We start from the raw sequence: 288,358 nt of genomic DNA on the forward strand, positions 1-288,358 counted from the left end.
CTGGCCAATCGGCTGGTCGGTGTGGTGGGCGATCTGGTTCATCAGGACCAGTCCGGCTTTATTCCCCATCGCAACACAGCCCTTAACCTGCGGCGTTTGCATGGGGTGCTCGCACGCGTCCCATTTATACGGGAACCGGCCATTTTGGCGTCCTTGGACGCCACCATGGCGTTTGATACGCTTGAGTGGCCATACATCTGGGCGATGCTTGCGAAGTTTGGATTTGGCCCAGGATTCATCAGTTGGGTCAAATTGTTGTATTCGGGCCCATTGGCGCAGGTGGTGGTGAACGGAAGAGTATCGGCCCCGTTCGAGCTGGGCCGGGGCACGCGACAGGGCTGTCCCTTATCGCCGCTTCTTTTTGCGCTTGCCTTGGAGCCCCTGGCGGAGTGGCTGCGGTGGGAGCCTTCCATCCGTGGTCTCCGTTGGACCCCCGAGTATGAGGACCGCGTACCCTATACGCTGATGACATCCTTCTGTACCTAGCCTCCCCACGTAAATCACTTATAGTGCTGGTTGATGTTTTACATTCATTTGGTCGTAACTCCGGTCTAGTCATCAACTGGGCTAAATCGTGCGTGTATGTTCTCTCTGGGGAGGCTCCTATTCTCCCGCGGGGCTGTCCGATCCAGATCGCCCCGCAGGGATTTCGGTACCTGGGTGTCTTCATTACTCTGGACCCGGAGGCCCGGTATGAACGGAACCTGCTTCCCCCCCCTCCAGCGCCTGCAGGTAGATGTCGCACGCTGGCGGCGCCTGCCGCTTTCGCCGCTCGGCCGGGCGGCATTGTTCAAGATGATGTCTCTGCCGCGTTTCCTGTACGCTTTGCAGAACACTATGGACTTAGTCCCGGCGCGCTACTTCCGTGAGGTGGAGAGTCTGCAACGCCGCCTGTTCTGGGACGGGAGGCCGCGTATTGCCCTGGCGAAGTTGACACTCCCATGGTATGACGGGGGGATTGCCCTCCCGGATATTAAACGGTACTATTGGGCCTCCCAGCTAGCTGCAATTAACCATGGCCTATACGGGCCCGCCTTAAATCCAGCATTCGAAATGGACAAGATGCTCCTGCCAGGTGGCGACTACAATCGAGCGCTCTATTCTAGCGCGCCCGACGCTCGTCTGACGGGCCCCACGCGTGTCATGGTGCAAGTGTGGCACGCGGCCAATGCAGCTATGGGGTGGAAGGACCGTTTCACCCGGGCGTCACCACTATACGCGTCTGAGCGGTTGGGCTCCCTGTGGACCTCTAAGGGCTTTGAGAAGTGGGACATAATAGGCATCAGTAAAGTGGGGGATCTCTGGACGAGGGGAGTATTTAAAACGTTCGATATGCTGCAGACGGAATTTCAGTTGCAGGGCAGTGAATACTTTCGGTATTTGCAGGTCCGTCATGCGCTGGGCTCCGTCTTTTCGGACGTTGCCTCCATCCCGGAATATTCCCCCCTGGAGGATAGAATGCTGGATGGGCACGTCCCGGACAGCACGATCTCACTGATATACAAAAAGCTGATAAACGACCGCTCGGGCCTGTTGACTGCCCTTCGTGCGGCTTGGGTTGCCGACGGGCTGGAGTTGGACGACGAGGACTGGACCTTCGCGGTGGCTTCCCCGAAGGAGGTGGCCATACCGGCTCGCCTTCGCTTCGTCCAGCTCAAGATACTCCACCGGGTCTACATGACGGGGCCAAAGCTTCTGCGTATGGGCTATGCTGGAGATGGGTTGTGTAAGCGTGGGTGTGGTGCTTTGGGGACCTTTCTGCATATTTTGTGGGAGTGCCCGGAGGTGGAGGGGTTCTGGCGTGGTGTGCATGAGGTGCTGCGACTGGTTACGCATGTGGCGCTGTTGCCCGAAGCGAGGAGATGCCTGTTGAATGTGTGGGAACCGACTGATTACTCGGCGCGCAGACGTGGTGGGTGACTCTGGGATATATGATAGCCAAGCGTGATATTGCTCAACTGTGGGGATCCCAGAGGCCCCCCGACGGTCTCGGCCTGGAAAGAACACATGGACTGGTGCATGTTTCGAGAAAAAGTGGTGTATGTGGCGAGGGGTAAGCCTGGGACATGGGTGAAAGTATGGGGCCCCTGGAACGCCTACCGTGGGGGTATCTGTGTACCACCGTTGCTGCCTGATATCTCGCCAGCCCCATCCCCTTAGCCGACTCATTCCCCCACTGCCGGGCATTGGGTTCCCCCAGTCCTCGCTCTGCTCTCTTCCCCCTCTTTAGACTCCTGTGGATAGTTGGGATCCCCCCTCTAGGGGAGCACGTGCTGCTATTTCCGATTGTGGGTTGCCTTGTGGGTGTGGTTTTCTTGATGTTCTTAATTTAAAATGAAACCGTATAGTGGGGTCTGGATGATGTGGCCTTTGACGTTGTGACCTCCTGAGCATGCTCCTCCGCAACACCACGTGTTCCATAAAAGTATGTCGTATGTTCCTGTCATTGCTAGCGGCCGGCCGGAAGGTTGTAGGCCCATACTTGTATACTCTTGAGACTTGTAATAAACGGTTTAAAAAAAAAAAACAAAAAAAAAAATAGCGTGGAAAAAGTTTCGCAAGAGGAAACATCAAGGTGGTATAGCAAGCCCAGACCTTCTGACCACTTACAGAGCCTTTCAATTTAAAAACATAAGAATTATTTTTAGATCACATGACTGTTACTCTTCCTACTGGAAAGTTGCTACCGATGAGGACCACTGTCTTTACAAATTTGGGCACCTGAAATACTTTTAAAAAGTTAAATTAAAGGTATTGGGATCAGCCTACAAGTTATGGTATGAAATAAGAAGAGCATGGCAGATTCCATACTAAAGTCAACTAGCACCTGTATGGGGATCGCCTGACTGCTTAAAGTAGTCTTTAGCAGGACCACCGAAGGAAGCAGGAATTACAAAATGAGGAGAACTGTTTGATTCTGGTAAGTTACAAAGTTGGGACTTACTGATGGAAAGAACAAAGGGGGAACTATCCAGGTTTAAATATTATCAGCTGTTGAGCTGGTTAAAGGATCAAGAGAAAAACTTAGAAACCACTGAAAAATTGGAAAAAGAGATACAAATTGAACCAACAAGAAAGGAGATATCGAAGTGGTACTGGTTTTTGACTCAGACAGAAGACGATGAATTTACAACTCCACCCGATGTATGGAAAATAATTTTCCCAGCTCAAGTTCTGCAACAACAATGGCAAGTATACTGCAATTTTCTATGGCATATTATATTTGCTGCACCCCTTAAGAAAAATCATCATTTTACACAGGTCATATTGGTCACTGGAAAAGCTATCCAAAATGAATAATCAGGTGACGAAAAAATGTCCAAAATGCGGGGAACCAAAAGCGAACGATATTAATCTGTTCCATCTGTGTCCTCACCTTGATATTTTTTGGGAAGAAGTGGATAAGACTATTGACAAAGTTTTAGAAACAGACATTAAGGTAAGCAATTTTACCGTTATTTTTGGCACTTTGGACAGTAACGACTCCAATATTGTATTAATTAAAAAACAAAAATACTTTAATTGTTTTAATTTTATTAGCCAGACGCGAGATATGTGTAAATTGGATTCTTGCAACTCCTAAGGTGGCAGATTGGATTTGCTCTGTAGAAAAGGTTAGGAAATTAGACAAGTCCAGAGGGAAGAGTAAAAGGACCAGGCGCTGGGAACTTTGGGAGAGTAACATGAGGTAGGATAGGGAGGGATCTCCAATGATTTTACCTCATGCGATCTAACAAATTCGAGGGAACCGTCATGGTGGTTCCATGGTGGATTAATTCTAAGAATTTGAAGGTTCCTAAGATTTGGTCCCACCTCGATATATAAGGGCGGTCTCCACTTTATCTTTGTGAAGTGACCTGGTCTACCATAACCGTACAAATCGCAAAAATGACAACAAAAATAAAGCTGCGCCTCTATACGACCCAGACGGCATAAAATAGGTTCCAAAGAGTCCAACACTACTTTACCAATACAGTCTATCACCGTGTCCATTTCAGTCTGAGACCTAATGTTCCCTCCTCCACTACGGGATCTTCCAACAGTTCCTGGAGGATTTTGCTTTGTTCTCTTGACGATTGGCCCATTACACGATGGTCAATCCTAGATGGATCAGTGCGCTTCCTTTTCCCCCCCAGCTGTGATCTGAGCCCCCTGGATCCCCATAGATGGGCATGCAGCAGCTTCCACACCCTCTGGCGCTGCACCTGGGACGCTCTGGCTCAGAATGATAATGGTGGGTAAAGGTGGGGGTGGGAGTTGTGCCAGTGAATCAGAGGACGTTGCAGATGTTGTTGTGTTGAGAACCTCTGTGGAAGCCACAGGCTGAACAGTCTGTGCAGTCAGAAAAGCAGATGGGGATAGTGGGACTAACGAAAGTCTGCGTTCTGCAAGTTCTATTTCCCTGTTAATAGCCCCCACAGCTTTCTACAAGAAGCCACCCAGAGTAGCATCGGTGCTTTTAGCAACAGGCGTGGGTTTTTTCCTCCTCATAACAAATGATTACTTATATACACACAATAAATAATTAAAAGGAAGAGTTTGTTTGTTTTACCTTAACACCACACCTCCTAGCTGGGATTTTAGCTTGCGCATCAGCCGGTGAAACCAAGAGGGGGGGGGGGGGGGTTGGGGGGGGGGGAGGGGGAGCAGCCCAGCCTCTTCCGGACGCGGACAAGCTCATACGGGCCCGCCGGCGCTCCAGGAGCCCTCAGATGCTTTTAAAGCGACTCCAGGCGCGGAATCCTGGCCTTGGTTGCGGCAACGAGCTGTAAAGGAGCCTGGGACTTGCAGTCCTGGTTCCACTCCCCCAAGCAGAGTAGCAACAGTGGTGGGAGTATGACGGGCGTCACACGCTGCGGGAGCCCTCAGATGCTTTTAAAGCGCCTCCAGGCGCGGAATGCTGGCCTCGGTGGCGGAAACGAGCTGCAAAGGAGCCTGAGACTTGCAGTCCAGGTCCCGCTGCCCCAACCAGAGTGGCAACAGTGGCGGCAGTATGACAGGCGTCCCGCACTGCGAGAGCCCTCTGATGCTTTTAAAGCGCCTTCAGGCACGGAATGCTGCCCTTGGTGGCGGCAACGAGCCGCAAAGGAGCCTGGGACTTGCAGCCCTGGTCCCGCTCCCCCTAGCAGAGTGGCAGCAGTCACATATATCTGTTTGCGAAATTCCCACAAGTATTGAATCCTGTAGATTTGGGAGGTGACATTGTCAGTATGCAGACTTTGCGCTGTTATAGTACCCCCAGGGGCACCCCGCTGTCCCCCCTCCCCCATAATAGGTTACCCAAATGACACACACAAGACAGTTGGTGTTGGGTAACAATGCTGCAGGTTTATTACATAATTCCAGAATATGTAATGGTTGGGTTATCTTACGGGCGATCCAAGGGCAGGCAACCATCTGGGTCGCCTGCCCGCCTGATGAGCCGGGCGGCGCGGGAGCGATGCCCGCCGTTGCTGCCCTCCAGGTGATTCTTTCTACGATCACGTGCCGTTGGTAATTCTACTCACGCCCCCCCTCTCGGGGCGGAGCGTCGCATAGCAAGCCCCCGGTTGTTCAGGCCCACAACCGCCCGCAGGACTAGCGGGGCGCCGACACGGCTTCCGGGACCTCCCTTGAGGCTCCTCGGTTTTGGCTCAGGCACCCCCTATGGTGCCGCGCAGAGGTACCCTTTGTACCGGCCTGCTTCCAGATCGCCCTGTAACTCCGCCTGCAACAAAAAAGAAAACATTACAACGCTCAGAACCCCCACCCAACGCCTACGCCAGATAAGCGGTAGGGAGGGAAATGGCGAGGTGGGCGACAAAGAGGTCGCCAGGCGGGTGGGGGAAGGCTAAATAGCCTCCCCCTCACACCAGGGCCAGGAAGTGACACGCATTGCGCGTCACTTCAGGCCAGCCCGAGGAGGGGGGCTCCGGTCTGCGTCCCCCCCCCCCCCCCCCCAGTGGGAGGGGGTGTGGAGGGGTGACCGGTGCCCCGGGGGCACTAAGGCGCCGACCGCCGATTGGCCCCCTGCGGGGGCCGCGGTCAGCGGCATTTTTTTGCTAAAGGATATTTCGCCGCCTACACAGCACTGCAGCTGGAGATGGTGAAATGCCTGTGGGAAGGGGAGTGGCGGCAGGGGGGCTGCACAAAAAAGAAGCAAAAACTGCTGTCAACGTGGGGCAAATACCAGTGTCGAGTGGGTCTGTGTTTGCTCCCTGGTGAAATGTCTGCAAATAGACATTGTCCTTTTTCACACTGTAGTAATTATGTTAGAAAAACTTTAAATGATAGTCTCAAAGAGACGCAGCGGGAGCTCTGGATCAGTCTGTGTTGGCACAGAAAGAAATAAACTGATTTCATTGCATATGGGTGGCACCCATATAGGTTCTAGTGCAGAACGACGTAGACATGGGACAACCAATGCCACTTCCAGGCACACAAGGCTGCTGCAGAAGATTTTATGAATCTAGTGGAACGCTTGAGGTAATATTAAATAAATGAGGAATCTGCGGTTAGAAGTCTATCAGAAGGTCTGGCCAAACATCTGAAGCTCTGTGCAGCAAGACCTAAAAAGGCACTGAATATTAAAAAAAGAAAAATTGTTTGCATTTATACTTCTGGGGTCAGAGGGGTAGCCAGAGTTTAACTACAACACCTCTAGTGTATCAAACCCCTAATCTCCTGTACTTTTTGAAAGAGGTCAGGGGAAGAAGTGGTACACGAGGCAAGCCCTGTGCGGAGATTGATGAAAAGTGCACTTTGGCCCTCATAGTAGATGTAACTTGGGCTAGCAGCTTTCCAAAACTCATTCGATATTTATATATTGCGATAGCTACTGACTCAATGACTGATTTCATTCCATGGATGTGCCTTATTTTGGTAAAAAAACATTTTGAAAAAAGAAAATTCAAAATTGAGTACATCAGAAAAATGTTGAACCACTGCCGAAAGCAAACAACATGCAGTATCAGTATAAAGTAGCCATGTTCACAATTTGTTAAGAGTCGTAAACTAATAGGAACTGAAAGAAAGAAAAACAAGAAGAGTATTAGGGGGCAATTAAACATAAATAAATGAAAGGTGAGGAGTCTTTTTTTCAAATTCCACAGTGAACAAGGCAAAATATGAACAAGAAAGGTCAGAGGCAGCGGAAGAAAAGCAGGAACTAATGGTAATTGTTGGGTAACAGCGACAGGTTAAGAAGCATATGAAAGGGTAGATGTGGGGACAAAAAAGTGGGGTACAGCAAAAATAACGGGGGAGGAAGAAAGTGTGTGGGGTGGAACAGAATAATAGGTTTGCAAGAGGAGCTCTGGGAGAAGGGAGAAGAGACAATTGGTCCAGGTAAATGCACTACTAAACAAACGAGGGGAAGAGGATTGGGATGAGAAAATGGGCACAAGACATATGGAGACGGTGCCACAGGACCTTTGCAGAGGTGGACATTTCAGTCTAACTTGACAGACCACAAAAAAGTGAAATTAAGTAACGCCCTACGAGTTCATGGCAAACCGGTGCATTTCCAATATAAACCGCATTCCCCAGACCCAAACAGTTACGTGGCGGATGATTCCACTGGAAAAGTTAAGGAAAGCAATGCAATAAAAGTTTCACCAAGGAGCGTTTCTTTCCGTCTATTTCTTTCTAAATAGGATTGAACGGATCCAATTGCAAACCTGTCTGTGAAAGAGAAACCAACCCCATAGTAATGCAATGAACAAAATCAAATGTAGGTTAATAAAATGTGTACAGTGTCTACCACTTGGGCATTCTCTCAAATGGAGACACTGTCCTCCTTCTACTAAGATCTACAGAGAATTTTTTCTTTTGATCCAGTCATGCTTTTGACCGCACGTACCATAAGAATCAAGCATTGAAAATGTAGGTTAATAAAATGTGTAGGGTCTCTACCACTTGTGCATGCTCTCAAATGGAGACAGTGTCCTCCTTCTACTAAGATCTACAGAACATTTTTCTTTTGATCCAGTCATGCTTTTGACCTCACGTACCATAAGAAACAAGCATTGAAAATGCAATAGGTCTCGCCTTTGCTTAAGTTAAAGCCATTTGCTTTGCTAATGGTATTGTATAGCAAAGCAAATGGCTTTAACTTAATAAAAGGCGAGACCTATTTCATTTTTAATGCGGGTTATATCCTGGCTCTGCTCCTGTGTACCTTGCGAATTAGGGAGCAGGGTTGATTTTTTTTTTCTGTAGCTCCCAGTGAGAAAAACCTGCTTAGCATCTAGTGCTTAGTACAACATGCCGGTCCTATGATTACACCAAGTCACGAACAGAGGCTGGTCCGGCTTGGGACCAAAGTGAATGCAGTGGCCGTGGGGCGCATAGTTTGGTTAAGCGGCTATTCAAGAATTGCAGACACTTTTGGTGAGATGAGACTAAAAAAAACAAAAAATGAAATTAACCAATGTCCACACCTATCTTTTTTTTTTTTTTACATTTCACTTATTTTTATTGGCTATTTTCAAAAAGAAGAAATAAAAAAAAAACAAGCAATAAACGATGTACAGCCTAATGGAATTATTTTTATACATAAATTGGGGAAAAACATATCCGTTCCAATTGTAATGACATACATAGAGCCTTAACCTCAATGCTAAAAGGTAATGTAAAGAAAATATTGCTGGCTGGAACCACAAGCTGTATATTAACAACTGATCTTCCTAAAATCTATGCAATAAGAAATAAAGAAAAAGAATGAGAGAAAGAAATAAAGAATAGTATTAGATAGTATGATTTATAGAAATGAGTAACGGAAAAGAAGATGGATCGGTCGTAGTAGTGCAGAGGCCTGTTCAATTTTATGGTATGTGGCATGTCAACATGGATAATAGTAAAAAAGGACCTGAGGGGAGGAACTTTCTTGAACAGAACATCGAAAGGTCTGAACAGAGTACTTCAGTTAAGTCTGACCTATTATTTGAGGTTAAGAGGAGATTTAGGAGGGTAGGATCCTGTAAAAACTATCTAACTCTGTTCAAGGTGGTTTATGTGTATTGGGATATGTATCAAGTCTGTCCCACAAATGTCTAGTAGAAGATTTCCAAGGAGAGTTTTGAAGAGCAATATTATCTGCACCCCTGAGATGGACAATCTGATTCATCCAGCATTTATATGATACTTTTTGCATGTCTTTCCAATTGTTGAGAACAATTGTTATTGCAGATGTAAATAATCGGTCCAATAGGGCCTTGTCTATATCGGTTAGCATATCAGTGTCTAGAGAGCCGGTTATTAGAGAATTCTCTTTTTAGGTGGCAATTGAATAATCTTGATAGAAAATCAAATACATTGTCTCAAAATGTTGATACGACTTTACAGTATAGAATTAGGTGGGCTAATTCGCCTGCGACTTCCTTACAATTCCAGCAAAGAGGATCCTTACGGAGGTGTTGTGAATGCAGTCGGGCTGGTGTCCAGAAGGCTTTGTGTAAGAGCCAAAACATTTTTGAGATCAGACCGTGGAGTTTTGTTACTGGTAGTAGAGCACCATATTTGGGCCATTTAGCTTCGGGTATCGGGTCAGAAGAGTGTGATTCCCAAAACATAATAAGACTTTTATTAAGAGTCGAGATTTTAGGATGCAGTAATTTATAAATGAGTGAAATGTGATGGCGTATCGCTTTAATTTTTTTTTAATCCAAATTTCAGTAGCTACGAAAACCATACTCTCTTACACCTACCACCTTCTGCCCATGTGCACTATTCACTGCTCGCTATTTCTACCCTTCTATTTTCACCCACAGCGGACACTGTTCTTATTGTTCCAATGTGTCCCATCCCTTAAATGATCCTAACCCCAGCTTGTTCATTGTTCTGTACTCTTCGTAATAGTTTTACTGAATTTTATAGATGGTCGTACAATGCTGAGAACACGGACATCACTTTTTTCTTCAAGATCATTCATAATGATGCTTGTACACTGGGGACAGTCATACTTTTAGATATCGGTACACACAAGAAGGAGGGGGAGAAGGACTCAACCTTACCTCATCCTCCTCAATCACGATAGGTATACACAAAAGGAGGTAAGGTTGGTATTAGTCGCAAATAATTTTTACGAATATATGGAGTCATGAGAGGAGCACAAACACTTTATAAAAACTGCCCTCACCCACAACATGTTGTGGCATGCTTCATCATAGGGCTGCTACTAAACGCCTATGCGCAAACCAACGCTAGAGCAATACGGAGAGGTGGACAATACAAACCCAAAGATAACAGGAAAAGAAAAAGGATCCCACAAAGGTGCAGACAGAAAGTGATTAAAACTGACTAGGAGATATCTTCATAATAATTTTATTCCTAAAATCACTAATAGTTTAAGGACATTAAGTGAGAATATTAGCACACCAATTTTCTATCACCGGCGATAAATCAGAGCTAATGTGTTACAAATTAAAAAAAGACCACCACAAGAAAACCTCCCCAAAGCTGGACTGCCGCAATAAAGGAAGCCCTAAACCTGCTTGCCGCACCACTGCAGCAATAAAGGAAGCCCTAAACCTGCTTGCCGCACCACAGGGAGCTGAATGTCCACTTGCCCCACCACATGTCAAGAGATCCGAGGTGTGCAGTCCTCCCTATTCTTTTGGGCACTACAGTAGAAGTAGTATTACATGTAAAAGAGCCAACACATTTTTTGAATTGGTTATTGTGGATACCAAACAATCAATTACAACCACATTCCTCATTTGGGTACCACAATACTATTGTTTCATCAATCTCACCCTTGTATTATCATTCCCAAATGTAGATGTGCAGAACAGTATATGATAGGACCATGGCACGGTACATATATGCAGTTCTTTAATGTTTCACTGAGATGTCTGACGTATACAATAGTCAGCAATTTAGCATATATCCCAGTGCTGCTGCTATTTTGCTACCTTTTGACCCATCCTCCTATTCTACGCATCTCCGAGGTAGTTTTGAGAAACTAAATACAGCTGCCACGGGCACAAGATGTATTCTGGACAGGAACGGACAGGATGGAGGTCATTCTCGAAGCTGTCCATCAAGGGGCACAGCCCCTTGATCCAGTCCAAGGTTATTGTTCTCATATTCAAAGAGAGTCTATACATTGTCTGACTTTCCTGCGGAGGCCAAAGTGTCTCATCAGTAGCATTCGGAGTGAGAGGATGATTTTATGGTGGGTGATATCTGATAAGTACTCAGTCAAACATGCGCAGCTCCAGGCTATACAGCAACTACCAGTAAGCCCAGGCTTCCATACCATCCTCCCTCTGCTCTCTCCATGTCTTCAACATTCCCATTTGTCATCTGTCGATATCCTACATACTATTTACTCGTTTCTCTTCACCCAACTCACTACAACATTAACCCCTTCGATTTCTCTAAACTACCTTTTTTATCAATGCCTCATTATTGTTAACTCTCGACACGCCTGGCCCTAAACTATGCCTATATATAACCAAGACTCACGGCTCCACAGTTTGTCTGCAACGAAAGATCACTAACAACTATATCAAAGTGTTGTGATAGAAATAATAAAACAAAAATTAATTGGGCTATTATTGAGGGCACCATAAATACTTTTGACAACATTCTATTAATGTGTCCTGAATGCAGCATTGGGACCGCTGATAGCAAAACATATCATAGCGATATATGCAGATTATCACGCCAAGGGCCCAACAAAAAATAGATGGTAGAAGGACGTATGGAAATGACAAGTGACTGAAGTATCACGATTTAGGGAAGCTAGAAGAGACCAAAAGAAGGGCAAGGATAGCGGAGCAGAAATGGTGAATGGATTAACTAAACACCAGCGGAGGCCAGTCAGTAAATGCAAATAACGAGCTAGCACAGTTGTGGAGAGGGCCGAGGAGGCTCCCAAAGTATAGGTACACCTGTGGGAGAATGCCGCATGCTGGTGGAGCTTTATAAGCAATGTTGGGACACAAGCCCACAAAGCAGAAAGTGATATACGTATGTCTAATGAGTTCCAAGATTTCCAATGTTCGCATTGTTTGGAAAGATGAACAGAAAAAGGAGTGTACATTATTTGTACTGCACTACAAACACGCTAGTAATGTAGAAGTCAAAGACGCTGTGTTCTATGCGGTTTTAGGTCATTTAAGAGAAAAGAAAATTAATAATGATAAAAAAACTACTGAATGTAGAAGAGAAAGAGGGCATTGTGCCGATTCAGGGAGTATTTAAGGCAGAGTTTAGGGCAAGAGTTTATTTTGTCTGCTTGCGCTCATCACATGATGTGCGATTAACCAAAGGATGAGACGATCTTTGTACAAACTATAGACTCATTTAAGATACACGTGCCTTAGAAAGGTCAATCGGCATTGGTAGTAGACTAGTGAAATGTGAAAGGACCAAGTTACATTTTTGTATGTTTTATTTTATAAACGATTAATATACACGTGAAGCGGGTCGAGTGAAGATATTTTCTTTTAAATATGTATTATTGCTACAGTGTGGTGCACTAGGGGAAGTGTGCATGGGGCAGTGAAAATGTTTCAAAGACCAGTAAGGATTTCTTTGCACAGAGCAGACTACTGTTAATGTAACATCTCAGGAGGGCGGATAATGGAATGACTCTGGCGCCTTGACTAAATAGGCTTATAAGTCAAAGTGGAACGTGTTTGGACTTCATTGGTCATGTGTGCAAAGCTGTTAGTATTCAACCCACGTCAACAGCAGCCATGTTGAAATGGCGAGCTGTCAGTTTTCACTTTAAAAGCCAGAATGTGGAAGGAACTTGAAAACTTATCAAAATCTCAGAGCAGCTCTCTTCCAGCCACCAGCAAAGTATCAGCTAGAGATTCTGATTTTACATACATTATATTGGCAGCAAGAGGTAAAGCACTCATCGGCCACATACATAAACAACTGCCTTCAGGTCAAACCCGTTGACAATGTCATGGAAATTTGTGAGAAACAAGGGAATCGTTTAGTTTAATTCTTCCCTCATTTTAGTTTCCCACTTATCCTCCTCTGTGGTTTTCTAATCTAGTGTAAAATTAGGTTACCCTGCTGCATTAGTCATCTCTCCATTAGTCGTTTGTTGCAAATCTTCGAGGGATGTCGGTTTTGGGAATGCATCTGGAGTGGGAACCATGGTGAACCCAGAGCCTCTTAAAACAAGCGCGCACGCCTCGCGCAAGTAGGGGGTGGGGCGAGCGCGGCCGAGATCAGGCAGCGTTTCCCTTGCGGGAGCAAGCACGATAATTGCTACCATATGGCGGCACGCTCCCGCAAGAGAATCGCCAGACGTGCACGTGTTGCCATTGGAAGCAATGCAACGCGTGCACGTTTTGCCCGCAAAGCTGTGCCGATGACTTAAGGTCTCTTTCCTATGCAGCGCATGCGCGCTGCGTAGGCGAGACCTAATAACGGAAAAAGGTATTTAAAACTATCTGTTTAAGAATTATTTACAGCAGCCAGGACGAGACTCAGCAGAGCCGCTCTGCTTGCTCTATATGGGGGGGGGGGGGCTGAAAGGTTGGCCCTGTGCCAGAGCCCACTTTGCCCATGCCTTAAAAAGTCTCTGCACAGGTAATGAGGGCCCAGGTGTGTTCCATGCTCAGCCAAGGCCCCAGGGCTGCCAGGGCAGGTGGGCACATCCTAGTGATTGGCAGTCCCTTCTCTGCTGAGGAGCCTATGCACTCGTGCCCCAGACACCTGTTCAAAAGTGTGCACGGGTATTATACAAAGCTGGCAAGGACAGTTCCCTAAACATTACCACCCCGTGCCCAGATTATATATAGATCATAAAGCCATGGACGGCAGGAAGTACGAAAAAGAGAGGGGGCTCAGCATGAGTTACTTTTCCTACCTACACCCCCTGACCCCCACAGGGGGCAGGCAGCTGCTGTGTGCCGCCAGCACCCTGCCCGGCTATAACCAGTGACATCACGGGCAGACCAATCCCAGAATCCTAGAGGAAAGTACACAGAGGAGCAGCAGATACGAGAAGGGTGAGAGAGCTGAGATGAGAGAGCGAGGAAGACAGTGTGAGTGGAGCTTCAAAGTACTTTCCTCTAGCTCCCACCCCCCCCATATTGCAGCATTGATTTGGAACTTTTGTGGAGTAAAAAGGAAATGTTGCACACAACCGATTTATTGCGGCCTTTATTTCGTCTTATTCATCTTTTTTGAGATGGCTCAGTGAGCTATTCTTTCTCAATATATCCATTGCGAGAGCCCTGAAGCCCATGCCTCTCCCACGGACCCATGTACCTGGCACGCTGCTTCTGTTCCCTGCATCCCTTCTTCTACCTCTTCCTTCCCAAAAGAGTGTGCCAATTTTCGAGATACTGGTGTAAGGGCGAAAGTCTGCAGCACAGACTGAAAAGCTGAGCATGTTTCTAGCTATTCCAACGAGCTTGACGCCTTTTCCTTGCTGTTTGACATTCAAGTGGTACTTGGGTGACCATGGTACCTCCGTGTGGGCTCCCCAATCCACCGCAGTACAACATCCGCCCCATCACTCCAGGTGAGGCTGTTATTGGGTGGGGGGTAGCGGGGGGAGGCGGGTGGCAGCGGGGTGGGTGCATGAATAAACTTCGAAAGTGCGTGCCCAAAAGCCCAGTTCGGCTGGACAGAACCGTTTCAGGTAGCCTTGTAGAAGAGGAAAGAAGTTGGTTCTGCAAAGAACCCCCGACGAGCAGAGACCCTTGACTAGGCTGCTGGACCGGTCCCTCCCATGACCTCTCTCAGCGAGGTCCTTTGAGTTATTCTAAGAGTCATTAACCTCCATCAGCAAGTCACTTATTTACCGCTCCAGATGTCACTGCAATTTCTCCCACACCAATCACTCCAGTTAATCCCTTCAGGTACTCACGAGTTATACTATCAGTCAGTCCACTTACTCTCTTGCTGAGCGAAGTCTGCCACCTCAACAACCACTAAGCTCTGTCTGACTCGATGGCTCAGTTGATTGCCCTCAGCCTGATTTGCCCCCAGGTGGGTAGAAAATACACCGCTTTGGGCGCCTCCTTGTCCAGGGGCTGCATGCCCGACTATTAAAAATGTTCTAGTAGTTGCTGTCCAATATAACTACCTTAAAATATACAAATATACAAATCAAGCAGAGCACAGGTGAAAGGATGTGGCTTAACTGCTAGCGCAGGCGACTTTGAAGCGGGGGAGCTAGGTTCGAGTCTGCGGAGGTTCAAAAGACCTGTGATTCGGAGCAAATCACTTAATTCCCCCGAGCCTAAAATGAATGTGTCCGTCTGTAATACAACTGGCACTCACGTAAAGCGCTCTGATACATTGGGGTCCAGTTGGCGCTATATAAAACTGCGAAACAAAAAAGCGCTTGCCGCATCGTTCAAACTCCGCAAAGAACATGCTGTGACAAAACAGTGAGACACTATTTAAAGAGCAACGTCTACAATCAACCCCCTCCCTGTTACTTTCTTTCTCGGGGTGTTGAATGTGGGTGGACGTGCCTTAGTAAAAGATACAACTAACAAGTGTCCACTGGCCCCATGTCATAAGAGCACGTTGCAGTCAAGTCATGTCCAAGGGACTACGCAAGTTGGGATTCATAGTCCCAAACGATTACTGTGACAGTTAAACGTCAAGCCTTGGCGTGCATGGACGGTATTGTTGGTTGAAAACACATTATTCCAATGAGTTTGGCGTGACGTACGTATGAAGAGATGCTCGCATGCCTGCTGGTCAGACCCCATATTTACCGGGGCACTGTCTGCTGGAGAAGACAATTGGGCACCCATCATGTGCAAAAAAAATTCAACAGTTAGCTATTTCAAATAAATAATACTTTTAGAAGAAGGTTTGATATAAAAGGCAGTAAATGTAAATTTGATACTTGTCATTTTTGCTCGTGGGGGGGGCGTTTATTGGCAATTTTGTGAGAGGCGAGTGTGATGGTACCTTGACCGTCATCCCCTGGTTGTTGTGAAGGAAGGTCTACTAGTAACTACAGTCTAGTTTAAAGCACCTACACAGCCTATGTTCTATACTTCTTATAAGGGGCAATAGTGCCCCCAAGCGGTCATGTAGAATATGGCACTAACAAAACTAACAAGTGCGTGGTGGGAGTGTGCGAGGCAGAGGAGACGCCATGCGCGTGCACATCGCCTGTCCGTGCGCGCACATGGTTTGTCTCTCTTCGCGCACCAAACCGACAACAATAGTCTCGCCAAGGCGAAGCAGGGCATGCGCTGCATTCGCTAGGCAAGACCTAAAAAGTTACCTGCTTGTCCTAGTTCTGCATTATAGGAATCTTCATTGAAGTCAACCATATGAATAATCCCACTTTTCGTGTATGGATCCTGGAGCACTTCTCCATGAAGAGAAACAGAGTTCCAGTGTCCATGTGATGAATAGCATCCTTTAATGGTGTATCCCAAGTGACATTTGTTTAATTTGTTTTCCTGCGTATACCTTTTAAAACAAAATGGTTACTTACCTGCAGGAGTAGTTTTGCAGCTTGAAGAATTTTCTGGATTCACATGCTGTGCATTATTCCACCACCTAGTGTTTGGGTCATGAACTCTCCTCTAGTAGTAGCCTCTTTTCTCTTTTTTTTGTTATTGGGCGTCAACTGTCCTCACCATTTAGTGCTTAGTTCAGCCTCTTCAGAAGTCAGACGCACTCCCAGGAGGCCCCTGCACGTGGTTACAATCTTTAGATTCTTTTTTCACCCGGAGATTGTCGGTCCATTTAATGTCCTGCGAGCTACACCTTGATTTCACCTCATTTATGTCCTTGTTTACTTTGTCTCACCTCATTTCCTGGAGAGGCGGTGAGTCGCATGTGAATTCAGAAAATTCTTCAAGCTGTAAAACTACACCTACAGGTAAGTACCCATTTCATTTTGCAGCATGAATCTTTTCTGGATTCACACGCTGTGCATTGATTTCCTAGCAGTTTCTTCACTGTGGTGGCTGGGTTGGAGATAAGGATGAGTTTGTAAACAAGTGTTTCAGTACTCTGTCCATTGACGATCATGTGTCAGCTATACATGTCGTTCAGCTGAACCTTTTCCAGGAAATTCGCAGTAGCACGTCTTTGACGAATGTGCCCTTGGTTCAGTTTGTAGCTGCATGCCAGCTTTCTTCTGAAACATTTGAATCATCCGAGTTACCCACATCACAATGGTGCTTTTGGTGACTGGTTTCCCTTTGTTATGGTCTGTGAATGATATAAAGAGCGGTTTCTCTTTCCTGATTGATTTTGTTCTCTCCCGGTAATACATTATCACTCTGCGGGTGTCAAGCGTGCTCTTTCTGCAGAGTCTTTGGATCTTAGGGAAAAAAACTCAGTATTTGGATTGTCTGATTTATGTGGAAATGGGATATGACTTTTGGTAGAAAACAGGGGTTGGTCCTCATGACTATCCTGACTCAGTATATCTATATGTAGGTATGGATCTTCTATGGTAAGTTTTTGCAGATCACTTATCCGGAGTAGTGATGTCATTGCAGTTAGAAACACTGTCTTAAGCATGATAAACTGTAAGGTGGCCCTGTGGAGTGGCTTGAGAGGTTCCTTCATCAGTTGGGTCAGCACCAGGTTTAGGTTCCACATAGCCATTGGTGCACTCCTTGGTGGAGCTATTCTTTTGGCCCCTTGTAGAAAACGTTTAACCAGTGGTGCAATGAAAAAACCACTTACCCATGTATCCACTTGTGTAGGCCACTATCACTGCTAGATGCACCTTTAGTGACACATAGGTTAGGTTTCTGTCTAACAGATGTGTAAGATATCGCTTGACTGTAGTATCAGGTGACCTGTCCTGAAAAGGCCAGATGTCTGGCACCACCTTGCATCTCTTTCCCATTTGGTTGTGTAGCATTTCCTAGTTGTCAGTCTCTTGCTTCCCTGGAGACTGCCATTGCTTTCTCTGGCAGTCCTAGATGACCAAATTCAAGGTCTTCTGGAACCATGCTGCTAGACTTAATGTGTTTGGTTCTGGATGGAGGACCCTCCCCTCTTAACCCCCTGGTACTCCCACTGCATGGAAAGCAGGCTTTGTGACACTGTCAGACTCTGCACGTTGTGTGTCATCGCAATCAGATCTGAGAACCAGGTTTGTGTTGCCCACTGAGGTTCGAGGAGTATTAAGGTCATCCAGGATTGTCTGCACTTTGTGATCACTAGTGATGATAGTAGGAGCAGGTGAAAAGTGCAAGTAAATTTCCCTGACCAGTCCATTGACAGCGCAATTGTAAGGAGTGTTGGTGCGGGAAACCTGGATGCCAAGGTCCGGCATTTTGCGTTTTCTGGTGTTGCAAACTGGTCTATTTTTGGTGTCTCTCAATTTTTGAACACCTTGATCACTGCCCGATTCAGCTCCCGCGTATGTGAGGTGGATGCATGCCTGCTCAGTTTGTCATGCTTTCTACCCCCGGTAGATGTATTGTTGTTATGGTTATCTGTCGCTTGATGGCCCACCGCAATATCTCCAGTACTAGCCTTGACAAGGAAGGATTTTGTCCCCCCCTCCCGCTTGTGAAGGTAGAACATTGTTGTCATGTTGTCTTTTTGAACTTGTATTGATTTATTCCACAACTGATTCTGAAAGGTTTTTAAGGCTAGGAACACTTCTTAGTTCCAACAAATGTAAGTGTTGTACCATTTCTGATTTCCAGAACCCTCTGATGTTGAGTTTCCCCATACAAGCTGCCCTTCCTGTGTGTAAGGCGTCTGTGGCGATGGTCACTGTTGAAGGTGGCAGCATGAAGGCTCTTCCTTCCATGAGATTAGTCTAGTTCCACCAGTTCATTTCCTCCTGTTCTCTTTGTGTGACAACCACTAGATCTTCCAAACTCGTCCATTTCTTATGATCATGGACTTTGGACCCATTTCTGAATTGGTCTCAAGTGTAGCCTCGCTTGTGATATTAGAAGTATGCAGGAAGCAATCATTCCCAGCAACTTCCCCACAGTCCTCACTGTCAGGGACGGACCCTTCTGGTGGCAGCAAGCTTCTTCAGTTATTGCCAGTACACTTTTTTTTTCGTTTTAGCGATATATATAGCGCGAACTAGACCAGAGACATCGGGTATCGGAGCGCTTTACACGAGCACCAGTTTTGTTACAGATGGACACATTAATTTTTGTTAGGCACGGGGAGATTACGTGATTTGCCCAGAATCACAGGATGTTGAGCATCCTTGCTCAGACGCTAACCCGGTTCCCCAGCTTGGAGGTCGACCACTCCAACCTGAAAGCTACATCCTCTTTCGCATGGGAATGCCTTCGCTTGTGTTGTGTTTATTTTTACTCCCGAGAAGAGTTTCTCCTGTTCTAGCATTAATTTCTCCAGGTTTATGGAGAACCCCAGTCTGTTGAGTGTCGTCATCACTATCCTTATGCGGTCTCTGTACTTGTGGGCAGAACTTGCCCTTACCAGCCAGTCGTCTAGGTAGGGGTACACATGCATTTCTTTCCTAAGCACTTTGTGAACATTCTGGAAGCTGATTTTCTTCTGAATGGTGGAACCCTGAATTGGTAGTGTACCTTGTCTATTATGAAGTGCAGAAACTTCTCCTGTATGTGGTTCATTGGGATGTGCAGATAGGAGTCCAATGCTTCGATGGTTAACATGTAATCCCCCGTGCTGGAGTTGAAGAATAACTTCTTGCAGGGTTGTCATTTTGAACTTCTGTGTTTTTATGAACTTATTTAGGACGCAAAGGTCTAGTATGGGTCATAGCAATTTTTTTGATTTTGGTAACAGGAAGTATGTGGAGCAGATTCTCTTGTTGATCTCATTCAGAGGCACTTTCTCTATTGCCTGTTTTTGTAGCAATACTTCTACTTCCCGAAAAAGATAGGTTTTCTCTTCTTTTGTATGCTTAGTTTTCTTTGGGCCCAGTCTTGGTGGGTGCTTTTCCAGTTCTGTGCAATAACCGCGTTGGATGATGTGGAGTATCCACTTATCTCATGTGACTTCTCCTCACTCCTGTAGGAAGACTTCTACTCTAACCCCACACCCCACAAGTGTGTGCGTTTGTGTGTGCGCAGGACTCCTGCTTTTGTGAGTCACTGGTTTGCTGCTGCCCCTTTGGACGGCTGTCCTTTGCCCCTCACTCGCCCACAAAAGGGCTGCCTCTGTGGCACCTGAAATGGACACTGTTGTGCTGGGATTTATGCACGATTTGTGTGCTGGAAGGCTTCACTCCTCATCAGCCTTGTAGTAGGGGTGACACCTCTTCTCTGCTGTCCTCAACTGCAGAGCACCCATCGACTTTGCAATGTCTTTATCCTTTAATTGAAATCTACTGCGCTCCCAAATTGGTGTCCCCCGTTTAAAGGGGTGTTAATGATGTTGCCTTGAACTTCATTTTTGAACAGAGATTTGCAGCTAGATGTGTCTCCTTAGGGTTGTTCCTGCCACTAGTTGCTAACGTGTGTCCGTGGCATTCAGTGCTGATTTTAGGCACATGTTTGCTATGTTCTTCCCCTCCTTGTGAGGACACTAGCCCTCTTCTGCTATTGCTCTGGTAGGTGCTTCATTAATTTAGCCATCTCCTCCTGATCGGATAACTGTTAAGCAGGGTGTTTGAGAAGGGAGTCACAACACAGTGGCGCATCGCAAACTCAAATTTGCTCCCCACCATTTCCATCCTTTTGCTTTCCTTATTTAGGGATAGCCTAGAGATAATAAGCACATTGGCTCTTTTCCTGGCTGTGGCCTCAATGATGGAGTCCGCCACTACATTGCCCTGAATGAATAGTGTGTCATTCAATGAATGTTTATATTTCTTTTTGTCCTGGGGTGTCACTGACCTACAGGTTGCTGGTTCCTTGAATGCCCCTCTCCCCTGGGGTAAGATGCTCTGGAGCATTGGTAGAAATTGGCTCTCCCTTTGTGAGGGTAGAAGTGGCTCTAGCGAAAGCATCTCTGCGATTTTTCATCCAACAGAACCACGTACCATTCTGCTGCACCTTTCACAATTTGATTGTACATGTCGATATCCGGGGCGAGGGCCTTGATGGATCCATGTCCGCACCCTCTCTGGGGAAATCTCCATCAAGATCGTGCCATTGTTCTTCGAAACCGGTCCCAGGATGCTTGTTTCCAGTCCAGGGAAGACATGGCTTGGCAGTTCAGGCTGGACTGTTTTCATGAGGCACAGGGTCAAGACTCATTTTCATATAGCTGTGTCTGAACTGGGGTGGCGAAGTGAGCTAAAGAACTATGACGGATTCAATCCAGATCTGTGATTGGGGGCAAGTGTCTGAAAATTTTCAGCGCTCTGTCGATTATCTTCTTGTGTTTGCATCGTTCTTCGATGCTTTCCGACTCCTCGATGGTCTGGAATAGATCAAGTGACTCTGGGTCATCCGCTTCATAGAAGATTTCTTGTTCCTTCTCTTTTTGTGGCTCTGTGTCATTGGGGTTCCAATTCCCCCAAATCTTTCTCCTTCTGTATGCTTTTTGTCGAAGGTTTTGATGGTATTTGGAATCCCTGGAGGGAGGCTATGAAGTCCTGCTTTTTATTTTTTTTAAGGATCGCAGCCATTTCAGCCTCGAGCCATCTTTTCTTGCACTTGATTTAAAGGGCACGTTCTTTGGTGTCAAATGTAGTCACCGCTCTTTTCCAAAGTTTCTGCCACCTGTGTCGTGGATGCCATCTTCTTGACTTTCTCTCTACCTCCATCGTCTTTCTATGGAGGTGTCTTTCCTGATGCTTGCCTTCGACTTGCCTTAGGTTGGCAAAATTATTGTTAAGGCAGTCTTCTGAGAGCCCAAAGCTCTGCTCACATGCTCCCATCTTTCTATGCTGTGTATGCTTATCTTACTGCTTCTTATGGCTCTGCTCAATGTCACAGATCTCCTTTTCAGTGTCTGAGCCCCCTCCCTCTGCTTCTTTGGCGGGGTTGTCCTCCTCCTCCTCCTCCTCCTCCTCCTCCTCCTCCGACAGTCCGAGGTCTTTCAGTGACAGTGTTGTCTTTTGCCCCTGCATTGCATAGTGCACCTGCCTTTGCTTGTCTAGTGCCCTCAGTGTTTTTGGTTCGAATTCTGCTCAAGCCTCACAGGTGACGGTTTGCAGTCTCTCAGCAGGCAAAGATTGTACACCTGGTGGCTGTCCCTCTGGGCAAACTTGCGGTGGCACGCCGGACAGAAACTGAAAGGCGTGTTCTCCATCTCACACGGAGCCCCCCATGTCCACGCATTCTCTGTCCTTCACGCGTTCCACTTACTTCAGTGAGTTTCAGTGGAAGTCTGTGAAATCCTTCGACGAGATTCCCTTCCTTCTGCTGTGGCGATGATCTTCCTCCAGGCCTTCGATTTTTCGCAACAATACCTTGTTTTCTTCATCTGCCTTTCGATGATTGGAGTGCTTTCAGTAAAAGGTACCAGACTCCGCATCCGGGGAAAAAAATCTGAAGATGGTGACCACACACACAGGCTTCCGGAGAGGGCGTCGGACGTCAGGAGACGCTAACTACGCACCAAGGGGCATATTATCAAGAAACGGCGTTAAAATTTTCCCTTGAGAATTCCCATATAAGCCCATGTTCTGGTGTCAACATGGGCTTCTATTGGAATTCTCTGCGGTATATTATCAAGCCCATTATTGCCGCTTTAAGCGGCGATAATTTTAACACCGTGCTTGATAATATGCCCCTAAATGGTGAGAACAGTCAACTCCCAACACACTCAAACAAGCATTTGCAATGCAATAGGTCTCGCTTTTTTTTTTTAGAGTTAGAGCTGGAATGTAAATGTTTTTAACATATGTTTTGGAGTGAAGTGGATGTATGTGATGGTAATTGTGTGGAAAATGATAAGAAGCAGATTATGAAGCTTTTTATTTTGTCCTGGGGTAAGAGGTCGTTATTGGGCAGTTACCCATGGCAGATACTGTTGCTTATCGTTAGTATTTCAGATTTTAAGACTACTTATTTTAACTTGGATGATGGCGTTATTCATTTTGTATTTGTGTCTTTTGAACAGTGCAACTAGTGAGTGGCGAAGGCTTACTTCAGGAGGTGGTAAAGAGCCTGGAACTGAAATACAGTATGACAGTAATTCAACTTGATAAGCTATACATCAGGCCGTGATATCTTTTAAAGGGGCCTAATTTATAAAAGGGGTTATGGAATTAAGCCTTAAAAAATTAGTGTCAGAATGCATAATCCCCGCTGTTCTGATCTGTCTTGACTGCTGCTGTGTGCCCAAGTATTACGACCTCTGCAAATAACCTAATGTGCCCAGGCAGCCCGGTAGCTTCCCAGCCTGTATGAAGGAAAAGTGCTGCAAGCAAAGCGCCCATTACACAGCCAATAAGACACAATGGATTTGAATGTGTGAATTAGCTGGGGCGTTAAGGATTAAAGGGGTGGAGGGAATGAAGACATGAAAAGGTGGAAGGCAGACAGCTAGTTAGGGGCCGGGGTGGAGCCGTTGGACAGAACTGAACATCGCCAAGGAGGAGACGGGCTGGATTATGAAGGATCGTGCCTGCCAGCAACTGCAAGAGTACACTTTCACCCTATCTGCCCGCGACTTTTTCTTCTGCACGGCTTGGCCAACTCAATTTTTTTCCAATATTATATTTTTTTTAAGCAGCGTGGCATGCTGCTCAGAAGAAAAGAAATGGGCAGACGCCATTGTTGAAGATGAAGTGAGGTGTGCTACGCTGCTAAAAAAAAAATTATATATATATTCACGTAAAAAAACCATAGATTTCACACACGTTATAGTTCGGAATTAGCATTTAAAAAACCTTGCAAATTCACTTAAAAAAACCATAGGTTTCATACATGTTATAGTTAGCTGGACATTTCACTCGTAAAAAACCATTGAAATTCCCCCGTTATAGTTAGTTCAGATAACTATAACTCGTGCGACCGCAATCCACTGCGGATGACGTCACATATTACATCACTCATGACATGGTCAGTGACATCACTCATGACATCATCCTTGTGATAGAGTGGCGGTCGCACGAGTTATAGCCATTGGACGGAGTTGAAGCAGGCTTTCCATAAGGGCAATTCAGTCTAAGATTGGCTGCAGTTCACTCGAACAGCATGTATTCTATATGCTTCCCTCGTGGCACCGAGCCACTCGAGAGGTCACTGGTACTTCTTTTATTTTCAAACAAGTTGTGCGAGCCGCACTGCGGCTGCTGCTGTTAAAGCTGAAGCCCGCGCTGCTGAAATTAAAGCATAATATTTTCAGCGGCTGAAAAAGTACATTAAAAAAGTGCATTGTGCTGCGCTGCTTATAAAAAAGATATTATGTTGCGAGCAGTCGCAAGATCAAGTTAGGTGAGATGCTGGTTAAACAAGCAAAGAAGCCCGCGAGTGGTGCGCGCAAGCCGCAGCGAAACATATGGTTTCAATTATCGCGCCAGTGTCTGGGCACGATAATTGGAAACATATGCTGCTGCTGCGCATAACAGACACCAATAGGCCATGGGCGGAGCAATGCGCCCGCCTTTGGCCTATTGCGTGCGGTCTTTGTAAAAAACACGCACGCAAAGGCCAATAGCGTGCCACAAAAGGAAAAGCACACGCACGTGCGTGTGCGATTCCTGGCTCAGTTTTGAAACCCGCACAAGAGGTCCCTCGCTGCGCGAGCAGCACTGCGCACTGCAACCCTTGGCGCAAGACCTAAAAAGGGAAACTAGACTAGTACAAGGAGAGTTCCTGACTCAACCACTAGGTGGTGTAATAATGCACAGCATGTGAATCCAGAAAAGATTCATGCTGCAAAACATCAATTTCCAAACTGCATTGCTTCAACTTAGTTGCAAAAGGGGTTGAACACATCCTTAAAAGAAAAAAATGCATCTCAAAGCTGGGAAAACATTATCCAGTCTATAAGATTTCAGGAGCTTCCCCTACCAGTGATGCAGTGTACTAGCAAATGCCTCACAGAGTCGGTTCTTTTTTTTTTTTTTAAGCTCCTGTGAGTAGGATCCCAGAGCAAACAGTTTTTGATCTTTGTATTTTGATAGTTAATTCAGTCATTTATTTGAGAAATCAATCGCTTGTGACGTCTTAAGTCCTACTGAGAAAAGTATTTTTTTGCCAGTCTGTGGCATAAGTTTGTCACAATTCCTCCTCTCTATGTGAAGTACGCCATTCTGCAATAGGGGAAGGCAGTCCCGCGCCTACACAATGTCTGTGTGGCGTTTCTCCCAGTTTCATACTCAGTGAAGGAATGTGATTTTTGCCAGAAAATGCCCAGAAAGACATTCAAATGTTGAAGCATGCCTCGGTTTTGTCCATATTGACGTTTCAGAGCAGAAGGCAAAAAAAAGAGGCTCGAGAAAACATCCTGTCGTGCACTTTTAGAGAAGATGGCTACTGAAAGGACTCCTAACGAGGGATCCAAGGAGAGAAGGCAGATTTCAAGGATCGCCACTGTGAGAGCACAATCAGGGATTGCGAAGATGGAACACATTTCGGTTATTGCACATGAAATGTATAACATCAGGGAGCTGAGTCTAGGAAAGATGTAAAGGGAGTAGGAGAGAGCAAGGATTTTGGCTCTAACAGGCCCAAACTGGTAAGGTGCAACAGGAACATCAGATAATTGTCTCGAGCACTCAAGATAAGTCAAATCGGAATAGTATTGCAAAGATTATTCCAATTTATTTCAACGATGAATGTGATTAATATATAGAAACACTTGGTACAAAAAGATGATAACAATTTCAACATGATCTATTAATTACAAAGTCAATCTAAAGGATACAACCCAAGTTTAGTGTTAATATAGATGGTACAAAGATTGGACAATACATAATATGCAAACAAATATTTATTTCATATCTGATCACGGTTTGATTCTGACCATGTGGCATTCGGGTGTGGATCTGGACATCCGAGACATCATCACTCATTAATGATTATTTGGCAGAGTAAAAGAAAATGTTGGTTATACTTGTGGGAATACTATAACTCACCTGCCGGCCTTATAGTGAACTGAACGATTACTTGCAGCTTTGTTTTGGTATTCACACAGAATCTGGGTCGCTTTGTTTCTAGCCTTTGATGAAACATCTATTTGATGTTCCTGAAGCCCCGAGGAAGTCTAGCAAGACAAAATGCATGTTAGCTGTGCTTTCTGATTGAGCAAATTTTATAAAAAAATAAAATACATATTTGTCTGCGTATTATGTATTGTCCAATCTTTGTACCATCTACATTGCCGCCATACTTGGCTTGTATCCTTTAGATTGGCTTAGTGGTTAATAGATCATGTTGTAATTGTTATTCTTATGTCTTTTTGTACCAGGTTTTTTTGTTATATTAATGTCTTTCATCATTGCAATAAATTGGAATAATCTTTGCATTACTATTCTGATTTTTCTTATCTGGAGTGCTTTAGACAATGATGTGATGTGGTTATGTTTGGTATTGATGCTAGCCATTTCCATGTTTACACTTCTTCGCAGCTTAAGTGTTGTCTATTGTAGACTTCTTTTTTTTATTGACCACTTTGTGAGGGAGAGCTTGTGTGGGTAGTTTGTTCCACTGCTGACAATTGTAATTGTAGGTGCCTAGGAAAACACCCTTAATCTCTCCAGTGAACCCGATTCCCTCAGCTTATTGCCCTTGTAATAGAGAGTAAAAGGAAGTGTACAGTGTTCATTGGATCCAGCTGGGGACCAATTCAGTCCTGTCCTTTTGGGGGGCTCAGCTGTGGATGTCTGGAGGGCTAATGACAGACATGTGATCTGGAATAAACAGAATAATGACCAAGTGGCATGGGCAAAAACACTAAGTACTATACTATTCCGCAGCGGTTGGCTTACTGAGTCAGAACCAGGGCTTTTAAATACACTCTGGACAGAAGGTGGTTACGACGGAGACGGGATGAGAGTTGAATATGAGGAAATCAACCAATGAAGGTTCCAGTCACGTGACCCAATAGAGGACCAGCCAGGTCCTGGCTGCAGGGCTGACCTTTGGCATGGAGAAGCTAAACCCATGCCCAGGGTACACCGAGCTGCCTCTTCTAAGGGCATGTATGCAGCAGTCTCTGCCTGGGTCCTGGAGTTCAACTTAATCTGCTATTTAATCCTTTTTTTTCTACAAGCTGTGGGCACCAACGCTTTATCACTCCCTCAAACCCTATTCGTACTCCTCCCCCACCAACTAACTATCACCTTGTTCCATATCCCCACCCCCAACCAACAGCTTGGCACCAGCATGAAGCATCTGAACTGTGTGCGATTCAGGTGAGCTGGAGAGCAGAGATGTTTGTGTTCAGAGGCCAGTCACTGCTCAGATATAATCAGCTAATGACTGAACTTTGAACACAAAGGAGGCACCATGTTGCCTCACGTTCAATCAGCTACAAGGGTGCCACATTTGGTTCCACCCAGGACACTAACCAAGGCCGGCACTTTCTGACTGTCTGCGGGCTCAGTAGTGGAGGTAGGAAGGGGTGAAATGGAGCAGGGGAGATAAGATGCAACAACCCGCACCAATGCATGAGATTCACAGGTAAACACATAAAAGTGCATGGGATAATTAAGGAAACCTGAATGATTAAACATTACCTTATAAGTCAACAAAACACGAATCATAACCCACTTGTTCATGATTTATGAAACCAGAGGAAGCCAAAATTGCACAGTAGAAAAGCAGAAGCTTAATCTCAAAAACCAATAAAAATACACTAAAAAATCCTGGTAAAACATTGCTTAAAAAAACAGAATGTAGATAAAATATTTTTCTTCCATGATCCAAAAAGGTCCACAGTATGATATTTACATGGTGGCAATAAGAGAATGAAAGTTGAGTGACATTAAAAATTATTTTTAGATTTTGATGCATTTAAACGTCCAAAAACTGAGTGTTCAAATTCCCTCTTTCAGCAAGTTTCAACTTTCTTTTTAAATTTAAAAAGGCACACTGAATGTGTGTACAATTTGCTATTGTGGCTCTACTTGGTCTTCCATATTGCTACAATGTTTTTGTCCGTGATGTACACAAGATAACCAAAGGATGGGTCCACAGTTACTCCGTTGATCATTGTCCCTTTCAGGTTCCCGACTCCTACGGAAGACAAAGTTGGCCACTTGAGAATCTATGGAAACAAAAACGCAAAGCAGTTAGATAGAGAAAGTATATAAAAGTACCAAAGTAATTTAGTTTGTAATGTTAGTTACATAAAATGTAATTGTTCAAAGTCTGTTTCATCTGAAGATAAAAATCTATCTATTTGTATAATTAGACACATTACAATTCACGCTCAGGCATGCTGGTACACTGAGGACCTTAGAGACTCCAAGCGACACTGCAAGGAGCTTAAAAGAAGATGGTGGACCAACTGAGACAACCCCTCCAGAGACACCTATAAATCTGCCCTCACAAGGTACCATACACAGATCAAAGAGGCCAGGAAAGCAGCCCTCGTGATGAGACTCTAATCCTGCTACAACACAGACAAAGAACTCTTCAACATCATCAAGTTCACCAACCAGTCAGCCAAAGCCAACTCCATGACCCCCTTACAGATCCCTCTGCGACAACCTATCGGACATCTTCCTCAACAAAATCCTCAATATCTACTCCAACTACGCACCCCAACCCACCATTGAGGAAATCACCACACAACCTCCCCCTGTCATCAGGAGCATCCCCCTCCCAACAAGCTAGAGTCCACTCACCACAGAGGACACCACCAAAATCATACAGATCCTCCACTAAGGATCAACCTCAGACCCCTGCCCTAAACTTTGCTTCTAGTCTTCCCAGCCAAAGTCTTGGAGAACAAGATCAAAAAGCAGTTATCTGCCCACCTTGAAGAGCACCTCTTCCTGGACTCCACCCAATCAGGATTACACAGCAACCACAGAACGCCCTCCTAACAGCAACAGATAACATCCGCCTATTCATTGACAGAGGAAAAATCACTGCACTCGTCCTGCCCAACCTCTCGGCAGCGCTCTACACAGTCTCCCACGGCACTCATCACCAGACTTCAGGAATCAGGAGTCCAAAGATTCAAACTCAGTTGGATATTTTCCTTCCTCTCCAACAGGGCACAAAGGGTCAGAGTTTCCACTTCCACCTCCGAACCCAAGAAGTTTATCTGTGGAGTCCCCCAGAGTTCTTCCTTCAGGCCTACACCGTTTGTTTACACTGCACCTCTCACCCACATCATAAGAATTCACAACATTAACATCAGCTCCTACGCCAATGATGCACAGCTCATCCTTTCTGTCGCCGACAAGACCACCACCAGGAACAATTTCTCCACCTGCATGGCAGACGTAGCAAACTGGGTGCGAGATAACTGCCTCAAACTCAACACGGATAAAACAGAGGTCCTGAAGTTTGGAACCAAGTCCCCCTGGGACTCCTCTTGGTGGCTATCTGACACCTAGTACACCAAAAGGAGTAGGGACACCCCCACCCCCACAGACCATGCAAGAAACCTTGTCTGTTCATGAAGACCTTGTTGTCAAGTATGATGCCAAGTCGACACCGTGATATGCAGCTGCCACATCCTCAGAATGCTATGCAAAATCTTTAAATGGCTCCCCAGGCACACCAGCTGCACAATCACCCAAGCCCTCATCACCAGCAGACTAGACAAGGGCAACACACTACATGTTGGCTTCTCCAGCCGCCTCAAAGACTCCAAACCATCCAGAACACCACTGCCAGAGTCATCCTAGACATCACCAGAAAGGCACCTACACTGGCTACCCATCCAGAAACACTACAAATTCAAGCTCCTCACCCACACCTACAAAGCCCTCTACAACACAGGACCAGCCCATCTCAAGGACTCCAAATATACCAGCCGCTCCACTTCTCTCTACCTCGCACGAATCCCCACGATATGCAGAAGCAAGACTGGAGGTTGCGCATTCGCCTTCATCGCAGCCAAAATCTGGAACAAACTTCGGCTACATATCTGGACCAACACTCCACTCCTCGACTTCCGCAAGAAGGTGAAGACCTGGATGTTAAAATAGGAGCACATCCAGCTCCTGCACTGGCGCCTGGATAACCTCACGGGTGCTAAACTGTGCCCTACAAATCTCAATAACAATCTAAATATTTTGAGGTAAGTGTAGCTCCTGCTACCAGTTTCGAATATTTTACGCTTCCAAAATTAGATTCAGCCTGATCAACTGGAAGCTGCTCTATTGGTCCCTTCTAACAAGTTAGCCATTTACATCAGTGACTTGTTTTCTCACAACAGTCTCCCACTGCATGCTCCTTTTATAAATGATAGAGCACCATTTCGCTTTCTCACTCCGTTCCACCATGGATGGTGTTGAAATAATTTTCACACCAAATGATGGGCCTCCTATTAATTCTAGATAGATTGAAATGCTAACTAATGCACATGGAAGGATGAGAGTGTATGCATGCTTCCCTACTGCATGTGCTGGTCTGAAGCCTCATTTTATATAGATGAGAAGTATCTCACATTAGTATCCATGTTAGAAGGACCTGGGCGGTAGAGGGGAGCGTGGTGGAGGTATGTTTGTCGAGACACATTCCTTTGAATAACCAAATTGCTTCATCATATTTTTTGCTTCGTTTGAATCCACTGGATTACCGAGAAACTTGTGCATTCCATCCGCGAAAGGCGGTCACAAAACCCTTTAAACTCACAGGTTCTACATTTAAAAAGTTTCCTTTTAAATCTACAATTTCAGTTCCACTCATTTCACTTTTGTGTTGAAATGGCACGTATTATGTCTTCACTGATAAGTTTCACAAACAGCTCAATTAATCACTACATTTATCAGTGTATGCAAGTCAGCCACCCAATGGCAGTGAAACAGAGAAACCCATCAACACTGATTCTATTCGCAACTGATATATTAAAATGTTTCTTATTTTGCATGGCACAAAACTCAACACCAAGTCTGTATATTCATCGCATCGGACACTTGAAGAGTAATAACATTTGAAATATCAAACAATGTGGGCTACAAGCCCGCAATGGAACTGATAGACCCCTCCAAATATTGCTTCACTGATGCATCAAAACCTTTCTCCCCCAAAAGAATGGTCCCATTTTTCCCAACAAGTTCAGCCCTCTTCCCACATCTTCCATTTGGTCCCATTTCTTTGGACTGCCACCTCCATGCACATTAACTTCTCAATTGCTATGCACCAGTTCATCCCCATTCTCTATATTCAGAACAGACGTTAACAAATGTGGACAGAGATGAAAACCTTGTACCTGAGTAGGACCAGTTATTTTCTTAGCAGTAGCATTAGTTTTGCACATGCTGACATCATACATCCATACTCTTCCTTCTTCGTCACCACAAAGTACATAGTCCCTTTCTGTCGAAACAAAAACACATACAACTCTAATACATGGTATTTATTCTACATTATTTTTGTCATTTGTCAAAGCACAAACATTTTCCCCAAAGTAGCAAAGTACTTTACACTGAAAACATGTTTTTATGGGGAAGAGGGTGTGTGTTGTCATTCGGTTACAGGATGTCGAAGAGAGGAATGAGTTACTTGAATTATATATTGTATGACCTGAAACTCCTGGGGTTAAAAAGGGAAAGATCACCCTCACATGAGCCTTCAGAAGATGGTGTACATCTCTTGGACCCACCAGCCCATATACCCGGGCAGCATCCTGTAAATAACAGAGCAGCTGCTAGAGAACAGAGAGGGCATGGTATCTGATAGAGAATAGTATACTCTGAGAGGATCCTGTAAAAGGACACCCCAAGAGGCAGAATGTTAAATCACCATGTGCAAATATTATTGTGGAGGATTACTAGGAGGATAATTAGACTTAACCTTTTTTAGCTGCGATAACCTTTGGCTAGGGACCCTTGCACAACTTTCCCATGACAAAAGCCGGACTTGAATTTCCAAATGAACGACTTTCATTAGTTTGTAAAGGGCTACAGTGCATTACTGCCTTGGTAGTCCTTTGTAACCCTCGGGTAGGTCACTTCCCCACCGCTGCTGCTCCGCCTGCCAGTCTTCTGCCTCCTGCTCCCCCTCCAGATCGGCGCTCTCCTACCCTGTTCCAGCGCCGCCTGGACTGAGTCCCCCCGTGTGCCTGCCTGCCCCATTCTCTTTTTCTGTACCCCTGCCTGAGTGCCCGTGTGCCTGCCTGCCCCATTCTCTATTTTGTACCCCCGTGTGAGTTGCTTCACCCACCGGGCTCCTCAGCCCAGTTTTCCCGCCGCTGCCTCCCGTGCGGCCCCGCCCCCCCACACCCATTTGTTTCTTCCCTCCTGCCTCCCAGCTGACCCCTCCTCCCCCCCTCCCCTCTTAAGGTGTCCGCAGCGCGGCAGAGACAGTGACCCTAACCCTCGGGTAGGTTACTTCCCCACCGCTGCTGATTCGCCTGCCAGTCTTCTGCCTCCTGCTCCCCCCTCCAGATCGGCGCTCTCCTACCCTGTTTGAGCGCCGCCTGGACTGCCTGGACTGAGTGCCCCCGTGTGCCTGCCTGCCCCATTCTCTTTTTCTGTACCCCTGCCTGAGTGCCCGTGTGCCTGCCTGCCCCATTCTCTATTTTGTACCCCCGTGTGAGTTGCTTCACCCGCCGGGCTCCTCGGCCCATTTTCCCGCCGCTGCCTCCCGTGCGGCCCTGCCCCCCACACCCATTGGTTTCTTCCCTCCCGCCTCCCAGCTGACCCCTCCCCTCTTATGACGCCTCCGGAGCGACCGCGCAGCGGATGCGCGCAGCGGGCGTGCCGCTTGTGCGCCGAAGGCGCGCCAAAGGCAAGCCCGTCTGCGCCTGGACCGCGCCCAGCGCCAGGACCCCTGGCTCCCGAGAACGCCAGCCCACACGACGGACTTACGACCCCACCACCCTCAACGCACTCAACGCCGGCCGGAACCCCGCCTGCTACCGAGCCACCCCGAAACGCACCCACGGACCCTTCACCTGCCAAGCCTGCCGATTCACCTGCCTCCGGACCTGCACCGCCCCCGCCAAACCAGACACCAGCAACAACCACCTCAAGTGCATCCTGCTCAGCACCCGCTCCGTCCACAGACACGCCGTGGAACTCTGGAACCTGCTCGACGCGACAGCACCAGACGTCGCCTTCCTCACCGAAACCTGGATGAACGCCTCCTCAGCACCCGACATCGCCATAGCCATCCCGGACGGATACAAGATCACCCGGAGGGACCGCGTCAACCAGACGGGAGGAGGCATCGCCATCGTTCACAAGAACACCATCCGCATCTCAACAAACTCCGACGAAACCTTCACCGCCGCCGAGCACCTCCACTTCCAGATACACACCGACCCCAAGACCACTCTCCGAGGCACCCTCATCTACAGACCCCCGGGACCACGCACACAATTCAGCAAAGACATCGCAGACTTCACCAGCCCGCACGCCCTTCCCTCCGTCGACTACATCCTCCTAGGGGACCTCAACTTCCACCTGGAGAACAATGACAGAAACACCACCGCCCTGCTGAACAACCTCGCCAACCTCGGACTCAAGCAATTGGTGAACACCCCCACCCACTACGCCGGCCACACGCTTGACCCAGTCTTCTCATCCAGCAAGCACATCTCCTTCAGCCACTCCACCGGACTCCACTGGACCGACCACAGCTGCGTCCACTTCAGCTCCAGAATAACTACGACCCATCACCACCCGCAACAGGTTCCCCGCCGGAGCTGGAGCAAGATCACCGCCGAGCAGCTCACCGCCTCCCTCAGCCAGAACACTCCCACCAGCACCACGGACCCCAACGAAGCAGCCAGCATCCTCACCAAGTGGCTGACCGCCTGCGCCGATGACCTTGCACCACTAAAGAACCCTCCCAGCAAACCCGGCAGCAAGAAAACCCCCTGGTTCACCGACGAACTCAAGAACTCCAAGAAGAACTGCCGCACCCTCGAGAAAGCCTGGCGGCTCAACCAGACCACAGACAACAGGACCGCCCTCAAGCGCGCCACCCGCAAACACCATCAGCTGATCCGCGCCACCAAGAAGACGGCACTCAAAGAACGACTGGACAACAACGCCCACGACAGCAAGGAACTCTTCAGCATCGTCAAAGAGTTCTCCAACCCCAGCGCCGGAAACAACAACATCACTCCCTCGCAAGACCTATGCAACTCACTTGCCTCGTTCTTCCACCGCAAGATCGCCGACATACACAACAGCTTCGACGCACAGACCACGCACCCTACCACCGAACCAACGCCCGCCACCGCCACCCTCTGCAACTGGACCCCGGTCAGCACGGAAGACACCACCCGCACGATGAACTCCATCCACTCCGGATCACCAACCGACCCCTGCCCACACCACGTCTTCAACAAAGCAGACGCCATCATCGCACCCCATCTCCGGGACATCATCAATACCTCCTTCCACACAGCCACCTTCCCGGAGAGCTGGAAGCACGCCGAGCTTACCGCCCTTCTGGAGAAACCAACGACGGACCCCACCGACCTAAAGAACTACCGCCCCATCTCGCTCCTTCCTTTTCCTGCCAAAGTCATCGAGAAGACCGTCAACAGACAGCTTGCCGCCTTCCTCGAGACGAACGGTTCCCTCGACCCCTCGCAGTCCGGGTTTCGGGCCAACCACAGCACCGAGACAGCCCTGATCGCAGCCACCGACGACATCAGAGCCCTGACTGACAACGGGGAAACAGCGGCCCTCATTCTCCTGGACCCTCTCTGCGGCGTTCGACACTGTCTGCCACCGCACCCTAGTGCAGCGCCTCAGCAACATCGGAATCCAAGAGAAAGCACTGGAGTGGATCATCTCGATCCTTGCCGGAAGAACCCAGAGTCCACCTCCCCCCGTTCAGTCATCTGCGGCGTACCACAGGGATCCTCACTCAGCCCAACCCTCTTCAACGTCTACATGAGCCCCCTCGCAGCCATCGCACGCCAACACAACCTCAACATCATCTCCTATGCCGACGACACCCAACTGATCCTCTCCCTCTCCAACGACCCCGCCACCGCCAGAGCCAGCCTACACGAAGGGATGAAAGACGTCGCCGACTGGATGAAGAACAGCCGCCTGAAACTGAACTCAGACAAGACGGAAGTCCTCATCCTGGGATCATCACCCTCCGCCTGGGACGACTCCTGGTGGCCCCCTGCCCTGGGCACCGCTCCCAAGCCAACGGACCACGCACGCAACCTGGGTTTCATCCTGGACTCCTCCCTCTCGATGACTAGACAAGTCAACGCCGTTTCCTCATCATGCTTCAACACCCTGCGCATGCTCCGCAAGATCTTCAGATGGATCCCCACAGAAACCAGGAAGACCGTGACCCAGGCTCTCGTCACCAGCCGACTGGACTACGGAAACACCCTCTACGCCGGAACCACAGCCAAACTTCAAAAAAGACTCCAACGCATCCAGAACGCATCCGCACGACTCATCCTGGACATCCCCCGACAAAGAGACCTGCACTGGCTCCCCGTCAGCAAGAGAATCACATTCAGACTCCTCACCCACGCACACAAGGCTCTCCACGACTCGGGACCCAAGTACCTCAACGACCGCATGACCTTCTACACACCCACCCGCCAGCTACGATCGACCAGCCACGCCCTCGTCACCGTACCACGCATCCGCAGAGCCACCGCCGGAGGAAGATCCTTCTCCTACCTGGCAGCCAAGACTTGGAACTCCCTCCCCACCCACCTGCGGCGAGCCCAAGACCATCACACCTTCAGGAAGCAGCTCAAGACCTGGCTGTTCGAGCAGTAACACACCCCTCTCCCTCAGCGCCTTGAGACCCTCCCGGGTGAGTAGCGCGCTTTACAAATGCCGTGATTGATTGATTGTAGTCGGTTGCTTTTCCTTTCTGCTAGGAAAAGGTCACTACTAAAAAACAATGTATAACAATTCACGTTCTTTATTGAAACACTGTAAATTTTCACTACTCACCAGGACAGCTGCATAGCATAAGATATGGGAGGTCTGTCTGGGACCACTGTAATTCTGCCAAAATATAGGCATCTACTTTTTTACTGTGTTTTTTCTTCCGATTCTTCAAAGACTGGCTCCAGCTCCATAAATATATGGAACCCTGCATGGCACTTTTGGAAGCTGAAACAAAAATTAATTATACTTTAGTATTTATGCATAGTAACAGGTATGAGTGTATTTCCAGATGGCTTTGGTGCAATTAGTATGAAATAATTACGAACTACTGTCTCCCTATGGTACTAGACAGAAAAGTGTTCAAAATTCATTAAGAAATAAAGTTATTTACCTGCAGGAAATAATTTGCGTAAAAATGGTCAACTATGGAAAACCTACCACAGCCGAAAAGATTTCCACTAAGATCAAAAATGCAAACTTATCTTCCTGAGCTGCCAATATAGGATCATTACCGTTTATAGAATAGGCAATACAAGGTTTGGATGGAGAAAAGCCACCACTTAGAGCTGAGATGCCAACGACAATTTCCTTAATTTAATTCTTCATTGCCCTCTGCAATCAGAAACAGGTAAGTAAAGGAGAAATCCCTCTAAGAGAGGACGTACTGCTGAAGCGCAACTTAAAGCTCGCACTTTCCGCCAAACCCTAGGGTCGCCAAGTCCATGGAAGCATAATAAACAAGGAACGAATGGCATTTTACGCTTTGCATCGTAGAGACAAGGCTACACTTCAAATGATACAGCAAGCAAGTTTCCTGCAAGAATATAAATTCTGGAAGTATAAACTGCTGGGTCAGGTCCTAACGAAGATACACAACAGAGCAAGCCAGTACCTGACTGACACTGCAGGAAAATAAAGGACCACAGAAGAGATGCGGTGGGACCACTCCTGTCACAGATTCTCCTCACCTCTCCATTCTAACCTCTCTCTCTCTCTCTCTCTTAATTGACTAATCCACACCCTCATATTTAAAAATGTCCTAAGGACTTTTTTTAAAAAAATTCTTTTTTATTGAAAAAGAACACAAGTCAACCACAGTTGACGATAAAAATAATACAGTGAATGCGGCATATCCAATATTTTCGCTTCACAGACCAGCAAAATGACTTTTGTAACAAAATATATGCAACAGCAAATGCGGATTCTTTAAATAAACATAAATGGGGGTGGCGTGCAATTTTTTTACTTTTTGTTTACATGGCAGGACCGCTCAAAAACAAACAGAAATGAGGATCTGTTGCAGAAGGAGACCTTAGAAGGTGCCACTTTAGGTAAGGAGAAATGTCAAGGTTTTGCCACTGACTAGCTACGACTGGGAGTATGCATTCTGCAAATACCCTCAGCGTTAACGAGAGGCCAAATGGTAGACCTCAAAGTTGGTAATATTAGACATTGACTACAAAGCAGTGACATATTATTGATTAGGGTAAGTAGATATATTAAAGTTTACACCTTTAAGTTGGATGGAGGCAAGAAATTAGTCAAATTTAGAATGAATATTATGTACTAGAGAGTCACCATCCTAAGAACAGCCTTGTGTGGAACTAGCCGAGCATGCAAGTATCCAGGCTGTGTCTCAATCCTTCCATCTTACTGGCAAGTATATGGCATACAATCCTATATTTCTTTGAGTCTTTGACAGCTTTTCTAATGCTTCCTTCAAAAGCATGGCCCAGATCCTATTCTTCTAGGAACAATTTGTCCTTTGTAACCAGTTTCCAGACACCAGAACGATTACAGCCTGAAGTCAGAGAGATGGGAGGAGTCAAGCTTTCTAGATAGTTTCTTGGGTTCTAGATTATGCTAAACTCTTGTGGAGGGCTTGGTCTTCTGTTGGCATCAGTACCCTTGGTGGTATGAACACGCTTGTAAATGGTGGCAGGAGGGGCAGTGCCAGACACTCCCTCGCATGTTGAAAATCTCCCTTTCAATCTATGAAAAGCGAAATGTTGCGATTATTGCTCTTAGAATCCCTGCTGGTTTGTAAAGGCTACCATCATGTGTACTCCTTAGTGGCCAACATTTTAATCCATCTCGTAGTGGGCTGCGAGCCTTGGAGAGCCCTGGTACAAGCTCTGAAAAAGTGAGTCTCTAGCAACTCTTCTACTACTTTGATGTGGATTTCCTTCACAACATTTTGGTGACCATACTGACAGTAGCAGCCCGGTAGAGCTTGAGACCTCACCAAAGCACATACCTGCTGCTGCAGTCTGTGGAACATTTGAGCAGTGACTGCTGGAGTAAGGGATTATTCCTATCCTTGTGGGTGTATAAAGAAGCCCTTCTATCCTGCACATTCATGCTACTACAGACATCTCCTGACGTCTTCTACACAATCATGTTCCTCCTATAAAAAGAAAAGGCTACCAGCCATCAAATAAATAAAGAAAAACACCACGTAAACACATCCTCATGTGCATAAACAAGGCCCATCGAATCATTTAATAAATATGTAAGCAGAATATACGTAGTTGCCATTTTGCCTGGTTAGGGACAGATCCACATAAGCTGAACCGACTTTGGACACTTCACGCTTAACAAGGTAAATATGGCGGCCATATTAACAGTTTTGGAAAGATTCCATATGTTTGCACTGAAATCAGCAGACACAATCAGTTTGCTTTGAGACTCCTTCGTAACGCTCTGTGGAGAACAGAACTTTAGTGTATACTTACAACTGCAGTCTATGGTCACAGGCAAACCTGCACATTATGGCGACAGACACACCATAGTCACTGGCAGTGTGCAAGAATTGCAGCAAGTTCCTCAAACTAAACCAAGTTTGCTGGACGAGCTGCCTTCAATTTTCAGTGATAAGCACACCACTGTAGTGAATGAGCATTAAGTTCTACTATTCTAATGGTGATTATATAATTACATCCGTAGTGTAGTGTAATTTTCTACAAGAGCTTATTTTGCAACCTAATAGACACTTCACATGCTGTCATTGCTCCTCCAACTTTCCTTGCTCAAGCTGGTACTGCATGGGTAGAGTCAAGGGATGTATTTGGGAACTACATTGAAGATATTGACTTGTTCCAGTAGAAAAGACAAATTGTTAAGCACATTAGGCAAGGAAGGCCAACATGTTCAAATAGTTGCAACCAACCTTAGATGCTCAAGAAGCGTTTTTACTTACTTAGAACTGATGTTATTTAGACGTCAGTGTTTAAAAGAACTCTAATGAACTACATATAATCTTGACACATTATAGATACAATAAGTATTATGAACATATTTACATACAAAACATACACGAAAGACAGATAAATAGTGGTGGTAACCTCATAAAGATTAATAAAAACTAAAAGTTTTAAATGTAAAAAAAAAAAAAATTAAAAAAAAAAAAAAATGGTTAAATTCCTAAACAGCTAACAATAATCTTCTTATTGCACAGGTTACATCCAAATACCTCATACCTATCAATAGTTTCACAGCCTGCCAGAGGAGGCTGAAATGTAATGGCGGTAGGGAGGGGGGTTGCAGAGGTCATGGGGCAAAGGTAGGGAATGAAGAAAAGAAAAAACACTGTCTGCTGCCACCTCCTCCTCCTCGCCCGCTTCCAGGGCAGAAAGCAGGAAGCACCCAGCTCCCAGCCTCCCGATAGCCAATCACAAAGCTGCAATGCAGCGTTGTGATTTGTTTGAACACTGTGGATCAGCGCTCAGCCAGAGAATGCGAGGCTGGGCATTTCCATGCCAGCTGTAATTCAGCCTGCATGGAGAACATGCAAAGTCCACATGACGGTTTGACCAGCCAGCGATGGCCGGCCAAAGCTTCCTGCGCACTTGGGAGTGGGCAAACCACTTCTCCCCTCCCCTGTGAGCAGAGAAGACCCGCCCCTACACAGCTGAGCAAGGGGAAAAATAAAATGATAAGTTATTATCATTTTATTTTTTCCCCTTTGACCAGCTCAATGGGGCAACCCTCCTCCGTCTTAGCCTTAAACATGCTCTACATGCAGACAGTAACTTCTGGAAGTCTAGTAAAATATGTAAGCAATCACATTAGACCATTAGTCCACATGTGCACTTTCCATTGACATCTATTATTGCGTACTTTACTGTTTGATTCATATGATATGGGTTTAATCCAGTACTAAACTTTAGCACCGCAAGTCTAAGGCCTGGATTTTACCACACATCTCATTGTGTTCTCTATCACAGTTTTTAGTTACAATGCGGAGTTCGGCTTGAGTGATATTTATTTGGAGGTTCTGGTTCCTATATTTATACTTAACCTCTTACATGTGTTTCAAAGTGTCTTTTGCCCACTTCAACTGGCGGTGTATGATCTCATTTATAGAAGGGGTGGCCATTTGACTTTCTCCCTGTTCTAATCTTAACCAAAATCTCACTACTCCGCACACCCCAAATAACTCCAGGCTGTTACACTTGTTTCAATTCTTTTAGCCTTAATCATTGTTGACGTCGGTAGGGACAGCAGACTAACATTTTCTCTCCATAATCATTCGCCTGCATGAGGGGAATATTGCAACAATCCGGTGGGGTGAAAAGGGGCAGCAGACTGATCCAATTAACATAAACAAAGGGGTCCGCCAGGGGTATGTACTAGTCCTTGCACGGTTTTCACTATATTTGAATGAGGTAGTGCATTCCTTTCCATCTATCTACCCGGCTGAAGCCCCATCTATTGAAGAGTCAAAAATGTCATCACTTCACTTTTAATGTTTAATTATATAATAACAAATAAGATATATTTTCTATCCTTTTGTGTTTGAACCTTGTGTTTACAACTAGACTCCCTCCTGTATAAATGTGTGTGTAGTAGCAGTCGGACAATTGGAGTGAGCACTGTACTAAAATATTAATAGCAAAGGAAGCTTTCTTTTCACTGTTACTTGAACCCCATTCCTTTGGTTAAAGGGGTCCCTCTCTGGTTTTTTGGATTAGGCTAAAAGAAGCCCAGAACTTTTTTTTCAACAAAACAATTCAGTTTGAAGACGTGCAAGTAACTTACTTCGGAGTCTAAAGAAGATCTGACAAGGATCAACAAACAGTAAGTGACCCTTTGTAGCTATAAAAAAAAATGTCATGATGAAGTCCCAGACCCTTTCCTTTAAGGGGCATTAAAGGCAGAAACCGGTTTACCACCAATGTATGATGTTATGGATAGTTAACACGTCCAAAAACATCCCCACTTCTTTTTAACCTTACCCCTGTATACTCCATCCACATTAAAGGCATTCCCCGGAATCCAAGAGGTAATTTAAGACACCACCAGACGGATCCCACTAGTTCATTCCCTCAAAAGGAGGCAGTACTCACCTATGGAAAAGAGTACCTAGGTGTGAAGCCAATAATGATACCGCACAACGACATACCACAGTGGTGATTACATACGCCACCAATGGCAGAGATTCGTTGAGGGTTTTTGAGTAAACATCGAGCATACACTGACCCCTATAGACTAGTAGCGCTCACTCAATTTTGATTGTGGAGATTATATGATATGGAAGCAGAGTGAACCCTACTAAAAAAAAAAAAGAAATCTACCTCCTTCCCTTGATTTGCACATTTGCACTGCTTCTGTAACATCCACGATGACCAGATCATCCACATATAAAAGATATGAACTATGTGTGCCATTCTGTTGCTGCTAGAACAGCGGGTACATCTGCTTAAAATACAGAGAACAACATTCGGGGCAATATACAACCTTGTTTCAATGAGGTTTTGATTGTTATTTTAGGAGTCAGAGTTCCTTCTGCGTCTGTTACCTCACATGCCCAATTCGGACTGTGTAGTTCAGGATTAACAGAGGACCCTTTGGGATTTCTAATTTTATTATAAAGTTTCCCACAGCGCTTCACTATCCACCAAGTCTAATGGTGCAAAGGTCTACAAACCGACTTTCACACAAATGCCACAGACAGTGATCTACTGTTGAGTGGCCTTCTATAATTCCTCCCTGCTCTAATGGGATTATGTTCTCTATTGCGGTCCACTTTCAGCAGGTCCAGTGTTAATTTTTAAAACTGCTTTTCTCTCACATCTTTTATAGTGGTATCATCCTTTTTTATGAATAGGCCTTATAATTGCACCCTACAAGTTTTCCAGGGACAAACCTACCAGCAAGTTTTTGTCTAACACTAAATAAGATTACTTTTTCCCACCGATACAAGTTTGTTTTAATTATAATGGAGGGTAAATTATATGGTATGTTGTCTCTTGTTAATTTTAATGACATTATATTTTCCTTAATGATCTTAGAGAACTTATTTATGATCTTATCTCAAAAGAAGTTGATTCCAGACGTTTCTAAAGTAGATAAAACCAGATAGGAATTGAAGTTTGCAAAGACGATAAATACAATGAGCAGACGGATATTATACACACAACTGCAAAAATTCCATGACTGCGTAGATGAGTTTGTGTCTAGGCAGAGGGAATTGGCTCTCAAATGCCAGGTTTGGAATAGGACAAAAGAGCTTATTAGGGATCAGCTGATCGTTCAGTATCAACAAGAAAATGCAGGCGAGGTTGTGGGTGGAAGTAACCACCCTCCTTTAAAAAAGGCAATAGCTATAGCCAAAGCGGTGGAGGAGTCAGGCAGATGTGTAAGAGAATTATAAACTAAATGGATGGCAATGATCTAGAAAATTCCCAAAATATTGTTTGCAGAAGACGACAAAACTACAGGTACAGTGGGTATAAACGGTGCTCAACACCATAATAAATAAAGTGCAAGTGGGTACCACAGCAACATGAGTGACCAGGATGTGCACCAGGTGTGGGAGTAATTGAGAGGGAAATTGTTGCATCAACACAAATCTTACCGACAGCCTGCAACAGTCACAAAAGCAGCATAGAGTTTCAACTGACAACATAATTAGCAATACCTTTAATGAGTAAAAATGGCTGACGGCGTTTCACTTTGCGTCATTGGCCTACATGTCAATCCTAAACATGCACACTGTCACAACCTGAATCCGTGAGGTCAGCCACCTAGAATATGAACCCTGAAATCCCCAAATGTACCTCTAAGATTAGTAATGTACAAAATGGATGAAGCCCTCGTACGAAACCATTTCAATAAATATGATTTTGTAATTATTTCAATTTATATTTACCAACAATGTCATCATTCAAAAAGGCCAATCCATCTACTAGGTGGTAGTCGCTGTTCTCATCTTCCTTCTCGTAAATAGGAAACTGAATCTCTACTTCATATTGCCTGGAAAGAAAAGTAGAAATCAATAATTTACTGGATTAGGTTTGCAATCTGCAATGTTATTGCCTATTCTGTGGTTGCGAGACAGTCTAGCAAATCTAGCCACTTTCAAAGGATGGGTGCCAACAAGGACAAGAATCTTAGTACCCCCCTCAAAGGGGAGGCAAACATTCACTGCTCCGGTCAATCAACAAAAGCATCAGACCTTCAATTTGCCATACTGTACAGGAAGTACAACATACAGGCTGAAGACATTGCAATACTGATGCAATGTAGGAGTCGCATAGCGTGAACCTATCTGCAAAGCAACATATCATTGTGCAACGCTGGAGAACATTACAGAGGTCATAGATGTCAAGGCACTTCTCATCTTTGCAAAAGCGGTTCAATCTTGTAAATCTAGATTTTTATAAATTCCTGCAGCTTAAGGTAAGACTTGCTAAAAAGAATCTCTCAGGTGCCAACCCTTCTCTCACTACCCTTCTGAGCCGCCTACTCAAAGTACGTCAACTGGTCTCTAGTATACACAAAACTCTCCTACCGTACCAAAACAAAGCTCTATCACGAAATCAGCGGAAATGGCAAGCTGAATCGAACAAAAAAGACATAGCCTTTGACTGGATCGCCATCAATAAATCCTCCTACTCTCATAAAATTTCACCTATTTTATCACAAAGTAAATATATGATAATAAATAGGACATACTGGACTCCCGTCAAACTCTTTAAGGTCGGACTTAAACAAGATCCCAACTGCTGGTGCGGTCATAAACAAGAGGGCTACCTAGCACACATGCTGTTCGAATGCCCCCTCCTCCAAGACTTTTGGAATAAAGTTTTAAACTGCATCAGACATACCCTAAATATTCTTCCCACAAAAGAGTTCTCATACATTATTCTGGGTCCCTTGGACCCCAACGCAAGGAAGACAAGGACCGTTTTCTACTAGCACTAATGCTCACTCTACCCTGCAAGCTAATACTAAACAATTGGAAAAACTTTAAAGCGATCTCTTTCTCTATGTGGCAAGAGTGGCTAACTTTTCTCAGAGGTGCCGATAACATTGCACTTCAACTATGCCCGTGGAGATCACCGCGTTGTTCAATATGGAACACGCTATACACAAGAGCCTTTATCCACAAGCCTACATGATCTCTCCTCTAAGAAAGACACCTATCCTGTAGTAAGCTCCTTTCACGACCGCTAAAATACATGCCCACCAGTATTATACCAATCACCAAGATCACCCTCAATGCAATCTTCGAGACAATCACTTTATTCACACCTGTGCACAACTTATACGTACACTGGGTCCCTTCTATAACTATACCATCGTATAACCAAATTAGTGCAACCTGTTTCAAAGGGCAAAAGAATCTAAATATGAATGAGACCCTCAGGGTCTCGTAGATGTCAAGGTATATTAAGCAGATTGCATCTTTTGTTCGATCGCATCATTTTGCATGGAGATTAGTGCATTGTGGGTATTATAGTTCAATGAGATGAATTCAAATCCATAACGCTGGTGGTTACAGTGTCGTGCCGCAATTTTTAAACTTAATCTTTACCTTAGTAGGTTTGGCGCATTTGAGGCAGGCTTATTTAATCGCTGGGACACGGTGCTGCACGAAGTCAAACATTTTGCTCCACAGCCTTTCATTTTCAGAAATGGTGCTCCTTTCCACGGCGAGTTGTGGGTTGAACTATAATACCCACAATGCACTAATCTCCATGCACAATGCAAAAGCCAATCAGGGCAAATGTTAATAAAAAGACACTGGTAATGAGATGTTGTTCAATGCGTGTTGCTGTCCATGAAGAAGAGGCGTTGCCTCGAAACGCGTCGACCATGAGCAAAATGTTGGCATAATTGAAACAGGCAGCAGCGAGGAGATAAATACCGGATGGTGGGGGCACGGTCGAGTGACCTTTCGAATGCGGAGAGCATCTTTGGGAAACAAAATTATTGCACGGCTGCTCGCCGTGGAAAGGAGCACCATTTCTGAAAATGAAAGGCTGTGGAGCAAAATGTTTGACTTCGTGCAGCACCGTGTCCCAGCGATTAAATAAGCCTGCCTCAAATGCGCCAAACCTACTAAGGTAAAGATTAAGTTTAAAAATTGCGGCACAACACTGTAACCACCAGCGTTATGGATTTGAATTCATCTCATTGAACTATAATACCCACAATGCACTAATCTCCATGCACAATGCAAAAGCCAATCAGGGCAAATGTTAATAAAAAGACACCGGTAATGAGATGTTGTTCAATGCGTGTTGCTGTCCATGAAGAGGCGTTGCCTCGAAACGCGTCGACCATGAGCAAAATGTTGGCATAATTGAAACAGGCAGCAGCGAGGAGATAAATACCGGATGGTGGGGGCACGGTCGAGTGACCTTTCGAATGCTGAGAGCATCTTTGGGAAAATATATATAATCTACTGGCGGTCGCCAATAGAGAGTTATAGTTAGGACCGTGTTTCCATAGGAAATCTGAAAATTCTATTTTGAATAACTTTGGCGCCGGTTGACGAATCCTCGCGAAATTTTCAAAACTAATGGGGCGCTCCGCTCAGCTCCTACCCTGAAAGTCTCGGGGCAATTAGTCAAGCGGGGGCCGAGAAAAAAGGGGGGTCCCAAAACGCATTTTCCCCATGCATTTTTCCATAGGACCTTTAGTCGAAGGTACAGCCCGAAGGGCTGAACAGAATTACTAGAAATTTGGCAGAGAGGTAGTCCTCAGGTCAGGGAAGTGCCTTTTGCAGGTCTGGTGTCAATCTGTTCAGTAGTTCCTGAGAAAATAGCATTTAAAAGCATATAAATATCTATAAGCGCGCACCGTGCGCGCACCGTGCGAGCACCCTAACGTGCGCGAGCGTAATTCTGATTGGTGGTTACATGTTAGTCAACGTTCGAATCGGTCGAAATCAGGAACTGTCGGCCGCCATTTTGTTTGTTTTCAGTGCGAGAGTGAAAAAGGAAGGTGGCGAACGTGAAAAGGGGGCAGGGTAGAGAGTTCCTGACCCCCTAGCCTTTGTCAGGGGGTCCCTGAAGGACCCCGAAGGCAGAAAAAAAAATTTACATTTTTTTTTTTTTTTTTATCGCGGGGGTGCGAAACCAAAAAAATAAAAATAAATTTTTAATACGTAATTTATTGTAAAATAAATATATATAAAAAAATAATACATACATAACTTAGCATTTAAAAAACCGTACAAATTCACTGAAAAAACCATAGGTTTCACGCACGTTATAGTTGGGTGGATATTTCACTCGTAAAAAACCAATGAAATTCCCCCGTTATAGTTAGTTCAGATAACTATAACTCGCGCGACCGCCACTCTATCACAAGGATGATGTCATGAGTGATGCCACTGACCATGTCATGAGTGATGTAATATGTGACGTCATGAGCAGGATTGCGGGCGCGCGAGTTATAGTTATCTGAACCAACTATAACGGGGGAATTTCATTGGTTTTTTACGAGTGAAATATCCACCCAACTATAACGTGCGTGAAACCTATGGTTTTTTAAGTGAAAAAAAAATAAAAAATAAAAAAAAAAAAATAATATATATATATATATACATATACACACATATATACATATATATACATTCTGCTTCATTACATCGTCCTGCCTGACGCGTTTCAGAGCATTCACGCTCTTTCCTCAGAGGCAAATTCAGCTGCACACAGTGTTTTGGCTCCCATAGTTCCCTGCATTTCCACGTTTTATAGGCCTCCGGTGTGCCTTGCTTGATTGCTTTAATCCTAATGTATGCTGGAACTTGTGGTTAGACGCCCTTAATTAATATCCTCCAGTGGATTTTGTGCAGTTAAAACAATTAAAGGATCGGTATTACCCTTCAGTGGGTTGCAGAAAAACAATCCTGTTCCTCAGTTCGAAACCAGCTGCGCCGATGAATTCTCCTGCACAGTTCAGGAAACTCGGTCCCTTTTGAATTTTGAAAGGCGGTGCGTTTCTCTCACGGCTGGACCTGCCGTGCCATAAATCTTGAAAAAATGCCCTGCATTAGAGACGCACTCCTCCAGCCAGCGAATTATTCTTTATTTAATTTATTTAGTTCATGGCCCATCTAGCGTAACGTGGGCACGCGGTGCGCGAAGCGCACTGCGTGCTCACTGTGCGCGCACGGTGCACGAAGCGCACCGTGCGCGCACGGAACGAACTGCGTTAAGTGGGCGCGCACGCCACAAATGGCGTAAAGTAACTTAGCATTTAAAAAACCGTACAAATTCACTGAAAAAACCATAGGTTTCACACATGTTATAGTTAGCTGGACATTTTACTGATAAAAAAACCAATGAAATTCCCCCGTTATAGTTACTGTAGGCAACTATAACTCACGCGACCGTAATCCTCTGCTGATGACATATGTGTCTTTATGAAAAAAAAATATTTGTAATATATGTATAGCTAAAATGTAATGGAAGAAGACATGGGCAAATAAGTGTCTAAATACAGTATTAGCATCAGCAGAGGATTACGGTCGCGTGAGTTATAGTTGCCTACAGTAACTATAACGGGGGAATTTCATTGGTTTTTTATCAGTAAAATGTCCAGCTAACTATAACATGTGTGAAACCTATGGTTTTTTCAGTGAATTTGCAAGGTTTTTTAAATGCTAATTCCTAACTATAACGTGTGTGAAACCTATGGTTTTTTCAGTGAATATATATAAATTAGAGTCCCCACAGCTGCCCTTGTATATATTATTTACTGAGAATCGTGGTGCCCCCTTCCTTGGACCACATTATATTAGTTTGGGAACTGAGTGCAAGGGTGTAATACCCCATTTTCAGAATGGCCTAGTCAAAATTCAGTGTTGCTACCATTAATGCAGAGCATGTGTCTATTACTTCTAGAGAGCACAGAATAGGATAGCTGTGACTTAGCTACTTATGGACATCAAGGAAGATTTAGGTATTAGTAGCACAGAACTAGCACAGGACACTGGTCTGCAATCACGAAGTTTTAATGGAATATGTAGATGCTATAGAGGAGAAACAAAAGCGGCAAGAGTCAATTTTCTAGGTTCTGCTTTACCTTCTTCCCTGTTGTGTGTTCAGAGTGATGTTCCAGGCAAAGCAGCCATTTTCACAAGCAGCCATCAAGTAACGATCTGGGCAGGATGGCACGGGAGTCATCCGTAAAGGAGTAGAATCGATTTCCAGTGTCATCAACCGACTAAAAGAAAAATATGGGGATTTGAAACAGTAGGGGCAAACGAAAAGAATGATACCAATGCTAATAATTCAGAATGTGCATCTTGGTCTCCAATTAGCTTCCTATAAAGTATTGACATTTACACAGTATAGGAAAAAGGACGGGCAAGATTATTTGTAATTATACTCTTTAAACAGTTTTGGAAAATGTAGCCAAAGACAGTAACGTGCAAGAGACCGAGAGGGAAATGAAAGCCGAAGAACTAGTTAAGGAAACAGAACTTAGTCTAGCTTACCAAGCACACATTGTATAGACAAATGGTGACCTAAATGTCCTTATATCATAAAAACTGTGAAGTCATTCTCACCTCCAGGGATTCTGGGCATGTATGGGATATTTGGCACCCAACGTTCAGGATATTGTTGCATGAAAGAACAATGGTGGTGGTATACGTACATATTAGCAATTCAACACAATGGGGTAGGACCAACATTATTTTTTGATTATGTTCAGGTTCCACGTAAAGACATGGGCATTGCTGATGAAGTCTCGCCCTCCCAAAAGGCTGCCACATGCAGTTTCTCAGTTGTGCCTCCACTTTCCAGTCTGGGACAAAAAAAACTTGGGCAGAAATTGCACCTACGGATAATAAAAGGGTGAACAAAAATGGTTATACCGAAACTCACGTTAATAAAACGTAACCTTTTATTTATAGGTTTTATATAGCGCCTGAATCACACCCAAAGGGGTGTCTCTGCGCTTCGAACAGTGCTGCAGGAAGGCTGACTGGCAGTTTTTAGAACAAAGCGGTCTTGAGAAGCTTTCTGAGTTGAAGATAGTCAGAACATTGTCTCAGATGGATGGAGAGCTGGTTCCTATAAAGGGGAGTGAGGTAGGAAAACGCTTTCCCACTCAACCTTGATTTCCTGACCCCAGGGGACCAAGAGAAGAGATTTGGATCCTGACCAAAGAGTCCTGGAGGGAACATAGTGATTAAATTTCTCAGCAAGATAGGAGGGGTCATTGTTATACAAGGCCTTGTGAACGGCGCAGCAGGTTTTGAACTTAATCCGCTTATGCACCAGGAGCCAATGAAGCTGTTGGAGGAGAGGAAGGGAGGCAGTTTTCAGGGGGGGCATTCAAGACAAGGCGTTCTGCAGTGTTCTGAACCACCTGCAATCTGCATAACGAGGACTCATTGGCTGAGACAGGAGAGCGTTTCAGTAGTCTAAGCGGCTTAATACCATTGTCTGTATAAGGGTTTTATGTGTAGAATCTGGTAGAAAAGGAAAAACTCGCCGTAATAAACCCAGCACGTGGAAGCAGGAGCCAGCAGTATAAGCGGCATGCTCCTTCAAAGTCAATGCATGATCTAGGCGGGTGCCCAGGTTCTTAACAAGGGTCTTGGGGGCAGGAGGAGAACCATGGTCCGCCGGCCACGACTCTGGTGTCCACAGCAAAGGTGCCCCTCCGAAAAGCATAATCTCAGTCTTCCCTAAGTTGAACTGGAGAAAATAGCTTCTCACCCAATTTGAGATGGCTATCATACCAGAAGAGAAAGTAGACTGAACAAAGGGAGTGGATTTATTAAATGAGAAGAGAAGCTGAGTGTCATCAGCGTATGAAATGGGAGTAAAGCCACAGGTCCTAAGGAGGTTGGCCAGGGGAGCAACATAAATGCTGAACAAGGTAGGGCTCAAACATGAGCACTGAGGTACTCCCTTGGGCAATTCCATCGTCTTTGACCGAAAAGGACCCAAGTTAATGGTCAGAGCGGGAGGAAAGGAAGCTCCTCATCCACTGAAGGGCTGGTCCTCTGAGTCCAATCTCCTCCAGTCTCCAGAGCAGGATCTGGTGAGAGATTGTGTCCAACTCAGCAGATAGGTCCAACAGCACAAGAATCGTAGATTGGCCGCTACCCAATGTCATCCTGATATTATCCGTGACCACCACCAGGGCAGACTCGGTGCTATATTTGGGCCTGAAACCAGATTGAGAGGAATCGAAACTACCAGTAGATTTGACATGGTCGGACAGATGTTTATTGATGTACTTTTCCAGTAGCATGCTCAGGAGAGGTAGTAAAGAAATGGGACGGAGATTGGAAAGGCCTTCTATAGGGACCTTGATGTTCTTACGAATAGGGATGACCTGTGCCGCCTTCCATCCCAAAGGAAATCAACCCTCTCAGAGAGATTAGGAAGCGACCTATGGGGGCGGACAATTGATTAGATAGAGAAGCAGCGATTTTGGCCAGGATAATGTCAAGGGGGGAGCCAGATTTTACTGTTTGTAGTAATGCTTCCACATTCTCTGAGGTCAGATGGGGGGAAGCTCTCCAGCAGCTGTGTTTTTGCGGCTGCAGGCGGGTTATAAGACGTGGCATCCGGTTGCTGGCTCCCTGCGGAAGTGATCTTGTCCTAAATGAGCTAATTTTTTTGTGTGAAGTACCGAGCAATATCATCGCAGAGAGCTTGGGAGGGGGCCTCTATATTGTCACAGGCCTTGGGATTGGTAAAGGACTTGAGGATCTGGAATAGGGTTTTAGAGGTATTCCCTGCCCGGGCTAACTGTGAAGCGATATAGTCTTTCTACGCAGCCCGTATATTTTTATGGTAGTGCGAGAGAGCTGTCTTAAATTTATCTTTGTCCCTTTCATCATGGGTTCTGGGCCAATGTCTCTCCAAATTTTAACACTGCCGTTTTTCGGCACGGAGCTCAGGAGAGAACCAGGCTGTCTGAGGTCACCTAGTCGAACTAGGAAGTGATTTCAGAGGCGCAAGCTGATCTTCTCAAATAAATACACTCCACCCCTACTGAACACGCTTGACTCAGAAGGTTATCGAAAAATAAAATGATTTTAAAAAATCCCTTTATTTTTCAGCTGATGGCTCTGGGCCAGTGGGGTGACGCTCCTCCGTCATTGTGGAGGAACCCCCACTGCAAGGCATGCCCCATCCCTTGAAGATACCTTGCGTCACCTCAGAATGGAGACGCCACTTATGGTCTGCCAGATGACACCTGCTCAGTGTGTCCACTCTGATATCCAGGGGCAGGGCTAAGTGGCTGGAGACCAGGAAGATATTCTGCCACCAGTCATAAAACCTCCTGGGGCAGGATCTAGGTATCTTGATTGCTGCAGTACCACGTGTTGTCCATGAGGATGTGCACCTGCCTACCTTTGATGGATGTCGGGAAGGTCTCTGGGGCCAGATGGTTCACCTGAAACACAGGAGGATTGACATGAAAGTGTTTTTCCCTGGAGACTAGAAGTCTCTCATCTCCACCTCACCAAGATTGACCGCTCAATCCACCAATGACAGGACTACCACTGCAGAGTACTCTGGGTGGGGAGAGAGAGTGGCCAGCAGCAGGAGAGATTGACCACTGCCAGTCACTACTGCACCATCTAGTTTGTGATCTAGATGGATTCAAGGAGTCAGCGCTCATGCTGGGCCCACTGAAATCTCAGGAGTCACCACAGGGCACACATGTCCCACTTGATGTTTGGTAGGAGGATACAGTAGGCAATAGGCCAAGAAACCTCAAAGCTATCCTGCCCCAAGAGATCCTGAAATATTAGGGTCTTATTCTGAATATCATAGGCTCAGGCAGTCATTCTGCTAACTGTCTTCACAGCTACCCACTCAAGTACAAACATTCCAACATTCCACAAGAACCTACCATAAGACAGGCCAAAGGGAAAGATGCAGGAGATACCAAATACATGTTCTAATAAAGACAACTACTAAGTATACAAAGAAAAAAAACCTTAAGGAACAAGAAATTCCAAATCCTACCATCCTCCAATGTTACAGCCCCAAACACTTTGGTTACTCGATAAAGTTTACCAAAACGTGAAGATGTGCTTGATCCCTTTTGGTAGTTTCACCTTTACAATATCCCCCTCATTAAGACCTTTTACAAGCAAAGGGGTGGGGAGAGGGGAAGGTAGTCCTGATGTAAGTACTTAAACTGTATAAAACGGAGTCTAGCAGAGATCGTCAAAGTGTGATCGGCTGTACAGGCGTCTCGCCTATCAGCCTCATCCAATTGCCCCACAAGACCCTTCCACCTCTCCCTCAGAGGTGTCAAAGACGTTGGTGCTAGCACTACCAGGGATTTGCAAATTTGGGAACCCCCGCTTGCCTAAGTGGCCCAAAAGAATCTTATTTTCTAAGGGGCTATATTTAGGAATGCTCTGGAGGGCGTCTTGGTATGTATGTAGTGCGTGTCTTAGCTGTCGATAAAACTTTGAATTGGGCAGGTGGAAATCAGATTTAAGCTCCTGTAAAGCCTTAATGTGGCTGCCACTCCACATGTCACCAAGCTTCGATATTACAATGGAGTCCCACCCCTAAAACCTTCTAGGGTGGCTAGCTGGTTCAGCCACCTGCTGCCCCCCCCCCCCCCACCACCACCCACAACCAGGTTTCCTCGGTCAAATTGTAGTTCCAACCCAGCCACCGCAATGTGGCCCTCCACACTCCAAACCCCACCTGGGTATCCGCTGGACTGTCGGAAGGTATGGGAGCGCCACAGAAGATGTGTGGGAAGTTATCAAGGCCCAGGAAAGCCAATTTGCCTCTGTATATGGGATTGTCCTACCCTCCATGCAACCATTCATTAATAGGTACTAGTTGAGAAGCCCAGTAATAAAGGTGCCCGTTTGCTATAGCGAAGTCCCGGTCATACATTTCCCATCAGCACTTGGCTAAAGGATACCTTGGAAAAGGCCACCAGCCCAAATAAATATGCAGCTCAAAGCCTGCACAGAGTTAAACTAGGTCTGGGGGATGTGCAAAGGGTAGTTTTGGAGAGTATATAGAAATTTAGGAAGGATCATTTTATACAAAGTGATTCTACCCATAGTTTTGAGAAGTAGGTTAGTCCACCGTGAAAGATATTCCCTAGTGATGTGCAGCACTGGTGCCAGATGCAGGCCCCACGTCAGGTCCGAATCCCAGGATATGTGGACCCCAAGGTATTGAAAGCTAACCCGATGCACCGGAATGTGCGATTGCCAGGTCTTGTCCCGGTGGTCTCCACTCAGTGGAACCAATAGGGAATTGCCCCAGTTAACCCGAAGTCCTGATGCCTCCCCAAAAATGCCCAGGATCTGGAGACGCCTAGGCCCCCCCCGCATTTAAGTCAATACACAATCATCAGTAGAATGAGGAGGAGCAAACCGTCGCCTTCCTCATCAACATCCGTGTCCTGAAGGACCTTGGCATCCTGTACTGGGTCCAAATCTGAATCTTCTGCAGATAATGACGTCAAAGCTTAGATCTGGGATTGGAATCTGGCTGTTTGACTACCAACTGCGCTTTCATGATTTCATAACATAGGCCAGGAGTGGGCGGACATCAATTCAGGGTCAGAGACTGGCGTCAGCATCAGATCGACTGGCACCAGTATGGAAGTTACTACTGGAACCGGTAGGGGTCTGCTAGCGGGTCTCAAGGGAGCAGAGTAGACGGTAAGCATCCGATTGGAAACCCCTGCAGCTCCAGGACATTCAAAGGCTTGCGAGACTGAACCAGAACCACATCAAAAAGCTAGGCGAGAACAAGATTCAGAACAACAGTTAAATTAAATGAGACATGCTCATAGAGCTTTGAGAGAAAGGAAGGCGTGAAATAGGGTGATGTCAGGCAGAGGAAGGAACTAGGGAAAGTTTCCACAGCACACTAAACACGTGCCAAAAGGCCTAAATTTAAAAGGGGGGGGGGGGGGGGGGAAGAAAAACCACACTCGATAAAGTTTACCAAAGGCCATAGGCATTTCTAAACTGGGAGTTGTAAGGAAAGGGAGAGCTTTGTGCTCCTTTCAGCACCTACGAGACACATATGAGATGCACAACACCCAATTTTACTGCTACCTGTAGCTTACATATGCACTTGAGGCATCTTTAACCCAGACACACACCCTCCCACAAAACAACCCAATGGAAGCACAAGTAACCCAAGCTAAAATTATACAAAAAGGCATCACACACACATTTACAGCACACTGGTAAACAACACATTGGATCCCCTGAAGACATTGAGGGAAAGATGGGAACAGGATGTAAGCATACTAGAGAAAGAAGACTGGACAGAGGCAAAAATGGCATTGTGAACACTAGCGTTCCCCCATGCGATTAAGACTTGTACAACTATACACTACTGCCCGACACGACTGCACAAGATGAATCAGTCTTGACCCCCGCTTTGCATACAGTGCAAATTGGCCATAGGCATGTTCTTTCACACTATTGGGGAATGCCCAATAATACAAATCTACTAGCGCAACATAAGCGCTAAACTGTCACAAGCTATAGGGAGGTTGGTAGAACCAGAGCCTAAACTGATGATACTGGGACTGAGACGAGAGGGGTGGCAAAAGGAGCACTAGGCTCCTGGTGGCTATGGGCTTTTTGGTAGCCAAAAGGTCGGTCTATAAATCAAGGAGGTATTCAGAGAAACATAAGGTAAAGGGCCCGTGTTGGAATACTCTGAGGGGTAAAAGGGATATAGCGCGACATTAGAATGGTGTGTACTGCTTTAGATATTTCTTATTGGGGTCGCTCGGACAATTATGTATACAAACAGATGTCTACACATTGAGAATCTTGTTTAATCAATCAAAAGCCAATAAACAGTTATTTAAAAAATAAAAACAAATACGCACACAAGAAGCCCATATAAGGTTCTTTTATCAACTGGGTAGTAGGTCTTTATATTGCATGACAGATTTTTCAAATTCGCAAACAGTGTGCTTTGATGCTCCAGAAGAATGAAAAGTCACTGAAGTACAACCAGACTGGCTTAGCTCTTCACAGGCACACCATAAGCCATCGTTCCTCCAGCCTGGTCAGATACCAGAGCTTGAACACCAACTATTCTAATACACCATTCGTATACATCAAACTCATGGGGTTCAGCACGTGAATGCTACATCCACTTGGCACCTGCTATGTAAACAGGCTCCAGTTCCTCAATATGTGGTTCCAGGAACGCAGTGCAAACTATTCAGATCTAGACGTTTAAAAACATGGTTTAAATTGACTCCGCACAAATCATACACTTACATGAAGTCATAGGCTATAGAAAAGAGGTCCCTACCTAGAAACTTTCCAAAAGATTACAGGTCCACAGACCAAGGGATCATACTATTGGACAGCCATTCAGTTACACAATAACAATAAGAAGGATTACGATCATAATTATTATTGGTTATTTTTATATAACAATTTATATTATAGATCTTGCTGCTGGGGGTCTTGGTGCACTTCTATAACAAAAGAGGCCATGAACTCAAAAGCAATAAACAATGTAAAGAAGAGGATGGATTGGAGACCATTAGAAACACAATTTTATGAAAACAGATATGTTTATACAAAAGACTGACTATGCTACATAAATGGCCCAGACAGCTTTTGCATGGGAGCGTGAGGGGCATCAGTAAGAGAGAGGAACAGGTAGATAATTTGTGATGATTTATTAGGACGCATTGTTTCGAGATACCACCTCAGACAGAAACGGACAGATGAGAAAGGTAGCCCAGTACGTCTAATTCCCGACTGTGGTAAAACTGCATCCTCTAATTACGCTCTGGGTTTAAATTCATGGATGAAAACACTACTTACCTTGCATTAAAGTTATAATCTGCATCTGGAATGCCAATGTCCCATAAAATTATTCTCTTATCATAAGAACCAGCTGGAAAAGAAAATTTAAGAAACTATCAAAATTGGGGGCTGATCTCCTATATACTTGGTTCCTTACATACCTAAACACATTTACAGTTCTTTCCCCCGTCTAAAGCCACATGCTCATTGACAGCAAAACCAACAACCAATACATTAAATTTAGTGCATCAAAAATGTACATGCAATGGCAACTCCCAACTTCACAAAATGTAGTAAGAAAGAACTGAAGTGAAGAAGATTTAGAACAAATCAGCAGTGCGTCTTTCGATAGGACAAGTTGAATAAAAAACTCTCCATAATCTTGCAGGATGGATTTGGCTCTCACTGAAGAAATATCTATCTTGGTCCCTTAATTCAGGATTACAGTTCTGATAAACTTGAGAACTGAGCCTTCTCCATCAGTAACTCTGCCTGGCCTTCCAGAAAGCAAGGGAAAGGAGCAAAAAGGGAAAGGTTACTTAACCTGTAAGCATCTGTTTGTGGCATGTAGTGCAGTAGATTCACATATTGTGCACATTCTTGCCATTTAGTGTTGTGCCCGGATGCGTACAAGTGGATTCTGTTTGAAGAACTCTTTTGGAGTCATGCCTTAATGTGACTTCATCTCTTGCTGGTAATGCGCATGGTCAATGGCTCCATTGTTAGATTGTTTTCCTCACGGCGGTTGAAGATGAAGTTGAAGCAAAGTGATACAGGAGAGAGAAAGAAAGATGACCATGCAAGAGAAGAAATAATGATAGCTGCAACAACCAGAGGCCTCCGGGGAGGAAGGGGGGGGGGGGGGGGGAACGGGAGGGGGCATGTGATTCTAAGGAACTACATGCCACAAACAGATGCTTACAGGGCAAGAAACATTTCCTGTTCGACAGATGCGTGTTTGTAGTTCCACATGTGATCAATAGATGTAAAGCAGTCCTCCCGTAAGTGGTGGCTTGTTTGTGGGTGTAGCAAAGGATTGAAAAAGGGTACAGAGTCCAGCCTGACCAACTTTGGCTTGCTGGTGAGCTAGTATGTCCACACAACAGTATTTAGTGAAAGTGTGTGGTGTAGACCAGATAGCTGTTTTATAGACGTCAGCTATGGGTATGTTTCTCAGGAAGGCCATAAAACCACCTTAGGAAGAAATTTAGGGTTAGTGAGAAGGACAACCCCATCCTTATGAACCTGAAAGACAGGTTCTTCTAACGTTAAAGCTTGGAGCTTACTGACACGTCTTAGTGAGGTGATAGCAGAGAGAAAAGTTCCCTTCCAAAACAGGAACTGAATCGGACGGGACTGGTGGCGTTCGAACGGAGGACCTATAAATCTTCTGAGGACGATGTTGTGATTCCACACTGGGGCTGTGTAGGACCCAAGGAGGAATGACTCGAGTCCCTCAATAAAAGCTTTAATGACTGGAATTCTAAAGAGGGAAAGGTGTTGCCTATATGTAAATAAGCAGCCAAGTGTAGCCGAATGGATGCTAGTCCACAGGTTTGAAGCAGTAGCAAGTAAACCGTGTTTTGGAAGCTAGCTGCTAAGGGGTCAATGTGGTTTCAAAGGCAGTAGTACACAAACCTTTTCCTTTTGGCAGTATAATGGGCACAAGTAGTGGACCTGCATATTTCTTTGAGTATATTCGTGCATTCAGGAGGAAGATGGAGGTAACCAAACTAAGACTTCAGGAACCAGATTGGAAGGTTGAGTCTCCTGGGTCGAGGTGCTTGAATTCTCCATGGTTCTGCATAAGAAGGTCCGGCCTGTTTGGGAGCTTCTTGAGCGGAATAACCAAAAGTTCAATGAGAGTGGTGAAACAGGGCTGTTTGGCCCAGGTGGGAACCACTAGGGTGAGGGATGTTTGCCTAACTCTCCAAACCACAAACTGTAGAAGGGAGAGGGGCGGAAAAGTGTAGTCCAATATCCCTTACCAGTTTATCCATAGTGCATCGGTGTGGGAATCTGGAATAACCGGGGTTTGAGAATCTGGAGGTGAAGCTTGAGCATTTTTTATGTTTTCTGCTGTGGTAATGAAAACCAAGTCTGGAACACCTATCGCCGGAAGTACTGGAGGACTCTTGGGTGGAGTTCCGACTCATGGACTTGTTGATTCATCTTGCTGCGGAGGTCAGCAGGTGGATCCTGTGGTGGAGTGCCCAATGCCAGATGGACTGGGCTAGCTGAGAGAGTTCCTCCCTGCTTCTGTAGGTAATACATGGCCATCATGTTCTCCATCTGGACGAGGATTACCTTGCCCCCTATGAGGGGAAGGAAGGCCTTGAGCCCTAGATGGACAGTAAACAGCTTCAGGTAGTTGACTTGGAGGCCCCATTGTCACTGGAATCCCCCTCTTCCTGGACAGTCAGCTTTTGTAGATGTGACCCCCCACCCTTCCCCTCCCCACCCGGTGAGAGATGCCCCTCCCCACCTGGTGAGAGATGCACATGTTGTGATGGTAATAGGCAGAACTGGGTCGAGAAAAGGATGTTCTTGCAACAAATTGTTGGTGTTCCACCACTGCAGAGAGTAAGGAGGGTGGCAGCTGATCAACATTAGATCTTCTCAATGAGCCTCCACCTGAGATAATTGTTGCTTTAAGCATTTCTGTCGTGGGAGGTGAGTGTGCCTGCATAAAAGAAAAAAAAAAAAGGGGTGGGGGAGGCATGTATTACTTTGCACAGGGAACTGTGTTGATGCAGTAGGCCATGATGTCCAGAAGGCCAATGACTCTCCGGACTGTGACTTTTGATCTGGCTGAAAAAGGAGCAATGCATGGAAGGACTGGTCTCTTGCCAAACAGGAATTGGCCCTGCTGACTTCTACATTCAGGCCAGCCCCTAACTACGATTGGATTTGAAGGGGTTGGATATGGGGCTTTGCATCGTGAATGGTAAAGCCCAGTTTGTGAAGCAGGTTTAGAGTAGAAATGAAAGTAGGTATCTCGGAGGTAGGGTGCAGCCATGAAGTTGCCTTGCTGTAGCAGTGGAATGACATCCCGGACGAGGACCATGTGGAAATGTTCTCACAGGATGTAGTCACCAAGGGGTCTGAGGTCCAGAATGGGCCTGAGGGACCTGGCCTTCTTGGGAATAAGGAAGTGAAGGGAATACACCCCTGAGCCCTGCAGGTATTGTGAAACGAGCTCTATGGCCCATTTGAGAAGGACACTTGAAATACTGCCTGAAACATGCCAAATGAGCCATAGAGCTGTTCTGGGGAGATGAAGTGTCTGTGGGGTGGTATGGAGTGAGCTCCAGACAGTAACCGTGCTGAATGATGTCCAATACCCACTGGTCTGAGGTAGCGTGTTACTAAGTGGGGAAGAACATCTGAAGTCTTTCCCCAACAGCCGTTTTGTGGATTCGGGAGTGGTGAGGGTTTAAGGGAAGTGAGAAGTCATTGTTTGGCTGAGGCGGCTTCTTTGGGGGAGCCTGTGGGGCAGATCATATGATCCTCCCCCTGCCATGTTCGCCCAGGTTGGAATGAGGGATTCCTGTGAGATATAAGAAAGTGGGTCAGGTAAAGAAGCAAGGGAGGATGGTAATGCTGGAGGCCTGGCTGATGCCGTGGAGAGAACAAGCAGTAGAGGCTCAGGAAGAGGACTGGTGGCTTTGTCTTGCTTTTCCCGCTGCTTAGGTGTTGGTAGGAATCCCAGGGTTTCCTCAAAGCTAAGCTGCCTCTTTCAAGGTCGAGTGCCTGACATAGACGGCTGTGTGAAAATTTGGCCTATCTCTGACGAGCGTAGAGTATGTCGTACAGTTTTTGGAGGACCGGTAATATGGGGCAGATGCCTGTTTTATTTTTTTGTGGCACAGACTGTCTTGGCTCTGAATGTTGAGTCGGCGCAGATCCCAGAGCAGGCGTCACCGAATGGATCACCTTCAGGATCTTCTTCGGCGCCTAGCTGAGACTGGGGGTAGTATCCATAGTGGATGGTTGGCGCTGACCATTTTATGTGGGTTCAGAGCCCTGGATGCCCCTCATGAGGTGGAAGCTCGAAATTAGAGTAGTGTCGAGGGGAAAGAGAAGTGGGACCTGTTGAGCAGGCGGGAGGTCTTCGAACTCTAGGTCGGAGTCATGTGAGCCTCCCCCTTTGCAGCCAACGGCTCCAAACGATGTTCTCTTTTGGAGGTCCTGGGTGCCAAAGAGGTCTGGGGTATTTGTGCTGCTCCTGGGCCACACCAACTCGATGGACTTGAAGAGTCTTTGTAGACCAGAAGGAACAACAGGCATTGCAGAAGGCCCCATTGTGCATGCGTGAGAGGCAAAGATAACAGACCTGGTGAAGGTCGGCCCAGGGGTATTTCGTACGACACAAGGGCAGTATCAAAACGGTGTCCATTCCATCACAGGTGAGGCACAGTGAGAGCAGAGCCAGCAGAAGGGAAAAAGGCCCCGAAGGGCGAAGGCTGAAGTCGAACAGAGGTCCGCCCCAGACAAAACTGCAGGCATCTACTAGATACAAGAAAAGGGAGAACGTGATTGTAGACCAGAACGACGGAGGGAGAGGAACCGTGAATGCCAAAAAGTACAATACGACGGTGTCAATCTGGAGCACAGGAACACACGTTCAAACCAGGCAGGGGAAAGAGCAGTGGCGGCTGTCACCCCACTGCTTTTAAGCAGTGTCACAAATGGAAAAATAAAATGATAACCAAGTTATTATCATTTTATTTTTTCCTGATTGCGGCAGCTTTGCAGTTGGGGGGTGCGGGGACTGCTCTGCTGACTGAGCCGGGAAGGAAAGGAGTGTTTTGCACTCCTTAAAGTGCGCATTAATGTTTGGCCGGCCCTCTGCATTACAGACTGCACGGAGATTATGCCCAGTGTAGGACTTGGCCTTTTTGGCTAAAGTTCCCAAAACGTTTTGCTTTCCCCCAGACCGTTCCTGACAGATGCCAATTTAGATGTTTTGGTTACTTTGCCACTGCTGATCAGTGTCAAAGTACAAGTGGTCCCTATGTAAGGTGTAATGGTAATTGGTTGGCCGTGATTGGTACGTTTGCCTTACTAGTAACGTCCCTAGTGATGTGCACTGTGTGTGTGCCAGGGCTAGTAATGCAAAGGCGCGCAGAGAAGGGAACTCAGGCCTGCAGTGTAGGGCCTGCGCACAGAATGCTCAGCATGTTGTCCTGACAAGTACAACCACTTGTCAGGCCTGACTTTCCCTTTTACATACACATTGGGTACCCCTGTGGTAGGTCCCAGGTAACCCCTGGGCAGGGAGCAGTGTAGATAAAAGGCAGAACATATACTGAGGTGTGTGCTATGTTTCGACAGTGAAAAAAACACTCCATTTCGATATTCACTGCTGAAAGGCCATCCTTCCCAAAGGACAGACTGGGGGAGGCTGGGTGTTGTGTTTGTTAGCCTAGTTTCCTGTCAGTTTATAATGGAGAGGTGAAGTTTAGTATGTATGAACTCAGTGTCATAACTCATCTTTATGTGAAGGTGGTTTTGTCACTGTGTGTTCATAAACCCCTCTTTTAGAAAGTGGCTGAGTTTTGTGCGCTGAGCATTTCTGTGAGTCTCTGCTGAAATGTGGATTGTCTGTCTGGAACTGAGAGAGAGGAGCTGGGAGAGGTCTTGACCCAGGGAGGGGTTGAGATGGCACCAGGCTCCCCTGCATCTGGAGAGTAGGGGGAGAAGCCCGGGAGGTAAAAAGGCCTGGGCTGGTGCTATAAACCAATTGACCCATCTCCTGCTGAGTGATTAAGGATCCAGACCCCCAGTATCAAAGGGAAAGAAGTGACACTAGGAGGAAGACACCCAGAACCGATTTAGGGAGGGGTCAGGGACCCCTGAGCACATACGGACTTCAAAGACATTAAGGGGTATAACCAGGAGAGTTCTAACTAAGGGAGAGGCTGTTGGGACTGTGCTTAGAGGCGCTGGGTCCCCCTGCTTGAAGAAGACTGTGCTTTGTGCTGTGTCTTGTAACCCCAAGGGCCCGAGGTGAGCTAGCTCCCTGTTTGGAAATACAGGATCATTAAAGTTTCCGGAGAAGTCCCAAGCAATGCGGTGTGCGCGTGCTTTTGTAGCTTGAGACCCTCTGAAGTTGTGCCTTTGATCATGGGCAAGCAGGAGTAAGCTAAGTCTCGGACGCGCTGGGTGCGTGTCGTGGTGCGAGCCAGGGCGTTGAGGAGCGCCTGGTCATGGCACGGGGAGACAAGGTGAGGCTTGGACACGCAGAGTGTGTTGTGGTGCAGGCCAAAGCGTTTGTGAAGAGCGCCTGTGCATCGTGTGCACCAAAAGAAGAAGTGAGTCTCCGATGCGCAAGGTGCATGTCGTGGTGCAGCCAGGGCGTTGAAGAGCGCCTGGGCATCGTGTGCACCGGGAGAAGGGGAGAAGGGGAGAAACTCGGACGCGCAGGGTGCGTGTCGAGGTGCAAGCGGGGCATTGGTGAAGAGCGCCGGATCGTCGTGAGCACCAGAGTAGAGGCGAGTCTCAGACTCGCGGTGTGCGTGTTGAAGTGCAACCTGAGGCGCTGGTGAGGAGTGCCTGGGTAGGGTGTGCATCGAATTGAAGTAAAGTCTCCACAGTGCTGAGGGCGGATCACAGTGTTGACTGAGACCGCCAGAAGGAGGGACAAGTCATTGGGCCCTCGGAGTAAACCAGCAGCGGCCCAGACCGGCAGCCCCGGAGGAGCAGAGCCGCCGGCCCGAGTCCACCGCGCCCCGTGACGGAGTTCTGGATCAAGGCCCAAGTCGCTAATGTCAGGGAGTAGTGGGGTTGCGCCCCCCAGGTAACGTGGATCAACACCTGGGGGTGGGGTGAGGTCGGCCTCCCGCTTCAGTCAGCTGCGCAAGCCGTTGCTTCGGCTCGGATCTCAGCCCGTGCTGACCCAAGGAGGGGCAGTACTGGGGCCGGAGTGGGAAGCAGTACTTTTGTGTCATCATTTGATCCATGACAGGGGCACTGTTAACGGAGCACCTAAAACTGTCGTATTACACTTTGCATTATTTGCTGCTAACGAACTATCGAACTGTCGTATGACGCCTGACCTCATTTGTGCCTGACGAACTACATGCTTGGTGCGCTACGCACTGCGTTATTTTTTCCCTTGCATATTACCGGATTGTAACGTGGCGCATTGCATTATTCCTTCAGTGCACAGTATCGGATTATAACGTGGCGCAGTGTATTATTTCTTCATTGCACCGTACAGGATTGTAGCAGGACGCATTGCTTTATTTCTTCCTGGTACAGGGCATGCTGGTGGTGATACGCATTGCATTATTCCTTCAATTGCAAAGTACATGACTGTGGCGCTACGTATGGCATTGTTTCTCTGTTGCATAGTATAATAGGATATCGTTACGCATTGCAGTATTTGTTTCCTTTTGCAACGTGTGTGATTCTAGCAATAAGACTTACCTAACCTTTGGGAAACAGAAGTGAGCTTAACTGTTGGTTAGAAGCGGTGGTTGGGATTAGAACCTACCAACCCACCGGAAAGAATACTACCCATTCTTATATGTTGATTTTGTATCGTGTGGTCGTATTGTATAATTTCTTATATAAAGATTATACTCATTTTATCAAAACTCGTGTGGAGTCTATTTGTGGTGACATCATGGGGTTACTGTGAGCGTGGTTGCACATACTGAACACTCGTGCCTTGGAGATAAGCCTGGCTGCTCGTGCCAAGATACTAAGGGGGTGAGCAGTGCTCTCTCAGACGGTGTCCTTACTTAGCCTAATGTTGAAGCGAGGGGTCGGGGACTCCCGCCTCCAGCATTAGGTGGCGGCGGTAAGCGATAAGAACCCCCACTTCCAACACCCAGCCTCCTATTCCCAGGCTGAGTGCCGATCCACGGGGCTCAGTCCAATCACTATGCTGCATTGCAGTGTGGCAACTGGCTGTAGGGAGGCTGGGAGCCGGGTGCAGTCTGCTTCCTGCCCTGGAAGCAGGGAAGAGGACCGAGAGGAATCGGCAGCAACAGCGGGTGGCAGACAGGTAAGTGTGTATTTGTTTTTTATTTCATTCCCCCATCCCCCCCACACCCCACTCCCACTGCCTTCAAATACCAGCAGCCACTGAGAAAAAACAAACAAACACTGGAGTCGATAACCATGCGCATTACGAGCAAGAGGTAGACTCATTACCTTGTGACTCGAGAAAAATGATTCGAAGATACACAACTTGCACATATCCGGACCCAACACTTGATGGCAGGAGTATGCAGAGCATGTATATCTACAGCAGCATATGCCTCAAACATTTATTTTAATAAACACTTACACAATCTACCACTTTTGTTTTTACAACAACTCTCAGTAACGAAAACGAAGTTTTACTTAAGACAAAGCATACTAGCAAACCTACATAGATTTCATGGCAACAGCCTTACAGACGAGAATGCCTAATTTGGTGGCGATTCAGATGCCAAGAATAATTCACCACGTCCGAGCCTCTAGCTTACCAACAATCAACTTGGCTCTGCAAATTACCGGAGCAGAATATAGAATAGCCTAGAGACAGCAGTGACTGACACTGCAGTGTTACTCCTGAAGAATCTCATACAAAGAAGTGCCGACTCCCTCTTTCCTACAGCCAAGCGCTTCCAGGACATTACACAAATCACCAACATAAGGTAATATTCTTTCAACAGCAAGTCTCTGCTAGCTTGTCACCAGTTTTTTTTAGATTTACAGTAAATGCCTAACATGATACAAATGAGAGAGAGATGAACAGTAGAGGAGTTTTAAGGTAAAGAGGAGGTAGGCATTCAGTGCAGAGATCAATATTGTCTGTGAGCACTCATAATTATTATAGCACAGCCTGATTTGGTTTTGTTGGGTTGGTTCCTTTTCTCATGCAAGTTTTTGAGGACTGCAATAGGATTCTCATTACTAATTATTGACCACACGAGTGTCCACTCTGTTTCCCTGCCCTGCATTGGGTCTGCCGATGCCCCTACCTAGGTTGAACAGTCTATGAATTTTTCATTTATTATTCAGCGACTGCTTTGATACATGGAATCTCCATGAATCTCTTTATTGAAAAAAGAATAAAGTTTTATTTGAGCTAGATTAGTGTTTTCTGTCATGGGCGGCTATTATGCCACATCTCCTTAACCCCTTCAGTGCCCATGACGAGCTGGACTCGTCATGGGCTGCGGTGGCGCTGTGCCCATGACGAGTCCAGCTCGTCATGAACTCCGCCCGCTAATAAAAAGCGCGGCACTGGGCGGGGAAAGGGGCGGGCATGCAAGGGGTTAATTTATTAATTTGTTGATCAACAACAAAAAATTCTATAACCCCTTCCATGCTCATGACGGAACGATTCCGTCATGAGCATCGGTTGAGCTGTGCTCATGACGGAACCGTTCCGTCATGGCCCCGCCCGCGCTCGAACCCTTCAGCACCGCGGGGGAATCTGCGCAGCGCTGAAGGGGTTAAACATGTTTTTTTGTCATTGTTTAATGTTGAACAAAAAAATTTGGGGGATTAATTTTGCACATGCAGAATTATACTCGTTAAGGTTTGGGGTCCCGAATCGGTCATTCCAAACAGAACGCGAAGGATCGAGTATTTTTACTCACCTTACGCGCTCTAGTCTTTCTCTGCCTTCGATGCCTTTGACGGATCACGTATGACGACGTCCCGCAATGGGCACGGCCTATCTGCCCTCAAGAGGACCGAGGAAATGCCGGTCCAGTGCACTATGCGGCGGTGAAGGAGAAACAGATTTTGTGGCGGACAGCTGGCCTAGATAGCAGTAAGCGGGACTGGGACACTCATAATACTAGCATGATACGTAAATGCTAGACGAGGAACATCTATTGGGTGATTGATAAAATTAATACGGGATTCGTATATTTGCTTTTCACGTAATTCAGGTACTCCTTTGAAATCCTGTTGGGAATCGTAAAATAATATATATAAGAGGTTGACATTGGCTTTCGATCACGTTACAGCTACATGATATGTAGTTTTACAATCACTCGGCCACACGTTTCAGGGTAATAGCATCAAACTTCCCTAATGCGAAAGAGAGTTAGCCTTCTGTATAGAGGACTACGGACTCTTTACATTTCTGTAATATACAGGACATTGTTGTGTTGCACCAGCCGAATGATCGCGTTTCCGGTGTGTACAATGCTAATACGATCATATTTTATTTCAATTCTACTTTTAAAATCCTTTTTTTGTTACAGAGAGTGCGTGTGGACGGCTGTCTTCACTCGCCCGCCATTTCGAGTTTACTAACTTAATAAACTCGGTAAGTTGGATTCAGATTATGATACCGGGTTACTCGGTTGGGTCTCCGGAGCAATCATTCCTGTTGGTCTTTGTGACTACATCTCCTGATATGTAGATTTACTATTGGGCCATTCAACCTAATAGCCAACATCGATATTGCGATTACAAGCAACCATCTTTACTCCCATATGAGGGGAGATATGAGCTTGCTGGTGCGTAGATTGTGTGTGTGTTGGGTTGGGTAATATCCACCAGTTTTTTTTGTTTTTTTTTGTTTTTTTAACCATTTTAGGTTCCTCTCCAAAGGCGAGAGAGACATCACTTGAAGTGTTTGCTTCTTTTCCGAATTGGGAAGAAGAAAGTCCTTGACACCTAGGAATCTACCTGGTGAGAAGTCCTGAGGAAAGCTGGGTGATTATTTAGAGCTGGCTGAAACATCGACAATCTTGCAGAAAAATGGGGGGGTTGGAACCTCATTATAAGCTCTCCAACCTACTACCCATGTTTTTTGGTTTTTAATCCGTTCTGGACACCTATTATTAAAATTGAAATAAGGATTTCCCGGGATCGGTTTTATATCTCGGATTATCACTGGTTCTGCACCTTTATCTCACCCTTGGTTCCACTCACATTGTGTGTTGTATTGTCTTCCCCTCCCTTATTGCTCCACCTCCAGCAATGCAAATGTTTTGCTGTGGAAAGTCAAACACGTGAAAGCAACAAATACACGTTGCCAGCACACTAGATGGCCTCAGCATCTGATAGGAGAGTACAAGAACTAATTGGCTTCTTAAATTCCATTGCGGTGTGATGGCATCAAAACATCAGAAAAAAACAGGACAACGAACATCCCATCCAGATGCAAGGTGATCTTCAATGATATAAAATAATTTACAAAATGATGGGGTTAGGATGCAATGTGAGCACTACAGCCAAACCAACGACTCCATGTAACACTCACTCAAATGCCACAAAAGAACAATTTCACAGGGTAAATCCCACCAGATATGTGGTTAGCGCAATAGCAGAATGCAGGAAACAATTAAAAAGTTAGGCCAAGAACTTAGCATTTTTTTCGGATCTCTCATTTATTTGTTAGTGTAAATGACTGTGCCATCAACTACATTTTTGCTAAATACGGATTCTTCTAAAATGGTCTCACACTCCATTGAGCTTGATGAATTAAAAAACTAAAATAAAAAAAAAAGACGGAACAATAAAATTTAAACTTACTGAAGAGGAATGTTTCTTGCTTGGAGCTGAAACAGATGGTGGCTATTGGCTTTTGATGAGCCTTAATTTCTCCATAGCAAAAATTGGCTTTCGCGTGAATTAGTTTCACCACTCCTTTGAGACCAGCTGCTGCCAGTACATTGAATTTTCGCTTCTGCTGATCTGCAGTCATCATGGTCAATGATGTCCAAGCCAAGGTAAAAAACTCCTAGTGAATTAATGATAATATATCAGGTGATTCATCTAGCAACACAAAGTAATGGCGTTTGGTACTAGTCAAGAACCCACCCGCTTCCCCAGCCCTGGAGGCTACAGACTATTAACCAGAAGAGCGATGATGAAATTGAGATAAATGCCAAGTGTTGTGTGTATATGTATGCATAAGTTTATTTCAGTTATTTGTGGAACAAAATTGCATACTTAATCACAAGGGTCAACACGCGTATTTTGGAGTTCCTGAGATAATATGCTGTGCGGCACAGGCACCGAGCAACAGTGAACTCACCCTGGATATAGGAGGGAGCAGTTCAACCGTGGGAGATATTTTTGAATAAGAGCGTTGTCTTGATTCCCCACAATCATAGGCGACCACATTTTGATACTAAGCCCTGATTAAGTCCACTGAAGCTGGATGAAACACATTGGCTGCTTGGCTGTTTTTAATAAAAAGAGACCCAACAATAACCAATTATGGATGGATTCAATCACTTTTGATCTGGAATTGGTGGTGCAATCCACACTTTGCAACAAATTCAATATTGGTCTTGGAGACTGCTCAGTGGGAACAGCAGGAGCGGTGGAAGAGCACACCATTAGAGTATAATACTCAAAATATTGGACTCTGTTGTGGGGGATTTTCTTTTTTTGGGGGAGGTGTGTTACATGTACACTGAAGTGTAGACGGTAGGGTTGCTGTTTGTTTGGTATTGTACATAACAACAAGGTACTGCTGCTTTTATGTACATGTGAGTTGACATATATACAGGTCTCATGACTGCTACTAAAAACTGTAATGTGTCATGTATATATGAATGTGAAAGTTAATTTCAGTAACTTGTTTACACAGAAATGATGCGATTCCTTTCAAACCGTGTCCCATCCTTCCTCTCCAAGACCCAACTCAAACCTTTCTTACTACTATGAACTCCCAAACACCTTTTCAAACGTCCCCATCCTTTTTAGCCAATTCACACAACTAACAGGCGTACATGTTTTCTACTCCCACTAACAACTTGCTTCCCTTTTCTAATCCATTCCCATCATTCTATCCCTACTAAAATCACTATGAAACACTGAAGAACTCAAGAGGTAATACACACACATATAAACATACACATATAAACATACACACACACACACACACACACACACACACTACTCCAGCATACATGCAAAACTTCATAATCAATACACCTTAAAGTAGAGTCCTATTTTGTAGATTTAATTGTATTTTTTATGCAGGGCCACACTGGTACTAAGATCCATAACAGACATAAACAGGCGCATAATTGAGGACTGTTGCCGCATGGTACTGAATTTAGGTTTGTCTAGTAACAAATCTAACTATACCAATCTGAACTACTCCTCTACTTATATTGGCTGACAAAATTGCATTGTGAAAGCTCATGGGCGGTTGTAGCGTGTACAAAACATATCCATGTGGAATTGTATAATAAATACAACGAAACCCAAGGGCTTCGCCTTGAAAATTTGTTTGTCATAAGTAACATAAAAAGATTCAATGTATGATGCACATGCAGCCTTCTGCATTATTTTATCTTGTCACACAATCATTTGATTGATGGGACGCCCAGAGGAGCAGCCTAAGAGTGCATGGGCTGTTGCGAGATATTCCGTTAGTTTGCAGTGGGTTTAGAGCCCACCCATTGATTATTAATGGTTGTCTTCACGGGCACTCACTTGCTTGCGTCCAATTTGTTAGTGCATATGGGCTTCACTTCTTCTTGGGTTTGTCCCTCCCCTGGAGCACGAACCCATTACTTGCGTCCTTCTGCTACTCTGTTTTCAAGCGCTACTTTTTTCTTTTTGTTTAAGCACTCTGAGAGGGTTTGTTTATTTACAGCTCTCACCATTGTGTACTCCCCCACCCAACCTGACATGTAAGCCCTCCTTCGCTCCCCCCCTTGGGTTTTTTGCCCGTGTGCTTCTCCCTCCTACTCTCCATGCTGATCTCTCGCAGTGGGCTTCTCACCCCCTTCTCCCAAGTACTTGCTACAGGCTTCACAACACCCCCCCCACCCTGTCCTAGCTCCACACTGAACATGCTCACCCTTCTGCTGCTCTTCCCCTCGCTCTGTCAAGCTTCTCCCAGGTGTCCTCCATTCCGGTTGCTCCCCCCTCCCCCCCCCCCCTCTTCCAGTTGCTCTTTTTCTCCATACGCTTTCCATTCCGGTTGCTTTTCTCCTCGGCCCTTCATGTGGCTTCCCCACAACCCGCTCCAGTTTTCATTTTTTTTAAATTGCATTCACGCTCTTGGCTTTGCAAATGCTAGTTATTCCAAATATTCAGCACAGATGCGAAAGAGCTGCTCTAGTTCCTCAACTTATGCATGACACTTTCTCCAGCGAACTTGAGAGGGGTTAATGTCTACCCCAAACAACAAGAATGGAATTGGACAAGTTCAATCCTGAGGAACTTAGTGCTTCACATACTAGCCTAGCTAGCTAAAAGAGTAAGGGGCTAAGCCTACAGGAAATCTACTGCCTAGCTCCTTGTCTACCCTGCGACGTGGGAATGATAAAGCACTGCAAATACAAGGAGATGGACAGAGCGCTGTAACGTTTCAGACACTTACCCCAGTCACAGATCTGGGTTGAATCCATCATCATTCTTTAGCTCACTTCGCCACCTCAGTTCAGACCAAGCTATATGCAAATCAATCTTGACCCTGTGCCTCATGGGAACAGTCCAGCCCAAACTGCCAAGCCAGATCTTCCCTGAATCGGAAACAAGCATCCTGGGACCGGTTTCTGGGTAACAACCTTCATTAGCCAGGCCAGCTTGAATCCAGTGGCAAAGTGAGCAAGAGACCCACGTCTGAGCATACCCTACCAATGATAAAGCACTCCCTCCTCTCAACAAGGCCAGGGAAGTGTAATGAGCACAGCCCTTTTTATTTTTCATCACTCCATGGCTTTGATGGGGTGGGGCAGGAGGATGTGATGGGATGGTGGAGGATATTGTGGGACCTTTGCCTTTTTGCCAAGCTGTAGAATTTTAAAATACAAAAGGCCCTATTTTTTCCACTCAAAAGGTCAGTTTGCCCATCTCATGTGACTAAGTTTCCCTCACCCCAAATTCAAAAAGGTAAAGAGAAATATGCACCTTTTTTTGTTTATATTTTGGCAACTCATTAACGAGGTCTGTTGGCTTGCGGGTAAAAAGAAAATGTAAAGGACTTTTTCAATCTGTCCTTGTTCTTTTGGGGTGGGATTGTGCTCGCCATGCCACCACATTATTTTATGTACGTAAAAAAAAAAAAACAAAAAAAAAAAATTATGAACCAGTAATGTCCGACTGGAGCAGAGTCTCTCAGATGCTCAGAGGTTTGCTTACGGAGCTCAAAATGGATACATCCACAAATATTAAGCTCCAATCAGATAACCAGGTTTTTAACTTAACAATATTTAAAAAAAAAAAAAAAAAAAAAACGCTAGGTGATTTTATCCCAAATCACAAAATTTACTTTTAAAAGTGGGGGATCTGGATGCTAACTTTTTGGAAACCCCCCCATAACTTTTCCTCACCATCGCCAGTCTACACAAAGTTTCCATACGGTAGCGTAGTTGTGTGAACCATCCGATTTTGAAAAGTTTTCTGCGGACTCCTCATACAGGGCCAACCTTATTAGAACTCTATCAACTGAATCTTGGGGTGAACCATAACTACAAAGTCACTATTGCCAATTGTAACGTACAGACAATGAAATAAAAGATTATACCAGGAAATCATAAGTAAACAGGTCTTTGTGGTAATGCACTACATTGCACAAACACGCTTATTTGGTTATGACCATTGTTAGGATGGACACTGACCGAGGTGTAAAAAACTATATACTTATTATATTATGCAACTAAGCAATTAATAAACTAAGAACAGAAAATGGGAGTACCAGTATACTGGGAAACTTGATGCTTGGGCAGGAGTATACTCTGCTGCAGCAACCACTTCTCAGATCAAAGGGCAATCCATTGCCGGTTACATGGCACTAAAGGTCCATTATGTGTATTGTTTGCTGCACTACGTATTCACCAATTTATAATTGCACTTCAAGATACAATAGGGATTCTCTGTTGTCACTGCAATTAGAACACAATGGCGCAGTGGAACTCTCCTAAAAAAGGTCAGCATAACATACAACAATAACCAATTACAACTTAGACATGTACCTTAGAACTGTATGCATCACTCAATGAGAGTAAAAATCTTTCAGTTATGAGTGTAACGAGACCTCTTTCTCAAGAACTAGATTATATGTATTTACTTATACGTAACTTATTTTCCAGGTTCACAACATATTCTAGCCTTATAACATGCTGCTGAGGGCTATAACGGTTGCTAAAGGCCCTGAATTAGAGTAATAGGCCCGAGCCGCAAGCGAGGGCCTATAACGAGGGTGACGGCCCTTAACAGGTATAGCCAGAGGCAGAAGTACATTTCACCCACTAAGGGTAGAATATTCCAAATTAAAAAGGGCGAAACATTGGAATTTTGAACCAGAAAAATACCTGTGAAGTGTTAACAGACATGTATATAGACTAGAATTGAAACCAGGGATGGTCAAGGAGAGCTGTGTTTTTACATGTATACAAGTCACTTGTTCACACACAGTCGTCTGCATTACTGTCACAAAAGAGGCTAATATGTTGCAAACCTACAAAATATATTACACAGAAGTAAGTACACAGAATCAAGTTCTTGAGAAAGAGGCCTGGGTGCAGCGATTATAACAAGCATTTATACTCTCATTGAGCGACACATTCAAGTCTAAGTTGTAATTGGTCATCATTGAATGTTCTGGAACGATGACATTTTTTAAATTTATTTTTTATGAAGAGTCCCACAGGACCATTGCGTTTTATAGTATGTATACCCAGGTCCCTGTGGGCTTATTGGGTTGGTCATTTCGAGAAACATAAGTCACTGCAACTAGGGCAGCTTCTAAATGTTTTCAAAATGGATGCACAGTGACATCACAACGAGAGCTGCCAAAGTAACACAGAGGTTACCAGCGACACATGGAGCAAGAAAAGCACTGAAAATTTGGTTCATAATAGCCAATTCGATGTTTTTTTTCTTTTTTTACAAAATAACCCATGATATGGCATATCCATTAAAGGGTCAGAAAAGAAAAGATCACAAATAAAGAGGTTTTTATTACAGACCCTTTGAATTAAAGCACCGTATACGCTACAGGTTAATATTGCTGCTAGGAAGAGGACATTCTAGACCCACCTCTCCAGAGACTTTGTATTTCTTCAGCACGTGCCCAGTTTCACAGTCAATGACGCACACTGATTCGCCTCCGCAGGTAGCCACAGTTCTGGAGGATCTTGTATCTTTTTACATAAAATCAACATAGTAAAGCTTTGTTATCTCAAGTCACCAATGTTACAGGAAGGAGCAATACTAGTAAATTTGGCAAAAAAGTCAAATTAAAGATTTCAATATTGGATCAACTTTTTGCATGCAGGATTTATTTGAGCATCAATTCAGGATAAACACAATGGATAAAGGAATTCAAATAAAAAAAGGTGTGTCCAAGTGGTGTTGCTACTCTGCTTTTACTGTCTATATTACCTGTGACCATGTGACTATACACATGGCGCCGGTGAGTCAAATGCTATGCACTATACGATATGTGCAGGGCTTTGTAACAATCAATTTTTGCAATATGGTATGAGTTGGGGAGATTATCCTTAACTGCCCAGTTAGTTTGGAAGTCTATGTATGTAAATCAAACATGGAAAATTATCAATAAAGACATTGAGAATAAAAGTGTGATAAATGAACAAGAACCAATTGCGTGCCTTGAAATGTCCAAAAAAAGGATACTAGTTCAAATAATTCACACCCATATGGAAATAAAACAGGATATCAAACTCGGGCAAAAGTGGATACTCAAAGTGGATAGTTCGTACTCCAGTGAATGAGTATAATAAAGGCCTTTGAGTCACATCCCGGTGGGTGCATCATTAATGTATTATACTTTTATTCTCTCTGCTGGAATTCAAATTGTGCTCTTTATAGAATGCACTATAAAATACACGCTCTACCTAAGAAACGCCCCCCCCCGCCTGTCAACCAACAACTGGTAACAAGTTTGTATGACACTCCTCAGTGAAAGTGGCTAATGTGCAGGAGTGTTGGGGTCGAAAAGTCCTGTTGAAGACCTCCAAACATTCAACAATTCATAAGAGAGACACAAGTCAATAAAAGGAGCAGTGGCCTATATCCATGAGATGCACAGAGCACAAATAATTTCCACAGGTAAAGCAGCACATACACAAAATGTGCTAATTTGTCCTCATCTGCCTTGAACTATTTGTTCTGTATAGGGACCTGCACTTGGATTCCAGAAAGCAACGCCTGCCTCATCCTTGGTCTAGTAACATGTAGGTATAAATGTCTTGGTAGTTAAAGTCAGGTGCTGCCTTCTGCAAAGGACGCTCCACTCGGTTTCTAGCTGGCACAAAGGGGATTGTTTTTCCAGTTATAGTATATTTTTTGTTTATGCTCTAGGGTCCAGATACAGAATCGCATCTGTTGTCCCATCTTCATGGCACTGTAGAGCAACTATCTGTAAAAATAACCAGCACAAAGAAGGACTTTCCCGCGCCTTATTTGTGTAATCCAGGAATAGTAAGTGCGTTTGTTTAGTTATTGGTTCATTTCACTATTTATATACATTAGGACTGCCTTGCTTTTCTACCATGTTCCTCAGTTTACGTACCCTGTCTGACGCCAGCTCTTTTATGGTGCCCTCTACTCCAACTGTATACCTTCTCACTGCTCTGTGGGCAAATATTTTGTGACCGTACCAGGGTGCTCCCCAATTAGCCATTAAAAAAAAAAAAGACTGTACGCTGAGAGATAGAAATTAGATAACTTGTTACGGCTCACCAGTGACTCGCGAAGCAGGCTAGAGCAATCCGGTAAACTGCAGCGCTTCCACTTACCTTTGCCGGAGGAACAGTCCAGGGCAGGTTCGAAAGCACATGCCCAGAGCTGGGTGGCAAAATCCTTACGACTGTTCTCTTTACTGTGGCACTGAAGAAAGTGAAGTGGCTCCAAATCAATGACCTTCTGTAAAAGATCAGACACGATCACAATTTACCACAGACTTTGCTCAATGTTCATAGTCTGGCAACATACCATTCTACTCCTGAGGAAAACCATGAACGTATTTAATCACATCACCACGCTTAAATCTCCATCCCCTTATTTAACCATAGCTCTAAAGTGGTTTATCAAAGTGTTACCGAGTACAAGCAAGCATCCTGGAACAAAGCTTCATGGCCAAGAGGTCTAGATCACAAACCAAGTTCTATGGGCCTGGGAAATTGACAGTTTGTAGAACTCTATTGAACCACAGACAGGAGGACAAACGGGAAAGGAAAAAGGGGAATTTTACGCAAAGGAACTGTAGGAAACAGCACATACAATTAATTATAAGGTGGGATTTAAAAGAGCACGAGTTAAGTACAAGTTCTTTCTAGTATCACTAGAAAGACAGAAAGTGACAATGCCATCAACACTGATCTGATGCCTACCTGTCCATAAATCTAGCTAGCATAACACCAACTAAATACGTTTTCGGGATGAAGCCCTGCAAATAGAAGGATTTTAATTAAATCGATCATCCATATTTTTTCCACTAAAACTGTTTAAAACAAAGTGTGGTCTAAGTTCCAATGTCTGCATAATTAATTCTCGAAGGCTTCCAACAATAACAGGCAGCAGGATGTGCTTATGGTAAAAAAAGATAGGATTTTTCTGGCAAGTGTAGATAGTGTTGTTTATGTGGCTTTAGATTGCAGTAAATCACACATTTAATAGGTCTCTGGCAAGTACTATTATCAGAGTCAGTTAGATTGTTAAGGCCATCTTTTAGAAGACTGCGTACTAGACAAGTTTCTAAAACAATTCAGGAATGTTTTACAGGTAATGACCAGATGTTAATGGGACGCTTAATTACATTTTTGGATGCAGGCATATCCAAATTACATAACGTCCCAACATGCAACCAAAACAAAAAGGTGTAAGGTGCAAGAGTCATGTAAAAAGGGACTATAATGTGAACAATTTTTTTTTTATACAAAATAACCCACAATATGGCATATCCATTAAAGGGTCAGAACAGAAAAGATCACAAATAAAGAGTTTTTATTAAAGGCCCATTGAATAATTGGCTTGACTATTTGTAATTTTTAGGATTCACTGGTGCTAGTGATCTTTGATCATAATTCTTATTAGATATTGTGGTATTATTGATTTTTTATTGTATTGTAATGTTTTTAATCAAACAATTGATTTACTTACTAGGCAGGATTGCAACAGTTCTACACATGTATAGGTTACTTTGATAACCTTTTCCTATCTTGTGTCCCCAAATCGGAACTCTAGATGTTGCTATGGAAGTTTATTTTGCTTTGTACATTCAAAATGACCTTGAGTAACACGTCATTATTACTCCATTTGTGAAAGAAAAGGCACATTTTCTAAACTTTGGCTATTCTGTGCTAGATTTGCTGATCTCATTAAAAAGGAATATGGTAGTTCAAAAAACAAAAACAAAAAAAAAAGGCTCTCACTTGATCTTTTTTTATCTACTATCAATACATTTCAATTAGATTACATCCCCCTATGAACAGGAGACTTCAAGAAAAGCATCAGTCTTTGCAGTGAATTTTAGTTTTTTTGTTAATGTGACAGCAACGTCCAATAAAAGAACTAGTAATCTAACATTGTCTTTGGACTATTGGATTCTGCTTCCTTGAAGCATTTATCAATGATGCCCAGTTACAAAATAAATTAAAAACATAGTTCTGCACTAAAATCCTTTTGGATTTGGAGACAGATTTGCTAGACATCAATGACAATTTTAACATTCCACTGAGTGGAAATCTGTGCTATATATTGGCAGCAAATTCGACTACATAAAACCTTTTAACCGATAAAGCCAAAGCCGTGCAACAGCGTCCACTTTAGGAAATCCCAACCTGGTGTGGATCTTGCGGTCTCTGCTCCGGGCTGCCGGTCGCTTTGCTTTTCTTAGGGGTGTTTCTGGTTGTCTGGGCACCCTTGGTTTCTTTCTTGCATTCTTTTGGCTGAACGGGTGACGAAGCACAACTCCTTGGACTACTACGGCTGGGTCTCTGTGGAGAAACTGCTGCTGATTCAGGCCGCAAGCGGAGCCTTTTGCTGGGCGATTCTTCTGCGGAGGTGACAATGCTGTCCTGTTTTCTAGGACTCTTGGCAGCCTAGAAAGAGACCAATCAAGCATTCAAAGTTAAATGTGAAACAGATAAATTAACCAAAGCACTAGCAATCCAAATAAACCAGGTTAGGTGTTTTTAGTGAAAGGTTTTAGTGTAAAGAGCACTAAGGTATGTTTTACTTCTTTAAAAATAATATTTAAAAACCTATCAAATAAGAAAGAGGTTTATCCCAAAAGAATGAGCAGCATGAATCTTGGTAATAATGGTGTCAGACAAATGAATAAATGTAATGGTAGCAATGATATCTATGCGAATTAAAGATTTCCCCCACTTTGGCTGCAGAACAAGACCTGAGCTCCCATAGTGCAGCAAAGGAACTTGGTTCTCGTTGGGCTAACCACCCCACACCCTCCTGCCCAATCCCCCTTCATAGGATCACCACCAAACCATGTTGTGCCGAGCAGCAACCTTGGTCATCAGGACCAGCTGGTTCTGAAGATGGTGCTCTTTCTTTCTCCATCATCTCTATCCCGTGGTACTGCCTCCACACTGGACCAGTGATCATCTGCAACAACAACGTTGCTCCCGCACGCTGCCTGTCCTCCACACTCGAGCCTGATTAATTTTCTAGGTTCAACACTACTATAATTTGCCTACATGTACCCAAATCTCCCACCAGGATGGAGTAATCCCCTACTCTCCTTTCAGCAGGCTGCCAGTTCATCTTTTATAAATTCAATGGGCATTATGAAAAATAGTTTCAGAAAAGAGTCAGCTCATTTAATGGGCGACAGGCATCAAAGAGCTGGAAAATGGACTGACTTCAAAATACTCTAACAGCTTCACAAGCCATTAAAATTATGGGCAAATGGTAAGCCACAGATCAATGGACTAAACAAAATACATCCAGATAGCCCACCCCTTATATGATATTATCTAACAGGCAAATAGTCTATTCAGTCAAAATATGCATTTTTATTTAAACAGGGACCAAAGCTTTAGGCATATAATGAACATGCGACAGTGTAAGGGCCTCTTCACATACGAAAGCTTTTGAGGCGGATTTATCCAGTTTGCTTCAACATTACGGTATGCGCACATGTACAGTGTGTGTGCACGCGTGTCCACTAGAGGTTTTCAGAAGAACGTGCCAGGTGTGACAGAGCAAGAAGGGCAAAGCCTGGTGCCATTCTTGGCGTAAGCCTGGGACAGTAATGCTTGGAGTCGCATGCAAGTCATGGTGTATGGTTGTAAGGTGAACATTTTGGGAGTGGGGCAAACATTTTGGGAGAAAGGTCGAGAGTATGTGCCTTTCTGAATCCATCTGTGTCTGTCTGAGTGGGTTTGCCCTGTGGTGGAGAATTGCTTTGGACCCGCAGGGGGGATATACGCACCCCTGGTTAAAAGAAGGGTATTATTGCAAGTAAAACAGGAGCCTCAGTGACACATGAGCAAAACAGACCGGCAATAGGTTGACAGGAACCACAAATGAGGACTGCCCAGGGCATCCCTGGTTCCATGCTGACCCAGCAACCTGCAAGAAACTGCTGCAGTTAGGGCGGAGCTGACGAAACCCAGACTCTTGGGGCAACAGGTCATACAGTCAGTGGGCATCACAATGTGTCACCAAAGCATGGCCACATAATAAATAGGTAAGGAGGTTTACTTTCCCTGAATCTCAAGGGGTAAGAGATGCATTGGTCCCAGAAACTGGGTGGATTGGTCCTGGATTTCCCCAGTAGTGATCTCAGAGAAACACAATCATTGATAGGATTTACCTCATTGAGTTACTGACAGCATGCCTCATCAACTCACATGCGGACCACCATCAGTGGGAAATGGGACATTATCCCTAGGATTAGTGTGCAAGAAATATAACCCACTAGGATTCACAGGGAAGGTACTTTCGTACCATATCTTAAGTGAATCAAGAGAGTAGCAGATCTCAGTTATTGCATATCACCGAGGTGTTAGGTCTAGACTCAATGCAGAGTGAATGACATGTCCCAAGTGACTACCTTTTATCTCAGTATCACATTTGGTTTGAATGCACAATTTGGATGTTTACTATGCATCTGCCCGAGCATCACTTTGTTCCACTTGCACAACCCGAATGTTAAAACCTATGTGTGCCAGCATCACTGATCCACATGGACAATCCAAAGCACCCTTTACACAAAGATTTTTCACTGGATTGCTCTGCAAGGCATACTCTGGGTTCTGAATTGGAAGATTCGAGGTAGAGAAAGATATCAGGAGCCCTGTTGAGCTCCTTCTAGAAGGACGGATGGGCTGGGGCTGTATCAATCATACCCGGTGAGTTCTTCAAAAATGAAAGCATGCCTGGGGCAGAGTCTGCTAAATGCCATGTTCAGATTGTAATTCCACATGCCAGGAGCATCCGAGAGTAGCATGTAGGCAAAGGCCCTATAAATAAAAGTAGTATAACCGTCCTGTTAGTCACGTTACCCAGTACCTTAAAAAAAGCTTGTATAGAAGGATTAGAGGCAATTAACGACTGGCAATTGGGTACAAATTGTGTTACACAAGACATGCGTCAATTAGTGGTTGTTGGGGCATGGAGTACAGCTAAACCCATATTAAGTGAGTGTCTCTGGGTAGCCAGTGGGTTTGGGGAGAGTCAGTCCCACATTAGACAAATGCTGTAAGGATTCAATGTGAAGATGGGACAGTTAAGTACATGTCAAGTCGGTGCCTCTGGATGGTATGAAGAATGAGATGCAATCCATCACAACTTCCAAGGAGTCAGAGAAAGATGGCTTAGAGCAAGTGACACATCATGGTGGATACATGACAAGTTTCAGAAAATACAGCAGGCGATGGTCCTGTGCATGAAAATGTACTTTGCTAGATTAAAACTATACATTGTTCCATGGAAAGTGTCCAACTTCGAGTGTGCTAAAGTACAAATTGATTTTGGTTATTTACAGTAGAGCATCCATAACAAAAGATAGAGAAAGTGAATCTATTGAGTAAGTGGCTCCTAGAATTGGCATGTTATTCAGGATTTGATACCAGTATTTCTGGACTAGAAATCCAGCCGTAAACCTAAGGTGTGTTTTTTTGCTTTGTATACCTGGGACTTAAATATTTCCAGGAATCTTAGGTCAGCTAGACCATATTTCTTCAAATCTTGTCAAATTATTTCCACAATTCTCTCATGCAGTCCTGTGGGTGTTCTAACGAGAGGTTGTGGTGGCGGCATGGAGGGAGAGGAAGACTGGGAGAGGTACACTGTGGGAGGGAACCAATTGAGAGCACTGAGGGGAGGAACACATTGATATACAAAAGGAAAAGACTGCTTGAGGGTGTGAAAATAGCTCCCAACATGTCAATTCTACTGAGTACACAATAAATTCTGGCCCAGCTAAAATTATTCTCTTTAAAGTACTGGGCTATTATCATTTCAGAAGGTAACAGCAGAGCTGGACTACAGAGTAAAAGTAAAATGACTGGGTTCAACTGAATTCATTTGTGACTGTGCAGACAGAAGTGATGAAGTGCTACACAAAAGCACTTAAATGTTGATTCACACTTCAAACTGACATGGCTCACAAGTAACCTGACTGAAAACTCTGTTGTCCTAATGTTTGTGTACCCTGTCGCTTTCTTCTGCAAATAAAAGGCATTCTTGAGCCTTATGACCCATGACATTTAGCAACCTCCGGTTGTCAGTTTAGTGGTCTATTGCCGACTAAGAGGAAGAAACCCTTATTTCGGAAGCTACAAGACAGGTTCAGGGTGGCAGATAGGGGAGGTGAAATCAAAGCGGATCTTTCTTTCTTTCCCTACCACTCTTCCCTTCGGTCTAAAGCCCTATATGAGTTGGTGGACACGAAAGGAGGATGCATTTAGCTTCAGAGTAGACGTATTTTTGTAGATCTCTGTTTTGTAGCTGCATGCTATGTTAAATATATTCTGCCCCAGTTATATATAAACATTAGTCTTTCTACTGTTTGAATTGACACAGAGGTAGACCAAATGGAATTACGGTGCTCACTCACCGCTGAATACCTTCCGCTCGGGAAGCATTTAGAAGAGACGATAGAGCGTCCAGCTCCAGCGTTAGAACGCATGCGTTTTGGGTTCTTGCGTGCTGTTTTAACGCGTGATCTGTGATGAAATTTCAGCAGGCACAAAACAGGTCCTTGCAGTGTACCCCCACACCCCTCCCCACAAAGTATTGAATGTGAGACACGTACTCGTCCGGTCAGGTGGCCAGGAACGGTTGAGGAGATCTATGAAAGTATCACAGAGTCGAAGGTGCAATATTGGTGTCTTTGTGCAATTATTAGGCGGCATATAAAAGTTAGGAAGACCACATGCATAGCCAGACGAGCAACGCTTATTATAAATCCCCTCAACCCCTGTCGTGTGTAGCAGCCCGGGCTGCTGCAGTTTCATTGACACAATTCTTCAGCTGATGTGTTCTGGACTTAATTGAGATTGTGGCCTCAGTGACAGAGTATTTGACACGCAATCCTAAAATTGAACAGCGGGAGGCCAGTTTAAGCAAGGACAGCTGCTCGTTTGTATCCGCCATTGTCAATACACTAAATAGTGCTCACTTACCAGTTAAAGCCCACCATGTCACGCCGCAAGCAAACGATCCAGTCCGAATGGGCTGGCGGAGAAGGAGACAGGGTGGTAACAAAAAAGCCTTGTTTTCAATCGGAGGCCAGCTTTAATGCTAAACGAGGACGCCAGCCAATGGGAATGATGGGCGGGGCTTCAAGTCCCCTTCTGAGATCTTTTTGACTACAATAAGCCTCGCAGAGTGAGGAGCGCATGCGCGCTCCAGCGCTAGGCAAGACCTAAAAAAAGAAATTGGAAGGGTGTACAAACGCCAAGGAAAGAGGTGCATTCCATTAACATGGCAAATATGTGTATAGTATTAGTGGACTAATCTTTGAATTAACAGCTTTTGAAACATTTTATGGCATAGTATCCACAAAATTGGGAAAGAACTAGTACATATGAAAAATTACAAATTATGTTAACAATTTACCAGCACCATGAGTTGTAATATGAAAGAAGTCTGGGTTATCTACCTTGTGTGTAACACCAACATTTCCAATCTTGGTATCATCTTCTGATCCGGCATCCAGATTTACTTTAGGTTTTACCAAGGATGATAAGAAGTTTTCTGCTATCATCTTCACCTGTATTTGCAAGCACATTTAAGTCATTTAGTCACTGCTGTTAAATGTCATTTAAAAATTATTCCAAAAACAAAAATTAATGAACCAAACAACTGCACAGTGCCTTACCAAGCTGTGCTAGGTTGTTCATCTACCTAAAACTAAACCTTAGTGGATGAGTATTTCGGAATTACCTGCAAGATCTTTTGCATGCAACAAAAAACAAACCAGCAAAATTCCACCATGTCTATTTGATTTAACACGTTTAGATTTTACCCAAAAAAGTTATGCACACTTTAAGTAAGGTTTTCATCAACAAATGTTATTTTTACTGCAGTGATGTTTCCAGTGCCTTGTAAGGTTATTGCTTTCAGGAACTAAAGCTGGAAAGCTGGAGTAACAAAAGTGGAAGGGTATCATGATGTTGGTCTAAGACCTCCGATCTTAGCGTGCAGGAGAGATGAGCAGATGAATCCATGCCTCAAAGGGTTCCCAGTAGAAACTAGAAAAAGGTTGAACATAGGCACACAAAAAATTGGTGAAGACCAGGCTACAAGAGGACTGACCCTGGGAAATTTAGTACAGCACTGACCAAGTTTTGTCCAAAGTTTGGCAATCCTATATGTGGATGATTTTGAGCAAAGATTTATCCTTGATGAAGCTGCGACATGTTTTCACACGTGAGGTTGTCGCACCATTACATCAATGATCTCTTCTTCATATGGTGAGGTAATGAAGATTATATTTTGCTTTTTACTGGATATCTTCAATTAAAATTTACTGTACAGATTTCGTTTTTGGATAAAAAGTATATGACGGAACAATGTACATCAGACAGAAATTAACTTTTGCACTACAGTAGTGACCACCCTTGCCCTTCAGTCAAATAGTATGCCTTCAGAGTAGCTGTATATTTTTATGCAACTATGAAGTGTATGTCAAAAAAAAAAATTTAATGGTTAGATGCTACCCTAGCTGCATTTTGAACTTTGAAAATAAAAAAAAAAGTCAAAAATAAGTTAAAGAACCTAGATGTAGATTTTTTAAAATCAGGAACGTTTATGAATAGCAACATCTGAGCACTAAAAACAATGAACAGAAAATTGTGTTTGTATCTGTGCGTCTGTTCAGATCCCTTTTAGTAGGATGATGCCTAATCGTATTTCACTTAATTGGCCAACACTAATTGTTGCCAAGTCTCAAATTTTGAAGATTGTAAAAGCGCCGAATGGAAATCTCTGAAATACCCTGGTACAGACTGTTTTACCAACTATTAGGATTCATCATTTTGTGCTGTGTTACTGCGTTTAATGTTTGTTATAAGATATGAAATAATAAAAGATGTATTGTTCTTGACAACAATGTGGATCTCTGTGGCTATTTAAGATTACCAATTCAATAAAAACAATCCCATCTTTTCTTAGATTAATCAGATGTGTCAACCAGAATAGTTATAGTTTGATAACCTTATATTATCAGAAAGAAGAAATGAACCGATACAGGGTAAGCAGATAAAGAAAACAAAGGAGATTGAACTGCAGCAGGACCACCTGAAATAGCCATAGCGGATCACTTGGGCTCATGGAGTATTCTTTTTAAGAATTCACGTTTAATCCCCAATTAAAATGACTGTGTCAAAAATCCTAAAATGGCAGTGCTGGCAATTTGAGGAAGTACTCAAGGGCAGAACTAGGAACACACAATCAGAGGATTGAGGACTAGAGAAGCAGAGAGATGCCGAGACAATTCTTTCAGACAGTAAAGAAAGTCCACTACTCAAAATCATAACATTGGAATGTGGGAAACTCATTGAAGAAAACAGGAGGCGCAGAGAAGTAATAATCACTGGACAGATCTTCTGCTCCAATATTTCAGGTTTTTTTTTTGTTTCTTCCCGTTTAATTTAAAATATTCCACCCTCAGTGGTCAAAATGCTCTTTCACACTGGTTGGTAAAGACCCTCTCTCTTGTGATCGACCTTCACCTGTGACTAACACAGGGAAAGGGCTTTTAACAACTGCATATAGTGCTGGGCAGCGGTGTAAAGTGCTTTAGTCCATCTCTGTATGCCAGGAGTATTTTGCATAAACTGGAGCAATATTAATGCCTGAACCTCCTATACATCTTATTAACTGGATCACAAACGTGGAACGTTTGGTTTCGGAGGAAGGGGTACAAATAGCTGTTCAGGCTTAATATCTTTTTCTTCTCAGTTTATTGTTGAAAGAGATGCAAATAAAGGGTGTAGCAAAACAGATTACCTCCCTAAAGCACTCAGTTTGGTTATGTTCATTAGTGCAGAACACCCATCTTCTGTACAAGTACTGAGCATTTTGTTTTGGGTGAGTGAGCATCTGCTACAGAGTTGAACACGACTAAAAGCTTACAGTGCTTCCCAAATCCTACTGTACCTGTTCACAACAAGAGAAATATTCATTTGGTGGTTTCATGGACATTTAAGAAAACACAATTACTCCCATCTCCTACAACTACTAATTATGTTTTTCTAGTAACTCCCCTAAAATGCTTTGTCTAGTTGGATGGTCACATTTCAGGTTATCGAAGTATAGTTAGACCAGTACAAGATCAAGATCCCAAATCCTACTGTACCTGTTCACAACAAGAGAAATATTAATTTGGTGGTTTCATGGACATTTAAGAAAACACAATTACTCCCATCTCCTACAACTACTAATTATGTTTTTCTAGTAACTCCCCTAAAATGCTTTGTCTAGTTGGATGGTCACATTTCAGGTTATCGAAGTATAGTTAGACCAGTACAAGAGGCTGGTCTGTTCTGCTAGTAGCCCTTAGTAGAACAAAGAAATGCATTTAAGCAATTCTGGTCCTGAAGTCAAAACTCAATGCCCATTAAATTCTTATTACATTAGAAATTGAAACAATGTACTGAAACACAGTTTATCCAAGCAACTGCTAGCATACAATCTAGATATTTTTGAAGCGCTGAGTAAAAACTCCCCAGCTATGTTTAATCACCATCTCGTACCTGGAGAATCCTGCAAAATGAAAATGGAATTTTATTACCTCTACAGTATAACGGACACTAAATGCAGCACCTCATGATTTACTCCCATGTTGTGACTGATCAGAGGCGAAATGTAATATCACCATTACATCACCAAGAATGCAGTACTATTTCTTTGTTTGGATGAGTGCTGTTATTTATTGATGATGTGCTGCTAGATCCCGACCCGCTTACTTACTGGTAATCTTCATCACTCTGAGTACTGGTCTTGCTCATCACAGTCCATACTCTATGAGTTTGTGTTCTGCGTCCTACATACATTGTATCCTAGGCCAACCAAAATTCTACACCCAAGATGGCTTCTCAACTACCAGAAGACCGTAAAGGAGGAAATGAGGTTATGAATATCCTGAAATCACCAAGCTAAAAACTGGAATTAAAAAATCAATTGATATAAAGGGTAGGTTGGGAGGGCTACAGGACTAAGATAAGAAAGACAACAACTCAAAGTAATGAAGACCATCGGTAACTAACCGGGTCATTACCTCCTCACCAGTCTTCCTCGTCCAGTCGTTACTCTATAAGTACCCAAGCAGAAACATTGATTTGATTCCAAGACAAATAAAACAACACAATATGATGCAATACCTGTGAATATCAAAGTTAACATTTACTGAAGAGAATACGTGAATATAAAAATATGCAGATGTCCCACCACCCAGCTGGAGACAATAATGGGTCATGAAGGTAATGGGGAGCATAGTCCAAGTTGTAGCACAGCAGATATCCTTGAGTCGGTCACCCTTAAAGGCTGCCCAGGAGGTGAAATAGAATTGGAGCTGGAAGCGTCAGTCCTACTAACTAATACACAGTAGCAATGCTGAGCTTATTCCACTTGGATAAGGAAGAAGTAGATGGCTTCATACCGCTTCCCGCTATACCAAATGTAACAAATAGGCAATCGGTCTTGCGAAAAGAGGTGGTTCTGGCTATATAAAATGGACAGAGCTCTTTCAACATCCAACATATATAAACCAGATTCCTCCATTGACTGAGGGATTGGAAAAAAGATTGGAAGAATGAAGTCTTCTAAACCGTGAAAAACAAGGTATTTTAGGAAGAAAAGATGGGCTGCCCAAAGAACCACTTTATTTGGAAAACAAAATGCAGAAAGGGGGGCAGAAGCTACCAATGCTCCGATCTCCCCAGTCCTCCTTCCTAAACAAATGGCCACTAAAAAGCTTTGGCCGAAAGGAATTTGAAACTTGTAGTAAGCAGAGGTTCTAAGAGTTCCTTTTGGAAAGCCTGAAGGACTAAATGAAGGTCCCAAGAAGGAGCTGGAGAGCGGATTCATGGACGACAAAGAAAGAAACTTTGTAACAGCCGAGAGGCCCAGGGTGCAACAGAAAGAGCACCAGAACCCCTCTGGGGCTTGAATCATGCCCATGGACTTCTCAAAGCTGAAACCTAAAAGGAAGCAGTCCCTGAGGAAAATTAGGGCTCCAACGAGGATCACACTTATACGGAGAACGTTTCTTGAGGTGCACCAGGGTTCAAACGTTTTCCAATTATTCCTATCGGATGAGGACGGTTGAATGGTTTCTGCAACCTCTGCCGAACAACCCAGAGATACAAAGGGTAACCCCAGGTTGAGGCATTTCAAAGGGGATGGAGCCAAATGAGGGAGTCTGGCAATTTCTGATCTACCTTACAGTATGGGCCAAACATTTGCAGAAGTGGGTAAAAGCATCTTCCACTAACGGGTACCACCAAAAGAATTTCCGCATGGTCATCCTGGATCTCTCTCAGCACATACGGCATTAATTGGAAGGGAGGAATAGTTTTTACTTATTTAAATATTGTGAGGTCATGAGCACTGCATATGAGGTGACAGTTATGGTTTGCACGGCAGAGGTTCTAGTTTTTGCTTGCTCATCTAATAAGGCATGGCTAATTTCAGATAGTTTACAGTTTAGTAACCATAATTTAATTTAATAGTTTACTTTTTAAAAAACGTATGCCAATGCCTTCAGAGATGAAACAATATCTTTACATCAACAAATATATTTTTCTGTAATTGATCTATTCTATACATCTTGTCCCTTTGTATTCTCCAATCCCGGATATGAATGGCTTTAGGATGTGCTGAAAGGAGGATAGCCCTAGCCTGTGCACAACCTCCTATAGCACTCAGACTTTGGCCTACGGCTGGGCCTTGTACTCACTCCTCCTTTGCATCGGATCCCCCTTCAACTGTACACAGCAAGATTGGTCGATTTTCGCACAACCTACCGCTTGCCCAATTTTGCTTCATGGCCGTGCAAAGCAGAAGTTCACTGTAGGCTGTACGCCCTACTTCTTGCATTTCCAATCTCAGCTAGAACTGTGTGATGGAAGCAAGTGCATTCAGGTATTCATACGGAGTTCTGATTGCAGACCGTGCTGCAGCCATTATGCAGACCAGATGTTGAATCTAATCTGCAAAAGCTGTTTGGGGTGGGGGTGGGGGGGTAGGGGGGGGGGGGGAGAGAGGAAAGTATCTGCCATTTAGGATCTTCTCCGACAGACTTTCTTTTTGGCTTCAGACCCCAGGCTTCGGTACCTGGCATTTGGGAATGACCACTTCCACAAAATGTTTCGCTTGCTACCAGCCAACCAGATCAAACAGATGCACAAATCCTCCCAAGATCTACAAATTCTGCATTGGAAGATGGTAAACCATACTTTTTTTATTTTTCTATTGAATCCGTCTGAGGATTTGCAGCTCTACTCTCCAGAAGGATCTATATACTAACAGTCATAATAGACCAAAGCCCCTCTTTCAATAACCCTTTGAATCTTGCCAGACAATGCTTTGCTACACAAATGTCTTAAAAGCTACTGATCAGATTTCAACCAAACAAAGCAACTGCATACTTTCTAGTAAAGTTCTGTGTTCAAGCAAGTTTGGAGAAATTCTGTGCAGAGGTTTCTGCAGCAACAAATTTATTTATTTTTCTCTTCTCCATTGTATAAAGAAAAACAAATTGTGCGATTGCAGCATTGATTACCTGTACATACATTCCAAACAAATTATAAAATGTCATTTGATCAACAGAAGACAGTCAAGTAATACGTTATGCACAATAACCAAGGAATCATAATTTAAAGCACAGCCAAGTATAACTCATCATTTTTTGGACTTGGCTTAAGGAGGAAATTTCAGTTTGAGAGAGGATGCGATCCAGGAGGAAAAAGGGCCCAAGATCCTTTCCCCTTTTTTTCTGCCTTTTCTGCATCTCCTATCATATAATGCCTTTTCTAAATTATATACGTGTAGGAATCATCCCTTCCACTGCTGGAAGGTTGGAGGTTGAGGATCAAGCCAAGCTGAAGCAACACATAACCCAAGTACTGCAATAGCTATAAAAATTAGTTCTTCACCTTCATTGCCTGCGGAGTCATATACCCCTAATAACATCAGCTGTGGTGTCAAAGGAACATCAACATTAAGAATCTGCTTGTAATTTCACTACCAATAGATTCTATACAGTTACAAGTGGCGAAGATATGCACTAGATCAGCCACAAATATTGAGCATCTGGAACAAGTGGACCCCTCAGTACTACCCCATTTAACAATTTTCGCAGGTGTAATATAGAAATCGTATAAAGTCTTAAGATGTTGAGCCTGCAGATTGGCAGAGCACAGTACAGTGTCCCACAGTTCTAGTGATCTCAATAAGCAAGAATCCTCGACTCCCAACCTATCCTGCCATTTCAGACTATGTTTATTCAAATCATCTGGCACACCTCCCTGCAAACATCTATATATTTGTGTAATTGAGAGTCTGCTATTGCTAGTTAGTAAAGCCATCAAAGGTACTTGTCCAAACCCTGCCGCACCACCTGCTTTTTTTAAAACAAACTCTCAAGATGTAAAAATGTCCCGGGGGCCGACACCAAACCTTTCTTTAACTACATCAAATGATCTTATGTGCTCCCCAGCTAATAAATCCCCTATCCTGTATATACCACTCTTACCTCACCTTGCCAGACATGTATCTTGCAATGCCCTGGGCAGTTGGCCATTCCCAATTATCGGAGAATACCGATTGAACCTACCTACCCAGAGTTTCTTCCTTATGCCTACCCAATTGGGGAAGGCAGCGATCAATACCTTGAAGCGTGTTTTCTTAAAGTAACTTGCTTCATAAAATTTCAGGAGACAACCATTAGCTCGAGCGCCTTTCAGTAGTTCATATATCGTTGGTACTTGTCCAGGATCATTTTTAATTTTCCCCATTATAGGGGTAATGTTTAAATCCACTATATCCATCCACATTAGTCGAGATGGTAATTCCTAGGTAAACTGCTTTTTCAACAGTTATATTCTCCATGCCTGTAACAAACCTATTTGTCGAGATCTGCGTTTTAGCTTTATTTAATAAAAAGCCAGATTAGGTCCCACAGCATTCAGCAGTACTTTCAATACCTGTCATTGCGCAGTCTGGGTCAGATGAAATGATAGCCACGTCATCAGCGTAAGCCAACAGCTTGGTGTCACCGCCTTGCAGACCAACCGGAATAATTTCTGAAGAGGCCTCCAGATGCCTAAGAAGGTGGTCTAAATACAGGGCAAACAATAAGGGGGAGCAGGACAACCCAGTCTTTGTTCCCCTGCCGATTGAAAAAAGGGCAGTCTCTACCCCCATAATTTGTAATCTTGCTACAGGGTTAGCGTACAACTATTGCTTTCACAAATGGTTCCCCTAGGCCATAAGCCTTAAGGGTCTGCCATAAAAAAAGAAATCCATGTCACCCTGTCGAAGGCCTTCTCAGTGTCTAAAAAAGCTACCCCCATAGGTTTAGCAGTAGCATTAAAGAGGGTAATTATCCTCCTAACATGATCTACAGTTCCTCTATCTTGTATAAAACCGTGCTGCCATACTGAAACAAGATGGTGCATCACAGAATTCAGACGCGAGGCAAGAATTTTGGAATAAAGATTAGCATCACTGTTTAGCAGCGTTATAGGCCTATATGAGCCTAAGTTTGTTGGGTCTTTACTCTTTTTTAGAAAGATGAAGATGTTCGCGATACCCCAGGTGTGGCCCCTTCCTTGATCTCCTGAAATAACCTAAGCATAGGACGGTGTATCTCGCCAACGAATACTTTGTAAAACTCTATAGGAATGCAGTCAGTTCCGGATGCCCTGCCTGTTGGGAGGGCTTGTAAGGCATTATAAAACTCTTTGTGTGATTTCTGCCCAAAGCCGGGCAACCTCCTCCAGTGGGACCCTTCCAGTCGGTTTAAACTCCTGCACTTCTAGATTTGATAGGTGACCTACACCAGATGAAACTGAATACTGCTCTTCATAAAATTCTCAAAAAGCCTTTCTAATCTCAGCAGGCTCTGCCACGACTTTACCCTGCATATTTCTAATCCGGTCTATATAACCTGCTGAAGCCTGCTGTCTAGCCCTGATTGCCAGTAATCTGCCCACCGTCCCGCTATATTGATAACAATCCTGCCTCTTAGCAGAATATTTTCCCGCAAGTCTCTCAGTATTAAAATCGTTCAGGTAGGCTTTAGTAATGTTAATAGAACTCAGGATTCTTGACACTTCCCCACCACATGACACGGTACTAATCATTTCTGTTTCTAGACGGGCAAACTTTTGATAAAACTGTTTCATCTGTTCCGCCTCTTTTTTTTTTTTTGCTCACTCAAACAGCATTGCAGGATCTCACCTCTCGCTGCCGCTTTAAAAGCATCCCAGACCATACCTGGAGGGGTACTACCACTATTATCAAAAAACTCCCTAATCCAGTCCTTCATATATCCAATAAATGTATGATCTGTGAGCAAAGCCCTCTCAAAAGTCCAGCTAGAATCTTACTTTCTTATGCCTTTTACTGAAACCTCGAAGACTATCGGGTTTGATCGGACATAACTCTGGGGAAGATTTCTATTCGTGCCTCTTGTAGTATACATGGTTAAAAAGTAGTCCAGTCTGGCAAACATGCCATGTGGGGCTGAATAAAAAGTATAACCAGGCTCAGGAGCTCCAAGTTTAGGCCAAACATCTACCAAACCAATATCCATTACAAGATTTTTAAGCGCCCTCATCGAATGTGGCTTTCGTCCTTTACTAGTGGTCCCGTCTGTTCCCGGATTGCCTCTGAACCCATTGAGATTCAGGTCCCCACACACCACAAACGGGGCTGGCCAAGAATGCAATTCGTTGGACAGAAAACAGAGTAGCCCTGGATCATCTAAAACAGGAGAGCAAACTGTACTTAATGTAAAAGAACCAGTTATATACCTGCATTCAAATAATACCCATCTACCATTCCTATAAACCGCTTTCCTACCAGGGTTAATAACACTGCCTTTAATGAGAACTGCAACTCCCTTAGTCTTCACATCTTGTGTAGTGTATGCTGCTACCTTCAGCCCCAGGGAATTAAGAAAGTTGCTATTGTTCCTGGCGATGTGAGTGACCTGGAGACAATCGATACCTGCCTTTAATACTTTGAGATCTTCCTGTTTCCTTCTCCTCTTGGCCGCATCATTGAGCCCACATATATTGACGCAATACGAACTTTAGCCATGGTTCCCCATAAAAATTGTTTCCAGCTGTTCTACCATATCTGAATTAATACACATATTGTGCTGTTCCTGCAAATCGTCTTGTATAGCCTTCCTACCGAACTGCCCTCTGATCGTTAGTAACCTTATTAATTAATACCCATAATATGCTTCTCGCTTCAGCTGCAATTTACACTTCACGTTATCACCATACCCCACCTTTTCCCCTCCCTTTCCACCACCTCTTCTCTCACCCCCACCCCCCCTTTAGAGGCAGCCAGACCAAGAAAGGTCTGCGTGATGGAGACAGGAAAAAAACATCATAGCACTCCTTCCCCCAAAGCACTTTCCGCACTTTATTAAACCCAAAGTGTTGAAGAAAGAAGCGGAGGGAAGAGAGTGAGACAGAGGAAAGAGAAAGAAACACTTGGTAGGTGAAATGCATATATAACCTTTTACTAAGGTCTGGAAGAAAAAGAGAAAAACATTTTCTTTTTTTTTTTTTTTAAAACCTTTATTTTCAAAAGTCAGGACACAGCTATTCAGCCGACAACCCGGAGGTTCGGCAGCATCGATATATAGAAACAGAGATGCGTCCCCAGTACCATGAAAGGAGAAGTGCAAAGGTTCAATTTTAATTAAACACAAAAACGCACAACAAACCCCAGCAAGGCAAGAACACTGAAAGCCCATGATGAGCCCCCCAGGGGAGGCCGGACCCCACTCATCTAACAGTTACAGTACAAAGTAAAGAGGAAGAAGAGGGACTGTAGAGGCCAAAAAGTCCATAAACCATACTGGGCTGGAAAGAAGGTTAGGAGGAAAGCTGTTCCTCGGGAGGATCCAGATCCGGGGCAAGACATATTCCCCCCCTGTATTGATTCCACCGCCCCCATATGGCGTGCCACTTCCGGGGGCGGCCTCTAGCGCAATAGACCGTCTTTTCCCTTAACATACTCCAGTCCATATTTTCTTTCCACGCGGTCAATGTGGGGGGCCCCGCAGAGCCCCACAATCGCGCGATATCTCTCTTAGCGACCATGTTGCCCAGTGTCACCCATTGGGTCTGCGCCGCATTATGATCAGTGGGCCCCCAGACATTCAGTAGACAACACCGCGCTTCCGGCTGCATAGCAATGCCCGTCACCTCCCCCATCACCGCATGGACTCTCCTCCAAAATTCCGTGATGACACCACATTCCCAAATGATATGCAGGAAAGTACCCACCATACCACAACCCCTCCTGCATAGGCCGTCCTCCGAGAATCCCATGTGAACCAGCCTTGGCCCCGTCACATACACTCGATGCAGTATTTTAAGCTGCACCAGCCTCAGACGCGACGGGATCGCAACCTCCTTAGGAGAGGAAACAGCAGACTGCCAATCCTCGTCATCCAACTCGAGGCCATCCCTAGCCCACTGGTCCCTCAACCCCAGAAGCATATCCGCCCGGACGTTGATCAATTTCTTATAGATGAGCGAGATCGTGCTCTCGGGCATATGGCCATCAAGGACCCGGTCCTCCAAAGGAGAGGACTCAGGCACCTTCTCACCCTCTATGAGGACTGATCGGAGGGCGTGACGCACCTGAATATAGCGGAAAAACTCAGCTGGCCCCAGCTCATACTCCTTCTGCAACTCTTCAAAGGACTTCACCCTCCCCTTAATCAGGACATCTCCGACCCTGGAGATGCCGATCAAGTCCCATTTGTCAAAGCCTTTTGTGTGCCAAAGCCTACCCAGTCTCTCAGATTCAAATAGCGGGGTAGCGAGGGTGAGCCTATTCTTCCAGCCCAGCGAGTCACTTGCCATCTTCCACACTCGCACCGCCACAGCAGTGGGCCCCGTGAGGGACGAGTCCAAGGACCGCGAATACAACGCCCTGTAATAGTTACCACCACGCAGCAACCACCTGTCCATGGCATACCCAGGGCTGAGGGCAGGGCCATAAAACCCATGATTAATCGCACTCAGCTGGGTGGCCCAATAGTACCGTCGGATGTCTGGGAGCGCAATGCCCCCGTCGTACCATGGAAGCGTCAACTTTGCAATAGCTATTCGCGGCCGCCCATCCCAAATCAACGTTCGTTGGAGGCCTTCGACCTCCCGAAAGTATTTGGCCGGAACCCAGTCCAAAGTATTCTGCAGTGCGTAGAGGAAGAGAAAAACATTTTCATTCAAATTACCCCCACACTTACATGAAAACCTCAGACATTTTTTTTTATCTGACCGGGTTTGATCTAGATACTCTGTAGCCTGAATTTGAGGTAAAAAACGTAACCGCCCCTCTTACGATAGTCTTCAGTCTAGCAGGGGAGAGTAAAAAGGCCTCAAAGCCAGCATCCTGAAAGGGTTTGATCATTTGCGAGAGTCACCATCTACACTCTACGGTAACATGACAAAAATCCGGACGTACAAAAAAGGAGGACTCTTTATATTGCCGTCTGGCCTCGGGTCCGGCTTTTTCAAAGATAGCCTGCCTAAGCATGTAATTGCCCCCCCAAAAAAAAAAAATATGGCCCTTGATTGGATTGTATCTCTGCCAGAGTTTATATGTCTGGTGAAGGGGAACCTGTGGACCCTCTGGACTTCCCGCTCCCACCCTGTAAGTTCAGGGAAGGATTCTTTAAGGAGATTTACGATGAAGGAACGCATGTCCTCCCCTTCCAGGCCTTCTTTCATCCCTAAGAAGCGGAGGTTATTCCTCCTCATACGGTTCTCCATATCCTTCAGCTTCCACATAGCATAGGTGAGCGGAGCATCATGGGTTTTAGTATCCTCTTTAATGTCAGACAGCTCCTTTTGGACTACTGTTCTCTCTTCCAGAAAGTTCATCCGCTCGCCAATCTCCATACAGGTTTTTCCGACTTTCCGTATTGCCCCCTCCAGTTTTTTAGTGGCCTGCCTTGCTTTTTTTCCATCAGTCCGGGTGTCAGCACGATGTTTTTTTATAGTATCCAATATCGTGCTCAATGCAGAATTCATAACTATATCCCCTTTGCCTGAGATACACCAGTGGAAGATACATCTGTTCAGTTGTCGATGTCATTGGGCTGGTTTCTCCTTGTGTGCGAGTAGTCCCACTTCAAGCCAGGTCCGCCTGAGTGCCTTCCTTTATTTTTCTGGGTCTCAGTACACCCTTTACCCCCCTTAGGATTCAGCCGTGATTTCGGTCGCATCTGTGCTGTTTCTGGAGCTTCCAAAGTACTGGAGCCGGATGAAGACAAGCTAGTGTCAAGTTCACTGTGGTCTGGATCGGTTAGGGAATAAAACTTATCTGTCACATCAGAGATGATATCTCCTACTGCCTGAAGCAGATCTCTGGGACCAATAACTGCACCCATCCCACGGAGGCCTCATCAATTGGTGGCCCACAGGTTTGAGGGTCAGTCAGTCTCATTATGATCCTTTCTGTTATCACCAGGTTCTGTGTCTATTTCGGTTTCTTTTCCTGCTTCTTTTTCCTTCCGAACCGCTTTACTATTCCCAATGGTATCATCCTGTGTTTCCACATTTACAGAGTTTTCACCCATACCATCCGGGTCTGTACTCAAATTGTGGACAACCATTTCTGAGTCTAAAATGTCCAGGGGTTCTCTTTGTATGTTCAGGAATACTATCTCCAGTTTTTTTTTTGAAGAATTCGGTAATAGTCGGTTGAGGTGGTATAGAAAATGTATTCATCTGATCCCCTACAGTGACAGCCCCCACTTCTTCTGAAGCTTTCGTAATCATCACTTTCCGCCCCACGGTACGCCCAGCCTGGATCCTCAGTTTCCCTACTCCTCCACTCTCTGCTTGTTTTTTGCCGTTGCGAGGCTCATTTGATTTGCCTGCCAGAGCACCATTGCTTAAGGGGGAGTCCAGACTGTTAACTTGGGGCAAATGTATTTGTGGTGAATTTCTGATCGCTACTTCTTTCACTTGCTTTGCCGATTTGGGTGACATCCTCCCAAACAACAAATTAAATCTTGTTATAATGCAGGAATTCTGTAGAGGCACTCTGTGTCCCACTTTGGCTGCAATTCTTGCCAGCTCCCACCAGATGGAGCACAATGATCTTGCTGCCCTCACCAGCCTCTCGCTGCTCCCCTTACCGCCTCTGAATGCAAGAATCCGATATCCCAGCCGGCCTTACAGTCCTGGATCGCCTGCTCAGTCCCAATCCCAGCCAGAACATCCGTATGAGCTCTGAGCGCCGACGAGGCAGGTCCAGATGGAATCCCCAAGTCTGCAAAGCCCAGGTGAGTGCATTTGATTTGCTCGGCAACGCGCGAAGCACATAGCATGGAGCGGGGGAGGGGAGCTGCTGCTACTGTAATCGCACTGCCACCATCTTGCTCCAAAATGGACCAATTCTGAAGCCTGGAGACCCCGATTTAGAAGTACAGCAACAGTTTCCTATGGAAATTATTGCTGAAAAACACAACATTTTAGATTTGCTTTTATTTAATCCTCCTGGGTGGATGAGCACGAAACTGGACATGCTAAACCACAGCTTCTTATGCCATTTCAATTGCACATTTCATGAATATATTTCAACTAGCAAAGAAGTAATAAGCAAACAAAACAAGCATTGGCATAGCCAATAGGTCTCACCTTTGGGACCTTATAAGTGTTTAGTTATCCAGCACAATATCCTTGGTGCAACAACATCAACTGTTGCATGGCTAAACACTTATAAAGTCCCAAAGGCGAGACCTATTGGCTATGCCAATGCTTGTTTTACTAGTTGAAAACCAAGGGAGGAAAACCTGAGCTTTGTCTGTAATTTTACCTAGACGTGTGTTTGTGTACATTTGAAACGAACCATTAATCATGCTGTCAGTTTGGCAACGTAATTATTTTGATCGTTTACTCATTCTCATGATAACCATATTTAGCGCTTGAAAAATAACCTGTCCTGCAGTGCATTTTCATGTGTGTTTGTGTAATTATGAACGATTAAAAACAGTTTTCAGACTCCATATTAACCATACGTGCTTCTAACATGGCAGCCTCGACCACAGTAACGCGACGGGCTTGCCTTTCCTTGGGGCACTACTAAGTATTTGCAACTCAAGCCTGCAAGAACTTCAAGACATGCCGTATCCTGAGCTTTAACACAATGCAGACTTGAATGAGTCCTTTTAAAAGCATGGTCTATCCCCAAACTTGAAATAATAACTTGCAGTGAAGTACAACCTGACTGATTGCAAAACATTGATAAATATGATACTAATCAGGTATTTTGAAGGGTTGTCAACCACACGCCCCTTTCTGACACAGAATCAGTAGCCATTTGGAATTCCATTTTAGGAGTCAAAAAGTATTTCCCACTTCTCAAATTAGAGTGGTAAGCAGCAATAAGCATTTAAATGGTCGGAAAGGCCGAATTATAGCATTGTTGACCGTTAAAATGATTTGCTCATCTGGCCCTACGATATCTTGAGCAGTCTGGCGGGGAGAGGAATCCCTCGTGCAGGCCTGCACACCATAAACATAAGCTGGGCAGATGTTCTTTGAAAGTTTGTTTACATATTAAGTGGAACTAATGCACAGAAGGGGCGTGCACAAAGCAGCTTTAGCAATGGGTTTAAATTTAGAAATGCTAAGAGGAATGTGTACCTACGGTTAGGTGGTCTTAAATAAGTTAAGGTCCCGCCCCCAAAGCTTCAAATAAGGGTCATGTTAGGCAGAGATGGCTAATGCCAGACAGCTGCCTAGCATCCCAAATGCAAAAGGTGGAGATGCAGGGCTGAGTACCATGATGCAGGGGTTGCCAGAGGCCCCTGCAGGCAAGGGACCATTCAAGAGGGACTCCATTCAACCCAAGGCCAATGAATGTGAGACATGGGAGACTCCGGGGTCCGCCAGCACATCCTGCATGGAGGCCCCAGTTAAGTCACTGAGCGTGGGGTGGAGGTACGACATAAGCGATTATCTACGTTAGAAGCCAGCCACACTACTTTATTCCCGAGAAGTATGAACACCAGGGCAGCGGCGCTGTTGAGCACTTTCATGGTGCACTCTGCACACTACCAGGGCAACCCCGGCTACCGACATGCTGCCGGAGAGTCTTGCATCACAAACGGAAGCAGCAAGTGATCACGGCGCTGAGCATGAAAGGAGTAATGTGGGTCTTGGGATGAAAGCCGCGTTATTAAAGTAGGTTCAATACACACACCCATGCTTCTGCCCCGGCCTGCCCTCGTTGTGTCCTTGCTCTCCAAAGCTCCTTTCATGCTGGTGTCTGGATAGCAGTAGTTGCGATTGAACCAGACAGGCCTTGCTCTCGGCAGCACATGCTGATCTGCAGTACTTGGATACAATTGCAGGAGAACAGCTGGGCCAGACATGCGTATTACAACATCCCGGGCAGAGGTGAAAGCTCAGGCCCCGGTATTAGTCTTTGAAGTTGCGTCGGGCCCGAAGCGTCGGGCCCGAAGCGCCGGCAGGTAGCGCGCGGCATTTACACGTCTGTGCTTCTGCAGTGATTGTGTAACCTTTTTACCTCTTCCGCCTCGGCCCTCGGTAATTGCAGAGGTCGTCTCTTGCTGACGGTCAAGCCACGAAGCTATCTCCTGAGAGGAGCGCAAACAGGAAGAAGCCCAAGGCAGACGGGTAGGGGTTGATAGCGCAGACACTTACTGCAGGAGCAGCGGCGCGCACACACACGCAGATAACAAGCCTGGGAGTAGTGCGCACGCGCCGACCTTAACAGATGGTCCCTGCGCACCACTGCTGGCGTTTCACCGTTTGTAAGGGGAAAACAAGCGCGCCCATGCTGATTAAAAACAGATGGTTCCTGCGCGCTACTGCTGGCTCCCGGGAGCAAAACGCTCTGGGAGTAAACCTTTGAAAAGAAGCTGGGACATCCACACGCCTTTGGACAATTGCATACTGAAGCCAGACGCAAAGACCAATAGCGTGTGAGCACAACATGCACACGCTTTGAAAAAAGCTGAAGTGATTCCAAGAGGTCGATTTCCTATGCAGCGTATGCGCTCAGCCATAGGCTCGACCTAAAAATGGCTACTCAATGCAAACCGATTTTTACTATAACTATAGCGTTAAAACAGATTGTGCGATATATGTATATTTATATATGTATACATACACGCAGATATGCAGAGTGTACAATGTGGTTTATTGCCATTGTTCAGAGTGGAGCATGGCCCACATTCATGACATGCAAACAGACAAGAGGGTGATGCTGCCCCACCCCTTCCTCAACAATGGTAAAATTCAGCATATTACACATTACTACCATCTGCACAACTGTTTACGCCATGATGTTCTTTCATCTGTATTTGTTATAAAAAAGAAGAAAAAAACTACACAAACCCAGGATCCCAAGGAGATCCAGGGTATAAACTCTTGCACAGGTTCATGTTGCGAAGCAGTGAAAATCAAGACTATCATGGTACAGAAGATACAAGTCTAAGGGTTAGATGTATGAACCTATTTTACAGTTGCAAACACTCGGATGTGTACCAATACATTTTAGGAGTAGATAAGCTTTCACCGACTTCTACAAAGTGATTGCAACCACATACTGATTCCCTATTTGGAATGGGACTATTGCGGGTGGCCGTTCCACATACAGTATCAGCACGTATCAATGTTTTGCGAGTGAAATCCAGTCACAAAACATTGAAAAAGTGTGGACATTCAAGTTGAGATGGTAAGTCATTCACAAAAGGGAAGAGGTCACCTTGGCACCCTTCCTCTATTTGAATCTTGAAGAAAAAAAAAAGTTTGTTGGTGAGTAAGTAATAGTTGGTGGTGGGAGTTATGGGATGGGAGGAGGAGCACTGCCGACTATAAACTTTTCAAAGAAAGAAAGCGTTAATTTTTTAACACAACACGTTCCTCTCAGGAAAAGGGGCTGCATAAAAAAAAAAAGTCAGCTGGAGTTAAAGGAGATGACAGATAGATTGTCTAGAAGGCCACCACCCCTGTGAGGTCCAACAATTAAGAGTTGCAATCTGAGACTTACGTGATTAAAATTAATGAGATAGATCAGAGTACAACCAATTAAAAATCCAAATTTTACAAACTGACTTATTAGTAGGTCGATAAATTGGTAAAAAGTTTACTGGTCACAAAAATGTTGACATTTCACACATTGGGCCCACATCAGCTATGGTAGTAACACAGAATTTGAACTTTGCATACTAATAATAATAATAATAAATGGCTGACAATGCTTATTATTACACTTATACCAAATAACGTGTTATTACGCCACATTTATTTATACTGACATGGCACACATATATTAGAGTTACATTACAAATTTTCATATTTTAGGTAGAATTTCATAAAAACATCCCAAAATGACACAGCCATAGCAGGAACTAAAAGTTCAAGACTTTATTACCAAGTCCAAATAACCAGCTTTGCAAACTCAAACTAGGACTTAACCTCCTGGGAAGCAAATTCTAAAGTTTAACTCCATCATTTAGAATTTGCTTCAGGTATTCAGCTCACACAAACCACTCCAAGAACTAAAGAAAACAGCACCCATTTGACATTACCAGGTCTGTTTTGGCAAATAAGGAAGGCCCCACTACCAACTACAACAACAAGTGGGTTACCACACTATTCAGTCAACAGGTTTTTCTTCTAGCAATGGAGAAGAGTGTACAGATTTAGATCAGGCAGAGTACAAATTACATTATAAGGTAGGTGGGGAAACTACTATCGTTTTTCATTTTAATCCAGCTGTTAGATTTGGCGAAGGAGCTCTGTTTTTGTCTAGAAAACAGGATCGAGCTCAGGGCAGAGTACTTACAGTGACTGGATGTGGAATTCAGAGATATTTCAAGGGACTCGGGAGGATGGGCCCCTTCAAGGCAGGCCATTTTGCACACCACTGAGTTCTACTGTACTCAACCTCGTCGATAAATATTCCATATTAATGAATAACTTTCAGAATTATCAATATCTTTATTTTATATACAGATGATCAGTTTTATTTAATCATGGGACTTACCCTCCACTTTGTGAAATCACGGAGGGAGTTTGGTCCGTATTTGACCTGCATCATCGCTGACTTTACAAAGTCTTCTCTGACCGAACTAATATGTGTCGCTGAGAAACTCTGGGGTAGTTGATTGCTGTAGTTTTGGTCCCAGTGAGCAGACACCTGTTTAAAAGGAAATCTTTGTTGCTTTAAACACGTATGCATTGTGGACTGTACAGTGCAGCTATTTTACAGAAGACCAATAATAAATCACTGCAAGTACTGGCAGTCTACCAAAGATTTTACAAAATTGGTCTTTTTTGCTTTGGGCCTCGCTTTCTTACTTAGTATATCAATTTGGCAATGTTTCCTTACAAAAAAGGATTGTTCTCACTCCCAAATGCGAGGAAACTTTGGGATCAGAAATCACTTCCTGTGCATTTAGGAAATAAATATGGTCTATTGTCCAGTAATGTTTTGTTGAAGAGTATTTGCAAAGCACTGCCACTCAAGTATTCAAGTGTTTCCAGACAGACACACCTTTGTGAGTCAACTAATCAAGCCATCAGGCGTTCACTTAAACAGAGTAGTGCAGCATTCCTTAACTTTGAGAAAAACATCAAAAAACACTTACATCTCAAGGAGGACGCATTTTGAAAAGACTTTACATTTAGGAAAGAAACAGAAACCGGATATTCTAGTAAATGTCCTGGAGGAAGCTAAGAATGAGTATAGGTGCAAATGATTCATTACAAAGAAAAAACATTTAAGCTATCCAAATATTGTACTTTAACCATTATCACAATGAACATTCATGTAGTATTCATAAGCATTTAGCAGCTATTGAACAATATCATAATTAAGAGAAGAGCATCATTGTCTTTGTAAAGTATTTAAGAAGAAGCGTAATAAAATACCTCCAAAAATGGGAAATGGCAAGTTATATTATCAGGCATTTGGGACGCTCACAACTCATACTAGAGTGGCACATAATCACATGGTTTTGTCATGTCGTGGCCAACTTGATGCTGCTGGTATGCATGAGTTGTAGGTCAAATTATGGACTTCACATTACCAACTTCCAGCATATCGTCAAGGTAAGCATACAGTGGCAGGTATTTATTTACTATTTCAACTATGTATCTACTTAGACAATATGTTGGTAGTCGATATTATATAGTCGATATGAGTGCCGATCAATGCAAAATAACCATATTTTTGTAGAATACTGTGTATGTGCCAATGTTTGAAGACAAGAAGAATAGGAAGTGCTTTATGCACCATTTATTCTACAAATTGATTGAAGCATAGCTGCATGGTGGATTTGTTACATCCTCCTTGACAGGGTCATGGTGAAGTCGGAGGGAAGTAGGCAAATACCACACTACATGGCTACAGTGAGTCTAAACCAGGAGGGGTGTCGGTACTAGTTAATGAAATCCAGACATCACAAGAGACCCAAGTAAAGATCAACCCAGATGTTAAAAAAAAAAAAAATAGGCCAATGATATCCACGGACACACAAGACATGTCAGTAGATGGTCTATGATGTCCACACAAGTGGTGAAGGTGTGCCTGCCTGGTTCGAATGAAGTTAAGGAATCGAGTGATTGGCTTACAATCTGTAATTCTGTAGATGGATGGAATGTGGTTAGGTTACAAGGAAGAGATGCAAGGGTCCAGCCAAGGTTAAATAAGAAAAAGATGGAAAGAAGCCGGCAGAGTGTACTGCCACCTTGCCCTTCCAGGGAAGGCACCAGAGGAACACAACATTAACGTCGGACCTATATCTGAACTCCTTGGCTGCATGTCCCGAGGTGAGATGCTCTTTACACTTGGAAGTATTGGAAAGCCACCAGATCAAAAGCCCTGCCATATTTTCTGCCTGTAATAGAATGGCGCAAACTAGTGATACTTGACACTGCAATTGATATTTAACATCAAATGGGTATTTGGGAAACAAACATCAAAGCGGATGAAAAAAAAAATCAAGTACTCAAAAAAATTTAAGCTTACACGGTTGGTGAGCTCCCTGCCGTTGACAAACCGCACGTGATTGGCTGAGGAGGTTATATCTTTGCCATTAAGGCGCCGAAGATTTGGCAAGAGACACATAACCTTGTAATCATCACTGATCTAGAAGAGAAAGGGAAATCCAAATCTTAACATGCAGGTCAACAACCTTTCATGCAAAGCATATCAATATCTAGATTTTTCCACTGAACAACAATATATTACAAAACATATTAGAAAGTTAATTGAAAACACAATAGTTTAATCATTGCGCAGCGTATTCGTGTGTTTTACTATAGAATTTTCAGATGCTATCAGGTACTCCTGAAGAAAGAAAATGGCATGTGCTAACCCATACGGTGTTGTGTGCATCTGCTTTAGTACCCTCAACATGCTTGCCAAACTAGAATTTAAAATTTTAATGAAAAATAAATAAAAACTACAAAAAAAACAAGCATTTGCAATGCAATAGGTCTCGCAGTTGTGAGAGTTTGAGCTATTGGCATTGTAAATGGCAATGCCTTTTATTTACGTGTTGGTTTTTAAAACACAAATGAAAGGCAGTGTCATTTACAATGCAAATAGTTTAAACTCTCGCAAATGCAAAACCTATTGCATTGCAAATGCTCGTTTTTTTCTTAGAATGTATTGTATCCCATACTTGATAGGAAAAGTATATTGTAGCAAATGAGCGAAAACGAATGAGGGATGCAAGATGCAGCAGTGGGTATACGAAACTGCCCAAAAAGTGGGATGAACAAAAAATATCAGCCTACGGAAGAAATACCCTGTGTTTTTTTGTGCAAATGGTCTGCTCAGTGAAGATTTTGTATGGTTGAAAAGGCTTTCCACCCTTCCTAGTTCAACGCGAACACCAAGAAACACGTGAATCAGAAAAAAAAAAAAAAAAAGAGAGGGAATGTAGGAAAAAGGGGTTCACTGTATTTTTCTGCAGTGCACAAAAAGATGAAGAAAACCAATTCTATTTAGAGGGCCAAGAAGTTTTGATAAAAACTCATGTTTTTTTTGTTCACATCGTACCCAGGTATCAAATGTTCCCACATCATGTACCATATCTGCATCCTGCTTCGGCATTGTAGCGAATAGCATTTACTACGCTGGGGTATTCTGAGCATATGTTTATAATGTTTTAGAGCCAACTCTGGGCTGGCCCACTGGAATTATGTGGTAAATTAGGATCAAATTATGTGGCACAGTGGCTGAATTATGCAGCAGGAAAATACATTTTTTAGATAGGTTAACGCTATTAGTGCCACTGACTTCCAAATGCAGAAATAGGCAACAGAAAGGTGACCCGTAAGCTTTTGTGGGGGACCTTCCAGTGCGCAACAACTGGTGCAGCTACACATGCAGTCACTTTTGGGCTACAATTAATTTTTTATTGAAATTTGAAGATTATGCAGCAGATTGTGGATTATGTGGGAAAATGCCACAAATCCATAATCATGCAGAAAACGCCATGGTCACAAAAATGCTTAATTCCAATGACCCTGACTATAAGTTCCAAAATACAATGCACTGTTGGCTAAACTAACAAGACATGCCGAGCTGTTTCAGGACACATTAACATTTTGGGTACTGCAAAGGCGAGTTACTGATGGCCCATTACAGAGTAGCTCGCGGCCGATTGTTTTCTTTCACTAAATCACTGTGTTGTCTTCCAGGGAGAAGTTTGCATTCACGGGCGGGGGCAGAAAATGTGCCATTCGTGCCCCCCCACACCCCCCGGCTGATACCCTTTTTTATTTCCCCAACCCTCTTTTGGGGGAGAGGGAATGGGGCCCAGGCCACTGACAGTCACTGGCCAAGACCACATCACGCGCACATTGACGTTTCTGCACTGACTCGCTCGAGAAGAAAGAGTGGATCTAAAGCGCGCGTGCTTAGTCCGGAGCACTCCACAGCAGCACACGTGGCTAAATATCCAAGGTGTTAGCCCCTAGCAGCAACCCGGGCACCCGAGGTCATCAATGCATCACTGAACTCCCTGGCTATTCGTCCTGCGAGGTGCAGAACATCTGACAGGCGCTCCTTTTAGATTCAAGGCGCTACACTCTGGAGCCCGCTCCAAAGATACCTCAGATGTGAGGAGGCCCACACTAAACTCCCGAGGGCGAAGCGCCACCTCTTCTGCCAGCAACCCCAGACATCCTGACATCGCGCCCGGTCCTAAAGCCCTGGGTCAGTACTGGCTACTTCGATTCAGCGAGTTGCTCTTTTACAAGCTCATTGACTCCCATTGCTTAGCGCTAGAAAGTGCTTTGGCAGCGCCACAGAAAAAGTCTTAAAATAAATAGAGGGGACAAACAAATACAGGCAAATTGATATGGGTGAGTTCATTAATATGAACACGCGGGCAACGAAAAGTGGCACACAGAGGAGGCAGGGGCCACTGCGGTTGCAGGAGAGACATACTGCTGGAGTGACAGGCAAAGAACATGACAAATGGAAGAGGTGGGTAGCCAGAGTGCCGGAATCACCACGCTGCCGCACCGGCCTCTTTCACCGGCCATGACCCACCTCTCCTCAGCCTGTCTGTCTCAGTCCTTTTCATATCTTGAATCCATGGTCTTCCACCTCTCCAGTTCATTCTTTTCCTAAAGCTTTTTACCCTCTCATTTTTTCCTTGCCGCTTCCTTACTCTGTCCCCCTTACCCTTCCTGAGAAATCTTCTTTCTGTCCATCTTTGTTCTCCCTCCTCCTGCCTCTCCCCTCTTTGCCATTACTCTGAGTTTCCGTCTCCCTGACTCCCTCTCCCGGTCCCCTCTTTCCGTGCCTCCCTTCCTCTCACCCGCCTCCTTGGTCTTTCTTTGATCTCGCCCCTCCTCTGTCCCACTCTTCATATAACAGCTCTCCTTTCTCAGCCCTGGGCAACAGTTCCTCCTTTCTAGACCTTGCCCTCTACCCTCACTTTTCCTATTGTCTCCTCCTCTCGTCAACGCCCCTTACCTCTGCTCTCCCCCTTCAGGATTGATCAGATCGACTTCGTGGAACGTTTTAAGTGCTGGCGAATTGCATATGAAAGTGTCGAGAAGAGAAGAACAAATAAAGAGGCGGGTGCAGGCCAGTTTTCCGTATGACAAATCAAAAAGCCAAGGTGCACCACATATGTACAATAATAATCAATTAAGACAATATATATGGTCTCATTCCAATTATAAAACGAAAAAGTGTTCTTTAGTTTCGTTTCTTTATTCCAAATTCATAAAACATTTACAGTGCGGCACAGCCGACGCGTTTCGTCCTAAGACAGGACTTCTTCAGGGCGATTTATAGGAGAGATCTATTATGAGTTCCAAAGTATATGTTGGTATTATGAACAGTAGTTCCTCTCAGAAGTTTTCTTCCTTGTTAGGGAATCTTCCCTATAATGAATATATCCAAGACCGTGATTTTTGCTTCGGTTTCTCTGACGATATTATCAGAAATATATTTAAAGGAATATTCACCAACCGCAATATGCTGGTTGTAGTTGGCAACAAAGATCGGCTCCAAATAAGGTCCTCCAATACGAATACAGTTGTCCGTATGATCCTGGGTGCAGTCTGCTTCTGAGAGCGCTGCTCCAGAGTAGAGTTCGGCTCGGAGTTGGCGCCTGTCCTCAGTGCGCTTTAGTTTCGAGCGCGGCTCCCATGCTTCTGAACGTGTAGCTTGAGGCTAGATTTAAGCACAGTCTGGCTCCCTGTGAGCGCTAGACCGGAGATACCCCCCTTATAGGTTTCCTAATCCCAGGGTCCCTCAGCTTGACTCAGCAGGATCCACTGCCCAGCACACAATACAATTAAATCCAGCCCGTACTGTCGGTGACAGTACCTTCTTAATATACTTCTCGTAGATCTGTGTGTAATAATGCAGATTTTTTCAATTTCCCGTAAACTCTCGTGCAGTCAGTGGGCCACTTCAAAGCGCTATTAATTCATATCTGCTGAAAAGAGCACGGCATAGGGAGCTACAACCAGTGCATAAAACAGACGATCACAATAATGAACGGTATGTACGGTGCACAAGCAGACCGCACAGTTCATTGAGACTTCCGGCACGATGCGGAAGTGGTATAGTGGTATAAAATAACCTGCCGGTCCCAAATTAGAATCCCGGCAAGAACAACGCCGCTTTCATCCTTCCGAGGTTATTCACAGCACTCCATACTAAGTAAATACTCCTTCCAGGGGAAGCTGTTCTAAAAGTATAGTTTACCAAGCACCTGGGCAGAGATGAGGGAGGGTTTGTGATGTAAAAAAGTTGGAGGTAACGGCAGAACTTACATATTTTTTGTAGCTCGCTCGCCATGACGTATTTGCTCGGCTTTTTCTGACGTCCCACTTGGACGGCTCTTGCCTGCTAAAAGGTTTCTTGTCTTTATGGGGCCATGTGTTTGGCCCCATAAAGGTAAGAAACCTTTTGCGACTAACGTAAAGCAGGCGAGGCCGTCCAAATGGGACGGCTCAGAAAGCCAAGCAAATACGTAACCGACACCTCTTTTCCAATGGCTGGCCACCGTTTATGCTAAACGGTGACGCCAGCCAATGGAAAAGAGGGGCGGGGCTTAATGCCCCTTACAGAAAATACCACATCTCATTAAATCTCGCCAGCGAGACTGCGCATGCGCGCAGCCTACGCCAGGCGAGACCTAAAAAAGGAACTGTAATAGAGACTATCACCATATCCATGGTACTCTAGTTTCTTTCATACAGTAATACCACGGCCAGAATCTTGGAGCCAGGAAGTGCAAGAATTCCAGGACCATAACATGTAAGACTCTAAGGACTGGGGGATTACAGCAGAAATTAATGTTTCCACATCGATTTCTCCATAGGTTTTCCACACTATAACCACTTGAAAGCACACCTATTTTGCCAGGTGTTCACAGGTGAAATGTGTTCAATCAAAACCTGAAGGGGTAGTATTACCAAATCAGGATTTTCAAGATCCTTCTAATTGAGGGCCTCAATGCCATATCCTAATTTCAAGGCGATACATCACTGTGCCAAATAAAGCAACAAGGGGACCTACATTCATCACACATTCTCAGGAAAGCAGTATCTGAATCCACAATGTTATCACGATCAACTCTCCACTTAATGTGCCACTGTAGGTGCAATATGTGGGTGGTACTCTTTGTACCTATACAGTCCTTGAGAGGCATTATAAAGTCTGGGGTGCTACTCTTCAACTAGTCTACACTCATCTGCAGCTGATGGACTTGGGATACTACCAAGTTTGGAAGTAGTGCTCCCTTCTTAACAGGCTTATTTACTCATGTCACTTTTGTTGGAACACCTATTGTATAAATTATTACACCCGATTTGCTATTCTGACATAACAAATATACAATAAATTGTGTCTGTATACTGCACTAAACATTTGTTTACACAATTTTCACAGGCCAAGGGAGGTTATGCCTATTCCTCTCTCCAAGGGGATCATTGTTTTGTAATCACATAGGGTAGACGCAGGGCCCAGGTGGTGGGACAGTCCCCTGCATTTATTGCAGAGATGGAGCAACTGGGATCCATGCCTGGATAACGTGGACACCCCCAGCTACAGAGGTATGAAGCCACCGAGTTGTCCCTGTACCCTCCAGTGTGGTGGTAGAGAATCTCAGATGGAAGAGCACAGCAATCCCTAAGGTGGAGCTAGTCGAGTGGCCCTTGTTTACTACCTTGAGTAATGACTGCTTGCAGACTATAGAGCAGCGATGGACCATGGTCTTGGGTGTATTGCCCTGAAGACGGGATAAGAGGTGAGGAGCTATGTGAAGAGAGAGGTCTTTCGGTGACCAGGTCATTGAAGGAGAATAAATCAAATGGACTGTGAGAAACGCAGGAGTTATTTTGACCCAAGCAGCCTGGTTTTCTGCTAGCCTCTGAGTCAATGATGGAAGAAGAGGAACCCAGAGTAGACAATATGACACAAAGAGAGACACTTGATGGCACTTCTGAAAGACCTCATAGGTTAGACTAGTAACAGCAAAAAACGTCTTACATGGAACATCGTTTGGAAGCAATGTCTTTTAAATTCACTGTCACATTTTGATCGAACAGACTCCAGGTCTCCTAATAGTGTGTCAACCTCTAAGTGATGCCAATAGACAACAGCGGAGAAGGCCCGCATGAAACAGGTCCGATGAGAAGCTTGATGACGCTTTAGGGCATAGATGAATATGATAACAGACCTGAGGGACCCCTCCAGGCGAAAGAGAAAAACAAACCTATTTAGAGGGAGGAGCAAAGGGAAACTCAGGAGTTTATATAGAACAAGGTGATGGTCAACCGTATGACAAGATCAATAAATGAACAATAGACATCCCTAGTGGAAATAGGATTGGACTGACCTCGACACCAGGACATGGAGGGAAGTAAGTGTGGGGGGGGGGGGCGGTTTATGAAAGTTACAACGCCATATAATGTGGATAACAATTGTTGATGGAACACTGTGGACATATAGAAATGTAATAATAAGTGAGACGCTGTGAAAGGAGGGGATTTATCTCAATGACATTTATGTTCTGTGAAATAAAATGCGATATGACCCATTAATGCCAATAAAAATATTTATAAATAAAAAAACTCAAGTCATGCCACCTAAATAGCCTTGGTTTGGTCTACTGTTTAAAAATGTATAGGTTTACAGGTTCACCCAATGGTTTCACACCTGTTTTCACAACAAACTACTAGTAGGTATAAACAACAAAAGTAGGAAAAATTGACTGCCACTTAGAAAATTGCAAAAACGATGGTCATTTCTATTAAACAAATTTTTGCATTCCTGAAGGCGGGAAACCTTCTGTTGATGCCATGTTTGGGGAAAAAAAATCCACATACTTTCTTGCTCGAGCACTTTAAGAAAAAGAAATCATCCTTATGGCTATATTCTCGAGTTCCCTCTGGAAAAATCCACAACCATGGGTAGGTACCATTTGGAATCCCCAATATGTGGAGAAAGAAAAATGAGGTTAATTTGGCCTGGAACTTAAGGAAAAAAAGGTAGGATACTTCAGTGCAACTTGCCACAAACATATTTAAATAAACAAATAAATAAATAATAATTAAAAGAGATAAATAAGAAGGAAGTACACAATATATTTGATCCTGAATTCCTTTGGTATCTAATGCTCGGACAGTGTAGCAGGTCATACGTTTTTAGCAAAAATCATAAAACGGCCAAACAAAAGCCAAAAATAAAAACAAACATTCTTTCCTGTTGTCAATGTACCTATATACAATTGTTTTTACATTTTATTAGAAACGCTTGAAATATAATGACTTACAATGATGTGCCCTCTTCAGTTTCACGTCCTTCACATTACCCTCACGTTTCCTTTATTATCCATGTGCAAGCATTAAACCACATCTTATATGTCTTCATTAAATGATGATGAATTTTGAAGCAAGCGCGAAAACCTGCACTAAACTAACCAGGATGTAAAGAGGTAATGGAGCTTGAATGTGAGGCAGTGTGATCCTACCCTCCCCTGTGGCGGCTGGCAATGGACGATGGCAGGTAGGGGTTGAGAAAAAAAAAGCGAAAGAATAAAATAAACTTACCTGCCGGTCGCATTACCATCACCCACCTCTCCACCTCGCAGGAAACACCCGGGCTCCAAGGCTCCCTAAGCAAATGACAACGCAGCGTTCCCATGGTTCCCCTTAAGTTCTCCTAAGCCAATCACAACGCTGCTTTGCAGCGTTGTGAGTGTTCTGAGCGCCGTGCTTCGGTGCTCAGACGGGGACAGGGAGACTGTGCATGTTCCCCACCAAGCTATGTAATGCAGCCTGGTGGGGAACATGCAAAGTGCGCATGAATGTTTGGCAGGACCAAGACAGCCGGTCAAACGTTCATGTGCATTTCAAGTGTGCTCACCACTCCACCCTTGGCCCCTGCTCTGGCCAGCTCCACCACTCCCCACACCGAGGAAGGAAAAATAAAATCATGATAATGCTTCGTTATTATCAGTTTATTTTTCCTCTGCACTGCTCATAAAAGCAGTAGGGAGACGCTCCTCTACTTTAGAGGAGCCGCCCCTCCCCCCTACTGTTTAGAAAAGGTTCCCGTGAGCCTACAAGCAGACTAGCTTCGGAGTTCCTGTGTGCTCCGAGTGGTACGCCTGAGAAAATTGTGTGGCAGCATTTCCAGCAACACAGGGAGAGGGAGAGGATGTGGTCCGGCGGCTTAAACTGCCGACTTTGTTGCTGGAAACCAGGGTTCGAGCCTCGGGGTCGCGTCCACATCCTGTGATTCTGGGCAAAATCACTTAATCTCCCCGTGCCTGAATGTGTAATGTAAATACGATGCTCATGTAAAGCGCTCCAATACCTTCGGGTCGAGTTCGCGCTTTATATAAATATGCAACAAAAAAAAACTATAACAAAAAAAACACCAAAATAACTATTGAGGACTCCCTACTGATTACGGACCAAATCCAGAAAGACGGGTCTAGAGATACAGCAACGACTGCAGCAGCTTTGGTGAAAATTATTATTAACTTTCTAGCAAGCGTGAAATCCCGCACTACACTTACCAGGAAGCAAAGGGGTAATGGTGCTGGGATGTGAGGCAGTGTGCTCCTACCCTCCCCATTTAAAAGCTTTTGCACTGGTAATTCAAACACTTGGCTTCATCGTGCATAATTTAGTAAAATGCAATTTATTTACACGACTTCTACAGTTACACACCGGACAGTTAGAACTGGCAAAAAAATCCCATGAATCCCTTCCTTTCTTATTGATCTCTTCTCTATTCTGTCCAAAAGCCTGTCTGATCCACACCACCACTACTACTATTTTCATACACTTCCAGAGTGGCATACATACAGACCTCCTTGGAATGCATTTCCTTTATGTTTCATATCTGGAACTGCTCTCAGGAAACATTCACCCTGTAAACTGGGGTTCCCTGTATATCTATATTACCCAGCCGATGTGATCAGATATTCATAAAGCATTTCTAAAGTCATTCATGGACAACATTTATTTTCTTTCAATAGCACTCTTACTCTACATATGTGTAGGCTTTCTATAGATCTCAATTCGTAAGCCTGCCTCTGTAAAGCACTCCGCACGAACCACTAAAAGGAGTCTGGCACGTTATAAAAAGATGGATACACCCAATGACCTAATTCCGGATACAAACTTACCCTATAGGTGAATGTTTTTCAAAATAATGTTAACATAATTCCTTCTAAACTTGCCCAAACTGTCCATAACAGCAGTTGTTCTCCATCATCTCGCTGCGTATCACTGTCACACATGAAATTCTGATTAGGTTACCTAGGATACACAAATTGCTTCTGTAAGCAGAGTGTCACAATGCCCTTATTTTTCACTTCTGCTCATGGAATGGTGACAGGTCAAAGGCCTCATGGCATTGAGAATAGGGTCATCCAGCCTCCATTTTGTGTTTTGTTTTTCCTTCCCAGTTGACTCGCATCTCCAACTAAATAGTAGTCACCCTATATTTTCTATTCTAGTCTTTACTAGACTGGTATTAAATTCAAATAGGAGGGACTCCTGCTAGAAGGATACTGCCCCATCACCAGGCCATGGGTAGCCTGGTGATTGGTTTCAGTTGGCATTCAACTGCCCAGTACAGGCATTTTCCACGCACCCTTGTGGGAGGAACATCCAGACATTGGGGGAAAATGTGATCAGTAACTGATAACTGTAGATTACAAATTCCTTCCATTGCTGTGTATGTTTTTGGTGACAGTATGGTTAGTGTCCATTCAAAAGGACCTGGTAACTAACACAAATGGAGGCTACATGAGCTGAACGAAAAACCATGTGGTATTCTATCCCCCTGGATTGCGTGGTGCCATGGCACTGCTCGACACTGCAACTGCACAGAAAATCTTTCCTTCCTTTTTGCCCCCACTTCTTATCTAGGACACCCCTACTACACAACCTCAAAGTCGGTCCAGAAAGAGGACATCGGGTGTTATCAGCAGAGCTCCTTGCCACTCTTACTATGATAGGCGCAAGCCGCCCCCCCCGCATCCCCGAGCATGCATAAAATACAACATGGGACATGTGGAACAAATACACATCCCAAAACATTGAATGCTCTCCCGCCTTCCCTATCGCAGTTTCTTGCTGTTAAAGCAGAGGATTATGTCCTTTCAAATTACTTGACAGCCATCTGAATTTGAAGAGGTATTTGCCCCAGAGACTGGTTTTCAACACGAAGCTTCCATTTGACTTTTGAAGAAGCTCTCTGAACTTACCTAAAATAACGAGTGGACCAGTTACAGGATGCAGTACAGCTGCAACCATCAAGAGCAGGCCTATGTCCTGCTACCCAACCTGGTGTATCCCAGGAGGAGGAAAACGAGGTGAACAGAACCAAGTGTAGTGCAATTTCACCAGACTTTGTGGACCAAAACCAGAAAACCAGCTGAGAGGAAGCGTGCTGTGGGAACCTGCTCCATATGAAAGAGTGAACCCAAGATCTGAGGTTTATCTGCCCATCACAATCGAGAAATAAGAATATTCAAAAAAATGACATGGTAAATAAACTGTCAGGTAGAAAACATCCATTTAGTGAGAGAACTCCCCTCCTCTGTTTGTACACTCACCTCTTTGCGTCCAACACTCGGCAAACCGAATTCTGGTTTCCTGTACAATATTGAATGACACAGAAAACCTTTTCTTGTGACTTTCCATACTACTTGTTAGTGCACGCTGAAAGAAACACTAGAGAACCATTTAACGCCAAAGCCTCTTGTATTGCTTTTTATTGAGTGACTCCATTCGTGCAGATTTCAGTACCACTGGTTTCACATATCTAGTCAACCAACAAAGCCTAATAGTCTACTTGTACAAGCTCCAGGATGTCTCCCCAAATACCAGTCCTACTCAGTGGGTGAGTGGTTGCTGACTCTGGGGTCCAATAACCACACTTCCCGCAGTCCTTTTTGAGAAATTGATTCTTGGTGTTACTTAAGCCCGAAAACACCAATTTCCTCTTAACCATGGGCTTGAGATTACGTTTGCCCCAAAAAGGTTTAGCCATGTAGCTATGGAAAGGGTAGTAGGTCAAGTTGTGTGGAGGTGTGGAAAGTAAAAGTTCTTCCTTCTTATTTCTTTCTACCCTCATGTTTTCTTTACGCCCACTCTTCCTTTTTCTACCGGTCTGATCTTTTCTGCCCTTTCAACATCCCGTAGACTGGGAGCGGGACCAGACTGAACTCTCTGCCCACCCAACTTCGTTCACATCCCTCAGACTCCCCCTCCCCCCCCCCTTGATTCTTGTGATCTTCATGTCAGCGCACAAGCCCTTACATATTTTTTCCTTGCACGTCAATGGTCTTACGCATTACATCAAGCGTAAAATAAATGCTATCCTATCTCAATCCCAAGCATGCCGACAGCTCTTCTCCAGGAGACTCATCTCACAGAGGCAGCAGCTGAGAAGCTCTGGCAGACTTGGATGTACAAAGAGATACACAATTGCTGTCCTCTGCGAGCGGCAGATAACATACTGGCAGTCCGGAAACGTGGAGTAGCCATTTTGATTTGGAAAACATTGCCCCATGTTGTGCTTAAGACCTGGGTTGATCCAGAGGATTGCTGTTTGTACGCCAAACTAAAGAGCAACGGAAAGGTACTAAGTGTAGGTTCAGTGTATGCACCTATGAGTCAGAAGTGCGCCTTCCTTCTTCAACTCACCTGTGCATTGACGGAAATAGACACCGCAAACATCCTGATAGGCGGGTACTGGAACCTGGCCTGCGGGTTTAGACTGCACTGGTCCTTTTTACGTAGCCAATAATGCACACATTACCCTCTTACTGGATTTTGGTGCCGAACATGGCTTTCGCGACATAAGACGTCTTTTACATCCAACAGGACTGGAATACATACACTTGTCCCCGGTTCATGGTACTCAATCACGGTTGGATTTGTTCCTAATGGCTCACCCCTTGCTTTCCCTTTTTTGTAAGACTTCAATACTACAGGAAGCACTCTCGGACCACTTCCCTATTGCCTTTCAGGCTGATCTGAGTCTGTCACTGCCAATTTGCAAGCCCTGGCATCTCAACTTGTCCACCTACACTCACCCGGTGGGCAAGAATCAGCTTAAAACCCATGTGCATACTTACCAGGAGAACAATGATGGTTCGGTTGACTCGGCCCTGACCATCAGGGGGCAGGACACAAGGAGGAAAGTCTGAGGGCAATCGAGGCGAATGTAGCCTACCTCACACGCACTTACACAGCCCACCCATCAGCTATTACCAAGCGCAGCCATGAAAAGGCACGCATAGACCTCAACACCTCCAAAAGCAGAACATGCACTACAGAGGTGAATATACCGGCACTATAATATATAGTGAGGGTAGACGGGACGGCTACTGGCGGTGCAGCTCAGCAAGAGGGAGGCAGGAATGGTCATTCCCGCTAATATCAATGACTCGGGGGGGGGGGGGGGGCGCTGGTTACCAAGCCGCACAGAATTACAGATATGTTTGCATCCTACTGTAGAGCCCTCTATTTCTTGGTAATTGTCCAGGGACCAGCAGAGATGAATACCTCGGAGGATGGCAGGGAGATGCTTCAAGGCGCGATCAGTAAGGAGCAGATTGAGAAGGCCATCACGGATCTACCCAATCACAAGGCCCCGGAGAGCACGGCTTCCCAGCAGAGCTCTACAAGTGGCCCACATCCAAGGTGGGGGGATCTTCTCCAGGAGGCCTTCGCTGAGGCCAATTGCATGGGCTCCTTGGGTTTACTGTCAAATAGAATGCTGATTTCGGTCCTTCCCAAACCAATAAAGGGCCATCTTTACTACAATTATCGCCCCCATATCCCTGCTCAATGGGGATGTCAAGATACTGGCCAGTATTCTAGCAGCCTGCCTCAAGCGGGTCCTCCCCTCTTTTATTCACCATTCACAAGTAGGGTTTGTCTCAAACCACTCCTTTCGCAACCATTTTCGCTAATTAGCACATGCGGTCTGGCTTGCAGCGAACCTTCAGGATGAGGTCTTGGTGTTGTCCTTGGAAACCGAGAAGTCCTTTGACAGGATAGAATGGGACTACCGGTCTGCCGCGCTCCGGAAATTTGGCCTTAGTGACAACTTCATCTCCAGAGTGAGATGGCTCTATGACTCCCCTTCAGCGCAGGTCAATTGCAGGAGCTTTCTTTATGATCCCTTCCTGGTACACATGGGTACCCATCAGGATTTCGCCCCCCCCCCCCACCCCTCCTATTTCTCCTGGCAATGGAGCCTTTAGCAGTGTCCCAGCAGCAATCAGACTGTATCATAGGTATCCCTAGCCCTGAAGGCCCCTCAACACTATCTATACGCAGATGACATCTTACCCTATCGGCCTTACTCTCCTTCATTCCGCGTAGCTAGAGATCATGGACGCTTTTGTTGCAAAATCCAGCTGCAAGATGAACTGGGCAAAGATCGATGCCTTGCCGCTATCGCCAAATACCATGTTGCTGCCATCACCGGTTACCCATTCAGTAGAAGAGTTCCCGTCTTAGGTATCTGGGCATCGTAGTTAACAAGGGCCTTGAGCGCATGGTGGCAGATAACCTGGACCCACATCTGGAGCAACTGCAATTGGATTTTGCGAAATCGTCCCACATGAATATATATCTCTCTCTCTCTCTCTCTCAGGAGACAGACTCAAGCAGTGAAAATGGTTACCCTCCCCCAAATCACATACATGTTGGGCATGCTTCTCAAATTAATACCCCTCTCGACCCTCCGTCAGATAGACAAGACCATTAAGGTCTTTATCTGTGCGTTCAAGATCTTGCCTGGCAATTTAAAAGCTTATTGCCCATAGATCAGCAGGGGGACAGGGCCTGCCCTTTATTGTGCATTATTGTCTAGCCTTACATTAGGCACAAATGGTGTATATGCATCCCTCGGTCCAAGACACCACACCCAGTTATGGGTCGAGATCGAATGCAGACTCAAGAAAAACTCTTTGGGACTACAGGCCCTCTATCTTCCTGGCCCCGCTGCCGGGTCCCCCAACCCTAAACTGAAAACCATGTACGCCACCTGGATACAGGCTCACAAGCTCTTTTCAGTGGATGAGCATCTCCATAGCAAAGCTCCCCCCTGGAACAATACTGGTATTCGCATGGGGGGCCAGGCTTGATCGCGGACCCTAGCGCAAAGCTGAGATTCTAAACCTCAACACACCGTATTTCCAGAGGTGTACTCAAGTCCTTTGATATACTACGGGATCAATTTGGCCTGCTGTACCCTCAATGGTGCTACACACAACTACGTCATTGCTTGCTGAGCAAACTGGATCCTTAACCCTTGACTATCTCCTGTTCTCGGGTGCTCTCTTAACACCGGGGGTCCGTTAAAAGGCGTGTTGGGCAGATTCTGCAATCTCCCGATTTGCCACCACTACTTCCAGTGACAATTGGCTAGCCTCAGGACGACCTGGCAGGCTCGTCTGCAGGTGGAATATAATGTGGAGGATTTGGCAGCTCTTAGAGGCCCTGAAACGGGCAGTCCAGGAGACATGGAAGAAGCTCAGTCTTTTTAAGATACGGCAAGGCTGGTACAGGACCCCGGCATGGCTTCAGGGTTGGCGATGCGATCACGTGCACTGCGATATATTCATATATTACTGGATTGTCCTGTCATTTGCTCCTTCTGGACAGCATGGGGTCTACACTCTGGGAATCCATGGATTTGACCTCGCCACTTCCTGACCCCCTAATTCTTCGTTACTTATCGGACTTTCCCCGCGCTGACCACAATCCCGTTGCCAGCTCATCACAGCCCTTTTGAAGCAAAAATCTTCACATTCTCCACAACTGCCTTCACATGAGGAATGGCTCGCCGAGATGTTAAATACTGTATCCTATGAAAAGGTAATTTACAATTTAATGAACAAAACAGAAATTTTTTCTTCTCATATGGTCCCCCTTTCTGCAGGATGCCCTCCCCCCCCACTCCTCTCAGCATTACTATACTTGGCCTTCACCTGAACAGCCCATCTTTATGCCCGCTGTTCTCTGCTTTGTAGTTTTGTCTTCCGCCCTTCTTTTCTTCCTGCCATTTTTCCCTTCTTCATCTATATCTTCTTATTTTCTCACCCGTTTCCATCTTTTTCTCCCTTTCTTATATGTTAGTATTGTTCGGTATTGGGGCATGTATTGCAAACAGCATTTGTATCTCAATATGGGTTTATGTTGGACTTGTGGATCATTACATTTGGTGTTATTTTTTGGTACTTTATGACAATAAAATAATCTCTACACAAAAAAAAAGCGAAGGTAAAAGTTCTTGAGGCATTACTTTTTTTTTTAACGAGATCTAAATACAAAAATATTGCATTCCTCTGAGAAGGAATAACCAGTCAGACAAGATTTATCAATGCATGATTTTCTTAATATCCCTCATCTTATATACTCTATATTAGGGAGTGGCAGTCAGGGGAAATTGTTTGCCATTTGTTTTGAGAAATTAGGCATATTATTGGTAAATGGCAGTTTTCATGGTGATGGAGTAACCAGAATGTTTAGCAGGAGTGGAATTAACCTCCCTTTTGACTATATTTGTGTTTCAACTTTGGGTACTTACTAAATATAGTTCATTTTTTTTTCTCAAATGGGAAGGTTCTGATCATCCTCTCATCAAGTTGATGATCACTTCCAAGGGCATTCAGAACTAGATTCCAAAACTAAAAAGATAAAACTGTATCCTGCATGCAGTCAAACAGAAAAGAGAACAGAGAATCACACCTGGCATCTTTCCTGACTACAGGAAAAAGGCAAAATATTCAAGAAGGTGAAACAAAAAGTCAAGGTGTGAAATCTGACCTGCAGGCTAATTTACACAGCTCGCTTTAAAAGAACTGTGAGTGGGAAGAGCAATTTCTTTGATACACCAGATAAGGTGTAGATTTACCTGAAACTATGGGATGAAGGAACAGATACAAAGCCACTGTGAGGGAAATCAGATCTACAACATCCAATTAAGAACAGGACAAGACAGGAATAGAAAGAACCACGAAACCTGACCCTAATTAACAGACAACACCCCTGTGAATATTAGTCCAAGAGGATGGCACTATAGTGGAAATGAATTTGGACATTGGCGATGGAAGCAATGAGATGGGAGTTGCCAGTAAAAGACCAACACCGAGCTTGGCTATGCGTAGAGGAACATGTATCACAGCTGCACTCCGGGCCACTATAATTGGAGACTACTATAATTGACAAGGTTAACAAAAAGTGGAAGATACAGGATACAAATAAATACCTATCTGTACAAGCTGGTACATGAATTAGAGGGTTGAGAAGTAAATGTTGGGAGGGCGGTATACGCAGATAGAAAAGGTAAGACTAGCACTTAGAACAGCTGGCAGTCACTGACGGACGCAGTGGTACCCCATTGTTTTGGTGGGCATTGGTCTGGTCACCACCCTCCTGCTAAATATAGTAAGAGATTACCAAGTTAAGTGCTGTGAAATAAAATGAAATGCACCGACCGATAAAAGTAGAGTTGAGGGAGGGTGCTCGAGGAGATCTTATCTTTTCTTGTTGAGGGGAGGGAGGAGAGAAGCTGTGATCAGTTATACTCCTAGTTAGAGGAAGAACGTGTCCAATCATTGGATGGGCATACAGTTCGTACTCAGGAAGATTTAGCTTTGTGACTATCATGGTTGGGATATGGCAGGGAAACGGTTTAGCTGTTGAAAACAAAATGTTTAGTAATAATGTTAACGGTGTGATCTTCATGCATATACTCAGATGGTCGAGGGAGGGCTTAGCAACAAGTTTATAACAATCAGAAATATCAATTAATTAATGATGATCCATAGGAAATGGCTCTCCTGGAATGCACAGGGATTACATCAGTATCCAAAATGCTATAGAGAAAATGCTTATTTTAAAAAAAGACGTGTGTTTCTTGCAGCATGGCAATTTGTATTCCCTATCACAGCAGGAAATTGAGAAGTTGCAGAAAATATTAAGGGGTCATATCTTTGCAGCTCACTACTTACCATATTCTAGAGGGGCACCTATATGGCGTGAGGCATTACAGACCCTCCAGGTCGATACAGAAGGGTGCTGGGCTTCTTAGCTGCTACAGAAACAGGCTTGGTAAATCTCTACACACCCAATGTAGGGAAGTCGTTTTTTGAGGAAGCAATGTGGTTGTGTCCCCATACTTAAATACTAGGTTTATTTAGGCTAGCCACTTAAACTGCACCCTAGATAGGCACATGGATAGATATCTCCCAAGGGTCCGAAACCAGGAATGGTTTAAACTCTAAAACACATAATGGTTGCTTTGGAAAACTTGGCAGTATCTGTGAGGCCTGCACAAATAACACGACTACATTTGTCCTTCACTGGGAACCAAACACCCCATTGTAGCGCTTGACTCTCAAAAGGGTAGCATTGCAGAGCAGTACAAGGTTTACTCAAGGGAGGTGGTGTGGGCTAGTAATCGACATTTACCAGTATGCAGGAATAACACTCAATAATTGATTGTCCAGTCTGTACAGTCTGTACTTTGCCTTATAAAAAGGAAGAGTACATTTATTAAACTCACGCACTACTCAATACTGTTCACCAATTTACAAATATACATAAGTTGTTGGAATTACTTTGTGACATTGCATAACATGTGGGGTCTAGTATCACCACTCCCATGTATGCACATCATCTTGTCCCCAATGCAGTAGGTTGACCATAACCTAGAGTGAGGGCCTTGCCTGCTGGCACCATCCCAGTGGCGACCCACCCCATTTATCTCAACAAGCATTTAAAATGGGCTCACCTGCCATGGTAACACATAACCCTGACTGAGCATCTCATTCTGACCATACAGTATACACCTCTATATCTTAAGGGCCAACAGTCTGGGTTGTTCTTCACCTAATGCAGCAGCAAGAATACATGTTTAAGCATCACTTAAAAAAAGGACAGTTCTCATCACAACTGATAACCATTATAATGCATTGCAATAAAAGCCCCTAAAAAGCATCAGAGTTATCACAGGATTAAGAATATAGAGCCAGACACCCTAGCAAGAATGCCCAGCAACATAACCCCACATTGCTTAGAACTACACATTACACATGTGACTTTCAGTCCCTCAATAGAAATAACATTGGTAAATGCACTTCTTGATCAACTGCACCTCTTCACCTCCAGGGCATGCCCATCCTCAGACATCCCCAGCTCAGCCCTCCATACCTTGGTGCAGTCCCCAACGCACCCCCAGCTGAAGAACAAAAGTTCCAGCCACAGGATGCGATTTGCGCCTGGATGAGCCCTTGAGGAGTTTCCAACCAGTCCCCTGGAGACTTTTGGGGGGCACTTTCCTCATGTTGTGCACGGGGAGTCTGCATGCTCTTGCCGCATCTGCCCTTCGGCCGGGGGTCCGGTCCCATCCAGACCCAGTTTCTGCAGGTATGTCTTGCACGGCTCGGGCGCCCACCCGCCCCTCCCCAACTTCTCCGGGGGCCAGGTCTCACCCGGGCATTCCGCTTGTGTGGATTGTCCCGGCAGCTCCCAGTCTGGCCAGCACCCTCGTGTGCTGCCACGGGAGCCAGCCCCTCTGTTCTAGTCGGACCGCTCCTGCGGGTAGACACGAGGCTGCCTCCGGTCTGACGGGACCTCGGGGGGAGTGCAACGGCACTCCCCCAGCCTTGCTCTGCCACGGGGGAGTGCGGCAGCACTCCCGCCGACCACGCTGTCTACATCTGGGCCCAGAGTTGGGATCCCGGGCCCCAGGGCATCTTCGCGGGAGGCGCAATGGCACTCCCCAACTTGGCTTCTTCACGGGGGGCGCAACGGTGCTAACAGACTTCAGTGGGGCCCGGAATTGGGGGTCCCAGGCCCCATTCCCAGGGGGGCGCAACGGCGCTCCCTTGTCTCCATTTTCGTCAGGGGCCAGGGTGGGCTCCTGGCACCCCACCTGGGCATTTTCACGGGGAGCGCGACAGCGGTCTCCAACTTACCTTCTTGTGGGGCAGCCCCGGGACCTCACCCACCCTGGGGTAACATCTAGGGCCGGCGGTGGAGCCCCACTTGCTTTGTCTTTGATCCTCTCTGAGGTCAAAGATCGCCTACCTTCTGGTGGGCGTATCTCGGCTCCCAGGTGGCCAATTTGCACCATTTTGGCCTCTTCTTGCTCCTGGTGGTGTGCCCCCACCCTACTGGTTTCAAGGATAGTGAACTCAGCAGGGAGTGGTCTTCACTGGCTCCCTGCGCCAGCCTTTCACCTGGCTCTCCTCCTGGGCCTCTTCTTGCATAGAGGCCCAGGGTTCTGTTCACTGGTCCTGGACTCCACCGCAGGCGCAATCCAGGGTCCTGGGACAGTCAGGAGGTTCCTCCTTCCAACTGCCCATGGCGCCAGGCTCCAGCACCAGTCTTCCTCAGCAGACCACAACCTAGAGAGAGCTCCTCTTCCTGTCCAAGACCTTTTAAAAGGATTTGGAGGTGACTGGCAGGGAGGCTCTGCCGCCGGTCCCTCCTTCCTGCCCAGGCCTCTGGGCCTCTGGGATAGTTCAAAATGGTGTTGTCCAGGGGTCTCATGCCACATGGCAAAGCCCCATTCCCCCCTTGCTGGCTCCTCTGTAAAGCAGCTTAGTGCCTGGCACCAGCAGACCGCTGGTGATGGATAACCTGCAGCTCAACACACCTTCTCTCCCTCTTGGAGAGGAGACATTCGCCCTTGGAATGCTTGCCGTGAAGGGCTAGGAGTCTGAGGCTTCAGTTTGGGGAGGAAGGTCATTAATCCAGCCTAGCAGGCTCAGACCCAGCCAGGCTCTGGGTATGAGCCGAGTCAGAGGAATATGACCCATAAGCAGTACATAATGGTTTTGGACTCAAGGAATGTGAATATATCCACAGAAGACATTAAAAAAATACTTAAAAGAATCAAAACTAGCAAAGTTGTCACTAGAATAGCATGAAAGATTGGAAGCTCCACCAAGTATGGAGGAGCTCAAGGCTGTGGAACTTAATAAAATATCTGCTTGTCTATGGGGCAAGTTACTTCATGAATCTAGTGGTCCTGTAAAAACAATCCACTTGTTCCTTTTGTGCCATGTAATGCGGCGACAAATTATGGCAGCAATCTAATTATATAAGATCTCTGATGTAGCCTCTCTGATTATGCCAGGGCTCATACCATAGTAGAGTTTGAATACTAGCCATTCCCTTATGTTGCCCCTTTTCCACAGATCTACATACAGTGTCTGATGGTAGGGATCGATTTGATTTATTGTGAGCTTTCCTTAGTCGTTTTCTTGCCCTTTTGGTTAGACCATCTGTGTTTTTATAATAAGAATTGGTCCTTGGTTTGAGGTAGTTTGTAGGGCATTAGCTTAGTTTACTGAAGTTTGATCCATGGATTTGTTTCCTTCATTCAAGTCCTGGGATTTCTGTGACATATTTGATCTCATTATTTAGGGATTGGTTTTCCCTTGCTGCAACTTTTCTTTTTGAAAGAACTAGGTTTGGTTACTGGGATTTACTTTTATTAGAGCTATATTTATTTTTTGTTGTTGGGTATCTTATCACAATTTTTGCCTGTGAGTTCCAAGTTTCTTCTGAGGGTCCCGTAGTTGAGGCTTTTGTAACCAAAAAGGGAACCATTGTTATGTTCGGTCAAGACGGTTTTGTACATTTCTGTCCGACATCGCCTTTACCTCTTGCCCCATGGATCTCACAATGGTCAGTAACTCTGAGATTTTATCAATTAGTTGCGCACAGGTACATGTGAACAATTGATCTTCTTTGTCTGATTGTACTTTGGCTACCAGGTTAAGTAAAACTACCCCATATTCCACAATCTGGGCTTTTTTGTTTATTTTCTGAGGGACAGGTTCTATCCCGAAAGTTTATCATATTTGGCTAGCAATGATAGATCGGCTGAACTAAGCGGGTTAATCAAAGAATCTGCTTGCGCAGGTTTGCTTTGATTGTTTAAAATAGGCACATTCTCAAATATGACTTTGCCTAGGACCAGGGTTGACTTGTTGTCATTTTCTTTTTTTTTTGAAAACCTTTATTCAGTTTATCCGGGACACAGCTATTCAGCCGACAGCCCGGAGGTTCGGCAGCATAAATGAAGCAACATAGAAATGTAGTCACACTGAACAAACAGGAGACTCAAATAAAAGGTTCAATTTTAAAGAAACACCAACACAAACCAAACCCTTGCAAGGCGTTAAACTTCGAGTGCACATGAGGGGTGCCCATCAGGGGAAGTCCGTCCCGTTCGTCTACCAAAGACAATACTATAATGAGGGGAGGGAGGGGGAAAGCAGAGACCCACAATAGGCAATCAATCATCCACAATACGCATAAAGCCGGAAAGAATGTCAAGGGGAGAGCTGCTCTCCCGGCTGATCCAGGTCAGGGGGCAGACATATGTCCCCTCTATAGTGATTCCATCGCCCCCATACTGCATGCCATTTCCGCGGGCGCCCTCTAGCACAATACACCGTCTTTTCCCTGAGCATGCACCAGTCCATATTTTCCTTCCACGCTGCCAGCGCGGGGGGCACTGCCGAGCCCCACAGGCGCGCAATATCCCGCTTGGCCACCATGTTCCCCAGGGTAACCCACTGAGTCTGTGCGTCATCTAGATCGGTAGGACCCCAGACGTTCAAGAGACAACACCGCGCCTCCGGTTGCATGACAATGCCCGTCACCTCCCCCATCACTGCATGCACTCGCTTCCAAAACTCCACAATCACGCCGCATTCCCAGATAATATGGAGGAAGGTGCCCACCATGCCACAGCCTCGCTTACATAGACCCTCCTCCGAAAAGCCCATATGGACCAGCCTAGGACCTGTCACGTAGACTCGATGAAGTATTTTGAGCTGGACCAGCCGCAGACGCGACGGAATCGCAACCTCCTTAGGAGAGGAGACTGCATATTGCCAGTCCTCATCGTCCAGTTCGAGGCCGTCCCTAGTCCATTGATCCCGCAACCCACGAAGAAGGTCAGCCCGGACATTAATCAGCTTCTTATAGATGAGAGGGATCGTGCTCTCCGGCATATGGCCATCCAGAATGCGGTCCTCCAGTGGAGAGGACGCAGGCACCTTCTCACCTTCTATAAGGACCGATCGCAAGGCGTGACGCACCTGGGCATAGCGGAAAAACTCAGTGTTCCCCAACTCATACTCCTTCTGCAGCACCTCAAAGGACTTCACCTCGCCCCGAGCCAGCAAGTCTCCCACCCTTGAGATGCCGATCAAATCCCATTTCTCAAACCCTTTTGTATGCCAAAGCTTCCCAAGGATATCCGAGTCAAATAGCGGGGTAGCAAGGGTAAGTCTGCCCTTCCAACCCAGGGAGTCCGTCGCCAACTTCCACACCCGCACCGCCACCCGAGTGGGCCCCGTAAGGGACGAGTCCAACGACTTCGTGTACAAGGCCCTGTGGTAATTACCGCCACGCAGTAGCCACCGATCCATAGCGAAGCCGGGGCTCGACGCCGAGCCATAGACGCCATGATTAATCGCGCACAGCTGGGTAGCCCAGTAGTATCTGCGAATGTCCGGAAGCGCAATACCACCATCGTACCACGGAAGCGTCAACTTAGCGATCGCTATACGTGGTCGCCCATCCCACAATAGCGAGAGTTGGAGGCTCTATACGTGGTCGCCCATCCCACAATAGCGAGCGTTGGAGGCTCTCGACCTCTCTAAAATAACTAGTCGGGACCCAGTCAAGAGTATTCTGCAATGCATAAAGAAAACGGGGAAGAGACATCATTTTAAACAGTGCGGCGCGTCCGAGGAGAGAGAGCGGCAGCCTCCGCCATCCCGCCGCATCCCGCCGCAGACGCGCCAGGGGGGGGGGGGGGAGCAGATTCTTCTCATATCGCAGGATGGGGTCAGTGGAGATGTAAATCCCAAGATATCGGAAGCCCTGCTGGGCGATCTGGATCGAACAGTTTCGGGGGACAGGTGGAACATCGCCACACAGTACATACAGATACGACTTTCCCCAGTTGATAACAAGGCCCGAGTTCCTACCAAAGGAAGTCAAGACGTCGCAAACCACTATGAGGGACTTCTGGGGCGAGGCAAGGTATAATAGGATGTCGTCGGCGTAAAGTGAGATACGATCCTCATAATCGGGCGACCATCGGAGGCCACGTATACTCGGGTGCCATCTTATCCACGCTGCAAGCGGCTCAAGAGCAAGGGCGAACAACAAAGGCGACAGGGGGCACCCCTGCAGGGGGCTCTCCCAAGCTTGAACGGCCTGGAAGCCCTCCCGTTTACCACAACACTAGCAAGGGGACCCTCATAAAGCAACCTCACCCAGCCAACAAATCCAGGTCCAAAGCCAAACTTAGCTAGTGCCGCCCACAGATATGCCCACTCCACCGTGTCGAACGCCATCGTGGCGTCAAGTGACGCCACAATAGCCGGCTCCCGCAGCGTGTCCACCCTAGCGATCACACCGTGGAGGCGCCTAAGATTCAAAGCAGTGTTACGATGAGGAATGAAGCCCGATTGGTCCGGGTGGATCAAGTCCTCAAGCACTCGGACCAAGCGGTTCGCCAGGACCTTAGCGAGGATTTTCGGCTCAGCGTTAAGAAGCGATATCGGCCGATAGGAACTACATTTGTCCCGAGGCTTACCGTCCTTATGTATCGCCACTATGGTTGCGAGTCGTTGATCAAGCGGCAGATATCCGTTCCCCCGCGCCTCCACAAAAATGGCGCGCAGGGGAGGGCCGATCTTATCCGGACAAAGCTTGTACAATTCGATAGGCAAACCATTTGGACCGGAGGCCTTACCCGAGTTCAACGCCCGAATGGCCCCCGCCACTTCATCAACCGTTATATCACCATCCAGGTCTTCCCTATCTACGTCAGAGAGGCAGAGCAATATCACGCAAGAGGTCACACGAGTCCGCTGTCGGCCTGTCCGAAACCGAGGTGTACACTACGCGGAAATAGTCCGAGAAACATTGGACGATACCGTCTGGGTCAGTGACAATCGCTCCCTCCTCCGTCGTTAACTCCGGCACCACTCTATTGACCCGCTCTTTTTTGTCCAACCAAGCTAGCAGTTTCCCGGCCTTGTCCCCAACATCATACAGACGGCCCTGCTGCTCCCTGCTAAGGGTCTTGACAGCATTCTCCACCAAATCCCTGTACTCCGACTGCTTCAAACTCAGATTATGCAGCGTGTCCGCTTCCACCCCCTCCTCTAGGGTCTTTTCTAAAGCCGCAATCTCATCCTCAATCTGCACCACCTCGGCGTCCGTCCGTCGCTTGGCGGCCACCACCAGTGAGAGGGCCTCCCCTCTCAAAACGGTCTTAAACGCCTCCCATAGAGACACCGCCGAATCCACCGAATCCTGATTGTCCCGGGAATAGTGATCAACTGCCTTCAGCAGTGCCCTGCGCGTCTTGAGGTCACGAAAGTACCAGGGGTTAATAGGAGCAACCCTACCCCCTCCCACCCGGCCAATATCAAAACGGACCCACACCGGGGAGTGGTCAGATATGCCGCGTGCCATATGTCGAGCTTCAGAGACTAGCGAGGCATTCGCAGCCAGGGTGAGCACATAATCAATACGGGAAAGACTCCCATGCGCCCCGGAGTGAAAGGTATACTGGCACTGAGCAGGGTGCAGGAGCCTCCAGCAATCTACAAAGCCAAAAGTGTCCATGAAGTCCGGAAGCCACTTCTTAGCCCCCCCGGTATCCCTGGGCGGGTGCCTATCGAGCTGCCCCGAACCAACAGCATTGAATTCCCCTCCCACCACCAACAGTCCCTCGGGGAGCTCCAACAAGGCTCTGCCCAGATCCGCAAACGTGGAGGCCTGCAGGGCCGGAGGAACATATACAGAAACCAATACCAATTTTCTACCCTCCCACCTCCCCGCCACAGCTACAAACCGCCCCCTATCGTCAACAATGATGGAATCAACCTCCAGTGGCAGTGAGGCCCGCACAAGTATGCCCGCTCCCCTGGAGCCCGATGAGAAGCCCGAGTGGGCAATGAATTTGTAGCCCTTCCTATTGAGTGCATAGCACATATTGCCTATAAGATGTGTTTCCTGCAATAGGGCAACGTCAGGCGAGGCACGTTTCAGGAATTGTAAGACGATCCCCCGCTTAATCCGATCACCCAAGCCATTAACGTTCCAGCTAATATTGAGGCCCCTACCCCCCATCCCCAAACACCAAGAGACCGTCACCCCCCCCAAAAGGCCACCCCCAAACCATCCTGACAACAATTACTACGCCTTGCAAGAAAAACCCCCCCAACAACCACCCCAACACCCCATGTCCACCCCCCCTCCCTGCACCCCTGCGTCAGCTTACAAAGCCCCCCCCAACTTGCAGTGTGCCTGTCACCCTATCAAAAACCAAATCTACAAAAAGAACCCCAAGGGAGGAAAGAACTCCTAACGGCCCTCCGCCACCCCCTCATTACTGCAGTTAGTCACAAGTCATTGTCCGGGGGAAAAATAAATGGACTCAACACACGGGGCATCACTCCTGCTCAGCCCGGTCACTGTCCTTTCCCGAGTTACAGTCCCCGCTGGTCCGCCTCCGTGGCAGAGCGTCCAACCACTCTCCGGCCATTTCAGGTGAGTCGAAGAAGAAAGTCCGATCCTCATACACCACACGCAGTCTGGCAGGGAAAAGCATAGCGTATTTTAAATCCATCTCTCTAAGGCGCCTCTTTACCCCCAGGAAAGACTGCCTTTGCACCATCTGGGTGAAGTCCGGATAAAAGTTCAGAGGCGTTCTGGAAAGGAACCGGGCCCGTCACCCTCGATGCTTGCAGGATAGCGTCCCGATCCCGAAAATGAAAAATTCGGGCGACAATCGGCCTTGGGGGAGCTCCCACCTTAGGCCTCCCGCCAGGTATCCTGTGAGCACGTTCTACTGCAAAAAACTTTCCAAGACCCTTAGGCCCAAGATGGTTCACAACCAAGTCTTCGACGAGGAGCTCCACTGAGCGCTCCTCCGAGGATTCCGGGACTCCAGTAATGCGCACGTTATTGCGCCTGGCCCGGCCTTCAAATTCCTCCAGCCGATGGGCAGAGAGATCACTAGCAGCCCGCAGCTTCTCGACCTCCGCTTGCAGTCCCAATACATCATCCGCAAGGCCCGTAGTCTTGAGATCCAGGGACTTGACCCGCTCATTGGTTTTTGCCAAATCCGCACGGATCAAGTTAACATCGACCAAAATAGTATCCACTTTTTGTGCCAAGGCATCAAACTGTCGCCCGATCGATGTTTGCATCCCCTCTAGAGCCCCCATAACATCCTGCAGCGACAGCTCCGTGGCCGGGTCAGCTTTCTGTACTTCCAACGATTGTCCCGATCCACCAGGGGACACCTTCTGCTGGGCATAGCGATCCATATTGTTGGATTGGGTATACCCTCCCCGCCTGGTTGTCTTGAGTTTCGGCTTGTCAGCCTCCGCTTTGGTCGACATTGCAGGCTCGAGAGAGACAATTCCGGAGAAAAGTCCCTCACCCAGTTAGCCGAGACAGGCCGGACCGTCACACAACGACCAAGGCTGGCACGAGTCCTCCAGGTATCCGTGGAGCCTCCGGATGCGCTCTCAGGCCGGATCCAGCACAAGGCTAGAAAGTGAAAGTGCGACGGTCACCATCCGCTCGTTCACACCCCGCTGGCCCGCTGTTGTTCAATTAGAGGCTGGGCATCTTGCCAACGCGAGCCCCTGGCATCCCTCGGATGTAGGCCTCAATCCGCCATCGTCCACAACTCCGGTCCCCGACGGGCGATTTTGGCCCGGACAGCGTCAATCGTCTCCTCGATGACTCATCTACAAGATACCGTGCATAGATGACAGGATGAAGAACAGGATAATTGACGGAGGGCGCGAGGGTCTCGGGAGCTCAAAGCTCACGCAGCCATCTTGGTCACGCGCTAGGCTCCTCCTCCCTTGTTGTCATTATTAATGATACTAGTTTCCAGAATTAAACTTGAAAAGTCTATATTAAATAATTTTTTGCTGCCATTTGGGCTGGAAGATGCCTCTAGTATCAAGGTTTGGTAGCCCCTGGTAGTTTCTGACTTCGGTATAGTGAGGAGGACATAAAGACCTAGTCACTTGAGTTTTGGTCGGACCAGAGGATATATTGATAACGAAGTTAGTCTTGCTTTGACTAAGACCTTGTGGTATTAGCATAATTGTGTCTTTATGCCCATCGGATATTGCAGTAGAAAACATACAAGCCATGGAAGCATGAACTTTAGCTTTTACCTGAATTGGGCGAATTGTTTGTTGAGATTTTCACAGTAGCTGTAGACAGACAGATCCCAGTGTTGTTAATTACGGATTGAAAATCACTACTGGCTTTCTTTATCTCGGACTCTGATTCTTAGAAAAGTAGGGCATTGTCCAACATATGCCCTGAGTCGGGGCCTAAGCCGTGCGAGAACACTGTTAGTCTCAGATGTTTGATCCCCATTAGCACAAATGGATGCAGACGGTGTTCCATTATCATTAGCCTTGTTTGCAGATTGTTGCTGCTTGAAAAATCCTGTGATAGATGGTTGGCTACTGCTGGGCCGGTTACATACTCCAGAGTGTCGAATGACTGCAGTAGAATTTGTATTTGAAGAAAATACTGCTAAGTTGGCTAGGTCTCGAGGTGTGTCTCCGTTACGGCTGCTCTGACCGAGCAGATGATCATCCCCAATTTCTAAACTCTCCTCATTCTTTCGCCGCCGTTTTAATTGGGGTTGTGGCAATGTCCCACGCCGACGACCGGACCTCATTGTGTGGCGTAAGAAAAACCGAAGTCTTGCACAGTCTTATACAGCCACTGGCAGTGTTTCTTTGCTTCTCGCTTCTTTTCTCACTAGGTTTTTAATATGGAGATCCTTTGTTGGGAGTCGCTGGCTAAAGGGTGTTGGGAAATGGGTGCTTGGTGCAAGATGCAGAGGAAATCAGGACGCAAGAAGCACGACTCTCCTCTGCTCGGCTTCCCTCTTTAACTCAGGCTCTCACCGTTCACCCCCTCTTTATCCCTCCTTCTCACCACACATTTCTTGTATTACTGGTTTCTGTATGCTAGGTGCCGGGCCTTAGACTAGGCTTTCACTGCTCACCTGTTTCCCTCTACGCAGACGCACAGCTCTGCTTCCTCTGCGCTGTGTTGTGCTGGTGCCAGTGTCGGTGTCAGTCCATAAGAGCTCTCAGAAGTCCGCTCAGCTTAACCTGGCTCAGATTCACGTCGGGAATGGGTTTGAGATCCACCGTTGACCGTCCTGTCCTCACGCCTTGCCTGCCAGCCGCCACCGATATTCTTGCCGCTCCCCTCCGCTTGTCACCGCTCAAACGCCTGGAGCACAGGTCACTCCAAGCGGTACACTGCAGGCGCCGCTACCGCCACCGGTTCACAAGTAGGGGTAAGCAATAATTCCAGGGTTGGAAAGCCCTTTTAAGTCTGTGCAAACCTACTAATTTGTATGTTTTCACCAATGGTTCTCTAAACTTTTACCATACTGTGAAAGGTTGGAACTTTATTCCTGACAATGGCAGATGTGAAACTTCTTTTAGGGTTGGGAAAAAAGTGGTTGGAGAGAAAGTGAACTTGCAAACACTAAGATTTTCACATGAGCAAATCTACACATGCATATTCGCTCATGCTAAAATGCAGTGCGGAAGTATTTTCTAGGAGTACTATTTCTTGGCCTACTTCTGTAAATTCACGAAAGTCGTATATCTGCACTTAATGCAAGGACATATACCACAGGAGCACTTTTGAGACGCTTTAATAATTGGGCCCCTAATTAGGTGTGACATTAACCATTGCATTTTGTGTTTATTAAAATTATGCCTCTCTCTCGGTCGGTCTATTGGCAGGCTTAACTGCGAGTGACAGCATTCTGCTCTTCCACAAGAAGCATATCAGCAAAAAAAGTAATTTTGTTCAGTGCCAGGAACTACGGTGGCATTGTGTGCTTTGAGACCAAAAGCTATTTTTGCTTTTGCCAAGGTTTGTTAAAATAGTTAGGGCTCGGCAGCTCCCACACCAATAAGGTTTTACAAAAACCATGCCAAAACAAGTCACACATTGACAAAACCAAAAGGCTGACCACCAATTTCAGAACTTCTGGCTTTGCCAATGCTCGTTTATTTTTATATTTCCCATAATCTTATTGACACTGGTTACACTGATTTTCCGTTATGAATATCCTTGGGAAATAATAGCATACACCAACTAATTTTTCTAAATGATGCTGCAAAGTAATGGTATCTAAAATTTTACAGTAGTTTAGCTAAATGATTTTTTTCCTATCTGCTTTCAAAATAAAATATTCACAAAAAAATGCAAAGACTCATCAATGTTGCTTGCAAGCTTCTGCAAAAATTTTCATCTAATCAGAGAGCATTCTGGAAGGGGGCGCCAGAGGGCGCGCGGAGAAGATGGCTGCCTAACCGTAGGGCTCCCACAGCCCGTGCCATCATCCTCCAACTTCTCCTGCCAGCGCTGTGAGGCGGGACTGCAGCCGCCGCCCGACGCCGCGTGAAGTGCTCCGGCGGCTCTGGGGAGAGTTCGAGGCCCGGGAGGGCCCGCGGCCGGAGATTTCCGCCCTGACACCTGACCCGGAGTGGAGCGCGATCCGCGCTGGATGCGGCGGCCGGCCGGGCGAGCTACGTGAGGCCGCGGCTCACCACGAGGCGGCAGGGCCGTGCGGACACCGCGCTGCGGCGCGGGGGGACAGCAAGCTGCTGGTGGTCTGTGACAGTGTCGACGCCCCCCCGCAGGACCAGTGACGAGGGAGCTGTGGCCGCGCTTGTGACCCGCCAGTCCGCGGCGCTCTGCTGACTCGCTTGGACTGACGAGCGGAACGCACTGGAGGAGGCGGCCGGCTCGGTGAGGTGCCTGGGGCCGCGGCTCGCCTTGCAACGACCGGGCCGCACAGAAGCGAGGGGACAGCAAACTGCCAGCAGCCTGAGACGGCATTGTCGCACCCCGCCCCCCCCCGCAGAAGCACAGAGCAGGGACGCGCGACCACTTTCATGGCCTGATGGGCAGCGGCGACCCGACCGTTGGCCCGGATTGAAGTGAGGAACGCGCAGGAGGAGGTGACCGGCTAGGCGCGGCGCCTGGGTAGTGCAGAGCACGCGCTGCGACACCGGGAGACGGCGGATTGCTGTTGGACCGCGACGGCAGTGGGTGATGAAGTGCGGAGGCAGCGGGGCCTGCAGATGTGGTCGCCATCCATGTCGGGAACGGCGCTAGTGCGGGAGAGCAGGACTGCGGCGACCGCGGTGAGATGCCCTGATTGGACCTGCCTCTGCCTGGTGAGGCCTCGCTGATTGCCGGACATTGCGGCCCAGGTACGAAGTGCGGAGTTGGCGCCCAGAGTGACTGCACCTTGCGGGGCTGCGGAGGGGAGGCCCGGAACTAGCGGTGAGCCCTCTGTGTGTAGCGCTGGGGGGCCGAGCCTGGTGGGCCTTGCGGGGTGAGCTTGGTCAGCGGTGGGGCGCCCTGGCCCCGTGGACACTGCGACTGGCTCCTAGCCCCTGGATGTGAGGAGATACGAGGCCCAACGGTCGGACACTGCCCTTGTGTCAGGAGGCTGTGCGAGAGTGGGGAGCTCCTGGCATTCTCTGGTGGAGAGGTAACCCTAAGGTGAAACAAGTGGGGGCCCTTTGCTCGGAAAGACACTGATCGCCTCACTGACTGGCGTCGATGGGCAGCGCCTAATAGCCTGAGAGTCGGCGACTTCTTTGCGGTGCGTCCGGCGCGGGGAGATCTTGGAGGCCTTGAGCAACAGAGGACGCTAGCCCGAGGACATCGGCCTGGTGAGGACACCGGCCGCGGCTGGGGGCGCGCCGCGACCCCTCTCCCTTGTGCAGTGTTGGTTGCGATCAGGGGAGGTTGACCTTCTGGTCCCGCGGTGCGGGGGTGCCTGGACCGGACTCTACTTGCCGCACGCCCGGGAAACGTCAATGTCGTCAGCGCAACAGTTGGCCATGGGACGATTATGGAACAAGCAGCATGAAGGTGGGCCGAGAAATGGAGGCCCTGGACCCCCGCTGGGGCGCTCGGACGGAGGTGCGGAGCAGCGGACATCGACCCTGGAAGCCAAGATGGATGCCGTGCTGGCGGCGGTGGACCGACTGAGTAACACCCTGGAGCAGACTAGAACCTCCCTGGAATCCCGCATCGACAAAGTAACGTCGGATTTCACTTTACTCCATGCTGACCATCGTAAATTGGCAGACACTGTTGCTCACCAGGGTCAGTTCAGCCGGTGATGCGCAGCCACACCGCAGCTCTGCAGGATCTGCTTGACCGGGTTAACACGCTGGAGGATCGCGCGGAGGGCCGCACCCGGCGCCAGAATGTCCGTGTGGTGGGTCTGCCAGAGGGAGCGGAGGGGCGGCATCCCGAACAGTTTGTTGAGGGGTGGCTGCGGGACGTTCTCCCTCCGGGGCTGCTCTCCCATCAGTTTGACTTGGAGCAGGCACACAGAGTCCCGGCGCGCCAGCCTGTCCTCGGGGCCAGGCCGCGTCCCTTTCTACTCAGGCTCCTCAACTACCGCGACCGGGAGGTGATACTCTGAGAAACTAGGTAGCTGGAAACCATTGAGGTGGGAGGCAGCCGGGTGATGATGTTCCCCGATTACACGGCGGCGGTCCAGTAGCGGAGGAGCAACTATCTAACGGCGAAGCGTCGGCTGCGTGATCTGCAGCTCCCATACTCCCTGTTGTCCCAGTCACGCCTTCGAGTGGTCACGAGCGGAGGGACTCGGTTCTTTGATACGCTGTCAGATGCCTGGGACTGGCTGGAGGAGGCGGGGTTGCACAGTGGTCAGAGGCCCGCAGATTCAAGCAATGACAGGCAACGGGAGGGACGACCACGGCGTCGGCAAGAGCCCAGGAGGGAGCAGAAGCCGGGCCCTGTTGGGGCGCCTAGCCTGGAGAAGATGCGGTTGGAACGCCAGGAGGCCCTTGAAGCGGTGGCAACCTTGGGATCAGTGAGCAGTCAAGGGGGCGCAGCGGCCCGAGACCATAGCGACCCGGAGACTAGCAGATCTTCCTCCCCGGTCGCTGTGCTTTCAAATGACCAGGAGCTACCGGTGGTGACACCTCAGACAGCTGACACTATTGTATGAACTTTGCCATGCTGGGACAGCGCAACACACAGGTGCAGGGGAATGGAGTGAGTGCAGCAGGATCTGGGGGGGGCGGGGGGAAGCGAATCCTGCTGTCGCTCGTTTGATGCGCTGTGGCTCTGGGTGCAGGTCAGTGCGAACAGGCTGGGGTACTCCTGACGGATGGGGCGGGGGTTGTCGGGGATTTCCCTACCCGGGGAGGGGAATGGGGGGGGGGGGGGGTGGGGAAGATGCATGCCATGACCTGTGGGTGGCGGGTGGCTGTGGCAGGCGAATAGGACGGCATGCGCATGTTTGACGCCATCAGCGGTTCAGACGGCACAGGAGGCACAGGCGGGGGTAGCGCAGGGCCTCAGTACCTCGCGATCTATACATCCACCTTTAGCGCCCATCAGCTACCACCTGGCGTAGTCTACATAGTCACTTGAGTTGTGAGTTTGGACGAATGCCCATGTTGGGGTTTGCCCTGACGGTTACGCAGTGTTTGATTTTACTTGGGTGTGCCCAGCGACACGCTATTGTTTTTATATTTGTTATGTTGTTGCAGCAGGTCAGCGTGGTATCCGCAACTGACGTCTCTCTTCCCCGCTCGGCCCACCAGACCCTGGCCTCGGTTCCTACACAGTTCCCATATATAATTGATGGCTGACACTGTGGTGATTACTTGGAATATACGAGGGATGCATACGCCGGCCCGTCGTTACTCTGTGTTCGCATACTTGCAGCGGCACCGGGCGGCCATTGCCCTTCTCCAGGAGACCCATATGACGCAATTGGAGCTGGACAGGCTGCGGTTCCGCTGGAGGGGACAACTCGTTGGGACCACGTACTCTGCACACGCTCGTGGTACATGGATCTGGGTAAGGGCGGGCACACCGTTCACGTGTATAGAAACAGTGGTTGACCCTGTCAGGCGGTTCACCTTGGTCAGTGGGATGCTGAACGGACAGCGTCTGTTATTGGGTTCCGTTTATGCTCCGAATGTCGACCAACTGGCATTCTTGGATCAGCTGTCTGGGGCGCTGGCGCCATATGCGGGCCTTCCCTGGCTGATTGGGGGGGGATTTTAACGCAGTTCTTGACACGCATTTGGATAGGTCCTATCCACCCCTCCGTAGCACGCAGGCCATTTCGAACGCGAAGAGCCTCGCTGATTGTGTTGGGCCTTGCGAGATGTATGGCGTGGTCTGCATCCCAGCGATCGCATTTACTCGTATTATTCCGCGGTGCACGGACTTCATGTCCGGCTTGATCGGGTGGTGGGATCACCCTCCATGATTCCCCGGATTGATCAGGCAGACTACTTGGGCCGGACCCATTCGGATCATAATCCTCTCCGGCTGGTCTTGCGTTGGGGTCCCGGAAGGCCTCCCGTTCCAACATGGCGATTGCAGATGGCGGCCCTGGGAGATGTTGAATTCCGGGCCACTCTCGGCACGGCGGTGGAGCAGTACTTTGACTTGAACGCGGGTACGACGGGCAGCGAACTGACGGAGTGGGATGCCCACAAATCCACAATCCGGGGACACTGCCTGGGGATGACGTGGAACATCCGCCAGCGGCTGTCGTTGTCGCTCGCTGGAGTCCCGCCTTCTGTCGTACGAACGCCTCGGCGAGGGGGATGGGCTGGACTCGACCCGGCTGGCGAGTCTTCGGGCGCGTCATGCGGAACTGCTTGAGCGCTTGCGGTGCCACAACTATGAGGCTCACTCGGCTCGGGTCCACGCTGCAGCTGACAGGACGGGGAGGCTGCTGGCCTGGTTGCTCCGACAGGAGACGGCGCATGCCCCGATAGAATCACTCTGTGGGCCGGATGGGACGTTGGTGTATACACAGTGGGAGATACACCAGACCCTGACCGCGCATTATGCGACCCTATACACCTCCGCAGGACGTCGGCGAGCACAGGAGGTGGATCAGTTTCTGGAAGCTGCCCAACTGTCCTCCGTCCCGGATGAGCATCAGGACTCCTTAGAGGGCCTCCTCACGGTAGAAGAGATAGGGGACGCGGTGGCCTCGTTGGCCACTGGAAAGGCACCTGGACCGGACGGGCTCCCGGCGGAATATTACAAGGCCTACCGGGAATCTCTGGTGCCCAAACTGCATTCGCTGTATCTGGCGGCCCTTGAGAAGGCCACGTTACCGCCATCCATGAGGGAGGCCTACTTGATCTTTGCCCAAGCCTGGGCGCGACCCCACCAACCTGGGGGTCATATCGCCCCCTTGCCCTCCTCAATACAGACTACTAAATTTTAGCCAAGGTGTTGGCGGAGCGACTGGCCCCAACTGTTTCAGCACTGGTTTATCGTGACCAAAACGGCTTTGTGCCGAAGCGCAGCACCTCGCTTAACCTGCGGCGGTTCTTCCGAGTGGCGGTGGAGGGCACGCAGCAATGGCCCAGAGCGGGCTGCTTGGTCTTAGACCTCGAAAAGGCCTTTGACTGCCTTGAGTGGGGGGGTACCTGGTGGCAGCGTTGTCGCGCTACGGCTTGGGGAACCTCCAGATGGCGGCGCTTCTCTACAAAAACCCTGTGGTCCGGGTGCGAACTGGTCCCTACATCTCTGACGCGATCCCGATTGGCCGTAGCACGAGGCAGGGATTCCCTCTTTCGCACCTCCTTTTCGCGCTTGCAATAGAGCCTCTAGCTGCATCGCTGCGCAGAGTACTGGCAGACGGCATCCCCCTGGGAGACACGACACACCGGGTCTCCCTCTACGCGGACAACCTCATGGTGTTCATCAGGGATGTGGCATGCATTCCGGAGGAGCTGGAGCGAGTTTTGTCCGATTTTGCCGCTATATCCGGGCTGCGGGTGAACGCCGCTAAGTCGTGTCTTTATGCGTTCCGCGCTGAGAGCTGAGACCGGGGACCCACAATACAATCTTGGAGGTGTGCGGGTCAAATGGCATCCGGACACCTTCCGTTATTTGGGTATCCAAATATACCGGCAACCGACTGATTTGGTGGAGGGCAACCTGGGTAAGGCGGTAGCGGCGGTCAGAGCCCAGATCAGGTTTTGGGGCACCCTTCCCCTCTCGGTTATGGGGCGGATTGCCCTTACCAAAATGGTGATCCTGCCCAGGCTCCTCTATTATTTTGCTAATCTGCCTATCTACATCCCGGCAGCTTTCTTCGCAAACTTGGAGCGATCACTTCGCAACTTTCTGTGGGGGAGCTCGCGCCATAGAGTCGCGCTGCCCAAGCTGTGCCTCCCCTCGGGGCAGGGGGGCCTTGCGATGCCATGCTTCGCACATTAATATTTAGCGGCGCAGCTGCAATGGGTGGCCAGATGGCTGGCAGACAGAGAGCGAGATGACCGTAGAGGTTCCCATCTCCCTGGCTGATCTCACCGCGCGGTTCCACCCGAACGCCAGGGCGTTCGGGCCAGGGCCCCTTCTCGTCAAGGTGGCTTACAAATGTTATCGCCGTGCTCTTTATTTAACCCGGAATAGCACGCCATACGCTCCAGCTATACCGATAGAAGGCTCTCCTAGTGGGAGGGGTGTGTTGCGTTCAATTGAACTCGGGGACTGGCACGCGGCAGATATCCACACGCTGGGAGACCTCTACCGCGACTGTGTTCTCCTTTCCTTCGCCGTATTGATGGAGGAGACAGGGCTGCTGCCCGGTCAATTTCTTCGTCACCGCTCGCTGATAGCGTCGCTGACGAGTCGGTGGGGCGACATCAGAGAGGAGCCTAGGCAACACCTCACTATGCAATATCTCCATGTCCTGGGGCGAGGGCAGCACTTGATCAGGTGGTACGCGGCTTCATTGCGCACGCACACGGCGGTCGACCTGACTCCGCTGCGTCGGAAATGGGAAGCGGACTTGGCCCGTCCCATGGTTGACAGGGAATGGGGTAGGGCGCTGCAGGGCCCAACGAGGATCCCAAGGAACGCGCGGTTCCGCCAAATCCAATATTTTATTCTGCATAGGGCATACCTCACACCTGCCTCTATCAACCGGTATTTCCATCGCGCGGACGTGGGTTGTCCCCGTTGCGGGGAGTTGGATGCTGGGCTGGTCCACATGTTGTGGAGCGGCGTCGCGCTGACTTCATACTGGCGGGCAATTCATGGAGCGCTGAGCACATGCACAAGTCGCCAGGTCCCATTTGAATGGTCAGCCTGCTTATTGCACCTTTTTCGTAGAACTCCAGCTACGAAGGTCACGTCACGGTTTATCGACTTGGGATTGGTGGTGGCGAAGCGATTACTTACTAAACGCTGGAAGGCGGCGGATCCTCCTCATACACGAGTGTGGCGGAGTTCGCTGCTGGTGTGGGCGAGGGCAGAGAGCACGGCCCTCCTGAGGGAGGAAACATTAGGCCTCAGGCGAACGCCAATAGTGGTCGAATGGGACGCAATTTTACAGGCTCTGACACGCCTGGATGAGGACACTCTGGGACATGGTGGGGGTCGCGGCGGAGATTCCCTTGCGGAGGGGAGGGGAGATGGCTAGCTGGCGGACTGGGCTCGACGGGTGGCGTTTAGGGATTAGCAGACTAGGAGAGGTTCAGGGTGTCAGAGATGCTGTTGTATGAGCGACCTGAATGGAGGGGTACCGGGATGGTGGGGGAGAGAGAAGGGGAGGGGGGATGGCACAGAGGCCAATGTGAGGGGATGCTGACGTACGGCCAGGATTTGCTGCTGTTGTTTTGGTTTAATTGGGGCGCTTGTCGTTTTGCCTCGTTTTCTTATGGCTAATGAAATAGAAGTGATCGCTAGGCGGGGATAATTGGGCGCAGCGCTAACAGTCCCCGTGGGGGAAGCACCTGATCACAAGACGGCGGAGGGAAAATGTTTAAGACGGCACTGACGCAGGGCACCGTAATCTTATTCCCTTCTGGTCACTGGGCGTTACACCGGATTCCATTCATTACTGTGTACACGATAAGTGATGTATTACCGACTTTATTGCAATTATTAGCCACTTGAACTCTACATTGTACTATGTAATTTGTTCGCACCTAAAATGCCAATAAACATTTCATAATAATCAGAGAGCATTCTGGAAGGATTATACATAGCCTCATATTGTTACAATTTGAACAGGTGTACACATTTTTCGTACTGGAACCACTGTCAGTAGTGCAGTCAGAGCTTACATTTACTTACAGCACTCACCCTAATAATAAAGGCTCTGCATTAATGAACCATAAATACAAGTTTCAACAGCATAAACATATGGACACCAATATTACCTTAACTGGTCATAATGTGTTACTGTAAACTGGCAGCCAAAGGGTTTGTGCTGAAGGGGGTTGGGCCTCTTGTCCCAAGGACAAAATGCACATGAAAACTGGTTGACCTTGACCCCAAATAATATGTCCTCGGCATCAGGCTATTGGAATTCCACATCCGTGAATATACTTGATTAGTAATGGACAGGAGTGGAAATACTAATCAAGCATGAGAACAGTGGTCACAAGAATACCTGGAACCCTAAACGAACTTGAACTGGAAGAAAGCCTGAGAGCAGGCTAAACACATGTCTACAAATTCATGATTTAAACTAACATGATTCCACTATCTGTACAAAGCAGATTTCACGCCTAAAATGTTTGCATGGATTTACCCAGGTAGAACACAGCTTGCCATGGATGTAAGTGCAATAGGGGAAGACTTTCTTCATTTGGTTTGGCTGTGTCCTTGGGTAGCAGGATTAGGTCATGTGATAAAGTGGGGATGAACATACAATGACTAGCAGATTACCCACTCAATCCATCAAGCAACCCCTATTTGGAATACTTCCGGTTAAACTAGAAAATGAAAATAAGGATGGCTGCCTTAGGTATGGTATTAATTAAAAGCCACACAGGAATGCACTGGGTGAGCCAAAAGACCCCCAAAGTATGAAGTGTGGAAAAGAGAAATAAATAAGTGGACTATAACAGATGAACAAAGCATGAAGACCACAAAGAGAGATGACAAATTAACAGAAGATTTAATCGACTGGGCACAAATGCTCCCACAACAGATAAGACACCCACCATCACCAAAAACAACAAGCATTGAAAATGCAATAGGTCTCGGCCTCGTTTAAGTTAAAGCAATTTTGTTTGTAATTAGGTGGCTTTTTAGCTTTGCTTTTATTAGTGGTTTTCAAACTTTCATGTACATAACATGCATATGTATGCATATATGTATATGTATGCATGCATTTATATAGATATGCAGATATATATACACATGTGTATGTAAATATATACAGATATATAAATGTTTATGCATATATATGTGCATATGTGTGGAGGTAGAGAGCGAGTAGTTGAGAGCAGAGCAAGCAGGAGAGAGCAGAGCAAGCAGGAGAGAGCAGAGCAAGCAGGAGAGAGCAGAGCAAGCAGGAGAGAGCAGAGCAAGCAGGAGAGAGCAGAGCAAGCAGGAGAGAGCAGAGCAAGCAGGAGAGAGCGAGCAGGAGAGAGCGAGCAGGAGAGAGCGAGCAGGAGAGAGCGAGCAGGAGAGAGCGAGCAGGAGAGAGCGAGCAGGAGAGAGCGAGCAGGAGAGAGCGAGCAGGAGAGAGCGAGCAGGAGAGAGCGAGCAGGAGAGAGCGAGCAGGAGAGAGCGAGCAGGAGAGAGCGAGCAGGAGAGAGCGAGCAGGAGAGAGCGAGCAGGAGAGAGCGAGCAGGAGAGAGCGAGCAGGAGAGAGCGAGCAGGAGAGAGCGAGCAGGAGAGAGCGAGCAGGAGAGAGCGAGCAGGAGAGAGCGAGCAGGAGAGAGCGAGCAGGAGAGAGCGAGCAGGAGGGAGCGAGCAGGAGGGAGCGAGCAGGAGGGAGCGAGCAGGAGGGAGCGAGCAGGAGGGAGCGAGCAGTAGGGAGTAGTGACTCTCCCTCCCGCCTCTCAGTGGGTCACCATCTCTCCTGTGGTGTTCTGTGGCACCAGTCGGTGCAGGCACGAGCAGTGATGTCTCTCTTGCCTCTGTGGGTCACCATCTGTCCTGTGGCATCCTGTGGTACCAGTCGGTGCATACACGTGGGTTGGCTTGCTCTCGCCACACACCCACACCGTGTGGCTTAGATTTGCACCCGCTGCTCATTAGAGCATCCACGCGCCCTGTGGTTTAGTCTTGTGGCCGGGAGAGGCCGTCCTTCGTGTTACCGTGTCTGCACGTCGGTGTGGGTGGTGGACTCCACGCTGTGCGTGTGTGGTGCAGACTCTGGGCTCTCTCACTAACTGGATCCAGACCCATGCTTCTGATGTTACACAGACCAGGCATCGGGGGAGGGCGGGGGGGGGGGAGCTGTGTTGTGATCCTGCTCGTGCTAGACCTACCTCTCAAGCGCCAACTGCGAAAGTGATTTTTATTTTGAAGCCTGCATGTGAAGGGATGTGATGTGTCTGGAATGCAGTTTTTCTTATCTTGTATTACTTTAATAAAATAACAACGGCTTTGTGATATCGGGTACTTAAAACTTTCTATAATCAGATCTGAAAAGCTGGGATGGGGTGGACCTAACTGAAGCATTGCCTTGTCCTCCCCGTGCACCTCTGAGCTCCGTGCCTTTTGTAAAGACATTTCTTATCTGCTTGTTAAATAAACAAGCAGATAAGAAAAGTCTTCACGGCACACGTAAAGCAGGCGACCGTGTCCGGAGGGGACGGACCAAAAAGAGGCACCCTGGTCACCTTATTTCCAATGGCGGTGCACCATTTAACTTAAACGGTGACGTAAGCCAATGGGAATAAGAGGCGGGGCTTGAAGCCCTTTTCTAAAACTGACTTGATCACTATAAGTCTCGAGGCGAGGAGCGCATTTGCGCTCCAATGCCAGCCGAGACCTAAAAAATAGACCACCCTGAACTACGTGGCATGCAACAATCATCATGGAAAGAAAATGTTTGAAATGACAATTAGACTCTAAATGCACTTTTATAGGAGCATGTAATGAACAGAAATGAGAAAGGGAGAATCTACATATCAGTTCAAGAATGAAAAAGTCTCTGACACCTACTCACTACTTCTTTTCCATTACAGGATATTACAATGGCACTTCCCCAACAGCATGTTTTGGAAACATTCTACCACAGTTCAGTTACAGATAGATACCTACATTAATGTTGGGTGAGCAGCCCTCCTCCACCGGTTTCAATTTAGTAAAGTGATGAAAACACAATTCTTTAAAGTACACTACTTCACAACACAGTCTAAGTCCACTTTTGCTGTCAGAACATGGTTACCCTTCAAATACTTGTGGACTGTACTCTTGCCTTTGACCCTTTACAGCGCTCTGCTGCCTTTCGGTTAGATCTGGGCAATACTAATTATGCATACATCCATAAACACATGAATGAACCAAATAGGTGAAACAGTTAAGACAGGGACATACGAATAATGGCAAAAATGCAAACTTCCATCACCGTTTCCATATTTTCTTATTCTATTAAACCTCTAAGAAAACTTCACAAATCAGAACAACCACTAAAACCTCGATCCGGTCTTGGGTGAGCGTACTTCAGTATTGAAGGACCTGCACTCATGTTAGTCTGAATAATTCTCTTGAACCATGAGTGACCTGGTGCCTAAAAGGTGTAGAGGCGAAGATGAACAACATATTACATCAACCACCAACCGAGGGAATAAGATGCGACTCCACGTATCATTTATGCACCAACTTCGATCGAAGGATTGCTTGAGAGGCATTCACTAAGAATTAAGGGGCCGCAAGCCAACAGGTTTGCTACTTTACAAACAAAATTAAAAAAATACAGCTTAACATCACTCTTATTAACACCCACAGAAATGTGCAGAAAATACACAACACTAGAAGGTGTTGCTCTGAACCTGAAGCCACCATGTAACCAAACAAGCCTGTATGCAGAGCACCTATATAGTTCAAATTTCCGAATTAGACATAGATGCCTCGGTCGGAGAAAAAGAATCTACACATCTACATAGTGTGCATGTCCACCCAAAGAGGCTCAGATGTGAAGTAGCTAACCCTGCAGTTAAGAACAGTTTTGTCTTCTGCTTCAGACTCAAATACCCTAAAATTCATGAAACGTTAAGGCAGTAATTCAAATTACCAGTATGCTTCTGCGATGCGAATCTTGTTCGCAAGTCTTGATGTCAATCAGCTCACAATGTTCACCCAAATCAAATTATACAACCGCTTAACAATCTGGGCTTGGAGTCTGTGCTCCAAGGTGACTCTTACCGTCAAGTATAAGTTATCGTCATAGTTCAGCTCCTCCAAGGCAGAGAGATGCTCAAACAGTGTAACATCTTCCAGCTGGTTGTCAGCACAGTTTAGGACTCTCAAGTTTGGGAGTTTCAGGCCACTGGGAATGTCCGAAAGCGAGTTTCCTGAAACATTCAGTTCTTGCAGGCTTTTCATTTGGGAAAACAGTTCTGGGTCCAAATGGTTGGTCTTAAGTTGCATCTTAGATAGACTAAAAATAAATCAGAATAAAAATAAATCAGAATAAAATCAAACAGAAAAAGTTATCTTTGCTTTGAAATTAATGTGAGCAGGATGAAGTAACATCGATAACACGTATAACAAGGATTGATCCTGAGAAGCTCTGGGAAGTGTAAAAGGGGGAGATTTTATTCTGTGTAAACATTATAGCCGACACAGGAACTTTGTGTTGGCTCTAACTGGATCGAGAGATTGCCAAACATCTGCAGATTGGCCTGAAGATGAGTGAGGGCACTAGAAGGTGGGGTTTAGTTGTGTAACATTCACCGATGCATACCTTTCCTCTGCTTACTCTTTTGGCAAAACAACCCATTGTCCCCACTGCAACCTGGAGGCAGCTTCCTGGACTACTCTGGTCATTTGACCAGTTATTACTCGACACAATTGATCCAGCAAATATGCTCATATACTTCCTACAAATGACTGTGGAGGCTGGGCTAGTCTGTTAGTGACTGGGGTTGGATGAGGCAAAGGTGAAGAAAGGTACTGGCCCTTATTTTTATTTGGCCCAACTCTGTGGCCACTCTTTGTTGTTCTTTAGACTACTTGATTGACGGGGGAAGTAAGGAGCATGAGTAGGTAAATTGTTTTAGCTTCTGCACGTTTCAATCAACTATACATCCCAACACCAAAGTATCATGAAGGTTTTATACTGCTAAATTTAAATAAACAAATATGTATATATATATATTTTTTTTAAGGCGGCTAGGGTAAGGTAAGACCCTATGAACTGGGAAATCCTGATGGGAAAGGACGCATCTCCTTATATGCAGATGATATCCTACTATATGTTAAAAGACCTAGATAGTCCATCAATAGGATATTGCAGATCTTCGGTATCTACGGGGAATATTCAGGGTACTGCATCAACTAGGATAAATCCCTACTCTTCCCATTGGTGCGTGGATCCCCAATTTGATGTCCCGATGTAGGGTACCGATTGAGACGCAGGGCTTTAAATACTTGGGGGATCTACATGACAAGAGACCCCCGGGAGTTCTACCAACGTAACTTGGGATTCCCAACTGGACAGGTTCACTATGGATGCCAAACGCTGGCCGACCTTACCACTCACTCTTATGTGCTGGGAGGCTATGTTTAAAATGATGGCCCTCCCATGTCTACTTTATGCTCTGCAGAATACACCCAACGTGATCCCGCCAACCTTCTTTCAGAAGGTGGATGCCGAGCTGAGATCTCTGCTGTGCTCACATAGTGCTACTCAAACTTCAGCAGGTGGCATGGGGGGGGGGGGGGGGGGGAAATCTTTGAAGGGGGGCTGGCATTGACTGATATCCAGATCTACTACTGGGCCTCCCAACTGGTCACAGTAAATCTGTGGATATTTGAAGACCGAACTGAGCCAGCATACAGGGTGGATAGAGTGGTCATGGGGGCTAGGGGTTTCCGCTCCCTTTTGTATAACAAGAAGGTGGTTAGGGGTCTACCAGTGTGTACGTACGTGTGTGTGTACGTACACACACACACTTTGGTTGGGAGGGGAAGTTATCGAAGATTATGCCACTCTGGGACAGCAATTTACTCAGCAAAGTGAGGGAGCTACGTGGTTTTAGTAAATGGGAGCAGTTAGCCTGGAAAGCCTGGGCAACATGTGAAGAGGGTAAGCATACATTACTTTTGCTACTCTACAACTTGAATACGAGATGGCAAAGGGGGAGTGACTGAAATACCTGCAATTGGGCCATGCCTTCCGGGGTCACATCTGTAAAGGGGAGGGTCTGGAGGAAGCCTCAACCTTAGAGGAAAGACTGTTGACAGACCCATTGCTTGAGAAGGCAATATCATTAATGTAGAAGAAAATATTGAATAACTCAGACTTACTGGGTCCACTGAAGATGGCATAGGAGGGGGAACTGGGCCCACTCGATGCTATGACGAGGACTGGGTGGAGGCATTGCAGAGCCAGAAGGAGGTGGCAATATGCTCCAGGTTCCGATTGATCCAGTTAAAGATTCTACATCATGTACATTATGCCAGATCTGTACCAAATCGATTGGGGCGTGTGGGAAACCTGCTGTGTCAAAGAGGGTGGGTCTAGAAGGGACCTTCTACCATCTGTTATAGCAATGTCTAGTGATACAATCATATTGGCTCGAGGTGGGGAGGACAATGGCCACAGTGGTAGGGGCAGAGGTACCTGTTGAGGCTAAATGGTTCTTGCTGACTAGCTCCAGAGAGGAAGCATGGTCAAGATGCTCGAAACAGTGGTTGATGCTGGCTGCAGTGGTAGCAAAACGGAATATAGCAAAGAGTTGGGAAGCGACTGCCCCAAGGAAGGTGGCTGATTGAAAAAAAAAATTGGACTGATGCTGGCAAGCAGAACACACGATTTACCATAGCAGGGGGTGCAAACGGAAATGGGAAAAGATATGGGGGTCCTAGCAAGCTTACCAGGGTTTGTAGAGGGTAAATCAAAGAAACAGATTTTAATTACACTGTAATGATGACTGTTTGGAAGTTTACTGTATGTGGATTATATGGGTGGGAAATTCACTGTTAACACTGTTCTGATGTACTGTTTGCTGAGCACACCAATAAAAAGAATTAAAAATCATGCTTGCATTAGCCACACTAATTGATAAATATTGTTATGGGTCTACATACTTTAATGTCTTTATGTCCTGCAGTCTTCTAGATCGCGGCAGTCCCTTCGTTAACAAAAGGTCTGATGTAATTTTTGCCATTTTCTTTTTTTGTTTTTAATTTATTATAAAATCTACTCTTTGGCAGCCGTCCCCGGTGTGTGACCTATTGTAGATGCCTCCTGCAAAGACAAACTATTGTTAGAATACATTTTTTGTGAAACTCAAGATCTCATTCTTCAGATGTAAAAAAAAAAGAAATAAAAAAAACATTCTCTAGCTTAACATGCTTTAATTTGGGACGATTCACGATAACTTTTTCGAAAGAAATGAGTTCTGGTAAATTTACCAAAATCTGCAAAGCACTCTAGTAGGTTGCGCATGAGCCATATAAAAATGTTTTGAACAAAACAGACATTCTTTATACAGAAAAAAGCCACTTGATCAGGTTTTTAAACATTTAGCAGGTTACATCCTGCTAATGGAGCAGAAGCCATATTTAAAAAAAAATCCCATAAACATAACACCCATTCACATGTGCCTTATAACAGTCACTTGGATTTAATGCAATCCATTACTGCCATTTTCCTATATGACGTACAGTAAATCAGAACTGCATTAATACTGAAATAGCTAAGTGAGCAATAGACGTGGGTCATACTCCTTGAAATGGTCCTTGCTTCCATATTGACCAGTCATATTGGTTTGGTTCACCGTTTTATTTAAATGTAACCTTTATCTGACTTCCTGTTCCAGTTTCCCTGTACCAGAAGAACATTAGCTTTCCAAGTGCCTATCAGGTACATTCTAGAGTTCATTCTTAGGTTTCCCCATGGCAACAGGGAATTAGTTGCCCAGTGCTCGTTTGGTACAGCTGGCCTGCCCTTGATCCCTGAACTGATGGCGAGGATTCCTACTCTTGAATCCTTGTTTTTTTTTTAAACCATGTCTTTATTCTTTTTTTTTTTTTTAATCGCATATTTTCCAGATAACTTCTTCTAATGTATCACTTTTCTACCTCGTTAAAAAAAAATGCTTTACATAGCTTTTTTACTCTTTTCTTCCTAATTTCCCCAATCTTTTTTCCCCTTAACTGCAGATCAAACAGTCCTGGAATCTTTTATAGATATTTTAGAATTAGGAAGCTCCCAGGAGTCATCCTCAGTCTTATTTTACAAGCTGTTCAGGGTCATGGGCTATGTGACCTGCTCATTTAGTAGCTAAGTAAGTGTACGTAGTCTCTGAAGCATGTCAGGCGTGGAAGACCATTTGACAGATTTCCTATTTTAGTTTGGTGTCCATAAGTCTCCCCATTGCTATTATGTGCCAGAGTCTTTATTGCCGGCATGATATTGGGGTGAGGGGGGAAAGATTTTTTTAAAATTCCATTATGAGGTTTTTGCTGCCTCAAAACAATCCGCGTTATTAGCGGATCTGTTTTGTTTAAATGTATAACTGAGGAGAGCACGTACACAGCATTATAAAAGAGAAATCGGATTGAGATGGGAATCCCAACATAGGGCCCCATTACGATGTCAGTCCGCCACCGTAACTGAGAACGGGGCCGACCGCCAGAGGTGCGGCGGTCCCGCCAGGCCCATTAGGATGCGACCACCACCCTGGCGGTCGCATCCTGCATATTTTGCATTACGGCGGCTGGGCTGTACGCAGCACCCGCCACAATGCAAAAGATGCATGTTGTGCATTGGCATGCGCAACGTGACAGGCACCGCGCGGTGCCTGCCACCTTGTGAGTGCCAATGTAGGGGGGTTCCATAGGTACACCCCAAGTTCCGCCCCCATCCCGCTCCCCGGGCCCCCAAAGTGAACACTGCATGCCTTTCCATGGCAGAGTCTCCGCCATGGAAAGGCATCCCACCATATTGAATGCCTTTTCTACCCGGTGGGCAATCCGACTGGCGGAAAAGCAGTGGACGGTCTTTCCATCCGCCGCAGCGCCCCTCACCATACTAATATGGCGGGGGGGTGCAACAGGGGCATTTGGCGGGCGGATCGCCACCGCCGGCCCGGCAGTGGCGATCCACCCGTTATCCTAATGGGCCCCATAGTTTTCATTGTAGCATTATCTGAGCCCTATATGGTTTCATATAGGGCCGTTCCCACCAAATATTCTGGAAGTCTTTTGTACAATACCCCGGTCTGTGGATGCACCTTGTTAAGATTTGCAAGGCAAAGATACCAATCAAACACCACCTTGTAGAGTGCCTCTCTACATATCCTGAAGGCTATCTCACCACAAACCTGGTCACTGAGCTTCTTCCAGCACCCTCCCAACAACTATCTGCCAATGCATTTTTCAATGTAGTCAGGAAATCAGAGGTGGTATCCATCAGAGGATATACATAGTGGAACATTTATCTATGTAGGTCAGTTCACCAGTTTGATCTTGGGGGTTCATCACGCGGTGCCTAAATTGGCTACAATGGAATTGCTGTGTCATTTAGGTGAGAGGTTTGTTGGTCCTCTTCAAAATGACCACGTCACCTCTAGAGAACATATACGAGATCGTTAAACACCTCCTCCGCCCCTCTCCATTTTTCAAATGGGCCTGGCGGAAGTGCAGCCGCAAATAAAACATTGCAGTGGAGTGAGGTATGTGGTGATGGCCATTTAGTAAATTTCTCTGATCGAGAATGTGGTGGCTTTTGGAGAGCTATGGTAAGCATTCAGAGGTTGGTCATATTTTGGCTTCCAAAGCAGGTCCCGGATGGTTCTGGCCACTCCAGCACAGCCCTTGTGAGGCCAGATTAACTCAGTTTCCCTAAGATACCATTCTTATGGTGCAGCTTGAAAATAGGTAGTAAAATCTGGGCGGGTTATGCCTTCCTTCTCCATGTTTGCATAGTGTTTTGTGGGCCAATTACGTCCTCCTTCCCTGCAACCTAAAGTTAAAGGTAATTTTATTTGCATTTATACTTCCCCGTCCATGGTAGGTAGAGATGGGTCCATCTACACACATCCTCTCTTAAAGAAGTTACAATTGCAGTACAAGTAGAGATTATCACTATCCAGAGGTACTTGATAGATCGGGATGCATTCTAAAGGCAAACTTTGAGGTCAGTAAAGGGATTTAATCTGGGAGGAGTGTTAAATTCAGCTTCTCCTATTTGTCTGGCGCACACTGAAGTCCATCATCCTGTAGATGACAGAGGAATTTGAGTGGTGATGTTAAGAGTCAACAGAACATCAGCAGCAAACAATGAGATCATATAATCTACTCTCTAAAACTGCACATCCCTCAGTCTCCTCTAATTTACCCCCAAAAAAGGCTCAATACTCAGCGCAAACAGTAACAGGGAAAGCAGGCATCCCTAGCAGATTGGCCAGCTTAGACTACAAGGCTGAGATCCTTGAGGAGTGCGCTTGATAGCTTGCTAGAATTTGTGATAAATGTGAGTCTAAACCCCACAGCCTTAAGGACTGGTGTACGAAACCCCCAGTCAAAATCTTTCAGCATCTAATGATATCAATATAGCTGGAACAGCTTTCCCCTACACCTTCTCAACCATGTGGACAGTACAGTGAAGCAAATGCTTGCCGACCATTTCTAAAGCCTGAATGGCTTAGGAAAACTGTAATTGCATTTATATAGCACTTACTACCCCCGACAAGGCATTGTTGAGCTATATGCTAGACAGCACGGGGATCCGAAATCCAAGGTTAGTAGATAGTCCAGTATTATTACTTATTGTTGAATACTGGGATCCGTCTTGTGTGCCCAAGCCAAGCATTTACTCCAGATTCTTGAGACGTTAAAACAACTTGAAAATTAGACAACTCAAAAGGAAATGAAAGTCGAATTAAGATACTGCAAAAAAGCAAACTTGTAGCACTGCTATCAAGCAGTTTCGTAACCATACAAATAGAGGTCTCCGAGAATGGAGTTTTAAATCGTTAAAGCATTCCTGCAGCTGGAGGTTCACAAAACAAGCTTTTCCAACCTCTCAGTCATTAGCAGAATACTCATTTTTTCACAACAAAGTGGAAAACATTTGCTCCAACTTGGATAAGTCCTTGGATCACCCTTCTTTGGGGTCCAAGGATAAGGAATGTCTGCGTCTTGAGTCCTTCTAAGATATCACTCTTGCCAAATCTGAACATATAATCCAAAAAGTACAATCGGGGTCTAATTTCTATGCTGGTCTTCCTTATAGTCTATCAAAGGCAGATAACTCAATTCGTAGATTAATGCCCTTTTTAGGTCTCGCCTACGCAGCGCGCATGCGCTTCATAGGCAAAAAGGCCTTTTGCAATCGCTTCGGCTTTTCAGCCGAAAACATGCGCGCGTTCCATTGCCTTCAATGGCAACGCTTGCACGTGTGGCGATTGCCTTGCGGGAGCGAGCTTGACACCATATGTTTGTAATTAACTTACAAACACATGGTGCCCCTGGCTCGCTCCTACAAGGGAAACGCTTTGTGTGCTGTCGCACTCCGCAAACCCCTCCCACTTTTAGCACGCGCTTGTTTTTGTCATTCTTGATGCATTGCTTGAGAATGTGGGTAGCAGGCAGAAGCCACATGAAAGATCGGCTCTTTTGTGCTCCAGTGTTCATAAGGAACTTCAAGCTGAGCCTGTGCCAGATCCAGGGATCAGTCAGGCTCGAGCTTTCAGTGGCTCGAACTCCTCTGCGTGTTCTTTTGAAGCCTTCCTACCAGAAGCCTGGGCAAGGTACACTCTATGTGTGTGAGGATTCATATGAGGACCTAGGTAAAGGACTACCACAGTCGCTGCACAAATGATGTGCTTTGTATTGTGAATACAGAATTTCGGAATCGAATACCAAACCCTTTCTCCAACAAGAGCCGGCCACAAATGAGAACATTTGTGCTTTAGAACTGCCTGATCAGACTGGAGGACAGTCGCTTGCACTTAAAGGCAGGTTTACAGAACAAGCAAGCACTAAACTACATCAGTGCTGTGCACAATTTCCGTCTAGCCACACTTCAAGGGTGAGATGCCAATCTGGAACAAGTAATATTTGTTTTGCTTACTTCAGCATAGAAGCGGATATGCAAGAAGCGGATACACACCAAGGCACCAGCTCGAAATGCTTGGGTCAATGTACTTTTGTTATGAGAAGCTACAAAATAAGGCACGTGATGCAGAGTGCTAAGGATGACAGATTATCTCACTTATGAATTAGAGTAAAAAATAAATGTAAAATCCATCCGAATTTCAGGATGCATATCACCGCAAACAGTCGATAACCTTAATCTAGAACGACACGTAACGTGCTATGAAAACTAAATACTGCTGAGATCAGACAGAGTGACACCAAAGATAAACAGCAGTGGTGCCCCACGAACAAGACTACTTGCCGTGTTGTTGTGAGCTTGAGAGGATACCATCACTGTGGATTTGCATCTAACAGCACAAATCGCTGACAAGCCCGGGGAATCGATATCTCTCATCTCATAACAAAAAGCAATACATCATAGCAGCTGTGGCGGTAACATTTGCATTCAGGCGCTCGATCACGAGGCCTGATGATCGACTTCCAATCCTTTCTTCAAGACTCAGAGACAAAACGCCAAAGGTGAATATCTCATATCAGGCCCAGGAAGTTTTGTCACAGCTCACCTTTCACGGAGAAGAAAGCAGACAGCTGTGTTTCCTTATTAAATGAAATTCCGACACAACCACAGGAGTGAAAACCGAATGCGTAAGGAATAGGAATTGATTACATTTAAATGTACATAAGCTTCAGCAGTGCAGGTAGCATTGCACTTACTGATTCTCTAGACCAGTGTTTCCCAAACTGGGGTCCCAGGACCCCCAGGGGTCCGTGGCACATTCCCAGGGGGTCCGCAGGCAGCAGTTTTAAAAGCACTGCAAAGTTCCTTGTAAAATTAGCAGTTTGAGCAACTATAAAAGTGTCAAGAAAATGCCAGTGATTAATGCACCTGCTGGAGAGAGATGAGTTGTCTAGTGGCAGCTTTGACTTATCTAATGTGACACAGAGGGTTAATATGCCTACTGCAAAGAACGTGTACAATGCATTTTAAAAAACAGTATTTTATGTGCATAGGTCAGTGGGCTACTGATTTTGTCACAGATTCTTTTGTCACAGTGCAATTCATAAGGGACAATTGTAATCTAGCACAGTGTCCTATAAACTGTCAAAGAGCTGCTTACAAACTGCATGGTAAAAGTTAGCAAAAACCAAAGGAAATGATGGACAGTGTTGAACATTGCAAGCACTCACCCCATACATATGGCCATGTCTGAACTGGGGTGGCAGAGTGGGCTAAAGAACGGTGATGGATTAAACCCAGATCAGTTGACTGGGGGCGAGTGCTTGCAATGTTCAACACTCCGTCCATCATTTCCTTTGGTTTTTGCTTTGTTCGCCATAAGTTGGCAGGGTATGCTCAGACGTGAGTCCCTTGCTCACTTTGCCACTGGATTCAAGCAAGCCAGGCTGAAGACGGCTGAAATACCAGAAACCGGTCCTAGGAAGCTTGTTTCCGGTCCAGGGAAGACATGGCTTGGCAGTTCGGGCTGGACTGTTCCCATGAGGCACAGGGTCAGACTGATTTGCATATGGCCATGTCTGAACTGGGGTGGCAGAGTGGGCTAAAGAACGGTGATGGATTAAACCCAGATCTGTTGACTGGGGGTGAGTGCTTGCAATGTTCAACACTCCGTCCATCATTTCCTTTGGTTTTTGCCTGGTAAAAGTTAGCAACATATCTTCATTCCCAGTCTATCATTATCCTGATGCTCTATGTTCCCACTTCCTGCACATGAACACTTTTGTAATGCCTTTTTGTCACTTCTATGTGTGCTGCCTAATGCAGCACACATGGAAGTTAAAAAACGATTGTTTGTGCAGGAAGGGTCACCATCCTGCACATAAATAATCAAAGGTGTTTTGCTTTTTCTGTTGGAAAAAGCAAAAACGAGGAGAAATAAGGCATTTCTCCAAGTTAAGACCAGGTTTTTCATGGTCTTAATTCTGGTGCTGTCTCCTATTTAAGTTGACTTTGTAAATAGAGGGCAGCGTCAAAATCAATGGGTGTTGGAGTGAAACGCCCACTGCAACTCCCACTGCCCACCTTTTTCACGCTAAGCATTGAGTGAAAGGGGTCCTTATTTACAAGACAGCGTTAAGCCACAATAAGTGGAACACTGCCTTGTAAATAAGGCAAAGCCCCTATTGCCACAGGAACATCGCAAAAAGTGACATTCCCGTGCCGATAGGGACTTGTAAATATGCCCCTAAAATCCTTAGTAATTTGAGTATTTGTTTTGTGTGCACACGTTTATTTTTTTCGAATTACTGTTTTAAGGTTTGAAATTTAAATCCTACAAATTGCTTGGGGATCCCCGGCTTCCAGTGGTGACTCAATGGGGGTCCTCAGGAGTCAAAAGTTTGGGAACCACTGCTCTAGACTGATTCATGACCAAAAAAAAGAATATAGCCTTCAATAAAATACACTCAATAGGACACTCAATAGGACACTCTCCATATCAAGGAAGTATGTAAGAGGGTTTCTTTTTTAGTGGTACTAATTCAGTCCAGAGCAAGCTGGGATATTTACCTCAGGACTAGATCACTTATCTCTCCTCCTTGCCCTTCAAGACTGTAGCTTCAATGTATTTCTGCGCGCGTCCAGCACAAACGTTACAGGTGTTTTCCACTGAGGTGGAGGCATCATATTCCTTATTCGCCCTCTGCAGACTATGGGTTAGAGCCTTCATATATGCTTTAAGATCTTCATTTTTTTTTTTTTATGTCTGGCTTGTTCCCAATTATTTAAAACGAACATAGAGCGGGCTTTACCTCCACCAGGAGGAGTGATATTCTCTCACCTCATGCTATTGGCGATTCTTTCTCCCTTTTAGGAAGTGCTCCCATTGGAAAGCATGAGGGACTATTTTACATTAAAAAATTATAGTCAGTTGTCACGTTGGTCTTAATGTAATAAATAGCCCTTGTGAATCCCAATAAATAGCCCTTGTGAATCCCAATATGTTTGTATTAGTTTTATAATGATTGTTGGCAGAATATTATGCTACAAACTGGTTCAGGGCTCGGAGTAACGAGATCCTTGGTGCTGCGAGTAAATGGATCAGTATATGCATATTGGAAGCATCATTGGAGGGAATACTGCTCTTTGATACCAAACCACTTTATCCAGTCGCTACTCTACATGTGATATTTAAACATACCTAGGAGAACCGGACTATTTGACCTCCTATACTGCTTTTCCAGAGAGGAGGTCTCTCTACTGAACCCCTGCAAAAGACCAGCCCCGATTTAGTCGTAGGGACATCTCCCAGAAACAACGAAACGTGTTGGCTAAGGCTAAAAGAAGGTCATCTAAAGAGGATGAAATAAAACACAACACCTGAAGACAAGACAAGAAATCATTTGTTTATTATCAATTCTGATTATTTCTGCACAAAGCTGTGACGGATTTGAATGGCGTGCGCTTCAAACCTATAGTCATTGTTCACCAATCCTAGGATGGTACTAGGGGAGTAGGGTGTATCTTCCAGTTATTGAATGCACCACGGGTAAAAAATCCTGTTCTACAACACATGTATGTAATTACTATACGAGCGCCTGAAACCTCAAACACCCAGTTCTGAAACCAGTCATGAACTTCAATTACCCTGGGGTGCTGAAAACACTTCCACCAGTCTGCGCAGAAGGATTTCTTCTTTGGGAGTTTCCTCAGGAAAGGAGGAGTCTCACACGATTTGTGATCAAACTTCACCCCCAAAGTCATCAGCCTCCATCTCAGACTTCATTCATGCGGATTGGCCTCAAATGCTTTAGAAGTCTGGCACACATCACTGCCATGTCATTGATGGTGGAGGGACACCCTACGCAAATTCTGCTTGCCTGTTTGCCCTCGCATTTGGATCACTAGGCTGCTTATCAATGCTCCCATCATGATGTTGTTCTTCAAGGAATCCCAGAACTTCCTGTGCTTTTTGCACAGATCACACTTCCACTTTTTTTAAAAAAATTTTATCACAGGATAATAAGAGCCTGCCGGTGTGACTCCCAATGATAAAGGGATTTTCTATTGTTGAAAACATCTTCAGAATTAACACATTGCACACAATTCCTCACTTCACTCTCAATTTCCAGATTCATCCCTGGCCACCAGTACAAAAACTTCACTCTTTTTTTGGTTTGCACAATACCAAAGTGCCTGCATGGCACAAATCCAATACTCACTTCTTCAAACACTGGGTAGGTACAAACGTTCCATCCCTCATAAAGTCTGATTCAGCTCCCATCTCATTCCGGACTTCCCAAATCTATTTATATTGTCAGGACAACTCTTCCTGTCTAACCACCCTTCTTTGATACACTGCTTCACTTAAAACACTATCATGTTCATATGCTTCCACCCATTCCGCCTTTACAACAGACTTCAAACCCTCCTCATCAGCATAAGCAACCTGAAAGTCATCACACTTACACCACAGAAGCTCCGTTACGGTAGGAGACTCTTTGTTTTGCACTCTAGGGACATATTTCATCTGATAGTTAAAATCTTGCAATCTCAGATAGTCTTGCAATTCTAGCAGTCCACCAGTCATGAGCAAACAGACCAACGGTTTAAGTTCTGTCTACACCTCAAACTCTGTACCCCATACAAAAGCTCTAAAGTGTTCCATAATTCACACACAAGCAAGCGTTTCTCTTTCAGTAACTGAATAGGAATCCTCTGCAGCTGTATGGCTTCGAGAAGCAAATCCAATCACTATCTCAACTCCGTGCTCATCCCTCTGTGTCAGTACCGCACCTGAACCTCTCTTGCTTGCATCCACAGTTAACACTAAGCCAAACCCATGAATAGGTGCTGCATTGCAAAGGTCTTTGATGTTTTTAATGAATTCACACATTTCTCATTCCATTCAAATATGCTCCTAGTCTTCCTCAACTGTCTTAATCCATATGTATTCTCTGCAAAGTTTCTCACGAATTGTGAATAATATTCTGCTAGCCCCAAGAAGGAGCATAGCTCATCTTTATTCCTAGGTGCCGGAGCTTCCTTTATCGACTCCACCAACCCTTTCTTAGAGGAGATCCCTTCCCAACCAATAACAAGCCACAAGTACGTTACTTGTTCCTTTGCAAATTTGCATTTTACAAACTCTGCAGTCAATCCTCTTATTTTCAATACCATCATGACACTTTTTAATCTTTCATCATGCTCCTTTCTATTTCTTCCCATTATTAAAATATCAACAACCTCTGAAAAACTGACGCTGTCGATGTTAGACCAAAGGGCATTCTGACAAAATAAAAACATACAAATGGAGTTATGAATGCTGTTATCTTCTGGCTCTTCTTGTGGAACTTGATGAGACGCCAATGAGAGATCGACAGTAGAGAACCACCTCATTTCTTTTGTCTTAGATAGTATTACATTAATCTGCGGTAATGGATATTTGTCTACTTGTAGGAGGGAAGCACTATGGACCAAGTGTTTTGTTTTATGCTACTGTACAAGACTGTTGTGATTGGCAGAGGCAGCATGTATGTTGCCTTTGTGGATCTAAAATCAGCTCTTGGTCTCGCTGTGGGAGGCATTTAAGACGGTGATTCGGGGGGGATGCCCTGTCCCTTATTTCCCATTCCCGGAGGCGCGAGCGGGAGGAGGTGACCCGTGTTGAAACGGAGATAACCGAGTTGGAGGGTGACCTCGAATGTGGGGTGACGGATGACAAATTACATGTTCTCCGACTCAAGCAGGCGGCCTATAAGGCCCTCGTCACGGAGGCGGCCAGGGGCCTCAGTAGAGAGCAACAGGGGAGACTGTATGATGTGGGTGATAAGGCTGGGAAATTGATTGCGTGGCTGGATAAAAAGGAGAGAGAGCGAGTCGAGTTGTCCCGTCGATTGAGAAACTGGATGGTGTGTGTGTCACTGAACCGGAGGAAATTGTTGATTGCTTTGCAGAATATTTCCGTGGGGTGTATTCCCCGGTGTCCTCCCGCTCGGAAGAGGATTCCCATGCCCTGCTTAGGGATATCGCACTGCCTTCCCTTTCGGAGGAGGACAGGGTGTCGTTGGACGCCGCCCCAACCTCTGAGGAAATTGCTCTCGCCATACGTTCGGTCGCTTCCGGCAAGGCCATGGGTCCTAATGGTCTTCCCACGAATTGTACAAGCTGCGACCGGATACGCTGGCGCCGCATCTCCGTGCTATGTTCCTCGCGGCCCGTTCGGCGGGTTCCCTCCCGCTAGACCAGCGTCTGGCTACTATCGGGGTTATTCATAAGGAGGGGAGGCCGCGGGACCGGGTCACGTCCTACCGGCCTATTTCGCTGCTGAATGCAGAGCCCAAAATTCTCGCCAAGGTGTTGGCTAATCGGCTGGTTGGCGTGGTGTGCGATTTGATTCACCAGGATCAGTCCGGCTTTATCCCTCATCGCAACACTGCGCTTAACCTGCGGCGCTTGCATGGGGTGCTCGCGCGTGTCCCGTTCATACGGGAGCCGGCCATTTTGGCGTCCCTGGACGCCACTATGGCGTTTGACACACTTGAGTGGCCATATATTTGGGCGACACTGGCGAAGTTTGGGTTTGGCCCGGGATTCATCGGTTGGGTGAAAGTGTTGTACTCTGGACCGCTGGCGCAGGTGGTTGTGAACGGTAGAGTGTCGGCTCCGTTTGAGCTGGGCAGGGGCACGCGGCAGGGCTGCCCGTTATCACCGCTCCTCTTCGCGCTTGCCTTGGAGCCCCTGGCGGAGTGGCTGCGGTGGCATCCTTCTATCCGTGGTCTCCGATGGACCCCCCCCCCGAGTATGAGGACCGCGTATCTCTTTACGCTGATGATATTCTTCTGTACCTGGCTTCCCCACGTAAATCACTGATAGTACTGGTTGATGTATTGCACTCATTTGGCCTCAACTCCGGCCTTGTCATCAACTGGGCTAAATCGTGTGTGTATGTTCTCTCTGGGGAGGATCCTATCCTTCCGCGGGTTTGTCCTATCCAGATCGCCCCGCGGGGATTTAGGTACCTGGGTGTCTTCATTACCCTGGACGCGGAGGCCCGATATAAACAGAACTTGCTTCCCCCCTCCAGCGCCTGAAGGAGGACGTCGCGCGTTGGAGGCGCTTGCCGCTCTCGCCGCTCGGCCGGCCGGCATTGTTTAAGATGATGTCGCTGCCACGTTTCCTGTACGCTTTACAGAATACAATGGACGTTGTCCCGGCGCGCTACTTTCGCGAGGTGGAGAGTTTGCAGCGCCGACTGTTCTGGGAGGGTAGACCGCGTATCGCCCTGGCGAAGCTGACGCTCCCGTGGTACGACGGGGGGGGTTGCCCTCCCAGATATCAAGCGATATTACTGGGCCTCCCAGCTGGCTGCGATCAATCACGGCCTTTACGGGCCCACCCTAAACCCGGCCTTTGAGATGGATAAAATGTTACTGCCAGGTGGTGACTATAATCGGGCGCTTTATTCTAGCTCGCATGACGCGCGGCTGACGGGCCCCACGCGGGTCATGGTACGGGTGTGGCACGCGGCTAACGTGGCGATGGGGTGGAAGGATCGCTTGACCCGGGCGACGCCACTATACGCATCTGAGCGGCTGGGCTCCCTGTGGACCTCGAAGGGCTTTGAGAAGTGGGACATGATAGGCATCAGCAGGGTGGGCGATCTCTGGACGAGGGGGGGATTCAAAACGTTCGATGTGCTGCAGACAGAATTCCAGTTGCAGGACAGGGAGTACTTTCGATATATGCAGATCCGTCATGCGTTGTGCTCCGTATTTCCGGACGTTGCCTCCATCCCGGAGTACTCCCCTCTGGAGGATAGAGTGCTAGATGGGCATGTACCGGACGGCACGATTTCATTAATTTACAAAAAGCTCATCAATGACCGTTCGGGACTGCTGACTGGCCTTCGTGAGGCGTGGGGGGCTGATGGATTGGACCTGGATGACGAGGACTGGGTGTCTGCGGTGGCCTCCCCGAAAGATGTGGCCATACCGGCCCGCCTTCGCTTCGTCCAGCTCAAGATACTCCATAGGGTCTATGTTACGGGGCCGAGGCTGATGCGTATGGGCTATGCTGTGGACGGGTTGTGTAAGCGTGGGTGTGGTTCTTTGGGGACCTTTCTCCATATTTTGTGGGAATGCCCGGAGGTGGTGCGATTCCGGCGTGGTGTGAATGAGGTTTTCCAGGTAGTTACGCATGTGCCGCTGCTGCCCGAGGCGAGGAGAGGTCTTCTGAATGTGTGGGAGCCAACCGACTACTCAGTGCCGCAGACGTGGTGGGTGACTCTGGGATATATGGTGGCCAAACGTGACATTGCGCAACTGTGGGGTTCCCAGAGGTCGCCGACTGTCTCGGCGTGGAAGGACAACATGGATTGGTGTATGTTTCGGGAAAAGGTGGTGTATGTTGCGAGAGGTAAGCCTGGGACATGGGTGAAAGTATGGGGCCCCTGGAACGCCTACCGTGGGGCAATCTGTAGCCCGCCGCTACTGCCTGATCCGTCACCGGCCCCGTCTCCTTAGCCCGTTTGTCTTCCCGGTTCTGGGCATTGAGTCTACTTAGTCCCCGTCCTGACCTATCCCCCCCCCCTCGATATTCCTATGGATCGGTGGGGTCCCCCCCCTAGGGGAGCACATGCTGTTGTTTTCGATTGTGGGTTGCCTTGTGGACTTGTTTTTTGTTGTTATTTATATAAAAATGAAACCGTTGTGTGGGGTCCGGATGGTGTGGCTGCCAACGCCTCTTAACTCCTGTGATTTCCCTTCTGCCGCAGCGTGCGTTCTACTGTCTGTATTATATGCTCCTTCTGTTTGCTAGCGGCCGGCCTGAAGGTTGTAGGCCCATCTTTGTATATCTTTTGGATTCTGTAATAAACGGTTTCAAAAAAAAAAAAAAAAAAAAAAAAAAAAAATCAGCTCTTGACCTTGTCTTCTGCAAGAAATTATGGCAGGTGCTCAGTGATATGGGCATCAGAAGTAGAATATTTCTGCAAAATCAGACAAACACTGAACGTTCCCAGCTCTGTCTTTTCTTCTGCACGTTCTCACAAAGTGTCCTAACAACCTGCATATTGAACACTTTTGATCCCAAGTCCTACACTTTATACTATTTGCTAAGTTATCATGACTTCCACACCTGTAACAACTCAACATACCCAGTTTCATTTCCTTATTAGTGGCTTTTAAGGAAAACTCAGAAGATTTTAAATTCTTACTATATCAGAACGCTTCTTAAAAGACTTGCCACCTTATTTTTTCACTCACCGCACGCACTACAGTACCCTCCTCATTTCCTTTTAATGCTGCCTTCGCACACCTATTAGATATTTCTGACTTCCTTCCAACAGCCAACACTTCTTTCTCCCAGTAGCACCTCCACTCACCCACATTCTAGTCTATACCCTTTTGTTATTTGTATGCATTTGGACTTGGTCCCGAAGCAGTTCCTCCTGCAATGGTCCAAATCTGCCTGGTATCGCCAACTTGTAAATGCTGAGACATAGTCATCAATAGTCTTTCTGCTCTTGGTTATGATGATAAATCTGTCAATTGCAATGCAAATAATTGAATAATATTTCTCTAAATCATCTAAAGCACTAACATAAACATCTGTTTCATTAGCATTCTTGGGTTGTTTTCTCCATCAGATTGTACTGTTTTATTCCCTCTGGCCCCAGGAAATGTAGCAAAATACGTTTCTGGTGTTAATGTTTCAATGTCAATAGTTGACATGCAGTTACTGAAATAATCCCTCCACTCCTGCCACTTCATTTGTGGTTCCCCCTTTATTGGGAAAACTGGAATGGAAGGAGTAAGCGTAAAAGTCTGTGCAGAACACGACTCGTCTAAAATGTAACCACATGCGATGTATTTAAAATGTTGACACATAATTATGATACTTTAACTTGTAGATAACACAAATAACATTCCCAGCAGACTTGTGCTATTAAAACTCTGTGTCTGCAATTTTAGAAGGATAATCCAGCAGTTCCTTTCACATTTGCCCTTGTGCCAGATAAAATTCTTAGCAGCAGGTATACAGTGCAAGAGTCACTCTCAACTTCCTTACACTGCTAGATTTCCAAAAGCCAAAAAGGAAAAGGGTTAATTCTTTTTTTTTTATATTAGCGACGCACATTGGTAAATCTTCATATCGGAGTACGCTTTGTTTTTTCCCCAAAATAAAAAATGGCCACAAGTAGATCACATGTGTATGACCCTACGCACAGCTTATTATCATCACTACAGTTTCTCCTGTTCACCGATTCCCAGATCAACAAGCATTGGCATTGCCAATAGGTCTCGCTTTTGGGACCTTATAAGTATTTAGTTATGCAGCACAATATCCTTGGTGCAACATCAGCTGCTGCATGGCTAAACCTTGTACCTTATAAGCGTTTAGCCATGCAACAGTTGATGTTGTTGCACCAAGGATATTGTGCTGCAAAACTAAATACTTATAAGTTCCTAAAAGCGAGACCTATTGGCTATGCCAATGGTTGTTAACTTATTCGTGGAACTGGGTGAAGTGCCCTCCATTTGGAAAAAGGCCCTTGTGGTGCCTTTTTTTAAAAATTAAAAAAAACAATGCAGACTCACTTATTCTTAGTAACTATAGGCCTATTTCCCTCCTCCCTGTTCTGAGGAAGATGTTGGAAATCGCTGGTAAACTGTCCAATTACCAGAACGTTAAACGGAATAATATCCTTCCTAACTCGGTTGGGCTTCCGTGTAGTTTTCAGCATGGAATCTGCCCTCTTGGAGGCTACTGAATATATAAGAGGGACCCTTGAACTGGGAGGAAAAGCGGTGGTTATTTTATGAGACATATGCCCACATACAACATGGCGTCCCATAAAATCCTAGGGCAGAGACTGGAGAAGGTAGGAATAGTGGGCAGAACCTTATATTGGCGTTGCTCCCATTTGGCAACAAGTCATTTTATTTTTTAAACACCTTTCACCTCCCAGTTTAGAGCTGCAAGTTGTGGTTTGCCACAAGGCTCAGCACAGAGTTCAACTCTATTTAACATCTATATGGCCCCGCTACTACCGGTAGCTCAAAGGTGGAGTCTTAACAATGTATCTTATGCAGACGACACAACTTATGCCTGCATTCCAACAGCTCAATGACACTGTGGTTGCTGATATTAAGGACTGTCTTACTGATTGTGTCGATTGGATGTACAACAGCTGTTTACAACTTAATTCTGATTAATCACAAATTTTAGTGTTTGTTACTCCTTTCCCAGTCAATGCTATTAGACTTTGGCCTTCAGAGTTGGGGCAAGCTCGCACTCCTTCAACTGTTGCTAGGAATCGGATGCGGCCATAGATTTTAAATCTCCGGTACAGGCCACCGCGGCCACCTATTTCGATATTTTAAATCCATTAAAATATATCCCTGAGCCACCGGAAGGGTATTGTAGATGAGTAATCACTTCCAGATTGGACTATGCTAATATATACTCTATCTGGGAGTCTCTCAGGACCTGCTCTCTCCAGCGAGTCCAAAATGCTTCAGCTCGGCTTGTTTTAACTTTTCCAAAAATACACTTAAACAAGGCCTGAAGCAACTTCACTGGTTGCCAGTTAAGTCTAGAATTAAGTTTAAAGCACTAATGGTTACACACAGAGCCTTTCATTAGAATGGCCCTCGGTATATTCAAGACAAGCTCAAAAAATATTTTTTATATAAGCACAATTACAATCTGCTGTGCGAAAAACTAGATCTGATGGAAGATCTTTATCTTTTCTAGCTCAGTCTTTAAATGTTCTACCATCATACCTTCGGTCGATTTAGAGCGAACGTTTATGGCCCAGTTAAAGCCCTTTCTGCTCCATGAAGTATAATTCTGCTTCCACTACCAGCATAGCGCCAGGATGCTTCTAACGAAGCAGCAGTATCGCTTTACCAATTCATTAATTTATGGTATAAATTAATAGGAGTTGAAATCATTAGTGGAGGAAAGGGACACATGCACATGTTCTGTGGGATTAGTAGATGTTCTAGAGGAGATTAGGTGCAAGGGTATGAGTTGGAGGAAGAGATGTGATCTTGTAAACGAGCTGTGGACTGTTGGCAGAAATACAATGCTAGTAATTAAGGCAAACATGCATGTGAGAGTAGGATGTGGTCAGGGAGAGGCATGCACATGATGGAAGGGAGGGAACGGGCCATTGAAAGAAAAACGGAGAGGTGACAATGAGAAGATTTAAGTAAATATCAGTTTTCATGCCAGATTTTAGGCAAATAGAGTATTTTTCGGGTATAGCATTCCATTTGAAAATGCAAGAATGTAGGATGAAACAATGTTTGTGCATATAAGACAGTGCTATATTTGGTATTTTTGCAGGCACTCCAAATCAGCAAACAGTTGTCCACTGCTAGACCATCGCTCTAACCAGGCAAGCTGATGAGTTCAAAAGGTTAGAAGTGTAAAGTAAGTAATGACTGGATGTGGATCTGGAGAAATATCGGGAGCCTTAGACTGCGCTCAAAGGAAACAGTGACCAATACAGTGGTGGGATAAACAGACAAGAACTGGGGGGTGGAGAGCACAAGGGTACCAAGTGAGGGGGAGGCTTGCACGAGGGAGACTGTAGGAAAAATACACCCACTCTTGCATACTGCTTAAACAGGAAAAAAAGCATCACAAAACTGAGCAGTGGAGGACAGAAGTAATGGGTCTATGATCCAGCAGAGGGACACACCCAAGAACAGGAAGTAAAGCCCACACATACTGACAAATTAGAAACAAGCAAATGAGAGCAACAATGCAGCCAAGAAATGGAATATTATGGGCGGGCTATAAGCATACTGTAAGATAACAAGAGGTCTTTCAACAGACCGCTCATGTGTTGCCCGAGGCAAGGCCTAATCAAGGAAAGGTACTGGCTGGCAAAAGATATTCTCACTATGTTATTCTCTCTCCCATCAGAGCTTTCCTGTTTTCGGGGGGAAACGAATTTTTCAGCGCACACAAAGTGTATTTAAAGATCTAACTTTGCTTCACCAGAAATATACTCTAGACAGATCATCTCAAGTACCTCAAGAAACTTTACGATCTTTTACTACTTTGACAATCTCTTTCCTACTCCTTAAAAAACACTCAAGTTACTCTGCTATCAGTACAAACTATTACTGCGACCAATTAAATGCTTACAGGTTTTGTTGTGGTATCTGCACTTAGCAGAACCAGTTTGAGTTGTGTTATCACAGCCCACTATATTTTGGAGTTTATTTTCGTTAATACAACCTGACAATTTTCATTCAGTGTGAACCAATAGTTACGCAGCGAAATGGGAAGGAAAGCACATTGTAAGAAATATTTACCTACAATAAAAAAGTTGCTAACTAGAAAAGAAATGCAGACACGTTTCCAAGACATTCTCAGTACGTCCAGAGAGTAGAAGAGTTCTTCCTAGGGTGCCTCTTAGCCCATATTCATGACAAAATACTGCAGTCAGTAATGTGGACTACCAATATATTGTCCTACATGACCAGAAAAGTTTTCCACATTCAAAAAGTACCCATCACTACAACTGCCTCATGTTCCACTACGGCTATAAGGCCCACTACATCTACTATGCTGCACTACATTTCCCCAACAATAGGTAAAGTATGATAAAGTATAATAATACATAGTAAAATCACCACCACTACCCACATTTATAGTCCCATCGCAAGTACAAATACCAGCCCTGTTCCTACCACACTTACAAGTGAATTTATTTACTAGGAATTACACACTAATCATGCATACAATATTATAAAACAACTTTCCTCTCCTATTAAAAATACAAAATGCAGTTTTAAAAGAACCTAGAAATCAACTATAATCACACCAATTAAAATATTTATGGTACAAAAATCATGTTAAGTTATTCCACTATCATTTCAAAAGGAGGTCTTATAAACACAGAAACTAAGGCCCTGATGTACGAAGATTAGGAATAGCGATTTCCAAATTAATATTTCCTGCGAATCGCATTTAGGAAATCGCAATTCCCAATGTATAAATCTCTTGAGATTCATTAGCAATTCCTGGTGGGTTGTAAGGAGACCTACATCATGCATATAAAAGGAGGTAGGTCACAATTAGCAACCCACTACGATTTTTTTTTTTTAATATAACGTAGCCCATTTTCCTTAAAGGAAAAAACAGGATAAATTTAAAGTGAATTAGAAGGACCACTGCCTGCTGTTAAAAAATATTTATTCAACCACTCTAAAAGGGGAAGAGGTCCCTTGGAGACCCGATCCCATTTCCAAATGGGTTACCACGAAGGGTGGGCGGAACTTACAGAATTTGGCTCCACGAAGTTACATAAAAACTCTGAAATTCCGTCAACGGGCAGAAATAGGCATGTTGCCCACAATGTAATTTAGCACTGGTAGCGTGTTGTGCGCTAAAAAATCAGCACAAATGGCACCTGGCGATGCGCCAGAGGGTACAACTACTCGAGTTGATTTTTCTGCTGCTAGAGTACATTTTCTCCTTGAGCATCAGCCTTCTGATCGCGAAGGGTCGCACCATCCCACGTTAAAGAAAAAATCTCGCTGATGACCTAGTGGCCAGAAAACCCACTTAGGGACACCAATTCTCACTAGCCAACTAACCGTTCTGGAGCCCTGCGCGGGAAAAGATTCGGCCACACAGCGATTGGCAGAATTTGGACGGAACTCTGTGTTACAAGAGTAATATGGAGTCACCAAAATTTCGCAGGCAGAACGTAATATTCCACCCACCCCTAGTTATCACCAACTTTGAGTTGGGATTAAATTACGAATGATATGCGACCCCATTTCGGTTGCGAGACATTCTTACATAACACAATCGGTACTGGAAGGGACGCCCTAAACACGCCCCTTCCAAATACCGAATAGTAAAACCCAAATTGCATTTGGGCAACTGGTTGCTGAATCGCAATTTGGGCTGTGTACATCAGAAAAAGCTTTTTTGCAGTAACCAACAGCCCGATTCTGCGAATTGGGCCATTTGTGACTGCAAAAATGCTACATACATCTGGCACTACATTTTTGAGAGTCACTGCTAGATACCATTCACCCATTTAACACTGCTAATTCTGGAAAGTAAGGGCACAACCAGATTTGTTTTACATCCATAGAAGATTGTACTGTAAAGGTGAGGCAGCTACTGCAAGCGCATACTCAAGCAGCAATGCATTCTAGTGCACTATACATAATGGTACTCATGATACATAGTGTTGATGTGCAGCTTCAAGCCCACAGCTTAAGTGGCCTTATTCAAAAGGGGCAGCAAAACTTGTGCCTGTATTCTAGTACCATAAAAACTACTAACAACAACAACCAGGCTAATTGTGAAGCAGCACGTCCAACTGTCTAGATGGAGTGCCAAAGAATACAATAGCGCCACACACTAAAGGGAAGACCTTAGTTTTGAAAGCATTAAGCTATTCTTTAGTCAGTCACACAGGCTTCTCCAACGACTAGCTTGTGAGCTACTGGAAGCAAGTAGCTCTCATATGTGCAGCCCAGCGCAGCCTACTAAATAAGAAGCTTTTGCTTGGTGAATTACTGTAATTATACAAAAATTGAAAAGCGTCTATTGGTGACAAAATGTGTGTATTTTCATAACTCATAGGCTGATAGAGAATGGTTGAATTTCCAAAATATTTTAGCAGTTGATACTGGAGTGCTATATCATGCAGCCTGGATGAGACATATTACTAATATTGTTACCTTGGTGCCAGGGGCATTACAGCTAGGATTGTTATGTTATACCCACATAGAGGCATTCTACATTGACAAGCTTTTTCCTGGCAACTGTGCCTAATGCGATGAGGTTGTCACTGCAGGTAAGAACACTAATGTAATATTATATGATGTGTCGCCATTACAACACTAATATTAGTAGCTTCGGCTGATTTTCACTGGAACATATGTAGCTCTCATTACAGAAAAGGTTGGAGACCCCAAGAGGCACGCCCCCCAATGACTTGGTTGAATCTTTCAAGTCCAAAAACCACTGGATTTGATCTTGATTATAGGTTTGTTAAATTAAGCTTCCATATAGGTTGTGTATCCAAGCTTATATCAAGGTAGAACTACAGAGACACCACCTCAATGGCTTCAGAATTCAGTAACTGTAAACGGGTAAGTAACTGAAGTCTCTTCAGATCAACAGGTGTGTTTTGAGTGTAAAACTAAATCCTCTGCATAACAAGCTATTGATTGTTCTGTTACTATAGAAGGAGATTGATGGGTAGAGTAAAAGATGTAGCCAAGTCTGCCATATAAATAGAGAGCACCCAAAAAGCACCCTTATTTTAAATCAGACTGTGGTAAATGTTGGTGCAGGCCCAATTTGATGTTGACTTTAATCCGGATCAAGGTTCCTTGTGGAGCTAAATTACCCGACTCAAGAATCCCATATACAATACCCAAGTTGTGCATCTTCTTTGGAGTCCGATTCAATTAACATATTTGTCATTGTAGTCGAAGAAACAACCATGAAGGTTTCCTTATGATGTTTGCTGCACTAAGTCCATATGATCAGAGTAATCTCTACAACGGAAAGCTATTGAAAGCCAAGGGCAAGGATAACACCAGCCGAGGGGACCTAGCTCCTACAGCGTGCTCACCAGGTTATGTTAATGATTCGCAATTAAGTCAGAGGTACATACTGTAGCTGAAGAAGGTAGGTATGGGATCAAAAAGTTCAATGCTAAAAAAGGGTTGTCAAGTTATTCTTAAATGCAATTGGACAAAAGATTGATACAACATAACAGAAAAAGAAAAACATAAGCAATGCATAGCCAAATATAAAACACTTACTTTAACTGTTAAATCAGAATATTATAAGAAAAAGATGGAGTTTGAAAAACCTCCTTAGTGGAGTTTTTAGCTAACGATTATTAAATTAACTACCACCCCTGCTGCTAATTCTACCACATGCAATGAAGACTTCTTTAATGCCTTGGAATTTCTTTTCCATAAGAAGGTTCAGTACATCTTTGATAGATTTGTCTGCTAATAGCTTTTCTGCAAATAGCAAGGAGCCCCTGATCACAGATCCCTGAGCGAACGACAATACCAGCTCCTTCAGAGAATTTACCAGTCTGTCAGCAGAGCAAGTGAGACAGCTGATTATGGTTACGAAGTCAGGATCTCCGCTTGATCCTTGCCCTCCCACTACTACCCAGATGGCACTAGATATTATTGCTGGACATTTAGCAAAAATCTTCAATGCAATGTTTATTAACAGGCAAATTTCCTAAGGATTGGAAAAATAACTCAGTACTGCCACTCAAAGAAATCTAATCTTGACACCTGGACACTAATAGTTATCATCTTATAGCAAGGCTGCCTTTTCCAGCCAAGTTGGTGGAAAATGCTATGAACTCCCAGCTGGCATATTTCTTTGAGCAGAACAATGATGTGATCCAGTTTGGGTTCCGGAGTGGTCACTGCACAGAGAAAGCCCTTATTGTGGCCACTTTGGACAGGGGCAGCAGAGCGGCCCATGTCCTGTTGGACCTATCTGCGGCTTTCAACAAGGTCGATCAAGCTGGGGGTTAAAGATTTTGCATTAGCACTGCTTCAGTCCTTTCTAACAAACAGGGTTCAATCGGTAACATTGGGCAACTTTACTTCAGAACCTTACACTTTAACTTGTGGTGTTCCCCAGGGTTCATCACCAAGTCAATCCCTGTTTAATATATACACGTCACCCCTCTGGCGACGTTAAGCTGATCATTTGGGCTTTCATTAGTGTCCTACGCTGATGATCCCCAAATTGTGGTGTCCCTTTCCAACGCTGATCATGGCATAGAATAATCCTTTCAAAACTACAGTTAAGGATTGGATGGGAAAAAAATTGCCTTATATTAAATTCAGCCAAATAGAGGCGACATTGTTTGGGCATAATGCATCCTTCTGGACTCCTTCCTGGTGGCCACAAACTTGTGAATTATCCCTGTCCCAAAATAAAGTAAAACACCAAGGCATCATTCTGGACGATAGACTAGCCTACAAAAACTAGGTCAACGCAGTCATTTCTTCTTTCTGCGTTTTAAGAACTATAAATGAAATCAGTCACCTGATCCCATTTGACCTATTAAAAAGAGTAGTCATTGCACTGGTTCTCTCTCGCATGGACTACGCCAATGGATTTGATCTAAATCTGCACATCAAGTTGATGTCCAAATTACAACCTGTTCAGAACTCAGCAGCCAGGATGCTCTTAAACTTAACCAAATTTCATTCTGCAACAAAAGCCCTGAATAAACTTCTTTGGCTCCCTGAAAAGAAGCGAGCCATTCTCAAAGCACTTTTCATAGCTTTTAAGGCTTTAGCTGGAACAGGCCATGACTACTTCTAAAAGAACTTTAGATGGTACACTTCTAGCAGATCCCTTCGATCCAGCTCTGGAAAAGAAATTGTGGTTTCCCCCTCATAAGCCAGTCTCTTGGGGAGGCAGAAGTGGTGTTAGAAACACTGCACTACAATGTAATGCTTTACCCCAAAATATAAAAGCTGCCCCAAGTCGCTTGATCTTCAGAAAAAGAAAAGAAAAAAAAAAAAAAAAAGTGTAAAAACATGGCTCTGCAGCAAGTAAATATGCTCCACCGTGATCACAGGCTAGCGCTTAGATGTCTTAGGGCATAAGAGTGCTCTATAAAATCCAAGAATCAATCAATTGTGATGGAAAACAAGAGCATTCCAGAGCCTAGATTCAATTAAAATGAGAATGTTTGACCTCCCACACAAGACCTCTTGATAAGAGGGACCAATAGGAGTTTGGAAGAACTGAATTGAAGCAACTAAAAACGGCAATAAGACCCAACTAAACATGGTATTCTGGTAGCTAGGAACAGAACTGTAAACTGTAAACTGTTCAATTGTTTAAGCACAGGGCTTTGGAACTACTCTGTTTAATGTGAAGCCAATGGAGGTCTCGAAGATGAAAACTGGCAGTAGCAGGCACTGTTAAATCAAACATTCCTTAAGATACAGTAACAGGTGACTAACATCTTCCATCCCTCACACACACGTAAGTAAACACGAACACCAAGTATTTCACCACCAAAACACCAAAAATCACATGCAACTTAAGGAGATTACTCAATTCAATACCTTTATTCGGTTACTATACAAAGTAAACCATAAAAGCACAGTTCATATATTACATAATTAAAATTCCCTGAACAATTAAAAAAAAGAAAACCACAAGGGTATCAGATACTCTTAACATGAACTTAAAAAAGAAAGAACATGTATATATCATATCACAATTGATTTACGCAATTTAAAAACGTTTTTTTTTTTAAAAAGGCAACAATAAATTCGTTATCCTAAAATTGCAGTGCCAGAAATGCAGGGTGGCATTGTCTCAGTCCCAATTTTTTTAGCACTGGTATAATCCATCTTTTTCTAGGGATGGAAACATTTTTGCAAAGAAACCAGTATATGTATAGACGACTGTACAGAAACATCATCACACGGGCATTTACATAATGTTCTAGACCAATCATTAAGTTCGGGGAAACGTAACAACCTGTGTAGAGTGTTTAATATGAAACGTGTTAGCAGCTTCGAGGGGTTGCTTCTGGCTGGCGGTATTTTGTTTTGGGGAGGGAGTTGGATGGGAATAAATGCAGATACTATAATAGGTTGTGGACCGGGCTTCGCTATGAGGTGATCGTCATAATACTATGAATCACTGTCTTAACACACCGCCTGGCCCCCGGGATGTGGGCTGAATGGCTGTGTGCATTGTTATAACGCTGGGTGTGATTTGAGACTATAAGCGTGTACCGGTTGACTTAATGGATGTTTTGTTCATAATGCTGCAATAAAAACATGTTTAAAAAAAAAAAAAAAAAAAAAAATGAAACGTGTTAGCAAGAATCTAGCATAGTCGCTAGTGATTAACAGGACATATGGCTGAATGTTCTCAAAGGCCAGAGTAAGATGGTGAGACTGGACCGTTTTCTTCATTTCAGTCATAATTCTCATTTCACTCCGCTATCGCATATAGCTACTCTTTAGATCGTTTCTAGACACGTTACAAATAGTGTGGGGATCGTTATAATATTCTTGATGGCCTAATTAAAATACAAATGTTTTACCATATACTAACCATCTTATACGTTTAGCCTCATCGATCCCCAGGGCATCTTTTAATATGTGGTGATTAAAAGCAGACTCATCTGTGGTCCAAACCCTGTGCCAAAGGAGTACGGGCTGGATCTTAATCACGTCCTCCAAGTAGGGCAAACCAAGTTCAGCGTGGCAGATAAAATTTGACGTACTGTCTGGTACTGACAAGAGGAACCTGAGAAACATATTTTCTGCCATCTGTAGTAGATTTACGTTGGCAAATCCCCAGATTTCTGCTCCATAGGTGGCAATCGCAACACATTTTGTCCTATAAATATGTAATAGTTCCCCCAGAGAGCGATTTCCTAGTTTTCTACTAAAATTTGTTAGTGCCATCAATGACTTACTAAACAAAAGCCTTCTGGCTTTAACTGCCCAGGTCCAAGTTTCTGATTGGTCAAATAAAATCCCTAGATAAGAAAAAGGTTTTAGTGCACTCTATTGCCTTGGTATGAATAAAAATAGTGTTACTCGGTTTGTTGGATCCCATTACCACAATTCATTAGGAATGTTTGAGCATTTAATGGTAAGACCCAAGTTAGACATAAAATTTGTAAAATAAGTGACTAGCCTTTGGAGACCAAGCGGCGTATGAGCCATAAGGACAGAGTCATCTGCATGCAGGGATAGGGAGAGTTGCGGCTAGTGGTAAATCCCTGCACTCCTTAACCAAAGTGGTTTCTAAATCGTTTATATACAAGGTGAATAAAAATTGAGCGAGAACGCAGCCTTGCCGAACGCCTTTCATCACTCTAAAAAAAGGTGTACTGTCCCCGTCCATCCCAAAGCGCACCCTTGCCCCCGAATAAAGCTGCCTTAAAAAGGACATTAATAAAACATCTACCCCCTGCCCCTCTAGAATCAACCATAACACATAGAGACACAGGGTCAGCCCCATTCGCCAAGATTCCCTGTTCATCACTCGTTGGATTGTTATACAGCTTTGAATAATGTGATATCCACACAGATTCAGTAATGGCAATTTCTATAGTTGCTTTGTTATTCTCAGCCAAAAATGGCGCATTAACTGCCTTCCAAAAAGCAGTGGAATCTCGATTAATCAAAGCCTCATGTAGGGCACTCCAGGCTTCCTCTTTCAGCATTTTCTTCCTTTCTTTTAGTGCCCTCTTATAATTCCTTCTGGATTCCCGAATATGCTCCTGGTCTTTCACCCTAGCATTTAGTGTGTGCTTAAGTTTAGTATAGGCTTTTGTGCATTGGAGTCAAACCAGCCTTCCCTGTGTACATTATTCCTTCTTGCCTTTACACACAATGTTTCTTTAATTTGATTAGAGATAATTAAAAAGTTCTCTATGATTACTTGGTGAGAGGACCTCTCATCAAGACAAGAGTAAAACATGTTCTTACACTTCAAAACAATTTTTGTAACAAATTCCTCCGAGTCCAATTTCCCCACGCTTAGTGCATACCCATTTTGTCTGCTCAAGGTGATATTCTTCAAAAGCTGAGTTGAATTACCTCTCGTGTTAAAGTCTTGTACTCTAACACGTCAATACTTTGCGGAAAGTGATCACTTGTCAATGTCACGAGTAGTGAAATCCTTAACACGTGGGGAGTGCCTACAGATTATCAGTATAAAAATCAATTCTAGAAAAAATACCTTGTCCGTTGAACGTTGGGCTAAAAGGGACCACAGGTAAGTTGTTTGCAAAGCCCGTATCATATGAAAACATAATGTCGTTCAAAAGAACTCCATACAGAGTATGTGGAAAATGAGGAAGACTGGTACCTTTTTCATACGTCGTTCCACAGACCCCTCTTATCACCCCTTTGCCATGTAGAGGAATTAAAATTTCCACCCCATATAACAAAAGCTTTATTAGTTGAGTGGGACAGTAAGTTATTTAACCCACAGATTAATTTTCACAATATCCCCCAAGCGTTTCAGGTGGGGCATGATTATAAAAATGTAACAAAACCAAGCATAATCCCTGTTCTACATATAGGTTTATAATTTGATAGTACCGATTAGAGACAGTTAATTCAACTTTCCTCAGATGTAAGTGGTTGGAAATTTAGGTACAAAGACCCCCTTTGGCTCTGCCATGAGTTGATCCTACTGCTGAGGTATCAAACGTTTTATACCCACTGAGGTGGATTGGTTCCTCTGCCCAGGTTTCTTGCAGGCTAAAGATCTCAAATGTGCTCACAAAACCGACCCACACATTAGTCACCTTGGATTTTAGACAAGCCACGTTCCAGAACAGAAACTGGCATTTGTCTTTCCTATCTATACCCCTGTTCCTTTCCCGCCCATCCTCCGCCTGCAAAGTTGCGAGTCCAGTCTGTGATAAGGAGGTTTGACTTGGGGCAGTCGTGATGTCCAGAGCTATGTTCACGGTTGCCTGTATGTTTTCCACTGTAGCTTTATCTTGTGTGTTAACCATTTCATTACTGACTCGAAGTATTAGCGGGCCCGCATTAAAGCCCGCCTTCATACTACTAGGTGTTGTTACCTGGGTTAAATTCTCTGGTCTCAGTCAATTGACTGCTTTGAGATTGTTAAATACATTGAAGCAGTTCTGTGTTTGAATATTAAACTGATTTCTATGGGTCAAAGTGTAAGGTTCCCAATTTGTCCTTGCATTATTGCTATGTATAGGTTGATAAAAATAGCCTAATGGACCTACATTAACACCTTGTCCTAGCGCAGTAGGATTTCCTGCTCTACTCAGAATCCGTTTTACTAGATGGGGGTTTTTAAATGTCAGCACCACAGTGCCCTGGAAGGGTTTTCCATCCTACTCTCCTTACCATCTTGAACTCCTCATATAGTTCCCCCGGCAAGGCCCGTCCTAGCACCAAGCCAATGTAAAGACTTGTTCCTTAAAACCTCCTATGATTCTTCTGTCCCATTTTCTAGTTTTGGAACGTTAGCCAACACCACCATATACGGCGTGGCGGCTGGGGGTAAGTCCAGATATGTTAAGTGCCGTTCGTTCTTCTTTTCACATGCATCATTAAAGCTTTGAGTGAGCGGAATGCGCATGAGTGGGGTCAAGGCTGGTGGGATGGCGGGCGCAGGAACCCCAATGTTTACTGTCGAAGACTGTAACAGTGTATTAGTTACTCCATGTCCTGTATTATTGAGTAACCAGGGAACTGGTGGTATTAGGCCTTATTCTATTCATTTCACAGTCCTGAGTGCTCACTTGGATAGTCTCACACCCCTACCCATGGGACTGGAGTTTGTCCAAACATTTGGCTAAAGTTACCTCCATAATGCCAAATCTAGATGTCAGAGTATTTAAACTTTCTCTAATATGCATATCTAAGGCTTCCACCTTGGCTTTTAGCTTTCCAACCTCGCTCTGTCTGCGCATATTAGAGCCAAGTATTGATTTTTCCCAGTTTTCAGATTTAAGAGGCTTAGCCTTTTTAGGAGCCTTTTTACATGATTTGAGTGGAGACTTACTAGTCTTGGAGCCTGGTACCTCGGACATAGGGGAGCGAATGTCAGGGTTCCTAGGTCGCTTAGTCGGCGGTTGTGTTTTGTAATTATGTTAGCTACCAGATATATGGTCAGAAATATTTACCGAACAGCAGTTTGTGCCAGAGTTGCTTCTATGGGCATCTATTGGATTAATAGAGCTAGCTCCCCCCAATACGTCCCCCTCCGTTCCTGATTCAATGCCTCTTCAACAGTTATAATCTGCCGCTCAATAGCTCCCACGGCGCCCATTAAATAATTTAATAGGGACTGACGAGAGTGCTCCCCTGATTTGACTAATTTTTTTTCTCGGTGTTCGCCAATTTTCTCTTCCCCATGTTTGTGCAAAGTAAAAAAAAATCATTTTGCAAGGAATAAATTAAATTACCCTACTGATAAAGGTATTCTGTATCCAAGAATCAAGGAATCAGAGTATCAATTATTAATCAATACAAATTAATACAAATCAATCTACTTTACTGGGCCGGGAGTAAACTGCTTGGTGCCTTGAAATGCCTGGGGACACGGGCAAAAGTGCTGTCTCGTCGATTGCGGTCTCCCGCGTCGCAGGACCGCCACCGGTGATTTAAAGCCCCTCCGGGGGCTGGGAGTAAGGTGCTTGGTCCCTAGAAATGGCCAGGGACACGGGCAAAAGTGATCTCTCCTCGATTGCGGTCTCACCTACTTCTCACTTGTATCCCCACTCAAAAAAAATTATATATTTCACTGAAAAAACCATAGGTTTCACACATGTTATAGTTAGCTGGACATTTCACTCGTAAAAAAACATTGAAATTCCCCCGTTATAGTTAGTTCAGCTAAATATAACTCGCGCGACCGCAATCCACTGCTGATGACGTCACATATTACATCACTGTATTCACTAAGATACTGTGAATAAGTCCGTTATACAATTAATTTTACAAAAAAACACATCCATTTAGACACTTATTTACCCATTTATTCTTCCATTAACCTTTAGATATACATATATAAAAAAATATTTATTTTTCAGGAAGACACATTCACTGGATGATGTCATCAGTGATGTGACGTCATCAGCAGTGGATTGCGGTTGCGCGAGTTATGTTTAGCTGAACTAGCTATAACGGGGGAATTTCAATGGTTTTTTACGAGTGAAATGTCCAGCTAACTATAACATGTGTGAAACCTATGGTTTTTTCTGTGAATTTGCAAGGTTTTTTTAAATGCTAATTCCCAACTAGAACGTGTGTGAAACCTATGGTTTTTTAAGTGAATTTGCAAGGTTTTTTAAAAGCTAATTTATGTATGTATTATTATATTTTTTATATATTTATTTTACAATAAACTACCTATGTATATAGTTATAGATTGACTGTATCCTGTAATATGGAATGGCTCAGCTCTTTTTTTTTTATTTGGATAAAGTTGAACAGCATAGTTAATATCTTCTATAAACTTATAAACAGTTTAAAATGTGTTTTTTTTTTTTTTAAGGGTTTTTCACCGTGCGCGCACCGCGCGATTTTTTGAAAAAAAATAAAGTTTTTTTCATCCTTCGGGGTCCTTCAGGGACCCTCTGACAAAGGCTAGGGGGTCAGGAACCCTCTACCCTGCCCCCTTTTCACGTTCTCCACCTTTCTTTTTCACTGTCACACACAAAATGGCGTCCGACACTTCCTGATTTCGACTGATTCGAATGTTGACTGACATCTAACCACCAATCAGAATTACGCTCGCGCACATTTAGTGCGCGCACGGTGCGAGCACCGTGCGCGCATATAGATATTTATGTACTGCAATTTTCTCAGGAACCACTGAACAGATTGACACCATATATGCAAAAGGCACATGCCTGACCTGAGGACTACCTCTTTGCCAAATTTCAAGTAATTCTGTTCAGCCGTTCGGGCTGTACCTTCGACTAAAGGTCCTATGGGAAAATGCATGGGGAAAACGCGTTTTGGGACCCCCCTTTTTTCTCAGCCCCCGCTTGACGAATCACCCAGAGACTTTCAGGGTAGGAGCTGAGCGGAGCGCCCCATTAGTTTTGAAAATTTCACGAAGATAAGTCAACCGGCGCCAAAGTTATTCAAAATAGAATTTTCAGATTTCCTATGGGAACTCGGTCCTAACTATAACTATCTACTGGCGACCGCCAGTAGAATATATATGAAAAAACGAAGGTTGCCCCAATGAGGAGGTCGCACTTGAAGGGGTTACTGCACACGATCACACCAGCAGCAGCAGTGCCAGTCAGCCCTCAAAGTTTCCAATCGAGACTGCCAGACGCGTTTCAGGCAATTTGCTGCCTTTGTTCACCAGCTCTACAACATCAGGCGGGGACAGCGGATCTGTGCAGGAATAGCTTTATTTAAATATGGAGTCCCGCCCCCATGGGCGTGAGCAAGCAAGGCATTATGGTTGATGTAGTCTTAACCCATAGCTGCTCTTGACTCTCCATTCCAATAAAACCGGGTTGGGTGCCGCAGACCCCGATGAAGTAGTTCTCACAATGTCATTACCCCAGAGGGCTTGAAAAAAATTGTAGAGTTACTTGCACTCCTGCCAATATTTACCGGCCATCAGGCCCCCTTCACTCCAATCAGCGCTCATAGTGCTCAAACACCGTGGATCCACCAGGTTAAGGCAGCGGCACTCCCTCGCGACCGGGCTGGCCGCTAAATTTGAAAAAACAAAGGTTGCCCCAATGAGGAGGTCGCACTTGAAGGGGTTACTGCTCACGCCCATGGGGGCGGGACTCCATATTTAAATAAAGCTATTCCTGCACAGATCCGCTGTCCCTGCCTGATTTTGTAGAGCTGGTGAACAAGGGCAGCAAATTGCCCGAAACGCGTCTGGCAGTCTCGATTGGAAACTTTGAGGGCTGACTGGCACTGCTGCTGCCGGTGATAGATATATATATATATATATATATATATATATATATAAATAAAAAATCCAGTGTGTCCCGATGACCGACTTACTTCGATCAGCTCCAGTCCCACGAAAATGCACATCTTTCAAAACCCAAAATAAATAAACGTAATTTACATTAGCAGCTTTAAGAGAATTCCAAGCAGTGTCTTGAGTGGACAGGGAGCAATTTAAAGAGTCAAACGAAATGGTTAGGAAAAGCAGAGATGTAATAAATCCATCTCTCCCAGATTTCAATATTATTGAATCACTGGGACCTCTGCACTTCTGCACTCGCACGCTGGCGGAGTAGTGACTGGGATTCCCTCGGCACCCACGCACCAGAGCTAGGGTGACCAACTGGCATGGGTGAAAATTCAGGACGGTCAGTGTAAAAATTCAGGACAAAAATTGGGACAAAACATGTGTTTTACAGACATAGAGGGGGTCGCACAATAGTATATAAGTAAATAGACAACCAAAATAAGTACAAGTCAAAATAAGTTTATATAAGGTGGAGACAATCGTGCACTTCATAGTTTCAGTATGCACGCAGCTTTGTAAAGCGACATTGGGCCCTTTCCGCAATCAAGATTTGTGCAGGAGAAGGCACACCACATGCGGTCACTACAATAGGGCCCATGGTCATTCTATCTGTGATAATCGTCTTCAATCTCAGAATGATAATGGGCCAGTCCACAGTCTTTGCGAGGTCCGGGAGGGGCTGCTGCAGGCAGCCTCAGTCTACAGATTAAGATAAGTGCGAGAGGCCCAGCGTGGAAACTTTTAGACTCAGGGGGCCTCTCGCAGGGGACCAGCACACCTTCCTGAAATTCCCCAACTTGATTTTAGTATGATGTCTGTAAGGCGTCCGTAATTTGGGGACCCCAAATTACGGACGCATTACCGAAATCATACTAAAATAACGGACGATCCGTGAAATTTACAGACAGTTGGTCACCCTAACCAGAGCCCTAGATGCAGGGACAGCGACACTCATTTTTAAGCACTTACCTCCCTACTTGAAGAGGGCTGGTAGCTGGCTGTGTGCAATAAACTTGAACTACTCGGCGGGGAAGCCGTGCTTTGCTCGGGACACTTAACTTACCAATTCCCACGAGATGAGAAGGAGGCCCCCAGACTAGGGCCTTCCCACCGAAGACCTTAGTCCCAGACTACGCTTTGCTTTCGACTCGGACTTCTAAGGATGAAGGACAGAAACAGACTTCCGAATAATGCTGGGACCTAGTGCTTCTATTCATGTTGCAAGAACCATCGCAAATAATTTGGTGCCAACATTCAACAACGCGATCAGCCTGTAGGAGACAGAGTTTAGGTTAATTGCCAGGGTTTCGAATCCGTGAAATTTGGCTTCCCTCATGGTTACGGTGATATCACCTCCCTTTGCAAATGTATTAAAAAGTGTTGTGATGAGGTGCCAGCAAATGTCATCTAGAAGCTTGCGGTACATTCATCTGGACTCGGGGGGGCCTTCGGCTTATTTCGGAATTAAATTACTACCAAGATCTCAGCCTGAGTAATCAATGCCCTTAGTTCATCTTTCTGAGCCTGGGAGGTTTGATGAAGGGTTGTAGTGGTTACGTATGGCATTAGAGCTTCCTCAGATAGGTGCTTAGCTCTGCGTAGGTCAGTGATAAAACATTCAAAGGTGTGATTTACCCTATTAACCCCTTTTCCAACTTTTGCCTCAATTGTCTCACCAGTTAGGGGGCTATTTTATATGCCTGCTCGTAAATTATCCTTATCAGCCAAAGTAGTGTCCTTATGCCTTAGTTTGCAGCGATTGTGTTATACGCCCCTTATGGCGATCACTTTTCAACGGAGGATGATGGCAGTATTTAAGTTCTTTCATCCTGCAAGAGCATGCAATTTGCTTAGTTGTCTTAGTCATGCGATTCTTACTCATTTTGTTCCCCAGTCATGCCTTGCTCCCGTTTTATTTAGTCATCCTATCAGCCTCATGGTGTAGGGTCACTTGGCAAGCAGCTTGACCTCTTTGGGTTACGCATCTACTACCTTACCCCGCTCCTTCTCTTTTGCCCAACAAATTTGGGCCAGTCTCCCACTTGTTTTCAGAGGTCGTAGTCATCCTATAGACCTTTGCTGGTGAAGAGTAGTCACCAATTGTTCTCCACTACATTTGTTTGACCTACACAGGCTTGCTCCACCACTGCTCAAGCCTTTCTGTATTTCAACACTGCCTCCTTACTGCTGCACTTCCCCTGCCTTCAACACATCCACAATAATGCCTTCCTTTGTCTCCATTCCTTGGCTGGAAGGCAGCATAATGCAGCCCATCAGGGCCAGTGGCCTCCCCCACACAGTGCCACACCACCCCATCTACAGTCTCCATAGATGGGCTCTTAAAGTGGTTGACAGCTCTGCATGGTATCGGCTAAGGACATGCCAGTGAAATTTGGCCTATCTTCTAAGACACCCTCATCAGCACAGTGTTGCCTGCTTTTCTGGCATAGTATATGGCGCTCTGAGCAGATCACTCATCTTCCCAGGCAAAAGTCGGCATCTGTAGCTCACAACTGCTCTCCATTTCCAACCTTTAATTTGGTGAGCTTATTACTTCTTGATGCATTGAATTTAACCAGACTTTATTGGAGCCCAGTCTCCATTTAGACCATTCAGCTTGGCATCATGGCCATACCCCACTTCCATTAGATACAGGAAATATTTCAGATGTCAAGATCCTGTGGAGTCTTACTTGTTTCTGTGTTGTCAATCTCTGCCTACGGAGTACAGCTGTCTAAAAGTTATGACTTCAAGCTACAACTGTTTTTGGCATCAATCTAAAGGTCTTTCCAAGCAACAAGGAGAACACTTACTCCACTAAAATTATCAGTAGTAAACGCGATTCGCTCCAGTCTCTCCTCATGCTACTAGTTGCAGAGAACTCCTATCCTTTTTGGTTCTGGTTACCTCTGGTTTCTGATTATAAGCAGCCAAGTTAGTATATTGTCCTCTTAGCGTGTCAAGTTTTACCTCCAAATCACCTGCCCCAGCCACCGCTACCTCACATCCACTCATTTTTGCGAATGTAAATCCGGACTACTATCAAAGATTAGGTTGTCATGATCTCTATATTTCATGGAACATTTTCACATCATCTAAAGGTCCAGTAATTAAATAAATACACAAATGTTTCCAGCCTTCACCGCTAATGAAATTATTGCTTTTTAAATGGTGAACCAGTTGGCTTCTGAACATTGAAAAAATGTATACTGAAGATCATTCATCGTAAGACCATCTTTGACGTCACAAGACAAATTAAATTAATTTGTTTCTTATTCTTTAAATGCAGACCACCATGACCTAAACTATATACTCAAAAGAATGAGAAGCTTGATGTGAAAAATCAATGCTAATGTGAGTACCAGATTACTTTTAGACCCACAGGTTGCAACGCAGGCAATAAAATAAATTAATTAACTAAAATAGAAATACAAAAAATACCGATCTAGTCTCAAACCACATGATAGAAGAGATTTATTGTATTTTGGTTATGGAGTAACCAGAGTTATACCACTATAGCTTGGTCTTCTTGAAGCTTTTTGTCTATTATGATGGCGATATGCAAGCTATGTCCATTTTGGTTTTTAACTTCAGAATTTACTTCAGTTTCTTTTTCTCGCCACTGAGAATCTTAAAACCATCTGCTATGTTGACCCTTGTGAACAGAGAAGACTAACCATAGATCATCTTAATTTTTTCCACGATGAATATGGATTACAATACCTTAGAGATAGTTTGCCTTTTCCCTTCCCTTCCCCTTTCTGAGTTCACTACACATTCTTAACGCTCACCCTCTAAATCACAACATGTACCTCTTGGGACTCGGATCATGCAAACATGAAACTTGTGTCGTGGGATCATGGACTATAAATGCCTAACTAGAACTAGATAAAGAGAACAGAAATGTAAACAGTCATAGCCTCGGCTACTAGACCACCTCTCGGTCAAGTCACTATCGGGATTTGCCAACCTGGTCAGTCTTGTTCTTAATGTACTTTGCCCAAAGGGACTTTCAAAATTTCTTTTTTGTCTTACCATGTCCTCTAAAACAGTCCTATCAGAGATTACAATGCTTAAACTACAGAGATTACAATGCATAACTACAGAGGTAACAATGCTTAACTACCGGTTTGGTGCTGCAAGGAATAAAACAAATATAAACATAAAAACAGTCCTATAATTTTGATTTTATGATTGATGTAAAGACTACTTCCTAACCAAGCATGCATCTATCCGCTTCTGTGTCCCGAAGGTAAATAACTGCTGAAAGCAAATAAAATGAAAAAGATTTAATGAAGCTAAGCATAATTCAGTTCAATAAGCTTTATTCGACAATTAGTCATAAAAGTGAAAAAAATGTAGCAATACAGCAATAAATCAAGATGTAAAAACAATTGCAATCAAGTAAGAGAGCTGAAGCATCGCAGCATACAGGAATAACATTTCTTGTACAGAGAAACAACAAGTTTAGACCCCCAAGGATGAAGAATAAAACGAGTGCATACATGAGTTTGTTAAACCCCCAATGGAAGTGCTAAATGACACAACTTTGTATAAAATCACATACTTATGTAATAATAACAGAACCAAATTGCCACTATCCTTAAGTGCACACAAAGGCATATAAATTAAACCTGAGCTTTCTCTTATAAGTTACAAAAGAATAGTCTAGAGCAACAGTTAGGCCTTCTGTCAAAAGGTGGCTCACAACAGAACAATGGCTCTTGTCAAAAGGTGGCTATCATGTCAAAAAGCAAAGCACCACTTGCCACCATTAATACGTTTCAAAACACGCACTAGCATCATTTGCGCAAACAAAGGCGACAAAAAGTTGTCCCTTGTTAACAGTCACAAACTTCCAAAAGAGGCAATTAAAGCAAAAGACCTGGTCTACTGTACTAATTCCCCCTCTAAGTCGTACCTGGAACTCTGATGGCACGTTATGGTCTCTAATCCTATCTGCAAGGTCCTTCAGGATTTGTGTGCAGCGTCAATTAAACTGATTGGTCTATAATTTCTAGGGGCACTAGGCTGACGCTTTTTGTAAATTGGGATCATTTACGCCAAATACCAGGAAACATGAATCTGCATACCCTTTAGAACGGCATTCGTCAGATTGTTCATATAGGGCCCCAGACCCCTAAATGCACTTCAAAAATCTCATTTGGTATTCAATTGGGTCCTGGTGCTTTCCCTAGTAACGTGGCGCCAAAGGCCTCCTCAGTCGCCCACAGGGTTATTTCTAGACTGCGGATGTCCTTAGGATTTGCCACCAGCCCACGGCCACATCACGGCATTCATAAAAGTTTATAGGTTACTAAAGTGGGATACCTAATCATAAGGTTATACAAAGTACTCCACAGATCATTTACCACCATTCGATCTTATTGCCAAGTTGGCCCAGAATTTGACATGGTCTTTGGACGACAGAGCACGACAGTTCATCCTAGTTCTTTTTTTGCCCAAGTTGTAACCTATGCCTGGTCTTGGCAGCTAACAGAAGTGGAGTTTTAGTTACCCTAAATGCCTTTGTATACCTTGGGGTTACCTTCTGGCTCTTGCACGGGTGCTTAAAGTCGTGCGCCAAGGTCTCAGCCAGTAAATCAGGGTCCATTGAAATAAGTGGTTCGAAGGTGGCGTTCAAGTCACTGGTTATAATCAGATCCCCTCCACTCTTATGCTCAAACAGAAAGTCCTCCAAGATACTCAAGCATCTAAGTTCCTCCTTTACTCCCCACAACCCGATTAGAGACCTTAATCAACACCAAGGAGTTGCCACAATTAAAACCTACTCCAACAGCCAACACATCTGGGGAATCAACAGGCATGGTCTTTTGAGCACTGCAAATCTGTCCGCACCCATATTGCTACACCTCCCGATGGCCATTCTCTAAGGGATTGAAGTGCAGGGGTATAAAATGAGGTGTACCCATTCCTAACAATGGGTACTAAACTCCAAGTCTCCTGGAAGAGACAGATTTTGTAATTATCTATAAACAGTCCTCAGAGTCCCCCAGCTTAGTGCCTATCTCAGCTACGTTCCAGGACAGACTTTTTAGTAATTCCTTAGTGTGCTCCACAGATACTACCTGGCTATGTGTACGGGTACCCCCCCACAGGCTATTTCCGGCCTAAGAGAAGACACCACATGCCCATCTTCACCACTGTATGCCCTACCATTGGAGATTATTGTATTCACCAAGTCACATTTCACGGACATGGTCTTGTAGTACATAGTTCCCAAGGACTCTTCGCCTGGGATCCTGGTCTTTTCACATGACTGCTTCCGAGGCTCATCCCTATGGGAGTTGTATTCAATCAGTCAATATCTCCTAAACTGCTGGATCCAACTTGATTGTGTGGGCCACTTCTGGAGAAATGCTGTATACCATAATCATCCCTGTATCTAATCTGAACCTGGGTGTCCCATTATAAATCCTGTGAGCATCCATAGATAAAGAGTCTTTCAACCAAACCACAATCCATCAAACCCACCCTTACTACATCTGTCCAGGGATCTCAATACGCTCTGCTCTTAGGCTGTCACTCCTGATAATGGAGCATCCCCCTATCACATGCCTAAGCCAACGAATGACCATGTTGGCCAGGGAATCCTGATCTTCCCAGCACCTTGGGGCTACCTTTGGAACATGGACCAGAAAAAAATTGAACCTGTCCAAAAGTAAGTTGCCGCGGTCCCAGAGCCACTAGATCTCTTCTATGTTGGAGGTGGGGGTTATATGAGCGAGGCAGGAGGCATGTTTGTATAAGTTGGTACAGATACCCATAGTGGTTGAAAACACCAGGGTCCTCTCCCCGTTCTGCCTCTACCCCTCCCAAATGTGTAGGACCCTTACCCCTGCCCTCTTCATGCCAGATTGTCCATATGCCAGACCCAAGTTTCTTGGAGATTGTTTGTTCCGGAAGCCTGTTAGCCACCAGGCCGAATACTGTTTGTACCACACGACAATGGGGAGCAGGGGCTAGTTGGAATGGGAGATCTATCTGGGCTAAAGATAGACTGGGAGTCTGGAGGGGGTGCAACTTCCTGGGGCTCGAGCACTTGTTGCTTGGGTGCTCTGGGTTTCCCTGCGGCACTGCAGACATAGCAACAGTTGGATTCCCCTTTGGTGATTTAGTATTTTAAATGTTTGTTTCCAAGGATTTTATGGTCCATTTCAAAGCTCGAACCTCGTCCCTGAGCCCCTTGATCACCTCCATTAAGCTAAAAAGATTGAACAGAAACCCTGGGTAAATCAGCAACATTAGCCCCCACCTCTAACGTTTGTGTCAATATTTTGTGGACTCAAGACAGCAAACCTATTTTTACACGCGACATCAGAATTCACAACAATCACTGCATTGCCCCCTGTAAGGTGGTCGGAGTCATTCGAATGATGGTACAAGTCTAAAGGGAAATCAGACGGTAGGGTGGGATGGGGAGAGCCTTTTTCCTCGTAAAAATCTCTGGAACGCTCTTTTTTGATCTTTTTTCTTTGCTTGGAATTCCTGGCTTTTGGACAATAGAACATGGTTCTGGTCATCTGAGAAGTTTAGTATCTTTTCCACTTCTAGGATATCGTTAATCTTGTTCATAACACAATTATCACCGGCTGTACTGTGGCCTTTTAGCAATAGGTGAATCATGTGCTACCTCCTGAGCCTTTAATTTCCCCATCCTGCATACGGATGGATAAATGCAGGCTGTAGATTTGCCAAACCAAGTACACCCCCTATACCTAGCTCAGGTGCTTGCAGAGCATAGGAAAAGGGACCTCTGTAACAGAAAAACAATAACACATAGTACCTGTATGCAAGGTGTTCCAGATGGGCCCTCCCTTGGTGTTTTGCCTAGTGGCTGTTTTGACTCGTCATAAAGTAGAGCAGAGGGTTAATATGCATGCAGCAAAGAACAGCTCTTTATTTTATGTGGATAGCTGAGTGGGTTAGTAAAGCCAGCCTTTATGAGCACTTTATAACAAATGAAATGTATGTGAGGTGCTATGGAGAGATTAGGTGAAATTTTGCCAAGCGTTATAGGATGGTGGTGGTCATGGGGTCGGGGTTGCATCAGGCGCCAACAGTCCTAAAGCATGCCCCGCACATGTGCAAGGAGTTCAGTGAGGAATCAGGTCTCAAGGTGAATTATGAAAAATCCCACCTAATGCCGGTGTCAGAGAAAGACGACCATCACCTCTAGGGACATAACTATGCCATCCCAGTAAACCCAGAATTCACATACCAGGGTACACAACTTTGGAGCCGCGGAGTTGCTGGTACCTAAACATAACCAAGACCACCCCACCTTAGAACAATTGAAAAAATTGTTTCACTACAAATAATAGTTGCAGGCTATGTCTGGCGGAGAAAGATACCTATAGTGGTGTTCAATAATTGCATCCAATCCCTGTATGACCGCTGCCTGGGTTTTGCAGAATTACTCCCAATAAACAGTTGGCTTTTTTCTGACAGAGCGGACCAGATGGTCGGGCTGGAAATCGAGACAGCGGGGCTACCGCACTTGGTCTTTTGCCTGGACAGTATTTGGGGATTTAGGTCTCCTCCCTGCATTACCAGGTTACACATTGGCATCAGGGCCTGAGACACATTGGATGACACGGTAGGATAATGGGAGAAAACGCCACAGTGGCATAGTAAGTGGCTCCCAGCATTACCTCAGCTATCCAATTCCTCCAGATGAGACAATATTGGAATATAAAAGATAGATGTGTGGATTTCGACTACTATAAAATCATTCAGCCAACTGCCAGAGGAACTTGGGCTACACCGATAAGAAAAAGAACAGTTTGACTTATGCTGGACACCAACCAACTTAAATTGGTTACAAAACTTTGCTCAAAATGCTCACAATATCTGAAAACTTCACAGAATGCCAACTTTATATAAAATTCTAATTTGTCCTTCATACCAAAACAATCACCTGTTCACCAAGCATTGGTAATGCCAATAGGTCTGAACGAAGAGTGTCTCTTCAATCAGTTATGTTTTTGTTTTTAGGCACTCAAGTCAACAAAGGGCACTCCGTCACAGGTGGATGACGTATTCACGCATGCTTTTACAACGCGGGCATTACAACGAACGAGTCGTTACCACGCATTCCAGTAAAACGACTTGCCTTAGGGAAGTGCTGGACTTTAGAATAGTATGATTTACTATTCCAATTCCAGTCTGTGCAACAGAGCCTCTGAAATTAAAGTCAACAATGCATTCCCTAAAGCAAGTTGTTCTAAAGACTTGCGTTGTAAAGGAACGCATTGCAACAACGCGTGTTGCAGTGCCTGCATTGTAATGGCACTGCATAGTTCTGTCTGCATTGTAAATGCTGTTTCCCTTCTGTCACACATGCATCCATTCACCCACTGAATCCTTATTTCATTCATCCACTTACCCATCCACAATAAAACAGACACACAAAGTCAAGAATCATATGGACAATAAATTGAAAGAAACAAAGTAGAAGAAAAAAAAACATGCTGCCACCTAAACTTGATGGCATATACATGTAACAAAAATTAAAAACAGCAGCTGGCAGACATTTTGCAGTAGTACTGTACATAGTGTATTGTTGTAAAGTTCCAACATGGCTGCTATTTTTAGAAGCAACATGTTGGCCATCTTGGAATGGTAAACAACAATAACGCACTATGCATATTCCACGACAGATAACCGGTACGCCTCTCACTGGACGGTCATATTTGAATGCCAAAGTGTCGAGTGAATCACTGTCTGAGGAGGTGCAAGGTACAAAAAAAACAATAAAACTCCTCACAGAACAATACAGCCAATGGTAGACAAGGGCTAACCCATTGCCTATGCAGAAGCACGTCACAGGCAGAAACAGGGCTGAATCAAAGATCCTTTATGTATGCAGTTTTTTTTTTTTATTACAAGGTCCTAACGAAAGGGTCTAGCAAGGATTATCGCAGTGGAAGTCTTCTACACCCATGGTCTGTCAAAGGAAGTAACCAACACCAAAATCCTTCTTTACTACAGTAACCAGTGAGTCATGTAACAAAAATGACTGTCTACAAAAACAATGTAATTGCAATCCATCTTTAGATAACGATTAGCATTAACATATGCTATTCACAACAATTCAGACTTACCATCTTAGTTGTACGTGTGCATAAAAACAGTTCAGTCACAGACCTAACTTTCGCAAATTAATCAATCAGGTCTATAACCTTTATCACTGGCTTGAAACCATCACCAACTCAGGCTTCAAACTCAAAAGGCATTCATCAGGCAAAGTCAACAAAACTACCAATACATACAAAAGGAGAGCTGGCAAAACTACATACACCACCACTTCTGTGGTAACAAGAATCACATTGCAAATGGTCTATTCCAAGGGTTTATCCTGAGAGGTAACAAACAACACTTACTAAGTTATGCTGCGAGATTACATGCACCTAGATACAGTTCTACAACCTTCAATGCAGTGTAATAACAATCCACACTTAAATGCCTATCTACCTTAATAATTCCATTTCACAATAAGTAAGTCAGGCTTATTACCTTGGTAGTAACTTTTCATATTAAACCGATCAGGCATCTGATATTGAACAGATCAGGATCATATATGGCATCTCACAACATTTCCCAATGAACCAATGAAGCCTACAGACGCAATTGACTTGTTGCAATAACGGAGGCCTCTTGTATTGCCCATAAGCTGACAACCATCAGACACAAAGTCCAAAAATTAAAAAACATACACACAATTTCAGTTTGCAGAACTATATACAACACTCTGCAACTCGTATTAGGGGCCATAGCCATAGCCAAGCTCCTGTGGCAGGTCCCACAACTCTGTGGTAATGGACCGGCCGCAAGATCATGCTGATGAGCTCTGGTACAGTGAGGACCTTGAAGATCCAACAGCTCATCCCGTGACCAGTGTACAAACTGATCGATCCTGACTCGCGCATGTAGGCCAGCTCTGGCCAGCGTCCGGCCGGGCTTGCCTTAGGCGCGCCCGCTGCGTGCGTCCGCTGCGCGGCCGGCAAGTCATCAGTTTAAAATACTCTCGGACCCGGAAATGGAAGGCGCGAGGTGGGCGGAGTCGCGTCCGTCCCTCCGTTCAATCGGCACAGTTAGCCGTGACGGACCAGGGACTGCGACCCGCCGAGTAACCCACGCTATGAACACCGGTAGGAGAGCCCCAGAGCAAGTAAGATAAATTCCCCACTTAAAAATGCTTGCAAATCAGAGGACGATTAAAAACAGGATTACAAACAAGTTGTGCAAATAGCAATTATGTGCAAAATCACGGGACTAGATGCAGAGCAAAAATTAGCAGCTTTTTAAGTAAGTCAAATAGCGTGGAGCGAGAGTGAAAGAGGCCTCGCCGTGCGCCAATACCTAGATGTGATACGAGACACCCGGATCCCCGGGGTGACGCAAAGAAGCGCAAGGTGAACATTAAAGCCTGCCTGATTAATTGTAGATCTTTGGTCAGGCATGCCACAGAGGTGTGGTCCGTTCTTAATGATGGGGTCTGGGACCTAATATTTTTGACAGAAACTTGGCTCCATCCAGATACGGTGACTTCAATTGCTTTAGCTATACCGCCTGGCTTTAAGTTCTTTCATGCCGACCGAGAGGGCGGGAAAAGAGGGGGCGGAGTTGCCATTATCCTCAAGGACTCATGGGTGATGACGTCCTCGGAACCAATGGTTGAGCGGGGCATTGAAGGCCTCCATTTCTGCATCCAATTCAATCCGTCTTTTGCCCTGGCTGGCATTCTTATCCACAGAACCCCCCCCCCGATTGTGCCACCTCGGCCCTGCTAAACTTATGTAGTCTGATTGCCCTAAAATCAGTAAAATACACACATTTCTTGGTTCTTGGAGATTTCAATGTACATGCGGACATTTCAAATTGCGTACAAGCAGGTCAATTGATATCTGCATTGGCAGGCGCTAACCTCACCCAACAGGTCTCCTTCCCCACGCATAAAGCAGGTCACACCCTAGACTTAGTTTTTACCTCTCTTACTGAGTTAGTGATGGAGAGTCCTGTCCCTTAAACATGGTCTGACCACTATTTGATCCCTTTTGGCTTTCCCCTGCTAAATGGAGGTCAATCGGAAGGTCCCCGCTGGATGCTAAAGAGAAATTGGAAAAATCTGAATGCGGCTGACTTAAGTGCGGCCCTGCAAGCCACTCGCCCCCACCTACTCTCTGATCCGAATACAGACACAGTCTCTATTTATAAATGGATTGCCTCTGCAGTAGACGAGGCGGCACCAGTTACAATAGCCAAATCCACGAGACTATCTCCAACTGCCGCCTGGTTCTCTTGCGCCCTTAAAGCAACAAAAAGTAAGTGCAAAAAATTGGAACGCCTGTGGAGAGGGAGCTACAGCGACTCAACCAAGGCAGCATATAAAAAAGCACTAAAAGATTATCATAGGGACATAAAAGCAGCTATGAGAACCCACATTATGAATCGCATCCAGAATGCCGATCACTCTGGCCGCGAGGTTTTTAAAGTAGTCCAATCCTTTTTTAATCCCAAAGCGCTGGAGACTAAAATAAACCCCACCCCAGCCTTGTGTGATAAAATAGCCACTCATTTTGAAAACAAAATTTTTAAAAGTCTATGACTCCTTTGCTCCACCGGAGCCTACTATGGCGCCTGACAAATCCCTAACTGCATCAGGGGCCCATGGGCTTCTTAATTTTACCCCAATACAATCTCTGGATGCCTTATCTGCTATCCAGAGATGTCGCTCAGGTGCCCCTGACGATCCCTGCCCACCCATACTTTGGAAAACAATAGCTGGCCCCCTGGCGGAGTCACTACTGCAGTTATGGAACTCTTTGCTAGACACGGGCATCTTTCCGGATTCATGGAAACATGCAACTCTACTGCCTTTAAAAAAGAAATCTAATGACGACCCAGACGATTTCAGCAATCTCCGTCCCATTTCTTTACTCTCAGCCCCAGGCAAAATGTTGGAGGAACTGGTTCAGCACCAATTGACCTCTTTCATCGAGCTTAGAGGGGCCCTACATGACACACAATCAGGTTTTAGAGCCGGTTTCAGTACAGAAACCGCACTCCGAGGTTGCCGAGTCAGTTAGGTGGGCAATGGACTCCGGTGATTCGGCAATGCTGGTGCTTCTGGACCTGTCTGCGGCATTTGATACCGTGGATCATTCTATACTGATACAGAGGTTACACGCCGCGGGCTTTGGGGGTAAAGTCTTAGCCTGGCTGACATCCTATATGAGCGGCCGCACGCAGAGGGTCGCCCTTAAGCCATATGAATCTGATCCAAGACAACTTTGGTGCGGGGTTCCACAGGGCTCTGCCCTGAGCCCCCTACTCTTCAACCTTTATCTCGCGCCGCTCTTCTCTTTGATCGCCAACTGGGGTGTTAAAGCGATTTCCTATGCTGACGACACCCAGTTGTTTTTCCCTTTTAAAGAGCAGTCGGCAGAGGCCTTTATGAATTTTAAGGGCTGCTTACGAGACATTGCGGTCTGGATGAACTCAAACAAACTCAAACTGAATGCGGGGAAGACCGAGGTTTTGTTCTTCGGTCAAGGCGATGCCCCTGACGCCGAGCTGTGGTGGCCAGTGGAAATGGGTCCACCGCCCTCCCCCGCCAAATGCATCCAGAACTTGGGGGTGAGATGGGAGACAGATCTCTCCCTCTCAGCTCAAATCCAGCAAGTCTCTGCAACTTGTTTTAGCAAATTAAAAAACCTAAAGGAAAATTTTGCACTGCTTACCTGAAGACTGTCGTAAAACGGTAGTCCACGCAACAGTCACCTCGAGGCTGGACTATGGTAATACCCTGTACCTTGGCCTCCCTAAATATGCGATTCACCGACTTCAATTGGTACAGAATGCGGCTGCGAGACTGGTCTGTCACCTGCCTTTTCGAGTCCATGTCTCTCCGCATCTTTTGAAACTCCACTGTCTGCCAGTAGAGAAGAGAATCATTTTTAAGGCTATGACCTTGACCTACAGGGCTCTAAGTGGCAGATGTCCAAGATATCTGAAAGACAGACTACGCCCCTACAAACACTCCCGCGTACTGCGTTCTAACGCCCAAAACCTGCTTCACTCTCTCCACTTTAGGAAAACTCGCCTGGGTGGGAGAACCTTCTCGGTTAGAGCAGCCACATTGTGGAACTCCCTGCCAGGTCACCTCCGCCTGGCTAACACAGAACTTGCTTTCCGGAAAGCTTTGAAGACCTGGCTTTTCAAATCAGTCTAATATAACAGGAGTGGCTGCCGACCTTTCTTTGCCTATGCTATTGCCTGTCAGCGCCGGGACGCCCCTGTTTGGGGTAGCTGTCGCGCTTTACAAGCTTCTGTATTATTATTATTATGTTGCAGTCAGACAAAAATCCAGGACACACACCCCGTGTACTAATGCAGTAGTAGCAGCCTTTGCCCCCTGGAATGGGCCTCAGGCCCTGTGGAGGCCGCTTCGTGGCCATCGCATAGCAGATCTTTATACACAGGACTCTCCAACTGGACAAAGTGCTTTCCTGCAGTGTGGCCTTTCTTTGCCCCAGAGAACCCTCCAAAGAGCTGATCGTCTACATGCTGCTCTTTAGAAGGATCGATAGAGGAGTTGAGAGTTCTTTTCGGGACCAAATGATGAAGCCTCTCTTCCTTTTGGAGGGGTGAGGTGGGGGCAAAGAACGTCAGAAGACTGATGTAACACAAAAGGAAGTCACAACTTTTGGTAGACATGAGAAAAGAAAGGACCAAATGAAGGTCCCACTGTGGCATCATGAAGGGTTCAGAAGGAAATGTGAATCAGACCTTTGAGAAAAATTGCAACCCAATAGGAGATTTGAGGAAGGACAGTGGATTTGGTGGATGCAAAAATGCCTGACAGATAACTTAAACCGGGGCCATTGCAAGTCCTGGTTGAGCCAAAGGCCAAATGAGCAGCAAGTCAAACAGTTTAGCTTGCAATGGGTTTACACTGCGAGTGTCACATTAGGCCAGCTTTTTGTCTCGGCATACACAGACAGACTCTGTAGAACAAAGCCTGAGCATAAGGGTGACAGCCACAACTTCAAGGGGGAAACTGAATGTAGTCCACTGATGCTCAATCACCGCACATGGAGTGGAGATCGGGCAGGCCTGCCTTGCTTCTGCAACTAGATCCTTCCGAAGTGGCAGACTGATCAGAGAACAGATGCTCATGCCCAGAAGTTCAAAGTATCACACTATATTTGCCCAATCTGGAGCCACTATAATGATTCTCAACTGATCGATCCTGATCTTCAGAACTCTGAGCTGGAGAGGTAGTGGGAGAAAGGTTTGCAGGAGTTTTGTGCTCCACTCTAGGTGGAATGCATCTCAGAGAGAGCCTTCTTGGAAACTCGAGCGCTCAAAAGGGCTGGAATTGCACTTCTTGGGCCCTGGCGACGAGCTTGAGCCAGGGCACTCCCGACTTCTGAAGACATATTGTACCACTTCCGATTGTAACTGCCATTCATAATCTGCTAGGCGTTATCAGCGGAGTTCACCCCCACTAGTATTTAAAGATCCAGCAAGATTGTGCATGATCAGGAAAGTGCCCCAATGATTCTGCAAGGTACTGAGGCGCAGGAACCCTTGGCATAAAGCCCAGGACCCCACCCCCACTCTGTTCGTTGCCACCAGATGGCAGTGTTGCCCTAAACAAGTATCCTGTTAATGGACAGCAGGAATCTCCTGAATGCCAATCTAATTGCTCAAAAATCCAGCAGACTGATGTGGAGGCACGTCACAGCAGGAGATCAGAGCCCTGTGATCTCCACTGCTCAAAATTAACTCAATCCAGCAATGATGCAGCTGTCACAACTATCCGCTCTGGGCACGGTAGGGAGAGGGCTCTTTCACTGGTCCAATCGTGTTTGATCCGCCACCACTGCAAATCTTTTGCAGTCTTCTCCAAAATTTGGATAGAATCATACTGGTTCCCTGGTTACTGGGCTCCCTAAGAATTCAGATCGCACTGTAGAGCTTGCATGTGTCATCTGGCATGGTTGACGAGCAGGATGCAGAAGGAAAACAAGCCAAGAAGCCTTGCACTTAGGTACCTAGGACCCAGGCTGCAATATTATGATCACACCCGAATGAACTGGACTTGTTGGCAAGGAGAGAAGTCCCGAAAGTGTACCGTATTGAGGACTGCTCTGGTAAAAAGTCTCCGATTGAGTCAGGTGTTATATTGGCATGTCGATCATGATTCTCAGCAATGGAAGAAGGTTCACCAACCCCTGTAGGTGGTCCACAGCTGACTGTGAAGAGCCAGCCTTTAACAGCCAGTTGTTAAGGTGGGATAAGACTTGTACCCCGACCACCTCTATCACCGTTGGGTGCCTTAGGACATACTCCTCACACGACTGAGTCGTGGCCCAAACCCTAACACCAGAAACATACCTCGTAGGGATATGTCACAAACATGTTTTTGTGACAGTCCATACAAGGAGAAGTGTAGGAGCAGATGGAGCACTATTGCTGCAGCATTTGACCAGCCCAGTTGACTCAAAGAGTAGCATATTATAGTGCTACAGGCCTCAAAAAAATCAACTTGCTCACTCGCTATGGCGAGTCAGATTTTACCAGGTAAAGCTATATTTAAGACCTACTCACTTGTTCTGGCAAAGAACAGGCGTTCTGTTCAGACAGAAAGTGAAGGAGCAATAGAGTTGCCTTTAAATCTTGTTTTTATCTTGTCACATTTTTGCTGTGTTCAGAGACAGGGGTCAGAAGTCGGTTTACAAATACTTTTCCTTCTTGGACTGCAGAGTTCCAGGACTTTATAAAGAGAACCGTCTGACCTGCTGTATGAAGTGTGAAATGAAAGGCTGTAGGGTATCAGTTTTCCTAACACACATTTAAATAGCTAATATATTTAACTGCACAAACATTTCAAAATATATTTCAGTAGTTGTGAAAGCCCATTTTGTGCACTTGTGAGTGATGAAAAAAATATTTTAAATAGGATGAAAAACAAAATCATAACATTTTACTTCGTGATGTGCAAATGATAATTTACAGACGGTACATTTCCAAAAAATGCCCAAAACCTTCCTACTATCTTGCAGCTTTACCAGTAAATATATATATATTGTATTAACAATAATCACAATTACAATGCGCAACCACATCATGCTTTAGTAATATATTTATTAAAAGTGAGTGTTAAAACATGAATTGAGAAACACTCCTGCCCTGATGACAATACTATTAGTAAACTGAGAGGCAAGTCAGAGGTCATGTTTATTCTATATGTGGGCTAGATTTTTGTTACACATGCAACAAACGTCTAGTCTATTTAATCAAACAAAAGAGTTTTGTGTTATACAGCAGAAATGCTGAACTGACATATTTGAAGATACACTCATGTGACAATGAAGAAAAAGACGACTAAGTAAAATACAATTTTTGCTATCGATGTCACAATTTGAGACCAGTTTACGGTCAAGTACATTAGATGGTGGAGTAGATTATTCAATTTACTGGAACTGCAGGTCTAGTAACATTTGTATGATTTTCCAAGGTCTGTGCTACGAGGCCCCATCGTGCAACTGAAAGGACTTAGAATATGCAAGTAATTATTTTAAAATTGGATTATACAGTATACGATAGGTTATCACAAAATAAGCTGACATGGTGCTTAATATAAAAGAAGTGTTGTGACAATATATATTTTTAGTAATATGCAATCAGATTGCTTTGTCAGTGCTTTGCAACTGTTTCTAAGTCTTAATTGAGCTTCTCGCGACTCAAAAGAGAATCATTTCTGATATGTCATTTTTTCCATGGACTTCCCTGCTTGGATTTACTCACAAAAAAAGTGTCAGGCGTTTGGCTGTCTAAAATCACTCATTCGTACACTGAAATCATGGGAATGGAACACAAAGCAGTCTGAAAACTTGGCAGATATGCTACTCAAACATATCAACATTCGCCTGCGTATAGCGCAACTATAAATACCGTTACGAAAACAATAAGTATTGGCCAAAACAAAAAATATGGGGGCTTGCAATTGAAACCACATAGGATACTTTCTATCTATCCTATCAGGCTTCAAAAACCACAGTCGCCTTATTCTGCACCACATGTCTGTGCGTTGGATCCGATTGCTACCTACAAATTGTGCCCCCTCCAAACCAATCCAACTATGCAATTGAAACCCAAGCATGTCCATATCATTGCTAATTCAGGTCACTCCTACTTACCCGCTGCGCTGTTTCCCCCCGCCCTAACTCAAACTTTCTGTAATATAGTTTATGAATTCCCCGCCTTATGTGCCCTTTGACCCCTCACACACCGGATCCATATTTTAGCCCTGTGGGTGCGTGGAAATAGATAACGGACATCGTTCATGTAAACGTCTTCGTGTATACCAAAAACAGCAAATCGGAAACGGCAGGATCTGCGGTATCCTCCAATGGGGTCAAAGAAATAGTGGTTTAATTAACTTGTTATTAAAACGTGACCTTTCAATAGAAAATTTGCTTTGAAACATCTAATAAATAATAGTCATAAACAACGGAAAAATATGAAATATCATGTGTAATTCAATCACCTACTCCTTACAGACATTGGATTTGTCTGAACAAGAACCTTCTGCTCTGAATAGGAAACTGCTCTGACTCGCACGCTCTTCCAGTCCAAGCACGGTGTTAGTCCTTCGTCTATGTCGGCCATTACTCTGTATAGGTGAAAATATGACTGCCATTTTGCAACGACGATACTTTCGTTTCTTGGAGATTAAAACTGACAAAAAATGACAGAATGTTATGTGTTTTCTTAAAATATATTAGTTAGCATATCATACACAAACGGAAGTACACCGCTCAGTATATTAAATATTTATCAAATAGAGTGTTAGTGATTTTATTACTAGTGACACGTGATATCAATAGAACAACAGAAACGTAATTCATCTTTTTTGCTGCTTATAGGGACTGCTGTTTCTGTTCACTAAGTGTGTTTCCATCTACTTTAGTGACCAATAACACTAATCCAAAATGGTAGCCAGGGCGAGGTTACTGAACGTCAGACTTGGTACCTACTCGTTTGAGAGGTGGTTAAGTTAAAATAGCATTAGCATGGATATGTTAGAAAGGATGGATCTGTTGCTCAGCTAAGTGATAGGCATTCCGATGGCTACGCTGCTGACCGCTTCTAAAATGCCTCCTGGCTGCGGGTGTAAAGGCATCAGGTCCTGCTTGCTGTGTGAGCCACTGAAAGAAGGCGGCGGTGGACAATTGAGCTCCGCAGAGCAGGTACTAAAGGAAGAGGGTCTGGGTTGTGTGGTACACACGAACTTTTGTTATGACCAAAATGCCCCGTCACGATTCTTTTTAGCATGTCCATATAATTTTCCACTTTATTTTACATTGTTAACAAAGTGTCCCAAATGTTAATTTATTTCAGTAGGCCAATAGCTACCATCATTCTTTGTGGTTGATTGGTATGTTAACGCTATCGCAATCATTCTACATTAATTTTATGTGGTTTACCATTTTACAAATGTCAATTTCTATGTTGTCATTAATGTCAAAGTTGTATGGCTCCGCTTCCTGTGATGTCATCAAATATTCTAATTAGCTCTTCTAAAAAATGTAAAATCTTGAGAGCTCACAAGAGTTGTATTCTTTATTTGCCTAATTTGAACAAACGTGATTAACTTCTCTGATCATTACTATCATCTTAGACAGAAAAAGACATGTCTGAAAAGATGGTGACCATTAGCAGTCCACAAATTCACTACCTTTTTTATTACTTTTTGACTTTATGCCGGACTTTTACCATGTACAGTACTTCACTTCCTTCTGGCTAGGTTTGCGTTACAGAAATACAATATACACACATACCTGCTTGCATGCACCAACCTGACAACCCATGCATACGTGGCCTGAACAGCTCCTGTTTTTAGGTCTCGCCATGCGCTGTCTCTTCGAGACATGCTGTATCTACTGTACGGGCTTTCGGCACACCCCTCTCTTTTCATTCATGCCTTTGTGTGTCTTTTGAATTCCGGTTCTTTTGGGTGGTGAATCCGTCCCAATTGTCCCACCTTTTGTGTTTTCGTTCCCGCCCATGGCGTCCAGCCTGTTCACTTGTCTTCTTTTTCTTTCTCCGAAGGGCGTTTATATTGTGTTCGACAAAACCTTTTCTTATTTTATCTTGTCACAGGATTTTGGAAATATGTATTTTAGGGGAGGACACAATTTTTGCGTGCGTTGAAGCAAATGCTGTTCTTCTGACGGTGCGTGCTTTGTTTAAAGTCTTCCAGTAATATGCGCCATGTTGTTGATCGCTTTGAAAACACAGCATTCACACAAACACCAGATGCCGATGCTATGTTGCTATCCTCTTGGAGCACATTCCAGAGTTCAAGGTTTCTGTTTCGCTTGTGGGCTTTAAAAACGGCATTCACGCACGCACTATGTGTATTTGTGCAATTTCCTCACTTTCACTTCAGCTCTCTAAAGCTTAAATTGTCACCTTGAAAACACACCATTCGCGCTCACACTGTGTGCTTTTGTGCAATTTCTCACGTTCACTTCAGCGCTCCAAAACTGACCTGTTGAATTTTGCTTTTTGTTTCAGTACAGGGAGATCCCGTTCAACAAATGCCAATACAATGTTGCTACCTGCTTGGAGCACAATCCAGTGTTCTAGGTTTCTTTTTTTCTTGTGGGCTTTAAACATAGGTTGTGCGCATGCACTGTGTGCTTTTGTTCAGTACCCTCACTTTCACTACAGAGCACCAAAGCTTAGATTGCCGGCTTGAAAACATGGCAGTTGTGCTCGCACGGTGTGTTTTTGTGCAATTTGCTCACTTTCACTTCAGAGCTCCAAAGTTTAGATTGTAAATTTAGCTTTTGGTTTCAATACAGGGAGATTATATGATTTGATTCTAGTCACCTGATGCCGATACTATGTTGCTGTATTTTTGGAGGACAATCTAGTGCTCTAGGTTTTTGTTTCGCTCGTGGGCTTTTTGTCCCTGAGACACTATACGCGATTTCTCACATTTCCAAAATGTTGATGCCATGTTGAGGCACGCTTTGAACACTTGAGATTTGTGCACAGATGCCAACATTTTATTTACGTTGGCTTTAGGGGAGCTGGGTTTGTGCTTGGTGGGTGGGGAACATCCTATAGTTCATGGCACTATACTCAATTGCTTTTTGTTTCCCAACATCTCAAATGCTGCTTGTAGTACCAGTGGCGAAGCGCAACTGCATAACCTACTGAAACAGATGAGAGACACTCTCCAATTGAACGTGGCTTTGAGGAGCTTAAAGTCAGAGTGAGCCAGATTGAGGCCCAACTGGGAGGTCTTAATCAATGAAAGTCAAATTTGAGAATTCAGTGCTCGTCCAGGTGGAGGCAAGGAGGTAACAAGAGGACTTCTGACAGTGTCCCGTTTCTGCTGTGATCCAATTGGAGAAGGAGGTGGAAGTCTTGAACCATTGGTTCAGGGATTCTCTATAGTATATTTTGAGTGTCTCAAAACCTGAAGGATGGAGCATGATGGTGGTTATCACCTTACTACTGGGGGTCAGAGATAGTGGAGCAAGAAGATGCTATACCTCCTGGATTTGTGCAAGGCTCTTCAATTGCCAACAAGGGCGGTGGAACTTTCTTGCTGGAGTTGGGGAGTGCAGAACAATGAGAGTCTGTGCTACGGTTCTCCACATTGCGGATAGGTCTAATGTTTAAAGGGCAAAGGCTTCTGATATTTCCCGACCTCAGCAGGCTGGCACAGAGCAGGAGAAAAGGGGCTACTGGTAGCCAGACATGAAGCTTTCAGTGTTACATGACAAAATTAAAGGTGCAGCGTAACAGATGGCGATATGTCTTCCTAGATCCACAAGCAGTGAGGATTCTACTTGACAGTGAAAAGAGACAGGACCTGACCGAAGCAGCGGAGTCCCTAGAAGTAACTTGAAAGCCCAAGGTCATTGGGAGCAAAATGTATTGAACATACTTCCCAGAGTAGAGTAAGCTAATAGTTTGAATGTTGTTTAGAGTTAAGAATAGGATGCTGTTATCTTCTCCTCCTTTCCTTACCCCCCCCCCCCCCCAATGATTTACCCTTTGATTCCCATTCTTTAATGTAGCACAGTGTGGAAAACCTGTTAAAGGGCTACTACCAGTGCAGGAATATAGTAAAGTGTCAATTGTTTTTATCGGGCAACATGTTGAGTGGTTCTCCCCGTTTGAGTTTGCTTGACAACTATGTTATTGATTTTTCTTTTTTGCTTCCCCCCAAAAATATTTTAAAAGGCAAGTGTATGTGTGCCCAAATTCAGCAGTGCTAAACGTTGGTGACCGCATGTACCAATATGGAGTCTTCAGTGCTTAATTGGTTGTTGTAGGTGATAGGCACAAGCATACATTTTGGGGACGAGGTCTTATTTATCATCATTAAACTTTGACTGAGAGCTAAAGAGAGAGAGAGAGACAAAAAGGAGAGGAAGGGAAAGACCGGACAACAGTGAAAAAGGGAGAAAGCACCGATGAAAAAGTATCTGCAACTGTGAAATAAAAATACAGGCAGTTTACGGTAGTGAAGAAAGAGGCATAAGGTGGAATCCTAACGAAACCGCGTTGATTGCAGCTGCTTGACGTTGCGCCACAAGTGGCAGGCTCCTACGAAAACGTTGGGGCACCACACATATATATTTTCTACAAATTAAAAACTGGTGGGGTCTTTAACCTATTTGTAAACCATGGAAACATTACAACTCTCCTGCACGGTAAGAATACTGCAGTTTGAAACAATATACATTCAGTGGCGGTTACCTCAGAACAGGGGTGGTGGGCGATGAGAAAACTAATAATATAAACTCACCTTCGCTGAAACTGCACGTCTCTCCTCCATCCTCACTCGGCACTGGCAGCATTGGAAGCACTTAGACTGTCCTAGCCAATCACAACGCTGCATCAGCAGCATTGTGATTGGTCTGAGCAGCCTTTTTGGCTACTCAGGCAGTGCCTGGGCATGTTCTCCACTGGGCTGTCCAAGACAGCCAGGTGGAGAACATGCTAAGTGCGCATTACGGTTTGACCGGCCCAAAAGGGCCAGCCAAACCGTTATGCACACTTGGAGTGCAAACCACTCCTCACCCTGCTCTGGTGAGCTCAGACCCGCCTGCCCTACCCCGACCTGTCTCCGAGTCCAGCACAAAAAAATTAAATGATAATAACTTTATCATTTAATTATAAAAAAAAAAATTTTGTACTGCTCAAAGAGCAGTGAGGTGATGCTCCTTAGCGGAGGAGCCGCCACTGTCTACATTCCGCAGAAAACTTTTTTGTTTAACTATGAACGTGCTGTAGTGCATCTTTCTGGGATGTAGCCAGAATACTGTGATGGAACCAGAAGTTTTATTTATATAAGAAAGATAAGAGATATGTGTCAGTTGGTGATTACGATTGATGGAGGAGTTTTGGTTTGCCGTTTTTGTTTTAGATTTGTCATTACTAATTCTCTACTGTCTGCCTAATGTATAAATATTTCTTTTTTGCAGAGGAAGGCAACTTTTGTTTACTGCCCTACATCTGGTTTAGCCGTTGGAGAGGAATCCTCTGATTTTTCTGGTTGGGCCTTTCCATTTTCTGGGGTGGTTTTAATAAATGACTTTGTAAATGGAGACGAGGAGTGCATGATGACGTCTGTGATGGACCAGGATACTTGGAAGGTATCACAGTCTGGCCGGAGGAAACAGGTGAGAGTTTCAATTAGTACATACCTGTTCTCAGATATAAAGTGAAAACAACACAGAGAACCCTCACTTCTAAATGACAACTGCCTTGTCTCTTTTAGGCAGTGATTGAAAAGTCTCCAAAGTAACTGGATAGTTGACTACAGCTGCTGTTCCTTGGGACAGCTTTTACTTCCTAAAATGCTGGAGGGTGGCCTCTGTAGAGACAAACAGTGGCAGTGCCAGAAATTCACTGAAAAAAACCAGGTTTCAGGGACGTTATAGTTAGGAATTAGAACTTTAAAAAAACCTTCGAAATTTGCAGAAAAAAATCAAAGGTCACAGGGACGTTATAGTTAGGCTGACATTTCACTCGTGCAAAACCACAGAAATTCAGCCGTTCTAGTTAGCTCTGCTAACTATAACTCATGCACTGCTTATGACCTCATATTACATCACTCATCACATGGTCCGTGACATCACTCATGACACCTCAAATGAGTTTTTTCTTCATCAAGAATGGAACTGCTACCACACCAAAGTGGCAGTGGCACCATGCATCACCCAAGCCCCAACACACTCACAAGAAGGTAGTTGTTGTTTCTCAAGATTGGAACACCAATCTTGAGAAACAGCCACAAGTACCTGTGAGTATGGTTGCAAGATCGAGGCGCTTCCTCCACCTCCTAAACAGAAATTGATTGAAGATATGGAACAAGCTCTGAAGTTTAGTCAATCATAATGACATCCGTATGCTCAGAATTTAAAAACTGTGTTTAAGGGGTTAAAGATATGTGAATAATGTGACAACGAGGCATCTCCTGGTATCGGGACATCCATTAATTGTGTAGAGGCTTCTGAGAAAACCGGACAGTTAATGACGTCCTAGAACTATTTAATGTCCTTCAAGTCCCCGGCAGCTGCCAAATCCAACCAGGCCTCTGTCCTAAGATCCATCATCCTCTGGGCTATCACCACCTTATATTTCTTTCTCGGTGCCCTGACTGTCTCTTTATTGCAGGGGGATAGTATTAAGGGCTCTTCTCAACTCTTTATTGGCCTTTGTACAATCACCATTAAATCAGCGTTCAGGAGGGGCAGGCTTAGTAATGCATCTGACTGATAAGGCTGATGAGAGAGCTAAACAAAGTGTCTCAAAATCTTGAACTACGGCAGCGGGCATAGCTCAAAAAGTCAGGCACCTTTTGCATAGGGGCAATATTCTTGCTCACAGTTTTAAACTCAAAATCCTGGTGATTTACCTGTTCCCATTTCAGCCTTAAACTTTTAATTGGGTTACACTGGATAGGAGGGTCCATTGACTTATGGTCACTAGTGCAATTTGGCAAAATTTCTAAATCCCTGGCAAGACTACAATAATTACTGGATAGAAACATAAAATCAATTGTGTTACCATCGTTAACACAATCCTATGAAAGGATCAGGTCATGAGAAATTAAAATATCATTTAGGGTGTCCCCTTAAGCAGAGTGAGAGAAATGGGTCATAGACTGCTCATCCTTGCTTTCGACCCCGCAAACACTTGAACCGCAAAAATCACAGATTCTACAGTTAAGATCGCCAGCCCACAAAATAAATAACTGCTGTCTTGGAAGGGTTACCTTTCAAATTTCCTCACATAATTTATCAGTGACTTCGGAATTTCTTTGATCAAAAATATTATGATAAAATGTACAATTAAAAAATACACAATGTTGAGACCTGAGAGTAAAACTAGAATCATTTATGCTGGTTAATCCGGCACTGGTGCAACTAAATCTGAATTTGCACTTACAACCACAGCCTAACAGAATTGGGACTATTGGGTTAGTACATTGCCAAGCTAGTAACCTATTGTGTACTGCAGATTCATTAGATTCTGATAGCTGTAGCGTGTCTCCCATTATAAATACAAAAATGTAAAGAAAACATAGCACTAAACCTCTCATGCTTGATGTGGAACAATTAAGGATCATTCCATCGCTTCATATACAGGAGGTGCTACCTATTTGAAACACATGATAACGCAATACAGGTATTAGTGTTTCAAGCTTCAGTGCAATGTTTAACTAAGGAACAGTGGAGCATTGTACATAGGAACATGACGGACATAGGCCAGGAACAAAGGACTAAATTATAGGTGTGGCAGTGGGCAGTGCCAGCACTGGCCTCATAAGGAAATCTTTGGGGCCAGGCACTTATTTTTGGACTTTCTATTTTCACATCTAATTTTGGGCAATTTATAATCGGGCCCTTGGTATACAGCCATTTTCAGCTGGGGAGGATGGAACAGGAGGAAAATAAGCATAGGAGTGTAGTCCAATAATGATATCAATTCTCATTTCGTAGAGGAGATCTTTTAGTCCTAAGTGCATAGCAAAGGGATTTAGTTAGACTGGAACTGTTAGAAAAGATGAGTTTTGAGTGGACTAATATCAAAGTTAACTTCCATGCTGAGACTGCAGGACCCGAGAGGGATTGTCTGCTGGCAAAGAAAGGCTTGAATTTTGCAACTTAACCAAGACTTGAATCATTACTTTTCAGACCTCTAGGAATGGTCAGGAGTTCAACTACATTGGTGAGAGTTGCTATATATTGCTAGTGGGCGAGGAAGCAGTTGGAACATTATTCTGGCCTGAATAGGTAGCAAGTGAAGGTTACAAAGAATGAAAGGTCCTATTCCCTTGCTTTGTGGAGTAACCTGGCCTTCGGGTGGAATACAGCTTTGGGGGACACTAAGTGGGCAATGAGAACTCCTGGTAAGACTGCACGGCCAATTTCTATTTGTGATATAACAAGAGCATGTGCCACCTTTTTTCAGAAGATCACTTGGGAGTAGATGTTAGATTTTCTTGATGAGGTATAGATAGTTATTCGTTACTTTAGTGATCTTGTTGATATGAGGAATAAAGAAATGGGAGAGTCCATTGTGTAGTTCTAAGATATAGTTGACTGTGCAGGAGAGGGCGAGAAGCCATCAAGATTGAGGAGTTAAGGGTCTAGTCTCTTTGCAGACGTTATATATAGAAGCAACTATTTTATGAGGCTTAAAGAGAAAGTTGTTTTTCATCCATTATGCTGAAGTCTTTGATAATGCAGGGTTTCAGATAGGGCTGGCAAGGTCAAATCTATTGTGTTTGTAAATGCTTCTTTTGTTTAGGTGAGGGGAGACTAAATGCATTTCTAGGCAGAAAGGTATTTCTCGTCCTTCAGTCAAATGGTTGAAGGGATAAGATTTGCCTGTGGTTTAAGGAGCCAGCCTGGAATCTGGTCAGTAGGAGCTATGGTAGCCTACTGCTAGTTTTGTTATCTACAGGTTTTACAAAGAGTTGAGCAGTTTACAACTTTTCTGTAGTAAGATCACGAGGAGTATAAGCAATTCTGATAACATTTCAAAAGATCACAGTTTGCATAATTACACTAGGAGTTGGTCTTTTAGGAAACAGTAGGTCTTATATTTTTGAAACATAATGCCTCGTCCACATAAGGAAGTAAATACCAGGCAAACTCCCGGTTTCCTCAGTAACTCAATCAGGTCTTGGACTCCCCAACATCTCCTACGGTATTAATTACTCTTCCAAAAAGTCCATAACTTTTCCCACTTCCTGGACAACCTCACCCTTTGTATACAATTATGGTGGTCAAATAGTTCTTTCATCCCTATGGCACGGGGGTTTACATACCAGACCCCTAAAAAAAATTCTGGATCTACTATAGTACATCACGTGCAGAATCGTAAGCTGTATAAATCTCAGTTTGGACTGTATGACCACCTACCTAGGGTTGGTTGAGGCAGACCAGCGTTAGCTACCTACCTTTCCAGCAGGCTCAAGAAGGCAGCCAGTGCATTAGAGTTGAGTGTACCACAAAATATGGAAATCTCTCCACCCACTTTGTCTACAAGTAGGGCATGGGCCGATACACCAAGCATAGACATAGCTACTGTAGGGCCTAAGGAACTCTAAAGTCTCTATGGAGTTCAGTCTGCACAGGTGAAATACCGCCTAGAGCTTTAATAAGGGATTTCATTAAATTCCTGCCACAATGTACAAACTTTGAACTCCCTACAATATGACAGGTCCTCTTTCCACCCAGTCCTGCTACTTCACTAAGGATGCCTCCCACTCGTAGAGGTGTTTTCCTCATAACCCTAGCCTTTAATTATGAATTGAGTATTTCATGCTGTCCATGGATTTAGCATTTATCAAGGCAACTGTAGCACATCCCCTCCCACACAAAATAATTATAGGGCCAAAACTCATTTACTCAGGAAACCCAGCCAAAATGCCTGTCCAGTAGACTCAAATGCTTTCTCGGTGTCGGAAGACCACACTACTAGGTTCTTATCTAGCTCCCCAGCCCTATCCAGGTAGGTGTACAAGCTTTGCATATCTGAACATCTACATCTATGAAGCACAAAACAAAACTTAATGGAATGTATAAGAGATCAGATGGATGTCTGGAATTGCTAACTAGCCATGTATACACCTCAGCCTGGCGGCTCAGCCATCCTATGCGGTTTATTAATAGAAGTTTGAATTAGCGTAGAGCCCTATTTGGGTGGTTGTGCTCACATATGACGGAGGGTGTTTCGGATCTTGCAGTATCTAAACAAAAGTGTATGTAAAATAACGGGTAAAGTGATTTAAATATATACAACTCCTCAGTACTAGAATTATTTGAACCTTGTTAGATTGCCTGCAAATGACGGTGGGATGTGGCCCGATTTTGTTTTAGATCTTGATACACTCCTTTAATTTGGTTTACTAATTGGCATGCTTGGTAGCTCTGGAATGGTTGGAGAGTGTAGCATCAAAGAAATACGATTCAGTAGCCACTTAAGTGTCCTGCCATTTGAACATGCTTGCTAAAGAAGAGCTCTAAATACATGGTATCTAGTAGAGGTTATGGGCGGGATCCCCCACGGATCCCTCTTTGAGATGGAAAATGTTGAACATTTGTATTCCCTAATACAGTTGATCAGAGCAACCTAGAAAGCTCAGACAAACCCATGTGTCTCATTACTGACCATAAGACCAATATGGGACTTTGTCCAGCTAGAACATTGGAACAAGGTTTTAGGATCGATCAACCAGTCATTACTGCAGCATTGCTTGGGGTGGAGGGGGATAAGCCAAGTGTCCGGATGTGGTACAAACCATTGTTGCTTTGGGTATAACAACTATTTGGTTGCACTCAGAAACCTAGCAAAGAGTAAGAGATCAGCCAAAATTATAACGCGATTTGGCAAAAAGATGAAATATTTTAAGAGTGCCTCATTTGTAAGTTTATGTATAGATTCTAACTATAAAAGAAAGCAGGTACCTGTCCCAGCTCCCTCTCGCTGCTGTGGTCTCGCTCGGCCCGTTATTGTGGCAATCCAGTAATTGATAACATAATTGTTACGGTCTCCTCTGCATAGTCGCTTTCCTGCTTTGGAAACACTTTTTTGCTAAGCCCCTCATAGTCCATTTACACTGTGCATGCTGTGATTCTGTTGTTTTACTTTGTAATTATTCTGTTCTCACTTTTAACTGTAACTGTTTCGCCGCTACCCCTTCTGATTTTTTTCCCCCCACTTTCCCTCCCACCTCTAGTTAGCCCCTCCCCTTTCCCAGGACCTACTTATGGGAGCCACAGTGCGGACCCATTCAGCAGGTCTCCGTGCCAGCTCCCTGTCGCTACTGCGATCTCGCTCGGCCCTCAGCTATTATCATTGTGGCATTCCAGTAATTGTTAACATAATTGTTGCAGTCTCCTCTGCATAGCCACATTCACTATTTTCCAGCTTTGGAAACACTGTTTTGCTTAGCTCCTCATAGTCCATTTACACTGTGCATGCTGTGATTCTTTTGCTTCCCGCCCCTAGCTTGCCCTGGCCTCCGCCACCCCTGCCCACCCCCCAGCACCCTCCCTCCTCCCAGGGCCTACTTATTGAGGTCGCAGTGGGCGCGTTGCTGGCAAGCCATAGGCAAGGCCGACTGTGCCTGGAATGCACCAGGGACCCTGGCCCTCCTGAGGCTACATTGCCGCCGAACTCAGAGCCCTGGACCTGGGACTCTGCAACAACAACTGCTGTCGCACCTCTCCCCAATCTACTGTGGGACCGTTCACCTACTGCCACTGCCTCTTCTCCTGCAACGCCGGAGCACAAACCTGGATGCTGTCCGCAACCACGCCTACCACGACCAGCCTAGACCATCTCCACTGCCTCATGCTTAACGCCTGATCACTCCACAACCACGCCACCGAAATCTGGGACACCATCACCACTCCCCCCACCCCACCCCCTTGCCCAACTTCATATATTCTCACAGAGACCTGGCTCAACCCTGCTTCCGTGCCCAACCATGCCTCAGCAACCTCCAACGCCTACAGGATAAAACATCGATACAGCTTCAATAAGGAGGTGGGATCGCCATCATCTACAAGGAAACCATCAAGTGCACCACCACCTTCTCTGACGCCACCCCGATCATGGAACACCTCAACTTCCAACTCAATACCTATGGTAAAACCACCATCAGAGACACCCTCGCCTACAGACCCACAGGACCTCTCCCGAACTTCTGAGACACCATTCCTGATTTTGTCGCTTCACTTGTCATTGCCTCCAAACACTACATCTTCCTGAGATACTTTAATTTCCACCTTGATGATCCAGTCGACACTAACACCACCAACCTCCTCGAAAGCATGAACAACATCGGCCTCACTCAACTAATCACCAACCCCATTCACATTGCAGGACACACACTAGACCCTATTTTCACAGCCAGCGACATAGTCCAGTACAGCCATATCACCAGGCTCACCTGGACAAACGACTCCATCGTCCACTTCACCACCACTGGTTCCCCGGCACTACCACCAAACCTCCCAACACCTCTAACCAAAGCTGGAACAAAGTTTCTGAGAACCAATGGACTGACACCCTCAACGGCTCCCACCTAGACCCTCAACCAACTTGGAACAGGCAGTCAAGAATTTCTCCACCTGGATCACCGATTGCACCAATAGAGTCTCTCCCGTCAAGACCAAAAAGCCAAAAAGAACCTCCTAACAGACCACCTGGTACACCACGGGACTAAGAACTACAAAACGCAACTGGAAAGTGGCCTACCAGCAAGGAGACCACTGACCGAACCTCTTTCAAAGAGTCTCTCAACCAATAACATCAACTCCTGAAGAAGAAACAATGCGTGCCCTTGCCAACCACATCAAAGCCAGTTGTAGCAGTTTACAGCTGTAAAGAATTATTCAACATTGTTGGGGAGTTCCCCACCACCGAAAACACCACCACCCCCTCCCAGGCACCATGTGACACTTTGGTGGACTTCTACCACAACAAGACATTCTCCATTCACAAAAATGTTAAAACCCCAGCCCACCTCCACAGACATCCTCAGCCTCATCGTTCCTATAGACACTAACCCCAACCGCCTGGGACCAGCTCAGCGCACGGAACACCAATGACATCATGAACTCAGTCCACTCAGGACCACCCACAAACCCCTGTCCCCACCACTTTTTCAACCTAGGGAGCAAGTCGATCAGCATCCAACTCTCCACCATCTTCAGCGCAGCAATCACCACAGCCACCTTCCATCAAGAATGGAAACCCGCAGAAGTAAAGCCCTTTCTCTAGAGAATGTCTGCTGACTCCAGCAAACTCCAGAACTACTGTCCCATCTCTCTGCTCCCCTTCCCCACCAAAGTCCTCGAAAAAGCCATCAACCGCCAACTCACGGAATACCTGGAGAACAACAATCTTCTGGGCCTCTCTGAGTCAGGATTCTTCCCCAACCACAGCACCAAAACCGCCTTGATCACTGCCACCGACAACATCAGAGCCTTCCTTCACCGAGGAGAATCAGCGGCCCTGATCCTCTTCGACCTCTCAGCAGCATTCAACACCATATCCCACCACACTCTTATCAAGAGGCTTCACCACATTGGAATTCAAGGAAACGCCCTCAATTGGATCGCCTCCTACCTCACCGGCAGAACTCAGAGAATCCGCCTTCCTACCTTCTCCTCCAAACAGAAAAGCATCATCTGCAGCGTTCCTCAAGGCTCATCCCTCAGCCCCACTCTGTTCAATACCTAAATGCTCCCTAACCCCCCCATCCCCCGGCTGACATTGTCAGAACTCATGGACTAAACATCATATCATACGCTGACAAACAGCTCATCCTTTCATTATCAGAAGACCTCTCCACCACAAGGGCCAACTTTCGCAGATGCATGACAAGCATCGCCGACTGGATGAAAGACAACTGCCTGAAACTTAATATAGACAAAACAGACGTTTTTATCTTCGTGAACAACACGTCCTCGTGTAATAACTCTTGGTGGTATTCCGAGCTAGGACCCACAGACCATTCCCGAAATCTCTACATCATCCTGGACGCCAAGCTCACCATGACAAACCAGATCAACGCAGTCTCCTCCACCTGCTTCCTCACTCTTCGCATGCTCCGCAAGATTTTCACCAGACGTTCCATCAGCTGGACTACAACAACGTACTCTGCGCAGGAATCACCTTGCTCGTCCTGAGGAGACTACAGACAAAACAAAAGTTTGCATCCAGACTTATCCTCAAGTGGGCCCACATCACCCCCTACCTCAGACTGCTCCACTGGCTCCCCGGTCAGAAGAGATGACACTTCAAGGTGCTGATCCAGTCCTACATAAACCCCCCCACAACCAAGGACCAGCATATATCAACCACCAACTTGCCCGACACCTGTGCTTAGCCTCCCTTTTCCTTGCCCACACCCTTCACATCCACCATAGCTACAGCAGAGGATGTTCCTTCTACCTCGCTGCAAAGTCTTGTAATGACGTATCCCTTCACATTCGGACCTCATCCTCTTTTGGAATTCAGGAAAAGACTCAAGACCTGGCTGTTTAACTGAGCCATACCTCTTCAGCTGGACTCTCAGCGCCTGGATACCATCACAGGTGATTAGCTGCACTTTATAAGTCTAGTTCAATTAATTTAAATACAATAAAAAAAAAACGGACAGATATTTTTTTATGTAGTTGTTTGGATGTTGCGCGTGGTAGCTGGTGCATAACTGTTGCTTTCGCATATGTAAGTTGTAGTATAACACAGTCAAGCTACTCCGCATTCACATAGAGAACTTGGCTGAATAGGACTAGGTTTTGATAGCGAGCGCTGTATTTTAAGAATGTACCAGTTTACAGAGTGATTACATCGCTGTATGATGACTGATAGCACTCTTGATACATAGCAAGACTCTCAAGGCCAACCATATGGATCACACACTAGAATGTCGAATATCATTGGTAAGCAAATATTTTTTGAGAGTACCTGCTGCAGAAATAGTTTTCATCTCTGCTTCAATCTTAATAAAATTACCATATAAGGGACGTTTTTGAGCAATTTTCAATGCAGTTGCAAAGGTGTGCAGCTCTGACATAATTGATAGAACTATATACTGTGCTGTTCCCATTTATTTGGGCACTATATGAAATAGTAACTCTCCTAATGTAGTCTTTGAGTTTTCCATGGTAGCCGATAAGTTCAAACTTTGTATGAATGGCATCAGCATCTTAAAATTGAATGCCGAAAAGACGGAGATTTTGGTCTTTGGGTTGCAACATTTGGTGTGGTCAGAACTCTGGTGGCCAGAGACCTTTGGTCTATTACCCACACCAGTTGAATCTGCAAACAATTTGTGGGTTATTTTTGATAATACCCTCATTTTTTACACTCGGGTCAGCAGGACCATGAGCTGCTGTTTTTATTATCAAAATCCTGAATAAGGTATTTCCGCTTCTTCCTGCTGAACTCAGAGCAGCAGTGGTCATCACCTTAGTTATATTACGCCTAGACTATTGCAGCGCTTTATATCTGAACATCAATAAGTCCTCGCTGAATAGACCGCAGGTCATTCAGAATGCAGGAGCCTGCCTGGTACTGAATGTACCTAAACACCTTTCAGTGAGAGAAGGCATTCACTCCCTTTACTGGCTGCCTGTGAGTGACATATATAGCACTCTGCATGGTCTTTGATGCTCTTCAGCATAATGGGCCTGCACCTTTGAGAACAGCATTTTATTGGTATATCTCTAAAAGACAGCTTACATCATCATCCTTCAGGAAAGTGTCCAGCCCCAGTTTCCGCAAACCCCAGGTGGGGCGGCCATTCCTTTTCGGTTACAACAGCGAATCTATGAAACACTCTGCCAGCACACATTGGTGTGTTGGACTCCTTTGGAATTTTCAGCAAGCAACTGAAAACCGGACTCTTTTCCCTTTCGTGATAACAACTCTCTGGTCTCAAATGATGCTTTCCCTCCAGGTCTTAGCGGTTTGATGCCTTCGGGCTTAGTGCGCTCCACAAATAATAATCCCTGCCATTCCATGGCACCCTCGTTGCCAGATTCAGGAATTCAAGGACCCACTCTGAGATGGATCGCCTCCTTTATCTCCAACAGAACTCAACAAGTTAGACTCTCCCCTCATACCTCTGAACACAAGAAGCTCGTCTGCAGAGTCCCCCAGGGTTCCTCCCTCAGACCAACCCTGTGCAACATGTAGATTGCATCCCTCACCCACATCCTAAGAGCCTACAACCTCAACATTTTCTCCTATGCTGAAGACACTCAGCTCATCCTCACTGACACAAACACCACCACCAGGATTTACTTCACCTCCTGCATGTCCAACTTGATGAGAGAGAACTGCCTTAAAGCCGGAGATCCTGATCTTTGGATACAAGGGTTCCCATGGGACTCCTCCTGGTGGCCATCTGAATTAGGACCCATGGCCACCCCCACAGACTGCTGCAGAAACCTCTGCATCACAGAGAAGACAAACGCATGATGAATAAACAGGTCAATGCTGTGGCCTCATCCTGTGACCGCAATCTCAAAATGTTCCGCACGATTTTCAAGTAGCTCCCCACACACACAAGATGCACAGTCACCCAGGCCCTCATAACCAGCAAACTCTACCACGGCAACGCGCTCTATGTTGGCATCTCCAACATGTTCACACAAAGACTCCAGACCATCCAAAACACTGCTGCCAGACTCATCCTAGACGTCCCCAGAAGTGCTCACATCCCTCCCTACCTCATTGAACTACATTGGCTGCCAGTCCAGAAGCGTTGCCAATTCAGCCTGCTCATCCACACCTACATGCCCTCTACAACACTGGACCAGCATACCTCAACGACGGACTTCAACTCTACAAACCTTCTAGACCGCTACGCACTACCCCTCTCACAAGTCCCCACAGAAGTGCATGCCTTCTTGTTCATTGCTGCCAAGAACTGGAATGAACTTCCCCAACACATCAGGACAGCTCCTTCAGTTCTGAACTTCTGCATGAAACTGAAGACGCGCTCTTCCCCCCGCAGCTCCGCACCATCGACGCTGCCGCCGAGCCCCTGCCACCTCCACGAGGCGTTCGAGGCCGCTGCCGGACAGTACTTTGTTCCTTCCTTTTCCGCATTGTTTTTTGACTTCTTGGACTTCTTTTTTGACTTCTTTTCTGTAATTCTATTTGTGCTGTATTCTATTTGTGCTTTATTGCTGCTTCCCACTTGTGCCCACTGCTGCTTGTTCCCGCCTCCCAGCTCATCGTCCCTCCCTTATTTTATGGCGGCCGCTGCGGGGGAGCGCGAGTGAGTCCGCTGACCCTGGTCACTGACGCGCTCTCCCACTGCAGCTCGGCGCCATCGATGCTGCCGCCGAGCCCCTGCCTCCTCCATGGGGAGTTCGAGGCCGCTGCCTGACAGTACTATGTTCCTTCCTTTTCCGCTTTGTTTTTTGACTTCTTGGACTTCGTTTCTGTAATTCTATTTGTGCTGTATTCTATTTGTGCTTAATTACTGCTTCCCACTTGTGCCCACTGCTGTTTTTTTCCCTCGCCCCGCCGCTGCTTCCCCTGCGGCCCCTTCCCCCGGCCCACGCTCGTTCCCGCCTCCCAGCTCATCGTTCCTCCCCTATTTTATGGCGGCTGCTGTGCGGGCGCGCCACTGGCACGCCAAAGGCAAGCCCGTCTGCGACGCGACCAACGCTAGGAACCCTGGACCGCCACACCACCAATGCTATAGCCTACAGCACTTCACAAACTCAACCCAGGCCGCAACAACAACTGCAAGCTAGCTTCGCCGGCCGACACTCACGGACCATTCAGCTGCCACCACTGCCGTCAAACCTACAGCACCGCCAGGAACACGGACCCATCAACACCCAACCGCAAGACCACTACAGAACTTAAGACCCTGCAATGCATCCTCCTCAACGTCCGATCCCTCAGCAAACACGCCACCGAAATCTGGGACCTCATCGACAGCACCGCCCCGAACGTAGCGTTCCTCACCGAAACCTGGACCAACACCACCTCGGGACCGGACCTCCCCCATCGTCATCCCCCAAGGGTACAAGATCATCAGAAGAGACCGCCACACACGCCCGGGAGTAGGTATCGCCATCGTCCACAAATCCACCCTCCGCCTTAGCACACTCTCCGACGAACCCACAGACATGATGGAACATCTACACTTCAAAATACAGACCAACCCTACCACCACCCTCCAAGAAACCCTTGTCTACAGACCCCCTGGACCCCGCGGATCGTTCACCAACGCCATCACGGACATCATCTCCCCGCACGCCATCACATCCACCAACTACACCCTGCTGGGAGACCTCAACTTCCACATCGACAACCAACTGGACCCCAACACCACATCCCTGCTGGACAACCTCCACAACATCGGACTCCGCCAAATCGTGACAGAACCCACGCACTCAACAGGAAACCATCACCTTCAGCCACACCACTGAACTCCCATGGACGGACCATCGTTGCATCCATTTCACCTTCAGAACACCCATCATCCACAGACACCAGCACCTACTCCCATGAAGAAACTGGACCAGAATCACTGACTACCAGCTTACCTCTTCACTCAGCAACTCCACCCCAACCATCACAGAAAACGACGACCCCAACACAGCAGTCCGAACCCTGCACAGATAGATCTCCGACAGCGCCAACACCATAGCCCCCTCAGGAGAAACAACACCCACGCCAAGAAAGCCAGATGGTTTACCACTGAACTTTGAGAATCTAGACGCACCTGCCGCCGCCTCGAAAAGGCCTGGTGGAGAACCAAATCCACAGAAGCCCACAACAACTTCAGAGCCGCTACCAAAGCCCACCACCAACTCATCAGAAAAACGAGGAAAAAAATCAATTAAAGACAGAATCTCCACACACGCACACAACAGCAAGGAACTCTTCAATATCATCAAGGAGTTCGCCCAACCCACCAGCGAGTCGACTGACATCCTCCCTCACAAGACCTCGGCGACAAACTCAGCACCTTCTTTCACCACAAAATCAAGAGCATCTACAACAACTTCGACGAAGACAACCATTACACGGAACCCCCAACAACAACCCCCAACACCCTGAAGCAAACTAGTGAGAGCTGGACAGCCCTCACTACCAAAGACACACTGAAGACGATGAAGTTAATCCACTCTGGGGCCCTGCCCCCACCACATTTTCAACAGAGCAGCCGACACCATCGCACCCATGCTCCGCAACAATATCAACTGCTCCTTGGTGACCGCCTCATTCCCCGACGACTGGAATCACGCAGAGTTCAACCCCCTCCTGAAGAAACCCTCGGCAGACCCCACCGACCTCAAAAACTACAGACCCATCTCCCTGCTCCCGTTTCCGGCGAAAGTCATTGAGAAAGCCATCAACAGCCTACTTTCCACATTTATCGAAGAGCACAACATCCTTGACTCCTCCCAACCCGGCTTCAGGAAAAACCACAGTACGGAAACCGCCCTCCTCGCCGCAAAAGACGACATTCGCACCCTACTAGACAAAGGAGAAACAGTAGCCCTCATCCTCCTCGACCTCTCAGCTGCATTTGACAGTCTCCCACCGCACCCCAATACGCAGCCTCCATGACGAAGGGATCCAGGAAAAGGCCCTCGACTGGATCAGTTCCTTCCTTTCCGGCAGATCACAGTGGGTCAGACTCCCCCCCCCCCCCCCCTTTCCTCTCAGGCCCTACGCCAACCACCTGCGGAGTCCACCCTCAGCCCGACGCTCTTCAACATCTACATGGCTCCGCTCGCCCCCATCGTCAGAACCCACGGACTCAACATTGTGTCATACGCAGACGACACCCAGCTTATCCTCTCCCTATCCAACAAACTCACCACCGCCAGACACAACTTTCGAGAAGGCATGGAAGCCGTCGCCAAATATATGAAAAACACCTGCCTACAACTCAACGCCCTCCTTGATGGACCGGAACCTGCACCCCCCCCTCCCCCCCCCCCCACCAGCACCTGGAGACCCTTACGGGTGAGTAGTCGCGCTCCAACAAACGCTTGATTGATTGATTGATTCAACTAGGAGCTCTGCCCGGCCCACATTCCTGTTCCAGCACTTGATACCCTCACGGGTGATGAGCTGCATCATACAAATTGACATAACATTGCCATATCATGACTACATAATAGCATGAACTTGTCACTAGTGTATCTCTGTTCCACTTGTGCATTGAGAGCTGCTGCAGAAGGAACAGCGCAGAGTGGATGCGTATTCAAAAGAATGCTGTTTCCATGAAACATGTATTATTAAATAGATTTTAAAAAATACACTGCCCATTTTGATAGTCAGAAGCTCCACATTCCAGAACACAGCACAATGGCAGCTGGTTCCACAGTTCATTTCGAAATTACACTGAGGGACATTGGATGCCACAATTAAACATTGCTTCTATTCTGTTAGCTCTATTATGGACTTCAAATTGTTTATAAATTGAATAAAGATACACAAGATAGAAACTGGTGTTACAGGTTGATAACCAGTTATTCTCCATCGTGAGATATGCATTAGTAGTTGTAAGCAATGGATAGTATTACAAGTTCATCCCTTTTCGAAGACCATGGAACATCTCTAAAGAAGAGATGCAATAGAAATAGACCTCCCGCATGCCTTACTTCTAGAGCCCAATTTTATCCTTAGTATATTGAACAAATTCTTGCTTTCTATGTGGGTAATAGGCAATTATGAGGGTGCTGTGGTTTTAAAAAATATATGTAATTATGGATTTGCTGCAATTGCCACATAATCCCGATTCTGCTGCATAATTTGCAGATTTTTTCTCCCCAAAAATGTTTCTAGCCCACATGAGTCAAATGTCAGTAATGAAGACGGCCACACACAGTTCCACGCAGACAGCCTCTATATCGTGGATTACTGTTTTCATGTGTTAAACTGGTACAAAGGAGATGAAGCTTTGCCAGACATTAGTAGTTGTTAAAATGGCAAACTAATCCTGCTGCAGATTATGCCACATAATTTTGTTAACCTGCTGCATAATTTGCTCCTCACCGGTCACATATCCACACGGTCCTGAGTAATTTCTAAGGGGTTTTAAATGATCTGTTAAGGTGTTCTAACCAAAGCTAATTATTACTTCCCTTTAACCTTTGTTTTGTTACAGTGATTTTCTTTTTGGGTGCTAATATACCAGATGCAGCAGTTTCCTGTCTCCAACCTGCCACGTGCAGCCAATCCCAACTGCGCAGAGCCTTCATCCGAAAAATCACTGAAATGTGCAAGTTCTAGTTAGCATTATAATAATTAATGCGTCGTACAACTGCTATATAAACCCTAACTTGCTCACCGAAAGCAAGTTTGCGGTTACAAATGTCGTAAATCATCTTATAGATGAGCTTGCATATCACATTTCCTCTTAACACTATGAAAGAGACCACTATAAATGTAATATATTTTGGTTTGAGTATGTATTGTTGTTTAATTATGGTGTACTTTTAGGCAGTGGCGGCTCGCCGATGGAGTGCGGTGAGGGAGGGCAGGGTGGGGGGGCGGGGGGGGGGGTAGTGGACTGGGACATACGACGGACAGGAGTAAAGTAAGTAAGTAAATAAAACTATTTACCTTGCGCTCGCTGCATCGCAGTTAGCTGTGTCCCTGAGGAGGGACACAGTCACCTAATGGTAAGAGCATCTCAACAGAAGCTCAGTGGAACTGCAGCCAGTTACTCTGCCACTGCTCTTATTTCGTGCCTAGGCAGGCAAAACACGAGGCACTGGTCTCCCCAATTTGTGTTAGTCACATATCCAACGTTGACCTTCACTATTAGGAAACCCACTCGAATCTGCTTTTAAGTACGAAGATGCCTGCTCTTGGAACATGAAGCTTAGAATCATACTCCCTCCCCCATCCCAGTGCAGCAGTAATTTACTGACCTGAAATAACTAAGTAATTTTTTTACAACAGTTCAGAAACATTTTGATTTCTTTTATGTGGGCATGCTGTAAGTTTAGTGTGACTGAGCCCCTGTGTCAGTAAATCTAGTTGTTTCTGTGATGGTTCACCCATCTGGGCTTTCAGCTGGTGCCCCACCAGAAATATTCCGTCACACCAATAGTCTGGAATTTTGAGTCTTTCACCTGAGAGGCGGCACCACACAGCTCCAGACTCTAGGACTGACAGGAAAAGTATCCAACTGTGCTTGTGTGATGGGCCTGGCAGCCCATCAATCATGAACAGTTTGGGTCTTTTTATGAGGGCAGAGCACAAGTACTCGTTTAGGAAGCTGTTGTCTGGAACCCAAACTCTCACCCCTTCAGCAGAGCACTGCATTTCTATGCTCCACTATCACCTCTTCAGCAGAGCACTGTATTTCTATGCTCCACTATCACCTCTTCAGCAGAGCACTGTATGTCTATGCTCCACTATCACCTCTTCAGCAGAGCAATGTATTTCTATGCTCCACTATCACCATTTCAGCAGAGCACTGTATGTCTATGCTCCACTATCACCATTTCAGCAGAGCACTGTATTTCTATGCTCCGCTGTCGCCTCTGCAGCAGAGCACTGTATTTCTATGCTCCACTATCACCATTTCAGCAGAGCACTGTATTTCTATGCTCCACTATCGCCTCGTCAGCAGAGTACTGTATTTCTATGCTCCACTATCACCATTTCAGCAGAGCACTGTATTTCTATGCTCCACTATCACCATTTCAGTAGAGCACTGTATTTCTATGCTCCGCTGTCGCCTCTGCAGCAGAGCACTGTATTTCTATGCTCCACTATCACCATTTCAGCAGAGCACTGTATTTCTATGCTCCACTATCGCCTCTTCAGCAGAGTTCTGTATTTCTATGCTCCACTATCACCATTTCAGCAGAGCACTGTATTTCTATGCTCCACTATCACCATTTCAGCAGAGCACTGTATTTCTATGCTCCGCTGTCGCCTCTGCAGCAGAGCACTGTATTTCTATGCTCCACTATCACCATTTCAGCAGAGCACGGTATTTCTATGCTCCACTATCGCCTCTTCAGCAGAGTACTGTATTTCTATGCTCCACTATCACCATTTCAGCAGAGCACTGTATTTCTATGCTCCACTATCACCTCTTCAGCAGAGTACTGTATTTATATGCTCCGCTGTCACCTCTTCAGCAGAGCACTGTATTTCCATGCTCCAAAGCCAGTAGCAGGCCCTGTGCTCACACTTGAAGCATGACATGCAGTGTAGGCTGTAGTGCAGTAAACCAGCATGCAGCTCAAGCTGTATTGCCCTTATTTGATGTACTCCTCCGTTGCTGCTGTATGACTCATCTGAGTGAGAAACCGTTGCAAATGAATTCCACATGCATATGCTTTTTATTTAGCGTGCTTCACTAATCCTGCACCTTGGAAGACCAACCGCAGGTACACTGGCTTAAAATAGCTCTTTGAAAGTTCTGATATGGTCCACTTTCCAGCTAAGCCTTTATTCATACATGTTGCCACCACAGTGGAATGTTCAGGAAGTGCTGGTCTAAAATGCTAGCACTATTGAAGCTTGATGTCATGTTGAAACATCTCTTCCTGAATACTGTAGAAATGAAGCACTTTATTACTTCATGAACACACAAATGTCACTCTTGGATTGCCTGTCCTTTTCAGGCAAACTCTGCAAATGCCCTCAAAAGTAGCAAGTGGTCACCCACAGAAGGAAGCCAGTGACCTTCGCAAATAATTGGCAGCTCATTGATTTGTACCACTAATCCTACCTCAATTCTTACATGTATCTCCTGTATGTTTGTAGTATTGGTTTTCTATATAGTCTATTCTCGTCTTTGTTATCTCACTTTCTGTTTCTAACACATAGCTAGGAGACAGATGTTACTTGAGTGGCATGTCTTATATTGTACACAATTACATTCCACATTATCAGCATCAATGCACTTCATATTTTACAAACACACACAAGCTGATTTTTTTTTTATATATATATATATATTTGGGTTTTTTTCAACAAAGGACGCGGCACTCAAAGCTTTGGATCCTGCTTAATTCAATGAGGATTAAGCACTCGGACCAACGCGCTTCAGCCCTCCCACGGCTTTGCTCACGGTTAGTGAGTCCTCTTCAGTTTCTACTTTTTATCCCATATTAGCCTTAATGTGGCATTATGGGAATTGTAGTTTTACAAGCAGTTCAATCACATATTTACAAGAGGAAATTACACTTTTCGGGCTATTTGTAATTTACATTATTAGTACAAATATTGTAGACATTGTCCTCATGGTTTTTACGTGCCATTTAAAGTCAAAATTCTTGGTATAGTACCTGTGCCATTCAAATGCATTTGAACATTGTGTCATTACGCGCCATTTTTTGTTTACAGTTTATGGTATAGTACCCATTTCAATCATTATAAAAACAATTTGTATGCTGATTAGGTCTTCACATTGATCATATTGACTTGCATTTTTGAGCTACCAATATTAATTGCAACTTTGTATTTTTTACATTGTTTGAGGGTATAGTACCCATTCCAAAGGGGACATTTTTGGAACATTTCATTTCAATGTCCATATAGCTCTGTAACCAGTTCTTTAGCGACTGAGTTGATTTTAGTTTAACATAATTATATGTTTACAAGCACTGTTTCCTTCAATCCAGATGTACATAAACTTCTTCGTCGTTGTTCATCCCTCCCGGTGTTTTCGTTTTCAGCCTGATGATAAACCGTGATTCTATTTGTCGAAGTTTTTTCATTCTGTTGCCTCCGCGTTCTTCTTGCGGTATCATATGAATCCCTCAATAATTCATTGCTCTCCAGTCACCTTTCTGGCAGGATGCCATATGTTTAGCTGTTGCATATGACATATATTTATTTTTAAAAAATCAGGTGGAGAGTGGATCGCGTGTCCTGAAAGAACCAGGGTTTTTAGTATTCGTATCGTATACCGATAAAATAACCCTCATTCACGTTATCAGGTAGAAAGAAGCGGTATATCTTGATTCCGCTCTGTTGTTATCAACGTGACAGCATCATCATTGGGTTAGTAAAGTGCTTCCTCCACCGGAGGTTGTCCCACTGGTTATTTCAGTAGTGATCTCCGTGATTAGTGATAGTGTATGGTGAAGTGACGTGAAAAGAAAAATTATTAAAAATCTCGTACAGTCAGTGCATTCTTTTATTCAGACTGGGTTCGAGATAGATTAAAAGGTCTTGGTGTGCACCGGAAGACTAGTTATGGTCTAATGCACTGTGAGGTGTCCATAAAAAAGGTCGACATGTTTCAGCCCTTTATGTTGCCTCAGAGGGGTCAAACGGGCTTTCTTCAGGACCTAGCAAGGTGAGAGGCCCTCTATTAAAAGGGTCTCCAGTGAAAAAGGTAGAGAAATTGATCCACCTGTATTCGTTCAATTAGAACCTATGCAGTTGGAAAAAATATGGAAAAAAATATGGGGGGGGGGAAGGGAATAAAGAAGACATTCCTAGTTAGGTTCTTACTTTATGCTGTATAAATGCTCAACAAGTAAAAGCATCAGATGGTGTAACAACTAAAAAAATGTGTTGGTATAACAACTATTAAAATGTTTTTAAGAAAATTCTTGGCAATTCTTTTGCAGCAATTGGTTTTACTCTTATTTGGTAAGAACAATAAATGGCAACTCTTTGACACCACTCATTTTTCATTCAGTTGAGGCAAATTCCACCCTCATTTATGCAAGTATAGATCTAACAGAACATCCATTTTGTCATATTAGGGCAAAGGCTCAAAGAGATAACTCTGTGTCAATGTGCGCGACATGGAGTCAAATAAACTCATCTTTCAACAAAAGGACATCTGTGAAAGAATCTAAAGAGATAGTCGTGTACCCATAATGAGGAATGTGTTTATATTCTGGAATAATACTAATTAATGGGAGTGACATAGCTTCAGATTAGTACACTGCGCATAGCTAATAAGAATGTGATTACGTGTAGTCTAAATGTGAGCATGAATCGGCCATATATTGTGTATTATTCCATACATCTGAATCAGCGTGAAATGGTGTTGTATCGTGCGTATTTTTGCTCATAATCCCTTCTTTAGAGAGGGGGGTTCAAAATTAGGGAGTTACATGTGTGGTGGCGCGATGTTACTGCGCACTCTTCTGATCGAAAAATAGATAATTCCTGACAATACGGATAAACTTATGAAAGGCGTGTGCGATGTTGTAAAGGCATTGCGCGTAGGTAACTGCAACTCGTTTCTAAGATTTGTTTCGTAAGTTTCATGCAGATATACTACAATGGCGTTGTATCGCGCGTTTTTTTGCTCATAATCCCTTCATTAGAGAGGGGGGTTCAAAATAAGGGAGTTACATGTGTAGTGGCGCGATGTTACTGCGCACTCTTCTGATAGAAAAATAGATAATTCCTGACAATACGGATAAACTCATGAAAGGCGTGTGCGTTGTTGTAAAGGCATTGCGCGTAGGTAACTGCAACTCGTTTCTAAGATTTGTTTCGTAAGTTTCATGCAGGTATACTACAATGGCATTCTCATCTTATTCGACTTTACCTTAAATCCCAGGATTCGGGGCTACATCAGGTCTTGGGGGAGCCGTCACCGCTCTTAAAATAATAATGGGAAAGGATACTCGTGAGGGGCATTGCGGAGTAATGCATTACAGTTTTCGACGGCGTCCTCGTGTTCTGCTCGTATACCTCTGTGGCAGTGTTGCACGACTGGTGCTGGCTCTTCCTCTCGTGACTCGGTACTGATTCGGGTTTAACCTGGTGTGATTAAGTAGGAGAATACATGGAAAACGAAAAAGGACTAACAATGAGCTCAGATTCCCCTTTATTTAAAAGGAGTGAAGTTAAATAAGTTGTGAAGTCGCGCCATTTCACGCTGATTCAGATGTATGGAATAATACACAATATATGGCCGATTCATGCTCACATTTAGACTACACGTAATCGCATTCTTATTACATATGCGCAGTGTACTAATCCGAAGCTATGTTACTCCCATTAATTAGTATTATTCCATAATATAAACACATTCCTCATTATGGGTACACGACTATCTCTTTAGATTCTTTCACAGATGTCCTTTTGTTAAAAGATGAGTTTATTTCACTCCATGTCGCACACATTGACACAGAGTTATCTCTTTGAGCCTTTGCCCTAATATGACAAAATGATGTTCTGTTAGATCTATACTTGCATAAATGAGGGTGGAATTTGCCTCAACTGAATGAAAAATGAGTGGTGTCAAAGACTTGCCATTTATTGTTCTTGCCAAATAAGAGTAAAACCAATTGCTGCTAAAGAATTGCCAAGAATTTTCTTAAAAACATTGTATTAGTTGTTATAACAACACATTTTTTAGTTGTTACACAATCTGATGCTTTTACTTGTTGAGCATTCATACAGCATAAAGTAAGAACCTAACTAGGAATGTCTTCTTTATTCCTCCCCCCCCCCCCCCCCCCCCATATTTTTTTTCCATATTTTTTCCAACTACATAGGTTCTAATTGAACGAATACAGGTGGATCAATTTCTCTACCTTTTTCACTGGAGAGTGGAGACCCTTTTAATAGAGGGCCTCTCACCTTGCTAGGTCCTGAAGAAAGCCCGTTTGACCCCTCTGGGGCAACATAAAGGGCTGAAACATGTCGACCTTTTTTATGAACACCCCACAGTGCTTTAGACCATAACTAGTCTTCCGGTGCACACCAAGACCTTTTAATCTATCTCGAACCCAGTCTGAATAAAAGAATGCACTGACTGTACGAGATTTTTAATAATTTTTCTTTTCACGTCACTTCACCATACACTATCACTAATCACTGAAATCACTACTGAAATAACCAGTGGGACAGCCTCCGGGTGGAGGAAGTACTTTACTAACCCAATGATGATGCTGTCATGTTGATAACAACAGAGCGGAGAATCAAGATATACCGCTTCTTTCTACCTGATAACGTGAATGAGGGTTATTTTATCGGTATACGATACGAATACTAAAAACCCTGGTTCTTTCAGGACAAGCGATCCACTCTCCACCTGATTTTTTTGATATTCGGAAAAAGAAGCTGAGTGGACCATATGCTCTTCTTTCTCCCTCCCATTTGATTACAACTGATATCTTTATTTTTAACAGCCCGAATATGCTCAAGGATTCCTTTTTTTAGCATACATACGGTGCTGCCAACGTATTGCATCCCACAGTTGCATTCAATTATGTAGTTCACATGTGTTGATGTACATGAACTTTGCTGTTCGATCTTGATGGTTTTTCCATTTGGTTCATTGATGGAACTTTAGTTTTTTTCCAATTTTACATGCATTGCAGACATTACATCTTTTGAATCCCTTCTGCTGGCTACTTAGCCAGTTTTCTTGCTCAGCTTCTTTAAAATGGCTTGAGACTAGTGCATCTTTGAGAGACTTTGTTTTTCTGTAAGTCTCCATTGGTCTTTCTCCCAGTATCTTTCCTATGTCTGGGTCCCCAGAGATTAGATGCCAGTATTTCTTGATTTTGGTCACAATTAGGCCACTATATATATATTATTACTCTCAAAGCTACAATAGAATGGTGAAAAGGTAAGAATGAAAGATATTTGTAACACAGTATGTAAAACAGTATTGGAATGCACTCAAACAATTAAGATCTTAATACGAGGAAGAATGAAGCCTCACTAAACATGTCAGCGCTGTAAACCAAATTCATTTATTCCGCATATATTAAATGTGCCAGCAGGTCAATTACTTACTCTTGGGTGTTCACAACAGTTGGCAACAACGTTACCCACCCGCAGTCTGTTACAAAGAGGGTCGCTGGCTCACATAAGGAGAGCCTCCTCTTTCCCTTTTTGAATGGAAATACTGTCCTAGTCAATGTCTGTAGTTTGATAAGAACGAGGGGTGTTGTCTGATTGTGCTACATGTTGTGTACATCGCTCTCATCATGTTTCTTTGCTCCTGTGATACATGTTTCTTATGTCGTTTTCTACCCAAAGCTTGAATGAGCTGTATGCAAAAAGAAAGTTAAAATGAACACGTTTTTCTCCCTTCCTATTTTATAGGATTATGGTCCAAATGTGAACTTCAAGAAGCAGAAGTTGAAAGTTGGCCATTTCAGTGGTTTGCCCAGTTTCAGCAAAGACATTGTGAGGCGGATGGAGGAGCATTCGGTACTTCAAGGTTTCCAACCGGTTGAGCAGTGCAACTTGGATTATGACCCACAGCGAGGATCAGCCATCGATCCTCACTTTGATGACTGGTGGCTGTGGGGGGAGCGGCTGGTCACATTAAATCTACTCTCAGAAACTGTTCTTACCATGTCTTGTGACTCTGCAGATAAACTCGAATTATTTAAAGCCTCCAGCAAAGCAGAGACATCAAACCATACATCAATTAATGGTACTTCCCACAAAAAGCCAAACATGGTTGACAGAGAAGCTTGTTCGACCACTGTCGCCTCCAGTATTCAGAATAACGGACAGGATCCTTTGACAAGATGTGTACCATTTAGTGAAGTGCAGGTATCCATCTTTTTACCACGAAGATCCTTAGTCATATTATCAGGGGAAGCACGACTTAAGTGGAAACACGCAATTTACCGTGAACACATAGAACATCGCAGGGTATGTTGTACATTCAGGGAATTGTCTGCAGAGTTCAGTGCAGGCGGCAAGGAAGAGGAACTGGGAAAGAAACTACTAGACATAGCTTTGAGCTTCAAAGGAAGACCAACCTGATGACTACTTACCACAACACTTTTAGAACAGATATTAAGAACCGACATGATCATCTCTGTAAATATGCAATTCTCTTAACTAAACAATTTCGTTTTAAATATGCAAATAAACATTTTAAATAATATTACAACCATAATGAAAATTCTGCAACTAGGGACTGTATAATAATAAAAGGTATCCATTGAGTATCAGGAAGGGAAAGCTCATATGTACCAGAAAGGAAAGACACAATATGACAAATTCCTGGAGCTGTGGTAGGAATAGGGGCACATTGTTAAAGAGGGAAAATGGATTTCAACTGGTCAGAAATTGAGATATCGGCAATCATAAAAATGTTAGGTGAATATATCCAAAATAAGTCTTGAATTAAGTCATAAGCAAGGAGAAGAAAGGTTGGCTCTATTTTTACAGATTAAATCCAGAATATCAGATAATAGTTTGAGAGGAGATGCTGTCTATCGATTAAGTCATTAGGTGCAGTTCTAGTGTTCTAGAGTTCTAATTCCAATTTTGCAACTTGACAATTATTTGAGACATTGGGCAATCAACATTTCCCCTACTTTCATAATTAGGGGCACATTGAACTCCCCCCAAACAGCATCAAGTGCAATGTAAATAACCGAGCCATTCTTATTTAGATATTACTTTAACAATCACAGTACAATATTAAGTCCCCCATTGGTTTTACTCAAAAGTATAAAATAATAATATTAATGCAGCATCAAAGGAGGATTGTGCAAATACAACGTTTGTACCAGAAATACGATGCCTGCATGAAATAACATTCAGCAGTCTTGCTAGATGCACACACAACAATCTTGTATTGCTTAACTTTCCACTGATCGGAGTGCTTAGCATTTCCCCATATAATGCGAAGGACTGGTACATTTTATTTTGCCATTACTTTGTATCAAAGGAAGCCATCCGGAATCATTTCTGTTAATATAGTAGGCTTGAGGGTGGTTCTCTTAAGTTTTAAAGCACAGCTATTGGATATTGTACACTATGTAACAAAAAACATTGCATCTTAAGCAAACAGAATTATGCTAGTTTTTCACCAGGTTATGTGTTAGCAAACCAATGGCCCTATTACACATAGGGCGTAATTTCCCTGGTTGCGCCACTGCACGCCTTGAAACATGTGCGTCAGGCGCAAATAGGGAAAGTTCACCCTATTACATTTAATGCGCTGCCCCAAGGGCAGCCGTGAAGTCGTGCTACCCTGGTGGCAGCGAATTCACGTGAAAAACGGAGCGGTTTTGAATCGGCTGCTCCGTGTCTCACTGTGAAGAGGCAACCCGCCTGCACTTTTTTTTTTAAAGAGGGGAGATTAATCCCCTTGCACACGGGTGCAGTGAGTGACTGCACCTGCAAGCAAGGGGATGACTGGGAGGGGGTGGGGTCCATAGGACTTCCAGAGGCCTGCATCAGGGGGTGCACTGACACTGCCCCTCCTGACAGCTTCCTTGCCTCTGCACCCAAGTCTATAATACAGTGCCTGCGTAGAGGCAAAGAAGCTGTGGGGAGGCGCACTGTCAGTGCGCCCCCTGATGGCAGCCCTCAGAAAGGTCCGCAGACCCTTGTGCAGCCCTTTCTGTAATACAGATAACGCTGGGGCACATATAGCACCAGAGGGTGTTTCCCTCATTTGTATGGGGGCATGACCCCATGCAAATGACAATCCCTTTGCCTCTAGGCCAGAGTCAAAAATACAGCGCCTGCGCAAAGGCAAAGGGATTCACTAATTTGCATGGGGCCATGCCCCCAAACAAATGAGGGAACACCCTCTGGTGATAGCGCTGGTGCAATATGTGCCCCAGCGTTATCTGTATTACAGACAAGGCCGCACGAGCGTCTGCGGACCTTTCTGTAATACGAACGTGGCCCGGAGGTGCGCAAAGCAGGCGCACATGCCCGTTGCACCCCTGGGGCACGTTCTGTAATACGGCCCCAAATGTCTTTCCACTTTAGGCGACTGCAAATTATAACCATCATTATTTATACGGGGCACCTCTTTGCTTGATGTCTCTTGAAAACATGTATATGCTTCTACTACACTTGTACCTCTAACCTGCAAATACCTCAACTTGTTTGATATTCTTATACATAAAGAACAGGAACACAAATACATGATGATGTGCAAGTGACTCATGCTACAGAATCGTAAATCAGAAATGATTTGTATCATATTGAACGTGGCCTCCTCGCAAGCCAATCGGGAGGTGAGAGTTCACTTCTTGAGGCTTCAAATATCGAAAGCACCTGTGTAGAGGAAGCGAATCTCGGATTTCCCATCAGCATGGAACAGAGGCGTGTGGGTCCAGGTTAGCTTCTGGAACAGACAGGGGCTGGATTTCAGAACCAGCGGTGTCAAACATCTGGCAGAGGGGCAGCACTGAGAGCAGATTCACAGAGCTGCAGCCAAGAGCCCACCTCATTTCTGCTCGAGGTGTTTTTTCCCCCATTGAACTGAAGGAAACGTGCTCACCGACAAGCTTATACAATGGTGTCTGGAGGGAAGAGGCCAGACCTGGACAACCCTATGGGTAGAGGCGAGAGAGTTAAATTGTTTCCAATGCAACAATCAGCCTTTGAGCTCCTAATGCCTGCCCTCCGCATGCAAGATTACCAGACGATTCCATGATAAAGTATGCAGTGCTACATGCTAGTGCATTCTGGGAGCTGAAGTCCTGGCGGATCTAGCTTGGTGCACTTTAACTAACATCGGACAACAAGAATATGTAAAAACAAAAGACCAAAGCACTGCATCCTTCGTGACATACTCATCTGGAAACCTTAACCATGCGTGACCACAGGAGACTAAGCACAGGTCAGGCGGCCCACAAAGGTGGATGCAGCAGAGTTTACCCCGCACACTGGAGGCAGCTCATTTTAAATGCACAGAACAAATCTATGCAGGAGTCAACGCAGATCTGTAAACTAACGTTTCTGAACTTTAACTGATGTTATGCTAATGTATGCATGTTCTGGCAATGGGTTGCGTCTATCTCTCAATCTAAAGCAGTCCGAGTTAGACTTCACCTGGTACTAGGGCAGTGGTCTTTAAACTTCTTAATGCTGCGCCTCCCTGTGTAAAATAAAAAAAAAACATTCACACACCCCCCTCAATTTTTCACAATTATTCTGTTAAATTGGCATTGTTTAAATATGTCTAAACATATTTAAACATTGTAGTTAAGTTCTGTTACCCCTTTTATACATACTCCCAGTCAGGATATAAATGACAAAAGATGTTAGTGATGGGCCGTTACCAGGGCAGTATTAACCATTAAGCACATGCTTAGGACATCAAGTGAAGTGGGTCCCCACAGAAATTTTTCCATAGCTGGATTTACCATGGACCATATGTGTAAAACTGCAAATGGTGCTGCTGAACCTATAAATACAGTGGAAGAAGACAAATTTAAAAAACTCCATCTTACTGTAGTTTTTGTTTCATTTTGAAAAATAAAATATGATTTGACAGTTTATTATTGTTTATATTTGGAATTTGATATATATGTAGGCACCAAATTCTTTTAAGTGTTTATGGACTCTAGCGGTCTTAATCCGACCCTGCCCATTACTAAGTGGCTTACTTCCGGTCATTTTTTTTCACTTAAAACAAAGCACAATGCTGCTCTTGGACAGAGCCTGGCGCCCCCCCCTGGGATCACTTAAGGCCCGCACACAGGGACCCATCCCCCCAGTTAGAAGAACTAGGGCAACCAGATTTTGAAAAGTAACAGGCCAGACATAAAAGTAGGGCTAAAGCCTTAAGTGTTACTTTAACATCTGGCCTGTACAGGTTTTTTGCATAGCCTTGTAAAGGTGTGAGCGTGTATGTACACACTGATCTATATATACATACACACACATTTACAAGATTGTTTATATAACATGACCTATGGCAGGACCTTCACCCTGCGCGCTCCTCCCCACTTTGTGTACCCTCTGCTGGGAGCATGCTGCTGACCCCCTCCATCGCTTCCTGAAGAAACAGATAATTACTTAAATCATTTCAGGCTTTAGAGGCGCTAGTGTAAAGGAGAGCATAGTTTCAATTCTGCTTTGCAGGATGTCCTGACCTTTGTCCCAAAAACCGGGACATGTGTTGACAATTAAGACACCTGGACAGTCCTCTGACAACCAGGACTGTCCGGGGAAATCCGGGACGTCTGGTCATCCTACGTGGTCCTCGAAGTACAACAGCTCTAATAAATAAGTAAAAGTGTAAACAAGCATTGGCACAGCCAATAGGTCTCGCCTTTGGGACCTTATAAGTGTTTAGCCATGCTACAGTGGAGTTGTTGCACCAAGGATATTGTGCTGGATAACTAAACACTTATAAGGTCCCAAAGGCGAGACCTATTGGCTATGCCAATGCTTTCCGTACAGTGGTTCTGCATTTGAGCAAAATAAGTTAAACACATTCCATGAAAGAGCGACAGCTTTCACTGGTTCCACACAGGACAGTCTGGGCTTAGGGTTTAATGCACGCCGGTGTGCATTTTACGCCTAACACAAATCAAGTTGATGCACAACATGGGTTAGAGAAGGCCAGTGTTCTTTGTAATAACACCTGAATGGAGATAATTAGAGCACCCCGATTTTTAAATCTGAAACGAAGCCCAAATTGCATTGCCGAGAAACATATTGTACACATGTATTCTATCACATGGCTGTCAAACGATGAAAGCAAGGTGAAAAGAAAGCAGAGAAGGCGTCCCACCCCTTCTTTCGGAAATGGTATGCCACTGCACGAGACAAAGCTCCCAGAGCTGACACCCAGCTTCACACATAATGTAAACCTGTGTGCACATACTGAGATCGGCTCTAGCTACCGTTTGGCGGGGGTGCCTTGTGAGAACGCTCATAGAAGCAGAAAGCTGCGCCCCACCTCTCCCCAGGGGCACACCCTGCCCCCTATCATTCCAGCAGTTGGAGCCAGGGCTGCCTGTTTGGGGTGAGGTGCCCACGAGCAGGGGCGGTGTCTGCTCCCACACCCGACACCTCTTCACCTGTGTGTGCGCTTGAAACCTGATCAGGGATTGAGGTGCTCCATGCAGCGTGCAAAACAAACCGCTTGTCCGCTGGAGCTCACCTACTAGCGGGAGGTGGGTTAACGGAAAGTGCCTCAGCTTCCGCCTCCCGCCTGAACTGTTAGTAGGCACAAGCCCTTCTTACCTGGCGGCTCGAGGCAGGTACAATCTCTGCAGCAGCTACAAAGCAAGGCACGAGGAAGTAGCAGATTTTTTTTTCCTGTTTCTCGTTGCAAGTAACCCAACTATTAGATAACATGGGTAAAGGAAAGCGCTCACTGCTGTAGTAAAGGGAAGTAATTCCGCATGGTGTTTGCTGACTAAAGTGGAACAAACTCCTCTGTCCGTGACGGTGCCATCTTGTTCTTCAGCACAACTGCTATATGCACACCCCGCCATCTGTTTCCAGTTAACACGACTGCGAGACATGGTCGCGATCATTTGAAACAGATGGCGCTTATGCTCGCTCTTGCAACAAGGAATGAGAGGTATGCAGCCGGTACCCAGCTGCGCTGCTGCTTGCTCCCGAGCTCCTTAGGCCAGGGGAGAGAGAAGGCGGGACATGCACCCGCCTTTGGCCAATTTGCCTGCTGTCTTTCTTAGAAAGACGCATGCAAAGGCCAATAGCGTGTGTTCCAAGTTTAAAGCCCTACCTATAAGCCTCGCAAAGCAGCGCATGCGTGCTGGTTCAGGCAAGACCTAAAAACAAAAAAATGGAAGTGAGATAGGTAGAGTGCATGGGACTGGAGATCCACCCACCTACCTTCTAAGCCACAATAAAGCTGGGGACTAGACAGGCTTTAAGTTACTGCAGCAAGGTAGGTGGGTGAGGCTAGAAGTGCATGGCATGTGTGCACATGGTACAGAAGAGCTCTCATGTTTCGCAGGGCCACTTGTTAGAAGCTCATCCAGTACTTTTCTTTGTATTCTGGGGCTTGTAGTCCCGATTTTACTATGGAACAAACAGGACTACTAATCCCAGAAGCAAAGAAACAAGCATTGTCCATGCTAACGGCTCTGGCTTTAATATTTCAACGCATCATGGATGTAAACACACAGATTCCCAAATGCAGTTTATGCAAGATGGCTTAAAGTAAAAAAATATATATATATATATTTTTTTAAAGCACTATGATGTGGTTAATGCTGACCATGTAAGAGTTAAAAATAATGTTTTTACTTTAAGCGGGGGTAAAAGAGAGGAACTGCAGAAACAAGCTCTCAATAAGAGTGCATCCCGAAGAGTAAAAATAAATAAATAACAGAGTACTTGCACTGCAGGAGCCCGCAGCAGAAGGACACTGCCCACCAGAAGCAGTATTTGGTCCAGGCTCCATGGCAGGACGAAGGCTCCACTCAAAGCCCAGGAGGAAGATGGAGGTGAGGAGGAGGAGGGGCTGACCAATAGGAAGCATAGAAACAAAAGTTACATGTGAGCCAGACAGTGATAAGTAAAGTGACGTCTGAGCCATGTGGGAGGCAGCGAATTGCAAGTAAAGGTAAGTAATGGGTGTGCTCTTAGCCCCTTTTAGGAATTGTTTTGAATACAAGAGATTTCGCAAGTGCAGGCAAAACCTAACAAGGGTCAAATCCTACTGGAGTAATACAAAACTAGGAGGGAACAGGAAAAGCAAACTTTCTTGAAAATGGGTCAGTAGAGGCTATCTAAGCAGAGAAGGCAGCCATGAAAACAGTAATGGCCACTAGAAAACCCTCATCTGTAGCTACCACCAGGCCAAATGAACGAGGGCAAATGCAAATTGCAAGACATTGGAAGGTAAGATTTACAGAGGTTGAGTCCTTCCAATTTGCACCACTGAATTGTAAGTCCAGCATCTTGTGTACATGGATTAAGAGGCATCCTGGCTGCCAAAATGATGTCTGCAAACTCATCAGGGGAGCAAAAAGACTAACTAGCAATCTCCATGCTTGTAGCCACAACGTCTTGTAATTTGGGTGAAGACTTGATAATCCTGTTATGAGATCAGGTCTACTCCTGTACAGGAGAGGAATAGGCAATTAAATGCTGAGTGTCAACAGATCATCATACAAGATCCTCCTCGCCCAGTCTTGGGCAACTGGTATCAACTACGCTTAACCATCCTACACCTTTCAAACAGACTTTGATAGAAGTAGGAGCAGCTGAAATGCATACAGCAGTTCTAGTCCTCGAGACCAGTTGAACGTGAAGGTATCCCCCAGGAAATTATTAAGAGGAAAGGGTATGCCACAAAACCAAGGGGAGTTCCTGTTCTGGGCCGTAGCACAGAGATCCACGAATTAAAACTCCAATATGGAGAAGATCACCTCTGTCACTTTGGGGGTGTAGCTCCTACTAGGCAACTGAGAGCATCCATCCTCATGTTGAGGGGGCCTGGTATGTGAGGCTCTACTGGAAAGATCTCCCCACCCTTGCTGTGCCCACTTCCACATGTGAACGACTTTACAGTATACGTTCTCAAACCCACACCACTAGGTCTGCTGATACATTGAACATTAGTGGTGTTGTCTAACAGAATAGGTACGTTGTCCCCAGAAATGGGAGGAAGATAAAAAAACAGATCCCATAGCTGTCATGTTGCCCAGACGAGGACCCACGCCAGTGAGGAGGTATTGGTGACCACGTAAGCCTGCAGGGGTCTGAAAGTACGTCCCCTTAGATAGTTGGAGGGGTTCATTCACCAGTGCAGATGAAGATGATAATGATGCATCTACTGGGAAATTTGCATCTGAGTGGGCAATCTTCCTTGATGTTGCAGCCTCTGCCTTATCAGGTGAGGGCTCTCATCCTCAATCTGACATGAAGTACCAACAGGAAACACAAAACAAAACAGCGAGGCCCAACAGGCACAAGGCTTGTACGACCAGGATCCGAGCTTGATTCAGGCACATTAGAATCATCTGCCAAAGATCTGCGATCCTCTGAGCAGGAGGGAATGCCTCCATAATGGTTGTGCCCTGCACTGCCCCATTAAGAGTCAACGTTTATGTGGAATTGAGATAAGGGTTTTGAATGCTGAAGGAGATTTCCCCCGTCGCCCCCCAAACGGAAGTGAATGTTGTGAGTGCATGGAGCAAGACAGGTTTGGAGGCTGGAGAGCTCGCAGAGGGCTTCTCAGGTGAGGGCTCTCATCCTCTCTCCAATTGCACCTTTATCATTGGCATAGATACCTCTGTGGACATGATTGACTTGAAAAATAATGTAGAGAGGCCTGAACGAATGGGGATGGTGCCCTTGCCATTTTAGACTGTGTCAGCTCTGACTGGAAACCAGTTGGCACCTAAGGCAAAGTCGCCAACCCTGCAGGAAACCACCTCTGCCCTTGAGAAGCAGCCCAGGGGTTTCCAGGGCTGTCCTGAGAAACGTATAGCATCGCAAGCCAGAAGGCCTTGACCAGAGTGGGGTCCGATGATGGGCAGAGGATCTCCATACTCATCCTTTTAGGTGACGGAGGTCTGTGGTGTCGCCAGACAACGAGGAAGATTCTGTCACCAGGAGTCAGCATCAAAATGGTGAACCGTCCAGAGAACAGGTCACTTCCTTGAGGAACAAAAAGACTTTCCCTTCCTATGGCATGCTTTTTTTTGTGGGAAGTTCTCTCAAGAGAATGTTTCTTGAAGGTTCCTTCCTTACCTTTTGGAGAGGACATCCGCTAGAGAGTCTCCTTGCTGGTCTTGGATTTAAAACATTTGGCCTCTTGCTTCCATATGGCCTTAGGGGCCAGGGAGGCACAATAGTCACAGGCTGCAACATCGTTTCCCAACCCAGGTACAGTTGCCATGGGGGTCTTAAAGGCAACTTATTGCAGTATTGTCTGCAAGGCTTGAAACCTGAAGTCCTTTCAGGAGACAATTAACCAATTTGGTATTGAACAGGTATGGAATTTATTGGTGAGATACAGAGAGCTACGGACCAAGTTGACAAAGCATGGAAAAACAGGAACTGACATCAGTGGGCCAGTTTGCACTAACAGACCCTGGTGATATCACGTCCAAGGCAGAGTTGTGGTTCGAGCCCTGTGGCACCACTCGGTGGTGCAGGAGGTCAATTGCAGGAGAGCTAGGTTTCCGAACCAGCCTGATGCGGGGAATGAGCATTTGTAAAGTGATGACTCTGGAGGAAGAGATGTCCATCAAAATAGGTGAACACAGATTGAATGATAGGGGTTTCCTATAGTAATTGTAAAATAAAAGTCAAGCAGACAACTTAATTTGGCACAGTGTTTTTGTTTTTCACCCTCAAGAGTAACTAAGTTAGAGGTGCGACTGCTAGTTAAGGCTCTGAAGAGCAATACAGTTCTGGGCCTGATGGGTTTGTCCTTCTACAAGGTGTTTGGCGAGCTTCTCTTGAAACTGGACTGTTTAATGTGGTTAGTGACATGAACTGTAACTCAGTCCCTAGGTAAAGTAGTTAGATCGGTTTTCTAAACAGCTTAAAGAACCTAGTCTGTGTGCCTCATAGAGACCGACAGACATACCTATCATTGATGCCAAGCTGTATGTTAGAGTTCTACTGAACAGGGTGGAGAAAACCATGGCTGAAATAATGTGACAGGACCTTTATTCCTAGAAGGCACGCTGTAAGGCCACCAATTTGCTTGATAATGCTGTGAGGCGTAGATAGATAGGTATTGGTCTCACTAGATGTAGAGAAAGCCTGTGACCAAATCTGTTCTTTCAAAATATTCTGCAGAGGTCTGGATTTGGTTGTGTGTTTGTTAAGACAATCCTGAATTAATGCTTGCCCAAGTTTTTTTTTTAAACTTCCATTTTTAATTAAAATTTCTTTATTGATTTTGCAAAAATGAGTATCATAGTACAAACATGTATATTGTCAAGCAGTTGTCCATGCCATAACTTAGTGCTCCATCTAACAAAAAATGGCTTACAGTTTAGATGTTCAACACAAATGCTTGCACAAGTTGAAAGTGAAGCTGTATGCATTCCTGTCCCAGTAGATACAAGAGGGGATGGGACGGGACTGCCTGCTCCCCCTGGTTGTTCACTACTTCACTTGAGCCGCTAGCACAGAGAACCACTGAGTTACCAATATTAAGTGCATAAAAAACTGCACATATAGAACACAAGATTTTCATGTTTGTGGATGCTATCTTGATCACCATGGTCAACCCATGTGACTGAGACATGTAATGGGTGATTTGGAATGTTTAGGCGGCATCTAGGTTCAAAGTCAATTTAAAATCAAATGCCATAAATGCGATGCTTGGTGAAGAGCAACAGAGGACCCTGGAGAAGAAAACTCCACTTAAATACCTGGTGTGCAGATTACAAAGGTTTCAACCTCATTCTACATGGCTAATTATCCAGTTTTATTCTACAGTAGACAGAAAGATGTTAGAATCTTGAGACATTTAGAGGTTTCCTGCATGGGGTGAATCACATAGATCAGAATTAATATCTTACCCTGTTCCCTATACCTATTACAGGTGTTACTCATAACTGCCCCAATGAGAGCTTAAAGCAGCTTCAAAATACATAATGAAGTTCATATAGAATTCCCTTCCCATTAGGATAGACGCCTGGTACTAATGGAGACAAGGAAGAAAGGGGCGGCGAGTTGGCCAGTCTAGATTTGGTTAGATGCTACAAACATGCTCAGTTTTGGGAACTTATTGAGTGGCTCAACCCATGATTAACTAAGAAGTTGAAAACTCCGAAAAATGCTATGTCTGAGAATCGCTGAGATGGATAGCTTGGCTCTCAAGATTAAAATGACATTCTTTAAAAACCTGATCATCAAATCCACTGTTCAGGTGCAAAATCTACCTGGTGTGCGTCTGGGCCGATGTTAATTCTAGTACCATGCATTCCCACTAATGATATCAACTTTTCTCCTGTGTATAAAAGACTGAAGGTAGCAAATTGGGAAACTAGGAATGTGCATAAATCACACTTCTACTGAAAGGAGTACATTATTTAATTTCTGTAATGTTATGGGGAAATGAACTTCTGTAACACTTGAGTTCCACCACTGGCTAATGAACTCAGCTTGCAGAAAGCCCAGATCAGATTTTGATTTGACATTTATATAGGGCAAAATGACTACTTCCTGAAATGTGTCCTGGCGCTCAAGGAAGAGTGACACCTAGTCCGAACAGCAGGCTCAGCGCATCCACCAACTGAGGTGATGAGAGCTTGGACCATGCTTCTTCTCATGGATTTAGAAATGAAAATGAGGATCATTTTGAATACAAGAAGTAGTCCAAAACATGTAGATCCAATTTCAAGTCTTTATTCACTATGATGCCTAGATTGCATGCATGCATAGGATAGTGGCATTGTTCTTAAATTTTTTGGCCACCCCCAGCTGACCACGCAGAATTGGGACTGAAGACTACCACTTCTGTTTTGTCTCCATTAAGGGTCAACGAGTTTGTTTCCATCATGCAAAATACTTCATATAGGCAGTTGTTAAGATTAGAAGCGGCCTTCTCAGATGTCCCATCGAGTCTGACATAAGCTGTGTGTTCTTAGCATAGGTTTAAAAAAAAAGGAACCGAAAGAATTCTATTAACTGCGCCAAAGGGATCATGTATAGGTTGAAAAGGCTTGGGCTCAAAACAGAGCCTTGTGGAAGCCCTGGGAAAATTTGTTTAAGAAATGACCTAAATTCAGATACCCTCGCTGTCTGAGAGGAGGCTTATAAAAAGGCATAGAACCATTTAAGCACTTTTCCACCAGTGCACAGTCTGTCCTATGTTTGTTCAAAGTGGAATCAGATAGAGTATCCGATTTTAAAAGCTCATACGTTCAAGCGGGCTGTGGGGTGCGATTTCAGACTTTCTTTCCAGCTGCTTGATATGACAAGGGCATTTTCCCCCAATCCTTTACGTAAAGTCATTAGCTGATGTGAGGACAAATTTAGAGAACATCAGACAAACCATTGATTTGTATGCAAACAAAGAGCAGGCATGCATATTACTATACAGATGGTATCTCATCCCTGCAAAAATTTTATTCTTGAAAAGTGATGAAAAATGTGACTGCTGGTGGGGTTGTGCAGGAGCGGGGGATTTACCTGCACATACAGTGGTAAGGCCCCTAAGATGGTCAAGTTTTTGGAGGAGCTTGTGTACTTAATACAAATGGTGGTAAGGTTACTCCAACTGAAATGTGAGGCAATTTTATTGGGAGCTCTTATCAACAGCCCTTCCTTTTTCACATTACGAGGGTCGAGATTATTTTGTGGTTAACGGTGGATACTAGTTAATGCTACAGGCCCCATGGAGCAGTGAAATGTGTTGATCTCCGAAAAAAATATGTTGGAAACAGCATACATCTCATGTACAAGGGTCTGAGATCCTTTTAGAGTTTGGAGGGCAACATTACAGGGTCTATGCATGTTGTGTTAAACTTACAAAGCGCTCACTGCTGTAGTAAAGGGAAGTAATTCCGCATGGTGTTTGCTGACTAAAGTGGAACAGACTCCTCTGTCCGTGACGGTGCCATCTTGTTCTTCAGCACAACTGCTATATGCGCACCCCGCCATCTGTTTCCAGTTAACACGACTGCGAGACATGGTCGCGATCATTTGAAACAGATGGCGCTTATGCTCGCTCTTGCAACAAGGAATGAGAGGTATGCAGCCGGTACCCGGCTGCGCTGCTGCTTGCTCCCGAGCTCCTTAGGCCAGGGGAGAGAGAAGGCGGGACATGCACCCGCCTTTGGCCAATTTGCCTGCTGTCTTTCTTAGAAAGACGCATGCAAAGGCCAATAGCGTGTGTTCCAAGTTTAAAGCCCTACCTAAAAGCCTCGCAAAGCAGCGCATGCGTGCTGGTTCAGGCAAGACCTAAAAACAAAAAAATGGAAGTGAGATAGGTAGAGTGCATGGGACTGGAGATCCACCCACCTACCTTCTAAGCCACAGTAAAGCTGGGGACTAGACAGGCTTTAAGTTACTGCAGCAAGGTAGGTGGGTGAGGCTAGAAGTGCATGGCATGTGTGCACATGGTACAGAAGAGCTCTCATGTTTCGCAGGGCCACTTGTTAGAAGCTCATCCAGTACTTTTCTTTGTATTCTGGGGCTTGTAGTCCCGATTTTACTATGGAACAAACAGGACTACTAATCCCAGAAGCAAAGAAACAAGCATTGTCCATGCTAACGGCTCTGGCTTTAATATTTCAACACATCATGGATGTAAACACACAGATTCCCAAATGCAGTTCATGCAAGATGGCTTAAAGTAAAAAAAAAAACATATATATATATTTTTTTAAAGCACTATGATGTGGTTAATGCTGACCATGTAAGAGTTAAAAATAATGTTTTTACTTTAAGCGGGGGTAAAACAGAGGAACTGCAGAAACATGCTCTCAATAAGAGTGCATCCCGAAGAGTAAAAATAAATAAATAACAGAGTACTTGCACTGCAGGAGCCCGCAGCAGAAGGACACTGCCCACCAGAAGCAGTATTTGGTCCAGGCTCCATGGCAGGACGAAGGCTCCACTCAAAGCCCAGGAGGAAGATGGAGGTGAGGAGGAGGAGTGGCTGACCAAAAGGAAGCATAGAAACAAAAGTTACATGTGAGCCAGACAGTGATAAGTAAAGTGACGTCTGAGCCATTTGGGAGGCAGCGAATTGCAAGTAAAGGTAAGTAATGGGTGTGCTCTAAGCCCCTGTTAGGAATTGTTTTGAATACAAGAGATTTCGCAAGTGCAGGCAAAACCTAACAAGGGTCAAATCCTACTAAAGTAATACAAAACTAGGAGGGAACAGGAAAAGCAAACTTTCTTGAAAATGGGTCAGTAGAGGCTATCTAAGCAGAGAAGGCAGACATAAACAGTAATGGCCACTAGAAAACCCTCATCTGTAGGTACCACCAGGCCAAATGAACGAGGGCAAATGCAAATTGCAAGACATTGGAAGGTAAGATTTACAGAGGTTGATTCCTTCCAATTTGCACCACTGAATTGTAAGTCCAGCATCTTGTGTTCATGGATTAAGAGGCATCCTGGCTGCCAAAATGATGTCTGCGAACTCATCAGGGGAGCAAAAAGACTAACTAGCAATCTCCATGCTTGTAGCCATAACGTCTGGTAATTGGGGTGAAGACTTGATAATCCTGCTATGAGATCAGAGGAATAGGCAATTAAATGCTGAGTGTCAACAGATCATCATACAAGATCCTCCTCGCCCAGTCTTGGGCAACTGGTATCAACTACGCTTAACCATCCTACACCTTTCAAACAAACTTTGATAGAAGTAGGAGCAGCTGAAATGCATACAGCAGTTCTAGTCCTCGAGACCAGTTGAACGTGAAGGTATCCCCCAGGAAATTATTAAGAGGAAAGGGTATGCCACAAAACCAAGGGCAGTTCCTGTTCTGGGCCGTAGCACAGAAATCCACGAATTAAAACTCCAATATGTAGAAGATCACCTCCGTCACGTTGGGGATGTAGCTCCTACTAGGCAACTGAGAGCATCCATCCTCATGTTGAGGGGGCCTGGTATGTGAGGCTCTACTGGAAAGATCTTTCCACCCTTGCTGTGCCCATTTCCACATGTGAACGACTTTACAGTATACGTTCTCCAACCCACACCACTAGGTCTGCTGATATATGGAACATTAGTGGTGTTGTCTAACAGAATAGGTACGTTGTCCCCAGAAATGGGAGGAAGATAAAAAAACAGATCCCATAGCTGTCATGTTGCCCAGATGAGGACCCAAGCCAGTGAGGAGGTATTGGTGACCACGTAAGCCTGCAGGGGGGCTGAAAGTACGTCCCCTTAGATAGTTGGAGGGGTTCATTCACCAGGTCAGATGATGATGATGATGATGATGATGATGATAATGATGCATCTACTGGGAAATTTGCATCTGAGTGGGCAATCTTCCTTGATGTTGCAGCCTCTGCCTTATCAGGTGAGGGCTCTCATCCTCAATCTGGCATGAAGTACCAACAGGAAACACAAAACAAAACAGCGAGGCCCAACAGGCACAAGGCCTGTACGACCAGGATCCGAGCTTGATTCAGGCACATTAGAATCATCTGCCAAAGATCTGCGATCCTCTGAGCAGGAGGGAATGCCTCCATAATGGTTGTGCCCTGCACAGAGTCAACGTTTATGTGGAATTGAGATAAGGGTTTTGAATGCTGAAGGAGATTTCCCCCGTCCCCCCCCAAACGGAAGTGAATGTTGTGAGTGCATGGAGCAAGACAGGTTTGGAGGCTGGAGAGCTCGCAGAGGGCAGTGAGGACTGGATCTCCTGCTATTGGAGATGCCTCCTAGATCCACCCGCCTTGAAAGAGCGATATATTTGCAGTGGCATTTGGATGGGCTGGAATGGCTGCTGCTTTCAGAACTAGACAGCCCTCGAATAACCCCAACACTTCCAATAATGCAGGTGAAATTGTTCTGCATGAGAGGCTTAAGGTGTGAACTATAGCACTTGAAACGTTCCAAGGAGAATCTATCCACTCTCCACTAACGGCATGATGAGACCTCCTTCAAAGCAGAGCCAAAGGGGTAGGAAATTTTCATCTGAGCTAGCAATCTTCCTTTGTGTTGCAGCCTCTGCCTTCTCAGGTGAGGGCTCTCATCCTCTCTCCTATTGCACCTTTATCAGTGCCATAGATACCTCTGTGGACACGATTGACTTGAAAAATAATGTAGAGAGGCCTGAACGAATGGGGATGGTGCCCTTGTCATTTTAGACCGTGTCAGCTCTGACTGGAAACCAGTTGGCACCTAAGGCAAAGTCGCCAACCCTGCAGGAAACAACCTCTGCCCTTGAGAAGCAGCCCAGGGGTTTCCAGGGCTGTCCTGAAAAACGTATAGCATCGCAAGCCAGAAGGCCTTGACCAGAGTGGGGTCCGATGATGGGCAGAGGAACTCCATACTCATCCTTTTAGGTGCCGGAGGTCTGTGGTGTCACCAGACAACGAGGAAGATTCTGTCACCAGGAGTCAGCATCAAAATGGTGAACCGTCCGGAGAACAGGTCACTTCCTTGAGGAACAAAAAGACTTTCCCTTCCTATGGCATGCTTTTTAGGTCTCGCCTGGCGAACGCAGCGCGAAGCGCTGTCGCCAGCGAGATCTATTGTTGCTGACTTGCCTCGGAAGTGGGACAGGAGATGGGCACGCGCAGGCTCTCGGCGGATTGGAGCCTGTGTACGCGCACGTGAACACGCACGATGTGCACATCTCCTGTCCCCCTTCAGTCCTCACCAGCCTCATGTCCCTAAACGCGCGCATGGCGTGCTTTCGCTTTCCCTCCCTCCGGCGTTTCAGCTCACGCTCAGCCTTCTCTGTGTGAACTCTTCGACCGGCCCTGCAGCGCTGGTCCCAGTAGAATGATGGCCAAGATGCGCGTGCTGTGGCTCCTGTGGGCCCCCGGCTGGGCCGGCATGTACTCCCGGGAAGACCCGCTGGGCATCTTGAACTCAGACTCGGCCCGCTCACAATTGCTGAACTATGGCTATGGCGCAGCGGTAAAAATACGAGAACCAAACCAGAGAGGTACGATGGACCCATGCCACCCGTACCTTGGTACCCACATGCTGCGGTAATTACCTAGCACTCGAACTGCAGTGCTTGCGCCCCTCGCGCCATTTCAATGTGTACATTTAAACAGGTGCGAGCCTTATGTGCGCTCCGCCATACTACATGCCGCGCTACATCCGCTAATAGTGCCAAGTGAACGGGAGGGTTGGTGCTTGGGGCGCCCTATACTGCCTTCTTCATTCAAGCGTAATTCCTTTTTATGCGCAGGGAGCTAGGCGATTTGCTCAGAATCACCAGATGTTTGAGGATCGGTGCCGAGACTCGAACTGGGTTCCCCAGCTTCAAAGTCCCACGCTCTAGCCATTCTGCTGTGTTGCTCTACACAACGCGTGCAGTGTGCCTTGCACCCCTAGGCCGTCGCGCTATCACCCCCTCCCCCCCCCCCCTCCCCAGGAACAGGATAAAGGATCTGTGATCCCTGCCGTCGGGAAACCCGGTCTGGCTGAAGGGGAAAGCGAGGAGAGAAAACTCAGGGGCAGTCTTGCCTGAGTGTGATCCAAAGTGGGCCAGCCACCCCCATTGCTGGCTACCCTGGGGGCAGCCCCCGGGCAGCTAAACATCGACATGAGCCCCCGGTCCTAGTGCCTGGTAGGCAAACCACTAACGCAAGCGCAATTCAAAGCAACGACGAACATTTCGCAGTCGCTGGGCCGGCATGTACTACTGGGAAGACCCGCTGGTCATCTTGGACTCCGACTCGGCCTGCTCTCACCTGCTGAACTCCAGCAGCGCCTGCCTCGCTGAGTTCTACGCGTCCTGCGCCAACAAACACACACACACCAGCCGCCCCCAGCCAGTGCACGCGTACTCGTCTCCCTCAACGCGCGCATGGCATGCTTTCGCTTTCCCTCCCTCCGACGTTTCAGCCCGCGCTCAGGTTCCCCCGCCCACTGTGGCCCCCTATCTTCCTCCCTCACAGCTCTCTCCCTGCCTCCTCTTCGACCCCCTCTTGTCTTCCTCCCTGCCCTTTAAGTCACCTTCCTCCCTCCTTTGACTACCTTGTGCATCTTCCCCGCGTAGCCCCACACTGCTTGGTGACCCTCAGCAGAGAGCAGCCCTCGCACAGCCACAAGGATGGAGCACACACGGCTCTGCTGCTCAAAATGCTCCTGCTGGCGATCCTTGCCGGCCAGCTGCGGTTGCGCAGGAAGGTGGGTGCCCCCGGCAGACACCCTCCTCGCCCCCTGCTGGCATGTGAGAGTGATCGGCCTGACACCCCCTGCTGGCATGTGTGTGTGATCAACCGGACACCCCGTGCTGGCATGTGTGAGTAAGTGTGAACGAGCCTGACACCCCCCTGCTGGCATGTGGGAGTGAGTGTGAACAAGCCTGACACCCCCTTGCTGGCATGTGTGAGTGATTGTGAACGAGCCTGGCACACCCCTGCTGGCTTGTGTGAACGAGCCTGGCACCCCCCTGCTCGCGTGAGTGAGTGTGAACAAGCTTGGCACCCCCCTGCTGGCATGTGGGAGTGAGTGTGAACAAGCCTGACACCCCCCTGCTGGAATATGTGAGTGAGTGTGAACGAGCCCGGCAGACCCCTGCTAGCTTGTGTGAGTGTGAACGAGCCTGACACGCCCCCCCCAGCTGGCATGTGTGCGTGAGTGTTAACGAGCCTGACACCCTCCTGTGGCATGTGCGCGAGTGTGAACGAGCCTGACGCCCCCAACTGGCATGTGCGTGAGTTTGAACGAGCCTGACACCCCCTGCTGGCATGTGCGCGTGATCGGCCTGACACCCCGTGCTGGCATGTGTGCGTGAGTGTAACGAGCCTGACCCTCCCCTGCTGGCGATCCTTACCGGCCAGCTGCGGTTGCACAGGAAGGTGGGTGCCCCCGGCCTGACCGCCTCCTTATCCCCTGCTGGCATGTGTTTTGTGATGGTATTGTGTATCTTTATTTTCAGCAGCATGACCGGACTGAGAAATCATAAGGGGGTGTCCCGCCCCATACAGCCCATCTGAAGCTACGTACCTGCGTTTACATTTAGTGAAAACATAATTTTCGGTCGATTTTACCATTGCCAGCACCTCTAAATGGGCCAAGTCCATAATGTGATCTTTTTGGCCGCCTCTGTGTGTGAATTCCCTTCTAGCTGAGTGTGCGGGTTTGTGTATTTCTTTGAAAGTGCATGGGCATGGAAGTCTGTGCCACTCTATCTAAGTCTGTCTGGGTGTGCGTGCGTGAGGCTTTTCTGATTAAGATCTAAGAATCCTCCTCGGGCACCACACAACCCCTTCCATTAACGCCTTTCACAGCGCAGCAGTAAATGGAACAAAAATACCTTGGAAACCTACACGCGTCCCCGGGCGATTCAGGCTGGGTCAGTACCGCCAGCATTCAGCAGACACAGCCCTAGACTTCTTTATGGCTGTGAACCTATAAAAGACATTCACACAGGACGAAAGTCTTCAAAGCAGCCGAACTTTGCAGCGTCGCCGTGGGTACACGTGTCACCACTGTGGAAATCTTTCTTCAGTGAAGTGTCCGGTAAGGGGTGAGGCAGTGGGGTGGCTTTCATTGTTTTTATAATTTATTCATAGTTTTGTTGCACTCAGTTTGTGAGTAGGAACCTCGGTACCTGTATCTGGGATAAGGCTAAAACTAGATGTGCCTGAGTCGGCAAATTAACTGAGAGAGCCAAGCCCGAGCCGAGCCAAGGGCAGCTTCAGCCCAAGAGCTGTGCACGAGCCGAGTTCGTGAAAATATTTGCCATGTACAACGTGCAAAAAAGTCATCTAAAAAAATTCCAAAGTATCTTCAACACTCAAATTTATTTAGCACATTTTTTTCAACAGATCATAAAAGCGCATTGAAGAGTACTTATTGAAAGTGATAGTTTTTAAATATGAATTTAGAAAATGTCTTCACCAGCACTGAATCGATGACAATGCCCTTAGTTAACCAATAGGCAAGTCAGATGTCATATACACCCTAAATGTAGCCTATGTTCCTATTGTAGGTGGTGCAGAATTGTGGGCTATTAAATAAAATAGAAGGGTTTTTGTGCAGCTTACCCCCTACCCTGGACGTACATATCTGTCAGTGCTCTCAGATGTGATAATTAAGAACAAGCATTTGCAATGCAATAGGTCTCGCATTTACGCAAGTTTGAGCTATTGGCATTGTAAATGACAATGCCTTTTATTTATGTTTTGGTTTTTACAACATAAATAAAAGGCAATGTCATTTACAATGCCAATAGCATAAACTTGCGTAAATGCGAGACCTATTGCATTGCAAATGCTTGTTTTTTTTGTGGGAAGTTCTCTCAAGAGAATGTTTCTTGAAGGTTCCTTCCTTACCTTTTGGAGAGGACATCCGCTAGAGAGTCTCCTTGCTGGTCTTAGCCATAAAACATTTGGCCTCTTGCTTCCAAATGGCCTTAGGGGCCAGGGAGGCACAATAGTCACAGGCTGCAACATAGTTTCCCAACCCAGGTACAGTTGCCATGGGGGTCTTAAAGGCAACTTATTGCAGTATTGTCTGCAAGGCTTGAAACCTGAAGTCCTTTCAGGAGACAATTAACCAATTTGGTATTGAACAGGTATGGAATTTATTGGTGAGATACAGAGAGCTACGGACCAAGTTGACAAAGCATGGAAAAACAGGAACTGACATCAGTGGGCCGGATTGCACTAACAGACCCTGGTGATATCACGTCCAAGGCAGAGTTGTGGTTAGAGCCCCCTGGCACCACTTGGTGGTGCAGAAGGTCAATTGCAGGAGAGGCAGGTTTCCGAAACAGCCTGATGCGGGGAATGAGCATTTGTAAAGTGATGACTCTGGAGGAAGAGGTGTCCATCAAAATAGGTAAACAGATTGAAAGACAGGGGTTTCCAATAGTCATTGTAAAATAAAAGTCAAGCAGACAACTTAATTTGGCACACTATTGCATTTGCGATCCAGGGCCAAATAGGAGATAAAGAAGCTCAGTGTTTTCGTTTTTCACACTCAAGAGTAACTCTAAGTTAGGGGTGCTACTGCTAGTTAAGGCTCTGAAGAGCAATACAGTTCTGGGCCTGATGGGTTTGTCCTTCTACAAAGTGTTTGTCGAGCTTCTCCTGAAACTGGACTGATTAATGTGGTTGGTGACATGAACTGTAACTCAGTCCCTAGGTAAAGTAGTTAGATCGGTTTTCTGAACAGCTTAAAGAACCTAGTCTGTGTGCCTCATAGAGACCGACAGACATACCTATCATTGATGCCAAGCTGTATGCTAGAGTTCTACTGAACAGGGTGGAGAAAACCATGGCTGAAATAAGGTGACAGGACCATTATTCCTGGAAGGCACGCTGGAGGGCCACCAATTTTCTTGATAATAATGTGAGGCGTACCATCAGGTAGATATTGGTCTCATTAGATTTAGAGAAAGCCTGTGACCAAATCTGTTCTTTCAAAATATTCTGCAGAGGTCTAGATTTGTTTCTGTGTTTGTCAAGACAATCCTGAGGAGTACGGCGGGGTTGTGTTTTGGCACCTACCCTGTTCTCGCTCTTCGTGAACGGGGTGGCTGAGTTCCTCTCCCAGGTCCCCTCGGATGCCCCGGCTATGGCTGGTTCTCGTGTTCCAGTCCTGTACGGCAGGGTTGTGTTTTGGCACCTACCCTGTTCTCGCTCTTCGTGAACGGGGTGGCTGAGTTCCTCTCCCAGGTCCCCTCAGATGCCCCGGCTATGGCTGGTTCTCGTGTTCCAGTCCTCATGTTCGCGGACGACACTTTGCTGATTTCTAAAACCCCGAGTGGCCTGCAGCTCACCCTCCGGCGCTTTGAGGAGTTCTGCTTGCTACGTGGCCTGGAAATAAATGTTGCTAAGACCAAGTTCATGGTCCTTAATGGCCCCAAACCATGCAGGTCTTACAAACCCTTTAAAGGAGTAATCCTTATGAACGGCTCTCCTTTGGAGCAGGTTGATGCGTTCACTTATCTGGGAGTCACGTTACAGAAGAACATGGGTTGGAAAAGCTAAATAGATCTGTCTATGTTGAAGTTCCAACAACAGACAGGCTTCCTTTTAAAAAAGATTTAAAACCTCGCAGACACAACCAATTGGCCCACTTCTCGAAACTTATTCAATGAAGATTCGTAGCTCGTCCCTATATGGGTCTGAGTTATGGGGGTTTGGTAATAACACAAAACGGTTGAATGTCATGGAGAGCGAGTTTATCCGGAAAGTTGTTGGAGTGCCACAAAGTACTCCCTTGCTACCTCTTTTTTGGGACCCCGGTCTGAAAACCCTACAAGATTCAGCTAATCTGCGCCCTCTGCTCTACTGGCGTAGGGTGTGGACAACTGTGGAGCTCAAGCATTACGCTTTGGGCTTAAAGGAAATTATGGAAAAAGATACTTTTCACAAAATAGACTGGCTGAGGTCTATAAAAATGTTACTGTATAAATTGGGATGGAGAATCCTTTGGCATGATCCTCTAAATGCGGTCTTCCCTTCAAAAGAAACTGTGAAGGCTAAATATTGGGAAATGATTGGGCTGGCATTATCTGTAAAGGGGAGTACATCTGGTTTGACAGCTAGATTTCTAGAATTTAAGGCCTGCCCTAGACAGGAATTGTATTGGGGCCTGATTGAAGTACCAAGTGATCGCAAGCTTTTCTTCCAGTTTAGGATAGGTTCCCTCCCGATTCGTACATTCACATCTAAGTGGGCCAAAGGGTCTCATGATAAATGCCCAAAGTGTGGGGACGTGATTGAATCTCTGAGTCATTTTGTGCTTTTTGTCCCCTTTATGTATTACCACGTAAAAAATGGGTACTACCTGTGTGCCGGCTAATAGGAATCCGAAAGCACGAGGTGGCCCTAAGAATCCTGTGCTCAGATCCGAGCCCGAATATTGCTATAGCAATGGCAAAATATATTAAGTGGGCTTGGATAATACGGTCTAGACAGATCAGTACTAAAGTGACCTATTAATAGATGCCTTTATTTACTTGTTTATTTATTAAGCTGTATTCATAAAATCCTTAGTTCAGGATATCTAGTTGTCTAGATTGTGTATATCAGAGGTGGGTCAAATATTATTGTACAAATATGGATTTATAGGCATCAGCATCTTTTGTAAACTTATATTGATAATTATGTCTAGTTTTAATTTGTATTGATGTATATGGTTGATGTTTTGATACTTTTATGACTTAAATGGCGAATAAAGTTTTTCGAATCGAAAATCCTGAATTAATGCTTGCCCAAGTTTTTTTTTTAAACTTCCATTTTTAATTAAAATGTCTTGATTTTGCAAAAATGAGTATCATAGTACAAACATGTATATTGTCAAGCAGTTATCCATGCCATAACTTAGTGCTCCATTTAACAACAAATGGCTTACAGTTTAGATGTTCAACACAAATGCTTCCACAAGTTGAAAGTGAAGCTGTATGCATTCCTGGCCCAGTAGATCCAAGACGGGATGGGACGGGATTACCTGCTCCCCCTGGTTGTTCACTACTTCACTTTAGCCACTAGCACAGAGAACCACTGGGTTACCAATATTAAGTGCATAACAAACTGCACATATAGAACACAAGATTTTCATGTTTGTGGATGCTATCTTGATCACCATGGTCAACCCATGTGACAGACATGTAATGGGTGATTTGGAATGTTTAGGTGGCATCTGGGTTCAAAGTCAATTTAAAATCAAATGCCATAAATGTGATGCTTGGTGAAGAGCAACAGAGGACCCTGGAGAAGAATACTCCACTTAAATACCTGGGGTTCAGATGACAAAGGTTTCAACCTCATTCTACATGGCTAATTATCCAGTTTTATTCTACAGTAGACAGAAAGATGTTAGAATCTTGAGACATTTAGAGGTTTCCTGCATGGGGTGAATCACATAGATCAGAATTAATATCTTACCCTGTTCCCTATACCTATTCCAGGTGTTACTCATAGCTGCCCCAATGAGAGCTTAAAGCAGCTTCAAAATACATAATGAAGTTCATATAGAATTCCCTTCCCATTAGGATAGACGCCTGGTACTTATGGAGACAAGGAAGAAAGGGGCGGTGAGTTGGCCAGTCTGGATTTGGTTAGATGCTACAAACTTGCTCAGTTTTGGCAACTTATTGAGTGGCTCAACCCATGATAAACTAAGAAGTTGAAAACTCAGAAAAATGCTATGTCTGAGATTCGCTGAGATGGATAGCTTGGCTCTCAAGATTAAAAGGACATTCTTTAAAAACCTGATTATCAAATCCACTGTTCAGGTTCAAAATCTACCTGGTGTGCGTCTGGGCCGATGTTAATTCTAGTGCAATGCATTCCCACTAATTATAATATCAACTTTTCTCCTGTGTATAAAAGACTGAAGGTAGCAAATTGGGAAACTAGGAATGTGCATAAATCACACTTCTACTGAAAGGAGAACATTATTTCATTTCTGTAATGTTATGGGGAAATGAACTTCTGTAACACTGAGTTCCACCACTGGCTAATGAACTCGGCTAGCAGAAAGCCCAGATCAGATTTTGATTTGAAATTTATATAGGGCAAAATGACTACTTCCTGAAAAGTGTCCTGGCGCTCAAGGAAGAGGGACACCTAGTCCGAACAGCAGGCTCAGCGCATCCACCAACTGAGGTGATGAGAGCTTGGACCATGCTTCTTCTCATGGATTTAGAAATGAAAATGAGGATCATTTTGAATACAAGAAGTAGTCTAAAACCTGTATGGCATATAGATTTCACATGTAGATCCAATTTCAAGTCTTTATTCACTATGATGCCTAGATTGCATGCATGCATGCATAGGACAGTGGCATTGTTCTTACATTTTTGGGCCACCCCCCAGCTGACCACGCAGAATCGGGACTGAAGACTACCGCTTCTGTTTTGTAGAAGCGGCTTTCTCAGAGGTCCCATTGAGTCGGACATAAGCTGCGTGTTCTTAGCATAGGTTTAAAAAAAGGGATCCAAAAGAATTCTATTAACTGCGCCAAAGGGATTATGTACAGGTTGAAAAGGCATGGGCTCAAAACAGAGCCTTGTGGAAGCCATGGGAAAATTTGTTTAAGAAATGACCTAAATTCAGATACCCTCGCTGTCTGAGATGCGTCTTATAAAAAGGCATATGTAGGAGAGTAGGATCTGCACTTATGTTGCCCCCACTTTTTTTTCTGATGTATACACTGGTTTCTGGCTATAGTCTGGCTGGGTCCCTGCTAATCAGGGCCCCAGTCTCTCTGTTCTCTCTAAACGACTTGGGGTGCATATTAGATGCACTAGTGATTGGATACTGTGGTACCTTATGAGCCCTTAGGTACCTAGGGCATAGGCACTTCACAGGCCTACCAGGGGCTGAAGCATGTATTTTGCCACCCCTGGGAAGCAGACTCCATCTGACACCACAGGCCTGCTACTGCAGCCTGGGTGAGGTAGTGTTAGTACTCCTCACGGAGGTATAAGTTTCTATATCTCACCATACACACACATATAAACCTATCAGCCACCCCTATGGCAGGCCCTATCAATCCTGAGGGCAGGGTGCTTGGTTTACTATGTGAGGGGGTGCCTCTGCATGAGCAGGACCCCTCTGCAGCTGGCAGAGTCTATTCTCTGTGGCTGTTTGTGGATGCGGTCAAACCATATACTCTTAAGTGCATTATAACCCAACGGTAAATGCTAACTTTGGAATGACTGCATCAATACAGGACGTGTTTGGTGTCAAACAACTTGGAATCATACCCTCCACCAGTAACTGGTGTGGGAGTATGATCTCTCCCTTCTAGAGGGGACGACATGTAACTACTGTGGTTACACGGTAGAAATCTGAAAGAGCCTTGGCATCACAAAATGGATGCCACCAGCACAGACACTGGGCTGCCCTCCTGCTGCTGACTGAAACACGCAGTGGAGGAGGCCCAACAATAGGCATCCTGTCACAGGGAGGTGTCACTACCTTCCAGACAGGATTTAGTGTATTGTAGCTGGGTGGGTGCACTTCTAGAGTGCTTTGAAGTCCTGCACTGGGGAGCAGTAGGCTCTTCTGTGCATATGCCAGCTCAAACCGGTTCAGGGGCTACCTGTCCCTGCTCGGGCGCGAAACTGGACAAAGGGGAGTGGGTGTAACCACCCCCTACCCTGACCCTCCCAGAGGAGTGGTCATATAGCTAGTCCCTCCCCTATCTTCAGTATAAGATAGCAAACCTTGCCATTGCAAAACAGATAACCCTGGACGACGCACTACAAAGAAGAAACATGGCCCTTTGACGTTCCACTACCTTTGGAAGACAGAAGAATCTCCCTTGGAGTCAAGGAGTGACTCCCCTGCTTGTCAGGCACCAAAAACCTTAAATCAACGGTCGCAAACTTTCCCGCTCCCGCCGGAGTTCGAAGTCCCTGCAGCCCCGGAAGTGGATTTCCTGACTTCTCGACGGCCATTGTGAGTCCCCAGCAGAGCTGAGGCGAGAGGACCCAACGAGTGACGAGGATCAGCAATACCCGCGTACCGTGCACTATTGTCGAGTGCAACCCCTTCACGACGTTCTATGAACTTGTGCATTGGACCATTTGTGGCCCAAGCTTCCAGCAGGTTTTGCAGCCAAAAATCAGAGTCCTACCCCGTCCCGAGTGACCGTGGGCTCCTGTAAAGCATTTCCTGAAGAGGCGTCTTCGCGATCCCTTGCCCGTTGGCTTGTGGGTCCCCCAAAGACTTTCTCATCGACTCAAAGGGCTCCCCTGGTTGCTCCAGGCCTGCCCTCACTTACCTTCGCTGGGTGAGTCCCTCAGACCTTGCTGGTCTGCAACGCTGACTTTATTCACTTTCCACGTGACTTGCTGTTGCCAAGGCTTGTTGGCTCCAATCCGGTTGCCAACACTTCGGTAAGCTGCAGACGTTGTGGGACACTCCGAATCCAGCTGCTGGTCATCGTCGATCCTTGCTGGACCTCGTGAGCAAAGAGTCAAAATACCCTTGATCACTTGAAATCACCCGACTTCCGTGGGCAACCAGCTTCCTGGCCCCCGGTCACTGGCAAGTGACTGTGAACACTGCCCCTTCAATTTTCAGGTCATCTCCATCTTGAATCCACCCTCGGATTCCACCGGACACTTCTTCAGTCGACGCAAGCAGCAAGTCTTCTTTGGTCTCCATAGAAAACAGCGACGCGGCCCGACCCCAAAAGACACCTATGCACCCGGCTTCCCTGGGTGAGGTAACTCGTGCACTCCGGTGCCCTAGTGCGTGTTGGCCCTCGAATTACTTATCTTGTAAGTGGTTTGCTTATAGACTTCCTCGAAGTACCCTAAAACTTTAAAAATCAAACCGCGACTTGCTCCATTATAATCAATAGGGAACCCGCGGCTGTGTTCACACACTGCACGTGTCTCCCGTGGGCCTGTTACGTACCTGCTATCACTGCAGTAGTGAAACCCCAGCGATTCCCCAGGCCCTAGGCCTTGTCATTTTGCAAGTCGACCTTCTTAACCCATTTTTTTAGTATATGGTCTGGTACGCCCCTAGGGCTCCAGTCATATTTGTGCTTAACTTATTGTGAAACGTTGATATTTGAATGTGTTCCTGGCTTCTAATCTCATAAAGAGATTAGTAGAGTGTGTCTAGTAATAAATACATATATATTTTATATATATACACCTGTGTGGTGTCCTTTCATTTGGTAATTCAAGAGATTATAAGGTAAAACAAGCTGCTTTACATTCCTCAGAGACGAATTGGACTGGTGCAAGGTGGCCACTATACTATTGACCAGCATATGCCAGGCCAACTTCTCACAGCATAGAACCATTTAAGCACTTTTCCGCCAGTGCACAGTCTGTCCTATGTTTGTTCAACTCTTCTTTTCAGCTGCTAGATACGACAAGGGTATTTTCCCCCCAATCCTTTACGTAAAGTCATTAGCTGATGTGAGGACAAATTTAGAGAACATCGGACAAACCATTGATGTGTATGCAAACAAAAAGCAGGCATGCATATTACTATACAGATGGTATCTCATCCCTGTAAAAATTAAATTCTTGAAAAGTGATGAAATATGCGACTGCTGGTGGGGTTGTGCAGGAGCGGGGGATTTACCTGCACATACAGTGGAAAGGCCCCTAAGATGGTCAATTCTTGGAGGAGCTTGTGTACTTAATACAAATGGTGGTAAGGTTACTCCAACTGAAATGTGAGGCAATTTTATTGGGAGCTCTGATCAACAGCCCTTCCTTTTTCACATAACGAGGGGCGAGATTATTTTGTGGTTAACGGTGGATACTAGTTAATGCTACAGTCCCCAGGGAGCAGTAAAATGTGTTGATCTCCGAAATAAATATGTTGGAAACAGCATACATCTCATGTAGAAGGGTCTGAGATAATTTTAGAGTTTGGAGGGCAACATTACAGGGTCTATGCATGTTGTGCTAAACTTACAAAAACAAACAACAACAAAAACAGACCATTGAAACGTGACTATGTAGTCCAAGGGGTGAGAGAGAGAGGATAGGTGGGCCAGAACGGACTACAGACGATACACCAGGCAGAAGGGCGTTCACAGTCGTAGTGTTCGTGAATGTCTTATCATCCCTACAGTTCTTTGTGCTTCCACCAATGCCTACGGTCCATTTCCCCCCTCAGTTCTGAATATCCGGGCGCATTCTGGTGGGCACTAAATACGGATGCATCCTAATATGGGCACATCCTTAAGACCCTAGAAATCCATGAACATTTTAACACAATAGACTCATGCACTCCTTGGCACTAGGGTTGACAGCAATTTGGGGAAATTATAAAAGTTACCATCACAAGTGCCATAGATTACTTCTAACCCAAACCTTCAGAGCTCTTTGGGGCACTACAGATATTTAAAATCGTACACTGCAGCCAGCCCCTTGCACTCACAGGCGCTGCAGTTTGCAATTCATCCAGGTTACCGTTTACTACATTGCCAGGTAAGAGACGGCTTCACTCACAGGTACTATGGGGTACTAAAGACGGCAGTACTACAGAGTTTAAAAAAAAGTTGTGTTGTCCTATGACTATGTAGACCATTACATTGTAAGAATGGGGGGGCGTCCATTGATGAAATTACCAATAATACTATATACAAACAACAATGCACAGGATACATTATGTTGTCACACAAAAGCGCAGGGCTGAAGACAGTGTCCTTAATAATATGGGGTGACATGAGGATCACAGATCTATCTGTGTTTATGTGGCCTCTGCTGTCATCACCTCAAGCACAACAAGAGCACACAGCATTCATAACAAAGCACAGCAAAAACATATATTTTTTTTTTTTTTAATAATCAACAACAATTGTAATTGTTTTTTTGATGAAACAGGTTTTGAAAACAAAAAATATACTGTTGCTGCACAGCTTCATGTCGTAACTGAAGTTTGGTGGATTTGTAAGTCCTCAGTCCATAGAAAAGGGACGGCAAACGCTAGATCCGATTTCACAAATGCCATTTCATACACAAAAGGAAAACTATCTTTTCTATTAACACAATAAAAGATTTCTGACCAGGAATTCTGCCGTATGGCGGACCACCTCCAAAGCCCAGGGAATTGACCTAGCTAGTACTCCTGTGCGGGGTCAGAATCGCACCCTAATTAAAAGGACCACAACTACCAGTTTGTTGCTTGTCCTAACATTATGCAAGATGGAAATTCGATGCAACTCTAATCCAAAATGTTTGTTATTCTGATCTCTTTCGTGATCACCTCATTGTCTTTGAAAACTGACCAACGTGGGCCACCGACAGTTCATCACCTTCCCCCAATTACAAAGCTGGGCTGATCCGCTGCCTCCTTTTCTGCTTCAGAGCCGGGTTTCTCTTCCTCACTGTGCTGTTCCTCCTGGGATTCACTAGAATCTGAAACAAATCAGGATATTTATGTTAAGTAGGGTTAAATACATAGAAAGATAGCTCTTATTTATATGTGAAATCTCAGCTTCCGAGATGGTTTAGCTTGCAGGCAGAAAACAGTAGCCAAAAGCCCAGTGGGGATGGGTTGGAATTAAATTAGGGTGTGTATAGATTTACTTAGTGATTAATGCCCAATTTCACAAACTGTACTTAATACTGATCATAAGGGAGAGCAATGCCTTACCTTAACCCCACATGAAGTTATTATTTTTTTTGGGACACGCACATAATGGATCTCTAAATGGCACCAAATATACATTTAAATTGCGTTGTGGTATGCATCGTGTTCATGTAAAGGGACATAATGAAGAACGTAAATAGCTCGACTAGATTTACTATGTACAGCTGTCTAGTTTTGTATGACACACAATTGCTACTTTTATGGCATCATATTGTGGTTGCCTTGCGCACGAGCGGCTAATGGACGGGACACCCAGACAAGAGGTTGGAGAGCTGTGCAATCTGTCAGAAGAATTGGACGTGGGGTGCGAGGGCCAGAGATCTGCCCAAATATGTGGCACTGGCCCAGCTAGTGAGTAACATAAAGAAAAGTGAAATAAGTACACAAAGCATGCTCTTATGAGAGGAAGAAAGGAAGGTCAGAGAACAGTGTGCGTAGGGTTGTCTTACTGAAAAAGTGGCTGCGACTTGTGGATACAGATAAGCGTGTCAGTGTCACAGAAGGGTTTTGATAAACTCCAACACTTGATACTAGAATTCATTCCGTGTGGTCATGTTGTATGCTATATATTGACCAGGCACACACAATCAACCAATTATCTTTCCTAATATCTCAGATTTTTAGATGTGTAGCTTGTTGGCCCATTCTCTGTCACAGCCAGTTCAACTGACAGATCATTAAATACTGTAGGAGCTCTTTGTGAAGAGAATAAGGGTGTTCATTTGTCATGCTCAGGCTCATCTCAGAACAGAATCTTCAGTATCTAATCTGGCTGCCAGTCTAAAACATTCTTTCATGCAGTCAGGATGAAACAGTTGTTGCGCTAATATTAACGTCTGTCGGTATCTTTTGATAAATGGCGGTTCCTATGTATGGATCCAATTTATGAACCAATCATAAAGGTGGAGCTTTCGAAATATAATGATGTGGACAAGTAGAAGTTGCTGATATCTTCATGGAACCCCTCGCGCGAGTCAGCCAAGTTGGTCCGGATAATGTAAATGCCATCTACATAATGGCATTATGGTAGAGATGTATATTCGTGTTGGTTAAATAAGTGGCACTCCTATATCGCCATAAAGCCTCTGCATACGAGGCCCTGGGTAAGTACAGATACCCAACCCCATGATGCGCTGAATGCGTTTGTCCATTAAGATAAAGATATGTTCACAAGAAGGAATTTGAGTTTTTTTTACAGCATTATTTAAAATAGACCAAGTGTTCGCTTGTAACAAGCACGCTGGCATATTATATTTCTCTAAGGCCTTCAAATGATTTTTTTTCTAAACAAATGAATATGAAAGTGTCCAATCAAAAGACCCTGATGATTCACTCTTCCTCAGTAGGTCATTCATCACTTCCTCTATTTACAATAACATATAGTCTGCTTCAATCTCACACTGCATACCTTTTGTGTAACCAAGTACAATTATATTTGTGTGTCCTTTCTTTCCACCAACTACCATCTTTCTTACTTTTAACCAGCTTAGCTCGCCTTCATTTTCCTCGATAGCATATTTTGTGACTTGGCAAAGGTGAGAATCTGAAAGTCAAACCACAGAGTGCTCGCCCTTCCAACATTTCTTTTCAAAACAGGAGGGACACAAAGTATGAATGCAAAATTGCCTGTGGAGCGAGCAGCTGGCTGGGAAACAACAGAGCTGCTACACTTATTAAAGTCAGGCAGCACAGTGGTTGAGATGGCAGTTAATGAAACTGAAAAATTATCACTTTACTCCAGAAAACAAATGAAGTAGCTCGAGATAATGAATGAAGTAAAACAATAAACAAACGTTTTTATTAAGAGAAGAGGAAGCCTAAAAAGGATCATCTGTGTTCATAGCTTTTTGTGTCACAGAGCTGGAAACTGTGCAGCCTGACACTGCTGTGCAACATAGAATAGATTCATAAAGGGGCAGCGTCAAATGCCTACTCACTAATCACAGAATTGTTCTTTTCTGGGGAGTATTTGAAAAAAATATAAATAGTGTGGCGGCTCTTATTATTAGTTTGTGCACTGCCTCACGCCTGGTGGCAGGACCGGAGACTATCCTATAGTTGTTGAATCAGACATCCTATACAGCGTGCCGCTTTACCTGCTTACATTTTTGCCACAAACCATCTTGAAAAAAACCACAAAAGCAAATCGATGTGTATATTGGGTAATGGCTGAGGCCACATGATGAGTTTCTGATGGGGCGATAACTTCTATTAGCAAGGTTCACCCAAGGACCCTGGCTGCTGAAAACAACGAAAATCTCCAGGTGATACATTGGGAGAATGCGGAATGACCAGTTGAATGGGGTGAGGTATACATTCTTAGCGACGTCACTCATAAGGATGCTAACAAAGGTTCGACAAAGGACACATACCTACCAAAACCTTCTATAGTCATTTTTTGCTAGCCTGTGTCCTTACAGATAACTGAGAGAGAGTATGTAGTATGCTTTCAAAAAGATCACTAGGTAAGCTGAAGGCACCTCTTCTCCCACGCTAGGCAATTTGGGACCCTAGCAAATGTGACAATTAAAGTCCCTAAAGGCAACATGCAGGCTACCTTGTCGAAGTTACAGTATTTATCCATCGAATGGAAAAACCAAAAACCTGGTCAACCGGAACTACAGGATTGTTTTCACAACTTTCCATCCACTATTGGCGCCTCTGAAATATCAATTTGGAAAATTTGCAAAAATATTTAACAGTGAAATTAGGCAAAACGATTCAGGCAGTTCCTGGCTACCTTCCTTATAAACGGGTACAGTGGCATAACCCAGAAAATCTTATGTAGTGGCCCTAAATACACGCATCAGCAAATTGAGCATTTGAATAGTTATTTTGTTGGGTTCCTGGGCTCCATCGGACCTAAAGGCTTGCAAACTCTCCTAATTTCCACTAATGTTGCTTCCCAGTTGTGCAAATTGACTTAGACAAATGTAGCATGGAAGCATGAATACCAAATATCGATACAAGAAAGTTATGTTTCTAATAAATAAACCGCTTCCAAGTGCATATCAAAGCTATACATGCAGAAACCGACTATTAGGAAATAAAAGGTCATTCCACCTACCTTCATTGTCCTTCTGGTTTTCCGGTTTCATTTTTTTAGCCATTTTTAACTTTTCTTTCAACTTTTGGCTACGAAGGGAAGAACAGATATACATTAACGTGGAAAACAGATTAAAAATCCAAACATTACTGATATTTAGAAATGATTACTATTCTTTAGCAAGACCATCAAACATGATTGTGATCGAACATTAATGTGTGTTTACAGTCTGCTTATGGCAGCACAACAGTGCTAAATAGCAGTTTTTTTACATTCCACCTTTTAAAAATTCCACAATTGTACATATTTTCATTAAGACAGAATTCATTCACGTTTATTCAAGTGCTAAAACCGGGTGTATAAACCAGTATTCAAGGTGGAAGGCAATCAACTCGGACACTGGGCAACATCTCCTCGTTAACAGCACTGATATTTAAAAGAACAAATAAATCCTGTAGTCTGTATGTAGCTAGATTGACGGGAAACTAGATTATCTGCAAAGAGGCTTATCACAAAATGACTGACTTAGACGCATTACTGTGGCTACGAAATTCAGTATGTTATTTGGCCCGACACTGCTAATGAGGATTGGCTTTATTTTGGAAGCGTTTTCTTTCAGGTCAAGAAAGGGAATAAAAATGATCAATGACCCGGATCACGTGCTTGCAAATCAAAGACATCGCTACGGTGTAGCAACACTATCCTTTCACAGCTAGACAAGGAGGCCGCCATATTGCGATGCACTTCTTTATTTCCTTTCACAGCTAGACAAGGAGGCCGCCATATTGCGATGCACTTCTTTATTTCCTTTCACAGCTAGACAAGGAGGCCGCCATATTGCGATGCACTTCTTTATTAAATAGCAGCAAAGAAGTACACATATTCGTTCAAAAAAATTGAAACAAAAAGATGTGGCAAACATTCTCCCCTCACCAAGTGCTTATTAGTCCTACATTCAATCAGCAAGAATCATAGTCCATAGAAGGCGGCCAGTGCCATGCTCGGTCTCCCTTTCAAGGTCGCTAATCTAAGTTAACTTCGCCAAAAATAGTTTTGAATCCAATTACTTTTTATTTTATATGTGTGTTTTAGTTCATCATCTGCTGCAGAGTGGCTTTAATCCTAAACTACTCTGTGGGCGTTTCTGCCACCTGGGCAGGCTTGTCCACTGTGGACAAGCACGGAGTAGGTCCAGTGTGAGGGTTGGGCGTTTTTAACTAAGGAAACTCTGCGTCAGAGACACAACAACACCGTAGCAGGACTGAGCTATCCCAGCCCCCGACAGCACACAGCCTCCAGCCCCTGGTCCTTGGCATGCTGACCTTGTCGGGCAGCAGAGGACCAATGAGGGTGCATACACTTCCGGAACACAGTCTCTCTTTAATTGTGGCTAAGGGTTTGCAGACAGTAAGATTTATCAGGGAGCTAAGCCCTCAATGCAGACATAAGGAAACTTGCAGGTGCCTATTTCACAAATGGCCAGGACCAACTCAGCCTTTTTTCTACCAGGACAATACACTGAGCACCGCTATTTTGGATTATAGTGACAGGGGTTATCTTTACACGACTAAGAAGATTCATTTTCTCTGGTATAAAATGCTGCGTCCAAATATTTGTATTATTGTATTTTTCTTCTACGGCAAATTGTAATTAGTGTCATTAACTTGCATACGTATTTGTGGACAGAAAATGCTTCTCTGAAAATTTAAAGACGCACTCCTAACAGAGAGGAACACTTTGGTTAGTTGAACTCTTCCTCTCAGAGGCATCAAGTTAATTCAAAATATGGTTGTCTAATCTAGAGGTTTGATTAGAAATAGGAGTGGAATTATTGCCAAGTGCTGGGTAAATGTGTTTTCAAACATGTCACCATTCAAAGTTTGCGGATCAGGAGCTTCGCATCCCTTCAGGTAACAATACTGGTGATGTCACAGAGAACTGACCTTGTTTTCGTTTCAAAGAACAAATGGCACCAAAAAATACTTTCTGCAACCATAAAGGGCTAGAGCCAATATACAGTTGAAACCAAAAAACACCGGAAAGCACCAGTTTGAAACCAAAAAACACAGGAAAGCACCAGAACACTTGCATATGATATGGGGATTAGTTTAATAACCAGTCAGGCCAAGTTGCAGCATTTTTCCAAAATTATGTTTTGGATCAGATGGTTTCATTGGTCAAGCTATCCAATGAAAGACAGACTGACACACACGTTTCTAGTGACCTTGGCAAGGGAGAGGTCGCTGTCTTAACTCCCTCAGAGTAGTCTTGATACTTAACTGGAGCCAAAATGGGCATTTTATCCCTTCACAAAAGCAGTGTCTAGATGAACAGCAATGTTTCTAAACAGTGCTTACATTACCAAAGAAGCAAAACTCTCTTGTTTATTTCCCTGAAAAATAGTGGCTGGCCAGCTCAGCTTTCTTTTTTATGTTAACAGTAACTTAGAATACTTGAAGCTTGCTGGCTTTCAGTTAAAGCCACGATAGTTCCAATTCATCTACTTATTGAATGGAAAATGCTGTGATTTTTCAGTCCACCTCTTTACCAAGATGATAAAGCTGCTGGTAACTGCTCTAAACTCAGGCCTAGGGCAGTTACTTACCTCCTTTATCAAACGCGGCCGGCCCGGAATGGGTTGTAGGCGGCATGCTGTGTCCACTACCTACCTAAGAAAACCTTGGTTTCATAGGCCCGCCTTCCTTTTGCTGATTGTGATGTAGCCGGCCCGCAGGGTTGTAGGCCACGTGGCAATGTATTTTCATGCTATGTGCTCTGCTAATAAAAATTGATTTAATTTCATAATCAGGCCTAGTCCAGAGATGATACATTTAGACTATATTCTTCTGATCTCTCAGTGCATAAAATCCTACTGATAAGATGTTTGGCTTCTGAATTTTCACTGTTCATTGTCTGGAAATAGCGTGAACCATGAGTGATTGGAGAGGTTGCTGGTTTCTGGGACTAGAAGTGTACCTTTCCTGCCTAGTTTTGTAGTGTTCTTTAAAGAGGTTTGTCTTCAACTCTTTCCGACTATGGAACAAGGCTGGAGCAGCCCTGATGGATATTGAGATGCTTTCCAAGATTCAGGGAACATAGACTGAAAAAACCTGTTGCATTGGTTTTTCTAGTTTATAATGGCCTGTAGCCTGATGGGATGCTGGCTGCGGATGTGCAGAGAGCCACCTGAGATAGTCCGCTTGTCAGCCACGTAGGCAGGCGTGTTGGTCACGATGGCTTTATAAATGGCTTAGTAGGTAGGTTTCTTGTCTCCTCAATTCAGATGATTTTGTGCAATCCCTTACGTTATCTAACTATTCAGAATCTGAATGCGCTTTATCTCAAAAAAATGATCTGTTACACAAACCATATTTCACTATCAGTGGTGGCAGGGGAGTAGTTTACTAGATGGGACATATACAAGCCACAAACAGTCACTTTTTGGCAGTGCACTGATCTTGTAATATAATCAGATGCAAGCTGGACAGAGTAAGGGGGCACAACCAAAGATTGCTTCAGCTGCCTCCTGTAGGCACAATCGGGAATTCAGACTACTTCATGGTTTTTCTTTTTTATTTGTGGGGGTTTTGTTTGGGTGTTGTGCTCTGGCCCAGAACAGCAAGAACTGTGTTCTCCCCAGGATAGACACATTTTTCTTTGATCCTAGAATTTGCAAGGATAACAGTGGCATTCAAAAGCTATATTCTGAAAGAGCCCTAACAATATGACACTTTACACCTCACTACTGCTCCCTGGGATTGTTGACCTTTAATGTGGTATTTTTATTTTGAAAACATGAAAGATGTATTAATAACAACAATAACTATGATATGTTGTTAATATTTTCATATTTTTGGAAGATTGAGTTAAAGTATCTTCCAGGTCTGAATTATGTTGGACTAATCAGAGTTTCAATTATTTTATGGATACCAGCGATTGGTCAATACACAGGGGCATATTATGCAAGATAGTAGAGCCACTGCTCTTTGCAAGTAGGCCATGTGGATGCATGTTGAACCTCAAATTACGATAACACCCAGAAGTGCTGGATCTGGACGCCTTAATTCGGAATTGAATAGACGTCAAATTATGCTTTTCACCAATTTTCAATGATTCGATGGGCAAACGGTCGAACAAACCACACTGGTGTTTCCAGTGACTTCTCTTTGACCATCTCAGTCAGGTAGCTTGCTCAGTTAAAAATGTTCAAAGAAAATCCTTTTCCAATTACACTATTCTGTCAGTTTTGAAAAATCCGCACAGCAATTTACATGTACTGCTTTTCCGATCTCAAGCTTTTCGGCAACAATTGTCCAGTATGAGAGTTTCAACACCAGATGTATCTGTGGATTCAGCACTTTAGGATTCTTAAATAGTAGGTCATGTGAGAAAAGCTCTGGACCCCCTTACGGCTTCTCGGGTACTAGTATTTAATTCCATCTCTATGCTTTAAACGATGGGAAAGGTTTTTTAGGGCCATTAACTGCAGTTTATTAGCTGACTGAGTGTGATGAAGAGGGGTGCACCTTTTGAGTTTACAGTTTACTCAGAGAGTACAAGTTTTGAATCCACCTGGCAATACACTTTTTTGTGAGATTTAAGTTAGTATTGCAATGAGTTAACTGGCCAGAAACTGAGGGGTTATTGTTTACATCACTTTCTGCTAATGCCAGTATGTTAAACCGCACATATGGTATAACACACAATAAAGTTATTTATACAATTTAAAGGCTATAGATTGACATTGTTTTTTTTTTTACAACAGGTGTCAAAGAGGCAGAGCTTGGTGTCACAATGTCTATGGATGGTTGTGGTTGCTGAATGGACGCTAGGCTAATAAGCACCGGGCAAGGGCAGCATGTTAAAGTGCATCATGTTCTATTGTTTTGAGGCTGCGTGTTTATATGTTGGCTGATGACATACATGACGTACTAGAAAACCCACACTTCAGGGTTCTGATGAAAGTATGAGTCTCCTTCACAGCTACATATAAAGGTCAGCATCAGGCTTCATACCCAAGTGTTCAGGGTCAGACCATACCAATGGCACTGTGGCTGTGGTGTCAAAGGTAGCAGTGAAAGTGTCTGCTGCGGCTTCTGATTTATTCGAACAGTGATGCAGTCTTACTCACACCGCCTTTTAACAACGTTTGTGCAGATCTCCACTGCTCATTGGAGAGTTAATCAGTAACGTCCCAGGGTATTTGCGCGCTCTATAAATTGCTTAAATAAATAACCCGTGCCACATATATTGCTTCCAAACTAATATTTCATGTGGGGTGTTCACATAAAGATCCAGACACCAAGCACCCGATGATGAAAAGATACAAAACGTTTGTGTTTGTTTCTTATCAAAATATGATGCTCGCTTTCTAACAAGACTCATTCTTTTCGGAATGATCGCTCGCCATGAAGCATTCAAGGTTAGACGCTTTGTCACACCCTTAACTATAGTGTTCTTACAGACCAGCTCTTGTTAGAACAGGAGTACATCTCAAAGATCCTTAGAGGCCTGAGCCACTTAAAACATCTGGTCTCTCCCTTTCTTCTGGTGATGTGACATCACAAACTGCACATGGTCTCCATCTTCAGCCTAACTTCCTAATAAAACAGCATGACAGAAGGCCATATGATGGTCACTGCTGGGAGTTTGTGCTGAACTAAACTACTGTGTTCTCCACTGAGAGTTGAGCTTTTCCTTCTGAAAAAATATCACAATATTAACATATTAGGGAAACTGGGCAATAGTAAATCTGCCATATAAAAACATATGATTTTACAGCCTCTGAAGAGATTCTCACTCATCCACAGCATCGAGCCACAAAGTACAGCTTGGCTGTTGAGAGCCATGCAGTGTCGGCTACAGCCACTTGTATTAAATGAACGCAGAGAGGTGGAAAACATTCAAAACCAAAATGTGAACTCATTGGGAATGAAACGACTTTGAAACCGTAAGAGCACTCAGGAGAATAGTGTGTCCAGCTTGGAGGTTAATGTCCATTTACTAACCACAGACCTTAAAGTTGCCTCAGCCAGAACCAAACCCCTGGAAGGCTAGAAACGGCTCTTAGGTTTCTTGCACTAATGTCCTTTCCTGGAGCTTAACTGAGACCTATCATAGAAATTGTCTACTAAAGGGACAGACACCAATCTGAAAGTGTCATGAGAAGCTCTTTGGAAACAGTAGAGTGAGTTCTTAGAGGCCTTTACACTGGCGAAAACGACTTCCTACTATAAAAGGCTGCACTGAGGGGAATCAGCATTGTGCCACGCTGCACCAAGCAACATGGAAAAAATACATATATAATTGAAAGTGAGGCACACTTTTTTGTAGATTCAGAGGCTGCTTTACTGTTCATGGACTCGAGGAGTAGGACAAGCTCTGACCTCGCATCAGGTAACAAATAGGGCTAGTAGGTTTTCCGCAATATGGTACCGGGCCATGGGAATAGGTGCGATATCCATGCTACGACCGACCCTTGCACGGCGTGAACCAGTCGGAAACATTCAGATTTCCTTGTGGGCCAGTTCATTTCTCAATTTTGGAACCGCTTCACTTCTTGTTTTTAGGGACAAACTTAGAGAAACAGTGACAACTTCAAATGGGGTAATAAATGTTTATTTACCGCTTCAGCCTGCGTTTGGCCGTCCGTTCCTCCGCAATTATTTTGTTCTTCTCCAGTTTTCTTTCAAATTCATCATTCATTTTTTGCTGTCAAAACATATTTCTACATGTTAAATTTTGCCAAATTAAAATAAGCTCACCACTTTTCGTACTACAGTGGCAACAACATACTCTCTCTTTTTGGCAAAGCAAAATTGTGCTTCAAAATCTTTTCATTTATATTTAGCAGTTGATGTACTCATCACACTCTGTCTTCTCAAATTCAAACAGCCCCGTCCTTTTCAAAGAAAAGCAAAATACTGTGCTAGCATTGAAGCAGTATTCACCTACACACAACCAAAAAGCAGTTTTCACTAAAACAGCGCATAGATAAATCTTGCAAATCTGACAGAACTCTCTGACACTGGCGTACGCAATGTAGGTTGCAGGACCTCAGGCTAGATAAGCAGGACCTGCTAGTTGGACCACAACATATTTAGTGCATACATGGGAGAAGAAACCAGAACATCAACCAGAACCAGAACATCAAATCAGAGCTCGGGCAATGTCCTTTAAGTAAATGTTTAAGGTTTAATGCCTAGCAACTTTAAGAAACATTTTTACCATGAGACGACGGCTACATTTTGTAGGAAAATGACAATGTCCACCAACTTGGGCAAGGTAAGGAGGTCATTGCCTGTGGTAGTTCTTTTTTCTCCACGCCCACAGATTTACAAAACACTTACAGCCTTTGCTTTCATTTTGTGAAGCTCGTCCACATGAGCAACGAAGAAAAAGAAGACTAGTTTGTTCATTTTGAGCATCTTGTTTAAGGCACGCGAATTAAAGCCATAACGATCATCAATCACATCGGAAGACAGACAGTAACCGTGATTAGTTTGGTTTGAAATGTTTTAACTACACTAGCTAGAATGTTTGTTTTTGGTTCAAATGCTTAGGCAATAATAGTATTGTATTAAAATCAAGGCACAATCCAAACACACTGCATATTATTTCTGCAACTCCAGCACCATCATCCTTTTCAGCGGCCTACTCTTCCTTCCACCTGAAAGACTGCACCAATCCAAATAAGACCTCTTTCCTCGAGGACCAGTCAACCTAAGCCTCTCCCAACATGTGGAAAGTCCCACACAGGCTTCTGGATACCCGCTTGAGCCCATATTCACCAACTTCAGCGACATCACTGTAGACAACACACTGATCAACTGGTCCGACTACACCCTCCTCAACTTCAGCTTTCCCATCCCACACCACCACAGAAACACTGCCTCAAACTCCTCACGTTAAGACTAGAACAAGGTCTCAGAAGCTACATCCGAATGGTAATGGACAGAGGAGACACCACAGCCCTCATCCTTCCAGACCGATCTGTGGCTTTCAACACCGAACACCACCCCCATCCTCCTCCAACGACTAAATAAAGTAGGCATCAAAGGACTCGCACTTTGCTGGATATGCTCCTTCCTGATAGGTCACACCTAGTTGGTCAGCCTGGCCACTCTCAGCTTGGATGCCCTCACCTCGTCTGCGGAGTCCTGCAAGGATCATCGCTTAGCCTTACCCTGCTTAAGACCTGCACGACTCGTCCAGTCAGCATTATCCACAGCCGCGGAATCAGGATCTTATCATACGCCCACAACACCTGGCTCATACTCTCACTCCCCAACAAAACGCCAAACACCCAAAGCAACTTCTCCACCTGCATGGACGAAGCTGCAGGATTGAGGAAAACCAACTTCCTTAAACTAAACACCAATCTTGGGCAGACACCTCACTGTGGGACTTCACTTCATGACCTGCAGAACTCAGACTCAATCCCCCCAAACCCCTACCTCCACCCTCTCTCACGCCAAGAGCCTTGGGATAGTCACTGAAAACCAGCTCATCATGACCGGCCAAATAAACAAAGTCTCTGCCTCTTGCTTCCCCACACTAAAGATGCTAAAGAAGACGATTTCCAATATAACCACACCAGCACCCTCAGAACAATCACACAAGTCCTCAACACCAGCAAACTGGATTACGGAAACACTCTCTATGTCAGAATCAACACAATTGACCAGCCGACTCCAGACTACACAGAACTCAGCAACCAGGCTCACCTTCAATCCCCCCAGCACAATAAAGCGCTCCACCAGCTCCCCTTTCACTAACGAGCACTTTTCAAACTTCTCACACACTTTCAAAGCCTTACACAACATGGGCCCTGTACACCTTAACAACTGCATCAGCTTTCACAAACCTACCAGACACCTCAGCTCAGCCAACCTCCTGCTTGCACACATACCCCGCTATGCAGAACCAGAACCGGAAGTCGCACCTTCTCTTACCTCACTCTAAAAGCCTGAAATGACCTGCCCTGCACAACAGAGCCGCTTCCTCAGGACTTGAATTCTGCAAAAAGTTGAAGACGTAGCTCTTCAACAAGGCCAGGCCTAGGCTCTGCCCAGACTGCTCCTCCATAACCGCCAGGATACGCTCTCAAGAGAAACTCTACTTCACAAATACACTTAACATATCATCAGACTCTCTTCAAAGCCCAGCTGGCCCTGGTAGTACTTGAGGTACTACAACCAATACAATGGTTTATTTCTATTGTTGTGTCATTTTAATTTCTTACTGTATGGAATCATTTTATTTTAATCACTGATCCTGTCTCACGCCTAACGTTAGGCATTGTGGTTGAACTATAACCATAGTCCGAGCAGCTTGGAGATAAAGTAGGGTCTGTGCTTTCTACATATCATCGACCGGTAGCGTGGCCAATGAGGCTCTAAGGTCCCTCCTAAGCCTCACATTTTTTGACAACTAACAAAAACAACACAGACTGCGTCCATACAAAACTGGATGTGACATGTTGTAGTCATTTTCTGGGCTAAATAATTACAGGTTTTATCCAGTGGCTCTCACAAAATAGAATATAACAGAAAGGAAGGATGGGATTAGCTGTATGCTAGCCCACTTTAGGAAACTGTGGAAACTAAAAGGTACATAATTTCTTTGCAGACTTTGGGTTGCATAGCCGTTGTGTTCTCTCTCTTAGAAGGTAATCATTTACATGAAAGTGAACGTGAGCATATTTGGAATTACTCCCCATGTTTTGTTTACTCTCTAATTTCTGCAATTCCTAAACATTGAAATACTCCTTCAAATACGAGACAAGCAGCATGACCGCAATTCTCGAAAGGATTAAAATATTTCTACCTACTTCTTTCAGAAATAAACACTAGGAGCTAGAACTCTTTCTACTTTCCTCCTTTGAGAAGTTGTGCAGAACCAGACAAGTCACATGACTGCAATTACCCATCACAAACCTTCACAGAGGGAGCACACTTCCATTAGCAAGAGAGTCCTATTTCACTAATTTGCTCTGAACGGCTTCAAAATATTTGTATAAGACAGTATCAAAACTAGCAAAGTTGTAAACTGTTCAAATTGGAGTCAGATCATACTGTCCAGTGAGATGCTCACCTCTCATCTGCACCCCAATGAACATACTAAAATATGAGGGTTTTTTTGTGTTTTTTTTTTTTTTTTTAAATCGATGTTGCTTAGTATTTGTCCCCAACCAACATGGTCTCCTTTGTACGCCTTTGTTATGAAGATCTGAGAGACAACACTTTAATATAAGCCTTTTGAATGCAATAAATGTAGTAAATGACATGCATGGGTATTCATCCTGTAAATACAACATACACTGACCTGTTCAGACATGGTATCCATAAACTCTTGTCTCTGATACTCTCTCCTGCGGAGATGTCGATATACGTGAAACTCCCCACTGCCTGCACCAGCACTGGAACCTAGAATAATTATAAGATTTGTTGAGAAGAAGGAATTGCTCTTACATATGAAACAAAAACCCCACAAAACAAATTATTCCGTTATTGTAGATCACAAACTCATGTTTCCTTGCTCTACTAATCCAAGTGAAGCAGCATCCTTCGTCCCACACTATTTACCCACTGCTCGGTCCTTTCCAACTCCACAATATGTGGTTGGTGGTGGATGACAATCACTCATCAGCCCCTGCATATAAACAGACTGTACAGTAATAAATATACTGTAAAAGTATTAAGGACATCCTCTGCAGCACATATTCTGCCAACTAAAATGATCACATCTTCCTTCAAAATGTCTTGGAAGTTCCTTCTTTTCTTACGCTAGATAGTTAATTAACTTAATTGTGCCATGAAATACCATGGGGAGCAGTCAGAAAACTAACAAAGCTCTTGAAATGGTCTTAGGGTGGTAGACTTCCTTCCCCAAAAGATTAGTTCTTCTGCTTTCGCTGGTGGAGCTGTAGAGGTTGAGCCTATGATGCTGTATATCTATTTTCCCGCAGCTACTACTGGACAGACCGGAACTGGATTCTCCCTTAGAATTTGCAAAGTCATTATCATGAGTGCTAAACAAAAAATGATATTACATTTTATGGGTCAAACTGAAAAAAAGTGTTAGAGAAGAGTTAATGGAAAGCTTTAGAGGGTAAGCATTGCCTGATGCTTTAACCACGGTGTTTAAAACAAGTATTGACAAAGCTAATAGGTCTTGCTGTTAAAAGGTATTAGTCAACATTTTCCGTTTACTCAACACCATTGGCAAAAAAAGAACCAAAATGCTTGATTGTGGATGCTAAAAACCAGGGTAAAAGAAAAAATCAAAATGGAAGGGCCAGGAGCAAGGACTAATGTACGTACATGCATCACCACTTATGTACATGAATATTACTTTAATTTACCAATCCGAGATGACGAACGCCCATCTTGGAGTAGTACAAGAAAAACTAACAAGTACTGGCAAAGCCAGGAGAGCTAGCTTTCCTACCGTGCATGAACAGACTGACAACACTACAAGTAGATTTGCATGGACAGTGAATGTATACACACAGGTAACAGTCACACACACACACAAAACAATTGGTCCAGAGGGACATGGCCATTATGCATATATCCACCACAAAGGCAACACATACATGTGAGTTTGCTTGTGTGTGCACATGTGTGCCTGTAGGTGCTGCATGAGTAATTTATGTATGTGTGGCATCTGTTTAGTTTGAAACAACTGCTGAAGAAGTTGCAATTGAGTAAAAAAAAAAAAAAAAAAAAAAAAGAGCGATTACGGAATGAGAAGTGCAAATTGACAATTCAATCACAATCACTGTAACAGGACAGTTGTAGATTTCAGGAAATAGTTTATTTAAAATATTAATAAGAACAAGCTCATAAACATTAAGGGAAAGACGAGGCTTATTAATACATCAAACGCGTTTCTGTAATGGACATCTTTTTAGAGAGGAGTATTTAGGTTTTCTTTTTAATCAAAACTTTTCTAGCGTTCGCGATTAACAATTTTCAATTCTATTAATGACACAGAGGCAATTAAACTCAACTCAAAAAAAGACATCCATCAGAGAAACACTCGACTCAGAGTTGGAATGGGAAACCTCTATTCACCGGCTAAAAGAGGTAGTGATCGAGATAAAAGAAGAACAATGACTGAACTTTATTTTGTATTTTGGCCATTGTCCTGCTGTAACTATGCCGCCATCTTATAATGGAAATATTTGGCAGCCTTCAAAACAAATTAACCCTACAGCTTAAATCTACTCCCATAAATGAAATTAGAGTTCTCCGCTTAGTGTTTCAAACTCCCAAAAAGTGCATTTTAATAACGAAACAAACGTTTTAAAAGTCTTGATTCGGCTCATTAGAACAAGTACATGTATTGTGTATTTGCATTATAGTCAGGTAGATCTTTAAGCTGCATAATGAAAAGAAAAAACTAACTTCAGCTATTTATTTCAGGTTTTAGTGAGATTCTTGTGTTTTTCCCATACCATTGAAATATTCCTTTGCTAAGGCAGGAGGATGTAAACAAGCATTGGCAAAGCCAATAGGTCTCAGCAACGTGAGAGCTATTGGCTTTGTCATTGTTTATTGGCCATTGACTAGTGCTTTGGCATTGGTGAGTGCACTAAAAGTAAACACCGGACTTGCAGAAAAAGAAAGCAACACATTGAAACAAGCATTTGAAATGCAATAGGTCTCGCATTATTAAAGTTTGAGCTATTGGCATTGCTAAATAATGCAACACCAATAGCTCAAACTTTAATAATGCGAGACCTAATACTTGAGGCTACATGAGGCTGGACATGTTCTCCTTCGGGCTGTACAACACAGCCCGGTGGAGAACATGCCAAGTGCGCATGAGGGTTTAGCCGACCTAAGACGGCTGACAAAACCCTCATGTGCACTTAGGAGGGTGCCACCACTCCGCCCCCTGCTCTGCTGGAAGCGCAGCCCCGCCTGCACCTGCTTAACATAGCCAATAATGAAAAATAAAATAACAACATTGTTCTTATAATTTGATTTTTCTTGTGGGTGTATACAGATATAGATATTTTTTTCTTCAATAAAGTGCTCCATATAGCACATCCACAATTGGAAACAGTGCTGTTACATCAATTTTACTGGCGCCCTGTTTACCCACTTCGGAAGGATGAGTTGACCTTACAAGGATTCGGCTGGTAACCGTTGGACCACAGAGCAGCTGTCCGTAGATAGTGTTCAGCTCACTCAGCCATCTTGCAGGATCATAAATCAGGATAACTGCGCTTATAGAGCAATGTTTTGCAACCTTTCTTCTGCAAAGGATGCGCATGTGATGCTCTGACCCCACGTTGCCCGGGCAGTTCAACTATCACAGACAGTTTTCCTGATAGGCTATCTTGACTCGTCAGCTGGAAATGGCTTTATGTGGAAAATAAGTGTACATACAGGCGCGCGACGAAGGATGTGCCTGCCATGTCCAGCCAGGAAGCCTACGGCCCTCCCTAGTTCCAGGTCAGGCCTCGTCAGCTTAGCCAAATAGCAGTGAAGGCAGTGCGTGCTCTTCTTCTGTGCTCCGGAACACCTACCCGGTAGCTTCGGCTACTACCTTTCCTACAATTAGGACTCATGGGTTTATAGGGTGTCTCTTTCCCGACTCCCAGTTGACATACCTTACTCTTTTGGTCCTGATGAAGCGCCCCCAGATCCACTAGGGACTATCTATGGCGCGAAACATGTCGACCCCTTGACACACTCACTTTATTCACTACACGGGTGAGAGAAGAGGGATTGTATTTTTTCATTTTCCCCTCTCACACAGGCAACTGAGATTGCTTCTCCATCCCCGTGATATATTTTATCCGGACCCCGAGGACACCCTTAATAAATTGCAAGTGTCCTTGGGCTCTTTTTAGAACTCAATCACCACACCACTTACACTTAGCCCCACACACCCCCATGCACAAATGCGGCAAACTCCTTGAAGATCTCCGACAAAGAGCCCCGTCAAACGGGCCCGTGAGGGACTGCAGCGCCACCCCCACGAGGAGCACCAGCCCGATGATGATGCTATACACCTGTTTGGGTGTGTGAGGGCACTTACAGATCCACATAGGAGTACCTTCACTCTTTCTCGGCACACTCTAACCATCTTGGAGACACTGCACATTCTTCAAAAGCCCAACTGGCTTTCTGAATCTCTCTTACTTTATTCTTTAGGAACTGTTACCATCATACTGCTGTTGCATTTAACTTGGGAGCCCTGGTACAGGACCTTTTCTAATAGCTCCTCGTCCCCCCCTCCTTTGTTGATATGGGAAATCTTTAGCACCTGCCTAAAGAACTAACCAGCGGAGGGCAAGCATATGCAGCCATTTTGACTGTGGGCAGGAATTCTTGCACGGGGTCTGCTGCTGCTAATGAGTGACTGCATTCAACAAGTGTGGCTCACTCCTCCCCCTTCTACTGTGCACTATTGGGTCAAGAGGGCTGCGCACCAACAGATTACTTCAACATAACGGAAAACACAGTGCTGACAAAAGGCGGGATTTGCAGCAATTTGTATTTCTATGATCGAAAGGGGGGGGGCGGGTGGTAAAAGCCAAAGAATGATGTGCTGGCAAAAAAAACACAGGTTGACAAACGTTACTGCAGTTTGTACAGTTGCCAAAAGAACGCTCCGATAAAAACAAGGAGGCGGATGGCTGTTAAACAGTAAAAGTATTAAAAGAGGCGCCTCTTAGTAATACCTAGGGTTCCACATGGACACAAGGTGAGCCTTTTTAAAACATCGAGATAAGGTTCGAGCTAAAGCACTGACGCTCCAGGTAGCATTTACAAAGCTTGCAAAGAAGCTATCTGGTCCAGGTCTGACTCCCCTAATAACTGCTATGAAGGCAAAAATCCCTAACTATCTATCCTATGGTCAGGAGACATCCTGGCTACGTTGTTTTCATGCCTGGTGGCACAGAGCCTCCACAGCTGCTTCGCTTTCTGTAGCGTGACCGGCAGCGCACACTGTAAACACAGCCCCGCAAGCCAAGGAAACTCTAGATTATTTCATTTCTTTCTCTCGCCATTGGCTGCTAGGACGATAAATAAAAAACATAAGTCCCCTCTCTTCCCTTGGGAAGGTTGGAGTGTTCTAAATACAGCGCCAGTTATGTGCTGCTTGTTTGTGTGCCTTGACGTGTTCATCCCCCGCCTGTGATTCACAAGCGTGACGCCTAACATGTGACCGCATGACTCCCAGGCAGGGCAGCGGGAGCTCTTCCGGCCGCGCGAGCCTTCTAACTCGGAATGGAAGATTCCTATGTGTGTATAGGCATCCCTAGGCAGGTGCCATCACAGCTGCTAAATCCAGGCTTGTGTCGTCTCGTTTCTGGGAAGCAGTTATACAGTTATGCTAAACTCATTTATTAAGAGTACATTCACCCAGAGGGTCTCGTAGCACATAGCAGACAGCACATAACACCAACCCCGCTATAAAGTATTCCTTTCCTATAACAACTAGGGTCAATGGTGTTTCCGAAAGGTAAACAGAAGAGGGGTGTTGCTCACATAAGGAACAACAGAATTCCAAAGCCCAGGAGCAAATATGGCGTATCAACTACCACTGTGTTTCACTTTTTTAAAGGTGAGGAATTGTCAAACTAGTATTGCTAAAAGAGCACAGCAATCTTGTTTGGGTACGCCAAGACATTTCTGTAGGAAACCTAAGCTTTTCAGGAGAAATACGAATCATGAACATAAATGCTCAACCGAATCGGGATCCAATGAAGACCTTTTTAGGAGTTGGGAAGGGAGACGCAAGACAACATTTCGTGAAATTCCGCACCATTCCTGAGAACATGTAAGCACCTCAGCAGAAACTTAGCAAAGCCAAAAACATATGGCACTGAGGGTCACGCTGAGGTCTGTGGCATCGCCGGATATCTGAGAGGTACCCAGGGTCGAATGTAAAAAAAAACACAAAAAAAAAACACGCCCGCGAGTGGTGCGCGCGCCACTATGAGCCATATGTGTTTTCAATTATCGCGCCCGTGTCTGGGCACGATAATTGAAAACATATGGGCTTTGGTGCGCGTAACAGACACCAATAGGCGATGGGCGGAGCAATGCGCCCACCTTTGGCCTATTGCGTGCTCTGTTACACAAAGCCCAATAGCGGAACCCAAAAGGAAAAGCACACGCACGAGCATGTGCGATTCCAGGGTCCGTTTTCAAACCCCGGACCAAAGGGCTGTCGCCTGCGCGAGCACTGCTGCGCTGTGCAACGCAGGGCGCGAGCCCTAAAATGGCAAGATGGAACAGAAGATGATTAAGAGGGGAACAAAATAAGAATTAGTAGTACATTTAATTGTTTTTTAAAACCAAGGGAGAACTAAAGGAGAAAAACACACAAAACTATCAACATGGAAAAATTGCTGAGTGCACACTACTGCAAGGAGCAGCCTCCACCAGAGTCAGCACAAACATCTTGACGTTGAAGGATGTGTTGTCTGACTGCATTGGAAGGATGTGGCAGTCCACCATTAATACGCTGCCTCATTATGAAGTAATGCTTGACTGCATTGTCTGCACTCAAACCTTCCTCACTGGCTGCTTCCCAAAGGGGCAGTGACGGCTTCTTTTCCTTGATGCCTGGCAACATTGGTCTTACAGGCAGTGTTTCTGAATGCGAAGTTCACCATGTGGCTTCTCAGCTGAATACAGTTAACATAGCAACAACGCACCCGCAGTGAAACAAGTGACGGGGAATAGGCGTCATGCAGAGGCCAGGGTTCTACATCTGTCCTAGCATATTAATGCCAGGCCTAGTGTCTCTGTCAATGCTCGTTATGAATAGTAATTTGAGGTCGAGGTGGATGGGAGAAGGTAGGAAAGTTTACTGGGTTGAGCCTTTCAACGCATTTATCAGTAATCTGAAAGTTCCGAATCCCACTCTGTGTTTCATCTTTAAGAGGTTGATAGCAGTTATAAACAGCGCTTCCACTGTGGGAGCGAATGGCTCGTATAACAATTAAAATTATTGCAGGAATCAAATTGGACATAAAAATACACTTTTTTTTAACTAGGTTTCTAACATTAATAATTATACATCGCTCTCCATGCTGTCTTTCAGGAATTGTAGCCCAAGAGCTGAGCAAATGAACAGCATGGGAAATTAAAAACAGGATGATGTTTCTTTAAATAATGGCATATGCCAGCATACATTTGTGGTATAATGCTAATATTTAGTCGATGTATTGTTACGTAATGTTTGGTAGCTTAAATAGATAAATCACAACAGACATCAAAGTAGGAGTGTGTGTCTATCAGTTAAATAAATATGGAAATGTACAGTTGCACAACTTCATTTATACACAAAACACAAAATAAATATGGATAAATACAGATAAAATGTCCCAAAAATAAATATGGATGAATACAGACTGAAATAAAAAAAACTAAATACCATAAAAGCATGAGCCCTAATCTTAATCCAACTAACTTCTTTTAAGCATCTTAATAACAATACTCTGTGTTCAAGAATAATTCAAAGCCAAAATTGAAAAAAACTCTGAACATTAATATACTATTAGATCACATCCGTTTAAAAACATTACAAAAGTTGTCGAAGTGGCGTTTTGGTGGTTTATTGGTTTTTCTCCACCTTCTTCAGGACGAACAATTATATTAAAAGCAATGATTTATCTCAATGAGAAATAAAAACAGTATTTGTGCATAGTCAAGTCACTTTTTCAAATTTGACAGATCTACATATCCAGGTTCGGTGTTTATGTCTCTTCTACATTCCAGCAATTTTGATTTACATTAAAATTACTCCCATTCATTCTTCATAACTATATTTAGTAACAACAAAAGAAATGGTCCCCAGTAAATCATTGTGTGAGGACCCAACTTCCAACTACCTTTATTTTTACTAACAACATTCATTCTTTTAATTTCCTTTAGTCGCTGGGTGCCACTGCTGTATATTTGGACATCCCGGGATATTACTTATCTATAGAGGTATTTTACTCACCTATAAGAGGAAGAAAAGGTATTGATCAACTCTATCTTCTGCAGTCATGGTAAATAGAGGGCAGGTCTTCCTCCTTAGTAGTTTTGAGTATTTTTTTCTTATACAGATTTAATTTTTCTTTCTCAAACCACTCTAGAGGAAATCATGACATTCATGGTGCCCCTGTCCCTTTTTGATAAGCAGGGCATCCCTCCCAATTATGTGGATTGCACCCAGACGTGCAATAAGTAACATTTCACCTACAACAAGCCAGGACTATTGGCATTATCAATTAGCATAGTATGGTGCCTCTTGGGTATTTTGCTGCTTCTGTCATTGCACCCAGATATACAATGAAACAAGTGACATGTCACCTACAACAAGCCAGGACTATTGGCGTCATCAATGGTTGTTAGTTGCATAATAAAAATAAGAAACAACTATGGCGTCGTTGTATATAATATTGAAAATGTCTCAGTTGTTGTGGGAGAGATTGTCTGCATGAGGGATAGAGCTTCCGACCTTGAAGCTAGGGAAGCAAGTTCTAGCCTCGGGTCAGCTTAACATTCTGTGATTCCGAAATTGAACATGTTCTCGTGTAACTGGTGCTCACAGAAAGGGGGTCAACTACGCCCTATATAAAACTGAAAAAAGAAAGTTCTGGAATTATGAGACTGAACACTAAAAAAATGTAACTTCTAGAATGATGAGACTTTTAAGGAACTATAACGAGTCTCTGTGAAGGGTGGCATTGCTGCGGAGTTAGAAATATTGGAGAGCCCGATAGGGACTGGTTTCAGCACTATTTAGAGCAGCCGGTGCGAAGCAACAGTGACTTACGAAGCTACAATAAACGTGACGAGCTTCGCTACAAGCATCTAGGCAATGAGAGGGGGAAGCAGGCCCGGCTCCAGGAATTTTTATTTGGGTGGGCCAAGGGTGCATTCGTGTGGGCCACTGCGTGCCCGATTTGTCGCTTATATGTCTAGCGAGGCCTGATTCTGGGCCCTCCTTTCTCTCTTGTTAGTCTTACAAGGCCCAGTAAATCTCTTTTCCAAATATCTTTCTAAATGTTATCACTCTCAAACAGTGTTTTATTTCCATGTAATGTCCCTTTGATGGGAAGAGGAGGTTTCTGAGGAGGGAGTATCAGGGAAGTGACTACTCTGGTTCCCTCTGTGCGAGCCTTCAGGGAGAATCTCTCTTCATTACTACCTCCCCTTGACCCCTGACTCTGCAACGCGCTCCCTTACAGGCTTGATTATCCACTTTTCTACCCCCCTCTCCAGTTCATCTATCTCACAGCTGACCTCGGTCCCCAGCCCCATACCAGCCACCATCCGGTTCCACTTTCATTATTCCCGGTAAAAATCATTAGCAAAAATCACCTCCAAACTTAAACATTGAATATAGCAGTAAATATAATTAGCACGCACTTTAAAGAATGTTCAACAGTTGCCCTTATGGCCCGACTGCTAATTAAATAAATGTGCATTTGCAATTCAATAGGTCTTGCATTTGAAAGAGTTTAAGCTATTGGCATTGTAAATGACAATGCCTTTTATTTATGTTTTAAAAACCAACACAAATAAAAGGCATTGTGATTTACAATGCCAATAGCTCAAACTCTAGCAAATGCAAGACCTACTGCATTGCAAATGCTGGTTTTAAATCTTGCGCCTCTTCTGCCCAGGACGCTCCCTTGTCCTGCGTGTCTTCAAATTCTTCACTCACAACCTTCGGTTATTCTGTAATGAGGACACGTGTGAATGGCAATTTATTTATATAGCACTTACTCCTTCTGATGAGGCATCGTGATGTATTTGTTTTGGCTCTGAATGTACATAAAGTACATTGTCTATTGTTCCTTTTATTAAAGGGCTCTGACGTCAACTCGGACTACATGCGTACCATGTAAAAGAAAATAAGCATTTCTGCAGTGTGAAGCCTCTGGTGGTCTGACAGACCCTGTCTGCCACCCGTTCCCAGCAAGCACTTAAAAAAACACGCCCGCTGTGCAGGCTTCCAGCACATAGGCCATGCAATGAATGAACATGACTGCCCCTAACATTTGTCTTCCCCGCATGTCCACATCAGTGTTTCGACCTGCCAAAGGTTGTGAAGTGCTTGTTGGGTGTAAAGTGATAGGTGTAGCATGCCAATGAAAAGCACTGAGTAGATAGACTTCGGGACTGAAAGTACCTGTGTAAAAAACACAAATCAATGTTTTTAATATGTTATCAATTGCATGACTTTGTAAAAAGTCAAAAGTTATTGGTTTTTATGTATATTTTTGTATGTTTGTTTGTACCTGTAGGGGACAGCGGTGCAGTACATTTTGTGTTTATTTTAAATTAAAATGCCCCTTTTGAAGGATGTTGGTTTGAATGCAGAGTGCTGTCTAGAAGGATATAGGCGAGCGCCACGGCATTGTTTCACATTGTAACTCATTCTCAGGGGACGGCCATACAGGACTAGGTCATCTGTGGATACATATCACCCCGAATTAACAGTGCCCATTTCAAACTCAGAGGGACATTCCTACTGGACCAGCTTTGCCTTTCATCCCTCTAAGCTGAATGTGGCACGCAGCAGGCGCATTGACACGATGGGCTATACTGCCTCGCTTTGTTTCCTATTAAGTCCACGCTGTATGGTTTCACACAAACCTCGACTTTCTTTTGATATGCAAATCTCCCCACTTTGAACCCCATGGTCTCTTCGTGTTGACTGTTCAGGAGGTAGGAAGAAGGGAGAACGTGCGGAGTCTCTGTGACAGAGGCAGTAACCCACTGAGCTTTCCACATAAAATTCAGTTTATCTGCATTTAAAAAGTACCAATAGACAAAATGATTGCTCTCCAGCAGAATCATAAATCACTAAAGTTATCAGTATATTTTTTATTATCGTTGTGCATCGTTGGCAGATTCACAGTGAGGGGCAAGGCTCATGTTTGGGTGGGCCTGGCCCACCCCCTAGAACCGGGCCTGAGGGGAAGGGGGAGGGAGGGGCAGTGCGGTCTGGGAGCAAAAAGCAACAGATGTGGAACAGAGCGAGCCTTACTGACCTCGTGGGGTAGCGCTTGTGAAAAGCGCCTTTAAGTAAACAAGCATTGGCAATGCAATAGGTCTCGCATTTGCTAGAGTTGGAGCTATTAGCATTGTAAATGACAATGCCTTTTATTCATTTGTTTTGAAAACCTGCAAGTGGTGCATAAACACGCACTTTGTACCTATAATCCTTGATTACGAGAAGCAAGGCTGTCAGTAAAAGAGACTGCCAGCTTTGCTTCTCATAAGCAAGGACCATAAGTACAAAGTGCTTGTTTACGCACAGCTTGCATGTTTTCAATCGCATAAATAAAAGGCATTGGTATTTACAATGCCAATAGCTCAAACTCTCGCAAATGCGAGACCTATTGCATTGCAAATGCTTGTTAATCATAGGAGGGCAATATGGTGTTTAAAATGAAGGAGATAACCGCTAACAACCCCCCGAGAGGAAAAACATGCCATTTTGTATTTCCACATTCTAAAACAGCACCTTCTACAAGATAGCAGAGAAATGCAGCTTTCAAAAGAATAATTTCCTGAAAAACAATATCTTTCACATGAGGTGCAGTGAGCCCAGAAAAATCTCGGCAAAACACGATTCTGAAAAGTAGACCGCCTTGGAAATGCCCGGTGGGGAAGCGAATCGTCCAGCATGGTTTTCCAACTAAACTGATGAAGCTGTTGCCGCTGGTAGGGACTCGTCTGTAGTGCCTAATAAAGCATCACTAATTCATGATCTAGTTCAAAGCCATCTCAAGATCATATTTCTTCACTGCCACCTGCTGAAGTCTGGGAAACGAGTAATAACCGACATTCCAGACTATACTGAAAATAATGATGGACTCCGCATCCAAGCAGGGTTCAGTCTTGGGATGAGGAGGGAGTCTGATGCGGGCAGAACCTCGACTGACCTTTGAATATTTGCTGGTTACATCAGCACCACTGTCCACAGAGGAAGGCTGGAGTGCTGTGCATTTATGAAAACATGGAATCCAGAATTTAAGGGAGTCTGTTGGCGTCGAGCATTTTACTGCCCCAAGGAGTTTCTATTTCCTAAAATCGGAAACAACGTAGAAACAGAATTCCCATTCAAACAGCGGACAGGGAGACGTAACATATCAACGGATAGTGACGCCTTTTCCCCCCTAGACCCTCTTAAGTGACAGAGAGAAGTGCCATGGGCACGTGTTGCCCCCCTTCCCCCAGCGGATGCAACAAGAGACTGAAAGACATGCTGGGAAGCACAACTGGTGGTTTCAGTAATGGAGGAGTTGTGAATGTAACAACCTGCAAAGAAAAAGCTGCCAATGTATCAATCAAAACAGCCCGAGGCTAAAGAAAGAGCAAGAGATGGAGTATGTATGTCCTTTCCATACTATTTCAACAAAAACATTTGCTCAACAATTCTTAAACTACTGATTTGGAGAAATGTTGTGAAAAGCTTTCTAAATTTACCAGGTATAGGCTGCAAAGAGAAAACTCGAGTATTGGGAGGGGGTGGCAAATGGTGTGCACTTTCGCGGCAGATTTGATGTTCTCAGTGGCCGCGCGGCTCACTGAGAACATCAAAGCGGCCGCGAAATGATCACGCAGGCTGCCAAATGGTGCGCGCGCCCGGCGCACATGCACTGTAGTTGGCGGCCTGAAAGCACTAGTTTGCACTTTCAAACCCTCCGTTTACAAAAGCTCTCGCGAGAGCAGCGCTAAAGCGCTGGCTCAGGCGAGACCTAAAAAGTAGTCCGGAACAGTGCCCTACAATGCTCGCTGCCCAAGCAGAAAGGTAGTTGGCCAGAGCGCTCGAGGAGGGCTAATCACTGGAAAAGGCATGGCGTATGCATGCCCTTCACGAATGGGGAGGGCAATAAATGGAGCGAAGGTGGTGCCAACAAATGGCAAGCATATGGGTGGATTGCCAGCCTAGATGTACCTACAGCAGTCTTGGTTCGAGACAGCACATGCACGCCGTCTAGATCAGAGACCTAAAAATGATAGTTAACAGGTGCTCTTCCCAAAGATGGCAGTTGGGTTGTAAGCTGAACAGGCAAAAGTCATTTGTGGTCGTTTGAGGGGAAGGAAATAAAGAAATAAAAAACAAACATGAGCAGGACAGGGAGAGGCTAGGAAGAAAGTGAGGTGCTGGTGGCAGAGAGCAATAAGGAGAGCAGGGGCTGGGAAGCAGCACACAGGGGAGGAAAGAAGAAAACATATGAACTCTCATGAAGTGCTAAACGGAAAAAATGATGGCCGAGCCAAGGAGTCTCAGTTTAATATTGCAACACAAGCAGCATTATCACATCAGAGAGAGACCTGTGGGTGGGAGCCAGCAGGAGAAGGCTTCAGATGTTAAGTTGTCCCAAATGTAGCTCAATGCAGGCACTTGAATGGAGGCAGAAAGGGACAAACCGCCAATAGTATTAGGTGAGAGATAAATGCTCCACTGAGCTGGGAGCATTCGTGATTGTCAAAGTCCCAATTCACTGGATGAAAGAAGCTGTCTGAAGAAAGCACTAGTTAAAAGGGGTGAACTTAAAGACTAGGTCAATTATGAGCAATAGGTATTTGACAACTGCAGTGTTAAACCCAGACCTAAAAGGTAGTTTCCTGAATGTAAGCAGTGAAATGATACAACTCATCCAATCTGAACACTGTGAGACAAATATGCTCCTTGGCGGTACAAGAATAAGGAGGAATCAAATCAACAGCAGAGACCTAAGATAGAGCGCAAAATCACTCAAGCCTGGGGCAGACTCAAAGCCCAGTTCAAGTGCATGTTATGTATTGGAAACAATTGGTCTGCCTAAAGGCAGCTAAAGCTGTTTGTCGCAGAAACCTAATAGCAAACAAAAAAACAAACAAAGACAAATCCCAGATGTTTGGGCTACAGGAGTGATGGCATTTAATAAACCTTGCATACAGCATGAAAGCCCAGATCATCCATTGGTAAGATCCAGAATTTGGAGAGAAAAAGCATGCCAAACTGTTCAGGAATAGCATGGTCAGTGGAGTAACGAAAGTTGAGAAGGCCCCCCCTGCAAGGTACACAGTGCCCCCGCCCCTCCCGGAATTATTCCGAAGTTCTCAGGCCTGCGTACTGTGCTGAGGGGACGCCCTACAGCTCAAGAGACCCCACGCACAGCAGGGGCTGCGGGGGCCGGTGTTACGCCCCTGAGCATGGTGTCTTTTAGGGTTTATGGTCAGTGTCACTTTTATAGGGAATTCCAGCCAACAACAGCTTCTAGGTTGCTTGTCTCTGGTTCTCAACATGGAACTGGATCACTCTGGGCATCTGGGCAAGACACGTATACATGCAATTAGGACGGCACCTTTCACAGTGAAACCCTGAGGTGTTTCAAACCTGGGTCTTCCAGAGGGAAGTGGGAGCTTCTAGGCTGCTCGGTGATCTCCCCTAGGCCTTTTCAATGTAGAGTCTCTCTCTTTTGGTATCCGGTCTCTGGTATTGTCCTTAAGAAGGCAGTTTTCTCTAAGATGTCTTTCACTCGAATGTTCCCCCCTGTATTTTTCTATGGCGGCGCACTGATTCACAAGCTAATTTCATACGCTTTGGAGCCAGTGTTGCTTTTTGAGGGAGTCAAGATCTCTTTCCCCTAAGTTGTAGGAGATTGAGGAGGAGGTTGTAGGGGATTAAGACCATAATGAATTTGCTGGCATCGCATGGTGGGGGTGCAATTTCTGATGTCTGCATTGGTGCCTGTCTGTGGAGGGACTGTGAAATTGTTCTTTGACACAGGAATTAGACCAAGCCTCTCTATCGAAGGCTTCGGAGGTTGAAGGGGTGCTCTTCTAGACTATTTAGCTAGACTCTGAAGAAGAATGGAGCCTGGGCATACAAAATGTGGAAGGTCAGAGGTTCCATATCAAGACAGTTCTCGCTATCAAATCAGAGCACCCTGAACCTCTCAATACCAAAGCAGAGAAATTATACGATGGTGACTGTTAGACGGCGACCTCAGAGGAGCCCGGAAGGGGGTCCTGACTTCCCTGAGTCCCACCCGTGTAGTATTGTAGCCGGGCACTGGCGAGAGATTCCCCAGGGGAAGGAATCTCGCAACTAGGATCGTACTTCTGGCACCACACGACACAGAGAGACCACACTAGGTATTCTCAGAAACGAGCTTTATCAAATAGGTATCACTGCAAATATGTACACGGCGAGCACGGGCTCAAGAGTCTCGGAAAGGTAGGGGGTAGCGGGACTGTCTCTGGTAACGGTTCAAAGCAGGGACGTATCCGGCGCACAGCTCACAATCCTCGAGCTGGGGGATACGTGGTCGGAGTCGGGGTCCGGCGGGACCGTGAGAGTCTGGGGGAGCCGCGAGTCACTCAGCGGGCGCAGGTACAGGTTCGGAGGTCTTACGATCTTCAAGGAGCCGCGAGTCACTCAGCAGGGCTCAGGTACAAGTTCGGAGGTCTTACGATCTTCAGGGAGCCGCGAGTCACTCAGCAGGGCTCAGGTACGAGTTCGGAGGTCTTACGATCTTCAGGGAGCCGCGAGTCACTCAGCAGGGCTCAGGTACAAGTTCGGAGGTCTTACGATCTTCAGGGAGCCGCGAGTCACTCAGCAGGGCTCAGGTACGAGTTCGGAGGTCTTACGATCTTCAGGGAGCCGCGAGTCACTCAGCAGGGCTCAGGTGGGTTCAAGTTCCAGGAGCCGCGACCACGTCAGCAGGCTCTCGTTCTTCCAGCGTCGAATCTCCCGGACAGTCTCAGAGCACCCCTTGTTATAGGTCGACCCCGCTTTGATGTCCGGAGTCTGCGCAGGCAGGGGTCTTGTCACCTGGGGGCCGCTTGTCGGGGTTTCCTGCTATTGTCTTTTGATCCTTTCAGGGCCGGGTCGGGAGGAGTCCCAGACACCCAGCAGGCACGGAGCCAGCCCGCAGGGAGGCCGGAGGGCCGATCGAAACCCATCGTCCCAGGGGAGTTCAGAGGTGCGATAGAAACTGCTCCTCCCTCTCTCATCCCCTGGAAGCGTGATGTCCTCCAGCCGGAGTGGCGCCTCGCGGCCCGGGTCGCGCTGGAGCCGGGCGGCCATCTTGTTGCATGGAGTGGGCACGCGGGCCCGGGGTGGCCGAAAGGAGAGAGGCCATGGACGGGGATGTCCGGGGTTGGTGCAGGTGTCCTGGTGGGAAAGGTCGGCTGGGCCGCGTGCTTGGGCTGCAGGCACCAGGTTTCGGTGGTGCGGGGGCACGGAGGGCCATTCTACGAGGCCGGGTCCAACACGCGTCCCCCCCCAGCTGAAAGCCGGAGAGAACTGCCCATCACCTTGGGGGGTTCTCTTCGCTGAGGCGGAAGAACCGGGAGAGGCCGTCAGCGTTGGCGTGGTCCGTACCAGGGCGGTGTTCTACGGTGAAGTCCATTCCCTGGAGGGAGATTGACCACCGCAGTAGCTTGGGGTTTTCTCCTCGCATCTGCATGAGCCATCGCAAGGGCCGATGGTCAGTTTGGACCCTGAAATGAGTGCCGAACAGGTAGGGTCGTAGTTTTTTGAGTGCCCAGACCACGGCAAAGGCTTCGCGCTCTATGGTGCTCCACTTCTGTTCTCGGGGTAGCAGCCGCCGACTGAGGAAGGCGACGGGCTGGTCTAGGCCTTGATCATTCACTTGGGACAGGACGGCCCCAATGCCATGCTCGGAGGCATCGGTCTGGACTATGAACTTCTTGGTGTAGTCGGGAGCCTGGAGGACGGGGGCAGTGCACATGGCCTTTTTTAGAGCATCGAAAGCTTCCTGGCAGGCAGCCGTCCATTGCACCTTCTTTGGCTGTTTTTTAGACGTGAGTTCAGTGAGAGGGCCGACCAGGCTGCCATACCCCGAATGAATCGGCGGTAGTAGCCCGTGAGTCCCAGAAAGGCTCGGACTTCCGTTTGGGTGATGGGTGGGTCCCAGGCCAGGATGGCGTCGATCTTTGGCTGTAGAGGAGCGACCTGGCCACTCCCGACTTGGTGCCCCAGGTAGACTACGGATCCTTGCCCGATCTGGCACTTGCTGGCTTTTACGGTGAGGCCTGCCTGGCGCAGGGCGGTTAGCACTCTCCGGAGGTGCTGGAGGTGTTCACTCCACTCTGAACTGAAGACAGCGATGTCGTCCAGATAGGCCGCGCTGAACTGTTCTAGCCCGGCCAGGACCCTATTTACCAGTCTCTGGAAAGTGGCCGGGGCATTTTTCATCCCGAAGGGCATCACGCGGAAGCGGTAGTGCCCATCGGGGGTGGAGAAAGCAGACCGCTCCTTGGCCCCTTCGGTGAGCGCAATCTGCCAGTAGCCGCAGGTGAGGTCGAAAGTGCTGAGGAACCGGGCGGCCCCTAGTCGGTCAATGAGCTCGTCGGCTCGTGGAATGGGGTGGGCATCGGCTCGGGTAACGTCATTGAGCCCCCGGTAATCCACGCAGAACCGGAGCTCGGGGGCGACACCGGGGGCTGCTGCCTTCGGAACCAGGACCACGGGGCTGGCCCAGGGACTGTCAGAGGGCTCGATCACCCCCAGGGTCAACATCTTCGAGACTTCAGCTTGAATGCAGGACCGGACCCGGTCAGGAACCCGGTAGGCTCGGTGTCTCACCGGCGGGCTGTCCCCGGTGTCCACATCGTGAACACACCAGTTGGTGACCCGGGGGGTCAGGGAGAAGAGGTCGGAAAATTGTCTGAGGAGCTGGCGGCAGTCCGCTTGTTGCTGGGCAGTGAGGGCTGGGGAGAGGTTCACTCCCTCCACGGAGCCATCCTGCTCCTGGACACACAGGAGGTCCGGGAGGGGATCCGACTCATCTTCGGCCCCGTCATCGGTGGCCAGCAGGAGGCTCAGTTCTGTCCGCACGAAGTGAGGCTTGAGGCGGTTCACGTGCAGGACCCGGAGGGGATCCCGAGGCGACTGGACGTCCACCAAGTAGGTGACTTGACTCTTCCTCTCAACCACTTTGTAGGGCCCAGTCCATCGGTCCTGTAGAGCGCCAGGCTTCACGGGGGCCATGACCCACACCTGCTGGCCCGGCTGGAACTCGACCAGAGTAGCATTCTGGTCGTACCAGCGCTTCATTTCTTCTTGACTCGCCTCCAGGTTGGCCTCGGCCAGTTCTCGGAACCTCCTGGTCTGGTTCCGGAGGGCCAGGACATATTGGAACACATCTCGGGGGGTGGTCTGGGGTGCTGCCTCCCACCCTTCCTTAACCAAACTGAGGGGACCTCGGACGGGGTGCCCATAGAGTAATTCAAACGGGCTGAACCCTAAGGACTTCTGGGGGACCTCCCGGTAAGCGAACAAGAGGCAGGGGAGCAGGACGTCCCACTTACGCCGGAGGGGCTCTTCTAGGCCAGCGATCATCCCTTTCAAAGTCCTATTAAACCTCTCTACTAGGCCGTTCCCTTGGGGATGGTACGGGGTGGTGAACTTATAGGACACCCCACATTGTTGCCACAGGGACGTCATATACCATGATATAAAATTAGTGCCGCGATCGCTCACGACCTCGCGGGGGAAACCCACCCTGGAAAAGATCCCCATCAGGGCCCGGCCCACCACGGGGGCCGTAATGGTGCGCAGGGGGAATAGCCTCTGGATAGCGGGTGGCGTGGTCTACTAGGACCAAGATGAAACGGTGACCTTGGGAGGTGGGGGGGTCCAGTGGCCCCACGATGTCGATTCCGACTCGTTCGAAGGGGGTACTGACGACCGGGAAGGGTTGGAGGGGAGCCTTGCGCTTCCCCCCACTCTTCCCACTGGCTTGGCACGTGGGGCAGGACTTGCAGTGTGCCTCTACCGCTGCTTTCATCTTAGGCCAATAAAAATGGGTCACGAGACGGCTGTAGGTCTTGTCCTGACCCAGGTGACCGGCGAGGGGGACATCGTGGGCTAAGCCCAGGAGGAAATCCCGGAAGCGGAGGGGTACCACCAGTACCCGTCCCGATCCCAGCTCCACTGATTTCTGTTCACTATACAGGATGTTATTCTCCCAATAGATTCGGTGCGTTCCGGTCTGGTCACCTGCGGCTTGGCCCTCGGCCTGGCGCCGCAGCCCGACCAGGGAAGGACAGGTGGCTTGCTCCCGGCAAAATTCTTCCCGGGTGGGCCCGCCCTCGTGGCGCCAATGGGCCAACTCTGGTAGATCCCCCAACTCGGGGACCGGGGCGGGGTCGGATGGTGCGGGTTCGTCGCTGGCGACGGACCCTTCCGATGGGGGAACGGGAGGACCCTCGGCGGGGACGGTACGGGCTTCTTCGACCGGGGTGCCCTCGACTTCTCTCCGGGGAGTGAGTCGGGCTGTCATAGATCGGGTGGTGGCACACACCCACTCGGGGAGTCCCATCATTCCTAGGTGGGCTTTGCGCTCTACGTGTTTCCAGGGAGAACTCTCCAGGTCGTTCCCTAAGAGGCAGTCGACCGGCTGGGAGGTTCTTACGGCCACCTTGAGTTTACCTATCACCCCTCCCCACTCAAATGGCACCAGGGCTACCTGACACATACTTTCCCTATTGTCTGCGGATATTACGGGGCAAAAGACATTGGGGAGGATCTGCTCCTCGGGAACTAGGTGCCTGAGGACACCGGTGATACTGGCCCCGGTGTCCCGCAGGGCCTCTACCTGGTGGCCATTGATCTTGACGAGCTGCCCATATTTCTGTGTGTTGGACGGTAGGAGGCTACCAGGGATCATTTCCCTATCTCCCAGGGA

General features: G+C 45.4%; 3 protein-coding genes across 6 annotated transcripts in view; 1 reads left to right on the top strand and 2 right to left on the bottom strand.

Annotated features, from left to right (window-relative positions):
• Positions 1–27,519: 27,519 nt before the first annotated feature.
• LRWD1 (leucine rich repeats and WD repeat domain containing 1) lies at positions 27,520–196,886 on the bottom strand. 4 transcript variants are annotated; one of them, XM_085649592.1, is made up of 16 exons: positions 196,754–196,886; positions 146,648–146,807; positions 143,759–143,993; positions 102,477–102,596; positions 100,491–100,643; positions 81,862–81,972; positions 76,571–76,831; positions 74,528–74,654; positions 72,804–72,907; positions 67,329–67,536; positions 55,848–55,920; positions 48,098–48,238; positions 42,927–43,030; positions 35,837–35,998; positions 31,153–31,259; positions 27,520–28,026 (listed from the first exon to the last, which is right to left on the bottom strand). In XM_085649592.1, exons 2-16 carry the CDS (start codon positions 146,725–146,727, stop codon positions 27,883–27,885), a joined length of 2,130 nt encoding a protein of 709 aa, XP_085505718.1. In that variant the 5' UTR covers positions 146,728–146,807; positions 196,754–196,886; the 3' UTR covers positions 27,520–27,882. The 4 variants fall into 4 exon arrangements, with proteins under 4 accessions (XP_085505718.1, XP_085505719.1, XP_085505717.1 ...); XM_085649593.1 differs by having other exon boundaries at positions 196,750–196,886; XM_085649591.1 differs by lacking the exon at positions 196,754–196,886 and adding an exon at positions 196,400–196,511.
• A 304-nt stretch (positions 196,887–197,190) lies between these two features.
• ALKBH4 (alkB homolog 4, lysine demethylase) lies at positions 197,191–227,048 on the top strand. Its single transcript, XM_085649598.1, has 3 exons — positions 197,191–197,452; positions 201,716–201,913; positions 225,312–227,048. Exons 1-3 carry the CDS (start codon positions 197,330–197,332, stop codon positions 225,984–225,986), a joined length of 996 nt encoding a protein of 331 aa, XP_085505724.1. The 5' UTR covers positions 197,191–197,329; the 3' UTR covers positions 225,987–227,048.
• A 27,744-nt stretch (positions 227,049–254,792) lies between these two features.
• PRKRIP1 (PRKR interacting protein 1) overlaps positions 254,793–288,358 on the bottom strand; it is a 166,697-nt gene continuing 133,131 nt past the window's right edge. Inside the window, exons 4-7 of the mRNA XM_085649599.1 lie at positions 268,993–269,093; positions 265,292–265,377; positions 258,688–258,755; positions 254,793–255,385 (exon numbers count right to left, since the gene is read on the bottom strand). Coding sequence (XP_085505725.1) covers positions 255,279–255,385; positions 258,688–258,755; positions 265,292–265,377; positions 268,993–269,093 — 362 coding nt within the window. The 3' untranslated portion in view covers positions 254,793–255,278. The remainder of the gene's footprint in view (positions 255,386–258,687; positions 258,756–265,291; positions 265,378–268,992; positions 269,094–288,358) is intronic.

This window comes from Triturus cristatus, chromosome 3_2 (genome assembly GCF_964204655.1).
Source record: "Triturus cristatus chromosome 3_2, aTriCri1.1, whole genome shotgun sequence".
NCBI classification, from domain to species: Eukaryota; Metazoa; Chordata; class Amphibia; order Caudata; family Salamandridae; genus Triturus; species Triturus cristatus.

Bases quoted from the DNA above. Each gene is read 5' to 3' on its own strand.
- LRWD1 (XM_085649592.1), bottom strand. From the start codon at position 146,727: ATGGCAAAAATTACATCAGACCTTTTGTTAACGAAGGGACTGCCGCGA. The intron at 74,655-76,570 runs GTTGGGATTTCC...GATCTTTTACAG, and splicing joins GACCGCAAGATCCACACCAG to AAGGTCATTGATTTGGAGCC. The intron at 28,027-31,152 runs GTACAAGGTTTT...TTGTTTCCATAG, and splicing joins AAATAACTGGTCCTACTCAG to ATTCTCAAGTGGCCAACTTT.
- ALKBH4 (XM_085649598.1), top strand. From the start codon at position 197,330: ATGGCTACGCTGCTGACCGCTTCTAAAATGCCTCCTGGCTGCGGGTGT. The intron at 197,453-201,715 runs GTACTAAAGGAA...TCTTTTTTGCAG, and splicing joins AATTGAGCTCCGCAGAGCAG to AGGAAGGCAACTTTTGTTTA. The intron at 201,914-225,311 runs GTGAGAGTTTCA...CCTATTTTATAG, and splicing joins AGTCTGGCCGGAGGAAACAG to GATTATGGTCCAAATGTGAA.